The sequence below is a fragment of the Thamnophis sirtalis genome, unplaced genomic scaffold, assembly GCF_051295495.1.
Source record: "Thamnophis sirtalis isolate CommonGarterSnake01/CBP01778 unplaced genomic scaffold, rThaSir2_p1.2 scaffold_3, whole genome shotgun sequence".
In the NCBI taxonomy this organism is placed as follows: domain Eukaryota; kingdom Metazoa; phylum Chordata; class Lepidosauria; order Squamata; family Natricidae; genus Thamnophis; species Thamnophis sirtalis.
In genome coordinates this window covers 82,398,548-82,641,218 of record NW_028261383.1, presented here as the reverse complement: position 1 = coordinate 82,641,218, position 242,671 = coordinate 82,398,548, and the positions used below count along the sequence as shown (strand labels likewise).

Sequence of the window (242,671 nt, the reverse complement as noted above, 5' to 3'; positions counted from 1 at the left end):
TGGGGATGCTAAAAAGGTTGAAACTGAAAAATGGTCATAAGTCACTTTTTTCATTGCCATTGTCACTTTGATCACTAAATGAACTGTTGTAAATTAAGGACTACTGTACTGTGTATTAAAATAATCCACACATCTGACCAAATCAGGTAAACAATGGGAGAGGAATCAAAAAAAGTATTTAGTAATCAAGCACTGTCTTACTTGGACTTGATCAGCTTCATAATTGTCTGTCTACAGCAGGAGTGTCAAACCATCATCATGGTGGCATTACATGACGTGTCGGGGCTTCCCCCCCCTTCGCTAAACCGGGTGTGAGTGTGGTCAGCATGTGATGCATCTGGCCCATGGGCTAGAAATTTGACAGCCCTGCTCTAGAGAGTTGAATATAGCTTTGTTGGCCAATCATCTGTCAGAATTGTGCAACAGTGTTGGGTTGCAATGGATGTTTTAACACTATGGTCCTTGTCAATTTATTACAATGCTGAAATAGTGAAACAGGCTATTTCATCCCTTCTCATCACCTCTGGATCAGCACACACAGGAATCCAGAAGTTGGCATCTGTGGTCTTTAAAAAGCAAAGGAAAGATATAGAAATTAAAAATAACGGGACTGCTTACGATTGAACTGTGTGATTCCAATTTATTGTTTTTAAAAACAAAAAATAATATTCAGCTTGGATTAGAATTGGATGTCACAGCTATGGCATAGATAAATGACAAGGTGCTGCAGCCAAAGGTGCCCCAATTCTGCTACAGTGCCCTGACAGATGGATGTTTTTCCCACCAAGCAGACATGTGCAAGAGGTAAGGGAAGCAGAGCTGGCAGAATAAATTTTATCAGGAGTACACATGAAAAATCAAGACAGACATTCCATGAGTCAGTGTTGTTGACTCTCGAGTTGAGGCATGATGGGGATTACCAATGCAAGCAAGATATTTCATGTTAGTATATTCTGCTGCTTGCTGAAGGATAGTTGGCTATTATTTTACTTCAACAGAGAGGAAAGGCTCAGAATGAAAATTATGCCAGTTTATAACAGCACTGTACATTCTCACAGATAAGCCAAAACTTTAGGTGCCAAAATACTGAAAAATTGGGTTGGGCTTTCTACGAGTATATTTAGTAATAATTTTTTTAAACACCCATATTTCCCATATATGCTCAATTATAAGCCCCTCCATGGATAAGCAGGAATTTTCTAACCAAAAAATATATATCAAATTTTAACCAAAATTGCAGATCCACAGGTGGTGCATTTTTCATGGTACTTTGGTTAAAAATTCAAAGGTCAGCTTAATCACTGAAAGTTATGTATGGCATGTGCAAACAGTATACTAAATCATGCTTGACAAACTTTTAAGCTATTAAACCATGCCTTATAAACCATACTAACTGGGTTCATATATGACATTATCCTAGAATATCGTATTTACTAATTAATCATAAATGCCTTGGTTTCTGCATTGCATTGAACTACAAACAAGTCTTCTTGGACTGAATATGGTCCCAATGAATACACTATTTAATGAGTCTGTTCTCTGTAATTTATCATGAACCTCATTGGTGAAACATACCTATGATTCTACAGAGAATTATCTTGTATACCTGATATAGTGAAATTTTGTTCATGAAAGCTTATGCCTCACTATATTTCTTAGTTATGAAAACTGTTGTCCAAACTAGTGAACAAAGCTGCAATTCAGCAAGTTGGACCTTAACCTTAACTTAGAGTCCATAATCAGGGAAATGTGGAACACAGATTAATTATCTCTAGTTAAAAACTCCTATAGTATTTATTACCTTTGTAATTGTTTATATGCTTAGTCTAACAGAAATTCTATGAAATTGAAGAAAGTAGGCACCAGATTGCAGCTTTGGAGATTCTGTATGTTTAATGATTACTTTTTTTTAAAAAAAAGTCACACTACACTAAATTTAGCAGAGTTTCAATTTGAGTGGTACTTTTTTTGTTTCCAGTCATGTACTCGGCCATATTGCCAATATCCTCCTTCATTCATTTGTTCCTGAAGGTGAAATATGGGATTGAGCCAAAAGCTTCTTTCTCAGGGAAAGTAAAACTGTCAACAAAGCCACAAAACATTTACAAGGTCAAGGAATGCTGATAAGCTTGGAAAAGATACTGAGAAGCCAGCAGAGCTCTGGGAAGCAAAAGCAAAGTGACTCCCTAGAAAGAAACTATGCCGTGAAATATTGTCTCTTTGTTCTTTCAAAACTTCAGTCTTTGTAGTCCTGCCTCATTATACTTATAGTTTCACTGACCTCACTAGGTACATTATATGCTGTATGCAATCAAATACTTATTGTGCTATCAAAATTCTGTAATTTGAATAAATACATAAAGAGGGATCATACAGTAATCCCTCCCTCCTTTATGACTTTTTTGCCTCCAGCACTGACTATAAACAATGTAGCAGTGAAGTCTCTGGTTTATACATAAACCTAGGAAAACTCTTCTATACCCTTCCGACTCTTGTTTGCACGTTCCCGTGGTTCGCCCATGAGGCCAATGTTGAGAAAAGACAGGAGACAACCTTTCTCGGGATGGAGCGACCCAGATTGGGGGTCTGAGAGCCCCTTTTATTGAGATAGGACAAAGGCAGGAGGAGCAATAGCATGTGAGTAAAAACAGCTTGTAAAAGTACAATTTCTAATCTACTGCTCAGTCTATATATGGTTAAATCCTGGACATCAATGGTAGGGCACATATCAGAATGTTATGTTATGCACTATCAAGATGTTATGGCGTTCTAGGAGTTTGTTTTCTCCTGTGTGATTCAGCATGACTCTGCAAGCCCCAGTATGAACTAGGCCATGGAGGACACACACCTACACAAGGAACTATATTACAACACATGTCTGTGATAAAATGTTACCGTATGATTTGAAAAGGTACTGGATAAGAGACCTCTCTCTCTCTTTCTCTCCACAGCTTCTATTAAAAGGGGCAGAGTGCCATCCCAAATCCCCTAATATTCTACAATTCCAACCTATCTTGCTTAGAAATCACACTGCTCCCTTGAAGGCAGAGCATGAGAAGGAACACTCATGAACTGAGTCATGCCTCCAAAATTCCCTTTCCCAGTTCTCTTCTTCCATAACAGGATAAAGCAGCCTAGGTGAGGACGCTTAAGTGACACAGTAAACATTTAGTTCATTCAGCCAGATGTTCTAGGTTTACATAAGGCACTGAACCAAATCATATTGGCTGAATTCAACCAATGCACTGTGTACAGTAGCTACCAGTCAGACACATATTGAAGATCCATTCTCAGCAAAGGAAGAACAAAAGGGGTGGTTTTTGTAAGATATTGGACCTCTCTCTGGTTTTACCTTCAGACTCAGACTTCCAATGCTGAATTCTTCTTCATCACTGCTATTCAGTGAAGTCTGTTTGAAATAAACTAATCATTGAACACTCAATTTATGGTGTTTCTAAAATGGAAATAAACACCCCTGCAAATATTGTATGTAAAAGAACATCAGAATGTTACACTTATTTATTAAGGATAAGAGGAAGGGGAGGGATACATGACAAGTAATTTATCTTTCTTTCATTTGGAAATGAAAATATGCTACCCAGGTGTGAATTTACCACAGCTTATAATCAAAACTTCAATGGCATGATTCATCTTCCTTCCCTTACAGTAGATGGCTGGTATCTGATTAATACCGTATATCATGTCTTTTTGGTGGAGAAACCAGAACAGTTCAGACTTGGCTTGGTATTTTTTCTTATATGTTTTTATTGATGTTGCTTAATAGGCACTGCACTCAAATTTTAATTTTCAAATACCATTTCCTCCTAATCTGAATAGTGAAATTGTTTCTGGGTACACCAAGAGAGGCTACACACTTGACTGCTTCAGCTTAAATCATGCTCTAATGGCCAGTAAAGTAAAAGCTCTCTCCTGGAAACTGAAGCACAAGGTTTGGTTTTAGTAACGCTGGATGTGGATCTACTCCCAGTGATTTCCTAGTACCTTTTAAAAGGATTATAACGACGATCACCTGAAATTATATTGTCAGCTGACAGCGGATGATTCATGTAGGCGGGGAAACCGTCCCCTTCCAAGGCTGTTGGATTCCAATTCCCATCACTCCTAGACAGAATGAGTAGCGCTAGCCATCCAAAAGAAAGCATAGTTCAGTTTCTAAGGAAAATGTAATTGAACCGACTACCGCCTGAGCACAGAAATACACGCAGGCACGTCTCACGCTCCATTCATTCGCGTAAAACCACGTGTCACTAGAGATTTTCAGGATGAGAGACGGCTCATAAATAAAACCGGAAGCTACGGGGGACATTCGTTAATGTGACCTATGGGTGTGATCATAGACTTGCAATCTCGGAATCGTTTAATCTAAACCAGCCTTGGTTCCACTTCTAACCTGTAGTGTGAAATAATGGGTTCCGAGACCTCATTGGCAATTCCACCCGCTGAAGCTCTCCAGCTGGTTATATGCCGAAACCTGTGCGCGTTAGCAGGATAACGTGTGTTGTGTGTATGCGCGCGCATTCAACCAAGTTAAGACGAATTAAAAACCATTAAAGGATTACTTCTGCCGATTTCACAGGAAATCTACCACTAAGGATGACTAAATTAAAAGGGGGGATTATTTCTTCTTCTTCTTCTTCCTTCTTTTTCTTTCGTTTCGCAAATCAAGCAACAAGCTCCATTTTTACAGAGAATTGTACCTACGCTGAATCGTGGCATTGCGCAACACCGCTCCCTCCGCGCTGGGGGGGGGGTGTTACGCTCCAACCTCCATGGTGACACGCGCGGCTAGAGCGTAAACGGAAGCTTCAAATTGTCACGTCATATCCGTAGAGTGACGCAACTGCGGGTCAGAGGCGGCGGCAAAATGGCGGCACCGGACGAGCGGGAGTTGTCGGCGGAGCAAACTGAGAAGCTCCTTCAGTTCCAGGTGCTGGCCTGGGACACGGCGGTTGGGCGGGCCTGGGTGAATGGGTGGAGGGCCACGACCCCTGCTACAGCCCTATCGAATTAGACCCTCGGGGGGTTTCTAGCGTGCAGGGAAAGGCGGGAGCAACTTGGCCATTGGCTGCTGCTGGCCCTGGGATGGCAGCGGGGCCATGTGCGGCGGGGAAGACTGTATGCGATGGCAGTGCTTGGGAAAAGGGCAGTTTTCGCCCAGAGACTTAGGGGGAGCTCAGTAAAGGTTTCTGCCTGTGTGTGCGCGTGCAGTTTCTGCCGGAGGCTCTGCGTAAAACGAATGACTCCCCCCCCCCCCCAAGGGGAATTACGGGGGTGAGTGGGGGAAGAATCTGTAATGTAAAGTCTGAGCTTGCTTGAAATCTATATATTTATATGTTGCCTTCGAAATTAATTAGTAGGCTGATTAAAGACAACAGGAAATGAGTCAGTTTCCAATCCATTCCAGGTCGGTTGACCGGACAACCCTAAATGATAAGTTACCACGGAGCCCAATGTTATATTTAGTTTAGACTAAGCTGTAATGGATTCCTCCTAACCAAATGTACAAAAGTGTAGCATTATTCCTATATTCTGTCTTGTTCTAAGACACTGAGCTATACTGTGCGCAGAAATCATTGCAGTTCTTGAAAGGGTAAGTAAAAAGCATAAGATATTCATGTCAACTTGTAGAAACGTTGGCAACTCTTAGAATAAAGCTTAACAATAAACCTCTGATCTTAAAGTAAAAAAAACAACCTTCAATGTTGAACAGAACAGAACTTAAATTTTGCTTAATTCTGTATATCAGCCTTTCCCAATTTGGTGTCAGTTGAGGCTACAGTTCTGAGAACACCTAGCCAGTATCACTTTCATCCATGCTTTTGGAAGTAGCAGATACAGTACATTTAGATAGTGAATGATTGAGAAAAGCTAAACACTTATGTCCAGATTTTGATTCAGTTATATCAAATAGAGGCTGCCCAATCACTACTATAAATCATACTTATTACCGGTAATGTTCTAAAGTGATCGAATTGTTTCTTTCCTATGCATTTTAGGTAGCCATAATTTTACTGTCCTAATTGCTTAAAGTGATGCAGCCAGAGTTGATAAAATCATGCATTCTAGGTTCTTATGGTTATTTTGAAAAGAAATATGATGACAAGTTGATTTTTGTTTGTTGTAGCTGTTGAAGAGAACATTGTGCTTTTTGAAAGAACTTCTGGTACCCAGTTAAAAATTAGAAAAAGCCTGGTAGCATCTTTTCAGACTTATATATTTTAATAATAGACATAACCTTTCATGAACCATAGCTGTAGTTGTAGCTGAGCTGTAATTCACAAAAACATGCCTCTTATTAATGTGTTGAAAAGGAACTACCAAATGTATTCTGATTTTTGGTTACTACAGATTAACATATCGTTCCTTCCCTGATATTTTAGTAAACTCAGGTGGCTTTTTAGTTAATCTTCTCTAAGATAGATTGTACTCATATTCTTTTACATCACATTCATCTGTAGCTTAAATTGGGCTGCCAAAATCAATTATACTTTATTTTCTGAGCTTCCTATTTAGTATTTTCTGTAGAAAATAATTTACAATGTTCAAACTATCTGTTTTTCAAACTAAAATGTTCTAAAAATAAAGGGAGAATATTGTCAGGCACAAAGAACAACACAATTAATTACTTAGGGTATTGCCCATAGGCAAGAGTTTCAGTATACTAAAGCACACACTGCATAACTATCCTATTGAATAAATCTTGTGAAGGATTAATATCTATGGAGGCTCTCAATCATCCAGGTTATGGTTGTCCCAAAGGTGCTTTTTAAAGGGAACTGAGCTTTCTTAGTTTTTTTTCTTGAGGGTGCTTTTCCTTTTCCTGCTTTTCCTGACACCACCTATCTCCTGTCTGCAACAGTCTTCTCAGCAGTCCCACACAACCCATTTGCACTCTGATTCAGGTGACCTTCATAGTACAGATAAACCCCCAAGTGGCCTCAAGCAGACTCCTCAGATAACTAACCACCAACCTTCAGAGTGCTAATAATCAGATGACTGCAAAGAATATAAACCCTTCCATTCCCCATCATTCAGTCAGAGCTGAAGTTTCTTGGATGTGAAGTGAAATAAACTAAGCAAGTCCAGTTGTCTTTTTTAAAAGCACCTGTGGGAATTGGGAAGATTTAGGGAGGATCCCTTCTGAGCCTCTTTCTGCATACCAAGGACACAAGACTGATTTCCCTCTTAGCTCCTTGTGAGAGACCTTCCCTCCCTCTGGAATTCAGTACCAGATTCCACCACAAATAGAAATCAAATAAATAAGCTTCAGCGCAGTGACTTATTTAATTCTGTATCTTCACACAAGACATGACATTTACTGTAGTTATATAAAATACAGGTATAAGAATCTAAAGGGTGTGAAGGCTAATGGCAGAATTTTTTTCATATATGTGAAAATACAGTAGTAATAGTATTTAGGAAATAAAAATATATAAGATTATTTAATGCCCAAAATACTTCCTATAGTATTACTTTAAAACGGCCACATTTGAGAGCAATTGCAATTTGGCCCTTTTACCAGTATAGCTTTGGTGGGGATGAAAGGGAGCTAATAGGTAAAATAGGTACAGCAACTTCACAGTTGCGTAATCTGATTTGTTCCTTATTACTATAACAAAAAGTGCTATCAGAAATTGGAGATATGATCTAAAGGTGGTCTAGAAGGGCTACAAAATGGGGGTTGGGAGCTTGAATCTCTTCAAATTATAAAAATATTAACTTTGGTTTGATAGGATGCTTGGATTTTAATAAAATTGGCTTTAATAGACATATAGAAAGTTCATCCTTTTACTGTAGAAAATGATAACTTTATGGCACAGTAGTAACGCACAACTATATTACTATTGCTTTCCTCATCTAATAAGAAAAATGGGAGAAATGAATGAAAGTTGAAGTGTGTACAACTAGCCTATTGCCAATGTTTTGACATTTCTAGGGTGTTCATTTAAAATAATCCACAACTGGTATTGTATTTATAACATTAATGAGTTACGCTAAGATTTGTTTCTCTGCTGTCTTGAATAAAAACATATTTTTAATGTTAGGTTTTTAATGTTACATTTAGCAAGAAATTTTAAAATGTATCTTTATGGAATATGTTTCACAAGAATACTTGTCATTGGAGAAGTAATTGCTCAATAAATCTGCTCATCATCAAAAACAGATAATTACATGTAGTCCTCGACTTATAGCAGTTTGTTTAGTGACTATTCAAAGTTACAGTGGCCCTGAACAAAATAATTTGTGACTATTTTTCACACTTATAGCTGTTGTTAGCATTCTCATGGTCATGTGATTTACATTCAGATGCTTGACAACTGACTAACATTTAAAATGGTTGCAGTATCCTGAGGTCATGTGATCCCCTTCTGCAACTTTCTGTCATGCAAGTCAGTGAAGAAACCAGATTTACGTAGCAACCATGTTACTTATTTAACAACTGCTGTGATTCACTTAATTAATGTGGCAAGGAAAGTCGTAAAATGAGGCAAAACTCATTTAACAAATTTCTCACTTAACAACATAAATTTTGGGCTCAATTGTGGTCATAAGTTGAGGACTAGCTATATTCTAAAGTTGAAGTACAGAGTGTTGGATAATTCGGTAAAACCTATCAGTTATCACAGCCTAAAAAGCAGTTGTTCCAGAATGAGTGATAATGATGAAAACTCTTTAATTTAACAACATATAAACACATTTAACTATTGTTTCAACTGGGAAACTGTGTCTGTCTTAAACCAAGACTAGTCCAAAAAACGGTAGAGAATTCCTGGAAGCTGGGCATTCTTTCAAATCATCCATCAATAGATATAATGATGTAAGCAACATCTACATACTATATGAAAGAAATAACCTACAAGCTAAAAATGGAGAAAAAGACCAAAATGCCTACCTGCCAGCAATCAACACCCAGATGAATATAGATGACACCAAGATTAATATCAGACTAACAATCAAAAAGTGAACAATGCCCCAATCAAAGAACAGCCAAACAAGCCATCAGTAACAGCCCAATGATAAAAACCCATCTCCCACCAAGGCCGCTCCCACCAACATTGACAAGGGAAGCCATTAGAATATAAATTTAGTGCAAACTCCCACTCCCTACTACCACTGATGATGTTACCTAGTTTGGGTAATGAAATGTTTACGACTAAGCTCAAAGAGCACCATAGACACCTCAATTTATTATTTATTTATCTATTCATTGATTCCAATAATTTCAGATAGGAAGGTAGCTTTCATTTTAGTTATCTTATTTAAATGGTAGAAGATAAGAGAAATCGGCTGGTAATATTACTGGGTATTTTCGATATTTTTTGACAGTTTGTGAAGAAAAACTTTATTCAATTGTTTGTGACTCTTTCATTTTGGTACAAAGTCAAAGGAAAGGATATTGGAAATTTAGTTTTAGCTAAAAAGTGCATGCTGCTAAAATGTTTGATGTTGAAACTTACATAAAAATGCTGATGTGTGATGATGTTAGTTGTCTCACATAAGGCTGCTATCCTCTCTTATCTAGTTTAGTAAAGAAAGTTCTAACAGGCAGGCTGCAAGGAAAAGGGCAACAGAGCCTAGAAATGTACAGAAATATTAGATGCATTTGTCCAATCAAGTATATGATTTAGCATGTTTATCTGTATATATTTTGTTTTAGCTTAATTAAAATCTTATTTCAGGGAGAGGGTTGTATTGAGAGAGAGAATTGAGGTTCTGTTGAAAATTTCATATGCTGATGTTATTGTAAAATGCTGATCAGGTAATTGGTTTGCAGAGCTTCTACATATTCAACAAAAATTAAGTTTGAAAAGAGATAAAACAATACCAGGAATACCAGCTTAACAGGGTAACTGGAATGCCTGAGGCCTCCTCTTGAATTTTTTCAATATGATTGCATGCATTCTCTCAGTGCAGTATGTCACTGAGGATAGAACAGTGTATTCCTGGAGAAAATACCTAGTGATTTTCTTCTCTTAGGTAAAATATTATTTTTTTCATTATGGTGGTGGTAGTCATCGGGCATTCCAAAAGTTGCAATATATAAATTTATGGAGTGGTAGTAAACTATACAATTTAAATAGTAATATGAGATGTGGAGATGGTTAAATAGATCAGCAGGCAACAGCATGAAAACAGAAATCATGATATCAAATAATAATAATAACAACAAAGACCACCACCCTACTCGGAACTGCCTATATACTCAGACACTATCTTAATAGCTCTTGGGTCCTTGGTTAGAATTTGAACAGTTAAGTTTTTACCAGTCCCAGACTGTGAATTGAATTGAAGATTAAATCTCTAACAACAACAACAACATCAGAGGACAAATGATAAGGACTTTAAAATATATAATTAATGGGTACAATGCTTTGCTATTTATGTTTAATCATGAAATGCAAACTCATCTCTGAATACAGTATATTTATTTATATTGCTGTTTGGAATCAAAGTAATTTTTATCCAGCAAACAATACTGAACATGTTCTAAACAGTATAAATTCTCAGTTATGGATTAACTGCAGTGAGTTAGTTCATAAAATAAATTATAGCCAATTCCGTCCGGTCCTAGAATAGCCCAATTTTTAATATATTTTTTTAAAAAAATAGGTTTTTTAATTTAGAAAAGGAATAAAACATTTTGAAGACTAAAACATTTTGAAGTAAATATTAAAATCTTATCATTACACATTGTATTTTGGTTATTTGAATGGATAATAAACATTATTACAGATATTGCAGTGACAAATAGGACAAAGTAGTAGATATGGTGAAGAACTGTCCTGACAAAGTGATTGTTTAATTGACCTTGAGAATTTGGTGGACATTTGCTGTACTTGGCTACAGAAAAGTCTTCTATAAGATTCTAGTAAAGAAGATTTAAACATTTTAATAGATGATCACAGAGCTGGTTCAAAACTAGTATGCAATTAGTATTTGTCAATATGTATTAATGACAATGTGGAGAAAAATGATAAGTGATAAATTTCATGTGGAATATTTCTAAAAGTGCAAGGTGTTTCTAAATATTTCATATTTAGCAATACCTTGTACTTGATACAAAAATAGAGGTGATAGCAAACACTTTAAAGGATAGTATCAAAATTCAAGAGAATATTGACAAATTGGAACAATGGGCATTGTTAAGATTAATATTTATCAAATTTATATAGCAACCTATCTCACAATGGGTTATGAGAAGAGAACAGGAGAATAAAACTAATATATAAAACAATCATTGCTAAAAATGTATAGCAATCATTCTTTAAAAAATACAAACTATCAGGTACAGGTGAGACTGAACTAAAACAGAACCGTCTTAGAATATTTCCAGTTACTTGGGACCTGCAAGCTGATGGATAAACCTGAATTTGTCCGTAACAGGGACAAACATTCTACATTTAGACACATACACAAAAGTCTAAGACAGGAGTAGAGTTTTAGAGGTGTGCAAATCATACAAGGGGGCAGTTCATGCAAAAAAGGATATAGGTGTCTTGAAGGATTAGAAGCTGAACATTAGGGTTAGGGACATGTGACGATCAAGAGACATCATTTCTCTCTATCCTGCATTGGTCAGACAATGCTCAGAATATTGCATCCAGTTTTGGATACCATGGCTTACAAAAAACAGCAACAAACTGTAGCATGTTGTGAGAAGAACCAAGGTTCCTGAAAATAAAAACTTTTGACGAGTGATTGGAAACATTAGCCTGGAGGACAGAAGACAAAAACAATACTTAATAACTGTGTTCAACTATTTAAAGGGTTATCATCTATAACAGGGGTCTCCAACCCCCTGTTTTGAACTGGTCCACAGAAAGCATCAGGTGTGTGCAAGTGCAGCTTCCCTCGTGCGAGCGGAGTGTACGTGAAGCTCTCTCATGTGAGCATAGGTGGTGCACCTGCTGCTAACACAAATAGAGCTGTGTGTGCATATGTGCACATCCGTCACTCATTACACAATCATCCCCTTTCATACATGCACACCCCGCACTGAGCCACCAAACCGGAAAGGTTGGGACTGCTGATCTAGAAGACAGGACAGGATTGTTCAAAATTATTCTAGAAAAGTGGGGAGACGGACAATGGTTTTTAATTGTTCAGAAGTAGCTTTGGTTGGACATCCAGGAAGAAATCATAACAATAAGAGGTGTTCAACAATGGAACAGACTACCTTGGTTGGAGGTAGATTCTTCTTTCACAAGAGAGGCTGGATTACCATTTGTCAGGAATGCATAGCTGTGGATTCCTGTATTGGGCAGAGAGTCGAATCAGATGATCCCCAAGTTTCTTTTCAATCCTTATTTTCTGATTCTATGGAAAAATAACTTTTTCTTGAATGTTGCCTTATTGAGGCAAAAGAGTAGTGTAAAATGTTAATGACCGAGGTTTATTTAATTTTTGCTTGTTGTGCTATAAGAACTCAACTTTTATAGTTATGGTTTAAGAAGTTTCATTTTTGCCTACCATTTATGACCACCAAATATGTACTCACAGAAGTAATAAAGCCTTTTTTGTGTTTAATTCAACTCCTGGTAATTCATGTACAGGTTTGTGTAGTTTTCTCAGCAACAATATGATAGTTATTTGACATTGCCTTCTTCTTAATTGTTTTTCAAATTCCCAGTCTACCCTCTAGCTATTGGAAAAAATATGTTAGTCCATCCATGTGTTAATGAGATACGAAGAGCAATCAATATCAGTTAGACCAGGGGTCTGCCTAACTGTTAGGAACCAGGTTGCAGAGCTAGAGGTGAGCGGTGGATGAGTGAGTGAAGCTTCATCTATATTTGCAGCCACTCCCTAGCACTGGCCTTACCGCCTTAACTCCATCTCAGATAATCGGACATTAGATTCCCATAGGAACGCAAAACCTAGTGTAAATTGCACATGCAAGGAATCTGCGCACTCCCCCTCCCCCTGATCCATGGAAAAATTGTCTTTCACAAAACTGGTCCCTGATACCTTTACCATCAATTTTTAAATGTACATTTGAGAATGGATAAATACAGCTAAATATAAAGGAGAGAAGAGTTTTGATGCAAATTGATATGCCAAAAGGGGAATAACTCATGATCCATTGAAATTATCACTGGTGCAAGAGGAATTACCATGAAGCATTTCAACAATTAGGCACACTATTTTCATTTTGGGAGAGCTGGCCTTTTTCCAACTAATAGAAATCTAAAAAACAATATTCAGGTTTCCTCCAAGTATTTTTTAAGAAAGAAAGGATTTTTTAAAATAAAGCTGAGCATGAAAGGTAAAGTTTGTTTATGCTCTGTTTAGAACCTAGCATTGCTTAATTATTCGTTGTGTTGGAATAAAGTTTGCCAATGCTTATCTGATGTCTGAATTATTAAGAGAAGTGACTAAAAACAAATGTTAATTAATTCAAGAAATGTGTTTTTTGTGACATCGGTTTCCCCACTTCCTTTGGCTTTAGGATTTGACTGGCATAGAGTCCATGGACCAATGTCGTCATACACTGGAGCAACACAACTGGAATATAGAGGTACTGTGCCATTTGGCTCTGTTTTCTTATTGCACTGATTATAGTCTTACATCTGTGACATTGATATTAGTTCCTTCTTTACTGTATCTTATAATCAGATACGCTTAGTATTAAAACAAAGGTATTTCACATAAGTATATTAATAAGCATAACTACTCATACTTTATTTTGCATAATTCTCCTTTGTTTCACTGTGCAGAATTCTTATAATTTGAGGGAGAAGCATTGAATTCCGCAAAATATTGCAATTCTGGTCTACAAATGTAATTTATTCACATGGTATCTGTACAACTTTCAAATAAATCTCATTTATAAGAACTTAAAAAAATATTCTTTAATTGAAAACAGATATATAAGAAGCTGGATTTCTGAAATTTTCAAGTTCTAGAGCCAATAAGTGGTTAATGGATATGGAATGACACCCAAATTCAAATCTCACTCATCCTTGGAGCAGATGGCTTTGAACCACTTACTGTCTTTCAGTTTAATTCATTCAAAGATTATTTTCATGGGGATGAAACTGGGAAGGTTTGAATGTATATCAACTTGATCGTTTCCTTAGCATTTCAAACTGCAAGAACATTCAGTAAAGATGATACTGTTTATTTAAACTTGTTAATAATGTAGACTGCAAGCTGTCAATAGGTCTATGTCCATGAGGTCATTCCTCCTGTATTCAGAATAGTTTAATATTTTCTGCAATAGGAACATAATACATTCTGGATCTTCTTCTGTAGGCAGCTGTTCAGGACCGATTAAATGAACAAGAGGGAGTCCCAAGTGTCTTCAACCCACCACCTTCTCGGCCGTTGCAAGTCAACACAGCGGATCACAGAATCTACAGCTATGTTGTTTCAAGGCCACAGCCAAGGGCAGGTTATTTTATCTGAATGTGCTTGAAAAGGAAAGAGTGGGGTTCTCTGTTGCTAATGTGAAAAGGACCAACAGAAGGAAAGTTCTTTCCTTTTGTGTTTTCTGTTTTATGGATTGTCCATGTGCTACATGTACTCTATTTGAATCACTAGGAATCTCTTTGTATAGAAGACTTGGCTTGTGAGCGTCCACAATTGGCACGTTTCATTTTGTTACATTACTGTAAATAGTAAACACAGCAGTTATATTTCCAGTAGGACACTTATTTTTGCTGAGTTAGTCCATAAAATAGGTACGTTAGAAGCTTCTGGGAGGCTTAACTTATTTATTTTGTGTAGCAACACATCTACCAATCAGAATAGTGAAGCTGTTCTAGCAGAAAAGGTACCCACCTTTGTTATATGCTAATATATTTTGTATATTCATGAAGTGTTTCATTTTCTGTGTAGAATGAAAATGTCACATGAAGTAGCCATGATCATTTTAAATAGCTGTTTTTAATGTTCACTAATCTCCTAAAAGCTAATAAATCCCCTTGTTTCCATTTTTAAAAAATCTGGCAATGAGATTCTAAAATTTGTGTCATTGTTATACTGTAATACCTTCCACACTGGAGGAAAGAAAGTATAAAGGAGCATTAGTTATAATAGTTTGATGTCTTCTAAGTGATCTTACTTAATGACAGCAGTTTTCCTGATTCTGTTAATTTTTCACTAATATAACTACTTGAAAATACATTAACCTAAGTGTATAAAAGGAATATACTAATAATTATTTTCTATTTGTTTCAGGGTTTATTAGGTTGGGGTTATTATTTGATAATGCTTCCATTCCGATTTACATATTACACATTACTTGATATATTTAGGTAAGTCCAGCTGAGTTCATATTTGTTTATATTAACCTTATAGTTTATCCTCAACTTCATTCTTGTTAATTAGTTTAATCTGTCACATACACGGGCATGCGCGCGCGCACACACACACACACATACACACACACACGATTGGGTTACTGATGGATAAGTGCTAGATTTCTGGTAAGCCACCCAATAACTATGGTGCATTAGAAATTATATAAAAGTGTGAAGGCTAATGAATTATGTTTTGATCCAACAAGGCATTTCTTACCATTTTCAGCATAAAAATGTAATAGAAATATAATCAGTAATCAGCATTGATAGATTCCTAATGCATATTTGTGTTTTGTAAACTTAAATCAAATTTTGTAGCTGATTGTGTAGGAATTAGTTTAGAGCATCTAAGACCATAGTTCATTCACATCTTCAGATTCTTAGATAACTAGTAATCAGAAATTTTTATCCTGTTTTCTCTCAGGTTTGCTTTGCGTTTTATCCGTCCTGATCCTCGTAGTCGGGTCACTGACCCTGTAGGAGACATTGTTTCATTTATTCATATGTTTGAAGAAAAATATGGAAGAATACATCCTGTCTTCTATCAGGGAACATACAGCCAGGTTGGTTGAAATGTTGACTCAGATAAATAGAATAATTCTAATCCTGTTTCGTTATATCTCTTAGAAAGCCACTCTTAAGCTTTCCTTTGAAGCACAACTGCAATTTCTTCTCTTTACAAAAATAATACTGGTAAAATTTAAACATGTAATTTGAAATTCTGATAGTATTACTTGTGATTAGACAGTAATTGCATTTTCGTTAAGTTTTCCTTTTTTCAAAAAAATAATTATAAAAAAAATAACGAAAACTAATGAAGAAGATAGGTAGAAAATGGTAAAGGTTGAAAAAGAAAGTTTATAAGGTATTTGTAGTCAGCAATAAATGTAAATCTAATTTAAAAAGTCACTTTAGCCATCTCTGCGTGTTCTGTTATCATCACCAACCATTCCTCCATTGTGGGTAGCACTGCATCTTCTCATTTTTGAATACATAATCCTCTTGCTGCTTTTCTCAAATATAAAAATAAAGTTAATCCAAAAAGAAATCTCTCTGGTTTTAATTGTATATTATAGGTAGTTCTCAACTTAACAACCATTCATATAATAACTGTTCAAAATTAGGAAAATGCTGAAAAAAGTTGTAACCAGTCCTCACATTTAACATTATAGCATCCCATGGTCATATGATCAATATTCAGGTGCTTGGCAACCAACCAGAGCTGGTATTCTGCCGGTTCGTCCCGGTTCGGGCAAACTGGCAGTGACGGCGATGGGAGGCTACGCCCACCTGCCCAGACGTCATCACGGACACTCTGGACATGCGCAGAAGTGACGAGTGAATGCACACGGGCATTCCCAGTCCGAACCAATAACAAAGATTAGAGCATTTCATGCCTGCAACCAACATGTATTTAGGGTGATTATAGCATCCCAGAGATAACTGATAACAATTTGCAACTTTCCCAAGTATTTTCCAAAAAGGAAAGTCAATGTGGGAAGCTAGATTCACTTAATGGCCATATGAATTGCTTAATGACCATGGCAACCATACTGCAACCATCATAAATATGAGTCCATTCCCTGCATCCCCATGGTCATGTGATCAAAATTTGGATGCGTGGGCAACTGCAACCATATTTATGATGGTTTCTGTGTCCTGGGATCATGTGATCACCTTTTGCAACCTCCTGTCAAGCAAAGTCAATGGGGAAGCCAGGTTCACTTAACAACTGTGTTGCTAACTTACCACTGCAGTGATTCACTTAACAACTGTAGCAAGAAAGTTCATAAAATGGGACAATTGTCTTGCTTAGCAACACATGAGCTGCAGTGGCATAATGGTTAGAATGCAGTACTACAGCAGTGGTGGGATTCAAATCATTTAACAACCGGTTCTCTGCCCTCATGATTTCTTCCAACAATCAGTTTGCCAAACTACTCCAAAAGTTAACAACCGGTTCTCCTGAAGTGGTGCGAACTGACTGAATCCCACCACTGTACTGCAGGCTACTTCTGACTGCCGGCTGCTTGCAATTTGGCAGTTTAAATCTCACCAGGCTCAAGGTTGACTCAGCCTTCCATCCTTCCGAGGAAGGTAAAATGAGGACCCAGATTGTTGGGGACAATATGCTGACTCTCTAAAACTGCTTAGAGAGGGCTATAAAGCACTGTAAACTGGTATATAAGTCTAAGTGCTATTGCTATATACTTTGGGCTCAATTGTCATAAATCGAGGATTACCTGTATTCAGGTTTAGGCCTATTTGTTCTAAAGCAACTATAATTTCTCCACTCCACTATTTCCATCCTTCCCTCTCCCCTACCTTCCCCACCTCCCCTCAGTTGCTTATGTCCCGGGATTTTCCCCTATTGCCCAACCATTTATCCTCGGACAACACAGCCTTTTTCATTCCATGCTCAAATAAAAGCATCCAAAATGTGGCCATTTGTTTTTAGGCATAGATCACCAGAAGCCTGTCTGTTTTGTAAACTAAACCTTTTTGTATATCTTCTATAATCCCATTTCTTTAATCCTGTTTTTCAAGGCGCTGAATGATGCCAAGAGGGAGTTGCGCTTCCTCCTTGTTTACCTGCATGGTGATGATCATCAAGATACTGATGAATTCTGTCGGTAGGTATTACTAAGTCAGCAGATTATCTGTGTGTAAGTCACTTTCAATCACGGGAACTATCATCTTAACCTACCTTATAAACTGCTTGTTATGTGGGAAAAAGAAAGGAGGAAGCACTACGGACAGGGCTGCGAACTCCTGAACAAAAGGCTGGATATAAATGTATCAAGTAAATGAATAATATGTTTTGTATGTGGCTTCAAGTACATTATATACAATACAATAGCAGAGTTGGAAGGGGCCTTGGAGGTCTTCTAGTCTAACCCCCTGCCTAGGCAGGAAACCCTATACCATTCCAGACAAATGGCTATCCAACATCTTCTTAAAGACTTCCAGTGTTGGGGCATTCACAACTTCTGGAGGCAAGCTGTTCCACTGATTAATTGTTCTAACCGTCAGGAAATTTCTCCTCAGTTCTAAGTTGCTTCTCTCCTTGATTAGTTTCCACCCATTGCTTCTTTTTCTACCCTCAGGTGCCTTGGAGAATATTTTGACTCCCTCTTCTTTGTGGCAACCCCTGAGATATTGGAACATTCCTATCATGTCTCCCCTAGTCCTTCTTTTCATTAAACTAGACATACACAGTTCCTTTCTTCATATGTTTTAGTCTCCAGTCCCCTAATCATCTTTGTTGCTCTTCTCTGCACTCTTTCTAGAGTCTCCCCATCTTTTCTACATCGTGGTGACCAAAACTGAATGCAGTATACCAAGGCATTATAAAGTGGTACCCACACTTCACATGATCTTGATTCTATCCCTCTGTTTGTGTAGCCTAGAACTGTGTTGGCTTTTTTGACAGCTGCTGCACACTGCTGACTCATATTTAAGTGGTTGTCCACTAGGACTCCAAGATCCTTCTCACAGTTACTACTACTGAGCAAGATACCACCTATACTGTACCTGTGCATTTCGTTTTTCTTGCCTAAATGTAGAACCTTACTCTTTTCACCATTGAATTTCATTTTATTAGATAGTGTCCAATGTTCAAGTTTGTCAAGATCCTTCTGTATCTTAAGCCTATCTTCTGGAGTGTTGGCTATTCCTGCCATCTTGGTGTCATCTGCAAATTTGATGAGTTCCCCGTTTATTCCCTCATCCAAATCATTGATGAAGATGTTGAAGAGTACTGGGCCTAAAACAGAGCCTTGGGGTACTCCACTGCATACTTCCCTCCATGAAGATGCAGTTCCATTGAGGACTACACGTTGAGTGCGGTTGGTGAGCCAGTTACATATTCATCTGGTGGTGATGCTATCCAACCCACATTCTTCTACTTTATCTAGTAGTAGGTTATGGTCTACCTTATCAAATGCCTTACTGAAGTCCAATTAAACTATGTTGACGGCATTCCTCTGGTGCACTAATTTTGTCACATTGTCAAAGAATGCAATAAGATTAGTAATTCTCCTTTATTCTCCTTCATTGTTTATTCTCCTCTTCTTACAGCAGTACACTCTGTGCACCAGAAGTTGTTTCCCTCATAAACACCAGGATGCTCTTCTGGGCATGTTCTACCAATAAACCAGAAGGATACAGAGGTATGTCTTCTTGTAATATATCGGCCTTATTATTCAGAAGGAACGTTGAGTGTGTTCATTGGTACTTTGGGCCAGAGTAAAAGTATAGTGGAATAGTCTTAGCTGCTATATTATACATATTTCCTGGGAAACTAATCCCATTAAATGGTGATGTGTTCTAAATTTTTAAATAATTATTTAAAGTTATTTAGAAACTTAAAATCTTCAATAGGAGACAAGGTAATTTGGAAAAAGGTATTCTTGGACTGTGAAGAATTTACAACTGATGTGAATAAAAATAATTGAATGGAGTTCCATGGGCATTTCTGATAATAAAAGTATATAAATAATGGGTAGTTATAAAACTTTATATTATTACCAGAGATTTTTAATTAATCCACACACAATTTAGAACTAGGAATAATTATCTTAAAAAAGAAAGGGCTAGTAAGCATCTGCAAAATCATGCTTCCAGACTGCAGGGAATGGCAGTAAAGTTGCATGTGTGATTTTGTGTAAGCAGTAAAAACAAGATTTTAAGTTAATTTTATATATATATATGGTGGTCAGGTCAACTATGCAGTAATTACCAAAGGAAATGTTTGGTGAAAGGGAGTGTCAAATCTGAAAAGAAGGTTCCATATTGAGGATAATTTGGAAAGAAGCTGAATAAAATTTCCAATAATACAGGGACTTCATGAATCTATGGAACAATTCCATTTGTAATTCACATTGAGTATATCATTAAATCTAATAAATAGTATTGATAATAAATTTGTCCTCTTAAAAAATAAAGTTGCATATCAATAATGATCCTGGATTATCAGATGAAGCTTTGCCAAAATGTATTTAATAAATCAGGCTTTCTAAACAAGAGCAAGATGTTATCCAAAAGATAACTTTATTTAAGTCCGTCTTTGATGAATTTTGGAATCCATAATATGGCAGGAATGTGTTGCTTCTGATTGTTGTTTTTTGAAAATAAGTTTTAAGAGTCAAATAATTAAATATCTATCTGCCATTTTTGTATTTTGCTATCTGGCCTTAGATCTTTTGAGGAAGTTCTACTCTGGGTTTCACAGCTCATTGAAGTACAAATTGTTTGCCATGAGAACTCAGATCTTGCCATCGAAATTACGGGATTCTTACTTTTTGACACCACATTTCCAATATTCCATTGTTTAGTATAAATTGTATTATTCTATTGTGCGTTTAGATTAGAATAGGGGTCGGCAACCTTAAACGCTCAAAAGAGCCACAAAGGTCCTAACTGGAAGCCCCCTATTCAATTCTAGAGCTGACCGGAAGTCCAGTTCGTTCATCATAGAGTCTCATCCTAGCACACCATCCTTTTTCCTCTACCTGTCCTAACTGAAAGCCCTATCAATTGTGGAGCCGACTGGCGACAGGGAGCCGCAGCAGGAGGATGAAAGAGCCACATGTGGCTCCAGAGCCATGGGTTGCTGAGCCCTGGATTAGAACAAAAAAACAGTTCCATCATAGAGTGGAAATAAATGTGGGAGTTTGAACAAGTTTTTTTTACAGTCCATTATGGAATAAAATCATAGCTCTGTGGTAAGGAATATTTGAATAAAGATCACATTTGAACTTCTGTCATCTTGAATTAGAAGATACTTATAGCAACAGAAATAGGAAATGCTTTCCTCTGAAAACTGCCAGAGTGGCTAGTAACAAGAATTAAGAGACAAAATAATGTAGTTCAATTTAAATGTTAAATATTGCCTTGCATTTTAAAGCTGCAAATAATGACACTGCTTTATTTTCCTCAGTGTCTCAGGCTTTGCGTGAGAACACCTACCCTTTCTTGGCAGTGATCATGCTGAAAGATCGTAGAATGACTGTGGTTGGAAGGTTAGAGGGACTTATCCAACCTGATGATCTCAATAACCAATTGACATTCATTATGGATTCCAATCAGACCTACCTGATGTCTGAGCGTCTGGAAAGGTATTAAGCAGAAAAATAACACCACTTTGTTTTATTCCAGAATATTTTAACATTGAATAAAAAATGGAGTATGATAGTTTGTTTCTAACAAATAATGTACTGGTATCTCATCAAAAACTCAAGGCAGTTCACATGGATATTTCTTTTCGTATTGCATCCTTTTCTGATTTAGTTTGTTCTCAAGTCACTGAAAATTGAAATTAATTAGATTCATAGATCATATTATGGCTCATGGTTATTTTAATTATGGATTGCTTAATTAGACACAGTTTAATTGATACATACAACACAGGAAGTAATAAACCATAATCTGGTGAATTTGATTCGCTCAGCACAGTGTAAGAAAACTGACAAATTATGTGAAGTGTCGTATGAACTCAGGCATTCCGAACTCTGAGGACCTTGCTCAATGGGAACTAGGAAGATATTTAATGCCTCATGATATCAGAAATGTACACTATTCAACTTTTATTTATCTACTTAATGGCCAAATTAAAAACTATGCACATAACTGGTAGATTATATGCTATGATCAGGAATACTACAGGAGGTAAAAGATTAAAAGAAATTTTAGCAGCTTAGCAGAGAGAACCAGTAGCATGATTTACTGCTATGGTATAGTTACACCAAATTGAAAATATGTGAGCTACAGTCCATGATTTAATTTTGACATTTATCATCTGGCCAGAACTGGATGGATGGAAGCTGCCAACATGGCAGTGGAAGATTGGACCATGTGTTGGCACATTTGGGAAACCCCGAATCTGAAGGCTTCCCAGTTTTCCACCCAGTTGAAAGTTCATGATCTTGTCCCTACACCCACAATTCCGTCACATGGTCCAATCTTCCATTGCCATGCTGGCAGCTTCCACCCATCCAGTTCTGGTCAGATGCAGAGACAAAGGATGACCTTGGCTTTCTAGAAAGAATTTTGTTATAACTGTTATAACCAGTGGAAATCATAGTCTTGCCACTGTGGCCTTTGCCAACCAATATAAGATAGGGAGAATAGAATAGGGAAGTGTCATAGCCCCATCGGAGTGTGAGGACGGGACAGAGCTAGGACCAACGGAGGGTCAACCCGAGGAGCAAGATGAACCAGTGCTGGATCCCTTGGGCCTGGGAATGAGGGGGAGGGGGTGCAGGAGGAGCAGGCAGGAGAGAAAAGGCAGGCAGTGGAGCAGAGGAGTGATGGAGCTCTGGCAGTGAGCAATTACCTCTCCCCCCTCCTGATTCCTGAGCACAAAGAATGGAGAGGAGGCGGGATCAGCAGGGCGCCCCACCTCTCTTCACAAGGCTCACCTGGGGAATGAGATTTAAAGACACTGATGGGAGGGGCGTTTGTTGGGAACAAGCGTTGAATCCCTGGAGCCTCACTTGCAGTTGCCAACATCTGGGTTTTGCCGGGCTTTGTCTTGTACGCCTTGCCCAGTTTGCCTGCCTCACTAGACTTCTTGCCTTGGTTGCTGTCTTGCTAACTTTGCTTGCTGGACTATTCGCAGCCAGAGGCTGTCAGGAGTATGTGTGGGAGCTTTGCTCCAGGACTTGCAGTAAACGTGGGAACATTTGGGGGAAAGTTGGAGCAATAAAGGGGAGTTAGAACTGTTCTCTGGCTGTTTTGCTTCTGTGCCTCGCGCAGGGTCATCATAGGTGTGACAATGTTGCCTTCTGCTGTTGAAAAGTTATATATCCCTTCTCATACTTTTAATCTCTTCCTTGGCCTCAAAGGTAGGCTCCAGGTATCAGATCCAGGGGGGCCTTAGATTTATTGGAACTACAATTAGTTTTAGACTAAACTAATTGTAGACTCAGCAATTTGCATTTCCATATGGACAAAATATATCTTTGGTTGAAAAGAAGGAAAAAAACTCCTCTTGATAAGTTCTTTATCTTTCATATCTTAGATTACAGGTTTGAAGTGTTCACCTCTTTTTGGACTCTTCATTTTTAATGGGAAAGAAAGAAGCTGCCACTCAGTGGGAAGTTCAATTTGAAAATGCTGCTATCTAAATGTGTATGGAGATTCTTAATCATCCAGGTCTTGATCATTCCAAATGTGCTTTTTCCAAAAGGCAACTGGACTTCCTTGGTTATTTCTATGAAAATGTTTTGTTTCTCATCCAAGAACCTCCTTCAGTTCTAACTATGAACTGAAGAAGCTTCTTGGACGTGAAGCAAAACGTTTTCAAAGAACCCAGAAAGTCCTGTTGCCTTTTGGAAAAAGCATCTTTGGTACTGCTGTCTAGGGAAGCCCTATATGTACTCAAGTTGTGATAGAAAAGTAGTCAACAGTCCTAATTCTTAAATGCATCTTATTTTAAAAAGTCAGAAATTGCTATTCTAGAATTTCTGATAAAAAAAACCTTGGTTAATTAGAACAAATTTCCCTTTCTATATTAGAGAAGAACGAAACCAAACTCAGGTCCTGAGGCAGCAACAGGATGAGGCATACCTGGCTTCCTTACGGGCAGATCAGGAGAAAGAACGTAAGAAAAAGGAAGAGCGAGAGAAGAAGAGGAGGAAGGAGGAAGAGGTGCAACAGCAGAAGCTGGCAGAGGAGAGAAGGCGGCAGGTAAGAAGGGACATTGATTGGCTTACAGTAAATTGTGGATTAGAGGACATAGCTTTTCTAGTTTATTAGCCTATATATTAGATGTGGTCTGAGCACCCCTGCGCGTTTCCCAACTCCCTCTTACAGGACACGAAATCAGTGGGTTTTTTGCCACTTATTGAAGATGTTTGCAAAAAAATTCACTTGTCTCATTATTTTATTTGTTAAAAGTTTTTTCAAAGAAAATGTTTATGTTAGTATCTCTTGGGTTTTAACATTGTTATTTTTACCTGATTCAATAAATATCTACAAATACATCAATTTTAATTTTTAATCTGGTGAATGTCAATAAATAAATATAACCCATATGAACAAAAGCTGTTTTGGAGTCCCCACCATAAATTTTAAATGGGGCAAGGGGGGAGGAGTCCTTAGCAAAAGGTTTAAGGAATACTGTACTAGGCTGAATACCAAGTGTCCTCACTCATCAAGATTCAGCATGCAAGATGGAAATGAGTTAGGAGCCAGATGTTTAAATTTGTACTTCATTCATTTTTGATTTTTTTTTGTTTATGAGAAAGTGTATTAAAACTTCTAATGTATAATAGATTAATTTATAAAGATTAAAAACATTACCTGTAGTCTGGTGTGCTAAGGTGCCACGTTCTGAAATATTTATATATGGAATGGCACAAATTGTTCAAATATTTTTCCTCAAGGAGAGAGAGGAGCAGAAACTGGTGTGCATATTACGCTTTCTTCTAGAAGTTTGCTAAACTCCTCTGTGCAGTAGAACTTTTTAACAGTTTTGCTGAATATATTGGAAAAATTTAACTGCAGATTTTAATACAATACAATACAATAACAGAGTTGGAAGGGACCTTGGAGGTCTTCTAGTCCAACCCCCTGCCTAGGCAGGAAACCCTATACCATTCCAGACAAATAGCTATCCAACATCTTCTTAAAGACTTCCAGTGTTGAGGTATTCACAACTTCTGGAGGCAAGCTGTTCCACTGATTAATTGTTCTAACTGTCAGGAAATTTCTCCTCAATTCTAAGTTGCTTTTCTCCTTGATTAGTTTCCACTCATTGCTTCTTGTTCTACCCTCAGGTGCCTTGGAGAATAGTTTGACTCCCTCTTCTTTGTGGCAACCCCTGAGATATTGGAACATTGCTATCATGTCTCCCCTACTCCTTCTTTTCATTAAACTAGACATTCCTAGTTCCTGCAACCGTTCTTCTTGCCTAAATGTAGACCCTTACTCTTTTCACCATTGAATTTCATTTTATTAGATAGTGCCCAATGTTCAAGTTTGTCAAGATCCTTCTGTATCTTAAGCCTATCTTCTGGAGTGTTGGCTATTCCTGCCATCTTGGTGTCATCTGCAAATTTGATGATTTCCCCATTTATTCCCTCATCCAAAACATTAATGAAGATGTTGAAGAGTACTGGGCCTAAAACAGAGCCTTGGGGTACTCCACTGCATACTTCCCTCCATGTAGAAGCAGTTCCACTGAGGACTGAGTGCGGTTGGTCAACCAGTTACGAATCCATCTGGTGGTGATGCTGTCTAATCCACATTCTTCTACTTTATCTAGTAGTAGGTTATGGTTTACCTTATCAAATATCTTACTGAAGTCCAAGTAAACTATATCGACGGCATTCCTCTGGTCCACTAATTTTGTCACATTATCAAAGAATGCAATAAGATTAGTCTGGCATGATCTGTTTTTGACAAACCCATGTTGGCTTTTGGCTATTACTTTGTTTGCTTCTAGGTGTTCGCTAATTCGTTGCTTGATTATCTTTTCCAGAGTCTTTCCTGGTATTGAGGTCAGGCTGATAGGTCTGTAGTTTCCTGGATCTGTTTTTCCCCCCCTTTTTTGAACCACATCCACTCTTTTCCAGTCCTCTGGTAGCTTGTCAAATTTGATTATTAAGGAGTTTGACTCTGGATATTATTGTTAAAATCTCTTGCTTAAAATGTTGCATTTCCACATTTGATCCTCATCTGATATCTAGAGCTGCAGTTTCCAAGCTATTCCAGACACGGTATTTTACTAATTAATAAATAGAACCGTTAGTGAGCTTGTTTTGGTGCCTTACCATCTGGATGCAGAGTTTAGGAACCTCTAGAGGTGCCATAGTAACATTGCTTTGATGCCAAGGGCATCATGAACCAAGAAAGCTTGGGAGCCCCTCATCTAGAGAATGTCAGGGTTCCAAGTAACACCCCCAATGAAAGAAGACTCCAAGGCTTGAAGTTCCATTTTATAAGAGATGTCATCTTGGCACATCTGAGAAAACCCGAATCTGAAAGTTCCGGGTTTTCCCCACCCAAAAGAAAGTCAAAAGATCCATCCCCTGCACCCACAAGTCCATCACATGGTCCAATCAGTTCACCATCCCAACTGGAGACAACCCCTAGTCATTCACATCCCAGTGCAGGCCGAATGCTTTTGACTCCCAGAGAAAGGAATGTTATGGCTAAGCCTCCATCACTCCTTGTAATCCCCCCTCCCGTTTTCCCAGGCACTAAATGTGGTAGCCCTGAAGCTCCAATGGAGAAGATGGCTTCCAGAGCTGACACAGGGATTGAGATTTGAGAATCTGTTTAAACCCGATGACTGCTGCTACATTGCCCTGATACCTGTGTTTAGGTTTAGATTTTGCTATGGTCTTTGAATTGCTGCTTGTTATTCGTCTTTCTCTAATTAACCCTCCAGACTTTGCAAGAGGAGAAGGAACGGAAATCTGAATGCCTTCCCCCTGAGCCACACCCTGATGATCCTGAAAGTGTGAAGATCATCTTCAAGATGCCAAATGACTCCAGGGTGGAAAGGAGGTTTCACTTTACACAATCTTTAACTGTAAGAAAAGGAGGGGGGGAATCATCATCTTATGAGTGACGAATGTTTTTATATGACTGACCTTCAAAAATCCCCCCCCCTCTTTAAGCTGCCACACCAAGCAAGCTAAAATAGCAGCGTGGAAATTCGGGGCTCAGTCAAAGTGTGAAGCAAAGCACAACACTGTGCTTTTTTTTTCTTTTTGCAGGGCTTCTGATTGTTCAGTTCTCATCTGACCTAGAATTGTGCCAAATAAGCTATGAAGAGGCACTTATTAAGGAATTGTACCTCAGTTTCCCACGTGGACATCCAGTGTTTATTTTATTGTACCATTCAGGCTCCCAAGGAAGAGAATGGGTTGGACATGGAGTATTTTTTCATGCCACCTCTGTGCTATACCACCACCTCCAAATATTTGGAGGAATTTTCAGGGGATGGTAGAAAGGAGGAGGAATTGGGGGTGGGAGGATCACTTCCCTTTTTTTCCAGCAGGAGCTATTTGTTAGTGGAGTTTTGTTCACTGAAGTCTGGATCTAAGCCAGTATCTTTTTCGTTAAAACCAAGGAATGATTTACAGATCATAGGAATGTTTTATTTAACAAAGGGTGTGACTTCTTGGAGGTCTCTACCTTGACATTTAAGGTTTTCTACTCGTTGCACAATACCAGTCTTCAGTGGTATTGTTGTAATGTGAACATTATGATAGTTCATCAAAACAAATCCTTTGACCGACATTTTGTATAATTTCCCCAGGTGATCCATGATTTCCTATTCTCTTTGAAAGAGAGCCCGGAAAAGTTCCAGATTGAGGCCAATTTCCCCCGCCGTGTCCTGCCCTGCCTTCCTACAGAGGAATGGCCTAATCCACCCACGCTGCAAGAAGCCGGACTCAGCCACACGGAAGTTCTCTTTGTGCAAGACCTTACGGACGATTGACATTTATCCAAAATACAGAGATGGAAAGAGAAATTCCTATTATAATACAATATTTTTTTTAAAAGACTGCTGCATACAAATGAGGGATCAGAGACTCTGTGGCCTGGCCAGCCGTGTCATGTGACTGCACTGGCAGGAGAAACTGCACACTCGCACACACTCAGCCCCTTTTACATTGAGAGGGGAGACGGGAGGAGCCACAACTGGCGTCCAGAGAGAGGGTCAGAAATGCAGCTTTTGGTAAACGCTGCTTTTATGGGAAATAATTTACACCATCATTTTGACATTAGAAAATTTGACGTTCTGCTGCTTTTGACAGCTAAAAGAAACGTACCTGTGAGCTGGGTTGAGATCTGCCCCCCACTGGGGACAGACAGACAGAAGGTTATTTTCTTCCAGCTTCTCACTCTGTAAAAAACACCTTAAGTATATCTTTTGCTTTGTAATGACCAAAGGAGAATGGGTTAACAATGATTTTTTTTTCTAAATATGGAGCTGTTGATAAATTCTTAACAACAGAGGTTTTTTCTTCTCCAGGGTTGTTAGCTGCATAGTGTAATAAACTCTGCCTCTAGTGTGCCTGTGCTAACACCTGTCAGTGTCTTACTGCCTCTTCAATACCTAGCCCAAATGTACCAATCTGACATAATGCCTTGCCCGAACCATGTGCAGACTTACAACAGTAGTAGGGCATCATTCTGGAATTGACACACTTTTTTGACTTTTAACACTGCCTCATTCCATTTTGGATTAGCCTTTTTCTGTGCTAGTGTAAAATGTTTGCAATTTAATCTGATGAATCTGCAGTGGTGACTGAAAAAAGTAAGAGAAATCAGCATGGAAGCATGGACCCATAATCTTTGCTGAGCCAGGTGAGTAGTAAGATCATTTGTCAATGTTGATAGGTGTTACAGCCACCTGAAAGGCTGGAGGGATGATGAACTGAACTTTGTGATTGGTACCTCTGAATTTTATAGTACTTCATACTTCATGCAGACAGATCTTTTTAATAAGGTTATAGCCTCAAAGTTGGATCAGGACTTCCTTGCTCATGAAAAGGACTAAGGTCTAGCAGAGGTTTCCCAATAGAGGAAGGGAGCTGGATGGCAATTTTTTCCAAGTTCTCTTGCTGTTGCCAACTTCTACACAACATATGTAGCAACAAGAGTAGGTTTCAGAGGGAAAGGGCAATCAAAGAAGCCAACTTTTGACTCTTCTATCAGATGATCTCTTCTGAATCCAAGTGTGGAGGTGGGGGATTAAGTCAATTATGAATCCTAAAAGGTGGGAGATTAAGTCAATTCCATTTTACAATTTGGGTTCCTTTGATCAGAAAACCATTTTCTCTTGATTTTTCATCTAACAATGTAATTGATATGAGAATCCTTTTGGACTATAGTGTTTTTCTTTAAAGGTACAAACCTTGCACATAAAATCCACTAGGTTCTCATATCCCTTCTTGCGATTAAGAAACCTTCAGCTCTCTTGCTTCTGTGTTAACTTGCAAATAATATTGTTTCTTGCAACGGGTAGCATGGAATCAGGCATGAACTCACGCAGTATTACTTTTCATTTGCTATACTTGGCTTTCCCTCTATGTTCTGTTTGACTTGGACAGAAGAAGTCTACTTCTCCTATGTCTTGCCAACAATTAAAAGGGAAAAGCTGTTAAAATAACTTGGAATTAAAAGGAAAACTATGAAGTAGGAACTTACTCTCTGAATTGCGTATGCATATGTGTAGTGAGTTTGGGTGACCTTAATGATGCTATGTGTGCACATGTACTAAAACATATATACATTTTCCTCCATATGAATTAAAAGCCCTGATGATAGTCACAGACTAAATGGTGATTAAGCTACTGCTAAAGATTGAAAGCATCACATTCTTAGCTGGGGATTTTATGCTTCATTTACCCATTCCTCACCCCTTTTTTATTTTTTTATGATGATGTAAAGGAGAAATGGGAATGCTGAGAATTAGGATAGGACACTAGTGCAGCACATCATTGGTGAGCCCTTTTATTTTTTATTGTTTTAAAAAGTTATCTTTTTGCCCCTGTGGATGATATGCATCTTCCTCAATCTTGTATCCTCTACCTCTGCACAGTATCTTAGCTGTTCCTAGCACTGCACTAGTCTATACAGAGAAAGCTCTGATGATGTTCCTGGAATCTGTTGGAGCTTCTCTCGCAGCTTAGGAGTCATACCCTCAAGTGCTCCTGCCATCACCGGAACCACTTCGGCCTTTACTTTTCACTTCCTCCTCCGGGTCCTGATACCTCTCCAAATTCTCATTTGCCTTCAGAATGTTGCTGTCACGTAATAAAAAGTTAACTTTTTTATTAAATAAATTTTAACATTTTTTTAAAAAAAAACAATACAAATGTTGGATAGAAGAGGGAAAAAATAAGGAAAAGAAAGAAAGTGGAAAAGAAATAAAGCCCCCAAATGAAAAGGAAAAAAAATGGCTTCCTATCTTCTTAACAGTATTATAGGTATCTTTATATTCCTCTCTGAGCCCTTTCCTGTAGAGTCTAGTCTAGAGAGCAAACCCAGGACACACGTGTCAAAGGCAACACACCACAACATTTTGGATGACATGCCAGCATTCACCAATACCCAACAACTATCCTTGAAAGTACGTCCTATTTTTGTGGAGGTTGTGTGAGAACGGAGTGTGCTCTCGTGTGTCCTCTACCATTGGAAAGTTGTGCCGGAAGGGGCCATGGTTTTGTGCGGTTTACAGAGGCCGCAGAAGCCATAGAAGAACATTCTCTTAAAGCCTCTTCAAGAACAAAGGCCTGGTGCAACCCACTGGGGCCTGTCAGCAGAAAGAGGACACCACCAGAATGTAAGTGGCATGCAGCAGATTCCGAGGATCACATGCACAATTGTTTTGTTTCCTTTTGCTAATAAATGAATACGTAAAGAATTGTTTCAGTTTTGTTCAGAGGAGGTGTGTTGACATGCCAGCAGAGTCAAGGTAGGCCTTTTTTCTAATTTTTGACTGGTCTAGTCTGTGAGTCTCTGGGCATTTATCAGAAAAACCGGTTTGTGCACTAGTGCATTTTTTCCCATGGAAAATAACGTTTTGAGAGTTCATATTTCACGATGAAAAAGATGCATCTAAATAGCATTATTTAATAAGATAACCCCTTGACTAGAAGTAGCCAAGTTTGTTTATTTCTTTTTGTCATTGTTTTCACAAATATATACTACTGACATTTTTGTACAGGTAGTCCTAGAATTTGTTTAGCAACCATTTCACGTTACAACAGCCCTGAAAAAAATTGGCTTAACAACCAATATTTTCACAACCAATTGCAGCATCCCCAAGGTTATGTGATCAAAATTTGAATACTTGGTTGTAGTTTTCCAGGTTCATTGATCTCTGTGACCTTTCTAGCCAGGTTCCATGAAGCAGTCAGTGGGGGAAGCCAGGTTCAATTAACCATGTAACTTGCTTAATTGGCAAAAAGGTAACTCGGGTACAATTCACTTACTAGTCACCTTGCTTAGCAACAGAAATTCTGGTTCCCATTGTGGTTAAGGGCTACCTGTATATCCCAGTGGACAGAGAGATGGATGAAACTTTGTCCTGTGTCCTGTAGGCATTTATCTTCCAGCTTTGTAAGACAGTTGGATTTGGAGATGAGACCAAAAAAATATCACTTTTCTCATCTAAACTAACTTAACTAAACTAAAACAAGGTTCTAGTCAGTACTTTGTATTTCACACATTGAAACAGGGCTGTTTCATGACATCCTAGACTATCTAAGGAAAAAAATGCAGACATTATTTAGGAACCAACGCCTAAACAATGAGTTCCTATTTGCATTTAAGGGTAATGCTAATTTTAGGATATCAAAAACTCTACTGCAGGAACCTGGATGACCAATAGATGGCAGCAGAGCACTTCACTTATTGGTCATCTGGATTTTGCAGATCAGATCCAATAGTATTAGGTGATATGAAAGGATGTGGTTAACTGAGACATTTAATTGCTTTTCAAGTTCATATTTATTTTCGTAGAGGCTTTTGTGGGAGGCTTATGAAATAACTACACCTAACATTTCGTTCGGACTAAATGACTAATCTTTCTTTGAAAGCTATCCTTGAAGGTCAATTTGTTGCCAAAGGGTACTGTAAAGGAATACAGCATCAACATTAGGACTGTGAAGAGTTAAAAATGATTTGGAAGAAGTGCTTTGGATCTCCTCCCTTTCCTGGTTTCTGTGTGATCCTGACAAAAGAAATGGCTGCTCTAAGAGTTAGATTAACTTTTATGAACTGATTGGTTAAAGTATTTTTTTTCCACATGGAAATCTACAAAAAACGGGTGCTTTAATGGACTAGGTAGATAGATGTGGAAAAAGAAGGATCCCTACTTTGGAGTCCTAGTGTGTTTTAACCATTAGAATAATATCCACACAAAGACTCATCATTGTGCTAAAATAAATTCCTGGCCAATTTATCCACAGTATTGTCCTGGTTAGATCAACCACAAACTTTCTGAGATAATTCATATTAATCATTTGCCAGTACACTGATACGTTTTCTATTAACGTGCCTAATTCAAATGTTTTTCTCTATTGATTGAATCCTGTTTTAATAGTGTTAATGACTGAAAAATCTGTTAATGAGATTTGGGAAATGGATGTGCCCTCTGTCCGCAGCTAAAATAGCAGGTTTTAAAAACAACCTTTAAGAAGGCTGGACTAAGGATATTCACAATATCATGAAGAGAATGTTTAATTCAAACTGAGAAACCAGGTTTATAAAATTATTTGGAGTTCTTTTAGTCCAACTGTTACCCAGTGCAGAAATCTTCATACAATTCTAGATGCAAGCTGTTCCACTATTGAACAGATAGCTGTCTTTGGGAGGCAAAAAGGTTACCTTGAAGCATAACAAATTTCATCAATCCTGAGGTTCTGAATGTCAAAGCAATTGGGGCCAAGCTACTGGTTGCCATCTTCCTTGATGTTACATCTATGGGCTTTTTGGAGTTTCGTAAACACATATACTAAAAATAGTGCTTAGAACCCTTTATATTTCATATATCCTGAATTTAATATGCTATAGAATTAAGGGGGATATGTTTTTTCAGGTATCCAACATAGATGGTGAGGGATTACAGGGAATTAAGCTGCTTTTAAGTGGTGGAAATGGTGGTTAAACAAGGATAGAAAACATAAAATTGCATAAAGCTTAATGCAAATGCAGTGAAAGATATTCAAATGTGACAAAATGATCTTTATGTACATTGGAAGTTACCAAATTCCCAGAGAGGCATATGGACTAGATGAAAAATAATAATAAAGGAAGCTAAGTTTCCAGAGATCTTGAATTATTTTCTAATGTCTCCACCTTCACTATAGAAATCTTAAGGAAATTGTAAGGAATTAGTTTTGTATTTGCAGGAAGAGCTTAAGCAAATAAAGATTACATAATTGATGTTTTATAGCTCACAATTTGAAAACCAATAAATATGCATTCTAAGTGTGGGTGAATAAGCATGTTTTGTGGAGTAGAAGAAACATCTTTTTGATTTTCAAGGTGGTCTTTCTAGATTCAATATGTTAGATTGCATGGAATATTGTGACTATGCCAACTGTAAAATAGCTGTGGCTGTATTGTGGCATACTGGCCAGATTGTGTCCAAATTGGTCAGTATCATCTTATTGCTAGCAGTGGATGCAGCATGTGGCACATGAATGACTAAGACCAGTAACTAAGTTTTTATCTCCTCTACCTTGTTAAAAAAAAATTATGTGAGCATCGAAGTTAACAAAAGTCATGAGGGATAGAACGTCAATAGCTATTCTGATATCCACAATATGATGACAACCCTGAGATAAATCATAAACACTATGAATTAATTAAAGAAAAATATATTGTGTTTTGTGAAACTCAAAGGAGATAAGTGTAATAAATCTGAATAAAGCGGTCTGGTATTGATGTATATACCCAGGTAAGTGAAAGTGTCCAGGTTTAGCAATGGATGAAGCAGATAAAATGTCAAAATGTATCTTCAGGTTGGTGATAGTTGCATGTTAAACTCCAGTGAATAGTGATATAGGAAAAACCAGAAATTAGATCTGAGAAAAAATGATGCAACGTTATAAATGAATGATGTGGGTCACCAGGGCAATCTAGTTTAATATCAAGTTTTCCCAACTAGGTGGAAGAAAGACCTAGGAAAGAAACACCCTCAACTCCATTTGGTCAAAGTGATAGGTTCTTTTACTAAGGATTAGTGGTTGCAAACAAAGCCAGGCTAGAATTAAACTTTCTTGTGCGAAGTGTTACAATTTTTCCCCTGCTCCCTGCCCCCCCCCCCACCAGTCCATCTTTGTCCAATGAGCTTTGGGATAGTTGTTTTGGGAACAACTCAGATGTTTGCTGCAATTCGCCTTCCTTTCCCAGGCTCCATGGCCTTGAAAACTGTAACAGTCTGGCTTCCATCATGCCCGTCACTGGCCCCTTTGCCCCTCTCTACTTACTACGTGCCAATTGCCCATTTCCTCTTCCCCATCCCTTGCGATTCATGACAGGATGCCAGCACTGAAAATGGCCGATCTGACAGCTAGTATCTTGGATGGATGGATAGGTGAAAGCAAGATGAGGGAGTACGGAAAAATGATTGAGCCATTCTGGATCCAAAAAAGGATGTAGCTGGTGAATATGTTTAGGAAAAGTCTTTTTTTCAGTAAGTGGCTTGAGAATATTCATGTATGCATGTGGCAAAAGAATACATTTGTTTCCAAATTGATTGATTTGATTGTATATGAAGGGTGGCTGAGAGAATTGGTGAAAGTTGCAAGAATGATGAGAAGTTCTGAATGTGAAACCATGTTTAAGTTATATAAAGAATGGATCTTGGCAAGAAAATGAAGGAAGGAAAAGAAAACACGAAAGAAATGACAGTAACAGAAACTGCAAAAAAGAGAAACCATGAGTCCTGTATGGAAAAGTATTAAAATTACAGATTCTCTGTCCAACAAAACGAATGAAAAATTGACAGGGATGAAAAATATTGCTTAATGTGTACACAGAGAAAAAGATAACTATAAGCAATTTCAAGTTAAGATTAAAAGAAGCAAAGAATATGCAAAATCAATTATTGGAAATTAAAATTTGTTTTGGAAATGGGTAGAGCTGAAATGAAGACAGCTTAAACAAGGGTATTGTAAAGATCTGCATTAGAATGATGGTGATACATTGTGAGATCATTGTGAAATGGTAAGACAGATCATATAATCAAAGTTAAACTATGAATATAAAATGCTTATGAGGCTTGAAGCTGTATCTATATGATTGTATGTCAACCATGTTTTCTGTTTTTAATAATACTGTTCCCCCACACACGGAAATGTAACTGAACACAAAAAATATGGAAAAATCAGAGCAGTATTATTTTTAAGTGTGCCTGGGAATGTGTCAGGTACAATTATGATCAAAAAGACGTGAGAAATAACACATCTAAAAACTCCGAAAAGCTGATTATAATATTGATATTACTAATTATTTCCAGACTTACGCTAAAGTTCAGGGTAGTTTTACATAGGTATCCTCTCATTTCACTCCTATAACGATCTTGAGAAGCAGGTGCACTGAAATTGATTGGCCCAGGAAGGAAAGCGAACATTGCAGTCAAATGAATACTTAAATCTTAAAGCTTCCTGCATTTCTTCAGATGCTCCTTCAGGCAATTTTTTGTATTCTTAGCATGTATGCCACTTTCCAGGGTTAAATATTAACCCTGATATTTAACATTCCAAAGAGATCCCATAAACTAATAGCCACTATTGTTTGAGCCGTTTTATTTTGCTCATTTTTAGAGAACGAACTGCTTCAAACACCACTGAAAATAATGTCGTTAATTGCATAAAGTATACTAAAATCGACAAATCTTCAATTGCACTTTATTTCCTCTGCCAAATGGCTGCTGGAACTTCATTACTCTCGCACTGTATGCTAGTTTTTAAAAAAAACTATAAGGAGATGTTGTTCATGCTCTAGTTTTACTGATCCATCACTTAAAGACTGGATCTCAAATTAATTTTAAGAGGAGAATCATTTCACAGCATCTCTCCCATCCCACTCCTGATCTTCACAGAGAAAATTTGTTATGAAGTCATTAACATTTAATTATCAATTTTAAGAACTTAGTCATTTGTGTGATTATTTTGTAATCCTCTTAAGTTAGTTACCATATTTTTCGCACTATAAGATGTACTCCCCCTACCCCGCAAAGTGAGTGGAAATGTCTGTGTCTCTTATGGAGCGAATATTGCGGCAGGGGGAAGGGGGCTGTTTCCCCGCCGCCAAGGAACACTGGAGCCTTTGTTGTCCAGCAGCAGCCTTTGTTGTCCAGCAGCTGATTGGCGGTTGATCACCTCCCGATTAGCTGTTCCGGGCAGCGGGAATTGCCGCCACCTATCACTGTCTCTGTCAATCACCACCTCCAAATGGTGATCAGCAGCAGCCGTGAATGGCAGAGGCAGGGGTAATCGCCACCGTCTAGAACAGCTGATCGGTGATATTCCAGGAGGCTGATCCAACCACCAATCAGCTGCTTGGCAGCGAAGGCTACAGTGTTCCCTGGTGCTGGCGGCAGCAGCACAAGAACACTGGCCAGATGAATACAGGATGGATGCTAGGAAGCAGAGGCAGATTTTTTCCCCTTTGTTTTCCTCCTCTAAAGCTAATGTGTGTCTTCTAGTCCGGAGCATTTTATTGTGCGAAAAATATGGTATATGGATCCTAATTACTGCATCCACAATCACTTTCTCAACTATATCAGCTTCATGTTCAGATTATTGTACAGTTATTCATCCTTAGCTCTTTGGATAAGCCAAAGATATTCCAACCAACTCAAGGTGTGTGTGTGTGTGTGTGTGCGTTTGTACCGTATGTGGGGCAAATATGCCTTTTTGCGAGCATCGTCTTTGCCAAAAGAAGAGACCATTCTGCCCTCTTTGGTATACATCATACATTTATTAGTGAATATCCCTCTCAAAATCAGCCACAACATTAAAAAAAAATAATGATTGCACTACTTGGTCAAGCAGAACTAGCAACTTTCATTTTAAAAAAAGTACAAATCTGTTAAAAATTTCAATCAGTATAATACACATATATAATACAACATACTAGTTATGTTAAATGCTACAAACCAATATGATTCCAATGGAATGGAATAAAACAAAACAAACACTTTAGAGATTTAAGATATTTTTTTCTTCTCTATATATTAGCCTTTTTTTTCCAAATACATACATGGGAAAAATGAGGTAACTGTAAATGTGCAAGTAACAGAGCAAAAAAAATTATATATATATATTTATAATATAATATAATATATATATATATAAACTTTCTAACACAGAACAAATGCCCTGGTGCCCTACAGGGGCGCCCCTCTCCTTGTAGGGTGAAGCTGAGCTATCCTTCTGGAGGGCACGGGACTGGTATAAAAGAACAGTAAACAGCCCACTATCCCACCACAGGAAATCATTGGTAAACAGTGGCATCTACAGCGCAATCAGCAATCACAAACATCCTAAATAAATGTTTTAGTAATATTTTTTTTTTTTCATGATAACTTTTAGCTGCTCCTTGGAATAAATTCTGCAGCACACGAGCTGTGAGCTTTCGAGTCACCGTCAGAAGAACCGTAAGGCTTTCCTTCCCTCCCCAGCCCCAAATAACCTTTCTGAAAAGATGGCGGGGGGAAGGAGAAGAGACACTGAAACAGATGGGCATCGGCACTATTCTGATTGGCTATAAATATAGAAACACCTCCCATGTTTGTTTGTTTTTCTTTAATTTTTTTAAGATATATATATACAGTAAAGACCTTTGGTTATTTGTATCACATGGAATAAGGGGTTGGTTCCCTCTCTCTCCCTTCAAAAGCTGTGAAACAAGGGGAAAGGCTGGGGGGGAAGAGGTGGGTCTGACACAAGGCACTGGCTTGACATGGCAGGAGAGAGGGAGCGTGACGCGTCGCACGGGAGGACTGGGAAGGAGAAGCTGCTGGTGTCTGTGTAGTTGGAGAAGATGGCAAGCGGCCCGTTCCTTGGTGTTTGCCTGTGCCCGGGCCAAGACCTGGCTTAGATGTCCCACTGCAGCTAATCTCCCCCTCTGAAGAGGAGGAGGGGAAAGAGGAAATTCTTTATTGGGGGTATCCAAGAGCGGGATGCATCTGTAACTTGCATCCCACACAAACATAAATGCAGCGAGAGCAGAGCAGCAGGAGAGAGAGAGAGAGAGACTTCTAAAAAGTAGCACTGATCTTCATCTTAACAAATGGAAACAACTGATTGTTATTCAAGAGAAAAAAAAAACCTGGGACCTGCCCAGAGCTTCTAATCCACGGATCGATCTGCAAGCCAGCTGCTACTTTCAAACCAAGGGCTGCCAGTCCATCCCGCCCTGCTTTGTTGTGTCTTTGCAGGAACTAAAGGTCTGAGGATCTTTACAGCAGCCCTTGATGTACGGCCATAATTAGGACTAGCTTCCGTTGCTAAGCAATGAGGTCACTGAGTCATACCCGCTTTTACGACCTTTTTTGCCATGGTCATTAAGTGAATCTGGCTTTCTCCATTGATTTTGCTTGTCGGAAGCCCGCTGGGAAGGTTGCCGGTGACCCCAGCAACACTGCAACCGTCGTAAATACATGCTGATTGCTGAGCGTACGAATCGTGCTTAGTGACTGCTGGGGTACCACAACAGTCACTGTGCATCAGGATTTGTTATAAAGCCCCATTTTTTTTCAGCTTCGTCGTAATTTCAAGCGGTCATTAAACGAATGGTTGCAAGTCAAGGATGAGCTCTTATTATTAAGCACTACTACTGCCCCTTATGACAAAAGAAGCCACAAAACTTAAGTTTGCGCGTCTCCTCCTCATTTTCCCTCCTCCTTGCACCCTGAGGATCCCCCCTCCTCAGCTGGGTGAGGAATCTCAACAACTGCTGGGGAAGAAACTGGTCGCCTCACCAGACATGGCTATCGGGACGAGTGGCGAAAGGCCAACTGGCCACAGCCACATCCCAAAGTTTTTCTCCTACTTTTAGAGGTAAATATATTGCTGAGAGCTGGCATGTTCAGAAAACAATGACACCTACATGGCACCAGAGCCACGCCCCCCCTCCAGCCACTATCCGTCTTCTCAGGAAAAAGCAGACACAGAAGCTGCTCTTCTCATTACTAACCTTTCTCTCTTGGCAGATTGATCCCTCACAGACTTGTGGGATATCACGCTGCCTGGTCTATTTGTCCTTGTTCCCTGCTTAGTTGTTCCCTAAATTCATCAGGCCCTCTTACCAAGAACAATTGGATGTCAGCACACAAAGATGATGGCAGAAAGGCTCGGGGGCCTTGCTTCCTGGCCTTGGCCTTAGGCTCCCTTGCAGTCCCTGTTCCTATCTGTTGCCCCCACTTTGAAGGGAAAGAGTCGAGATCTAACCATCCATCTGGGTCTACCACTTGGAGGGAGAAGATGCCACCAAACTGAAAGATAGCACTGTGGATAGGCAGAGACCGATTACGACACTGCCAAACTTACCCTGGAGCATTTACTAGTTGAACGCAGGACAAGATAAACCAGGCAAGGAAGGGAGGGAGGGAGGGAGGAAGAGGAGTGGTCAGCAGGTCCCTTTGCTCCTACTTCTGCAGCACCATGAAGGAGAAAGTGACCCTGCCAGAGTCCTCCTTCCAAGGCAGCTATTGACGCAGAAGAGATCTGCCCCTAAGCCTTGCAACTCTACTTCAAATTAAGTCCACTGAAACTGTTTTGTGTACGTATGTGCGTGCATCTTTAAGTTGGTGTGGACTCCTGGCAAAGGTCTGGACAAGGCCCTGTAATTTTCTTAGTAAGATTTCAGAAGCTGTTTGCTATTGCCACCTCTCCTTTGGGCTGAGGAGTATGACTGGCCCAAGATCACCAACCTGGCTTTGAATACAAAGCAGGAGCAGAACTCAACGATCTCCCAGTTTCTAGCCAGATGCCTTAACCACTACACCAAACTGGCTCTCTACTAAAACTATGCTGCCTCCTAACCTAACCTGGTTTCAAACCAATCTCTAATTTGGAGGGGAGGGAGGGGAGAGAAATGCCCTGAAAAGCGTTAACGGTCCTTGTGAGGCGTTGCGGACATGTGCAGTACAGTGCATGGCAGTAATCAGCTGAGCACAAAGAACCCCCTCATTCCCACCCACCCCATCACCCCACAGCTGGCTAGAGAGATAGCCAATACCAAGTTCCAAGCTGGTCATAACATGCATGCATAATTTGTGAACATTTACATTAGATTTTTATCATCTTCTCTGATTCTTCCAGGCTTCAGACACAAACCAACTAAACGGCGAGGGCTTCTCTCTTATTCCATGGTATAATCATGCAAAACAATTTTTAAATTTTATTACTTTTACGATAACAGGTTTCTGTAACAGGGTGGCAGGTTGGTTGCTTTCTTGCTTCAAATCAGCAGGTATTTTAGGTAGGAGAGTGTGTGTGTGTGTGTGTGTGTGCAGACACAAGAAGGCACACAGCTTGAGTGTCATGGCCAAATCAGCCATAGTTCCTGACCGAGCGCACAAGCATCGGGCCGTACAGAAAAGCTCATTAGGATGAGCATCAGTAGGCCAAAGGTGAAGAAGGGGAGGAGGGGTGTTGCTGAATGGAAGAGATTGAAAAAGGTAGGATGAAAAAGCCTTCCTGGCCCTATGAAAGCCCATGCGCATCACTGCATACAGCCACGGGAGGATGGAAAGGCTTTCTCCATAACAGCTAGTGCAAGGGTAAATAATAAGAAATAATAATTCCTGCCTGCTCTCTCTGCCCAGGATCCCATCATTGAGTCCTCTGGAGCTGCCCAACAACTCTCAGGGCTTACAGCCAGGAGTCGGGACAGAGAACTGAGGAGCTGAAGGCTTTTGCCTCAGTCTGCTGAGCATCTCTCCCTCCCCTACACCAGGGGAGAAAGAGCAGGTGCAGGCAGACTGCTAGGGGACACTCAGAAACTGGATGGAGGTGCTTTCTGGAGATGGGTGCCGAGAAGGAATAGCAACCCGAATGTGTTACTAGGGCAGTTATCTGGGGGTCTGAGTGTGCAAAGGGAAAATAAAAGGAAGACACATCAATTATTACATGATTCTGTATCTCAAAACACAAGCCACAAGCCTTCATTTCATTAAGTATGTAATAAACAGAGCCGGCTGTTTTATTGTAGGGATTTTCACTTGCATACTCCTCCTCTTTCGAGCTTTCTGGGGGGAAATGGGTCTTTTCCCCCAAAACTGCCTTGCAGCAGAATATTGCTGGACTTAAGTTTAGGCCCATTTTTTTTTTCTTTACCTCACTGTGCAACTTGTGAGAACAACCCTGAACTCCACCCAACATTGCAGGCATGCAAGGGGAGGGAGAGTCTGAGATGCTGGTGGGACTATTCTGTGCATGTGTAGGGAAAAACACAGGGTGGTCCTGGGCCAGTGGGCCATGATTCGCGTGGAGACAGCCACAGATGTTTTTTTTGGCAAGGCCTCAAGTGGCTTACATCAGTGTTGCAACCAACATACTCCCCCGCTACTATCTTGCAACACTGTACTCTAGGCAAGCAGGTGGTGGGGTTGAAGCAGGCACTTCTTCCCCTCTCTCCCTTGGAGCTGTTCTGCTTTCAAGGCCCCCAAATCTGGCTCTGCCAGAAAGGAATGAATTCGGATAAAAATCTAGGTCAGACAGCCACGAAACCAAATAGGGAAGGAAAACCCCAAACCAAGAAGGAATGCAAACACCTGGAAAACAATGGTGCAAGGATGGCGAGTCTTTGGAGTGCAGAGCACGTGGGGATGCCTCCCCCTACAAAGCATGACACCGCAGAGCTGGCTCAACCACCAGGCCCGGTCCATGCCATGGGGTGAGGGGGAGGGGGTGTCATACATTGCTTATATTCTCACCGCATCCCAGGAGAGGCCCCAGAGGCTAAGCATACAGGCTGGCCCGTGCCTCTGGTCCAAGGTCCGTATCCTGGAGTAAATTTGTGCAGCAGTGCATTGACGAACCTCATTCGGCCTCCCGATGTACTTCTGAAGCATCTGCTCGGCAGATGGGGCATGTGCGGTTTGCCTGCAACGATCAATGAAAGCATGACTTTGGATATGGCCTTTTGGGCAACCTCACACACTGGAAAATTTCCGGCAATTCCACTAAACGGAGTTCCTCTGCTTTGAGGGTTGCCTGCTTCAGAATGACTCCACTGAAAGGTGGTCTCATCCCTTTCTGAAGGGAAAGTCACAAAGCCCAAGCAATTCAATAAAAGCAACCCGAGAGCGTTTATCAAAATAGTTTATCAACTGCAACGAGTGAATTGGATGAATTCAATTCGGTTCATTCATCAAACTGGTACTGATACTCAAAAGAATTATGCATTGTATGTATAGACAGTCATAGACCTTATTGCTGTTGCTAAGCAAAGTGGTTGTGAAACATCACGTGACTGCGCCACTTAGTAATGGCAGTTCCGATATTTCTAGTTGCAGTCATGAGTTGAGGACTGTACTGTTATTAGGTGAGGACTTGATGCTTCTCCTACTCTATACAGACTTCCAGTGCTGACCTGCTGTGTCTTCTCTGGCTGTGCTTAGCAAATTCCCTTTGGCAGATGATGCTCTGTTGCCACACCATACTTGCCTCCCCTTCAACTCTCCCACCCGCCTATATCCCTCCCATCTCTGCCCTTCTGGTCATCCTGCAGAAGCGCAAGGCCTCACCAGGTGTCAGAAGGATGCAGTACTATTAGTTAGGTGCACCTCAGCAGCAGCAGCAGGAGGGAGGTGAAAGCAAAGTTCAGTTGCAGAGGTAGGTCTCAATGGTAGCGTGCAAAGCAGCCAAGGGCAGATATGGAATGGAGGATAGGCAGGCGGAGTGAATGTTGTGGTCATAAATATGAGAAGGCTGCGACAAACCCAAATTTTGATCGTATGATCATGGGGTCCCACTGCAACAGCGGTAACCAGTTAGGAACTTAAATTATTGCATTTGGAGAAATCTGTATAATTTTTTTAGTCATTCTATATGAAAGGGAATCACGGGAGGAGAAAAATGAGAATGAGAGCAAGAAAGGTGAAAGGACTTGGAGTTTTTATTAGTGAAGGAAAAATGACAATGAAGGGTGAACTCTACAGATATTTAGCATATTCACATAGGCTGTGAAAACAGCTGAAGAATATTTCTCCTTTTCACATAATCCTAGAAGTCATATGGTTCATGTAATGAAGCTAGCAGCACAATTAGGTTCCATCAGAAGAAAATAGTCATTGTTGAATAATGTGCAATGGCGCTGTGCAAAGCCTTGAAAAGAGGTGTGCTTTGCAACACATTGGAATGAGAATGAATCACCTGCCCTGGAAGAGTTAAAGGCTCCCCTAACTGTTTTAAAAGCCATCCCCAGCTGCCTCCTCTGTGCTCAGATACCAAATTAGCATTTTTGTACAGTTCTTCTGTTGATTGCATTGATATGCCTGTGTACTTTTATTGGCAACGGTATCAATGAGATTACCGGTTTCATTCTGGACAGTTTTTCATATTGCCCACCTTAATAGTAGTCTGCCCAATCAAGCTTTGCTCCCACCCACCCATCTTTGGAGACCAGTAAAGATTAGCTGAGGCTGCTAATCTACAATGTCTTATACATTTTATATAATCAGTTGCTTAGATAATATTCGCATGCTAGAAAGTGGAAGTAGCTGGATTAATAGAACCACTACCCCAGAGGTCGGTAACCTTAAACACTCGAAGAACCACAAAGGTCCTAACAGAAAGCCCGCTGTTCAATTCTGGAGCCAACCGGAAGTCCGGTTTCCCCACAATAGTCTCTCTTCCCAGTGTGGCGTTGTGGAGCTGACGGAAAACGCGGTCCCTTGCCATAGGATCTTCTCCTGACGCACCCTGCTTCCCCCCAATCAAAAAAAAAAAACCCACCTGGAAGCTCCTCTCAAAATTGTGGTGCCAGTTGGTGCCAGGGAGCCGCATCAGGAGGATGAAAGAGCCACATGCAGCTCCAGAGCCATAGATTGCTATCCCCCGAAAAATGACAGGGATATATCTATGTTGTGAAACCAGGGAAGCCTTTGTCTTTACAGTCACTTTAGAAATTAACCAGACCCACTAAAGGAGACAGATAGTACCCGAATAACTTTTCTTAGAGACTGATTAGAGAACTCAGTCAAACCAGTGAATTTTACCTTTAACCATTTGTCGATGCACTTAGCATGGAACTCGTGGTTGCAGGGCAGAACTCGCAGCAGCTGCCTGATTTCAAAGTCACTGAAGCACACCACACACCTGGGAAGGGTGAAAAATCAAACCAGTAAGGGAGCAGGAGAGAATGGCATATAGAGATACTTCACAGTAAAGCAGTTTCTTGGGAGAACTTACAAGGTTTGCTCGGACTGATGGCTCTCAGGGTTAAAGCGGTAGGATGGAAGGTGCTCAATATCTGCTTTGGTGAGTCCCCGTGGCTTGGCCTCCCCTAATCTTTCAGCTAAATTCAGTAATGCCTGATAGAAAACAAAACGAAAGAAAGGAATACAAAGCAAGTGATTCCATTGCTGAGAATACCCCCCTTAATCCTTTATAAACTTCAAGAAAAGGCAGAGAGACGAATCTTTTGCCGTCAAAACTTTGAAGAAATAAAAGACGTGAATTGTCTTTTACTGAAATTTAACACTTAGAAAGCATTAATATTCCCTGACAACTCGTTTTTATTCTGATTATCCATCCACTTTAATTAGCTTTATACTTTACATCTTTGTCTGGCCTTCCTTGCCCACTTTTTAAAAGTGTCACCCTTGGTCCTCAATGCCATATAAACGTTAAATGAGCCTCCCATCAGATTTGTATTCCTCTGCCATAAGAAATGGCTCCACAAAGAACACAATCTGCTGCACAATTGCATTCTCCAACTACTGCAACTCCTTAAGTATAATTTCAGCTGTCTTCTCTCAATTGCGGACTCCAGACCTGGCAGACGTGAAATTTCTTGGATCTACTAGTACAACTCAAGATCTACCAGCCAGAACTTGTTCCACACATACTCTCTGTCAGAATCCTAGGTAACTTCCAGAATTGGGATAATGTCAGCATTCTAAGTATCATGCAGAATTAAATCAGAGTCCAAGGCAAAATGATCCTTAAAGTTCCAAGTTAATAAGTCAGGCATCTTAGCACATCTGTGGAATCACAATTCTGGGAAATTACTTAGGATTCCCACCCAGTTGAAAGTTCATGATCTTGTCCCCACACCCACAAATCCATCACATGGTCCAATCTTCTTCTTCCATGCTGGCATCTCTACCCTGCTGGTTCCGGTCAGGTGTCGAGGTTCAGACACAAAGAATAACCTTGAACTTCTAAAAAGGAATTTTTTGTTTTGAAAACAACACATTCCACACCTGGCTATTCCCCCCTTAATGAAAAGGCATACTAAAGATGAAGCTAGAAGATAAGAGTGTGGCAGGCCAAAGATTCTTAAAGGAACCCCTGCAGGCCTGACACTCTCGCCACCAGCAGCAAGTACTAAAAGTCACAATGAAAGAAATCTAAATACCAGAACAGATAGGAGCTCCTAATTCTTTCCCTCCTGGTGGAAAAGCATTCCGTCCTTCCAAGTCTTTCAGGAGTTAATATCCTTGCCAGTCTCTTGTAACCCACCCTCTCCACAACCAATTTTTTCTGCCCAAGAGCCCTTCTTCATTCTAACAATCAACACAAAGAAGTAAACCCACCTCATAGTTTTCCATCTCTACATCATCCACGTCCAAGTCCAAACTTATTGTGGGTCCCACAGCTGTTGGTGACACAGGAAGCATTGAACTGCAGTTTTAAAGAAATAGATAGCAGTGAACAGATGGGGAAGTGGCACGTGCACCCATGGCACACCAAAAGGGATGTTTTGATGGAGGATACTGCTGGGGAAAGATGGTGGCCCATACTCCCGGGGGGGGGGGGAGGGGGAGGCATTAGGGAAAGCAGAGCTTTTAATTCTGCATGCTTTATTCCAATGAAGTGAGAATATTCGACTCACAGTTCTCCTCACTGTTATTGCAAATACTCACAGAAAGTATGGCAGGAAGCTTGGGTAATATGGCGGTGGAGGCGGAGGCGGCGGAGGCAGTGGTTGCTGTAGTCTGTATCGCTGGGAATTCAGCCGCCGGGGCATCATATGTGGATATGGCTGTGGGAATATCAGAAGCTTTGTCAATGCTGTCTAATCTGTAAGCTCTGCATACATTCCATGCCACGTGAAAAAAAAAGAAAAGAAATAACATATTCTAGCCAAGCAAAAGTTTGCACAAAGAAAAGCTGGGTCCTTTAGCATGATCTGTGTTATGCAAATCAAAAAAGAACATATTCTGCTTTTTTCTTTACTATGTTGCATCATTTATTCCTGTTGTCCTAGTAACAGAGAACAGAACGAAGTTATGCAAAGCACTAGAAACCACATTCTCTGTCACTGGAATCTTAGTTGGCTACCTCTCTCACATGTGAAACAATGCAGTATTACAAATCTAGGCAATCTTAGGAAATGGCAAGCTACGAGGAGAGGGGCAAAAGATGACATGTGACCAGTCCTCAAAGTTCTGGTCGCCACAGCACAGCACAGGCTCACTATTTGTGACCTTTCCTGAGGGCCTGTTCTCACAAGTGTCAAAATCACAAGTAACTCGGGTAAATCCCAGCCACCTTCCTAAATTTGCACCCTGCATCCCCTGCCTTCCTGCACTTGCACCCAGATGCCCCATCCATCCTCCAGTCTTCCTGTGTGACCACACATGGGTCTCCAGCCGCCTCACTTCTCCCTCTGTAACATACTCACAATCCTTATTGGCAACTCCCAGGTTTCCACCTAATGACCCACAAGTCTTGGGGTTATGATGGCAACCACAACTGCCATTATAGCTGGGACTGATATTGCCACGTGGTGCAATCATGTAACATTGCACTGCATGACTGCAGGGATGGCAGTTCTGAATGTAGCCCATGGGCCACCTGTGAAAAAGGACACTGGCCCATCCATTGGGATGCCCCTCCTACACCCTCTTGAAGGGAACGAGTGTCTTCTCTTTTATTATCCTTTTGTTTTTCCATTTTTGTCTTGTAGTGTAACAGGGTAGGAACACAAGACAGACTGAAGACAACACAGACACTTGGTTAACATAGGAACAAATGGGCTTTTATTGAATAGATAGTCCTCGACTTACGACCACAACTGAGACCAAAATTTCCGTCATTGAGACAATTGAGTTTTGTGACCCATTTTTGTGAGTTTCTTGCCACAGTTGTTAAGTGAAACTCTGCAGTTGGCAAGTTAGTAACCCCTGAATCTGACTTTCCCATTGACTTTGCTTGTCTGAATGTGGCAAAAGGAGATCACATGACCTTGGGACATAGCAACGATCATAAATATGAACCAGCTGCCAAGCATCTGAATTTGGATCACATGATCATGGGGATGTTGCAAAGGACACAACTTTGAAAAGCGGCCGTAAGTCACATTAAGCTGTGGTAACTTTGAACAGTCACTAAACGGTCACTAAGTCGAGGACTACCTGTGCCTAAGGTTTTCAATGGCTTCACCTATTTCTATAAACTATCAACTCCATTGTTATCAACTGCCTTTTCTAGCCCTAACACTATTCCTAACCATGTCTCTATGATAAGGGGAAGTACCATATTTTTCGGAGTATAAGACGCACCAGACTATAAGAGGCACCAAGGTTTTGAAGAGGCAATTTTTTTAAAAAAAAGTTTTTTAAAAAACTCCCCAAAACAGCCCATTTTTCATGAAAACGGGCTCATATTTTTTTTTAAAGGGCATAAATAGCATTTAGGAGGCTTGTAGAGTGCTCCTGGGGGCTGGGCAAAATTGAGCAAAAAAACAACCCATTTTTCGCTCAATTCTGCCTTCCCCAACCCCCAGGACCACTCTGAAAGCCTCCTAAAGCCTATGCACGGCCATTTTGGTGAAGGGGGCAGGGTTTCAGGAGGCAAAAAAATGCTGTATTCAGTGTGTAAGACACACCCAGATTTTCAGCCTCTTTTTTGAGAGAAAAAGATGCATCTTATCCGAAAAATATGGTACTCTTAGGTCTAAACCTGAGCCTCCCTTAAACCTGCCTATCCATCTGCATCTTCTAAACCCCTCTCTAACTTTCCTTACCCTTCTGGAATATAACCTGGCAGGACGCACCTAGTTGCTATCCTCCCAACAGATCCATCACCGAATCATCACACTGCTACCACCCCACACCACCCCTCCAGGGTATGATGGCACTTGGTGGCCGAACAAAAGGGTGTTTTTTTTTTAAAAAAGACACCCTGTTCTACCTGGTTCAGAGGCCACAGAGAACAGCTTTTTTTTTTTAACATGGCACTTACCACTCCAAACGGCAGTTCTTGGTGAAGTGGGTCGTGTGTGTGTGGAAGATACAATGGTACAGAGGGAGACAAGGTAGGAGTATGATGGGAAGGAGAATACGAGAAGCCCCCCATTGAGTGCTGTTCACCCCGAAGCTCTACCTCGTTTTCTATCCTCTGAAGTGGCTGTGGGAAAAGGATATACACATTCTGCATTGGCAATTGCTCCCCAATATGTCTGAAGAGTGAGAACTGGAACCCAAAGATGGCTAACTCTTGCGTGCCATCAATAAGATAATTTACCATGTACTGTACACCTCCACAAGATTAATTTGTTGAACTAATATAAAGAATGAGGGGAGGAGCCATTTAAGCCACCGAGTCCAACTCTTTACTCAGGAAGCTTTTCCTAACATTCAACTGGAACGGATTTTTCTTGTAATGCAAGTCTATTATTCCATGTGGTGTATACTCTGAAATGAGAGGGAACAGGTCTTGACCCCTCCTCCCCCCGGTTCCTCTTCCTCCCCCTTGCTCAACTAAGTTTTATCCAGTGGTCAAAAGGAAAGAGCCAAAAACAGCTGATTTTTTTTTGGGTGCCCTCCTCCATTATCTGTAGAAAAAAAGCGATCAGCAAAGTAAGTCATATTTCCTGGGAGGACCAACCCACATCTTCTCTGTTCTTTAAGGATTAGCCACTGTATTTCATAGGACTTGCTTTCTTCTCTGAAGGCTCACAGCTTCTTTCTGCACTAAGATCTGAAAGCCGCTTCCGAGTTGCAGGATGAAAAACATATTCTAAATCTGCTTTTTACTCTTGGCTGACTCGTTTGATTATCATCTTCCTTAGGGAAGAAGGCTTATTCTGTGAGCTGCTAGTGTCTTTTTCATCTTTCTCATTAACCAAACTATGGCTATTCACTGCTCTGACATTTTCTTCAAACCTTGCTCCAAGTTTGTTTTTCTTTCTTTCTTTCTTTCTTTCTTTCTTTCTTTCTTTCTTTCTTTCTTTCTTTCTTTCTTTCTTTCTCTCTCTTCTCTCTCTCCCTCCCTCCTTCTTTCCCCTCCCTCTAGATTTATATGGCCACCCGATTCACCAGACGGATTCTGGGCAATTTACAATTCAAATGAATTAATTATTAGAGAGAATGTAATATGAAAAAAAAATACACTGGCACATAAAATAACAGGAGACAGTATCATTAATAACAGTAACAACAGAAGAAAGAAGCTAAGCAGCTAAGGAGCACGTATCTTATTCAATGGTCTGACATTATGCATAGGCTGAGTGCAACATTTTGGAGAAGAACCAGGCTTTTAGGTAAGAATACATAAAGGCTGAGACCATCTAAGCCTCAGGGGAAATGATGTTCCAGAAGTGTAAAAAATGAAGACACATCCCTGGACCCCCAGTAGCGACACTATTTTGTGGAAGGGAACCAAAACATTTCCGCTTTGCTGGATCTCACAGGATAAGCAGAGACAATCAGAGCAAGGCAGTTCCCCAAATAACCCTGCTTTGTGCCACAAAGAGCTTTACAGATAACAACACTTTGAATTGCATCAAGAAGCTTTAGGGAGTCAGTGTAACTTTGCAAAGCATGGTGTGGTGTGGGGACACTGAGGTGTTTCCCTAATTATTTGTGCTTCTGAACCAACTTCGACGTTTGGTTTTCAAGAAGAGCTCCAGGTCAAGGACTTTGCAGTCCTTTAGACAGGAAATGACTATGGCATGAGTGACCAAGTGCAAGCTTCTTCTGAGCTACAAGGTACTCTCTTTTAATTCCAAGATTTTAGGAAATCGGTAGATGGTGTGCTACAAGTTTTTGCACAATAGTAGATGCAGGTGTGGGGGGAAATAAGAGCACCGACACTTCTTCCTTCTGAGCCAATTTAGGCATTCTCAAGAAACTTACCATGCGAGGATGCTGTGGCTGGAGTGGGACAAACTGGCCGAGGGCTGTCATATGGGGAGGCTGGTGTGGTGGCACAGGTGGCGGAGGGTGCAGGATATAATGATCACTGGAAATGAGTGGTGGGAATGTTTGATAAGAGACGTGGAGTTGCTGCATGGCACAGGCCTGGATGAGCTGTAAGGCGGAAACAGAAAGACAGCGTCCTCAAAAGAAAGCTACCTTCAGTGCATTTAAGATCAACGTGTCTACTTGAAAAATAATTGACCGCAGCCTAAAAAGGGAATAAAAAGGGAAGAATCCATTTGGCAGCAAAATGCCATCTCCAAAGACTAGCAAGGACCTAAAGTCCTTTTAAATGGAAACCAAGTTATTTATTCTCTCCAATAGAAGACAATATGCCTAACTTAAGAGTTGAACTGTGGAGTTCTTGATACTCTCTGAGTTTGGTTGCTTGCTTGCAGATGTTTCATTACACAACTAAGTAACTTCATCAATACGAGCATGGTATTTCCTCCTTGTTCATATATAGTAAGTAGCTTGCCTTGCCAGCTTGATGAGGGTGCCGCTTTCTTTTTGGTAGTTTCTTGCTTATTTCTCTGACATTAGTCCTTGCTTACCTGGGTGCTAGAAATGTATGTCCTGGTCTTTTGGGTTCCTTCTTAGCTTTTTTACAGGTAGTCCCTGACTTACAACCAACCTTTTAACAACAGCGTGGAATCATTTAGAGCCAAGGTGGCGCGGTGGTTAAATGCAGCACTGCAGGCTACTTCAGCTGACTGCTAGATCAGCAGTTCAGCGGTTCAAATCTCACCGGCTCAGGGTTGACTCAGCCTTCCATCCTTCCGAGGTGGGTAAAATGAGGACCCGGATTGTTGTTGGGGGCGATATGCTGACTCTGTAAACTGCTTAGAGAGGGCTGAAAGCCCTATGAAGCGGTATATAAGTCTACTGCTATTGCCATTGCTATCATAATACCCTTGATGGTTCATGACAGTTGCAAAATGTTGCACCAACCTAACCTCCCAACCCCGACATACAGTCACATGATCACAATCCGGCTGCTTGGCAATCTGTTTACACTTACAATTGCCAAGCATCCCACAATCATACGAACATCATTTACAATCATCTCTGCTGGCTTCCCCAGAAAGTAAATGGGGAAGCCAGCGGGGAAGATTGAAAGCTGCTGCTGCTTCTTGCCACAATGACTCCCTCTTCTCTCAGGAGGCTGGCTGAAAGAGCTGCCTGCCAAAGGACTTACACAGTATGCCACAAATGCCTCTTGTTTCTTTTCTTTTCTTTTGGGTTTACTTAATATTTTGGTTACTTAAGATGTCTCAGGGGGTTTTATTTGGTTTCTTCAGTTAGTTTAACTGGATCTCACAGGATAAATGTAAAATTGAGAACAGACATCCTCAAAATCCAGCTCTATCCATTAAGGTCATGACCAACACCTCAATTTGCAACCAGAAGCCAGTGCAGCTCACAAACTAATGATGAATTAACGGTGTTATCATGGTGGTACCAAGGCATGCCTGTAACTACCTGCAGTGCCAAGTTCTGGACTCACTGCAACTTCTATGTGTGCTCTTCAAGAGTCCCATGTAAAGTATTTTGCAATTATCCAATGGGAAGTGACTAAGACCCAACTGACTGAGCAGAACCTCACATTCCAGGAACAGGTACAATTGGTGTACAAAATGAATTTGAGCCAAACCTCTCGTGGCAATGGCTATCACACCAGCCACTTTTTCACAATGTTCCTCCCAAAAGGTCAAAATTGGAAACGCGACATGAATTATTCAGTATTACTGGGGTCGACTAATAGTTCTTGAGTACCTGTGGTGGGAGAATCACTGCTTCCTTAAATACAAACAAGACCACCCCTTCATTCAAAGATGAATTAATCACCACCTCTTGGATAATCATAACCAAACAAAAGGACATGGATATAACATCAAGGTGACTGAGTACAAGAAATGTGTATAATTCTTAAGGATCACCAGGCTCAAAGCTTTCCCAGGTAGCACATGAACATACCTCAGTCAAATCCACAGGACCCACATAACCAAAGTTTAGCTTGGCAACTTAATTTGTCAGATGCCTTCATTACTCTTCCTAGTGGCCCTGCCTCCTAACATGGTCTGGATCATGATGAACAGAGCCGGGAACTAGTTATCTCTAGATCTACTAACAGCATTAAAAATAATTATAAATTTCACTGCTCCTATTGTCACAAGGTAATCTCTTATTCATGTTCTGTCAGATACATCCTGTTCTTATTTTTTCAGTAGTGCTCTGGGTACCTGTTCTGTCATTCCATCTCCTACAACTCTCTTGAAAAACCAAAGGGCAGCACAGGATTTACAAGCAGTGAGGGGATGTATAGATGCAATCCAATCTATGGTCATCGTTGCATTCTTATTCCAAGCAATGATCAAGACTGTCTGTGTATCCTAGAGCCTCAGGAACAACTCCAAACTCCCTCCGCAGCAGGAAACAGCCATAAAACTTCCGAAGCAACAAGATAGTGATCACACTATGGCAGGGATCTGATTTGACTAGTATCCCAAAATGAATCAAGCATGTGACTTCTTCTGTAAGTCAGGCCCTTAATTATTTGGGTCAAGTCCATAGCTATCATGAACCCCCACCACATGTACAAACAAGTATTGGTAATTCATGCCAGGTCATTCTCTCATCCATAATTAATTCCTGCTCCAAAGGACTCACAGGGGGTGGGAGGCAGCAGAGTGGATAGTGCTGTCCACTGAACATCACTGAGCATGCTGGGAGCTGCTGCGCACTGCAGCCAGGTATGTGCTGGCCAGTATGAATGGGGAAGCCTTGTGTTGTTACTGTGGTCACCGTGTAGGAGAGAGGGACAGCTCCCTGATGCACCTGGAAGGGAAGGGGAGATAAAACATAATCAAATCACATCCAAAGTGTTTTATATTTTCCCACTAATCTTTTTAATACATGATAGTGGAGATTTGACACTAAGCAATAATAAAAAAGGAAGTGTTAGTCGGACGCAAACCATAAGTGATTTCAAACCAGCACAAACACCAAAGAATAAAGATGAAGCATTAGGGATAACAAATCAAAGGCATATATACCTGATGATACAAGTATGAGATAACCACAACATAGAATCATAAACAATTCAAGCTGAGTGTTCATGACCCAAAAATTGAAATAGTACCGGGAAAATTTCTCCTGAAAAATACTCTCTTCCCAGATTCTCATGCTTATATTTCTGAGTCTAAACCACCACCCCAGCTTTGTTTAGTAATCAAGTAGCCCAGTTTTTTCTCTATTTGTAAATTGTATAGCCTGCATTTTCACTATTCCTTAACAAGCTAAAGTGTCCTAATAACAATCCATCTGCAGGATGCTTTACAATCCATCTGCAGGATGCTGAAAGCAGTACTTTTTAATCTTTATTTCATATACATTGCTTAGATAGTTGCTTATTCAGTTTCCTTTGAGGTATCGATAATGCCCATGAAAGCTTTATATTCCACTATATTGCATTAGTTTATATATCACACTAAGCTCAAAAGCAAACACCAGCACAAACTGGAATCATTCTTTTTTTTTTTTTTTTGCTGAAAACAATTTCCCCATCTTATTCTATCAGTCTAACACAGTGGTTCCCAACGTGTTATAAAAAAAAATTGATTTTTAATGGGAGCAATTTGAGCCTTGTTTAAACCAAATTAATGGCCTTTTAGGCTTCCTCCGCATGAATAGAGTTCACTTTTTGAGTAAAGTAAGAATTATATGTCACCGGAGGGGGGGGGGGGAGGATTTTAGAGATGCTTAGGTGGGGCATGGCCAAAAAAGGTTTGAGAACCACTGTCTTTATGAAGGAGCAGTAACTGCATAGTCTAAAAAATGTTAAATCTTTTCCTGTGTATTGTTGGAAGATGAATTCTTGTCAAGCGTACTACCGGCTTAGAGATTCAGGCTGCTAAATAATTTGACGTTGTTGGGAGTTTAATGTTGCTAAACCAACACATACAACATACAAATTACATTCATAATCCAATGTACAACAACTGTATGCTGCCAACTTGCTGAAAGATGATGCCAGCCAGCAAAGAGACTAATCTGTATGTCAACACATTTCTCGTAGCAAGGCCAGAAATATATTTGTGCGAGAGAAATTTAGTATTTAGTATTGGAGCAGAGATTGGAGAAGCACAAGGTTCTTCAGATGCGTTTGCTGGATTACAGCTGCCATAATTATTGGCTACCATGGAAGTGTCTGATCACAGTCCGGCAATATCTGCAAACCAATGGATTCTTAAGAGACCTATCCTCTGCAAGGACTCTCTGATGCTGCCTCACCAAGTGGAGGACAAGTAAGATTAACAGGGCAGAAGCCTAACTGGAAAGTCAAAAGTCAAATGCTTGGACCTGCTGGAAGTTTCAGAATTTCAGGAGCAGCAGTGTACATGTTGCCATAGGAACAACATTCCCACAATTATAGCAGTAACATAACTGCAGATTCACTGTTGAACGAATGCACATTTTAAAGAGCCTGGATCAGAAGTTGGTTCCTACCTGTTCGGAACGGCTTGGCAGAGTAGGTAGTAACTCGGCCTGCCATGCCCAGGAACCAGTTTTATCGCCGGTGCCATAGGCGCCGCCATCTTGTTTTTTGCTTCTGCCCATGCACAGCTTTTTTTTTTAGTACTCTGCATGTGCAAGCGCAGAGAGTCCTGAAGCAAACCGGCCGTAGCAGCAGCCGGGACCCACCCCTGGCCTGGATGGCGCTTCCCATAATGTCTAAGGTATTGATTGCATATTACACTGGTTATGATTTCACTACCCCCACTCTGGTCCCTTCAGCTTTTATCAGCTATATGCTGAATTCTGATGCATACTTTTAAAAAGTATACACAATGCCTTCATGCTGAAATCAATTCCAGGCATCACATTTTAAATCCCTACAATATTACATGAAACAATATAATAAAAATGAGAGGAACAAAGCTATTTAATCACCCTTACGTATATTGTTTTAAGATACCATCATATGATACCTGGCAAACATCCAAAGAATTATAAAATGTTTGTATGTTCCTCTTTGTGCGAAGGAAAATTCAATCTCAAAAGCAGGATAAGTTTGACTTCACAATGGTCCTAATGGCCGATACAGAAACTTTCATTGCTTTTTGCATTCCATCACTAGCAGCAAAAAGGGGAAATTCTGTGAATGAAATGAGGAAAATGTACCTCAGGGTTTCAAGCAGAAGTGCTTCCCAACCAAAAGATGTGAATCTTTCAGTTGAATATATTAAAGAATCAGCTTAGATTGTTACCCGTACAAAAGCATGCTCTTTCCTATGAAGTTATAATTTCTCTCATCATCACCAGCAAGTAAAACAGCCAGGCAACTAAACAGCATGTGCTGCACTTATGAGCAGTTTTATATTCCCCACATGAACTTGCATTGCCATTCTTTCAGTCAACAACTGGATCTAATAACTGCTATATCTTAAACAGTTTTAAAGGATGGTTGACACTATCAGTTATATAGTGTTTCACAGGCAAAAGCTTTCAAAGAATGCTCAGTCTTGGCTACGGTACATCCAACAACACATTTTACCCTTTTCAGTATATAAGAAGCGGTAACTTCTTATGGTTTTACTATCTTTGGCCAATAGACTCTTCCAAATGTAAGCGGGACAATATCCCAGCCGTAGGTTTCCAAGGGTACTTATGACACAACATCCACCTTACCTGGTCATGGAGATCCACCATGAATGGATGCTGGTGGGATGTGTGTGCCGCTGGGTGAAGCATTCGTGGTGGCGTGGTGGCCAGAACATACGCTGGGTGCTCATCTACAGAGACTTGTGGCTGTGGCTGCTGCTGCTGGAAAAAAGCCGGGTGCAAGTAGTTCTCATCCTGGGCTAGGAGAGTTTGCAGAGGTCGCTCACGTCGGCCCCAGTGGTGCCGGAAAGGAGGGCTGCGTTGCCAGTTGCGGGGAGAGAAATATAGAGGGGTGACCCTAGGGGCTGGCCAGTTATATGTGCTGACCTCTTAGCTATGAATACACCAATTTTTAATGTCAGGGATAGGTCAACATAGTAATATTATATGGGGTGGAGGCAGGCTTAACTGCTCATGCACCAAATTAGGCCATAAATGCAATTAGTGCATTCAAATACACTGAATTCTGTAGCATAACTGCCAGGATTCTGCTATGTGTCATTTTTTCACTCTGCAGAGAAAAAAAATGCCAGGAGAAGAAATGCACAAAGCTCTGCAACCTCACTCGGTTTCACGGATAATGTTCTGGGCATGACGAGAGTCCAAGCAACTGGGCAAAACCATCTCATTATCTAGAAGTAGATATAGTCATAAAACACAAGCTTATGATGAATGGTTCATCCATGGAGTAAAAGTTTATTTCCAACCATTTCTGATATCTGTCCCACATCATTAGTAATGTGATTGTAACAACCTGTCCATAAGTTTATAAAAGATTTCTTGTTGAAGCTCTATAAAGCTTTTCACCAAGAAACTGAACAAGTTTTCTTGGCTATATTGGCTTTGTTATAGAAGGCAGTCACAGCAAGTGAGAGTTCCTAGTTGAACCGAGATTATTTCAAAACAACTAGAGAGAGGAAGATGTGGACCTGTCCAATACGACATGCAGGATTGAAAAGAAATATAAGAGCCACTGACTAGACTGGATAATCCAAACATATCTCAGAAGAGGAAGTGAAAAATCACTTCCATGACGTTTCTGAGAAGCTAATATGGACACTTAAGTGGTCAAGAATTGAGGCAAAATTTACATTTATTTTAATATGGAATTGAGTGCTGCTATTTTAAACCACATATGAATTCTTTAGAAATTAGAGGTGTCATCTGTAGTCATGCAGCACAATCAAGCCTCTGAATCCCCTCAAGCCCAAAGGAAGAATGCTGGTTTGCACTGATCATCAACATTAGTTAAAAGAGGAAGCACTGTACCTTCTCCTGAGGTGTGCTGGGCTGCCACAGCTCTCCCCTGGGAATTGTTGCTGGTCAAATGGGACAGGAGGCCACCTATTCACTGCCAGTTCCCATGGTCGCATTGGGGATGTTCACAAGGCAAAAGGTGATGCTGGATCTCACACGCCAAACACAGTTCCTCACTGGTTCTTTGGGATCTGCAAAAAGTGGTGAAACAGCTATTGAACACAAGCTCTGTAATAAAAAGGGTTTTAAGTGTTAAATCAGAACAACCTCTAGAAGTTATGCTAGAGAAGGGTTGTCAAACTCAAGGCCAGGGGAGCGGATCCGGCCAGTGCGTCTAAGGGCTGTTGGTGGCCCTCCTCAGCTCCATTTTTGATGGCAGAGGGTTGCAGGAGGCTGTCTCAGCCAACAACGGAGCTCAGGAGTACATTTTTGCTAGCATAAGGCTCAGGCCACCACATGTGCTCCCAATATGAATGATGTCAAGCTGGCCATGCCCATCTTAGCCCCCCGAGGACAAACACAACCCTGATGTGACCCTCAATGAAATTGAGTTTGACACCCGTGCTAGAGGGACATCACTGGTAGGCCATAGCACAACAGCAAGAGGAGAAAAAATCCCCACATATTCAGTGATAGACTAAGACTTTCTTCATATTATGTGGTCTCCACTTAAAAGTTCTCCCTGAATATCTAACTCATAGTAATTTTGACTTGCTTGTTCATTTCTATACCTTTTCTGCTTCCTGTCTTTCATTCTCTTCTACCACTTTTAATTAAATCTAGTTGTGAATCCAATTTTATCTCTTCCTTTCTTTTAAGAAGCTCAGCTTAATCCATAGGACAAGCAAGACACATAACTTAAAAATATAAGACAGCAAATAGGCCAAGAAAACCTGTGGCTGATAGAGATTTAAACTTTGAATATCCAGATCTGACAAACCATAGATCACATGTGACCATACAATGAAATTAGCAAAGAAAGTCCTAAATGTCCTGCAATGATAAACATAAACATCCCCATTATTACCGTATTTTTTGGACTATAAGACGCACCGGAGTATAAGATGCACCATGATTTTGAAGAGGTAAATTTTAAAAAAAAAGTTTTTGCACTCTGCAGGCCTCTCAAAATCTCTGCACATCTATTTCTGCAAAGGGGATGGGGTTTAGATAGGCCAAAAATGCTGTATTCAGTGTATAAGATACACCCAGATTTTCACATCTTTTTTGGGGGGTGGGGTGGGGAGTACATCTTATACTCCGAAAAATATCGTAATCCCAACACCATCTGGATGAAGTATATATTAATAAGCTATATCCAGAGTCAAATTTTAAAAATGTAAGAACATACTAACATTCTAATGTCACTACACAGCAGCAGTCAGCTTTTAGGAAAGGTTGCCTATGATATATGAGATAATAAACAGTAATATTATTTTTCTTTAAAAACCATTCAAATTAGAATTCAAACCATTACGACTGCTAGCAGTGACAGTTTAATTGTGTAAAAAGAAACCAATTTAATTCTGTGACTCCTGAATTATCCTGCATTTATTCACTGGATGACCTCAAATTCTACAACTATGATCAAAAGACTGAGACAGAGTTGCTACAGATTTTCCTGTAGAGGAGACAATCTTCATCTTAATAAATTATTTGCCTTTTTTGCATCTTTTCATAATATGGGATGATCAGACCCATACACAATATTCCACCTGTAGTCTCGTTTAAGATTTGTGCTAGAACATTACTATATTGGCAGTTTTATTTTCAAATTAATGATTCCAACCATAAAATTTGACCTTTTTTTAAAAAGCACCTGCATAGAGGACTGATAGGACCTTTAACTACATCTAGAAAGTATCTGGTAGCCAGTGCAACTTATGCAGCAGTCATATAATATGGGTAAATCACAAAGCATTGCATGTACTGCTGCACTGTGGACCTATTGTAAGATGGCCTGCAAGGGCAGCCCCACATAGAACAAATAGCAATAATTCAAGCAGAAAGTGACCACAGCATAAGTGACTTAAAACAAAGCCTCCTAATAAAGCTGGGAGAGGAGGGCTGGAATGGACACCATCCCCATATCAAACTGTTCACGGAACACCCACAAACACAACAAATGCTTTTTAAGCACTCTAATCTCGTTTCATTTTGGTAACCCTACATGAAAAGAGATCAGATAGTGTCCTTATGTGCAGATAATGTCCAGGACTCTTTAAGGTTGGGTGCATATCACCCTTTCAACAATGGGGGACACCATCCAACACTTTCGAAATGAAAGTTGCCCAACAACATATCCAAGAATTGGAGGAGTCATACAACAGCCCTTTTCAAGGCAGGCAGTCTACCCCACCCATGAGGCATTAATCATTGTCTAGAGGCAAAAAGTACACTTTGTGGATTTTAACCAACTAGGAAGGACACACAAGTCCAAATGACAGAATTCAAAGCCTGAGGGCTCTGCCCACTTCCTTGGGACTAACTGGATCAAATTTCTGTCAGATAACTAAGTTCCACAGTGTTTCCTGGTCACCTTCACTGGACCAGGCCAGCTGGGGTCCAATTCTAAGTGAACTCAGCTTATTTTATTCAAGAACATTCCTCACATCAGACCTCCAAGAGCTCCCCTAGTCTCTCCTTTTCACAAAAGGGATCTCCTCATTCTAAGCAGGACCACTGGCTGGCCAATAGGAGTGTACAGGTAGTTTTTAACTCATGGCCGTAATTGAATTCAGGATTACACTTATAAATTGTAGCAGTCATTAACGTGGTCACTCTCTGCCTAGATCATCACCTAAGCGCATTTACAGGTTGTCCTTGAATTGTGACCATTCATTCAGTGACCATTCAAAATTACAATAGCACTGAACACCAGTTCACAAATAACACATCCCCACTTGATTGCAATCTGAGGGCCCTCCTTGCAATTATGACATCATAGCAAGCCACAGTCAAGTGATCATCATTTGCAACCTTCTCTACCAGCTTCCCACAAGCAGAGTCAATGGGAAATCTGGAAAGGTTCCTGCCACTTTTCCCCCATGAAGAACCCTACTATAGAGCAAGACCTCACCATCTGCCCAGTCTCCATAGCATACATCAGGGATGGCTAACTTTTTTGTCCTTGCATGCCAAAAGCATGTGAATGTGCGACAATGTTCACGTGTGTGCCCACATTCACAATGCAATGTATGTGTGACACCCTCCTGTGCCCCCCCTCCCCCTGTGCATGTGCTTGCAACCCCCTCTGCACCCTGTTTTGGGCCTAGCAGGCCTCCCTGAAGCCTCCTGGGACCAAAAACGGAGTGTGGGAGAGATGCCACACTCTTCCTGACCTCTGCACATGTGCACCTGACCCCGAATACATGCATGTTTCCCGCATGTGCCCTGCCCCCCATGCATGCGGGGCAGAAACCTAAAAATCAGCTGGCCGGCAGGAGGCACGTGTGCATGCACGGTGGAGCTGAGTTGGAGGGATGGCTCACCTGCCCGCAGAGAGGGCTCTGGGTGCCACCTGTGGCACACGTGCCATAGGTTCGCCATCACGGGCATACATCACAGCACTAACCATGCCACACAAATAAACACACAGTGAGCCTAGACTGGAACTTTAATCTCTTTCCACTTAACAATCCACACAGTACTGAGGTTACAACGGCCACCAAGACCTCTAACTGATGCAGTTCCACGTCACACTTTACAAGGAAATTCCAGACCCAATTGCCATCATAACCTGAGGACTACCAGTATCATTATTAGTTGCAAATTTATTTCTAATATTGGACAAATAATATTTCTGAAATGTTTTCATTGTGGCTATGCATAGCCACTTTTTTAATTTGCCTATAATTTCATTTTAAAAGCAGGCATTCGGTTCTTTACATGTTGAAGCATCATGATTTTCTATTACCGTATTTTCACGACCAAAAGCCGCACCGGATTAAAAGCCGCAGTATCAATTAACGTTAATTTTTTAAACTTTTTCCACATACCGTATATACTCGAGTATAGGCCGATCCGAATATAAGCCGAGGCACCTAATTTTACCACAAAAAACTGGAAAAGTTATTGACTCGAGTATAAGCCTAGGGTGGGAAATGCAGCAGCTACCGATAAATTTCAAAAATAAAAATAGATACCAATAATGCCATTGCCCATTGAATAACATATACAGCCTGCCTGTGCCCATTAAATATACAGTAGCCATTGTTAAAATTTGCTCTGCATAACAAATTATTATCACACAATACCGGTGTATTCAATGAAATACTTCACTCACCTCATGATGCTGATGTCCCGCTGTGATGATGATGTCCCGCCTCCTATGACACACGGCACAGTGATTCCTATCATTGGATCACTGTACCAGAGGAGGTGGGACATCGCTATGTGGCTGCTTGCCATAACAAGGAGGAGGTGGGACATCGTTGCAGAGCGGCAGGAGGGGGAGGAAGGGGAATCGTAAGATAGCCCTGCATTACATTAGAACGTGAGGAGGGGGGATGGTGCGGTGCACGCTGCGCGGCAAACTGACACAGAGGGAGGGGGCGCTGGGCCATTCAGGAGCGTCACCCAGTGGCATGGCCCCGCCCCTTTTTCTCCTCCATTTCAGGCAAATTTTTCACTGACTCGAGTATAAGCCGAGGCGGCTTTTTTCAGCTCAAAAAGTGGGCTGAAAAACTAGGCTTATACTTGAGTATATACAGTATAAAGCGCACCGGGTTATAAGCCGCGCTCAGAGACCCGGCTCCCCTTGGTTCCTCATCGAATCATGTGCGCAGGTTGCAACTGGAACTCCGTCTGCCCGAGTTGGGGCATTTTCTGGCTTGGGACGCTCCGGCGGCTTCTTCGGGAGGCAGCCCGCCGGCTTCGGCGAAGGCTGGGACGGAGAGCGCGGCGACCTGTGCAAAGTACTTTCGCCCCCACGCCGGCCCCCCTCACCGCGCGCCGACCTTTGGGGATGAAGGGGCAGGACTTCCCGGGCGGAAGGCATGCCTGGCTCTGCGGCTCCAGCCCCGGCACCTTTCGGCCGAGCCTCTCCCACCAGGTGGCCGCCTTCCTCCGCTGAGCGGCCCCGCGCAGCCTCGCCACCCCGGGAGATCGCCAGCGCGGGGGCCTGGGGCGCCGCGGCCAGGGAAGCCGAACCGGGCGGCGGCGGCGCTCCGGTCGCTCTGTCCTCTCCGCCTCCCGCGCGCCCTTGACCGGCAGCGCAGAGCCGGCTGGGGCGCGCAGTGGAGTTAGGCAGGGCGACTGCCGGGGCGGATGGGGTGCTCGGCGCCGGCAAATCCTGAAGGGCTGCGCCGGTCTGCCGTCCCTTCTTGCGGCGGCGGGGGTGACGGAACAGCCCAGTCTATAGGGGCTGGGAGCTGGGTGGCTCTCTGCTCGCCCCCCGGTCTCCGACTGAGAAAGTAGCGAGGTTGAAGGGAGAGACCCGAGGGACGTGTGCATGCTTGTGAGCTTCAAGTTTGAGCGTCGGGAGGGAGAGATTTTCGATCTTTTTTCACATATAAAGCGCACTGGGTTATAAGCCGCACTGACGGTTTTTGATCAAATTTTAGGATTTTCAGTGCGGCTTATAGTCGTGAAAATACGGTAATTCATTACTCTTATACATGAAATTGTATAAGTTCCACGTTTTCTAAATAAATTCCCCTCCTAGGAACACTGTAACTTTTTAAAGACAACTTACATTGTAGTTTATAATTAAACACATATATTAACACAAAAATGGTAACCGACAACCCCCCCTCCCTTCTCTACAGAAAAATATCCAATCTTGTTGGCAATGTGAGAGTTTATACTTCAAGGGACAACTGATTCCCATTACTCTCTATGAATTAAACTTTTTTTTCCATGTCTGGTATTAGAAACTCCTTTATGTTTATTGCTGGAAAAAAAATGGACAACCAATAACAAGTTTGGAATGACCTTGTTGTTTAATTGTATAAAAAGCAGAACAATACCCAAACATTGCAACAGTGCCATATTAATGTTAAAAACAGACAACACAAAGCAAATTAATAAACTATCCTTCCTTTCCAAAAGTAATTTAGAACATGCTACATTATTCCAATGGGTGATTGTGATGTCCTAAATGAACACCCCATAATCAAATAGTAAATTCAAGAAAGGTCAAGGCAATTGATTTAGAAAAAAACAGAATCATCTTTCTCCAGTCATTTTTTTTCTAATTTAACTTCTGACTCAGCAAGACCAGTCCATCGAGGCATTTGGTATACAAAGATAATGGCCTGTGTTACTGATCAGAATTGCCCTCCTGTTCTTTTGCAATAATCATTTCTCCACAGTCATGTGTTTGTCTGTCTTGTTGAAGAAAAAATATTTTAGAGAGGACAAGTACAGCAGCTACCTTCAGGGTAACAAGAACAGTCAGTAACTATATTTGTAAAATGGCTAGAATTACTTATAAATACTCTTGCACAAACACAAAGCAATTCGCTGCTGTACTTCCCCACCTCTGCCAGCTGAAGCCAATGCTCAGTGAGCTGGAATTTCCAATTGCAATATACAAGGGCAGTGGTCCCCAACCCCCGGTCCGCGGACCGGTGCCAGGCCGTGGAGTACCTGGCACCGGGCCGCGCAGCGGCCGGGGGCCATGCAACAGCCGACTCTTCACTCATGCAGCGCCGTCGCCGGAGGGGGGAGCTGCGCGGAAGCACAGGAGCAAGTGAGGCGAGGAGGAAAAATCCCCCGCTACTACACCACCTCCGCCCCCTCCCCGAGTCAGCCGTCCCCTCAGTGAACGCCTCCGCCTCTTTCTCCTTTCTCGCCTCAGTCAGCTCGCCTGGAAGCGAGGCGAGGGCGGACCATGCACTGGAAGCGGAGCCCTTGGAGGCCCTGGCGGCTTCCCCGCCCGGCGTTGGCTTGTGAGAAGGAACGGCGGGAGAGGTAGAGAGAGAGAGAGAGAGAGAACGTCGGGCAGCCGAGGGTGGGGGGGGGTCTTTTGAGGGGAGATGGGGGGCAGCGCACGGTGGAAAAGTGGCGGTCTTGCCCACCCCTTCCCTGCCTCCCGCCCGCTCCAGTTGCCGCAGCCAGGGGTGGGGGCTCGGTGCCTGAAGTCTCTTGCCTCTCTTCCAAAATTTCGCCAACGGGCATCGGTGAAGCGCGCTCTTTCTCTTCCTCACAAAACACATTTCCTTTCCCCCCACACGTAGTTATTGGCGATATGGAGGCTGCGCTCCCGGGTCCTTTTTCCTTTTTCCTTTTTGCAGCCCACGAGAATGCCTGGTTCTGAGCCTCAAAAAACAAGAGTTCTCTTAAGGCTGCAAAAAAGGAATATACTTTGGTCCTTGAAGCGCTTTTCCTGTTATTTGGACATTATATATATACGTACGTACATACGTACGGTATGTATATATGCATGTATGCATGTGTGTATGTATGTATGTATGTATATGTCTGTAGTCCATAATATAGTGATGATTTTAAAAAAATTAGTTGAGCACATGGAATCTTTTTTCTTTTAGTATATTTTGGAGGTGGGGGCCCACTTTGTATGTATGTATACAAAGTGGGTGGGGGCCCACTTTGTTATTTAAGATAGTATCTCCTTTTATATATGGTAGTGAAGATACCTAATACTCCCACCCCCTATTTCCCCCACGACAATCAATATGTCGTCGCGAACAACGCCCCCCCCACCCCTGCGCGTGCTCAGCGGGCCACGGTAAAATTATCAAAGGCTGACTGGTCCGCGGCGATAAAAAGGTTGGGGACCACTGTACAAGGGTACAAGGAGTTGTATGCCTCAAAAAGACAAACTCCTTGTCACCTCCAAACAAATTCTACTGTATTTTGTACTGGTATAATCAGAGGTATCAAACCCGATTACATCACAGGTTGTATCATAATGTATTGTGATGTTTTTTGCCCTTGCGGAGCCGGAGTGGGTGTGGCCTCCATGGGCTGTATGTGGCCGCGGGCTGCCAGTTTAACATGCCTGGGTATAATGGTATTTGCCTCCACATTACTGCCAGAACAACTATATAGTTGGCCATGGATTTATCAGGACATAGGCTAACTTGAAGATTTTACTTTTCATTTTGAAGGCATTAGTATTATGTGGTATTTCTACAAAAAACTAACCAGTCTCAATTTCCAGCTCTGAGCTGAGGAAGGTATCTCTCCCTTTCTCACTACTTTAAAGTATTTCAATTGTTGTTTGGATTTTAACACCACTTTCCCACTTCATCAAGACTCATTTTAAGACAGATTAAACATTAAAAATAAATTCAAACACCTAAAATATTTGCCTTTGTCCATTATCCAGCTTAAGTTGCCACTTCTTGTTCTGTCTTAAATTATAGGGTGAGATATTCCACAAGCAGTTTTACAAGAAACCAGATGAATCTTTTCACAATTTTTAGAGACTGTTGCTGGTTCCTTAAAAGTAACAAGTAAAACTCAAATGCTACTCATCTACTAGTAGCTTATGGAGACATTCGTGCACATTTTTGGCAACTGTTCAGAAGTGGTTTGCCACTGTCTACTCCCCCAATTTTTTTTGTTTGTTTCTTAATCAGTCTACAGCCATGAGATTTCATGCAGGTCTCCTATCCCACAGCTAATTAAGTCTAACTCTAATAAGCTTTTCTGACAAGATTGACTAGGTTCTGTGGTGACTGTGGCATCCCAAGTCTATCAAATGTATCAACACTTTAACTGTCACAAAGTAAAGTCTTTGCAACTTCCCCAAATTAAAGGACTGTTTTAAACATATAAATGCAAAAGAAAAGATCTGAACAGGCCCAAGGTACTTTCCCACTTAGAGTGGAATGGTAATCACACTGCCCCTGACTCAAATAATGTTATTATTGGACACTCAGCAGGAGACCTAAACATTAGGAGAAGGTGCTCTTTTCATCTTAACTATCAACTCTGCTGCATATCTACTAGTGGCAAATAAAAACTGTCTGACAACTCACAATGTGTCAATTCATCTAATCATTCCTTGGCTAGCCATTGCTATAAAAGCTTTCCATTTCAAGTGGCGTTAACTGACACAATAAAGCAATTATTTTCACTGATCAGCACTGTTATGTCAACTGGGAAAAATCTTCAGAATAACATAATAGGGCATTATAATGGAACAGCTTTCTTCAATGTGGGACCCTCCAGATACTCTGGGATCCTGATTCTCAAAGGAAAGCTATCTGGGAATTGTGGGAACTGAAATCCAAATACAGATTGGGGAAATCTTCCTGCACCTAAACCAAGTATCTTCTCAGACATCATCCAAGCCTTTTAGCTGTTCCATTATGTTAAATCTCATGAGTTCTGTGACCTCTAACTGTACAGAGTGGCAATCAGCTAACATATATAATGCATATTTGCCTTCAGGCCTCACCAGACATGACACAGAAAATAATATTGTGCTTCCTGTGAAATGCTAATTTTAAAAGGAAAAATGTACCAAATCATCATGGCAGTATAGATACTGGGGAAATCTCAGAATGTGCCAGCCCACATTTCCTGTGAAGCATGTCACTACCACATGCTTCAAATTTCGCATAAATATTCCAAGTTGAATAGAGAAACAAAGACAGAGAAGAATGAAGAAAAAGGGGCCCCAGGATATATCAATATACTTCAAGACAGATGAATTCATCTGTGATGGGTTCCCAGACACCGGTTCACAACATGCCAGAAACCGGGTGGAGAAAACAAGCAAAGCCCCATCGAAGAGATAGCAATAGCAGTTAGGCTTATATACCGCTTCATAGGGCTCCCTGATGCCCAAAAGGTTGGGGAGTACTGATCTGGCATGTTTTCTGACTGGTAGATCAGTTAGAAATTATTGGTAGACCAGTTACTATGTCACAAAATAAAATAGCAATTTTGATTTCTATTCATATTCTCTTTTAATTATTTTAGAGTAACAACAGCCCCAGCGTCAACAACTCTTCAAAGCAATATTAAGATTTTTCTCCTTTTGTAGAAATTTCCCATTTTATTTGCTTTCATTTCTAAAACCAAACTTAATAACCAATAATTTTGCTTACACTTCCTGTGTCTCTCCTCCGTTTCAATTCAAATCATTCAATTCTGTACCCATTTGGAGAAACCAAGGAAGGAAAATGTTTCGCTCTCATGGAAAAAGCTGCAGTAATGTTTCCAGTATTTCCGGGTAATAAGAGAGGTTCACAAACTTTGGGAGAATCAAAAAGGAGACTGGCTCTGTTCAAGAGGTGGCTGTCATAGAACTGGCATCTTCAAATAAAACACCCATAAGGATGCATCTGCCACATGCAGGCTCCATCATGCGCCTCCCACAATTCCCCCCTCCCCATGTCATACTATCAGGACTTCATGAAGTTCAAGTCATAGACTTCTAGATAGAAGCAGCAAAGGAAAAGTGCTAGCAGCTTTAGGGAAACTTGTGACAGGAAACCACCATGGCCATAAACGCTCAAAAAGCTGCTCTGTATGAGAGAGGAAAAAGGAGGCAAACTATTTTCAACCATGACCACCCCCATCCCCACCACAAGAGCTACCACTCTAGTTCCTGTTGCCTCCACATGTCCTTTGCATTCACAAGTCACCTTCAGAAATTTGTTTCACAACACAAACCAGCGACTCAGAGCCCCCCAGTCTCGAAATCTGTCATTGCCCGTCAATCACAAACGGAATAAATTGACACACAGCTGCTCCGTTTGCTGCAAAACGCCGGACCTGATTTCAATCAGGCAGTGGCGGTTCATCTTCACCCGGGGGTCGCCCGCAATTTCCTTTCCCATCCCACTCTGCTCTAAGAGAAGAAGGCTGTTTTCTGGGGATTTCTCTCGTGATTTTTTTTCCTCTTCCTTCCTTCCTTTTGCTCCCGAAGGCCAGGAGAAAGGACCTCAGGAGTCAAAATGGATCGCTGAAGCCAGGGTTGGAGATCTGTAACTTTAAGAACCGCGAGATCACGGGGCCACGTGCTCCGCGCGAAACAAAAGCAATAACAAAGAGAGCGGAGACCGCCTCGTCCTCCGGCCTGCCCAGCCAAAACGGAAACGTGAGCCAGAGAAAAGCAGAAGAGGGCGGCTCTCGCCCAACCCTCATTAACCGAGCCTGATGGGCCCTCGAGCCTCGCAGGAAGGGATGAGCCTCCTTCGCGCTCCAAGACAAAGGCGTCAACAGCCGAGAGAAGCAGCACGTGTCAGTCAAGCAGGAAGCTGCCCCCCTTCCGTGACCGCGCGCTGAACAAACCCACCAGCCGGATCCTCCTGTATACCCCACCTCGGCCGTTTTGTTTTCTCCCTTTTCATTCCCTTTCTGGGGCTTGCAGCCGCCTCACCCTCAGCTGAAAGGAGACGTGGTTGTCGACCAGGGAAGAAAAACCTCAAAAGCGGCCCTTCGCATTTTGCAAAAGACATGATCAACTGCCTCCGTTAAGGTATCGATGAGCTGCAGGTGCAAACGACAATCGAGGAGGAGGAGGAGGAAATGCCCCGGACTGGATTTTTGTTGTTGGGAAGCCGCAGTTTACAGCGCCGGGCCATTTGATCCTCCCCCAGCAGCATCACCCATAGAACCATCTTTAGCAGAAACGGAACACCACCCAGATTGCATTTTTTTAAACACGGATTTAATTATGGCTTAAAAGGCCTTAGTCCTTTTAAGTCCAAGCGGCGCCCCCCCCCCCGTGCATCTCCACCTCGCAGCTGTGGATGCATACAAGAAAAGCCCTCTTCACCCCGATTTGCCTACCTGCCTGCTGGCTCCCCTTCTCTGGGTGCAGCTGCACCCCACATAAGCCGTCCTTTCTGCCGTGGTTCCTGGGCGCCGGCTCCGAGCCCCGTGCCCGCGCCCCCCACGGCTGTTTCCGGTCGCTTCTTTGTTTTCCTTCGCGCTTGCAGAGAGCTGCAGCCTCCTCAGAGTTGCCCCCAGAGCCGGGGAGGTCCAAGAAGGCGCCGGCGACCCCGGGTCTCTGGTCCTTTAAGAGCTGCCTGCGCCGCCGGGGTGTAACAAACGGCGCATTTTATTCACAACATTCGGACCTCAGCGCGCGCGCCCGAGCCTGGCTGGGGCCAAATGGGGGGGGAGGAGGAGGAGGGGTAGAGGCGCGGCCCCGCGCGCTGCAGCACGTGACCGCGTCCGCTGCTACAATTAGCCAAAGCCCACGGCCGTCTCGCGCAGTCGTGCTTGGGCGCGTCCGAGTGAGCTGCACGCGGCAGCAGCGGAGCCAAAGCCTACCGAGGGGGTGTTAACAGGGAGACGTCATGGCAACCATAACCGAGGTGCGGTCAGCGGGACGGTCCTCGGAGGCTCTGTGTGACACGGGGATTATAAGGCACCCGCGCAAGTAAATATACGGATACCTGCAGGGGGAGGCGGGAAAGATTCGCCCATCTCGGGCATTAACTCTTGTTTTCCTCCCCGGGCGAAAGAATTGTTGCTCCCCCTCCGCTATTTTAGTATGTTGCAATGTGGAATTGTGCTGAAGGATGACTAACTGTAGTTAAGCGCAGTTGGTTGGTGCGGTGCAGCTCACTGAGGTAAATTACATTCGTTAATTCATTTCTCTCTTTCTAGCCTTGGACATAATCAAAATTTAAGATTTTAATTCCATCTTTCCTTTAGAGAGCATACATATTATAAATGCATAATCCGAATCACACATTGTAAATGTATAGTAAAGAAGTAGAGGGAGACTTTTAAATAAAAACATGGCGATTTATTTAATATAAAGTCCAATTTTGTTAAGAAGATGCCTCCATTTATAGCTCTTCTTTCAAAGATAGCACCTTTCTGAAACTTCACTAACTAGAGTATGTACTTTAACTCATATTTCAAACTATAACGAACATCCACCAGGACAAACCGGATATGCCAATACAGCCACATCTGGTGGTTATTTTTCAAATAACCTGGGGGGAGGGTCTGATCAAGGATGATCATATTTGGGGTTCATAAGGCAGCAATGCATAAGCCTGCATTGCTGCCTCAAAAGCTTAAAGCTTTTTTTTATCCATTTCTAACGGGGGGGGGGGGAATCCTCTTAAAGAACTAAAAATGCCTGCTCTTTAAAAGCTTTGACAATTTGCTCTAGTGATTAAAGTCCAGACCCTGAGTTCAAGTCTCACCTTGGAATATGAAACCTAACTGGATGACTTTGGGCAAATCAATCTCTCTCAGCCCAACCAATTTCACAGGATGGTTGTTGTCGGGATCATAGGAGGGGGAAGATGAGTTGGATATGTCTGCAGCCTTGGGGTTTTTGTAAAAATAATAAAGGCAGAATATAAATAAAGGGGGGGGGGGGCAACTGTGATTTCGCTTTGCTTCTCCAAAGTCATCTTGTCCAAATCACTGAGGCAAAGTCATCTGCCACTTACACAGCAAGCAAATAAGCTACAGACTGAAATAGCACTTAAGACTTAGAAACCACTCCATGGTGCTTTACAGCATACTGAGTGGTTTAGAAATGCTGCTATCTAACCAAACTGAAGAGCATTTGAACATTCCTAAAGCTGATTTTAAAAAAAATCAGGCATTCATACTATATTTCTTTTCATTTTGAAGAAAATGTCATCTCAAGAATTATAATGTGCAATATAATTCTCTTTATTTCTTTATAATTAAATAAGCTTTAAGAGGACCCTGGGTTCTCCAAAACCTTTAAATTAACATAAGCCTTATAAACAAACCTATTCATTTATATTTCTATCTAGGTGTTCTCCCGTTCATTATAATTTATTCCCTTCCCAAGTTTGTAGAAACGGGGAAAGAAAAGATTGACCAGAGCTATCCTTACTCCTTATGTGGGGTAAACCAGCCTATAGTTTTGAGAACTACTTCCTCCTTACCAAACAGATGGGGGGAGCAACAAGCTACCTATTAATTATATTTTTATCAGCAAAAGAAATACCACTTTGGTTTTCTGTCTTGCATATCAAAAGGATTTGGATTGCCTCCAGTTATGTCAGTTATCAACAGTCATGTTATAGTGCTTCCATTCTAGCAACTGCACACATACACTACTGAGAAGAGAAAAATAACAATTTAGACTTGTCTACACTGATCCTATCTTTGGCCTAAGAGGCAGGATCTACATCAACGTTTCTTGCAAATTCAGAAAAAGTCTCAGCTTGCTCTATCGGCACCAAAGCATACCAACAACCTTGGATTGCTCCTCTGGAAGAAGAGGCGAAGCCAATAAGTCTGTCACAGGAATCAAGTGTCTCTCATTAAAGTATCTCATTAAAATATTTGGTTTTTGTAAGTGAAACTACAGACAAAAATGAATTTTATCAAATGAAAATTATTCTTCACAGCAAGGGAAGCAAAAAAACCAAACCATGGTCAAAAATTCAGTTGACCATACTATTCCATATTACAGGTCTGCCTGATAGAAAACTATTCTGCATATCAAAGATTTTGCAAGAATTGAACACTCCAACAACACAAAATCATGCAAAGCACTAATGAGCTTTGCTAAAGACTTTCTCCATTAATAGGAGAGATTGGAGTAGGGAGGGGGACAAAGCATACTTGACAATTTCCTCTATATTAACAAATTATTTTCTATGACTGAATAAGAATGTTTTTGTGATATTCAGTTTTTAGTAGACCATTTCATCTGTATACTGATCAGATATGTTTGTCATCTCCCTAAATGCTACTGTCTACATAGTAGACAACATTTAAGTGCAGCTTCTAGGAATACCATTATTACTTAAAATACTACCGTATAACTTCTATTAAGGACTCTTGATAATTTAGTATCCAAAACCATTTTTATAATGAGCAAGAACTTCTCCTTATCACGTATCTCATGTCAAAAGTTAACCAGGAATATTGTAGTAAGCCTTGCATTATTATCATGCTGTACATGCTGGTCTAAATAGCAATATACACACATTAGAACAATTGAGTCTTCAGATTCACTACACTAGATACAATAGAAAAATCTATTTCAAAAGATTATTGCAAATGTAAAAGATTTTTTTAAATGCTGATTTTTACCTGGTTACAGTTGGGAACATTTTTTTACCTGATTTGGAAAAGAGGAACTGAGAAAAAAGCCCAGAAATGTATGTGATGTTAATTAATCTGAGAGCTTTGAAAAGAGGACACTTGTTACTTCTAATAATTTACTTGGACTATGGGAAGTGTCTTAACAAGGCACTTTATCATAGAGAGATGAAGTGATTTTTTTTTCCTCTTTGAGGTGAAGAGGTTGTTTCAGTGACTCATTCACTACTGGTAGCTTTGATAAGCAAATTCAAAACCTGAAAAATTGTTCATTTGGAATTGCTAGAAGTAATAGTTCTTGTAGTTCTGTGCTGTTACGGATAGGACTCCAAAACAATGTGCAACGTCAGACTGAGATACGTTAAAAAGTTAAAATATAATTTTTGGATTATAATAACCAATGTCTCTGAAGCAATGTTAACAGATGACTATTCATTTTTTTAAAAAGTGTTTTAATTCATTTGTAAAGCAATGTGGGATGGTATATATGTCTTAGTGCTATTGTTATTGCAGTTGTTATTTCTACTGCAAGATTCTGGTGTTTTGAAACCCAGAATTATGACTGCTTCTAAGGAGAGTCTTCTTGTCTCATTTCAATTTCTGAATACCCATCCAATGAAAACAAGGAGAAGAAATAAGCAAACAGATGTTCCACAATGTCAATTATAAGCAAGGCTCTGATTTTATAAAGTAGTACGGCAGCACTTTGGATTAACAAATGCAGGCAATGCTCTTTTTCCTGGAACCACCACATGTTGGAGAACTGGATTATGTTTTATAGACTTGATTTTATTTCTTGAGGATGTTTATATTTAAATGTTTGGTTGCAATGCTCAAAGAACATTCATTCTAAGTATTGCCATTAATATTAAAGAATTCGCTTATTCATTTTGGTTATGAATAGTCTAATTTTGGTTAATTTTAGTGGATACTGCATATGTACTAAAAGTGGTTTACTTATTTTAATGCTTCCGTATTTTGTGGATTATCTATTCCATCTGAATATTACTTTGTTATGTCGCTAGAATAATTCCCCATTCAAGATGTGTTTTTATTGCAATTTTAACCTGATTTGTGAACTGCTCAAAGAATCTGCAATAAACTTATAGGCCTGGGATGGCGAACCAAGACATGTGTGCCAGAGATGGCACACAGAGCCCTCTCTGTGGGCACACGTACCATTGCCAACTGCTCTTCTGGTTTCCGGTGCGTGCATGTGTGCTGGCCAGCTAGTCTTCATGTGTGCTGGAAACCTGAAGACCAGCTGGCCGGTGTACACAGGTGCACCGGCCACCTGGTCTTTGGGTTTCCGGCTCTCCAGTGTGCGCATGCATTCCAGTTTGGGCACTCAGTGCCGAAAAGGTTCGCCATCACTATTATAGGCTTTTTTTAAATGTAGATTTTAACACATAGTCAGATTTTAACACTTGCAGACATTGGTTGAAGATGGCCCTCCTGTTTGGATAATCACACACAACTACCATTTCACCCTCCTTTCTTTCCTTTGACCTGTGACCTCAAAAGTTGTAGCATTTGCTCAATAGAGTAAAATAACAGTCTGCCCTCCAGAGAGATATTTGCCTTCTGAATATTATAAAATTTAGAGTAATACTCAAAGGAAAGAAAGGAGGGGTGGAATGGTAGCTTTGTGGTTGAAGGGCCACCTTCAACCAACGTCTGCAAGTGTTAAAATCTGACTCTGTTAAAATCTACAATTTTAGGAGGACCTAGTAACTTCATTCAGAATGATGCTGGCAAGACTATGAGCTTCTAGACAAGCCATCCTTCCCTGTAAACTTTTAAGGTTTATTGGGGGAAAATGCTGAACTTTCATAGTTATAATTGAAAATTGATGTGACCAAATTGAAGCCACAAGGACATGTACTCGCTGTTCATATTGAAAGGGCATACCCATATTTTATGAGGACCAGTACAACTGGGGAGTAAAATATAAGAAGCACTTATCTACATTGCACAGGCCTTCCGCAATCTATTATGATTCTGAACCAAGGAAAACCTAAAATTGTCAAAATAAAATAAACCATTCTAAATTGGATGTTTAGGAATAAGAGAACTTGGATAGTATGAGCAGGTTGAGTTAGTTGAGAAATTATTTATGGCATAAAACCACATCAAGGACTGCAATAGCAGTAATATTAGGAACAGAATATTGTTAAGGATCTGTCCCACTTTATAATGGAATAACTGAAATAATTTGTCATATTAATTTTATATGAATTACATAGAAAACATTGAAGTTTCTCAATTCAAAACCCAGAAAGGGTAAGTAATGGGTTATCAGAAGGAAAGGTGAAAGTTGAAAGATAAAACCTGGAATTACCAGAAAATTTGGATTGGGTAATTACAATGGTTGATTAGTTTTGCAGGAAAAAAATGTTTATTTTTAGCACTTTTTCACAAATTCCACAGGCAAACATAATTTGACAGATGAGATCAAATTCAGATTAGCTACACAATAAGAATTAGAAAAAGAAAAAATGAAGTTCAGCCAAAAACAATGACAGTGGCTTTCAGGATAAGCCATCCTGATGGAAAGGAAAACCAGTAGAGTAAAAACTCCTGTGCAAGGAATTATGATAGCCAAACTATCAAGCAAGAAAGGACAAACAATCCTTTAAGAATGTTACAACAGTGAAAAACAAGGAAAGATGCTTTTAGGAAAATTTAGTTATAATAGGAATATGAAAGTACAGATATTGAAGAGATCTACAAAAGGCAAATGAGGATAAAGGTGATTCACAGGTACTACTGATGCCGTTACAAATGTTGTTCTAGAAGAACAGAAACATTTGTAACAAGAATATGTTCAGGAAACTGACGCCACTAGAAAGTGAGGTACAGTATGAGAGGCACTGGATCGGGTGTTGAATAGAAAAGTTGAGTGCAGATGAAATAGCCAATGAACAACTTAGACTGAAAGATGTGCTAATCTGTGCAATATACAAACACATATGGAAGAAGTCTGTTCATGTAGACTGGAAAAGATTGGTGAGTACACTTAGTGGAAGTATATAGAGAACATTTTAATGTCCTTAGAACAGAATTTTCAGTTTTTGCTGCGTTCTCAATGTTTTTAGTAGAGTTTTTCACTGTTTTAAGATTCTATTTGGCATAATGCAATAGATATGAATGTTAGTCTGTAAATTCATTCAATGACAATTTCAATAATAATACATTCTGATGCATATTGAGCTTCCTCCCATAAATAGCTTCAGACATTGTCTCACTTTCTAAAATGAGGTACGCCTCAACGTAAATGAATCTATCTGCAAACAGCACACTGACCAACTGGATGAACCTGTTAGAAATATAATTAAAGTAACAACTGCACTGACACTGTACACTGAGAATAGTTATACAATATTATGGTTCAGTTTAGTATATCACCCTAACCCAGATTTCACCAGATTAAGTATATTGAGGATAACAGTGGCTTGTTGTAGATTCAGTTGTTTTAATTCTCAGTCTGGTGTAGCATCCATTTCCAAACTTGTTAATTCCTCTTATCACTTCTCAGGTGAAAACAGAAAATATTTTAGCATCTCCTACTTTGTTGTATATATTTGGGTACCATTTGTTGATTTGGTTATTTTTTTTAAAAAAGGAAATGGTAGCCAGGCAGACTCAAAAAGATACTGAGCATATTATCCAAATATAAGGGAATTTTAAATATTCACTGGGTAAATATGTTGTGTGAATGCTGTCAACATCTCTGGCATAATCTGAAGTTCTAGAACAGGAAGCTCTAGTTTGAAGCTTTGGCCCAGCATTAAAAATTCACTGCGATTTGCCATGCTGAGTAGGCATTATTAGAGTTCCATTAATAAAATTGTAATGCCATTGCAGCAAAAATAAATGTTTGTGTCACTTTAAAAATAAATAGCATACTAAACCATAATTATTCTCATATTTCTTAAGCAAGTTAGAATGGTCTGCTTAACAAATCATGCTAAGCCAGAAACTGATTCATAAACCAGAATGACAGAAATCACAGAGCACAATAATTCAAAACTGAATAAAATATATTATCAGTTAATGTGATGTGTGGTAATGTAATGTGATGGATTAAAATATCGCAATCATCTTTATTGTGTTTAGAACCTGCAACAAAGACTTGAGTTTGAAATAGTTAGGGACTATTCAATAGCCTTGTTCTGCTTTGTGAATAATGCACTTTGGGCTACATAAGAGTCACACTTGATAGATAAGATAACCTCTAATATGTAAGACTATTGTTATTTGTACTATGAACTTCAGTTGCTCTGAAATGCCTTGTGCATTTGAACCATATCCCCACGGTCTAAATGAAATCATAATTGTGTGTGTAAGAGTTAAGGCATATGGCTAAAGACTGGATATAAAGCAGTAGTCTGATCACACCAAACTACTTTGCTGTCATTGAGTACTGATACTCTTCAGTATGGTTTAGAACTCAAAAAATACAGAACAGTTGACATATATTTTAAAAACAAACCAGATTCCACCGAATGAAAAACAAGTATAGTTGTATGGTTTCCTTGAGGGAGGAAAATGCCTCCAAATAATACATAGGCTTCATGGTAGCAGAGAGCTTTGTTTTCCCAGAATCATTCTAAGTGGATGAATGATATAATGCAATCAGCCAAAACCGCCCATCATAGAGATAATGATCTGTATTTTTAATTAGAGTTCTCAAAATCTGCTAAGATGTTTTCCATTTCAAAAGCTCCAGTATAAATTTGCAAAACAGGCATAGCTATTCCGCATCCAATTATTAATATCCCAAGGAGTGCTTTATTAGGTGAAATTAAGATCTAATTACATCAACATTCCTAACACCCATCCCTGTACCTCTAGGTAAGCACTATTAGGCATAAAGGACACCAATCCTCACTGCTCTCAACAGCAACAACTTTCAGGAATCACCATAACAATCTTAGCAAACAATTTCTACCCAGATTAATACTTTTCAAAGTGACTTTAGAATCATTATTAGATGTTTTCAAATCCCTCCTTGGTGGTTCAAAATAGAGGTTACTTCAGTTCCAATCTTCCCTGAATGCAGACTCCTGGGGAGAGCATCTGCCGCTGCAGACATACATGACTTCCCATAACCTAGATTTCCCAGTCCAGCAAAAGAATTTAGAAAGGGTGAATTCCATTATCACTTGTTTAAAAAAAAACCCTCTGGCTTAATTTAGATTGCAGGGAAGATTTTCAACTCCATTTGGCCCCACATATGCAAATGCTCATGTATGCATACTTATTTACCATGGATGTTTTAATGTTTATATTAACCGTAAATGTTTTATTGTTTTATACTGCTGTTTATATACCTAGATGATTCAGAATTAAATTGGGAAATACAAATACATTAAATAAATATTTACAGGTGTCCAATCTAAATTAAAAAAGACTCTCTGAGTCCAATAAAAAGAAATTCCAGTCTTGTAGGTTTGGAAAATGTTCGGGTTGAGCCTTGTGCAAAATGATATTCCCTCAGTGTTTTCCTGCTTAAAGTCTTTGGAACTTTTTGTGCAATATAAAAATAATTAAAAGAAAGCAATTACTCCGGTTTTAATCAACACTTCTGATTTAGCCAATTTACCTGGTCTCAAAGAAAACAGAGTTTTCAGATTAATGCACAGGGAAAACTTTACATGGGGCTCAAAAAAGACAGCAGATATACTATAGAGCTGTGATGGCGAACCTATGGCATGCATGCCAGAGGTGGCACTCAGAGCCCTCTCTGTGGGCATGCGCATCATTGCCAGCTGCTCTTCTGGGCAAGCTGATCTTTGCATGTGCTAGAGACCCAGAAACCCAAAGACCAGGTGGCCGGTGTGTGCATACCAGCTGGTCTTCAGATTTCCAGGACTCCTGCAGCGTGCGTGAAGACCAGATGGCCGGTGCGCATGCACGGACCGGAAACCATAAGACCAGGTAGCTGGCAAAGAAGACTAGGTGGTCTTCAAATTTCTGGGGCTCTGGTGCACACAGTGTTCTGGTTTGGGCACTCGGTGCCGAAAAGGTTCGCCATCACTGCTATAGAGTCTTGAGAAATTCATCTTTAACCCACACAAACACAAAGCCATGTGTTGTAATTAAGCTTAAGTTATAATTATTAATGGCTACAATGATATACATTCTATTGTTGTGGGGAAGAGGAAAGAGTATTAGGTAAGTTAACCAACTTCAGTTATTACTAATAATAATAAAGGCGGGATAAAAATAAATAAAATACCTCTTATACCACTTCCACAATGAAAAGAAGCAGTTTTGAAACTCGTCATTTTTCTGCCTAAGTAATACTTGGGTAAACTGCAGAATTTAGACTATCTTATCTAGAAGATAGGATTCACTGCTAATGAACTTACAAACTTTTAAAATCGCAAATAACATTTAGATAAGGAAGTGTGAACATGGATCAGAATCACTGATAGTTCAGAAAAAGGAATTTTATAGTAACTTATTTAATCAGGGATCTTGTGAAAGCCTACTGGTGCTTTTCACAGCAAAACTGTGATATGGCAGAATAATAAGGGAAATCAACGAATTGTTTTCATCAGTCAATGGCCTCAACAGAGCAGTCTCTGCTGATATTATTAGCTGTATACGGTCTCCTAGCTCAGTGGTCTCCAACCAGTTCTGTGGAGAGGTTTTTCCACAGACTAGATGGGGGCTGCTTTCGTGTGCTGCCTGCATCCCATGGATGGGGCTTCACTTTGCATCTTTTGAGCAGCTGGGTTCTGGCATGTTACGGACCAGTGTCAGGCTATGGACCCTGGGGGGGGGGAGACCCCTGTCCTAGCTCCTTTAACACTCCTATAGAAATACTTTTAATGGTGTTTTTCTAATATTCATAAATCAAGCGAATTAAACCTTTTTAAAACCCCTTTCACTTTGACCAAGAAATCCATAGATCTTACTCCAGCAACCTTTCTCTCTTTGTTGACCAATCAATTCCCTCATTGACCCAGGAGCAGAGAATATAAACCATTACTCCATTTACAAGCTGCAAATATTTTACAACTATTTTATCCTTTGCTCTTATTGCCCTTGTCTGTAAATAACAATCACAAAAAAGTTATTCAGCAGTAGCAGCTGCTGAAGGAAACATTAGTTCTACCACCATTTTATAAGCCACATTCAGTTTACAGAGAGACCACGCTATTTAGGCTTTATTAGACTCTTGCATTGAAAGAGAAAATAGGGAGCACCTTCCTAACCATAACTCCCCTTGGCTGCAACAGGCAATAGCGTATGCAGCATTTCAAATTTGAAACCAAAACGGCACTTCAGGGCAAGTCATCCATACAAATGTCCAAAGGCATAAGACTTGATGATTTTTTCACACACCCCAGCCCTGCTGAAATCAGAAAATGACTCACAAATATACCAAATGCTTGAACAGCATAGGTGAGATGAGATGAAAGAGGGTGGGGAGGGTTTCTGAGTGTGGGGAGTGTGATGCAGCTTTGAACAAATGTCATAGGAATAAGAAAGTCGGGGTTGAAATAAAGCCTTCTGTTTCAGCCTACCTCAAATTTTAAAAACCCCTGCCCAGCACAAAGCTTTTGAGCTGATTCCAGTAACACAGGCATGGTTTTGCTAAAGTGTTTCTCCGCCTACTATTTGAAAGAGAGAGAAAATGGGCATTTTTCCTCCATGGCAAACAGGAGTCCTGATTGTCTTATTTAGGAGCAAATGGTTAATGCAATGATCCAAGCCTAACGCCCATCCACTATTTTTAAATTCTGCATAAGAGTGTGAGCACAAATAATTTGTGCCACATTTTGAAGTTTTGATTGGTAACACAAATCAACTATTCCCTTTAGAACATTTTAGAACACACAAATACAGTTGCACATTTAAAACCCATTAAAAAAACAACTGAGTATCTTTGTTGCTGTTATCAATGGGTGTTACTAAATTCATTTATCATTATAAGATGAAAATATTCTGAACATTTTTGAAATAATCCCAATATAAACAATATATCAATGTATCTCTGTCTGACTACCCACTCCCTTGGATTTCTGGACACTGTATATAGGAAATAACATAATGTTAATCTGCATATTGATGTCATCACAGATTTACAACATTTGTGTCATTCATAATTTGCATGGCATCATATATTGCAAATAATTATGAGCCGTGGTGGTGCAGTGGTTACATGCAGTACTGCTAGCTACTTCTGACTGCCAGCTCACCAGCTCAAGGTTGACTCAGCCTTCCATCTTCCGAGGCCGGTAAAATGAGGACCCAGATTGTTGGAGGCAATAAGCTGACTCCATGAGCAGCTTAGAGAGGGCTATAAAGCACTGTGAAGTGATATATAAGTCTAAGTGCTATTGCTATAATTTGCATCATCTGCATCATTGCAATGATTTACCTGACCCAATGGATTTTCTGAAATAGATGCCCTCTCCATCCAATTAATTTATCAGAACTAGAAGGAATATATTATGCCTTCTTCTTGATACCGTTGCCAAATAACTTTAAACTTCTGATAGCAATCTAGCCCTGATTATCTACAATTCTCCAAATTCCAAACAGCATAATCAGCGAACATGCAATAAGATTAGTTTGCTCAGAGATTTGTGAGTAGTATTAGAATGAAATGTTTGCAAGTAGTTTCATAAACAAAACCCCCTTTCCTGTTCTTTATCACAGTGTTTCAGTATGTTTTTATCCGGCAATCTAATCAGTGGTATAGAGAGGCTGTACTATTTTAACTGATGTTAAACAACTGGTAGCTTCCTGAGCTAATGTCTATAAATCTACTTTCAGGATCTAATCTACCTTGCTTGGTCCTAGTTCACACTGTGTGCTTTATATACAATGGGGTAGTAGCTATAGTTCGTTGCATGTCTGTTTCATATTAGTGTATATAATCCAATCTGTGGTTTTTGAAAAGCAGTAATATTCAAATGCACATAGACAAAATTGAGTCACATAGCACTTAGATAATTTTATTACAGGATAAACACTTAATAAATTATGAATTAAACCAATGCTCAAATCTACATGAAGGGAAAAGACCATATTCATACTTTACATTGTTACAATTTACTGAATAAATCATATTAGTTAACACATAAATTAACCCATAAACCAAGAAAATCCTATTGTGACAATGTGGTATGTGCACTAATCCATATAAAATAGCTTGTTTCTGAAACGAAAAGCCCAAACACCTAACTTCATTATCAAAGATCCAAAAACTTAGAATTTCAGAAATCATCTTGAAATCAATAGCCAAAAATGTTACAGAAAAGCTCAAAATAGCTTTTGAAATTATTCATATTTTAGCTGCTGTTAGAAAATAAAATTTATCATTTTGTAATTACAGGCATGATACTAGGAAAAATCAGAAATTTAAATATCCACCCTCTGAGTAAAAGCTGGAAAAGAACAGAGTTGCAGCTGCTTTTATTGTTTACTTGATCACCAGTAGAGAAGGATAACAAAAATCATTAAATACTATTTTTAAAAAAAAGTACTATAAAACACATGCAAACAAAAACCTCAACCGTTCCATTATCTCTCCATTGCTATCCTTATAGCAAGTATTTATTTGATTGCTACAAGTCAATTTTTGCTGAAGCAAGTCAGCAATCTATATGAATGTAAAAATACAAACAGACATTTGTTCTGCAAAATATCAAAATAAATTACCCAAATTGATGCTTTCCAGTTATGGTGAAATTGCAGTTCCTGGAAGTCCCAGCCAATGCAACCACTGGACATGCTGGCTGGCAATTTGGGAGTAGCTAGAGGGCACCAGGTTGATGACTTCATCATAAGGAGAATAGCATCACTTTGCTCACAGTCTATTTTATTGGTAACTGGGAAAATATGTTTCTAATTTAGTTTTATAATAGCTACCAAGTGCCTGTGGGGCAAGATAATTCTATTAAGTCCCTCAGTGAAGTCATAGGATTTGGCCTCAGAGTGGTAACATCTCTTTTTATGTCTTATTTAAGATAGCATCAGAGAAGAGCCTTTGCATAGTGAAAATAAGACACCCGTTCAGCATGTGGGGGAGTACGCATGTGTGGAAAGGCCACCTGGTTGTAGGTAGTCTTTAGATTGCATGCACCTCTCCTCCCCATCTTATTTATTTGGTTCATAGTTACAACTCTTCGACATCAACTGCATTATAAAAGTTTACTATATGGTGTTGTGTATGTGTGCACCTTCAAATCAGTCTTGAAACTCAGTAACTGCCTAGAACAGTCCCTGCAGCTCTCTTGGCAAGATTTCCAGAAATGGTATGCCATTTTCAGTTTCCGAGGGCTGAGAGAAAGTGACCGGCCCAAAGTCACTCAGCTGTCTTTGTGCTTAAGACAGATTTAAAATTCATGCTCTTGTTTCCAGTTTTCTACTTTAACTACTACACCAATTGCTGTAGTCACCCAACTGTGTTATAGTAAAATCATGTACGGCAGTATTCTTAATCACAAATCATTTCATGGACACAAGCCTTTCCATTGCCAACCCTTTTTATTTTGGATTGACAGACCCAAGGAGAAAAAGTTACAACTTAAAGAGGATTTGAGTGTTACTAAAACAATAAAGTCATGGATCACATCCAAATTTAAATCCAGAATAAAAGACTTTTCTGCCGTGGCTCCTGCCCTCTCCTCTGAACATTTCTCATAGATGAAGAGATATAAATTATAGAACATTCACTGACTTGGAATTCAATTTCAGTGAGCCCAATAAAGATTTTTCATATTATTTCTGTAAAATATGACAAAATTATAATATCTACATGCACGTACACATTTGTGCTGCAATAGATTTTCCAGAAATTTCATAGATGTAGCCATATTAACAGGACACAGTCTAAATCAGTGTTTCTCAACCTTAGCAATTTTTAGATGAACTTCAACTCACCAAATTCCTACCCAGCAGGTCTGACTGAGGAATTCTGGGACAAAATTCTCCTATCTTAAAGAAGTCAAATTTGAGAAATGCTGGCTTATATGCTGCCCTGCCAAAATTGGGAAATTTTAAATAGTCAAAAGATTTTCAAACCTTCATTTATCAAGTCACAGAATATATTACCTCATCTACAGTCACTCATCTTGTATTATCTCAAAACTCATGCCATACTCCCTTAACCTTTGTATATGCCTTGTTTTCCAAAATGAGACAAGCCATGTTAAAAAAGACTGCACACAAGGGGTGGAGTTAAGCAAAATACAGAATAAAAGTGGGTGGGTGAATGAGCATAGACAAAAAAAATCCTCTGAAAAAATTAGCAATGCTATTTAAACCTGTTGTGAAAATAGCTAAGTCCATGGTGACTGATTTTAAAAGAAATACTTGGATTTGTTTCACAGAGAACACATTTAAAAAAAGACACAGGACATGGTAGAGATTACAGCTGCTCTTCTTCAGTGTTGACTGTTTACAATTTAAAAAAAAATGTGTAATGACATGAGCCTCAGTACAAGACTAAGACTATCAGCATCTGCATTTACAGCCAAGTAACCTGAAATTAAGAAGAAACTTCCTAACAATAAGGACAATTAACCAGTGGAACAGCTTGCCTTCAGAAGTTGTAGGTGCTTCATCACTGGAGGTTTTTAAGAAAAGACTGGACAACTACTGAAATAGTACAGGGCTGTGATGGCAAACCTATGGCATGCATGCCAGAGGTGACACGCAGAGCCCTCTCTGCTGGCACATGCACCATTGCTCCAGGTCAGATCTCTATGGCGTTTCTTTTGTGAGCTTTTCTTTCCCTGCAAATGACAAAACAGAAGATCTTGCTGGTGTTGGGATGCCCCGCCTCTCGCTGGCCAGCTGGTCTTCGGGTCTCTGCTGTGCATGTGTGCATGCTCACACATAGGCATGTGCATATGTGTATGCATACACGCACATACATCTGCATGCACGTGTATCCGTGCATGCAGGTGTCCACACATGGGCACGCTGCATGCACCTTTCAGTTTGGACATGCAGAATTTGGGCACTAGCTGTCTAAAATCGTCTCCTGGGGGGTTGGACTAGAAGATCTCTAAGGCCAACTCATTCACTCATTGAAAAACCTTAAACCTTTAAAAAAAGAATTCACATGAACCCACCCAAAATGTGTTTTTCTAATAAAGGGCCAGGTACAGCACCAAGAATCAGTTGGATAAAACCAGGCATTCACACTGGAGGCCCAAGCCACACCCCACAAAAGCAGATCCCCATCTCGTAATTGTTAAGGAGGTGCATAGAACACAACAGTCAACCAATTGCTTTTTACTTTCTGCTGCCTAAGTGCCTGCACCCAAACAGCAAAGGCAGCTGCTTCTCCTAAAGCCAGGAAGTGCCTTCCGCCCAGATAGTCATGGCATGAATGTTCTTTGATGGCCTAAACTACGCCTCTTTTTAAAAAATTCTATAGTGTTTTAAGTAATCAACCAACGTTAAAGCAATTGGGTTGTACAGAGTGGGGAGTATAAGAAAAGAGCCTAGATTGAAAATAACCATCTCCTTTTCAACCCCAACCCCTCCCTGCAAGACGAAAGAGCCTGCCATGGGTTCATCTTTGCTACATTACAGCTGCACAACCCAGGTGTGCTAGAGGTAGGAAGGGGAACACCCTCTTTTCTCACTGGCTTCATGTGCACTTATGGCAGGGAGAGAGAGGGAGGGTTGGGCAAAAGACCTTATTGCTCTGCAGGTTTGGGTCCTTTAGGCTGTATAGAGAATTTCACATGGTAGCGCCCATAATGGGCCAAAAGCACACACCTCTCAAACTCGTACCTGGCATAGATTTTCCACTGCATCCAGACTGGACATCATGTGCTTGAGAGAATTCAAGCAGGCAGACAAGCCAGCAATGCTTATAAAAAGACACTTCACGTGGTACTTAAACCGAGGAGAGCGAAGGCAACAGGCTTCTGAAATCGCTCTCAATTAAATACACTTATGTCAGGTTGACATCTCCACTCCAATCAAAATTCTAGTGGTGTCCTCCATCTGGTTTTTAAGAGCGGTGTTCCTAGCAGTAATTTTTCAGATGTTTCATGAAAGAATGACCTACAGGTGGAAAAATGGGTGTGAGGTGGGGGAGATTGGTAATATAGAAGCAAGAAGTCTAAGGGTTTCAAGATAATTATGAAAATCAGCCTCTCCCTCACTCAAGTACATGCAGAAGACTACAAGGGCCTGCCTATTTCTTCTGCTGAATAAAAATACAAACCTGTTCTTGATTTGGGGGGAAACTATCGGCATAATGTGTGTGCCGTCTCCATTGTCACTCTTTTGGCTTGCCACCAAATGGTGGTGTCCTGAGTTTATATGTGAAGGACAGTGTCAAGCAAAGCTGTTGGTTTTACTGTCGTCCCTCATTAGGAATGTCACCAGCCCGTCGGAAACCATCTGCCACCAATTACAACAGTGATGTAGGTACAGGAAGGAGGCTTGGGGAGGTGATCAGTTCTGACAGGTGGGTCATCTGGCCCACTTTATGGAGCACATTAAACAGGAGCATGTGTCAGTTGAAACAAGGAGCTGAGTGATAAGGCAGGCGAGTCCACTGTCTCAAAACCTTGGCAGCCCCCCTTCCCTCCCGCCTGCCAAACAGCTGTTGGCTCTCTCTGATCTGGCAACTTGCCTGATTTAATGTGAAGCTCCTCAAACTGTTTGGTGAACATTTTCTGAGAGGTCCAGCTATGCAGCTGATTGCGGAGGGAGGCTGTCAGTGATAGGGAAGCGGAATATTATCCTGTTACCAAGCAATGCAAGGTTGCTTCCCTTTTCCATCCTTCCAACAGGTCTACTTAACTCCCACATTTCTTCCTGCCTGGACTAGTCTGTAGTCTTTTCTATTTAGCAGATTGAAACCAAATCCAGACAAGTTGTAAAAAAAGAGGCTTATTATTACATTAAAGCAAAAATTTGATGTAATTGAACAACCTGAACATGGTAATAGCAATACTAAAATACGATGAGATGATGGAATGCCTGAATCTATGATAGATTTTTTAAATTTTATTTTGCTTTCTATAACTATACTGTAACTTTGTAAACCATAAATTTAAATGAAATATATATTCCTTCTATCTTTCTCTTTAATATTTTATTTGTGTGTGTATAAAAGTTTATTGTTAATTTTTTTCATTGCCTATTTATGTCAAGCTGGAACCAGTTACCATATTTTCCATAGAAATATCACTGGGCTATAGATTTGAATAATGCTACTATTTCATGGGATTCATTATCTGTATTAATCAAGACCTACCCTGTATTCATATGTCATGCCTTTATGCCTACAAAGACCAAAACTCTGAAAGGAAAGGTATTTACTTATGATACTACCTGGAAGCTAAAGTTGGATTTTGAAGAAGCAGGATTGGAAAAGTATTGACCCTCAAACTTTAGTGTTAGAGAAGACACCTGAGAATACCATGGACATTTAAAAAATATGGATTATTGAGCAAATCAATCCAGAATTTTCACTAAAAGCAGAAATGACCTGGTTCAATTTATACTACCTTCAGACCCATTAAATGAAGATTTAGCTCACAGGAAAATGCTCTAATGCTGGGAAAGGTGGAAAGAAAAAGAAGAGGAGGACAATCAAACCAAGATAGGTAAATGCAGTTATGGTGCTGATGAGTGCACTATGAGAAGACCTGAAAGACCAGGTTAAGAATAGATTATCATGGAGAAAATCTATGTGATTAGGAGTCAAAAATGCCTTGGTGACACCTAATAAATACTTAATCTGTTCTGTAATTCAATCCTTGCTCCTTCTCTTTATATGACTAAATAACTTCAATCTATTTTTTTTTTATACTGGTCTCTCAACTTTTGCATTCCACTCTTATTAATGGCATCCATTCATTCTTGACCCTATTTTTTCCATATTCACATCTTCCCATTCCCACTGAATTTAACACTGTTATATTTCTCCAACTTTTATTTCAAAGGGGCCGAAGGATACTTTTACAATATATAGGTAGTTTGACTTTTTTTCTATAAATATTCTATCAATCCATGTACTATCCATTATCTTTCCACCAGCATTTGCATATTAAATTTTCCCCCATTTCCAAATCTTCAGTAAACAGTTCCCCAAGTTACGCAAATTATCATATAAATCAATGAACTACAGTAATTGGAACCAGAATTTCCGTTGCAAGCAATGCAGTTTTGAAGCATGGCATCATATAAGCATGATGCTCAACACTGTTCCAGCAGACTCTGGTTACCATCATGAAGCGACTCACTGCCGATTATTAAGCAGGGACCTCAAGTAAGTGCAAGTTCTGAATTTCTGTTGGCTTTCCCAATGGACTTTGTTTGTGGGGTACCAAGAGAAAAAGTGGCAAAGGGCAATCCTGTGACCTTGGGACACTGCAATGGGCAGAAATCTAGGCCAGTTAAAAATGCCTAGATCATAATCATGTCACTGAAGTATCACATTTAGTCATGAGTCATAAGTACCACATTTAGCACTGTCATAAGTTTGAACAATCACGGAATAAGAGTTAAATGAGGACCAGGTACTTATTTTTTCATCATTTATAATTTACAATCATTCACTCCATCTTCCTTATTAAACATCGTTTTCTCGATCTTTCAAATATTAAGTTTTGAATCTATACTTCTTGCTGCATAACACAAATTTTCAACACTTTCTGCAAATCATTTGAGTTCTCAGTCATTGTAAAATGTCATATTTATATGCCCATGCATATTTCCAACAACCATATATTTAACATCACTATGTTTTCTTTATGCATTCATTGAAAATATATATTAAATAACCATAGGAAGATGGCATATTCTTTTTAAATGTCTTCTATGTGTTGGATCATTTGCAAAATATTTCATTTTTTCTCGTGCACGTTTGACTTTCACCATAGGCTGTTCAACAAATTTAAAATCAGCCTTCAACTTTATATTCACCCAAATGTTCCTTAATTCAATCCTATTCACTTACTCATAATCTTTAAATCAAGAAACATACAAAACCTTCTCTAACATTTCATGACAGTTGAAGAGCAAAAATTTGGACTGCACACCACCTGCCTGATATGCACTGCATTGCACTTCCTTTTCACTACTTGTACCCTTTCTGTCACATTCTGAGGCAATTAACAAAATCTCCCATATAGTTTTTGTATTTACTGTTATCTTTTTTTCTCCTAGTTAAGGGAATACTAGTGACATTTTCCCAATTATCAGGCACAAATGCAGTCTTTGCACATACACTATGTGAGATATGATGCACCTTCTCTAACAAAATACAACCATATTTTAACATTTTTCCAGTTGCAGTATATAAGCAGCCAACATTTATACAGTATTTAACTATGTTTTCATCATTTTTATTCAGATACTAATATTTATTGTATTTGTTTCTTTTCCATTCCTTGGCAGATCCCTTTCATTCACGGACAAGTGTTTAAAACTCGCCTTCCAGGCTTCCTAGCTTCAGTCACACCCCAGATCACATCATCACTTTTATCTTTCATTCCATTCTCCCTGCTGAGGGCTCCTTCTTTAGTCCAATTCACCCACTTTCAAAACAGTTTTTCACTTCATCACCTGATTTTTCACTCTCTCCAAGGGAATGGGCACCTCAGAAGGACAAACACTTAATCAACCTCAGAGAAATAATGGGGGGGAAAACATGGCCTTTGGCAGCCAGGCTGCTCTATAGAGGTATACCTTGTTAATTATGTACCCTCGTGGTTGCCTTTGGATCTCTCAGCTCCTCTGGAATTCTGGAGCTCTTTCACTCTTGTGAATGCTTTGATCTCCTTTCTCATCCTTAAGAATACTTAAAAGGTGTCTTAAAAGATATCCTCACCTTTCAAAGTTGAAAAAAATCTGCCTTTCCAGTGGAAAGAACACTGATTTAACACCCTTGGTAACTTGTCAGAGCAAACACAGGTGTTTCTTTTTTCTTTGCAGATTTTTAAAGAGCAGTCTTCCCAACTGTGCTACAGCCTAGCTGTGCATGAAGTATGTCAAAATAAATAAATGGTCAATCTTCCAAGCCTGAGTGATAACAGGGCAATTTCCTATTTCCAGCCAGCGAGCTATACCCCATCAAAGGTGAAGATGAAATGTTCATCAGGAGGAAGAACAGTGAATAACTTTCCCACCTCACATTCTTTCCCACAGTGACAGAATAAGACACAAAAACATCACAAAACTGTTTAGAGGGAAATAATAAAGATGCCATTCGTTCAGGTTGGCAATTGTGTCACATAAACTTAGCCATTATGACAAATGTCTTCTGGATGTTAGCTTCTGCCAACATTTTGTGGTCAGGGAAAAGAAGGGTTTAGGCCTACAATAGGTGGACGATGGGAAGCTTTTCTTTCCCACTTGGATTAAGAAATGGAAGAAAATGGTATTTAAAACGAAACCAAAATTTTTTAAAAAACTTGGCTTATTAATTACACTCAAGTGTCAAGCTGCCTTTGCTCACTCCTCATCTTAAAGTAACTAGCAGGGCATTCAGTCCAGTAGCCATGTCACTCAAAATCAGGCTTGTTTAATGGACCTTCCACCTACATAAGCCGACAAAGGATTGCAGCCTAAGACCCATTTTTACTTTTGCCATTATAAATTTAGCAGTTTGATTTGATGTCATGATGATTTACTTCCACTTTCCAAAACTTTTCAACTTCCACGGAAAAGCCATCTTATATCCTGTTGTCTGTATTGTTCTTCATTCTTGGGACTTTGTAAAAGGAAACCCCGACTTCTAAGGAATCTTATTTGGGTTGATATGTGGCTAATAACACGCTAAAAATATTAGTGATTAGAAGGTAGGAAGATACATTCACCAATCCTCTCATTTGCTCAGGCCTCCCTCAATTTATGCCTGAATGGAAACTGCACAATCTGCATTTGTTCCTGAAAGTAGGTCACTGGGGAAGCTATGCTACCCCCCCTCCCACCGCACAACAGGACAAGACCCCGCCTGACAAATCCTCATGCTTGTCAGTTACTTCAGAGTATAGTCAAAAGCATAATAAGCCAACAAATTGAAGAAATCTGCTTTGCTGCTTTGCTGGTGTTTCTGGCCTAGGCAGGGCTCAGAGTTCAAGGCCGACGGGTGAGAAGCACCATGAGGCAGAAACACAGCAATCTGGCCTAAGGTAGCCATTTTTCCACAGAAAATTCCACAGCTAGGGATGTCACACTGTGCTGTGACAAGAGAAACTGTTTGGGTACTAGCTGTAGATGCAATTTACAAGGAAAACAAGAGTTATTGAAAGTCTTTTGCAACACAACTGTAGGAAAGGACAATGGAGATGGGGGGGGGGGAGAATATCAAAATGGTTTATAGGCCATCTTTAATTTCTGCAGACATATTACAGAATTTAAATGAGGGCTTAAGAGCACAGTGGAGGAAGGGGAGACAGCAAGTGATTAAAGGCAGAATGCGCTGCACTGGCAGAGAAGGCTACTATTTGGATGGGTTAGTGGAGGGAGACCATTAATAGCAGTCAGAGAAAGGGGGCAGCTGCCAAAGGGTAGGAGAAAAGCTACAGAGCCACAGTGGTACAGTGGTTAGAGTGCAGTACTGCAGGCTACTTCGGCTGATTGCAATTTGGCAGATCTAATCTCACCAGGCTCAAGGTTGACTCAGCCTTCCATCCTTCCGAAGTGGGTAAAATGAGGACTCAGATTGTTGGCAGCCTTTTGTCAGCCGTAATCTCCTGAAAGCTGCATCCCATGGCAATGGTGAAGGTAGCAGGTGCTAAAGGGGAGGTCAGAACCAAGACGCTACATATTCTTTATATTTTGGAGCATCTGGTCTTCTTTCTGATACCCTCTTCTCTTTCTCTCCACACCCTCACACCAGGGAATGGGCAGGCTGCAGTTCCTGGGGATCTATACGGATTCCTTGCCATGGCCCTTGGAATTAGACTAACTGTGATCTTACCTTCCAAAGTGTTTCTGGAGGCTTCTCACTTAGGCTGATGAAAAGTGCATGCACCTTCTCCTCCATTCCTTGTCAGTGGGACATCCTTTTGGATGATTCTCCCCCTGCATTCACTGATCTTGGTAGATGTGCCATTCCTTACCTCCCTTTTAAGACAAGGTGACAAAGCATCTAGGAAACAAGGTCTCCTAATTCTCTAAGTTTAAAGTAAATGTTGATTTCAACAACTTTATTAAACATATCATTATAACAATTTGGAATAAAGATAAAGTAAATTTCTCTGAAAAGATGCTTCTGTGGATGTCCTGCCAGGAAGCTATTTTAAGAAAATAAATGGTGGTAAGGCCAGACTAGTGGACTTATAGTCAAATAATATTTTTCAGTTATGGTGACACTATCATCAAATCCAAAGAGCAGTTGGAAGGATTTCTTTGTACATTTACAATTCAAAGAAATGGTTTAAATTAGATTTTTTTAAAGTTATGGATTTGATTTTGCAGAAAATGAAACAATTCTGTAGTAATGATGAACATAGCTAAAGTTTATAAGTTATTAAAATTGAACTTAGAGAATGAGTATGTGAAGCATTGTATATTTCAGTGTGCAAAGAATTTTGTATATAATGGGTCAATGAAAATGTCATAAACACATACTAGTTGCCAAGTGCATGAATTTTTATCACATGATCATGGTGACGCTACAACTGTCATAAATGTGAAAAACAATCATAAGTCACTTTTTTTTAGTTCTAACTTCAAATGGTTACTAAAGAAATAGTTATAACTACATGTATATCCTTCTGATGGCACTTTCAGACCTCCATCACCTGCAACAGAACTGAGCAATGCCGCAGGAGCCTACATGAAGGTAAGACTTGATAGCTGTTGTTACCCCTCAGAGCTGTCTGTGCCTGGAGAAAGCGGGAGAAGAAGGACACTAGGCAGCCCTACGGTACTACAACATGGGCCATGGCTCCTCACCCCTCTAAGGAAAGCGCTCTCCATAAAGAGCAAGTGCTAAACTTGCAAAATCCTTTGGGGTCAATGGGATGATATGTACTGTAATGTGGAGTCTCTGGATTCTTGCTTGCAAAAGAGCTGAGGTGCTTAAGGAGCACTTGTAACATAAAGCAGTGTTTTTCAACTACTGTGCCGCGGCACACTAGTGTGCCGTGACATAGTGTAAGGTGTGCCGTGGGAAAAACACTTTATATATAGTCAATATAGGCACAGAGTTAATTTTTTTTAACATTTTCTAATGGTGGTGTGCCTCGTGATTTTTTTCATGAAAAAAGTGTGCCTTTGCACAAAAAAGGTTGAAAAACACTGACATAAAGGTATTGGCAGCAAATATACTAGCCATACAATCAATGGGGTTGATTTATCAGGAAGATTAGAAACATATATTCCAATCAATAAATATTAGCATACAGTATTTTTTTTATTCCTAATGCTGATTTAATCAAAAATATTTTTTTTCAAAGTAAGCTCTCTGCATCATTTTAAAACTATATTTATCCTTAGTCATAGAGATCCAAATCAGCCTTCTTTAATTCTGTGTCTCTCTTCCAACAGAATAGCTAGTATTTCTATGGCTTAGATTATATTACCCAGGACAGGTGTAGAAGGTGCCAGGTTGTGTATCTCTTCTCCCCTCACACATCCCACCTTATAGCATTTGATCTTTATGTATTTTAAAAATTATGTACTTGAAGGGAATTCACTTTGGGAAAATTCAGTATTTTCTATAAATAATAATGTTATGAAACACAAAATATGATGGCTACCAGCTTAAGTGATTGTTTTAAAATACCAAAGCTGTTGGGAAAAAAACAAGACGTGACAATTATATCATCTCCCATTTATTCTTAGGGAAATTGATCCCATCTGAAAATAGTACTAGACCATGAAAAGACCCTTAGCCTGTTCCAATGGCATTTTTACAGCATTTGTTTTCTATTCCTATTTATATATTTCTATTATTGTTTTGATGCTTGGACTTGTTCTGATTCATTTTATTATTGTTTGATTTATGGTCCCTAGGTAAATTAATCCTTCAGTCTTCATATTATCTTCCTAGGAGCCAAACAATCCTTCAGTTTGTCTAAATGTAGAGAAAGTAAAACACTATCGGGAGCTCTCTTCCAGGAAAGGCACAGGTCCGGGATGAAGTGTGGTTTCACAGCAGAATTGTGGATTTCTTGGATTCCCAGGCCCTGTCATTCTAGTAATTGATAAAGATCCAAGTCATATTTTTGTGAATTTAGATTTCACCATGTAGACTCTTTCCAGGAAAAATATGCAGCATTATATCTTAATTTTTAGAAAAATTGAATTTTCTATTCTATTTTATTAAATATTTTGTAGTGTGCATGAGTAACTCTTTAGTTTCCATTTACTTATTGATTTCTCACTTTTGTATATTGTGAGAAAACTATTTTCACATGACAGCTATTATAATTGACATTAAATTAACACTAACTTATTGTACCCAATCTCAAACCATTATTTTTCCTAATCCATATTTGAAATTTGCTTGCAGTTATTAATTAAAATCTTAATTAAAAAGAATGAGAATGACCATTGGCTTGCCTGAAGGGTCGTTTTCTAGGCACTGCAAAGGAGAGTCCAAGTGTGGTTCAATACAGCCAATCTGCCCAGGACTGAATTGAAACTTTTAGCTGCGCCTCTGGTGCTGACCAGTCTCCAGTTTTTTTCAGTAAAGGTGTGGAACTATTGCACGTTGAGAAGTCAAAGAACGAAGTCCTTATGATAAATCCAAAGCAAGTCTGCAACTATGTCCATATGTCCAGTCTGAAAAGTCTGCAACAAATAGTGGAAATAGACCCCAGGGTAGGCTCTACGCAGCGCCCAGAGAACAACCCTTCAGGTAAGCCAATGGTTATTTTCCTGGGCGCTGCTTGGAGAGTCCAAGCATGGGACATACCCAAGCTAAATGTCACTAGGGCAGGAAACTGTCGAGTCCAGGGTCTATCCGCTGGTATAAATGCCCTGAAGGACTCATCTCCCAAATGCCCCCTCTGCAGAAGCAAATTTGTCCAATTTGTAGTTCCGAACAAACAGAGACAAGGAAGTCCAAGTTGCAGCCATGCAAATCTCCTCTATCGATACCTGGGTTACCCAGGCCGCCGTGGTGGCGGCGCTTCTCGTAGAATGTGCGGTGATATGGCATGGCACTGGTTTGGACTGGAGAACGTGGGCAAAGGTAATGCATGCCCGCAACCAACGCCTGATGGTAGGAGAGGAAACTTTGCAGCCTTGGGATTCCAGTTGAAAAGATACGAAGAGCGATTCAGAACGCCAGAATGCAGCCATGCACTTGATGTACTTACAGAGTGTCCTACAAACATTGAGCATGTGACATATTTTCCCTTTAGGATGTTTAGGATGTGGACAAAAATCCGGGAGGCCGATCCTCCACAGGCCAGGCCCTGATGGGGGGGGGGCTGAACAATTGGCTGTTGGGGTTCTAAGGGGCCCACAGGCACTAACTCCTCCGGCTCCGAAGGGCATGCAAGAGGTTGGCCTGGTCAGCCATCAAGGGTCCTGGAGAATTTGCCATGGCGAGGGAAGCAGTAGGGGAAAACTCCTGTCTGTCCTCCTCACTATCAGATGCAGGGTGCCCATGACTAGGCTGGGCCTCGGATGAAGGCTCCCTAGGGGAGACCTGCCTGGAGGCCTGGGCCTGCTGCTGGGCCTTGCTGAACTGCTTTTTTAAGACCTTCTAGCAACAGATGACATCCCTGTCTAGGCCTGAACCCTGCTTCTGCCCCTGCCTGGAATAGGGCTTGCTCCCCTTAATGGCCTCCCGGGCTGCCTTGCCAGCTCGTCTAGAATAGGTCCTGCCAGTGGAGGGGCCTGGCTGTGCTGGATCCTCAGGCGGGCCTTGCTGTGCTGGATTCTCAGGCGCCCGGTCTACCATGACTGATGTTGTTCAGGAGTAATTAATCAAGGCAGGGAAAGCCTCCACTCACCACCTTCACAGCTGTGAAGGACTGGGTTGTAGCGCTCTGAATGAGAGGCACTGAGGGCAGCAGGAGCAAGATATGGTGGAATCAGGTCAAAGAACTTCGGTGCGAGCCTCAGCAGCTCCCAGCACCCACGTAGGTCGATTGTATGAGTATGATTCAGGATGGCCAACGAAACCTCTGCCGCTATTGCTGAATCACAAGTCACAAAGAGAGGCAGACCCGCCGGAGGGCCAGAGAGGAGAGCTCCGAGCGGTGACCTGCAGAGAGCCAGGCGACCAGCAACGAGCAACCAAAATGGTAGCCGTCACTTCTGACCTCCTCAAAATGGCTGCCGGAATTCAATTTGCGATTTCCTGAGGCTCCACGCCAGTCACCCGCTCCTCTAGGCGAGCGTGGTCAGAAGCAACAAAGACCACAGCGGGAAGACCGATTGCAGCGGGGATTGCTGTGATCACGTGGGTGTCAGAACTCCGATCCACGTGCCTCCACCAACAGCTGCCTGTAGCCTTACAGCGTCTGGGCAAGCCCAGGACACAGACTAGGAAGAGTGAGGAAGGGAAAAAAAACAAAAGAAAACCCAAAGAAGCAAAAGAAAGAAATCTCACCAAACCTGCTCTCTAAAATAAGAAAAAAATAGTTAAAAGAAACAATGGAGAGTCCAAGCAATGTACTAGGATTGAAGAGAAACTTGAAGCGCGTCCACTGGGCTGACTGAATTGAAAAAAACTGGAGACTGGTCAGCACCAGAGGTGTGGCTAAAAGTTTCAATTCAGTCTTGGGCAGATTGGCTGTATTTAACCATGCTTGGGCTCCAAGCAGCACCCAGGAAAAATGGCATGTTGTTCAGGGTTTATAGAAAGATGAGGTGTAAAATAGTGTGTAGGATTGTTATTCTCGGTTGAGGAACTGTCTCACAGATTCTAAGAGGTGTACTTCTCCTTTGAATCTTTTACATCATAAGTAAAATTTTGCACTTCCTCCCTCGTTAGTTAGCCGCATAAGGAACTATCTTCGAGCACAGATCAGAGTTAGCATTTCCACCTAGCTGACCAGATCAGTCTTTTATATGTGACTATACATAAATGTCCATAATAGTTTTATAGCAGGCCAGAATCCATGCCAAGCTGGGATATTGAGCTTTTCCTCCTCCTGCCTAGGAACTCCTAGGCTTGACAAGGGATGTAGATTCATCAAAAGTTTGAGAAGATCTATCGGCACCAGCACCAAGTGTATGTGGCCATACCAGATCCTCTATTTTGCTCCAGTTCTGCAAAATTGTATTTTTCAGTATGCAGGACAACAAAGCATTATTAGTTAACTTCTTTGGAATTGTGGGCTGACATGCCTGTCAAGGGTGGCCAGAGACAAAAAAGCCTGAATTCCTGCCCCTTTTGTCTCTTATGTAGCAATGGCATTTCAACAAATAGGCTTGCCTAGCAAATTGTTCTGTGTTCTCCTCTCTTGTACCCAGCTATTAAAGATGCAGAAGCTCAATCAGTTTTTGTGCTAGGTTACCTTTCCCAAAGACTGGACCAAGGAAGCATGAACTAATTCTGGGTACAATGACTCTGTGCTTGCATTTCATTCACAGTTTTGTTGGATGGCCTTGCAATCTTTTTGAAGCTCCAGGATGATACCCAAATCCTCAAGGCTTTACTTAAAATGGGAGGACCCAGGAGCTGAATGACCCAGGCTCCTTTACATCAGAGTAGGATAGAATAACAGAGTTGGAAGGGATCTTGGAGATCTTCTAGTCCAACCCCCTGCCTAGGCAGGAAACCCTACACAACTTCAGACAAATGCTTATCTAATCTCTTCTTTAAAACTTCCAGTGTTAGAGAATTCACAAGTTCTGGAGGCAAGTTGTTCTACTGATTAATTGTTCTATCAGGAAATTCCTCCTCAGTTCTAAGTTGCTTCTCTCCATGATTAGTTTCCACCCACTGCTTTTTGTCCTACCCTCAGGTGCTTTTGAGAATAGCTTGACTCCCTCTTCTTTGTGGCAGCCCCTGAGATATTGGTACACTACTATCATGTGACCCAGAGGTGTGTTTCTACTGGTTCAGACCGGTTCTCCAGAACCGGTAGTTCTGCCTTCAAACAGAGAGCGAACCACTTCTCTTTTTTTAAAGGTGGGCCCGCCCACTCATCCCTGGGTTATACATACCTTTATTTCAGCTTCCGAAGCCCAGCTGATCCAGGGCAGCAGATTGAAATGCTGCTCCTCAGCTGTTTTCTTTTTTTTCTTAGTAATTTTTGTTCAATTGCGTGCACATATGCAGTGAACCAGTAGTAAACCGGTTAGGAACCCACCACTGATGTCACCCCTAGTTCTTCGTTTTATAAAACTAGACATATCCAGTTCCAGCAACCGTTCTTTATATGTTTTATCCTCGAGTCCCCTAATCATCTTTTTTGCTCTTCTCTTCACTCTCTCTAGTCTCCACATCTTTTCTACATCGTTGCAACCAAAACTGAATGCAGTATTCCAAGTGTGGCCTTACCAAGGCATTATAGAATGGTATTAACACTTCACGTGACCTTGATTCTATCCCTCTGTTTATGTAGCCTAGAACTGTTGGCTTTTTTGACAGCTGCTGCACACTGCTGGCTCATATTTAAATGATTGTCCACTAGGACTCCAAGATCCCTCTCACAGTCACCACTATTGAGCAATGTACCACATATACTGTACCTGTGAATTTTGTTTTTCTTGCCTAAATGTAGAACCTTACTTTTTTCACCATTGAATTTCATTTTGTAATATAGCGCCCAATGTTCAAGCCTGTCAAGATCCTTCTGTATCTTGACCCTATCTTCTGGAATGTTGACTATTACTGTCAGCTTGGTTTTGTCTGCAAATTTGATGGGTTCCCCATCTATCCCCTTGTTCAAGTCATTGATGAAGATGTTGGAGTACTAGGCCTAAAACAGAGCCTTAGCATACTTCCCTCCATGTAGATGCAGTTCCATTGAGGACCACACGTGAGTGCGGCCAGTTACGAATCCATCTGGTGGTGATGCTGTCTAACCCACATTCTTCTACTTTATCTATAGTAGGTTATGGTCTACTTATGCTAAATGCCTTATAGACAGTATTCTTCTGATCTACTAATTTTGTCACTTTGTCAAAGAATGCAATAAGATTACTCTGGCATGATCTTTTTTTGACAAACCCATGTTGGTTTTTGGTTATTACTTTGTTTGCTTCTAGGTGTTCGCTGATTTGTTTATTTTTTCCAGAATCTTCCCTTGTATTGAAGACAGGCTGATAGGTCTGTATTTTTCTGGATCTATTTCCTGTTGCGATATACGTGCAGGTATGCATCTGCCATACTGTAACACGTATAGAACAGAAGCAATAATTAACCATATGATTAAATCAGTAAACTAAAAGCAATAATTGGCCATATGATTAGATCAGTAAGGCAAACTGTCCAACTCCAAGCGTTGATTAAATCAGTACCCTTAACACTAAGCAGATCAGCAACCACAGACTTGTAACTAAGCGCTGATTAAATCAGGGGTTACAACTGTTTAACTCTCAAACATTAATTAAGCATTGGATGTTTGCATGATGATAAAAGGTTTATTGACTATGAGTGTTCTTCGAGTCTACATGAGTAAATGAGTTACCATATGCTGTAAGCTTGCACAATCATGATTGGTCCCCATTGGCTATGTGAATCCACCCCTCCCTTGTGTATGCTCAATAAAAAAGGACCCCCAGACTTCGTTCTGGGTCGGTTTCGTCCCGAAGGAAATTCGTGTCCGAGTCTTCTTTCCTCATTGGCTTCATGAACCACCCGCGGAGAAATCGCATCTGGTGACCCCGACGTGATGATCCATGCTGCCCGTCTCATCTCACCCTCGGCCGGGAAAAGCCTCGCACCCAGGGCCGGCCGTCTGCGAACGGAGCACCCTCTCAATTCGTGAGTATGGGATCGGGTTTCTCGAAAGAACAGGAAGCGCACCTTCATGAGCTTCGGGATATCTAAGTTTTCTAGTGTAATTATTCAAGCGATGGGCAAGTCGCTTCCCGTTTTCCCCTCAAAAGCATTTAATTGACTTATTGACTGATGTCTAAAATCATTGTCCAATCTACCCGGAAAAAGGGGTCTTTAAAGCTCTCCTTATGGATAAAATTGGGCACCTACTTCCATGAGGAACCCCGAGCCCCTCCGGGCGTTTTAACAACATGGCGTTTACTTATCAAAAAGGCCTAGCAAGCCCCTTTCTCTTCCCTTCTCTCTTCTTCTCCATCAACATTGAAACATGTGATCACCTTTTCTGGTCAGGGCTCAAGCCATGTGGCCCTGTCCAACAGTAAACCATCTTTCCAAGCAGCCTCCATGTCTCCAGTGTCTTCTTCCCCACTTGGAGCTGAACCCAGAAGGACATTTCTCTCAACAATTGGCGACCCACAGATGGGACTCCAAGCTAGCCTAACAAATGGATATGGCCCAGGTAAGCCTCCCATGCCGGCACAGACCCCATTGAGTCTGTGGGTGGACTTTATCTTGGCCTTAACCATTGGATCTAGGTTTTAAAGGGGTTTTGAGTTTGAGCTCAAAGGCTGCCTGGAAAGAAGGTGAGTACCTTTAAATTTTAATTCTCTAAAGTTTAAATTTTTGTTGTTGTTTCTGTTGTTCTGTGATAATACAGGAAAACTAATTTGGCTACATAAAGGTACTTAAAAGAAAAGGGAAAAATGTTGAGGTTTCTTTTTTTCCTCCTGTCTCTTTGTCTCTTTGTCTTCTATGTGGTTTGTTTAAGATTTGTGCCTTCCCTAATTTAACAGATTTGTGCTGGGGATGTAGGATGTGAAAACCTGAGAGTTCTGTTTTTTCCCTTCTTATTTTCTCCTTGTTCTTGTGTAAATGTGTGCCTAAGTCTTTGTGCACCCTCAAGGTCTAAACTGGCAGAAATTGCCTTCGCTCAGTTTGTCCCCCCCCCAAAAGAGTACAGAGAAGTGTTTTTTTTCCTTCCTTCCTTCCCTTTGCCTTAAAGTAACAACCCAGGAAATGTTCTAAGTTCATTTACAGGAAAAGTTTCATCCTTGCTTCTATCGTGTGTTTAAATGATTTTACCTGTTTATTTCCTTCCTGAAGCATGTGAATCCAGACCCCATTTTGCATCTGTGATATCCCCATAAATGTTACCAGTTTATCTGTTTAGTAACTGATGATTTTACCTTTTTTTTAACTCTGCCTGCAAGCTTTCTACCCTCCCCAAGCCCCTCCCTTACCCTTAATCCCCCAACAATGCCTTTTCTGTGGGGGAGGGGACCTTGTTTTCATGTTTTTCAGGCCTGGAAGATTTACTCTTCAGGTGAGTAAAGATTTTTTCTTTTGGGGGAGGAGGAGAGTGTTGCCTTGTGTGTGCATGTATAAAATGAAGGAAATTCCTACTAAAGGTTTGCCTTCACCCTGAGTAAAAACCCTCTGCACATTTATCTGGCCAAGCTACTCGAAACCTGGCCCCTAGAAGACAGTTTTCATTTAGATTTTGTAACAAATTTGCTGATTTTCTGGCCACCATCAGATGAACTGAAGAGAAATTCTAACTGAGTTTCTTCCCCAAAGCGATTAAAGCCTGACTGAATGGGAAGACCTAGGTAATTGGACTTGATTACTTTGATGTAATGTCTGTTAAAAAAAAATTCTTAGGTGTGCATCTAATAACATGTAGAATTGAATTGAATTGATGTTTGATCAGCTAGCTAAATAAAGACATTTGAAGATTTAAAGTGACAGAACCTCCCCCAGGCCTGAAAGTGTTGTTTCATGGTATGTGTGCATGTGTGTGTGTAATCATTTTCAGACCTGGAGGGAAGTTGAGATTTCTTAATAATAGAAAGTGGAGCTCATTGGCTTATGTACAGCTCCCTGAAATACTTGTAATAACTGCTTTGTATGAAAGAAGAATGAAATGGGATATTTTTGTGTGTGAAATTAATTTACACAAGCAGTCTGATTGCAGTGCAAATGTACAGTAAGCTGCAAGATTGTTTAATGGTATGTGTGTGTATGCTTGTGTGTTATGATTGGTTGGCATGAGCAAGCATGATTGCAGTATGAATGTATATGTCCCCGAAAGTGATAACTGAAGAGATCCAAAGACCTGTGATTGCCTGTGTGAAACCCCCCACCCTTTTTTCCCCCTCTGGGTCATTCTTTGGAGGGAAGCAGGAGAAATGGGGAGAGTGTGTGTCTGCTCATTTACAGTGAACGTGTGTATGAGATACCTGTGAATGCCTCTGTGCATTCCCCGCCCCCTTCTTTCCCTCATTCCTTTTTGAGTCATTGAAGGGGGGCTGAAGTTTTCTGCTCATTTTAACTATTTTTTTTCCTCTCTCTTCTGAGAAATTTGGAGTAAATGGGTGACTTGCTCCTTCACCTTTACCTTTTACTGTTATCTTTTCATCTATAAAAGTTATGCAATTGCATTTCCTTTTCTGCTCTGAATACAATTTTGATTTTTTCTCTTTTCCTTCTGGAACTTTTTGAGGTTTAAAATGCTTAATTAAACCTATAAACAGAAATGATTTTGAGATATTTTGCTTACATTTGTAAATGTTCTAACATACTTGTTGAGAATTTGCTTCCATCTGAATGAAATCTAATATTTTGGAGCGTTCAAGTACCTCTTTTTTAATTGCATTTTTTTTTTAAAGCTATTTTTCTTCCCTTTCTCTTTTACACCTGAGTGCAATTTTAAAAGCTTGTGAGTCAAGGTACTCTACCTTATGATATTTTGTTTGTTTGTTTGCAACACAAGTTGTTGTCTCTTTTGAAAATTTACTCATCTTACTGCAAAAGTGTTTCAATCATAGAAGCAGTGGGAATGTCCTGTTCCATGAAATTTACATCATTTACATTGTCTGCCTTCTGGAATAATGTTTGGATTTCCACATTTGGACAGAATGGGTGAGATTCCACAACATGGGACTGTGTCTGTATAGAACTGTATATTTGGCCTCTCTTTTTCTTCACCTAAGACACAAAGGACTGCTAACTCTTGAATTGGCTGCTGGTGATTGCATTCTGATAAAACCTGACATGAGGAGAAAAAACTTACCCAAGCCTGGGACAGACTCTACCTGACTGACCACTCTTATCAGCAAGCTAAGCTTAATGCCATCCAGCAGATATGAAAGAATGGACTCTGAGATGGAGAAGTAAAGACCAAAAGACTTTCTTTTATCCCCAGAAGACTATAGGGGAGGGTGAAAATTGATCCTAAAGTTCTCTTTCTTTGCTTTCTTCACAGAAATTCATTGTTAGGTTTCTTTCTTTTCTCATTTATATTGTAATCAGTTTAATGTATTCATGTAAGAATTGTATTTTGAGAATGATAGCACAGCAATTCTGAACACCTTGGATTTATGTCTAGTGGGAGGGAAAGTTTGTCAAAAATGTCTGTATTTTCTGTATTGTAGAAGCAGCTACGCACGCACACACACACACACACACACACACACACAGAGAGAGAGAGAGAGAGAGAAGAGCCTATTCAGAATTAGATTGAAACTATCTCTTCCACACACAGTTTTTGCACATTAGCTAAACTCAATTTGGCCTCACTAAAATAAAAGCCAGGGCAGGTTGAAGAACCATCCCTTTTAAAATGGGCAGCCTATACCTTAAAGGGAAAGCAAGGCTGTGAATTTCTGCTTGTTTAAAACCTGTCTGGAAGCTCATATAAAGTGATATCTGAAACTAATTGGCATGGAAAATTGGATACTGTAAATTTCTTTCCAGAAATTTGTACCCTCGTTGCTAGACCTTCATGGTTGAAAGCTAAACACATGTGCATTCCACTCACATGTTTTGAAGAGAAAACAAAAGAAAGGGGAGTATGTAGGAAATTTAATCTTACAAATTGCTGTCTTCAAATTGATTCAACTGGCAAGGTTGTGGCCAATCTCAGTTATGACACAGGACAAAAACATTAACACAGCAATCTTTGATTCACAACACAAAGCCCTGCTAACAGCATTCTCTGATGAAGACCCAGAGAAAAACGATACTCCCTTCTGACTCCTCAAAATTTAAAACAAAAGGAGGAGATGTTGCGATATACGTGCAGGTATGCATCTGCCATACTGTAACACGTATAGAACAGAAGCAATAATTAACCATATGATTAAATCAGTAAACTAAAAGCAATAATTGGCCATATGATTAGATCAGTAAGGCAAACTGTCCAACTCCAAGCGTTGATTAAATCAGTACCCTTAACACTAAGCAGATCAGCAACCACAGACTTGTAACTAAGCGCTGATTAAATCAGGGGTTACAACTGTTTAACTCTCAAACATTAATTAAGCATTGGATGTTTGCATGATGATAAAAGGTTTATTGACTATGAGTGTTCTTCGAGTCTACATGAGTAAATGAGTTACCATATGCTGTAAGCTTGCACAATCATGATTGGTCCCCATTGGCTATGTGAATCCACCCCTCCCTTGTGTATGCTCAATAAAAAAGGACCCCCAGACTTCGTTCTGGGTCGGTTTCGTCCCGAAGGAAATTCGTGTCCGAGTCTTCTTTCCTCATTGGCTTCATGAACCACCCGCGGAGAAATCGCAATTTCCCCCCCTTTTTTGAACATGGGAACTACATCAGCTCTTTTCCAGTCCTCTAACAGTTCCCCAGTGCTCCAGGATCTCTGAAAGATATAGTTCAGTGGTTCTGTGATCTCATCTGCCAGTTCTTTCAGAACCTTGGGGTGTAATTCATCCAGTACTGGTGATTTGAACTCATCTAGGATAGGCATGTGTTCACTTCACTTTTCTTTCCTATTTTAACTTGTGTTCCTAATCTGTTTTTTGTGGTGCTGTTTTTGATAGGTTGGACTGTTTCTCCCCTTTGTGTAAAGACAGATGCAAAAAGCGAATTAAGTAGTTCTGCTTTCTCCCTGTTGCTTGTCATCTTCTTGCCCCTTTCTCTCAGCAATGGATCGATTGTTTCCTTGACTTTTTCCTTGTTTTTAACACATTGAAATAAGCTTTTTTTTGTTCTCTTTTACTTTTGTCGCAAGCCTTTGTTCATTGTGAGCTTTAGCTTTCATCTTTACAGGCTTGGGCTATTTGCTGATATTCTGCTTAGTTCTGAACCTCTTTCCACTTTTTATACTTGTCTTTTTTGACTTTTAATTTGTCAGAGAGTTCTGTATGCAGCTATGTTGATTTCTTTTGAGAACTGTTATTTTTCTTCTTCATTGGTAATGTGCTAGACTGGGCTTTTATAATCTCTCTTTTCAAAATTTCTCAAGCTTTGAGTTGTTTTCCCCTTGAGGATTCACATCCATGGAATCCTTCCCAAGCTCTCTCTAAGTTTATTAAAATTAGCTCTCTTAAAGTCCAAGACTCTACTTTGACTTTGTTCTACTACTTGTGCTTGCATAATGTTGAAATCCAATATTGCATGATCACTTGCCCCCAAGGTTCCTGTAGCTTCAACACCTTCTATAATTTCATCTCTGTTAGTGAGAATTAAGTCCAATATGGCTGATCCCCTTGTTCCCTTCTCTACGTTTTGGAAAACAAAGTTGTCTGCTAGGTTTGTTAGGAACCTGTTGGATCTTCCACTTAGTGCAGAGTTTGTCTCCCAGGTGATGTCAGAGTAGTTAAAATCCCCCATTATTATTGTGGTGTGCTTCCTACATAGCCAGCTGACTAGCAAAATGTTCATCTATTTCCTCTGTTTGGTTGGGTGGCCTATAGTATAGACTTATGGCAAAGTCATTTTCTCCCCCTTTAATATTGATCCAAAGGCATTCGAGATAATTTTCATCATTGTTGTGCTCTATTTCTATATAGGGATATAGTTATTTCTTATATATAATGCAACTTCACCTCCTCTTTTATTTGGTCTATTTCTTTTAAATAATTTAAATCCCTCTAGCTGTATTTCATCCTACCAAGTTTCCATAATGGCAACAATATCATATCTGCCCTCATTTACTTGAATTTCTTATTCACCCTGTTTATTCCTCATATTCTGTGCACTGATGTATAGACATTTGACTCCAATTTCATTGACCCTATGTTTACTGTCTACATAATCTGTGTTGTGCCTGACTGCCCCTACTTTCTTGCCACCTGTTTGATTAGTGCACATGATATGGCACTCACTATTAAATGCTTGGATTTGCTTGACAGCAAGGTTGATAACTTTACCTGCACAAACATCTATGTTACATGCACTGATAACCTTATTAATTTTAGATTGCTGGCGACAAAAATGTTCTATATCAATTAATTCTCTGTCCCCGCTGTTCAGTTTAAATGTTTATCCAAAAAAATATGTGAATTTAATGCCAAGTAACTTGGTCCCTTTCTTTGATGGATGCAAACCATCACTTTTGTACAATTTTTCATGGACCAGCTGCAGACAGCATGACTAATAAAACCAAAGCCTTCCCTTTTACACCACTCCTTTAGATAGGATAGCATTTTTTTATTGCTAATGCAATTTAGCATTTATCTAGCCACTACACCCAGAGAACATATATATTTTATATAATACTTCAAAGGCATAATAAAGCCATAAAACATGGCATATGAGTAAATCTACATAGTACACAATTGTTGCCTTTTCATTGTGATAAATGTTTTAAAGGAACATGGTTCCTACTTTCCAAGGACAATATTCTCAGCAACAAATGTGATCTTACAAACAACCAGGCCCTGCACAGGGTGAGCAGTTTTATCTTCAAGATAGTTAATCCTTCCTTTCTGTTGTATCTTGCCTCAGCAGGATGCTGTGGCTTTCATGGTAGTTTCCCCTCTATTTTTGACATTAGATAAGATTTTCTGTAGAAAAATTCCTCCAACACCTCTATGCCTGTTCATGTCTGCTGAGACATTACTGAGGCTTGGCATTATATGAAAAAACATCCTCAAGTGAGAATTACAACCAGCACTACAATTGTTCATGGAGAAATGTAGAATTTACAATGAGGTAAACATACAATAAATCAGGAAAGCATCTTGGTATTCAACTTATTTTGAAGAAAGTGAAGGGAGGTTGATGGAACTGTACATTTTCCACGGTCTTACTTGCTAAGACTAGACCATTATTGTTCTGGACCTCCCATTAAGGGTAGCATTGTCCACTAGACTTAGTTCATAGAGTGTTGGGAAATATGAAGAACTATGGCAGGAGATATGAAGAAATTCAGATGAAAGAAGATAGAAGATTGATGGTATGTGTGGGTGGGGATTGTCTTTTGCTCATGGAGAAATAATCATAATTTCAGCTGACTGTCTTTCGTGCAGCATCCGTGAACACAACCCAATAGTTCACATAAACAGCAACTTTATGTTGCCATTCCTTTAGCTATCCCTTCAGAGCAAGGAAGGGACTTTGGGTATATCTGTCATGGCTGCAGACAATGGGTGGAATCAACTTCATAAAACTATGTTCAATGTGTTATGACTGGTATTTCCTACTCCAAGATGTGGCCGTATGCAAGTCATTTTTTTGATATGCTCAGACCCGTTAAAACGAAACATTATTTATGTTTTATGATTGAAGTGCCGCTTGGAATGGAAAGTCAGGCATTTATAAGAAACTAATCATGATTCAGATCAGGTTGAACTTCTTGGGTGTACAATATATCAAAACGCTTGGAAACTAAACTAGATCCAAGGTGCTATTGAAATCATGTTCGTGATACATATGGTTACATCTGAAAACAACATTTTTCTACATAGTGGTGGAGGCAGCATCCAGGCTGGGTTAACCTTCATCCACTCATCGTGAGGACTGAGTCTGGTAAACTTGTTAAGCCTCGCCCCTGTTGCTAGGCAATCCAGCTTTTCGACTCAGTTCCTCGACTAGGACGGCTGCTTCATCGTCTTTCTCCGGTCTTAAAATCATTGGATTGTTATTTTAACGGGTTTGTGAGTAAGTTGTCAAGAATTGGGCGAGACAGTCACCCCATTATCAGAAGTCCCTCACAGGGACAGTGATTTGGGAAGGGGTCTGAGCCTCTAAGCTCTGTCAGGGCGTGTAGGCTGGAGCTAGGGCTGGAGCGACTGTAACTGCTCCAAACGGCTTTCCTCACCTCAAAATCGACGCAGCTTGCTTTACCTTCGGCTTCAAGTTTCTAACTGCCCTTTTATCCCATTGGAAGTGTTAATTGTTCCCTAGGCTCCCTGCTGAGAACACGCTCCGACGCTCCAGCCCTAGCTTGAGGTGAGGAAAGCCGTTTGGAGCAATTACAGTCGCTCCAGCCTACGCGCCCAGACAGGGCTTAGATGCCACCCTGTCATCTGCCAGATTTGCATCTAGGGCCATGGCTTCCTTGGTGGCGTCCTGCAGGCTCCTGTGGCTTCAGCAGTGGCAGGCTGATGTGCGCCACAAGTGGCGATTGGCTTCTGCTCCATTCAAAGGCAATTCTCTCTTTGGGGATGCCTTGGATCCCTATCTGGTGGAGAATAAGGAGAAGAGGAAGGTCTTCCCTACTGCACCTAAGAAGGGCTTCAATTGTCAGGCTCCTTATCCCAGGCGTTCTTCCTTTTGAGGGCAAGACTTTGGTTCGTCCTTTCGGAACCAGGACTATGGTTCTTCCTTTTGTGGGGCGGACTATGGGAACCAGGGATATAGGCAGCAGGGAGGTTACTCTTCCAGGCAGAGAGCCCTGACCGCTATCAGCGAGGAAAGTCCTCCAGGCATCCCTTTCAGGCAGGAGGGGGATGTTATTACCGCCAAACCTAGCCCCTGGGGGGCCAGTTATTCCCATCGGGGGTAGGTTAGCCCTCTTTGCTGATGTGTGGGACACAACCACCTCCGATGTTTGGGTTAGTTCAACTATTAGAGAAGGGCTTGCCCTTGAGTTCATCTCCAACCCACCTAGGCTCTTCAGGACCTACCCGGTCTCATCCAACCCAGCTCGCAGACGTCTCATTCAGGAGGTGGTCCAACATCTCCTCGACATACGGGCAATACAACCTGTACCGGCGGATGAATGCGGGCTGGGGTTTTATTCAATCCTCTTTGTCATTCCTAAGACTTCGGGGGGCTGAAGAGCCATCCTTGATCTTAAAAAATTAAACAAGTTCATTTGTTATAAACGTTTCAAGATGCATTCTTTGCATACCATTTTGGGTTCCATCAGATATTGATAGACAGAGCCGAATGCAGGGTTTTCTTGTCCCGCAATCGACAGGACTCTCTCAGGGCCTTGGCAGTTCAGGCGTCCAGGGCACGCAGGTGTTCCTTGGCTTCCCTCTCTAAATTGCTGGGGACCATGGTGTCGGCCATTGGGATTGTTCCGTGGGCACATTTGCATTCAAGAGACCTCCAATGGTTCCTCTTGCCTTTTCAGAGGAGGAGACTCTTAAGCTGTTCCTTGGCCAAGGTGCGCATCCCAGCGGAGGTCTCCCATTCCCTCAGGTGGTGGACATCTCAGGCCATCACCAAGGGCCAATTTTTCAAGGACCAGGACTCTTTGACTGTCACGACAGATGCCAGCCTTTTCGGCTGGGGGGGGGGGGGCGGCACCTTCAGGCCCAGGTAGCACAAGGCCAATGGGACCAGGTGGACCGCACCCACAATATCAACTGGCTGGAGTTGAGGGTGGTTCACCTGACTCTCCGCCACTTCCTTCCATCGGTGCCAGGCAAACATGTGCTTGTGTTAATGGACAATGTGTCTGCCAAGACGCATATAAACCGCCAGGGGGGTACCAAATCACACTCCCTCATGAACAAAGCCATGAAGTTGGGACTTTGGTCCAAGAGGAACTTGCTCTCTCTCACCGTGGAGCATATTTTGGGGGTGGCGAATATGCAGGCAGGTTGGCTCAGCCGCGAGGTTCTGGACAATGTTGAATGACACCTACACCCCTCGATTTTCCAGGACATTTTGGACAGATTCGGCATGCCGGTGATCAATCTATTGCCCCCCCCCAACAACACCCAGCTCCCAGGGTTATTCCCTCGGTTCCCAGCACAATGGTTGGCGGGGTTGGACACCTTGGGATGCAGCTGGCTACCTGGCCTTCTATACGCCTTTCCCCCAATGCTTCTTCTTTCCAGAGTAATCCAGAAGATCATTGCGGAGAAGGCCGAGGTCGTGTTGGTCACCCCCACTGGCCACGCAGGACTTGGTTTGCCGACTTGCAAACACTCGGTGGACACTCTAGAGGATCCCTTGGAACAGGATCTCCCTCAGCCAGGGGTCACTGGAACACCTGGACCCTCAATGGTTTCAGTTGACCACTTTGCGCTTGAGCGGAGCATCCTAAGGGGGGACAATTTCTCCTCCAGGGTCATAAAGATGATTCAGGCCACTAGGCGACCATCCACCGACAGAATATACCATGCCCCTTAGAGATCTTTCTGCTCCTGGTGTTCCGGTAAGACATTAGAACCTACTAAGGCCACAATTCCTCACGTCCTTGAGTTTCTGCAGGATGGCTTGGATAAAGGGTTAGCCCTCAACACCGTCCGGAGACAGGTGGCGGCTGTCTCATGTGTTTTGACATGTAGGGGTTCTCCTTCCTTGTCTCAACTGCCTACGGTGCACCGTTTCCTTAAGGGAGCGTCCAATCTCAAGCCTCCTGCAGTGCACAGATATCCTTCCTTGGATTTACCTAAGGTCCTTGAAGCTTTGACTAGAGCTCCATTTGAACTTCTGAGGGATGTTCCTCTCAGGTTCCTGACCTTAAAAGTCTCTTTCCTGGTGGCCATTACCTCTGCTCGGAGGATTTCAGAATTGTAGGCACTTTCAGCCAGGGAGGACTTATGCATTTTCCATCAAGACCCTGTGGTCTTACGACTGGACCCTTCCTTTGTTCCCAAGGTGTGTTCCTGTTTCCATCGAGCTCAGGAGCTCATTTTGCCAAATTTCTGTCCCCATCTGGTTCACCCGTTGGAACACAAGTGGCACAGTTTGGACATAAGGAGGGCTCTCAAGATTTATTTGAAACGCATGTCTGAATTTCGAAAATCTGAGACTCTCTTTGTGTCCTTCCAGCAAGCTTCCTTAGGCAATAAAGTTACCTCTCCTACCATAGGCAGGTGGTTGAGGGCCTGCATTTCATTGGCATACCAGTCCCAACCTTCACAGGTGCCGGGTAGGATTACCGCGCATTCTACACTGAGTGCGGCCACCTCAGCGGCCTGGGTTGCTCAGGCCTCCTTGCAGGAAATTTGCAGGGCTGCAACTTGGGCCACTCCGTCGGCCTTTATCAAGAACTACAAACTGGACTCCTTTGCATCTGCAGATGCGGCCTTTGGCCGCAGGGTGCTACAGTCAGTGGTTAGGGCTGAGACTTCACCGAACCAGTCTTAGACCCTCCCTGGGACAGGTACAGCTTTGGTATGTCCCAGCCTGGATGCTGCCTTCACCACTATGGAGAAAGGGCGTTGGTTCTTACCCGAGACGCCTCTTCTCATAGGGTGGAGGCAGCATCCAGCCCCCCCCTGCACGGAACTGGTTCAAAAAGGGGCCGTTTTTGTCCTTAATTGATTATGCTGTTCATGTGATTGACTTATGTGACTGACCTCTACATTAGAAACCTCAGCAGGAATATTCACGTTGCTGGCCAGATTATATGTACATAATGACTGAGACAGATGATGCACTGGGTCTGGAGTTTTTCTTCGTGGCCTAGCAACAGGGGTGGGGCTTAACAACTTTACCAGACTCAGTCCTCGCGATGAGTGGATGAAGGTTAATCCAGCCTGGATGCTGCCTCCACCCTATGAGAAGAGGCATCTCAGGTAAGAACCAACGCCCTTTCTCATTCTTTCATATTTGGAAAAAGTAGCTTCTTCAGACATTTATTGCACAAACAACTTGTTACTCAGCTGCTTCTAATTAAAATGCCTTAATAATTTATGTGGAAAAAGGAATATTGTCAAATTCAATAACTGTTTTAAGGTGCAGTTAAATAACCATGTTGTCTTTCTTTTGTTTTTTCTAAAGATGCTTTTTAAAAATTCTCCATTAAAATGTCTGGATTGGTATTTCATACTCTTTCCAATTAAGTAATTGATTTTATCATAGATAACATTGCAGTGCCACATACTAATACATAATGGTGTAAACAGAAGAATTGAGAAGTCACATCCACTTTATGTAAAGAAGAGCAGTCCCCAGTGACTACCTAGATATATGCCTAAAGAGGTTTTTAAAAAATATTTTGGCAAAAAACCTTAAAAGTGATTTACCACTCCTCTCTTCTGGACCTTGGACCTTTTCAAAAATATCTTATTCTATTCTATAGTATATCTTTTTTGATGGTCTTCCATCCAAGTATTAATCAGGTCCAATTCCATCAAGATTGCTGGACCCTGCCAAAGGTCCAGCCTTTGCAGGAATGCTAGTAAAAACTTTTCTTTTAAAACTATAGTTGTTAATCACCCTGGTACACATTTAAATACTGTAAGGAAAAAATGATCCCTGTCATCAAAGGAAAGAAATGTTGGATGGCCATGAAAGTCACATTCATAAACTCCTTCCCCATTCAAGTGGAAGATATAAATGGAAGAAAAATGTAAAGAAGAGATTCTTGTGAATACAAGTTTTAATACTGGAACCCTCAGAACAATAGCACATGGAAGCTACATTGTTTTTTAAAAAATAAAATAGATTTGGAGAAAAAGAATATTGAAGGAAAACAATACCCTTTGGAGAATGGACAAAGTACATGATAATGCCAAGGGCATTAATTTTGTTCTGTTACAATTGTTTTACAGAACTTCACAGTCCAAGTACAAATCAACTGTATTTAAAATTAAGAATTCCGAGACCAAGAAGGTCTCAAAATGAGGATGAACCCTTTGTCCCTCTACTTTTTTGAAGGGACCATGGTCAAACCCAGCTCCTCTCTTTGCCTAATCTTTTCAAGTCCAAACTGATCTTCCCTGCCCCCAGACAAAGCTCTGTGCAGTTTCAACTAAGGCAGAAATGGGGAGCTACAGTATGGTGCTTTTATGAGTTGTGGACTTCAACTCCCAAAATTCCTGGCTGGCTCAGGAATTCTGGAAATTGAAGTTCACAACTCATAAAAAAGCCATAGTTCCCCACCCCGATTGAAACCATGGGTGTGCAACGTGTTGGTTTGCCTAGGCCACATTGAATGAAGAGGAATTTTCTTGGGCTATGTATAAAATACATAATATAATGTATATAAATAACAAACTTACTTTTTTATTTTTTTTATACAATCTCATGGGGCTCTTTTACTAGCTCCAGTTCTGGACCTTGGACATACCTGATCTAAATCAAAGATCAGACACCTCCTTTCTCCACTCACAGTATAGCCTATGAGCAGTCCTACGAAGGAAATTGCAATATGGAGATACTGAAAATTCCATTCTAGTCAAGGACCTCATTACCTCAACATTCTATCTCCTTAACAATGGACTCCCCTAGCTCTGCTCCTGAAATGCTTGTTTTGCCTTACAATTAACAATAACCCACACATACAACACATCAGGCACATACATACAATTACTTACAGTCTAAATGGCTTTTAGGGCACCTGAGTATTTACAATTATTGTATCACCAATTAGCAAATGCAGAAAAAAGGAGAAGTCAGAAATCAAAACCATGGGGTTTTTTTTTGTTATCTCTCTTCTCTTTAGATATTTTGATGTTTTTAAATTCCTTTCATTTATCTATTTCCTTTTATATATCTCTTTCTTCTTTTCTGTACCCACTCACTCACACGCACACTAAGTAATAGAGCAGTAGAGATTTTAATCCAGTGGAGACTAATAATAGCCGGGTGTTTTAGATAGCAAGTTTTAGATAGCAACAACATAGAATAATAAACAATTCAAGTTGATTTTAATTGTAATGGGAAAATCTCTCTTGAAAAATACTCTTCCCAGATTGTCATGCATAAACCACTACACCAGGTTTTTTTAGTAATCAAGTCATCCAGTTTTTTCTCTATTTATAAATTGTCTATCCTGCATTTTCACTAAACTAACAACAATCCATCTCCAGGATGTTTTGTTGCCTGTCCTGAAAGCAGTACTTTTTATCTTTATTTCTTATAGACTGGTTAGATAGTCACTTATTCAGTTTCCTTTTATGTACAGACAATGCCTATGAAAGCTTTATATTTCAGACACACTAGGCTCAAAAGCAAACAGCAGCACAACCTAGAATTATTCTTCTCTTTTTCTTGAAAACATTTTATTCCATTAGTCTAAAATGTTTTTATGATGGAACTTTAACTGCATAGTCTAAAAAGTGTTAAATCTTTTCCTGTGTGTTGTTGGAAGATAAACTCTTGTCGAGCATACTGCTGGCCTAGAGACTGCTACAGAAACAATCTCCATTTTTTTAAAAAAATTGTTGGGAGTTTAATGTTGCTAAACCAGTGGTAGGATTCAAAAAATGTTACTACCTGTTCAGTAGGCGTGGCTTAGTGGGTGTGGCGTGCGTGGCTTGGTGGGCGTGGCAGGGGAAGGAAACTGTAAAATCTTCATTCTCTCCCCACTTCAGGGGAAGGTTACTGTAAAATCCCCATTTCTTCCCAATCAGCTGGGACTCGGGAGGCAGAGTATAGATGGAGGCGGGGCCAGTCAGAGGTGGTATTTACTGGTTCTCTGAACTACTCAAAATTTCCACTATTGGTTCTCCAGAACTGGTCAGAACCTGCTGAATACCATCTCTGAGCTAAACCAACACACATTCATAATCCAGTGTACAACAACTGTATGCTGCCAACTTGCTGAAAGATGATGCCAGCCAGCAAAGAGACTAATCAGTATCAGTCAACACATTTCTAGTAGCAAGGCCAGAAACATATTTGTGTGAAAGAAATGTAGTCTATAGAGTATTAGAGCAGAGATGAGAAGCACAAGGTTCGGGGCTCCTCAGTTTGCACAGCACACTGGGGACAGGGCGCTGTGACTCCTGGGCCAGCCCTTCAAAGCAGCAGGCAAAGGAAGTGGTACAGGGGGAGAGCACATTATCTGGCCCACCAGGCAGCTGCCTACCCACCTACTCCATCCCACTGTCTGTCTTGTTTGCCTGCGGCCATTACAGCTCAAATGGAGCCAGTGGCCACGTAGCTGCCCGGCACATCCGGCAGATCGGATCACAGGCCTCCTCTATTGTGTCTCTGCCTTCATCTATTCTTTGGAGGGTCGGCCTGGCAATCTCGAAGCTCAGATTCACTTGTGCTGTGTGGGTTGCAGAATCCCGACTACCTTTTGGGGACAGGGATTCCCATCCTTCCCGTTCACTGGGGCCATCATTGGTAGGGCAGTGGGTGGAAGGCTCATCCCATATGTGTGGTGGAGCTGGAAGATGAGATTGGTCAATGAGGACCGAGCATGCAGGGGCTGTGGCATAGCAGTGTCCAGCTGCATTGCCCTGCCGTGATCCCACCTCTGTCTTTGCTCCTACAGTGGATCAGGCCTGGCACCAGCCCTGATTCCGCCCTCCTCCACCGAAGGCACCTAGATTTTCCCCAGGCCTGCCCGGCCCTCCACAGGCAGCCACTGACGTTGAGTTGGCCACAGTACCCAGTTAATTGTTACCACCCAGCCACGCCCATCCCTGCCACTTCGAGAGTAACCACAATGATGATGCAGCGCTCAATGAAATTGAGTTTAATACCTCTAATCTAGAAGTAGATATGGTCATCAAACAGAAACTTACTATGAATGTTAAACCATGGAGTAAAAATTTATTTCCAACCATTTCTGATATCTGTCCCACATCAATAGTAATGTGACTGTAATAAACCTGTCCATAAGTTTATAAAAGATTTCTTGTTGAAGATCTATAAAGTTTTTCACCAAGAAACTGAACAAGTTTTCTTGACTATATTGGCTTTGTTATAGAAGGCAGTCACAGCAAGTGAGAGTTCCTAGTTGAACCGAGATTATTTCGAAACAACTAGAGAGAGGAAGATGTGGACCTGTCCAATACGACATGTGGGATTGAGAAGAAATATAAGAGCCACTGACTAGACTGGATAATCCAAACATATCTCAGAAGAGGAAGTGAAAAATCACTTCCAATCAAGCTAATATGGACACGAAGTGGTCAAGAATTGAGGCAAAATTTACATTTATTTTAATATGGAATTGAGTGCTGCTATTTTAAGCCACATATGAATTCTTTAAAAACTAGAGGTGTCATCTGTAGTCATGCAGCACAATCAAGCCTCTGAATCCCCTCAAGCCCAAAGGAAGAATGCTGGTTTGCACTGATTATCAACATTAGTTAAAAGAGGAAGCACTGTACCTTCTCCTGAGGTGTGCTGGGCTGCCACAGCTCTCCCCTGGGAATTGTTGCTGGTCAAATGGGACAGGAGGCCACCTATTCACTGCCAGTTCCCATGGTCGCATTGGGGATGTTCACAAGGCAAAAGGTGATGCTGGATCTCACACGCCAAACACAGTTCCTCACTGGTTCTTTGGGATCTGCAAAAAGTGGTGAAACAGCTATTGAACACAAGCTCTGTAATAAAAAGGGTTTTTAAGTGTTAAACCAGAACAACCTCTACAAGAGTTATGCTACAGGGACATCACTGGTAGGCTGAAACACAAGAGCAAGAGGTGAAAAAATTCCTACATATTCAGTGATAGACTAAGATTTTCTTCATATTACCTGGTCTCCATTTAAAAGTTCTCCCTGAATACCTAACTTGTAGTAATATTGACTTGCTTATTCATTTCTATGCCTTTTCTGCTTCCTGTTTTTCATTCTCTTCTACTATTTTTAATTAAATCTAGTTGTGAATCAAATTTTATCTCTTCCTTTCTTTTAAGAAGTTGAGAGCACTCCAACTTAACCCATAGGACAACCAAGACACAAATTAAAAATATAAGACAGCAAATAGGCCAAGAAAGCCTGTGGCTGAGAGATTTAAACTTTGAATATCCAGATCCAACAAAGAATTCATAGATCACATTTGACCATACAATGAAATTAGCAAAGAAAGTCCCACAAATTCTGCAAAATATACCCATTATTAACTCCATCATCTGGATGAAGTATATATTAATAAGCTGCATCCATTTTAAAAACCTAAGAATATACTAACATTTCCTTAAAAACCATTCAAATTAGAATTCAAACATTACAACTGCTAGTAATGAATTCCATAATTTAACCATGCACTGGGTAAAAAGAAACCAATTTAATTCTGTGATTCCTGAATTATCCTGCATTCATTCATTGGATGACCTCAAATTCTGCAACTATGATCAAAAGACTGAGACAGGGTTGCTACAGATTTTCCTGTAGAGGAGACAGTCTTCTTAATAAATTATTTGCCTTTTTTGCATCTTTTCATAATATGTGATGATCAGACCCATACACAATATTCCACCTGTAGTCTCATTTAAGATTTGTGCAAGAACATTACTATATTGGCAGTTTTATTTTCAAATTAATGATTCCACCCATAAAATTTGACCTTTTTTTAAAAAAGTACCTGCATAGAGGACTGATAGTTACCCCAAACTGTTCCTTATAGGTGAAACTTGTATCTTTTATGTCAGCAAGCACCACTTTGCATTTGTTGATCCTGAAGCACATTTGATATTTTGAAGCCCATTCACACAATTAGAAGCAGCCTTTAGGAACTCTTCTCAATCCCTCCCTTTTTTTGGTATCATAGGCAAAGATGATGAGTTCATAATTTAATCCTCCTCTTGAGATATTTTAGACACAAGTTTAAAAAAACAGGTCCAAACATGAAATCCACTTTGCACATCTTGCCAGTATGAGAATTATCTGTAATCTTATTTCCTTTTTTGTAACTAGTTGCCGCTCTATGCGAACACCTATCCTCAGGGGTTTGGGTGATAATTTTTGTTCAACATTGGATTTCTGAACATCCAAGTATGCAGTATCTACTGTATTATAAAACTGGTATGATACTCACCAAAAAAATGATAGAATATTCTTAAGAAAACATCTTGGTAGAAGCCAAGACAATTTTCTGCAAGGCTATGTATTCACCTATTTTTCTATAGTATTTTCAACCATATCCAACAAACGAGATAATAATCTGGAGAGCCAATCTGGCGTAGCGGTTAAGGCAACAGCCTAGACATTGGGAAACTGTGAGTTCTAGTGCCATCTTATTTACAAAGTCAGCTGGGTGACCATGAGCACTCATAGCCTTTCAACCCTAGGAAGGAGGAAGAACAAACTACTTTGAAAAATCTTACCAAAAAATCCACAGGTCTTCTCCAGACAATCACTTGGAGTCAACACTGATTTGAAGGCATACATATAGAGATTATAATCTAACTAGCTCATAATTTCCTTTATTGCTCCTAATTATTTTTTAAAACAAGGACACTTTTCTAGGCCTGAAGAAGAGATGATGAAGCTAAAAGCAATTTGTTCCAAGAACAGATGGTTATGTTAAAGAAAATTTGGCATTTTTTGAATGAAAAATCCAGCAGTTTCAATTTAAATTCCTTAAATGTATATATGTGATGAAGCTTCTGTGATGAAGCTCCCACAACCTCTGAAGGCAAACTGTTCCATTGGTTGACTGTTCTCACTGTCAGACAATTCTCCTTATTTCTACGTTGAATCTCTGCTTGATCACTTTCCACCCATTATTCCTTGTCTGACCTTCACATGCTTTGGAAAATAGGTTGACTCTCTCTTCTCTGTGACAGCCCCTCAAGTATTGGAACAATGCTATGTCTCCCTTGGTCCTTCTCTTCACTAGACTGGCCATGCCCAGTTCCTGTAACTGTTCTTCATGTTTTAGCCTCCAGTCCCCTAATCATCTTTGTTGCTCTTCTCTGCACTTTCTCTATCTCAACATTCTTTTTATAGTGTGGTGACCAAAACTGGATGCAGTATTAGTACCTTACGTGATCTTGATTGAATCTTGTTAATGCAATTTAGGATTGCATTGGCTTTTTTGGTTGCTGCTACGCACTGTTGGCTCATATTTAATTGGTTGTCCACTAAAACTCCAAAATCCTTCTCACAGTTACTGCTATTAAGCATGGTTTCTCCCAATCTATCTATCTATATATATATATTTGGTTTTCCCTGCCTAAAGTGTAAGACTTTACTTTTTTCTACATTAAAGTTCACATATAAATGCAAAAGAAAAGATCTGAACAGGCCCAAGGTACTTTCCCACTTAGAGTGGAATGGCAATCACACTGCCCCTGACTCAAATAATGTTATTATTGGACACTCAGCAGGAGACCTAAACGTTAGGAGAAGGTACTCTTTTCATCTTAACTATCAACTCTGCTGCATATCTACTAGTGGCAAATAAAAACTGTCTGACAACTCACAATGTGTCAATTCATCTAATCATTCCTTGGTTAGCCATTGCTATAAAAGCTTTCCATTTCAAGTGGAGTTAACTGACACAATAAAGCAATTATTTTCACTGATCAGCACTGCTATGTCAACTGGGAAAAATCTTCAGAACAACATAATAGGGTATTATAGTGGAACAGCTTTCTTCAACATGGGACCCTCCAGATACTCTGAGATCCTGATTCTCAAAGGAAAGCTATCTGGGAATTGTGGGAACTGAAATCCAAATACAGATTGGGGAAATCTTCCTGCACCTAAGCCAAGTATCTTCTCAGACATCATCCAAGCCTTTTAGCTGTTCCATTATGTTAAATCTCATGAGTTCTGTGACCTCTAACTGTATAGTGTGGCAATCAGCTAACATATAACATGTTTCCAGGAAAATATGACCTGTCCCGAAACTCCTTGCCACATTTTTCGCGTGGGCAAAAATTTAAGCCCACCCCCCAAAATAAACCCCCTGGGCAACCCCCCTTCCAGCCTGGCAGAGCACCGCTCACCGACTTAGCGGTATCCCGAAGGCGCCAAGCCGCAAGAGCCGAGAGGGGGAAAGGCGCTCACGTTGCTTGCTGCCTTTGGGATAGGTTGGGGAGAGGAATTCTGCCTCGCCAGAGGGGGGAGTTGCCAGGTGGCTGCTCCGTTGCGAGCGGGCTCCCAAAGAGCTGGGAACAGCCTCAGGGGCGAAGCAGCCATGAGGTGACGACGCTCATGAGCAGCCGCCCGGCAAATCCCTTCTCCAGCCGGGCAAAGCACCATTCACTGAGCTAGGGAGTATCACTAAGGTGCCAAGCCACATGGCACTCTGCCCACCCCCCAGTTTCCACGACTTGGCTCATTTTAGGATACCCCCTAGGTCAGTGCATGGAACTCTGCCTGGCTGGAGAGGGGGGTTACGCGAGCGCCTGTTCCACCCCAGCAAGCATGCCTCCCAGCCTCACCAAGCCCTTGCGCAGCTCTCCCAGGGCACCGCCGCCACACTTTGAGCATAACTTCCAAATTCCAAAACTCGGCTGCCGAGTATTCCAGCATTGGCCGCTCTAGGAGTGCTCTCTATGGTGGGCTGGCTGCTAGAAGACTCTCTGTCCGGAAGGCTCTCTGTCCGGCAGCCAGGCCACCATAGGGAGCACTCCTAGAGCGGCCAATGATGGAAGACTCGGCAGCCGAGTTTTGGAGTTTGGAAGCTATGCTTGGAGCGTGGCGGCCGCAGGTGGCGGCAGGCAGTGGTGGTGCCCTGGGAGAGCTGTGCAAGGGCTTGGTGAGGCTGGGAGGCATGCTTGCTGGGGCGGAACAGGCGCTCACGCAACCCCCCTTCTCCAGCTGGGCAGAGCTCCATGCACTGACCTAGGGGGTATCCCGAATGTGCCAAGCCGCAGGAGCTGGGGGGTGGACAGAACCCCACGTGGTTTGGCACCTTAGGGACACCCCCTAGGTCAGTGAATGGTGCTCTGCCTGGCTGAAGAAGGGATTTGCCAGGCGACTGTTCGTGAGCGTGGTGACCTCATGACTGTTTCGCCCCTGAGGCTGTGCCCGGCTCTTTGGGAGCCCGCTTGTTAGGGAGCAGCCACCCAGCAACCCCAAAACAATAAGCCCTCCCTGATAATAAGCCCAAGGCCATATTTCGTCGGACAAAAGAAAATAAGACCCTGTCGTATTTTCAGGGAAACATGGTATAATGAATATTCAGACCTCACCAGACATGACACAGAAAATAATATTGTGCTTCCTATAAAACACTAGTTTTAAAAGGAAAAATGTACCAAATCATCATGGTAGTACAGATACTGGGGAAATCTCAAGAGTGTGCCAGCCCCATCTCTCCACATTAAGTTTACTTTGTCATTGCACCTCATACAACGAAATTAAATGCCATCTTTAGTGTACATCATATATAAGAAAACAATAAAAAATAAAACAAAACACATCCTTCACATTGTACACAATTGAGTTGAAAACCCGATACTGCATTAATATTGCAGTATTTCACATTTTTAATTGCAGTATTATCACATTAATATTGCACATTTCTTGTGAAGTATGTCACTACCACATGCTTCAAATTTCAACATTTAACTTTCCAAGTTAAACAGAGAAACAAGACAGGAAGGAAGAAAAAGGGGTCCCAAGATATAACAAGATATGCAAAATCCAAGACAGACGAATTCATTTAGGAGCTATATTTTCTGACTGGTAGATCAATCAGAAATTATTGGTAGACCAATTACTATGTCAGAAAATGAAATAGCAATTTTGATTTCTACTCATATTCTCCTTTAATTATTTTAGAATAATAGCCCCAGCGCCAACAACTCTTCAAAGCAATATTAAGATTTTTCTCCTTTTGTAGAAATTTCCCATTTTATTTGCTCCCATTTCTAAAACCAAACTTAATAACCAATAATTTTGCTTACACTTCCTGTGTTCTCTCCTCCATTTCAATTCAAACCATTCAGTTCTGTATCCATTTGGAGAAACCAAGGAAGGAAAATGTTTCGCTCTCATGGAAAAAGCTGCAAAATATTTCCAGTATTTCCGGGTAATAAGAGAGGTTCGCAAACTTTGGGAGAATCAAAAAGGAGACTGGCTCTGTTCAAGAGTTGGCTCTCATAGAACTGGCATCTTGAAATAAAACACCCATAAGGTTGCATCTGCCACATGCAGGCTCCATCATTTGGAATACGCCTCCCACAATTCCCCCCTCCCCATGTCATACTATCAGGACTTCATGAAGTTCAAGTCATAGGCATCTAGAGAGAAGCAGCAGCAAAGGAAAAGCGCTAGCAGTTTAGAGAAACTTGTGACAGGAAACCACCATGGCCATAAACGCTCAAAAAGCTGCTCTGTACAAGAGGAAAAAGGAGGCAAGCTATTTTCAACCATGACCACCCCCACCTCAAGAGCTTCCACTCTGTTCCTGTTGCCTCCACATGTCCTTTGCATTCACAAGTCACCTTCAGAAAATTGTTTCACAACACAAACCAGCGACTCAGAACCCCCCAGTCTCGAAATGTCATTGCCCGTCAATCACAAACGGAATAAATCCCGCACTTTGATTGACACAGCTGCTCTGCGTTTGCTGCAAAACGCCGGACCTGATTTCGGTCTGGCAGTGGCGGTTCATCTTCACCCGGGGGTCGCCCGCAATTTCCTTTCCCATCCCACTCTGCTCTAAGAGAAGAAGGCGGTATTCTGGCGATTTCTCTCGGCTTTTTGCTCTCAAAGGTCAGGCGAGGGGATCCAAGGGGATGCAGGTGCAAACGACAATCGAGGAGGAGGAGGAGGAGGAAGTGCCCCGAACTGCATTTTTGTTGTTGGGAAGCCGCAGTTTGCAGTGCCCGCCCATTTGACCCAGCAGCATCACTCATATAACTATCTTTAGCAGAAACCGAACACCACCCAGATTACATTTTTTTAAACGCGGTTTTAATTATGGCTTAAAAGAGCTTTAATCATCCGGAGGACCGTTTAAGCTCCCCAGTCCAAGCGGCGCGCCCCTCCCTCCCCGTGCATCTCCACCTCGCAGCTGTGGATGCATACAAGAAAAGCCCTCTTCACCCCGATCTGCCTACCTGCCTGCTGGCTCCCCTTCTCTGGGTGCAGCTGCACCCCACATAAGCCGTCCTTTCTGCCGTGGTTCCTGGGCGCCGGCTCCGAGCCCCGTGCCCGCGCCCCCCACGGCTGTTTCCGGTCGCTTCTTTGTTTTCCTTCGCGCTTGCAGAGAGCTGCAGCCTCCTCAGAGTTGCCCCCAGAGCCGGGGAGGTCCAAGAAGGCGCCGGCGACCCCGGGTCTCTGGTCCTTTAAGAGCTGCCTGCGCCGCCGGGGTGTAACAAACGGCGCATTTTATTCACAACATTCGGACCTCAGCGCGCGCGCCCGAGCCTGGCTGGGGCCAAATGGGGGGGGGGAGGAGGAGGAGGGGTAGAGGCGCGGCCCCGAGCGCTGCAGCACGTGACCGCGTCCGCTGCTACAATTAGCCAAAGCCCACGGCCGTCTCGCGCAGTCGTGCTTGGGCGCGTCCGAGCGAGCTGCACGCGGCAGCAGCGGAGCCAAAGCCTACCGAGGGGGTGTTAGCAGGGAGACGTCATGGCAACCATAACCGAGGTGCGGTCAGCGGGACGGTCCTCGGAGGCTCTGTGTGACACGGGGATTATAAGGCACACGCGCAAGTAAATATACGGATACCTGCAGGGAGAGGCGGGAAAGATTCGCCCATCTCGGGCATGAACTCTTGTTTTCCTCTCCGGGCGAAAGATTTGTTGCTCCCCCTCCGCTATTTTAGTATGTTGCAATGTGGAATTGTGCTGAAGGATGACTAACTGTAGTTAAGCGCAGTTGGTTTGTTTTTCTTAATTCTATAAAATTTATCCAAACAGGAGAACTATCTTCAACCAACCTCTGCAATGGAACCTGACTATGTGTTAAAATCTAAAATTTTGGAAGGACCTAGTATCTTCATTGAGAATGATGCTGGCAAGACTATGAGCTCCTAGTCAAGTCATCCTTCCCTGTAAACTTGGAATATTTTAAGGTTTATTGGGGGAGGGGGGAATGTTGAACTTTCATAGTTATACCTGGAAGTTGATGTGACCAAACTGAAGCCACAAGGACATGTACTCAGTGTTCATGTTGAAAGGGCATACCCATATTTTATGAGGACCAGTACAACTGGGGAATGAAATATGAGAAGCATTTATCTACACTACACAGCGGTCCCTGTGCAATGAACCAAGGAAAACCTAAAATTGTCAAAATAAAATAAACCATTCTAAATTGGATGTTTAGGAATAAGAGAACTTGGATAGTATGAGCAGGTTGAGTTAGTTGAGAAATGATTTATGGCATAAAATCACATCAAAAACTGCAATAGCAGTAATATTAAGAACAGGATATTGTTAAGCATCTGTCCCATTTTATAATGGAATAACTTAAATTGTCCTATTAATTATATATGTATTACATGTTACATGTACATGAATTACATTGAAGTTTCTCAATCCAAAGCCCAGAAAGGGTAAGTAATGAATTATGGGGAAGAAAGGTGAAAGTTTGAAAGATAAAACCTGGAATTACCAGAAGATTTGGATTGGGTAATTGCAATGGTTGATTAGTTTTGCAGGAAAAATTGTTTATTTTTAGCACTTTTTCACAAAATTGCACAGACAAACATCATTTGACAGATGAGATCAAATTCAGATTAACTACATGATAAGAATTAGAAAAAGAAAAAATGAAGTTCAGCAAAAATAAAATATAAAAAAAAATGACAGTGACTTTCAGGTAGGGTAAAAACTCATGTGCAAGGAAATATGACAGCCGAACTATCAAGGAAGAAAGGTCAAAAAATCCTTTAAGAATGTTTCAACACAGTGAAAAATAAGGAAAGATGCTTTTAAAACATCAGGTAAGTCACAGGAAAATTTAGAGTTATAATAGGAATATGGAAGTGCAGATATTGAAGAGATCTACAAAAGGCAAATGAGGATAAAGGCGATTGACAGGTACTACTGATTCCTTTACAAATGTTGTTCTAGAAGAACAGAAACATTTGTAGCAAGAATATGTTCAGGAGCCTGTCGCCACTAGAAAGTGAGGTACAGTATGAGAGGCACTGGATCGGCTGTTCAATAGAAAAAGTTGAGTGCAGATGAAATAGCCACTGAACAACTTAGGCTGCAAGAGGTACTAATCTGTGCAATATACAAACAAATATAGAACAAGACTGTTTATTCATATAGACAGGGAAAGATTGGCAAGTATGCTTAGTGAATGTATACAGAATTATTCAGTATTAATCTCCTTAAGTCAGGAGCAGAGTTTTCAATTTTGCAGTGTTCTCAAAAGTTTTTAGTAGATAGATTTTTCTCTCTTAAGATTCTATTTGGCATAATGCAATAGATATGAATGTTAGTCTGTAAATTCATCCAGTGACAATTTCAATAATAATACATTCTGATGCATATTGACTTAGAAGTAAGACTCATGAAATGCAAGAGAGCTTCCTCCCATAAATGGCTTCAGATTGCACAGACATTGTCTCACTATCAAAAATGAGGCGTCTCTCAACGTAAATGGATCTATCTGCAAACAGCACACTGACCAACTGGATATAATTTAAGTAACAGCTGCACTGACACTACACTGGGATTAAGTTATACAATATTATGGTTTGGTTTAGTATATCACCTAAACCCAGATTTGACTTCAGATTACATATATTAACAAAGATTTGTTGTAGCTTAAGTTGTTTTAACTCCTTGTCTCCTACAGCATCCATTTCTAAATAGGATGTTAATTCCTCTTTACTCCTCAGATGGAGACAGAATATATTTTGGCATATCCTACTTTGCGTATCTTCTGTAGGGAGATAAAAGTGTAATTTCATTGTAGCAAAAATAAGATGTTTCTGTCACTTTAAAAATAAACAACATAGTAAGCCATAATTGATTCTCATATTTCTTAAGTAAGTGTAAATAAGTAAGAATGGTCTGCTTAACAAATCATGCTAAGCTAGAAACTGGTTCATAAACTACAGTGATTACAGAGCACAATAATTCAAAACTGAATAAAAATATTATTGGTTAATGTGATGTGTGGTAATGTAATGTGATGGATTAAAATATCGCAATCATCTTTATTGTGTTTAGAACCTGCAACAAAGACTTGCAGTTTGAAATAGTTAGGGACTATTCAATAGCCTTGTTCTGCTTTGTGAATAATGCACTTTGGGCTATATAAGAGTCACACCTCTAATACGTAAGACTATTGTTATTTGCACTATGAACTTCAGTTGCTCTGAAATGCCTTGTGCATTTGAACCATATCCCCACAAGTCAAAATGAAATCATAATAGTGTGTGGGATAACTAGGCATCTGAGTAAAAGACTGAATATGTAGTCTGTTCACTTTAGAACAGCTTCATCCCAAGTCAGATGTTTCCCCACTGCGATGACATTTTGCAAAATCAGAAAGACAAATGGAGATAACAAAACTTAATAGCTTTAGTAATATTTATTAGGATGGTTTGTTTTTGTAATTTTATGATTTATAAACCACTTGCAACCTGAAGATGTGTAGCATACAATTGCTTACAAATAAAGCTTAAGGGGAGAAGGGTAAACAATAAACTACTTTGTTGTCACTGAGTACTGACACTAGCCAACATGTTTTAGAACTCAAAAAAGACACAACACTTGACATATATTTTTTAAAAGCATTCTACAAAATGAAAAAGAAGTATAGTTGTATGGTTTCCTTGAGGGAGGAAAATGCCTCCAAATAATACATAGGCTTCATGGTAGCAGAGAGCTTTGTTTTCCCAGATGGAAAGTGGATGAATGATATAATGCAATCAGCCAAAACCGCCCATCATACAGATAATGATCTGTATTTTTAATTAGAGTTCTCAAAATCTGCTAAGATGTTTTCCATTTCAAAAGCTCCAGTACAAATTTGCAAAACAGGCATAGCTATTCCGCATCCAATTATTAATATCCCAAGGAGTGCTTTATTAGGCGAAATTAAGATCTAATTACATCAACATTCCTAACACCCATCCCTGTACCTCTAGGTAAGCACTATTAGGCATAAAGGACACCAATCCTTACTGCTCTCAACAGCAACAACTTTCAGGAATTCACCATAACAATCTTAGCAAACAATTTCTACCCAGATTAATACTTTTCAAAGTGACTTTAGAATCATTTATTTGATGTTTTCAAATCCCTCTCTCCTTGGTGGTTCAAAATAGAGGTTACTTCAGTTCCAATCTTCCCTGAATGCAGACTCCTGGGGAGAGCATCTGCCGCTGCAGACATACATGACTTCCCATAACCTAGATTTCCCAGTCCAGTAAAAGAATTTAGAAGGGATGAATTCCATTATCACTTGTTTAAAAAACCCTCTGGTTTAATTTAGATTGCAAGGAAGATTTTCAACTCCATTTGGCCCCACAAATACAAATGCTCATGTATGAGTATTGTAGATCGTTTACATAAAATATAATCAGCTTATTTACCATGTATGGTTTAATGTTTATATAAATGTGTCACTGTTCTATACTGTGGTTTCTACGATAGGCCTACGTGACTCTTAATTAAATTGGGAAATAGAAATCTGAGAATGAAGGTTCATTCTCTAAGCTTGTGAGTTGGTTTCCAAGTGTTTTGTTACCAGGCTACGTAATTTCTTCAGAAGAGTTTAAACTTTCGAAAACCAGCCCACAAACTCAGAGAACAAACCTTCACCCACATCCTATACCCAAACTACAGATATTTTCCACTATTGCAAATACAAATCTGTTAAATATTTTTGAAATCTTGGTGTCCAATCTAAATTTAAAAAGATTCTCTGGGTCCAGTAAGAAGATTCCAATCTTGTGGGTTTGGATAATCTTCAGGTTGAGTCTGGTCCAAAATGATATTCCCTCAATGTTTTCCTGCTTCAAGTCTTGTGAACTTTTCCTGTGATAATGAAAATAAGTAAAAGAAAGCAACTCCTCCAGTTTTAATCAACATTGCTGATTTAACCAATTTCATTGCTTTCAAAGAAACAGAGTTTTCAAAAGAATCAGAAGGAAAACTACATAGGGCACAAAAAAGACAACAGATATGCTATAGATAGAGTCTTGTGAATTTCACCTTTAATCCACACAGCAATATGTTGTAATTAAGCTCTAGTTCTAATTATTAATAGCTACCATGATATTACATGAGGTCATGAAAGGCCAAAGGCTTGCCATGCACAGAATCACAGTTTGCTGTTGTGGGGGAAAAGAAAGAGTATGTTCTGACCTAGGCTTCCCAAGAGCATGAAGCAAACTCTTGAACCCGACAAAAAAACCCTTTTATTAATTTACTGTGAATTCTACTCATTCACATACAGCAAAGTTTTAAGGGGGATTTATAGTCACAGACCTTACCTGGCTGCCAGGCCGAGGTGCCATTCATCATCCACTTGTGGCCTTACTCCCAAGTTGATCCCTGTTCTTTAGCTATTTTCATCTGGCAACGCTGCACATGCACACAGTAGGAACAGGCTCCAGCTGTTCATCTGCCTCACTGATGTCTGACTCTGAAGGCATCTGATAACGCATATAGCTCTGGTCTCCTCTCTGCCTCCGACACACAGCCCTTATTAGAGCCTTCCGCACATTCCAGGACTGGCCCATGTTTCTCTCCAACCTCCTCACTGTCTGAATCTGCTGCCAGCTCTACTGGCCACTGGCAGGCAACAACAGAATATTAGGTACGTTTTCCATCTTAAGTTACAAAAATAATAATAAAAGCAGGATAAAAATAAAATACCTTTTACACCATTTCCACAATTAGAAGAAGCAGTTTTGAAACTCATCTTGTCATTTTTCTGCCTTAGTAATACTTGGGTAAACTGCAGAATTTAGAATATCTTATCTAGAAGATAGGCTTTACTGCTAAAGAACTTTAAAACTTTTAAAATCGCAAATAACATTTAGACAAGGAAGTGTGAACACGGATCAGAATCACTGATAGTTCAGAAAAAGGAATTTTATAGTAACTTATTTAATCAGGGATCTTGTGAAAGCCTACTGGTGCTTTTCACAGCAAAACTGTGATATGGCAGAATAATAAGGGAAATCAACGAATTGTTTTCATCAGTCAGTGGCCTCAACAGAGCAGTCTCTGCTGATATTATTAGCTGTATACGGTCTCCTAGCTCAGTGGTCTCCAACCGGTTCTGTGGAGAGGTTTTTCCACAGACTAGATGGGGGCTGGTTTCGTGTGCTGCCTGCATCCCATGGATGGGGTTTCACTTTGCATCTTTTGAGCAGCTGGGTTCTGGCATGTTACAGACTAGTGTCAGGCTATGGACCCTGGGGGGTGGGGTTGGAGACCCCTGTCCTAGCTCCTTTAACCCTCCTATAGACACTTTTAATGGTGTTTTTCTAATATTCATAAATCAAGCTAATTAAACCTCTTTTTAAACCCCCTTTCACTTTGACCAAGAAATCCATAGATCTTATTCCAGCAACCTTTCTCTCTTTGTTGACCAATCAATTCCCTCATTGACCCAGGAGCAGAGAATATAAACCTTTACTCCATTTACAAGCTGCAAATATTTTACAACTATTTTATCCTTTGCTCTTATTGCCCTTGTCTGTAAATAAGAACTGCAGAAAAGTTATTCAGCAGTAGCAGCTGCTGAAGGAAACATTACTTCTACCACCATTTTATAAGCCATAATTGCCCAGAGGCCACCTCAAAGCCAGCATTTAGATATACCTAGGAAAATCCAATGTGCATTTATACACATTGCTTTTAAAACACCACATGTATTGTGCTTGATCTGAGTGGTGCTTTTTGTTTTATCACTGCCAATAGATATTAAATTCATCCTCACTGTGTGTGTTGAGAAAAAGGATATTTCCTTTGCACAGGCTTATTATAGCCTGAAAGATAAATGAGTTACTAAAGATGTTTCAAAAATATCTCTTACCAAATGAAACCATGAACAGTAAATACAACTATAAATTTCATTTGCCATTTCTCCTAAGAGGTCTCAGAATATATAGTACCTTACTACCTTTCCTAGTGGAAATGGAAAAGAGAAGTAGGCCAGGACTCTTCCTCTGCAACACCTGGACCAGTGGTGGGATTCAGCCAGTTCGCACCACTTCGGGAAAACCAGTTGTTAATTTTCTGAGCAGTTTGCTGAACTGGTTGTTGGAAGAAATCATTAGGGCAAAGAACCGGTTGTTAAGTTATTTGAATACCACCACTAACCTGGACCAAAGTCATACATAGTAGCTAGGCTTCATTTTACAAAAGAGCTAGAAACTGTTGTAGATTATCTACTTCCTTAAACTAGACCAGGGGTAGTCAACCTTTTTATATCTACTGCCCACTTTCGTATCTCTATTAGTAGTAAAAATTTCTAACTGCCCACCGGTTCCACAGTAATGGTGATTTATAAAGTAGGGAAGTCAATTAAATTTTAAAAAAGGAAAGTGCTTTAGTATCGGACAAAACGCCTACCGCCCACCATGAATGCTGGAACGCCCAGTGGGCAGTAGGTTGACTACCACTGAACTAGACTGAAACTAATAGGTGCACAATAGATCACAGCATTAGTTTGAATTCAGTTCTGAAAAGGTACTTTAAAGTGTGAAAGGTGTGAACTTTCTATGTACTCTGAAGCACCTTTTTGGAATTCAAACTAAATCACTAACAAGCCTTATTTCACAACCAATGTGACAAAGTCGGTCTTAGCATTATGAATTAGAATTGGAATATCACTGTCTATTCCACATCCTTTAATGATAAGATTTAGATATATAGATGGATATTTAGTCACTGTATGCTTTCCTTAATGCACTATTTTCTGTAATTTTTGAAAAACAGTAATATTCAAATGTACATACACAGACAAAATTAAGCCACATAGCATTTAAAGGACAGTTTTATTGCAGGATAAACACATAATAAACTATGAATTAAACCATTGCTCAAAGCTGCATGAAGAAAAAAGCCATATTTACTATTTACTGATTAAATCATATTAGTTGAGGTAACACATAAATTAAGCCATAAACCAAGCAAATCCTATTGTGACAATGTGTTATATGCACTAATCCAGATTGTTTCTGAAGTGAAAAGCCCAAATAACTAACTTCAGTATCGAAGATCCAAAAATTTTGCATTTCAGAAATCATCTTGAGATCAATAGCCAAAAATGTTACAGAAAAGCTCAAAAAAGCTTTTGAAATATTCATATTTTAGCTGCTGTTAGAAAATAAAATTTATTATTTTTTAATTATGACATAATGCTAGAAAAACATCAGAAATTTGAATATCCACCTTCTGAGTAAAAGGTGGAAAAGAACAGAATTGCAGATGCTTTTATTGTTTACTTGATCATCAGTAGAGAAGAGTAACAAAAATAATTAAATACCATAACTGTTTTAAAAAGTACTATATGACACATGCAAACAAAAACCTCAACAATTCCATCATTTATCCATTACTATCCGTATAGGAAGTATTCATTTGATTCCTTTGCTCACCTCCATTTTAGTGGGCCAAAAGCACACACCTCTCAAACTTGTACCTGGCATAGATTTTCCACTGCATCCAGACTGGACATAATGCGCTTGAGAGAGAGAATTCAAGCAGGCAGACAAGCCAGCAATGCTTATAAAAAGACACTTCACATGGTACTTAAACCGAGGAGAGCGAAGGCAACAGGCTTCTGAAATCGCTCTCAATTAAATATGCTTATGTCAGGTCGACATTTCCACTCCAATCAAGATTCTAGTGGTGTCCTCCATCTCGTTTTTAAGAGCAGTGTTCCTAGCAGTAATTTTTCAGGTGTTTCATGAAAGGATGACCTACAGGTGGAAAAATGGATGTGAGGTGGGGGAGATTGGTAATATAGAAGCAAGAAGTCTAAGGATTTCAAGATAATTGTGAAAATCAGCCTCCCTCACTCAAGTACATGCAGAAGACTCCAAGGCCGTGCCTATTTCTGCTGCTGAGTAAAAATACAAACCTGTTCTTGATTTGGGCGGAAACTATCGGCATAATGTGTGTGCCGTCTCCATTGTCACTGTTTTGGCTTGCCACCAAATGGTGGTGTCCTGAGTTTATATGTGAAGGACGGTATCAAGCAAAGCTGTTGGTTTTGCTGTCCTCCCTCATTAGGAATGTCACCAGCCCGTTGGAAACCATCTGCCACCAATTACAATAGTGATGTAGGTACAGGAAGGAGGCTTGGGGAGGTGGTCAGTTCTGACAGGGGGGTCATCTGGCCCACTTTATGGAGCACATTAAACAGGAGCATGTGTCAGTTGAAACAAGGAGCTGAGTGATAAGGCAGGCGAGTCCACTGTCTCAAAACCTTGGCAGCCCCCCTTCCCTCCGCCTGCCAAACAGCTGTTGGCTCTCTCCGATCTGGCAACTTGCCTGATTTAATGTGAAGCTCCTTAAGCTGTTTGGTGAACATTTTCTGAGAGGTCCAGCTATGCAGCTGATTGCGGAGGGAGGCTGTCAGTGATAGGGAAGCGGAATATTATCCTGTTACCAAGCAATGCAAGGTTGCTTCCCTTTTCCATCTTTCCAACAGGTCTACTTAACTCCCACATTTCTTCCTGCCTGGACTAGTCTGTAGTCCAGAGGTGGGTTCCTACCTATTCAGTCCGGTACGAGCGAATAGGTAGTAACTCCAGCAGACATGTGACCGTATCGGTACTATCTTCGATGGCGGCGCCATCGAGGATAGTACAATGGTGGGTTGCAGACGGTACGTCCTGGTATGGGTACTGTTCCGGTCTGGTGGTCCGGAGAGCCCACCCGCCTGCCTGAGCTTCTTACCTGTATTTGAGCTCTTCGGCGCTTCCATGCACGTGCACGGAGCGCATGGCACCTGCACAACGCTCCACCGAGCAGCTGGAGTGTTGCGGAGGCTTGCGGAGGCATCGCAAGAGGTAAGGACACATGTGCATGCTGCATGCGTTCATGTGGTGGACGCCGGGCCCCCTTTGCACCATACGGGTGCAACGGGATTCAAAACCCACCACTGGCATGGAGCAGAGATTTGGAAACTTGGCAACTTTAAGACATGTGGACTTCAACTCGCAGAATTCAGCTTTGCTGGCTGGAGAATTCTGGGAGTTGAAGTCCACAAGTCTTAAAATTGCCAAGTTTCCAGACCTCTGGCATGGAGCTGAGAGCTTATTGAAAGTACAGCTAGCTATCCTTGCTCAGGCTAAGCTAATCAATAGTGGGAGGGAGGGAGGGAAGGGAGAAAAAGGGAAGGGAAAGTGAATGTGATATGGAGGGAGGGAAAGAGGAAAAAAAGGAGAGGAAGGAAGGACCACAAACCTGGCACTAGACACAGCTTCAGAGGATGCTTTGAAACCGCACAGCAATCCAGGGCTGGAAAGGATCTCAGAGGTCATCTAGTTTAACCCCCTGCTGCAGCAGCAGACCTTACATCATCTTGGTTATTTTAGTGCCTCTAACATAGAGGAGAAATTCCCAGAAATCCCAGGCATTGCCAACCTCTCCCCCCTAGTAAAAAAAAACTAGAGCAAAAACTTCAAGCACTATTAAAAAGAATAGAAAAGGGGGGCTGCTGTGTATTGCTTAATGCACTGCTAAATTGGCAAAATGGACGGCTAAATTGCCCATGCCCACCCAGCCACATGACCGACAAACCACTCCCACCTGATCACATGATTGCCAAGCCACACCCACAAAATAAGTCACACTCAAAGGACCGGTAGTAAAAAAAATTGAAACCCGCCACTGCTGTAGTCTTCTCTGAATTTAGTCTTGTTAACAGATTGAAACTGAATCCAGACAAGTCTGTAGGATTGGTGGTTGGGGAATCAGTTTGAGGGATTCTTATTTTGTTTTTGTTTTTAATCCCTGTGAGACAGGATTTTCTGTGACATCCAAGAAACGTGTACAAGAAACACAGAGATGCGTATGTATATGTAAACATATTTATAAATAAAGTTGATAATAGGAAAGCTATTGTCCTGACCAAATTGAATCCCAAGTAAGTGCTGGATAGATTCAGTTCTTGTTTAGCTGTGTTTTGTCTAACCATGAATAAACTACAATAGTAAGCCAAAACACCTTTTTAACTAGCCATAATCTTATTTGCTTAGTTAGTTTTGCACAATGTATACATCCAACCACTACAGTACAGATAAACCAGTAATTTTAATGCTCTTCTCAAAGCTGTTCACACCTTAGCTTGGAGCTCCTGTAGTTTTTATCTATGACGCTCCACTCTAAAAAAAACTCTGTTCTCTGTATTTTTCTTCAAGTAGTCCTCCGTCCCAAAAAGCAGCCTTTATTAACAAATATTTTGAATTGACATTTGGCTGCCTAAATATTTTGCATTAGCGTTTGCTTACCTCCTGAAGCCAGTTTTCATTTAAATAGTTAGAGAATCCTGAAAAAGGAGGATTTATCATAAAAGACTTTTATTGAATTTTGGCATCATTGCCATTTACATTCTTATTGGTTGAGGTTGGGATTCCCCCCCCCCCCCGGCAGTTTTTTTTTTTACTCCTTGAGTTACTGCCTGAAGTTTTCTCAGCAACATTTCAAAAGTGATTATCCCTTGGCGCCTTCCTATACCTTAGAGAAAGAGCAACTTGCTCAGGATCACCCAGTGAGCTTTGCTGACTAAAGCTGGACGGGAATTCACAATCTCCCTGTTTCTAACTTGGGGCCTTAAATGCTACACAAATTTGGCTCTCTCTTGCAATTTCTTAGAATGTATTCTAATTACGTGGATATCTGTTTTGAGATAAGCAAGTGTTAGTGGGAAGAAAGAAATAGTTAAAAGTATTTAACATTATAGACTGTATGTATATCTCCATACCTTTCTGACCAGCTTTGCTTTCAAAATATCTGTACATTGATTTATGCATTGCCTTTTCTTCTCACCAGTCTCTTTTATGCCACCATGATTTTCTCAGTCTTCTCCTATTTGATTCATTATTTTATGCATCTGTTCTTTTGCTTCAGCCATCAAGAGTAAAGGAAGAATCAGTCAAGAAATTGGCAGATCAGCACGTGTCAGACTATCCACAAAGATATTGGAAAAGATATAGGATGCTTGCGATTGGTGTTAGTTCAAGTAATGTGATATAGGTAATCCTCAATTTAGGACCAGTTGCTTAGCGAGGATAACAACAGAGTCTCTCTTCCAAAGGAATTATGACTTGGTTCTGAAGTTCTGATGGCCACCCACTCCACCCCAGTAGTCACAGGATCATATTTTCAGTGTTCAGCAACTGATCCACCTTTTTGCAGTGTTCTGTAATCATGTGGCTGTGATTTATGACATTTTTACTGGAAACCAATGTTTATTTCTAGTTTCCAGCAAAAACCACCCATTGTGAACAATGGGTTCATTTAACAATCACTGTGATTGCTTTACAACCATCACATCTTTTTAATGACCATCCCAAAAAAGGTTATAAAATTGGGTTGATCACTTGATGACCCGCTTTACAACCATCACAACATGAGAACCTGTATTTGATTTAATATGAATTGTAAATTGAAACCAAGTTTCATTTAATGCAACCCAGATTCAATGGATGCGAGGCTACTGCATGCGCAATTGAGGCTAGTGCGTCCACAGTTGATCTTGGGGTTTTAGACACTGCTAATCTTTGGCTGAACAAAATGGAGAAAAGGCAAACTTCTATCAGGCGAAAAGAATACAAGTCTTTTTTTTAAAAAAAAAGACGAGGCTTATTATTACATTAGAGCAAAAATTTGATGCAATTGAACAAGTTGAACGTGGTCATAGCAACACGAAAATAGGACGAGATGTTGGAATGCCTGAATCCATGGTAGAATTTTTTACATTTTATTTTGCTTTCTATAACCACACTGCAATTTTGTAAACCATGAATTTAAATTAAACATATGTTCCTTTTATTCTTTACTGTAATATTTTATTCATATACGTATAAAATTTATGTTTACAATTTTTCATTGCCTATTTATGTCAAGCTGGAACCAGTTACCATATTTTCCATAGAAATATCACTTGGCTATAGATTTGAATAATGCTACCCTTTCATGGGATTCATTATCTGTACTAATCAAGACCTACCCTGTATTCATATGTCATGCCTTTATGCCTACAAAGACCAGAACTGTGAAAGCAAAGCTATTTACCTATGATTCTAGCTGGAAGCTAAAGTTGGAGTTTGAAGAAGCAGGATTGGAAAAGTATTGACACTCAAACTTTAGTGTTAGAGAAGACACCTGAGAATACCATGGACATTTTAAAAATATGGATTATTGGGCAAATCAATCTAGAAGCAGAAATGACCTGGTTCATATTATCCTAGCTTCAGACAAATTAAATTAAACAAGGGCCGTGCGGTGCTTAAATCTGGCCCGAGGACCAGCCTCTTAATATCAAAGGCCAGCCAAAATGGCCTCCAGCAGCACTCTGCCGGCCAAATCTTTAGTAAAAAGTGTCCCAAGTTACACAAATTATCATATAAATCACTGAACAATGCTAATTGGGACAAGTATTTCCACTGCAAGGAATGCAGTTGTGAAGCATGGACATCACATAACCATGCTGTTCAGTGGTGGGATTCAAATAATTTAACAACTGGTTCTCTGCCCTAATGACCATCTGGGTAGGTGGGACTCAGTGGTCATGTGACTGGGTGGGCGTGGCCAACTCAAGGTCACTCAGGTCGATGGACGCTTCCGTGACCCGACAAAAGGGCAAACGACAAAACCGCGCCCGACTAAACCGCGTTGCTGATGTCATCAACGTGGCGACAACAGCCAGCACAGAGAAAGAAGGGCGCTTTAAATAGCGTGTCGAAAGAAAGCCGGTTTAACTTAAGGTAAGGGTTAGGTTTAGGGTTAGGTTTAGGGTTAGGTTTACGGTTAGGTTAAGGGTTAGGGTTAGGGTTAGGTTTAGGGTTTGGTTAAGGGTTAGGGTTAGGGTTAGGGTTAGGTTAAGGGTTAGGGTTAGGGTTAGGGTTAGGGTTAGGGTTAGGGTTAGGGTTAGGGTTAGGGTTAGGGTTAGGGTTAGGGTTAGGGTTAGGGTTAGGGTTAGGTTAATGGTTAGGTTTAGGGTTAGGTTTAGGATTAGATTTAGGGTTAAGTTTAGGATTAGGTTTAGGGTTAGGTTTAGGGTTTACAGCAGTGATGGCGAACCTATGACACGCGTGTCAGTGCTGACACGCGTAGCCATTTCGGGTGACACGCACATGCTCCCCAAACTTGTTTCAGCGGCAGCTCTCAGCCTGGGCGGCAGCGTCACGCAGGCTGTGGAAGGAGGAGGAGGAGGAGGAGGAGGAGGAGGGAACCAACCAAAGAGAGGCTTTTACCGGGTCTGCGCCCCACAGCCAGGATCGTCCTTGCGCCTCAAGCCGCGTTTCTTCCTGCAAAGCCCTTCGGGCAACCCGAGAGTTCCGCTTGACGCCAGAAGGGCTTTGCAGGAAGAAACGCGGCTTGAGGCGCCAGGACGGTCCTGGCTGTGGGGCGCAGACTCGGTAAAAGCTCTCTTTGGTTCCCTCCTCCTCCCCCTCCTTCCACAGCTTGTGTGACGCTGCCGCCCAGGCTGAGAGCTGCTGCTGCCGCTGCTGCACAACTGAGGGAGGGAGAGGGAAAGCAGAGGTAGCCTCAAATTCCACCGTTGGGACAGGAGAAAGGGCTTGTCCCTCAAGAGTGGGGGGGGATAGAGGTGGGAAGAAGGGGCCCGGCCTGTCCCCAGCGCCCCCCACAGACGGATTACGGATCGAACGCTTCTCTCTCTGCAGCCTTTTTCTGCAAGTCCCAGCTACTCAGCAGGGCGTCATCATTTCCGGGGGGTTGCAGTTTTCCAGCTCAGATATCAGGATCCGCCGGGATTAAGTGGGAGAAAACGCCGCTGGCCGAGCGGAACAAACACATCCTAAGGTTAATCTTATTTTACGAAAACACAACTTCCAAAAGTCGATTGTGGCCTCCGTCAAGAAACTCTTCCCCCACCCCCCACCCATTCTGGGGTCTTGGTGTCCCTCGGCTAAGATCCACCCCGGAAAGCAGAACGGGGGCAGCCCTCCTGTAATTCTGGCTGGGTTAAAGAGCAGGGATGGAGGAGCCATATCACACCTTCATTCAAAGGGTGGGGAGGGGGAGGCCCGATAAGTCCCTCCCTTGGGGTGTCTGAAGTCCCAGCTGAAGCAGCCGAAGGAAAAAGGATAAGCATCCGTCGCTGCCCAATGGCGCTTGGGGTAACCCCGCTGGGCAGAGCCAGTTGAGGCTCATCCTGCAAATGAGCGTTTCCTTTGGGGAGGGCCAGGTGGTTTCAAGCACCCCAAACAGCCAATCTCTCTCTCTCCATCCCCCTTCCTTTGCTCCTGGGGCTGCAGAACTTTCCATGGGCTCAACAGTAATTGAGTAAAATTCTAAGCCACTGCAGTAGCTGCTTTTTGGTTTTATTTTTTTTAATATTTATCAGTCTCTCTTTTAGTTGAAGAGTTGAAGTCCACAAGGCTTAAAGCTGTCAGGTTTGAAGACCCCTGGGGTTTTTTTCCTAAAAGGTTAGGGGTGCAAGGTTCTTGTAACTTGACAGCTTTAAGACTTGCACGCTTCAATGCCAGAGTTTCTGAGCCAACATTTTGGTTGCTAAGCAGGACCGTTGGTAAGTGATGCTGATAATAATATCAAGGGCAACATACGAAATCGACTGATGAACAAAGAAGTTACTAAGCAGCTATGTTAAATAATTTGTTTTTGGTTTATTAAATACAATTATATTGCAATTATATATTTTTGTAGTTTAAACTATAAATTGCGCAAAATTATGTTTTTGTCGAAGTGACACACAACGCAAGTTATGCTCGATTTTTTGCCGATTTTTGACACACCACGCCAAAAAGGTTGCCCATCACTGGTTTACAGCGTGCTTCTGTCTCCGCGCTGTTGCCGCCCTGTTGATGACGTCAGCGACGCAGTTTAGTCGGGCGCAGTTTTGTCGTTCGCCCTTTTATCGGTGAACCAGACGCTTCACCTTAGCTGTTACAATGTAATAAGGGTTAACTGGAGAGGCAGTTTCTGTAAGCAGGTCAATAAACATCAGGCTAGAAACAACACTAGAATGTTTCCTTCCTGCCTTCCTTACAGGATTAGCCCTGTAAAGGGGGGGGGAAGGAGATTTCTTCTAACAATCAGTTTTCTGAACTACTTAGAAAGTTACCAACCGGTTCTCCTGAATAGGTGCGAACTGGCTGAATCCCACCACTGATGCTGTTCAACACTGGCTGTTCCAGCAGACTCTGGTTAAGCAGGAACCTCAGCTAATTTCAACTTCTGATTTTCTTTTGGTTCCCCAATGGAACTTTACTTCCAGGAGAGAAGGTGCAATTGTGTGAGCTTGGGATGCTGCAAAGGGCAGAAATCCAGGACAGTTGCCAAATGCCTGGATGACAACCATGTGACTAAAGGAGCACTGCAATGGTCAGAACCTCAAAAACTGGTCACGAAGGATGTTTAAATAATTATAGTCAAATAAAAGTGGAGGCATGATGATGCTAATATAATAAATATTTGAGTTAAGATATTTGAATTCATATGAATTATACTTGATGATGGTGGAAGAGATGCACAAAAGCCTTTTGTAACCAGCTGATACACTTTCTACAGTATGTAAAGAAGGAGGAGTTGTATGTTTGTTTTGAAAATAAATTTAAAATTTTTTTTTACAAAAAAAAAAAAAAAACTGGTCATAAGTGCCATTTATGCAACACTGTCACAAGTTTAAACCAGGGGTGGGTTCCAGCTACTGCTACTGCTGGTTTGCTAAGAGATGCGTTGCGCGCACGTGTTTGATATGCGCAATGAGTGCATGCGCAGTACTAAAAAATTGCTTCTACGCATGCACAGAAGCAAAAAACAAGATGGCGACCGCGAGAACCGGTTCGGGGGCGTGGCAGGCTGAGTTACTACCTACTTGGCCAAACCGGTCTGAACTGGTAGGAACCCATCTCTGGTTTAAACAATCACTGAACGAATGGTTGTTAAATAAGGATCACCTGCACTTATTTTTTCATCATTTATAACGTGTAATCATTTCACTCCATTTTCCTGGTCAAAGAAGTGTTCTTATTCTTTGAAATATTTAGTTTCAAATCTAATCAACATTTTCTGCAAATTATTTGGGTTCTCAATGACAAAACATTATCTACATTTAAAAGCACCTGCCCATGCATACTTCCAACAACAATGTATTTAACATCACTCTATGCATTCATTGAAAAAAATATATTAAATAACCATAGGAAGATGGCATATTCTTTTTAAATATCTTCTATGTGTTGGATCATTTGCAAAATATTTCATTTATTGCCGTGCACTTTTGACTTTCACCATAGGCTGTCCATCAAATTCAGCCTTCAACTTTATATTCAGTCAAATGTTCCTTAATTCAATCCTATTCACTTACTCATAGTCTTTAAATCAAGAAACATACAAAACTCCTTTTTTCTAACATTTCTTATGACAGTTGAAGAGCAAAAATTTGGACTGCACACCACCTGCCTGATATGCACTGCATTGCACTTCCTTTTCAGTTCTTGTACACTCAACATCATATTCTGAGGAAATTAACAAAACCTCCCATGTAGTTTTTGTATTTACTGCTATCCTTTTTTCTCCTACTTAAGGGAATAATAATGACATTTTCCCAATCATCAGGCACAAATGGTAGTCTTTGCACATATGTGAGATATGGTGCACCTTCTCTAAAAAACCACAACAAAACAAAAATATTTTAGCATTTTTTCCAGTTGCAGTACACATGCAGCAAACATTTATACAGTATTTAACTATGTTTTCATTATTTCTTATTCAGATACTAATATTCATTGTATTTGTTTCTATTCCATTCCTTGGCAGATCCCTTTCATTCACGGACAAGTGTTTGAAACTCTCTTTCCAGGACTTCCCACTTTCAGTCACACCCGAGATCACATCATCACTTTTATCTTTCATTCCATTCACCCCAGGGGTGAAATCCAGCAGGTTCTGACAGGTTCTAGAGAACTGGTAGTGGAAATTTTGAGTAGTTTGGAGAACCAGCAAATACCACCTCTGACTGGCCCCAGAGTGGGGTGGGAATGGAGATTTTGCAATATCCTTCCCCCAGGAGTGGGGAGGGAATGGGGATTTTGCAGTAGCCTTCCCCTGGAGTGGGGTGGGAATGGAGATTTTGCAAAATGCCCACCAAGCCACGCCCACAGAACCAGTAGTAAAAAAAATAATGAATTTCACCACTGATTCAACCTGCTGTGGGCTCCTTGTTTAGTCCAATTCACCCACTTTCAAAACAGTTTTTCACTTCCTCACTTGATTTTTCACTCTTTCCAAGGGAATGGGCACTGCAGAAGGACAAACCCAGGAAAATCACTTAATCAACCTCAGAGAAATAATAGGGGGGGGGCATGGCCTTTGGCAGCCAGGCTGCTGTATAGAGGTGTACCTTGTTAATTATGTACCCTCGTGGTTGCCTTTGGATCTCTCGGCTCCTCTGGAATTCTGGAGCTCTTTCACTCTTGTGAATGCTTTGATCTCCTTTCTCATCCTTAAGAATACTTAAAAGGTGTCTTAAAAGATATCCTCACCTTTCAAAGTTGAAAAAAATCTGCCTTTCCAGTGGAAAGAACACTGATTTAACACCCTTGGTAACTTGTCAGAGCAAACACAGGTGTTTCTTTTTTCTTTGCAGATTTTTAAAGAGCAGTCTTCCCAACTGTGCTACAGCCTAGCTGTGCATGAAGTATGTCAAAATAAATAAATGGTCAATCTTCCAAGCCTGAGTGATAACAGGGCAATTTCCTATTTCCAGCCAGCAAGCTATACCCCATCAAAGGTGAAGATGAAAGGTTCATCAGGAGGAAAAACAGTGAATAACTTTCCCGCCTCACATTCTTTCCCACAGTGACAGAATAAGACACAAAAACATCACAAAACTGCTAAGAGGGAAATAATAAAGATGTCCTTCGTTCAGGTTGGCAATTGTGTCACATAAACTTAGCCATTATGACAAATGTCTTCTGGATGATGTTAGCTTCTGCCAACATTTTGTGGTCAGGGAAAAGAAGGGTTTAGGTCTACAATAGCTGGAAGATGGGAAGTTTTTCTTTGCCGTGACCCGACAAATGTGCGCATGACAAAAGCACGCCGACAAAACCGTGGCGCTAAAACTGCGACGTCATCAATGTGACATCATCAATGCGGTGACAACAGCCAAAAACTTGGCTTATTAATTACACTCAAGTGTCAAGCTGCCTTTGCTCACTCCTCATCTTAAAGTAACTAGCAGGGCATTCAGTCCAGTAGCCATGTCACTCAAAATCAGGCTTGTTTAATGGACCTTCCACCTACATAAGCCGACAAAGGATTGCAGCCTAAGACCCATTTTTACTTTTGCCATTATAAATTTAGCAGTTTGATTTGATGTCATGATGATTTACTTCTTCACTTTCCAAAACTTTTCAACTTCCACGGAAAGACCATCTTATATCCTGTTGTCTGTATTGTTCTTCATTCTTGGGGCTTTGTTAAAGGAAACCCCGACTTCTAAGGAATCTTAGTTGGGTTGATATGTGGCTAATAACATGCTAAAATATTAGTGATTAGAATGTAGGAAGATACATTCACCAATCCTCTCATTTGCTCAGGCCTCCTTCAATTTATGCCTGAATGGAAACTGCACAATCTGCATTTGTTCCTGAAAGTAGGTCACTGGGGAAGCTACGCTACCCCCCCTCCCACCGCACAACAGGACAAGACCCCGCCTGACAAATCCTCATGCTTGTCAGTTACTTCAGAGTGTAGTCAAAAGCATAATAAGCCAGCAAATTGAAGAAATCTGCCTTGCTGCTTTGCTGGTGTTTCTGGCCTAGGCAGGGCTCAGAGTTCAAGGCCGACGGGTGAGAAGCACCATGAGGCAGAAACACAGCAATCTGGCCTAAGGTAGCCATTTTTCCACAGAAAATTCCACAGCTAGGGATGTCACACTGTGCTGTGACAAGAGAAACTGTTTGGGTACTAGCTGTAGATGCAATTACAAGGAAAACAGGAGTTATTGAAAGTCTTTTGCAACACAACTGTAGGAAAGGACAATGGAGATGGGGGGAGGGGAATATCAAAATGGTTTATAGGCCATCTTTAATTTCTGCAGACATATTACAGAATTTAAATGAGGGCTTAAGACCACAGTGGAGGAAGGGGAGACAGCAAGTGATTAAAGGCAGAATGCGCTGCACTGGCAGAGAAGGCTACTATTTGGATGGGTTATTTGAGGGAGACCATTAATAGCAGTCAGAGAAAGTGGCAGCTGCCAAAGGGTAGGAGAAAAGCTACAGAGCCACAGTGGTACAGTGGTTAGAGTGCAGTACTGCAGGCTACTTCGGCTGATTGCAATTTGGCAGATCTAATCTCACCAGGCTCAAGGTTGACTCAGTCTTCCATCCTTCCAAAGTGGGTAAAATGAGGACTCAGATTGTTGGCAGCCTTTTGTCAGCCGTAATCTCCTGAAAGCTGCATCCCATGGCAATGGTGAAGGTAGCAGGCGCTAAAGGGGAGGTCAGAACCAAGACGCTACATATTCTTTATATTTTGGAGCATCTGGTCTTCTTTCTGATACCCTCTTCTCTTTCTCTCCACACCCTCACACCAGGGAATGGGCAGGCTGCAGTCCCTGGGGATCTATACTGATTCCTTGCCATGGCCCTTGGAATTAGACTAACTGTGATCTTGCCTTCCAAAGTGTTTCTGGAGGCTTCTCACTTAGGCTGGTGAAAAGTGCATGCACCTCCTCCTCCTCCTCCTCCATTCCTTGTCAGTGGGACATCCTTTTGGATGATTCTCCCCCTGCATTCACTGATCTTGGCAGATCTGCCATTCCCTCCTTCCCATTGAAAACAGGATGACACAAAGCATCCAGCAAACAAGATCCTCTAATGGCTGATCTGTCACTCAACAGAGGCAGGGCCCATAAAATGTAAATGTGCCTGATATAGAAGTTGGCTGTGGTTCAGAAAAGCTTCTGGGTGATAGGAAAGGAAAGGGCCTAATGAGAGTCATGTAAAACGAGTTGATGGGGGCATGAAACAACATCTTTATTTTTCTGCTCCCACAGCTTAAGGAAAGGTGGATCATACATAGGTAGTCCACTACTTATGACCACAGTTGAGCCAAACATTTCCATTGCTAAGGAAGACGGTTGTTAAGTGATTTATGACCCATTTTACAACCTTTTTTGCCATAGTTGTTAAGCAAATCACTGTAGCTGTTAAATGAATCATGTGGTCGTTAAGTAAATCTAGCTTTCCCCATATACTTGTCAGAAGGCGGCTGGGAAGGCTATAAATGACGATCACATGAACCCAGGACAGTTCAACTGTCATAAACACACACCAGTTGCCAAGTGCATGAATTTTTATCACATGATCATGGTGACGCTACAACTGTCATAAAATATGAAAAACAATCATGTCACTTTTTTCAGTTCTAATTTCAAATGATTACTAAATAAATAGTTGTAACTACATGTATGCCCTTCTGATGGCACTTCTATATATCCTTTACTACAACCACTGAGGGCCAGAACCTGGACAGCTATTAAGATGAAAATGAGCATTCAGTGTCTCCTGGTGGTCAGACTAACCGGAAAGGAGAACGTAGGACATACACTGTGTAAAAATAGAGAAAACGCCACCACAAGACTAGGGGTGGAAGTCACGTAAAGCCTCAGGAGTTTCAAGCTTCCCTTCCCAATCATAAAAGACAATTTAATGCATAAATAAGACTTCAGCACTGACGACGATCTGAAAAGGAAGATTTTTCAAGGAAGGAGAACTCTTCTATCTACTCTTTTCAGTTAATGATTGATGAGCTAATTTATAACAGGAGCCAAAGTCTGCCTTAGGCATTCAGACCTCCATCACCTGCAACAGAACTGGGCAATGCCCCAGGAGCCTGCATGATTCAAGGTAAGACTTGAGAGCTGTTGGTTATCCCTCAGAGCTGTGCCTGGAGAAAGCGGGAGGAGAATGACACTAGGCAGCCCTACGGTACTACAACATGGGCCATGGCTCCTCACCCCTCTAAGGAAAGCGCTCTTCATAAAGTGCTAAACTTGCAAAATCCTTCGGGGTCAATGGGATGGTATGTACTGTATGTGGAGTCTCTGGTAGTAGGCCTGCCTGAGTTACTGTAGGTCTTGTATGGATTCTTGCTTGCAAAAGAGCTGAGGTGCTTAAGGAGCACTTGTAACATAAAGGTATTGGCAGCAAATATACTAGCCATACAATCAATGGGGTTGCTTTATCAGGAAGATTAGAAACATATATTCCAATCAATAAATATTAGCATACAGTATTTTTTTAAATTCCTGATGCTGATTTAATCAAAAGAATTTTTTTTCAAAGTAAGCTCTCTGCATCATTTTAAAACCGTACTTATCCTTAGTCATAGAGATCCAAATCAGCCTTCTTTAATTCTGTGTCTCTCTTCCAACAGAATAGCTAATATTTCTATGGCTTAGATTATATTACCCAGGACAGGTGTAGAAGGTGCCAGGTTGTGTATCTCTTCTCCCCTCACACATCCCACCTTATAGCATTTGATCTTTATGTGTTTTAATAATTATGTACTTGAAGGGAATTCACTTTGGGAAAATTCAGTATTTTCTATAAACAATAATTTGTTATGAAACACAAAATATGATGGCTACCAGCTTAAGTGATTGTTTTAAAATACCGAAGCTTCTTTGTAGAAGATAAGCCTATGGACAAATGAAGCTGCCTAAATCTCAGGTAGTATATATCTGTGATCAATAAATGTTGAAGGAAAACAGCAAGAAGTGACAATTATATCATCTCTCATTTATTCTTAGGGAAATTGATCCCATCTGAAAATAGTACTAGACCAGAAAAAACCCTTTGCCTGTTCCAATGGCATTTTTACAGCATCTGTTTTCTATTCCTATTTATATATTTCTATCATTGTTTTGATACTTGGACTTGTTCTGATTCATTTGATTATTGTTTGATTTATGGTCCCTAGGTAAATTAACCCTTCAGTCTTCATATTATCTTCCTAGGAGCCAAACAATCCTTCAATTTGTCTAAGTGTAGAGAAGGCGAAGTAGGGAGCTCTCTTCCAGGAAAGACACAGGTCAGGGATGAAGTGTAGTTTCCCAACAGAATTGTGGATTTCTTGGATCTGAAACTCTCCAATTTCCCCAGGCTCTCTCCCACACTGTTGAGAATAAGGAAGATGGCCTTGGCAGAAATATGCAGGATCCTTTGTGTAGACAAAAGGGGCTAAAGTGTTTTTAAAATTCAGAATAAGGTAATGTTTGGAAGCAACACAGACTGATGCCTCCCTGATTCAGTGAACTATAAGGAGGAGGAAGTCCAGCCACAATCAGACTCAGAACATTCTGTTATTGCAGATACTTTCGTTAACACAGAATTTTAGTTTCCTGGTGGAGTTGATTTCCTATCTGGTCTACCTAAGTGGGGCTGACACAAACTAGTAATCTGTTAATCTGTCATTCTAGTAGTTGTTACAGGTTCAAGCCCTATTTTTGTGAATTTAGATTTCACCATTTCTTTCCAGGAAACAAATATGTAGGAATAATTATAATATAGCATGTTAATTATTTTTTAAAAATTGAATTTCCTGTTCTGTTTTATTAAATATTTTGTAGTGTATATGACTAACTCTTTTGTTTCCATTTACTTACTGATTTCTCACTTTAGTATATTGTGAGAAAACTATTTTCCCATGGCACCTATAATTGACATTATATTAACACTAACTTATTTTAGCCAATCTCAAACCATTATTTTTCCCAATCCATATTTAAAGTTTGCTTGCTTCTTTTTAATAACAAAATTAATTAATTAAGAAAAATAAGAAATAGCATGTCGTTCAGGGTTTATAGAAAGATGAGGTGTAAAATAGTGTGTGTAGGATTGTTATTCTCGGTTGAGGAACTGTCTCACAGATTCTAAGAGGTGTACTTCTCCTTTGAATCTTTTACACCGTAAGTAAAATTTTGCACCTCCTCATTTTTCGTTAGTTAGCTGCATAAGGAACTAGCTTCCAGCATAGATCAGAGTTAGCATCTCTACCTATCAGGCCACATCAATCTTTTCTATGTGACTACAAATAAATGTCCATAATAGTTTTATAGCAGGCCAGAGTCCATGCCAAGCTGGGATATTGAGCTTTTCCTCCTCCTGCCTAGGAGCTCCTAGGCTTTATAAGGGATATAGATTCATCAACCGTTTGAAAAGATCCTATCGGTGCCAGCACCAAGTGTATGTGACCATACCAGTGGTGGGTTCCTAACAGTGGTGGGTTTCAAAAATTTTTTGAACCTACTCTGTGGTTGTGGCCTCCTTTGTGGGAGTGGCTTGCTGGCCATGTGACCTGGTAGGAGTAGCTTGCCGGCCATGTGTTTTCTCTCTCTCTCTCTCTCTCTCTCTCTCTCTCTCTCTCTCTCTCTCTCTCTCTCACTCACTCTTTCTCTCTCTCTCTTTCCTTCCTTTTGTCTCTCTGTCCCTTTTTTCTTTTTTTCTTTCATCTCTCTCTCACTTTTTCTTTCTTTTTTTCTTTTTTTCTTTCTTCCTTTCTTTCTCTTTCTCTGTGTGAGTCTGTGTGTGTGTGTGTGTGTGTGGTGGATTTCAAAAATTTTTGGAACCTCTTCTGTAGGTGTGGCCTGCTTTCCTGGTCCACTGTTGGAACCTCTTCTAACCGGTTCGGTAGATTTGACGAACCGGTTCTACCAAACTGGTGCGAACTGGTAGGAACCCACCTCTGGTTCCTAACTAGTTTACTACCCGTTCGCTTGTGCTCGGGCACACACAACACATCTACACATGCGCAGAAACATCTGGACAGGTGGGTGGAGTCTGCCGCTGCCACCACTACCAGTTCAGCTGAACCTGGAGCAACCCACCTCTAGACCATAATAGATCCTCTGTTTGTTTTGCTCCAGTTCTGCAAAATTGTATTTTTCAGTATGCAGGAAAACAAAGCATCACTAGTTAACTTTTTTGGAATTGTGGGCTGACATGCGTGTCAAGGATGGACAGATGCAAAAAAGCCTGAATTCCTGCCCCTTTTGTCCCTTATGTAGCAATGGCATTTCAACAAATAGGCTTGCCTAGCAAACCGTTCTGTGTTCTCCTCTCTTGTACCCAGCTATTAAAGATGCAGAAGCTCAATCAGTTTTTGTGCTAGGTTACCTTTCCCAAAGACTGGATCAAGGAAGCATGAACTAATTCTGGGTACAATGACTCTGTGCTTGCATTTCATTCACAGTTTTGTTGGATGGCCTTGCAATTTTTTTGAAGCTCCAGGGTGATACCCAAATCCTCAAGGCTTTATTTGAAATGGGAGGACCCAGGAGCTGAATGGCAGTTCAGGAACCTTCCAAGCTCCTTTACATTAACAAGAGTAACTGTCATCTCTAGCCTTCCTGGAAACCTAAGAAACCGGTAACCAATATTCCAATCCAGCACTGAGTAAAAATTTGACTCCAAATTTCCACTGCTTCAGATGCATTTCATTAATGCTTTATTTTTCTAGAAGTTATTTCTTGAATACATTTCAACAAGCAAAATTTCCTCTCTTTGTGTGCTGTTTTTATATTGAGTTTTCCCCTTTACCATCCCATTTCTTCTGGGTCTATGTGGATAAATTTGTAAATTAGTCTTCTCTCTTCGGCTTGCACAATACGCTCCTTATGTCATTCATTTTTCCTGGTAATGTTGGGCAGTTTGATAAGAGAGCATATTGAAATTCCGTGATAAACATAGACTCCCAGCTTGTAATGCCATAAAATATTGTTTGAGATAGGAAGTTTTTGTTGCTAATGCAATTTAGCATTTATTTAGCCACTACACCCAGAGAACATATATTTTTATATAATACTTGAGAGGCATGCTAAAGCCATAAAACATGAATATGAGTAAATATACATAGCACACAATTCTCTGTTGCCTTTTCATTGTGATAAATTTTTTAAAGGAACATGATTTCTGCTTTCCAAAGACAACATTCTCAGCAACAAATGTGATCTTACAAACAACCAGGGTGAGCAGTTTTATCTTCAAGATAGTTAATCCTTCCTTTCTGTTGTATTTGCAGATCTCCTTGCCTCAGCAGGATGCTGTTGTTTTCATGCATAGTTTTCCCTCTATTTCTGACATTAGGTAAGATTTTCTGTAGAAAAATTCCTCCCACACCTCTATGCCTGTTCATGTCGCCTGAGACATTACTGAGCCTTGGCATTGTATGGAAGAACATCCTCAAGTGAGAATTACAACCAGCACTACAATTGCTCATGGAGAAATGTAGGATTTACACTGAAGTAAAGATACAGTAAATCAGGAAAGCATCTTGGTATTCAACCTCTTTTGAAGAAAGTGAAGAGAGGTTGATGGAACTGTACATTTCCACAGTCTTACTTGCTAAGACAAGACCATGATTGTTCTGGACCTCCCATTAAGGGTAGCATTAAGTCCACTAGTCTTAGTCTACAGAGTGTTGGGAAATATAAAGAGCTATGGCAGGAGATATTATGAGGAAATCCAGATGAAGGAAGAATTAGAAGATTGGGTGGTATGAGTGGATGGGGATTGTCTTTTGGTCATAAAATCATAATTTCAGCTGACTCTCTTTCTTGCAGCGTCCGCGAACCATGCCCCAGAGTTCAACATGAACAGCACCCTTATGTTGCCAGAGGACACACCTGTAGGTTAGTGACAGAGAAAGCTTTGTTTGCAATGCAAAAAATGAAAGCCATAATTTTTATATTTGTCAATAGCATTTTTCATAGCCTTCCTCGGCTAAGACCTATAAATGAGACAGACAGTGACTCCCATCATTTCAGCCAGTGTTGTGATGATGGAGGAGCTATAACCCTATGCATACTGAGGACATGTTAAGAGGATTATAGTAAGAGGACATGGTAAGAGGCTTCCAAAGTCTATCCAGACCTGGGTACCCCAGGGGACGGATGAAGTAATGAGAAGACTCTGTGATTATTAATATCCCTACATCGATTATTCATTATTTTGGTTCTGTTTTTATAGTTTTTAATATTTTTTAAAAAAATTTAACGATAAAGGTTTTAACTATTGTTTTTAGTTTTGCTATATGCCACCTAGAGTCACTATTTTATGAAATGCGTGGCTATATTGCTTAAATAAGTAAAATAAAATAGGAACCCAGAAACCATTCTGGTTTGTTTCAAAAGATGTGGCTTTAGTGAGATGACTGGAGGGTGTGTGTATGTGAAGTCTGTGGCCATAAGGATTCTTTTAAAACTGGGTATCTCTCCGGTTCTTTCCTCCCACCTTCTCTGCTTCTGGCCCTCGTTTTTCATTGCAGGGACCTTGGTTCTTCAGTTGGTGGCAAAGGATCCTGAAAACGATCCATTATACTATAGCATTGCGGGTGAATATGCTTACTACTTCTCACTTGATAGTAGAACAGGCAACGTGATGCTGAAGCAACCTGTGGATTATGAGGTAAAGATATGAAGGGACATAACCAGGGATGGGCAAAGTGTGATGGCAACTCTGGCAGCTCCCTTCTGAACAAGAGGTAGACCTCATTCAGTGACCACAATTGGGAGTGCCAACTCAGTCATTAAGTGAAATTATTGATAAATGAATTTGCGATTGTATTTAATATCTTACTTCAGCTTTCCTTTCTTTAATGGACCTGCAAGGATCATAAGTGAAAGGATTGGTCATAAAGTTATTTTTTTATCACTGTGCTAACTGCAAACAAGTCACAAAGTAAGGACTACTTGAATTGCAAATGTGGCTTTCTCAATCTTTCCTTTGTATCTGCGTAAATCAGAAACATGAGCATTGTGTTAAAGATCTTGCACTATTTCTAGCATTATTATGCTTTTTGTTAGTGCTGTTGCTCCTTAACTGTCCCTGTAATGTAATGCAAGGGTAGGAAAGACGTCACTGTTCTCATTAAATATATAGATACGTAAGCACATAGGCATGCAAACTGAATCTACCATGGATGACATTTTAATAAACATAAATATTCAGTGTGTAAAGCCCATTTTGATAACTGAATAAAGTAAGGGATGGTGAATGGGTGGACATTAGCATGTGAAAAGCTTCATGCCTTTAAAAAAAAAACACCACGTACTCTATTCCTCATATACAGTAGCAATTCCTCAGCAGATGCCATTGACAGGATCTCTTTAGCTGTCCCCTCAGAGCAAAGAAGGGACTTGAGGTGATTCTGCCATGACTGCAGAGAATGAATCAATCAATTTGTAAAAAGGAGATTAAAGGGGAACTAATAAGGGCAGAGGGACACTGAGATTGTGACAAGAGTGGATGGAGAAAAAAGGCTAATGTTCAGCGTCTTAAGACTGGTATTTCCTATACTAAGATGTGGCTATATGCAAGTCATTTATTTTTAATATTTAAGTTTTGAAAATAATGGAATGTTCATAATATATTACATAAGTTTTATTGCATTGACATCTGCATTGAAAGAATATATTGTACCAAGATTTATAACATTGCAATAAAAGAATTAAAAGAAAAAAAAATCTGAAGTATACGGACAAGACCTTTTTAGCTCTCCCAAAAGTTGGCCACAAATCAAGTTGAAGGCAAATATAGGTGTCCCAGGATAATGCTGCAGGTTCCAATCTGGTCAGTTTATAGAAGTTGAAAGCTACAGGATGGGAAACAAATAGGGTTTCCCACCCTGTAGCTCTCAACTCCTATAAACATCTTTCCTTTCTTATTTTTAGGGACCTCTCTTTCTTTCTTCTCCTTGGTGTTGTGCTTCGTATTTCTGAACTTTCCACAACTCTACTTCAGGGGCTGCCACAAAGAAGAGGGAGTCAAGCTATTCTCCAAAGCACCTGAGGGCAGGATGAGAAGCAATGGGTAGAAACTAATCAAGGAGAGAAGCAACCTAGAACTAAGGAGAAATTTCCTGACAATTAGAACAATTAATCAGTGGAACAGCTTGCCTCCAAAAGTTGTGAATGCTCCAACACTGGAAGTTTTTAAGAAGATCTTGGATAACCATTTGTCTGAAATGGTGTAGGATTTCCTGCCTAAGCAGAGGGTTGGACTAGAAGACTTCCAAGGTCCCTTCTAACTCTCTTATTCTATTGGTACATGTGAATTTGCTTTTAACTGCCCCTGAATTAGATATTAACTCATGTTAGCCTGAAAGACTTCAATAGATCTGTCCTTTGTGAATTTATCCAACCCCTTTAAAGCTATCAGAATTAGAGACTTAATACCAGATAATGTAGGAATGAATTCCACAAATTAACTACAATGTAATTTCTTTTGTTCTAAAATACATTCCATCCAGATGACCCCTGATCCTAATGTTCTGAGAGGAGAGGAGAGAAAAATGTCCATTGTTTTTTCCCAGTCCATGCATGAAGTCACATACTTTAATCATATCCAAGTCACCCTTTCTAAGCTAAAACGCTTCAAATGTTCTTTTTTTTTTCTTGCAAGAAAAATATTCAGGCTCCCTGATCATTTGAGCTCCCCTTTTTGTAGCTCTGTTACTGTATATCCTTTTTCAAATGTGCCAGAATTATGTACATGTATGCCATATATTTATGTAAGGACATTATTCTCCTTGCAGTTTTTATTTACAACCCCTTTCTAATTATACCCAACATGGAATTTGTCCTTTCACAACTGCCTTTGTTGAATTCTTGGTTGTCACCCTAAGAACATTTCCCTTGTTATTTTCAGACAGCTCAGGTACCCCCAGTGCATTTGTGTAATTAAGAATTTGCTCCACTGTGTGCTTCTTTTGTCTCATTTAAATTAAAATGCATTGGATACTTGATTAATATTCATCTTTTTTTCTTGGATTACCATTGCCTGTAATTTGCTCAAAAGAGACATTAAGATGATTCGGCTTAAATTACTTATCTCCCACATGTGTCCTTCTTTCTTTTTCTTTTTTTAAAAAAAGATGTCTTCACAAGATCTTTGAACAGGAAGTAATCAGATTGACCCAGAATCAATCAAGATCCAAAGTACTGGAATTTAGATTGTTGTTGGTTGCTTTTTTGAATCCTTCTTCAATGATTAGTGGAGGCTTGTTTTAGAAAAGAAGGAAAGATTGCCAAAAAGAGAGAAATGAATAGTAAATTATAAATGCCTTCAACTTGTTCAGAAATTAATACTTTACTAATAAAAAATGGCATTTCTATTTTCTCATTTTTTTCTCATTTCTATGAGCTGAGGTGGCGCAGTGGTTAGGGTGCAGTACTGCAGGCCACTTCAGCTGACTGTTATCTGCAGTTCAGCGGTTCTAATCTCACCGGCTCAAGGTTGACTCAGCCTTCCATCCTTCCGAAATGGGTGAAATGAGGACCCGGATTGTTGTTGGGGGCAATATGCTGACTCTGTAAACCGCTTAGAGAGGGCTGAAAGCCCTATGAAGCGGTATATAAGTCTAACTGCTATTGCTATTGCTATTTTATTTACACTGTACTTTAAATTTTACTATGTCTTTATATTTTTCTAGTCAGTCTTCAATATATTTCTTTATTATTGATTTATTTATTTTATCTTAAGCCCTATATCTCCCTATGGCCACTCTCTGTAGAGATATATTCAGAATTCAAAGTATCTTTTAATCTGTTGTTATCTTAGGTTCTGCTTTCCATTTCTTCTCTGTCAGAGTCTTGGCTGTTTCTTCCTTGCTTCATTGCTTATGTATTCCCAGCTGTGCTTCTTGACTCTTTTTCTCTTACAAAACTTGACTCCAGCTGAGGAAACAGTAGAAAAAACCGTTTCCTTAGAGCCAGCTCTGAGGGAAGGAAAAACCAGTTTGCACCCTCCAGTTCTAGTTTGTCTCTTTACTTCGACTCCTGGGCTTGGAGTTTGCCTATTCAGTCTATTCTTCTTCATGAGGTCTATGGCTGCAGAGAGCTCCAGATAGACACCTTGTTCCCCTGTCCTCCTCCTCCTTCTCCCCCACCTGTCCAATGCGGCTCTTTGACTGGCAGCTGGATCATCCTGATGCTGTGGTATGTGCGTTTGTGTGCGTCTGCTTTATATTCAGCTCTGTCCATCTGTTCTTCCACAATGCCACATTGGTTACCTGTCACACCTTTGGCACTTTAAAGGACAAGTTACATCTTTGACACTTACGGTCTCAATTAGATACCAGGGAGAAAACTGGTGGTGTTCTATTTTTTTCCAGTAAACTAGATTTTATACCTTCTTTGACAACCAAAGCATTACTCCCTCCAGTGCCATATTGCCTCTTATCCTGCATCTTACTCAGACTTTTTAATTCATCCTTTTTAGATTGGATTGTTTTATGCATAGTACAGTTATTACTAATTCACAGCATGGTTATTTGGATTCTAAATCTTATAGTAATCAGTTAAGTCTTGAGCAACCTGATTAAAAGAGATACCACTGTGCCCTGTTGGCACCAGGTATCTCAAGTCCTTTGTATATCAATGTGATCAGGAGCTCTGTGTGCCCACTAAGCCAAAAACTCTTTTAGCTCTAGATATCAAATGCTTTATTGCAATTTATCCATTGTTTTATCGTCTCATCTCACCTTTGCTGCAAACAACAGCTTCTCAGCATGCATTCCCAAAATATTTGTAAGCCAGAAGGCTTCAGATTAAAATTCTTTTCTTTTTTCTATAGCTTATATACAGCAGTGATAACATTCATGCTTCCCTCTCTTCTACCAGGTTACTCTCATTCTCACAATATTTAATTTCTCATCTGTAACCAAAGGAATATCATCAACAGCATCTCCTTTAACTGCTGAACATCATCATTAACAACTCCCATATCCCACCTCCTTGTCCCATCCCAATCTGGGTCAGAGACTTTTAGCACAGACATCTAAGAAACATTATAGTAGCTCACCTTTAAAGGTACTTGTCCTCTATACACTGTAGACCAGTGTTTCTAGTCTGGGCCACTGTAACATGTGTGGACACACTGGCTGGGGAATTCTAGGAGTTAAAATCCACCGATATTAAAGTTGCTAGTAGATTACAATATCTTGTACAGTATATAGTGTAAACAGGGAGCCTAGTGTCCTGCAGATGTTTTGGTCTTGTCTTTCACTGTTGTCCATGCCATTTTGAGATTTTGGAAGTTGTATCCCTGAATATTAATGAGGGTCCAGTTTATTTATCCCTACTGTACAAGTTTTCTTATTTACAGGAAGACCTGCAAATAAAGTAGAAATAACGCATTGGTAACTAGCTATTGGAGTTTGTAAGCTTTTATTTGTCTACAAATCTGGACTGAAAGAAAACTACTGGCTTAAATAAATCAGGGCATAATTGATTTATTGGACCTTCTATATCTGGAATCATTTGCAGAAAAGATGGAAAGGGAGTAATAGACTGTGGGTAGGGACATAAATGATTCATAAATGAGGCATCTCGGCTAATCTGTCCTTGGGGAAGAAGTATTAATAAGAGATATGGTCTGGTTCATTTATCATTTCAAGTTATAATGTACCGTAATTTGTCTGTTCTGACTTAGTACTGCAGGTGAATCCAACCCTATGTTGCATAGGGAAGCAGATAGAACTTTGTTAGGATCGCATCTGTGAGACCTCCTTTGGTCCATTGCTCCCTATATTGTCCATGGTTCATGGAAGAGTAGAGAGTGTTGAAAAGAATCAAAGGAAGTCTAGAGCCCTGCTGGGGGGTAGGACTGGTCTATAAATCTGGTCAAACATGTATGATTTAGAACCACGATTAAGGCATAGCTTGTGGCAATAAGAACAGCAAAGTATCAACGCTTCTTCATTCTTATTGTTCCATAGAACAATTAATCAGTGGAATAGCTTGCCTCCAGAAGTTGCGAATTCCCCAACACTGAAAGTCTTTAAGAAAATTTTGGATAGCCATTTGTTTGAAATGGTATAGGCTTTCCTGCCTAGGCAGGGTGTTGGACTAGAAGACCTCCAAGGTCCCTTCCAACTCTGCTATTGTATTATTGCGTCTGCAGGAGCCCCCTTGGTGACCTGCTTAAGATTACCCAGGCCCTTCTAGGAAAGGGGAGGGGGCAGAAGCCTATCTTCAGGGCCACACAGAGTAATTTTCTATGTATCTGGCAGATAAAGTTATTCAGGTCTATTCCCAGTTGGATGCCAAACATGGGGCAAGCCCTGTGGAGATGCCCAGGGAGTGAACCTGTTCGATTGCCTAAAAACAGTTTGATCCTATTGGAGCTGAAAAAGTGAACATGGACCTTCCGATTGTAAATGCCACAAGATACGAACTAGATCTATGCCCTCCTTGACTGGTCAAGACTGCTTGGGAGATGACATTTGGGGGGAATGTCTATGAAGATTCTCAATCATCCAGATCATAGTTGCCGTGACCCGTCAAAACCGTGTTCCACAAAAGCGCGGTCGACGAAATCGCGTATGTGACGTCATCACAATGCGACGAAAAAGATCGAAAAATTGAAATAAAAATTAAATTACAGCAAGCCGATTCACATAAAGGTAAGGGTTAGGTTAAGGGTTAGGGTTAGGGTTAGGTTAAGGGTTAGGGTTAGGTTTAGAGCGTTAGCGTTACATTTAGCGTTAGGTTAAGGGTTAGCGTTAGGTTTTTCGTTAGGTTAAGGGTTAGGTTTAGGGTTAGGTTTAGGGTTAGGTTAAGGGTTAGGTTTAGGGTTAGGTTTAGGTTTAGGTTTGGGGGGGTTAGGGTAAGGTTTTTGCTTTATTTTTACATTTTTTGATCTTTTTCGTCGCGCTGTGATGACGTCACATACGCGCTTTCGTCGACCGCGATTTTGTCGTCCGCGGTTTTGTGGTGGAACCCATAGTTGCTCCATAGGTGCTTTTTACCAAGTAGCAACTGGACTTCCTTATTTTTTTTTTCTTTGAAAACATTTTGCTTCTCATCCAAGAAGATTCTTCAGTTGTTATGCTAATCAAGTTGTAAGACATGAGTGCTGGTTCTCCCCTTGCCCTAAATTTGTTGAAGGCAATCTTCTATTCACCCTAACAGAACTGAAGGAGGTTCTTGGATGAGAAGCAAAACTTTTTCAAAGAAAAACACCCAAGAAAGTCCAGTTGCCATTTGGAATAAAGCACCTTTGGGACATGACGTGTGGGTGAATATGAGCAATAGTGAATTCATCCTTGAGGGAGGGGGCATTTCAGCTTTGTTTAAAGAGAAGCTGGTGCACTTGTCCACAAGAAACCATTGCTGAACCTTGCCATTCTGGACAACTTTCAACTAGTTCCCCACCTTTTCTTTTTAGGGAAGGTAGTTGAAAAGTTGGTGTCACTACCACTCTATAACTTCAGAGGGTACTGAATGAAATGGATTATCTGGACTTCTTTCAATCACGTTTCAGGCCTGGATGTGGGACACAAACACCATTTTTAAAGATTATCTTTGGTGGGAGCAGGATGGGGATACTGCATCCATCTTTCTTCTTCTTGACCTCTCACTAGCTTCTGTTACCATTCACCCTTTCGATACAATATCCATTAGGGGTGAGGTCACAGCTTTGTGCTAGTCCATCTCCTTCCCCTGAGGCTGGTCCCTATCAGTGTTGATAGGAAGTTAGAGGTCTCTTTTTTGTCACAGGATTCAGGGCTTTTTCAACATCTACATGGATTCACTAAGTGGGGTCATCTGCCATTATGGAATGATGTATCACCAGTATGCTACCCAGTTATACATCTCCATCCTGGGTGAACTATGCGATACTATTGTGTGCATTCTTGAGGCCTGAGAAAACTTGAGGTTGCGTGGGTCTGGATGGGGAACAACAGGCTTCAGCTGAACCTTGGTAAAATGGAGTGGTTGTGGGTAGGGAGCTCCTCTGTATGGGCATTTAGCATCTTTAGCCTTGGATGGGGTTACACTGTCACAGACAGACCCTCTGCATTATCTGAGGATCCTCCTGGACTCACAACTCCTGCTTGAGGAGCAGGTGGGAAGCCTGGCTAGAAGGATCTTTGCTCAATTTTGTGTTGTGCACCAGTTACATCCTTTCCTGCATAGGGAGGCTCTCCGCTCAATTATTAATTCCCTGTTTGTCTCTCATCTGGATCATTGCAATGCACTCTAAGTGGGGTACCGCGGAAGAATATCCAGAAACTTCAGCTGATGAAGAATGTGGCTATGCCAACAATTTTGGATGAATATGTAACAGGTTTTCATTAATACAGGTAGTGCTTGACCACAATTGAGCCCAACATTTCTATTGCTAAATGAGACATTTGTTAAGTGAATTTTGCCCCATTTTACAATCTTTTTAAGTGAATAACTGCAGTTCTTAAGTTAGTAACATGGTTATTAAATAAATCTTCCCCATTTACTTTGCTTGCCAGAAGCTTGCAAAAGGTGATTATGTGTCACTCAGACACTGCAGTTGTGTTAGATATGAGTCAGTTGCCAAACGTCTGAATTTTGATCAAGTGGTCATGGGGATGCTGCAATGGTTGTGTGTGCAAAATGGTCATGTCATTTTTTTTTCCAGTGCTGTTGTAACTTTGAACAGTCACTAAATGAACTATTGTAAGTTGAGGACTACCCGTATGTTGCATCTTTGATATGATTTCTATGTTTTTCTATGTTTGTTTATTTATTAAATTTTTATGCTTCCCATCTCACTCTAAAAAGCAATGATATGGACAGTAAATAAATACGACTTATTTATCCCCCAGATTGAAACCAAAGTATGATCATCACGTTGGCACATCATTATTAAAGTACTTCTGCTTTGCACTTTATTTTCAGCAAACAAGTGTTATCCTGCTCAACGTGCAAGTGACAGACAAGATAAATCTACCAGTAAGTAAAGGGAGAAAGTGTTGGGAGAAAGACAAATCTGGAGGGATACATGGGGCATAGAATCCCCATGGATGGGGAATAGGGCGATGAGGTGTATCTGCTACACCAGTGCTCAGTAAGGAGCTATAGCAGAGGTCTCCAAGCTTTGCTGGTTGGGAAATTCTGGGAGTTGAAGTCCGCCAGGCTTAAAGTTGCCAAGGATGGAGGCCCCTGAGCTAGAGCACAGTTTGAGTGAGTTACATTTTGACTGAAGCCACTGAGATAAATTAAAATTAGTTATAGCATTGAGAAAAGCCTCCAACAACTCCCCTAGAGAACCAGACACAAAACCAAATGTAACAGCTGTGCTGAAAACACTTCTGTGGCTGCAGTTTTTCTTATCCATTAACTTGCTGAGCTGCAACTGCTTGATTACGATGACAGTGATGATTGCATTTTTATATGCTGACTACTGGAGTTTTGCCTTTTATTCTCTTGACTAGTAGAGTTTCAAGTGTTATACTTTCGGGTCCAGGGCCTGATCTGTCTTGTATAAGGGTTATCATATCTCTACAGCCCTTTTCTACTCATGAATGCTGAAGCCCTTCCGTTTAGTCTCTTATATCATTTGTGTTTAACCTTCTTCTTTTTTTATCAACAGAACTCTAAAATAATCACTATCATTATAATTGACCGGAATGACAATAAACCAATATTCCAGAATGAACCTTATTTGATAGATGTCCCTGAGGTATCTAATGTCCATGTTATTTTCTTCTCAAGTTTATTCTAGAAAGGTTATTTATGTGTGACTGTGTGTCCCGTACAAATAATCCTCAAGTCACAATGGTAATTGGGACCAGAATATCCAATGCTAAGTGATGCACTCATAAAATATGACATTACATGATCACATTGCTTAGTGGAGGCTATTCTGACAATCCCTGTTGCCATTGTTAACTGAAGCCCACTGGTCATTAGGGGAGGATCCAGATTGACCCACTCTGATCCAAGCTGTTCCTAGCTTGGGCCCTCCCATCCTGATCCTTGGAAAAGTAAGGCCCTCCCTCCTCTACCTCCTCTTCAAGTCCCTCCACCCATCTATCTCTCCACCTCCCATCTCTCCCCTGCTGGCTTTGCACTTCATGTGACCTGTTGCTTTATCCAAATCACATGGGGCTTTCCTGTGAGGTTTTGAAGCCTTCCAAAGCCATGCAAGAATTAGAAATGAAGATAGGGCAGATGGACGAGTGGGATTAAGCATTCCTGGGGTTGCAAATGCAAGTGGGCTGCCAAATGTCAGCATTTTGACTACATTACCAAGGGTGTGCTGTTGTAACTTTGGGGACCAGACATAACTACCATTCATTCAGCATCACCTTCATAACTTCTAAATAGCAAAGCAATAGCAATAGCAGTTCGACTTATATACCGCTTCATAGGGCTTTCAGCCCTCTCTAAGCGGTTTACAGAGTCAGCATATTGCCCCCAACAACAATCCGGGTTCTCATTTTACCCACCTCGGAAGGATGGAAGGCTGAGTCAACCTTGAGCCGGTGAGATTTGAACCGCCGAACTGCAGATAGCAGTCAGCTGAAGTGGCCTGCAGTACTGCACTCTAACCACTGCGCCACCTCGGCTCTTATATTAAATCTGATATTAAATCATCTCTGAACAAATTATTGTTAACTAAGAATTATAAACACAGTAAAAAAAATTTTTTAAAGTAAACCTGTACAACAATTGACTAAAGTTAATCATGGAAACAATGGAGATCAGAGGTGTTTATGTTTTGAAAATGAGTTCAGAGAAATGCTACAGAGCTCACCCCAAGCGTGAATACATGACTTTCCTGCCCCTCATAGAAGCAGCATCTATTGTATTCAATTTCTGTGGGAACTAAAAAAAAGGGATTAACCAGGGGTGAAATGCTACCGGTTCGGACCAGTTCACCCGAACCAGTAGTTAAAAAATGCTACCGGTTTGGGCGAATTGGTATTTCTGACGATCAGCTGTGACTCGCGATTTATATTAGCTAGAAAGCAGGATTTCCTGCTTTCTAGCTAATGTAAATCGCATGGCACAGCTGATTCCCCCCCTCCTCGCTGTTCGCTTACCTTCGCATGCATACTCGGTAGCAGGTTCCGCCCACCCGCCCAGATGTCATCACGTCCGTCTTTGATGCTCTGCGCATGCATGGAAGTTCCTGCACATGCGCAGATGGAGCACATGCAAGCGAAGTATGCACTCACATTTGCGAACAAGTAACGAAGGTTAATAGATTTCACCCCTGGGATTAACCTATCACAACTGCAAGGACATTATACCATTTGGATATCTATATTTGAGAAACAACTTCTGTATCCAACTCTGTCCATTTCAGCCACATGATTTCATTCTTACTGGACTCCTTTCTAACATAGTACTGTATATGCTAGCTATGGCTCCTGTTACAAGCAAAGAGTGAATGAAGCTACTTTGGAATGGGAGTAAGAAAAATTAGGAAAAACTGCTGTTTTAAATAGAGATTTTAAGAACTTGTTGGATGAAACAAGTAATAATTTAAAATCAGCAGGAGATTTAAATGGGGATTTACACTAGATTACTTAGATAATGATAGAGCCTAAACTGGCAATATGTTAAATCTGTGTCATGCAACATGATCTGTATATTTAAAACGGCTTAGACAGAAAGCTTCATTGCCATGTCAGTGGCAACTCTCCTCCCCTAGCCTAATTGCTATCAACATAATGGATCTTTGATATGATTGCAGCCAATTAAGGAAGGCTTAATTCTCTTTTCCCTATGTATTGCAATCCCAATTGGTGCAAAATAATTTAATTGTTATTTAATTAAATAGTAATTAATTAAGTTATACATTATTTTGTGCACTGTAATTTAAACATAATGAATAATTAGACCATTTTCCTCTGACATTTTGATCTTGCCCCATTCCTTAGATGTTACTTCAAGTTTACTTCAACATGTAGAATGGTAGCCTTTGCATGTTAGACTAACTAAACCTGGACGCTCTTCAGTAATGAAATCAAAGGATAGAGAAAGCCATTTGTTTACTCCAGCATCAGGGCTGGACTGAGACACAGAATGAGATGTTAGCCCTCATGTAGCTTCTTATATCCCAGAGAAATAGCCCCACATTACCCAAGCTTCTGCCCTTCAGAGATAGTGGGCTGTAACTCTTCAGTTGCCCTCCTGGCTGACTTTTCGATAGCTTGCATTTGTTCACATTGTCGGGACATCATGACTCACATACATGGAAAAGGCTAAGGAAGAATGCCATAACTTCTAGTTTTGCCATTCTTTTTTTCCAAACAACCAAGGGATTTACCTTAAAAAGGTAAATAATAATTTTTAATACAACTATGCTCGTTTCCAAGATAGTCCACAGCTAGTACTTTGGACCTTACAACACCTCCTGCCTATTGATTAAAGCAGCCTGATTGCTTTAAAGCACTCAGTAATGGTGCCACTGTTTTAAGGAATGCACTAGTCAATGCAGTTCTTCAAGTAGTGGTGGTACCTTTTTAAAGGTTCACTTTGTTTAATCAAAGCAGAAAAGTGTTGCCCTTCTGTGAGGTCCAAGGCAATTATTCAGAATCATTTTTCAAAGCATGTGTGGTTCTGTTAAATGATTTGTATATTAGCTTTGGATGTTATATGTAGCTTCTGTTGCTCTTCTTTCGACTCCAACCTTCAAGTCTGCAAACCAATTAACTTTGTTCCAGAACACAATAATTGGTACCCAAATCTATGATGTGAGAGCTGTGGATATTGACAGTGAAAATGCTGGACGGGTATCCTATGAAATCATAGAGGTGAGTGGGACCCCACAATCACAGTGAGGGAAGGATGCTGTACCCCGTATATATAATGAATCCTGGCAGATGCCTTGTGAGATACGAATCCTATTCAAGGTTCTCCATTGCTGGCATGGTAATTCAAAACCTGACACTTTTGGGTAGGGTCATTTATACATCTACCTATGTCTGGGCATTCAGCAACCCATTTCCATTGAGAAAAACTGTCAAATTGTAGATCACATTGTAGTCAGTTTATAAGCTGAGTGCATATACTACTCCAATATCTGATTATTTTTTTCACATAAACAAAGCTGTACTTCAATGGTTACATTACCTAGAGATTGGTATCTGAATATAGATTTTTTAAATATTCGTATTTTACTGTTTTTTTTAAATCCAGATGAAATGTTAACATAGATTGCAAGTCCATATGTCATATGCCAAATAGGTAGGTAGGTAGGTAGGTAGGTAGGTAGGTAGGTAGGTAGATATAAGTGAATGTCCTAATGCTGGCATTTTGAATATAATCTGTAATGTCTGTCCAATGGCACTTATGCAGAAATAGATCCTTAGGATTGTGAATTTCCCCATTTAATGCATTAATTTAATACATAAAGCCACTTGTAAGCTACCTTTCTGAAAGTAAAAAGTGCACATTTCTCTTTGAGAAATACTTCTCAGAAGAATGTATGTTTCTGAGAGTTCCAAGCAAAAAGTGTACTGTAGCCACAATTGCAGAAGATGCTTATATCAAGGCCATTTAAAGAAAGCCAGGTTAATTTACATAATTTACATAATCATATTGGAGAATTTGGGTTAAAATCTATCTCTGAATTTTTGTTAATAAAAATGGAATTCAAAAGAAGTTACATACAGTATAAGAAGAATTCAAAAGTATAAGAATTTCAAAAGTTAGTTGGAAATAAAAACACATGAAGATATTTAAAGACTGTTACCTTTTAAAATTGTAAATAGAATCTTGATGAGACATATCGCTAGTTCTCATCTTTCAACCACAATTGGGATCAGAATTTTGGTTGCCAAGCAAGGCAGTTGTTAAGTGAGTCTCATATAATTTTGCACCATTTTTGCCATGGTTGTTAAGCAAATCACTGCAAGTGCTAAGTGAATCACACAGTCAATACGTGAATCCAACTTCCCCCGTTGACTTTGCTTGTCAGAAGCCACTTGGGTAGGTGGAAATGGTAATCACATGACCCTGGGGCGCTGCAACCATTGTTACTACATATTGTACACATTGCTACATAAGCTGAGAATTCACCTGGCCATTGGTGAAGGTTATTTTGCCGGTTGAGTTTGTCTGTTATAAATAGATATACTTCCCACACGCCATCAACTAATTTATAATATCTTCAGGACTTCCCACAAAGTCATCCTTGAGGAATGTGTTTTTTATTCAAGGCAAAGTTTTGTATTTTGTTACTGTTCATGTTTCTACCATGTGACTCCTTTACAGGTCATTCCAAACAGTGCAGAGAATCGTCAGCTTTTTAACATTCTGCAAAATGGCACTGTAGTGTTGAATGGCTCACTCAGCTACAACAATAAGAGCACTTTCTATCAAATCAAGATCTTTGCTACGGTGAGGTTCAGGAATATTCAGAGGCAGGGGAGGGGTAATAATCTCATTTATGTGGAGAAAAAAAACCTAGGTGCTTAATTGTCATGAACAAGGCACTGTGCCTAGTAGCTTTCAACTGGGTTCTTTGACAAGGATTTGTATTGGTGTTCCAACAGTTAGCCCGTGAGTGTGCTAAGACTGCAAATCCTAGAATTCACACATAGCATGGAGTTGTAGTCCCAACATTGTTGGTGAAAACTGGATAGGGGACTCCAGCATGAGTATTTCTCTCTCCCTGGTATGTCTTGCGCAGGTTTATGGGGCTATGATTAACAGCAGGGCAAGAAGTAGATGGGATTATGTAGTATGTTTTGTTAAGCATTCTGTTGAAAATTCAGGTCATAGATTAACCAAATCAGTGGAAAGGCGCTGTCCTCCTTTGGATCTGTACCATGGCCCACTCACCAATAACCAAGCAAGTGCCCAGAGTGCAGAATCCTGAGGAGCTTTTCACCAACTTGGAGCACATTGGGAAGGGCTCCTTCCTGCTTCAAAACATCAATACCTGAAAGCAGCAGTTCAGGGTTGTTATTAAAATCATCAATCTTGAAGAAGCCAAGGATGATATTGATTACATCAGCAGGAAATAATGGTTCTCAGCCATTGTGATAGGCCTTACGTTACAAAATATTGTGGTTTGAAAAGCACAAAGTTGTGAATAATAATGGAATATTTAGGTAGGGGTTTGGCTCTGGATTTGGCCTATGCTGGCCATTTGATGAATTCCAGATTTATAGGATGCTTTATTGCCATTTTTGAGTTTTTTAAAATCTGTTAAAACTATGCAAACCATTTCTTCTTTTGACACCCCCCCCCCCCCCGGGCAAATGCACCTTTCAGAGAGATATTTATTGTTGTCTTATATTGACTGGGTTCATTAAAAATCTAGACCAATATATTTTTAGATATTAGATTGTGGAAGTTAGTTTGCTAGATTGTTTAGATATTGAAAAACCTCTAGAACAATTATATTTGGAAAACTTTGATTATCTGGCAGATGCTGCATTTTAATACAACTACATTTTAAGTAGAGTAATATCCTACACAGGATAAAGGTTTTAGAGTAATCATGTTATTTTATAACATTATAGCCGTGTGTGTGTCTGTGTGTCTGTGTCTGTGTGTCTGTGCGCACGCTGGTCTTGTTATATTCAGGTCTTTTCCCATATAAGATTGAGCCAAAAAAAATCAGAATAGATGTTTTTCAGGGGCAATCTCTCAGATACTCTAGGCGTGTTTTCAGTTACCTCAAAATACAAGGATTCTTCACAGTGCTACCATAAATAGGTAAAATGTCAATTCAAATGACTTATGGTTGCTTCTGTGTATTCTAGGACAATGGAGGATTGTTGCATGGTTCTTTTATCTATCAGAACAATACGGCTTATATATCTGTGACAGTTATTGATGTTCCAGATCTGGACCCACAGTTTTTGGGAGAGCCATATGTGGCCTCAGTGTCAGAGAACTGCCCTCTGGTAAGAACCTTCTCACCTGTGTATGACAAAACCTGGCTTTCAAATCTTAATTCTTCAAAATTTCCTACTAAATCCATTTTGGGGCTAAGCATAGTAAAATCACAGGATGGCATTGAAATTAAACATATAAACAGAGACATAATATCAAAAGCCTACATCATTCAAAGATATTTCCTTCTAAAATTTCTCAGCAGGTAGCTCAGCAATTGCCATTGAGAAGATTCTGTCTTATCTTCTAGAGGTGAGGATCTTTTTTTCCCCTTCCAAAGTCAGAAATCATTGGCAGGTGGATTCAGAAAGTGGTCCTTCCATTTAGGGCTAGGGAGTAATTTGTTTCTCCCCATTCGAGGAGACATCTTCAGTGCGCTTTGAATAGTGCATAGTTGCAAGCACTTTATGTCATGCATAGTAGTGGGTTCCAGCAGTCATTACTGCCGGTTTGCTCATGGGTGCAGAACATTAAAAATTGCTCTGTGCATATGTAGAAGCAAAAAATAAGATGGCGGGACCTATGGTGACGCTGGGAGAACTGGTTCGGGGGCATGGCCAAACCACTACCGGCTGAACCGGTCCGAACAGATAGGAACCCACCACTGGTCACGCATAGTTGCAAGCACCTTGAGAAATTGCATACAAGAACCACATGAATGCCGCTGTGTGCTGTCAAACACCTTTTTATCTTGTATCTAAAGTGCTGTATACTACTACCTCATTTATCATAGTCCTACACCATCCTAGTTTTCATTGGTGCATGGAAACTATTGGAGTGCCAGTGGCATTAATCCAAATCTTATATAATGTACAGCTCATTTTGTGGTTGCTGAAGTTTTTAACCACCTTTATAGATAATTCATCAGAGCATGAATTACTATAGCCAGAATTTTATTCTCCAAGATTAATTGCAGATCTCATATCACACGAAGATATACAAATACCCCAATCTTCTGTATATTGTGATCATCATCAGAGGATCCAATGTACATTGCTTTTCAATGACCACCATGTATCACTTTGTACTAAGCTGCAAAGTTCAGTATTAGAGTATGCCATCCTGACAAGAACAGCCTATGAGGAAGAGGAGGATTTTTAAATAAAAGAAAACTGGATATTGTGACATCACATCACTCTAAGATCTCACTTAAAAAAAGACAGACGGAAATTAATAATAACAGGTGATGAAATCCAGTTCTGCGTTTGTGAATCCTCATTTTGCCTCTTGTGTCCTTTTCCTTGAGGAAAAAATGTTTTATGTGACAAATTCCTTGTGTCTAATCATGCTTGGCCAAACAAAGTATTCATCTTCTATCAGTCATTTGGTTCTAGTATTTTTTTTTATAATTCAAAGTGAACACGCTGAATATATGCTTGATCTAATTCCCCTTCCTGCAAGCCAACCTGTTGATATCTTTAAGTTTTGAATGTCATCAATATCTGCTTCCAATATGAATCTAAATAAAAGCACATAGTGCTTTTATTCATATGAATGAATTCAGGCTGACAAAATGTTTTTTAAAAAAAAACAAAAAACCCAGCCAGAGTAGATTTTTGAATGCTTTTCCATTGCTTCTTGTCATAGACATAGACATGGAACAATTTTATTGTCACTTTGAATGTACACTAATCGGCATGCAGTAAAATGAAATTTCGTTGCATACAGCTCTCAAGGGGTCACCACCTCCAATATACACTACATAAACATGACAAAATAAATAAAATGCAAAATTATGCATATGCCCACATATGTTGTATGACACAGAGAAAAAACACAGTCTAGTTCGGATACATGTACATGGTGAGAAAAATGAATCTTGTGCATTTACTAGACGGATGGCATAGGGAACAAAGCTGTTATAAAATCTGGAAGTCCTGCTAGAAATACTTCAAAACCTCCTCCCAGAGGGTAGCAACAGAAACAGATCGTGAAGTGGGTGTGTGGGGTCTCTAACAATGCTTTGAGCTCTAAGCAAATAGTGCTTATAAGCAGTATCCTGAATAAATTGTCCCCTGGAGATCAAGAGAGAATTGTATTTTTAGACAGCTGAAATTATCTTCCTGAACAGCAATTATTTATCTAGAAGGTGGATCAGTTTAATTTCTTGTTGGAAGATTATTTCTTTTTTATAAAGCTAGAATTGTGCATAGCTGCAAGGGTTGATGAACACATTAGCAAATCAGGTTCTTTCTTTATATACTGTGGGGATACAAAATATGTCGTATCTTATTCAGGCTTTCTTCTTTCTAGGGTACTCCTATAATGACAGTATTGGCCATTGACAAGGACAAATCTGTGGATGATATAATCCTTTACAATATCACCGGTGAGTAAAGAGTCTAGGGAAGAGGGATATCAGGTGTACAGACAGGATCAAGTTTATGATCCATTGTCTACAACCATGAAATTAATTATGCATATGGCTCTAATTTTTAATTACTATATCGATACTTTATGTCTACAAAATGCATAGCAGCACCCTTATGCTTAGGAAATCATAGCTGATGTTCAGTCCTTTCCTGACACATTATTTTATTCATTAAAGCAGAAAGCCTGGCTCCTATCACATTCTTCCCAAATTGTCTTCTTGGCTTCCTTTGCATTATAACTTTTCCTATAGTTAGATGCTGTATGTAATGTCTCCTATATATAGCAATAGCAATAGCAGTTAGACTTATATACCGCTTCATAAGGCTTTCAGCCCTCTCTAAGCGGTTTACAGAGTCAGCATATTGCCCCCAACAACAATCCGGGTCCTCATTTTACCCACCTCGGAAGGATGGAAGGCTGAGTCAACCCTGAGCCGGTGAGATTTGAACAGCCGAACTGCAGAACTGCAGTCAGCTGAAGTAGCCTGCAGTGCTGCATTTAACCACTGCGCCACCTCGGCTCTGTTGAACTTAAATTCTCACAAGGCCACTCCACTGCTTATCCATGCAATGGGCAATTCCAGAAATAGTCTCATCGCTTAATCTTGACTATGTTGGATGGCTGCAGTCTTAAACTTTTTCTTGCCTCTCCATCCCAAGATGTGGAGGAAGAGGGTGTCAGAGGACCTTCTTGAGGTCCTATAACACACCATGTGGTTAGAAAATTGTTCTTATACAAAGGATGCTTTTTTTCAGGAGGCAACTGGATAGTGAAGAATGGAAGGATTTATATTCCTCGCAAACAGCTAGTCATTTGTATCCTTTTAGAGCAGTGTTTTTCAACCTTTTTGTGCAAAGGCACACTTTTTTCATGAAAAAAATCACGAGGCACACCACCATTAGAAATTGTTAAAAAAATTTAACTCTGTGCCTATATTGACTATATATAAAGTAATTTTCCCACGGCACACCTTACACTATGTCACGGCACACTAGTGTGCTGCGGCACAGTGGTTGAAAAACACTGTTTTAGAGGGTCGTTGAAGCATTTGGAGGTTTATCTGTGTCCTCAGGGTCACCTTGGTTCCTGTAGTCTGCAATATTTTTTTTTGCAAATACCAGCTGTCTGCAAGGAATATAAAGGCTTCCATTCCCTGCTATCAGGTCAGAAGAAGCTTCTTGGGTGAGAAGTGAAATTTCTTCAAAGAAAAAAACAAGAAAGTCCAGTTGCCTCCTGAAAAGAGCACCTTTGGGACAACCATGATGTGGATGACTTAGAATCTCTACAGACTCTTATACAAAAGCACACTCCTTTCCGGAGGTCCAAATTAAAAGTCAAACACAATGGCCATCCTTAGTGAAGGATTAACTTTTCCAACACTGCTGGTAAGCCACTTTTCTGATTATCTCTCTCTCTAGATGCCAGCAGCCTGTTTGCAGTGAACCAGTCCACAGGAGTCATCACTGTGAATAGTGACCTGGACCGAGAAGGTGTGCCAGGTGAAGAGGTGCAATTTCACATTGTTGTGAGTAGCAGAGCAGCCCTGGGAAAAGGTTGCTCTATGTCCACCTTTACCCCTACTTTTTGTCAAAGGCCTGTTAGTATATGAAAATCTTTTAGTATACAAAAGCATCAAATTACTAAACTATAAGTAGACCTCCAAACTCTCTCTCTTGCTTCAATGGACAGGCTCAAGAAAAACACCTGAACATTTACCACCAAGTGGCACAAGTGACCTCCCAGGTGACCATCCATATCACCGATATCAACGATAACAAACCTCAGTTTTATTTATGCACGGCTCCTCCCTGCAACTTCACAGGCCCTATAGACGTCGATGTTTTAGGTCAGATCGAGGAACATGCTTCTGCCAGAACACCTGTGGCCAACCTCAGCATTGTAGCCTATGATCCTGACAAGGTGAGCATTTGGGGATTTGGGTGGCCTTTTATCTTTTATTTTTATCTTGCCTTTGCTTCAAATGCTCTAGGTGGAATTACATGGTGGACTCCTATAGTGTAGTTTATCTCCACAGCACCAGCCCTGCAAAGTAGATTGGGCCGACAGCAATCAAGTGTCCCCTAGTCAGTGATTTTCCATGGCATAGTGTGCAAACACCTTGGGTCTTTCCAATCTTAGCCTAACATCTTAACTGCTACATAACAGTGGCTGGATTAGGCATCTTCATGTGGATCCTGCAAAGCTAGATTAAAAAAAAAATCAGTTTAGAACAAGGTTGGATGTGATTGACCATCTGGCAAAATTAGCCTGCTGTTTCATTCACTGAAAACTAGGAGTGTGAATTTGGACTAAAGGCAGATTTAAATTCTTTTGACCAACTAGCACAGGGGTGTCGATTTCATTGAAGGCCGCATCAGGGTTGTGTTTTACCTCAGGGAGCCGTGGTGGTGGTGGTGGGTGGGCCTGACCAGGATGGGTGTGGCCAATTCATTGTCACTCGTGTCGGGGGTGCCTGTGGTGGAAAACAGAGCTATTGAGGGCTGCACGTGGCCCTCCTGAGCTCCGTATTCACTGGCGAGGCACCATGGGGTGGTCTTTTGCTGTTAACAGGATGGCCCTGTGGGCCAGATCTAAGCACCCTGCAGGCCTTGAGTTTCACATCCCTGAACTAGCACATAACAGAATTAGGCTAAGCAGCATTGGATCTCCTTATTATTTGGATTGTAGACCACCATGAAATAAGTGTGTTGTAGACTAAATTAGAAAGTTAAAAATTATTAAACCCTCTGAAGAAAGCAATGGGAGAATATTTCCATGCTTTGCCAGAAAAGCCTTCCTGAAGACGTGTCTATGAAGTCACTACGTAGGAGTTGAATTTGGCTTAAAGAAAACTTTGTATCTGAAAAATTCCTATAAGTGGAAAATGTGCCTGTTGTTTGAGGCAGTGGAACCCACATATCTCTTTAATTTCTCTGAATTATGAACATATTTCATATCATCCCATTGGATTTGCTAATACAGTAGTATAATCCCACAAATGAGCTGGGAAGTGTTCATTGTTGTGTTAGGTCTGTGTTAGCTGAAATCAAGTCACTCCAGTTAAATAGTAAGGCAATCAATCATTGTTTTTGCCAGCAGTAATGTCTCTCTTTTGCCTGTCTTAAATATAATTACTGAATGCTCATCTGCGTTCAGAACACAAGCTAAATGTTCAGTTAATTACTTTGTCTCATTTGATCAAATATTTTAATGTGCTTTATTGTAACATTGAGAGGTAGGTCAATGTCAGACCAAGATCATTCACTTTTTGCTTTTCTAGGAGATTGTCACAAAAATCTTCTTTCACAACTGAAATTTTGCAACTCCAGGAAAATTCAGGAGTGAATTCAGGCAAACAGACAGAAGAAAAGAAAACCCATACACTGCTATCTGCTTATTTTCCATTGTCAAAAATCCAAATCAGCTGTCACTCTCCTGGCTGGTACTAATCAATTCTCCTGGTTGATACAGTTCTTTCGGAATGTCCTGTCTTTTCTCTTGAAAAGGGTGAAAATGGAACTTTCCAGCTGTTCCTGAGAGGTCCTGATGCACCAGCATTCTCAGTGTCACCCAGGCAGATTGTAAACGAAGGCACCGTTCAAGTGATAGTGATAAATTCAAACCTTGTGGATTATGAAACTGCAACTACTATGAGTGTGGAGGTGAGAAAAGGAGAAAGGTGGGAAAGATCCTTTGATCAAAATGTAATCAAAACCAATGTTTTAACATTCTTTCCTCTGAGCACTGAATTACTCCCTAGACAGCTTTACTGTAGGTGAGGTAAGTGAGGAATACTTAGTACATTTGCATCTGTACTCTGCAGATCTCAGACTATGTGGAACTACATGTTCTACTATGAATTGTGCAACCAAATAATCCCTATTCAGCTGCTGCCAAGAATAAGGTTACCCCTTCTTCAGAAATGTCAAGAATTTGTTTGTTTGTTTGTTTGTTTGTTTGCTGCCCATCTCGCTGTGGGACTATTCTAGATAGCTTACAATAATAAATGTAGATCTGAATTTGGGGAATGGGAAGGAACGCTGAGCCACTAAGCGGAGACTTAAGTCCTGAGAAAGAAGAAAGCATAAGAAAAGAACTCAAAACAATTCTGCTTTGATTCTGTTTGGTTTAAGATTGAGCGGAGGGGGAGCGATTGGCTTCTTCAGATTCTTCTATTCTTTTTGGTTACAATTCTATCCAGTTACACAGCATCTCTGTTGTTTCTTGATCTTGCTTAACTCAAAGGGACTAACAGGGGCTAAACAATGTGCATGAGTTCTGATGGCCCTGCCTGTTTCTATCTGATATGGTAAGATTCATCCTGAAGGAAATTTTCTTCTGATTAGGAGTATCTATTATTTATTTATTTACTTATTTCATATTCATTCATTCATTCAATTTCTATGTCACCCCTCTGACTGATACAGTGACTCTTATAAATGAGGTGAGCGCAGTAATTTGATGCTTTTGTATGCTAACAGATTGTAGCAAATGATACCAGGAGGAAAGATGATTGCTGCTCTTCTGTCACGGTGACCATCCATCTTCTTGACATCAATGATCACAGGCCTGAATTCAGACAGACTGACTACAAGCTCTTTGTATTGGAAGAGAGCCCACCTGGTTCCATTGTAGCTTATAATATCACAGTAAGAAATCTCTACGCCTTTTGGAACTCCTGGTGTTAAAGACGATGGAGATAGAAAGGTCTATTATCTCTATGACTTTATGGCTGTTTTGCATCTCTAGGATATTATGCTCCTTGTTTCTCCACAACCTACATATTTCTTTAACCTTCTATTCAGTCATGTCCAATTCTCTGGAAAAATCTCTGCAGTTTTCTTGGCAAGGTTTTTCAGAAGTGGTTTGCTGTTGCCTCCTTATTAGGATGGAGAGAAAGTAACTAGCCCAAGGTCACTAAGCTGGTTTGTGACCTAAAACAAGACTAGAACTCACAGTCTCCTGATTTCTAGACCGATGCCAACCCCTACACCAAAATGACACTCTATCCTGCACATACTGTAGATATATTTCAATTTTTCTTCTATAAATCTAGCAACAACTGATTTGGCCTTAAGACCTGCTATTAATCCATTCCGACCAATTACAGTATTTATTAATAGAAAGGAAATCTATTTATATCCCAATTCCCTCCTTCCTGAGATTCAGACTTCAAATCCTGATGAACCTATGATAAACAAATGGCTTCTTCTTCTTTTTTTGCAGGCCATTGATCCAGACAGTGGAAAGTTTGGAGAGATCACCTACCAATTACTGCCTAAGAGCATGTAAGTATATACAGTGCAATAATTATAGCAGAGAGGAACAGAAAGAGCATGTGGCAACATTTTCTTGCTAAGTGAGTGTGATCACACAATTAAAGATATGCTTGTTTATCTGTTTTGCAGCCAATCAGATTTCACTGTGAATTCAATGAACGGTACAATATTTGTGGCCAATGGCAGCAAAATAAATTGGGGGATGCGCCCTGTCTATTATGCCACTTTGCAAGCAATGGATGGTGGTGGGTTGATTGGTTCTACCCAATTGGAGATCACAGTGATTGACATCAACAACAATCCTCCGGTTGTGATAGGTTCCTACAACTTCATGGTAATTGAGGGCAACAGCATCGAGCCTATCCAGATCCAGGTAAAGTTAAAATGCCAGCTTCCTTTGTCTACTGAAACATTCTCCAAACTAATAGCATTTTCAAGCAAAACAAAATGCAATAGTTTGCTTCTTAGAAGAAGTAATAATTCAATTATAGATTAGAAACATGGAAGTTTACCTTTGAAGCTGAGATTTTTTTCACCAAATTGTGACTGCCCTCTTTCTTTCCAGTCCTACTACAAAATTATGGAACATTGGAATGTGATATTATGAGCATTTGTGTTTTTTAAGGATGTCATTTTCAATCATTCTAGAATATAGGCAGTAACTTCAGAATGCCACAATTATAGGTGATTTAACTTTGGGTTTAAAAGAAATAGTTCTTTCCATGCAAATAAAAACCTATCGCACTCAAACCAGGGGTGGGATTGAAAATGTTTAGCAACTGGTTCTCTGCCCAGGTGCTGGGTGGGCGTAGCCATGGTGGGGGTGGCCTAATTGGCCTCCTGCACCACATGGGGGGGCGTTTGTACCCTCCCCAGGCTCCGGAGGTATTCCGCAAGCTTGAAAATGGCCACCCCGGGTTCTGAAGGCCCTCCGGAGACCAGAAATGGGCTCGTTTCTGGATTTTCTGAACTTCTGGAAGGCCCATTTTTCGCCCTCCCAGAGCCTCCGTATAGGCTCTGCACTTACCTGGTATCTAAAATGGGCCACATGGAGACTCCTGGGAGGGGCGGATGGGTAGGGCCAGCCAGTCCTTGGAACTACTGGTTTGGCGAACCAGATATAAAATTAACATCCAGTTCGCCCGAACCAGTCCAAACTGGCTGAATCCCACCTCTGACTTAAACCATTTATATGCATAGGTTTAAAACAGGTGTGGGATATCTATTTATTTAAGGTATAGATTGACTTGTAGAATCCTTGGTGGATTTTACTCCTGGTTTATATACAGTATCTTGCCTTGCCAGTTTGGTGGATTAGATATTCCAGTTCTTTGGTTAAGTATTGTTTTCTGCTTGTTTCTTTGTCTTGTGTTGGTCCTTCTGTGTTGGTTGGAAATAATGTGTTTTGTTCTTTTTGTTTTCCCCTTTGCTTTTTTATTGTCTGTTTTGAATGGTATGTAAAAATGGTTTATCTTTATGTATCTAATGATGGGCGATTTTTCTGAATGCAAGTCTCCAGAAACTCTTTAGAGGCTTTGGATATGGATTGGCCTAAGATGTTTGCAGTTTCCAAGTTAAAACTATGGTTGAATCTGACTTGTGTTGTGAAATTAAGGAGTTGTCATTGTGTCTTCTGACTGCTAGTTAGTGTTTGTGGATGCCCTCTGCTAGTCTTCTCCCTGTCCATCCTTTATAGAGGCTGTTCCAGCCTTTGCATTGTACCTTGTAGATAATTCTTGGTTTTTGTTCAAAGCATCTTCTGGATGCTTTGATTTAGTTAAGACATTTTGGAGACCTTTAGTTCTTTGTGGTTTTTGGAGACATCTTGTGGTTTGTGTGCTACAAGATGCCATGTAGTTGTAATAGTCTATTGGTTGTAGCTGGGATGTCTGATGTAGGATAGTATTGTCCTTTTCATAATCTGTGCTGGTTGTGCCATAGTAGATTGAATGAACAGCCAGTTTTGGATAAAATTGCATGGGTATCGATGCATTACATTGACTTGGAACATACTGTACTTTATTTTTTTTGTTGTTGTTATTGCTAGTCCATGTATTATATGCCATACTCAAAATAAATAAATAATAATGTGGCTGTTAAAGAATATCCTGGATTGGAGGAATCACACATCATGTTAAATCATGGCTTATTTAACCACGATTTACTTTAGAAACCATAATTGGCTTGGTTCTCACAATATACCATGTCCAAAAGAAACTCACAACATGGTTTAGTATGCTATGTGTGTTAGGTTTTGGCCTCCTCCAGGCCTGGATCTACAGTCTAGAACTCTATGAGGTCTGTGAAGTAGTAAATCATGAGTTCTGGTAAAAGGAGTTAAATTACCATCTATTTCCATCTTGGTTCCTGAAATTGCCATAGCAAGTATAAGTGATCTTGGTTGATCTAATAAAATATTAAGCAGAATCATATTGATTAGTAGTTAGATGGTCCCCTTTAGAGAGACCACACGGTTACAGTTTAGACTGAGAAGTCTAAGACCAATAATATCCTCAAATCGATATAGACCTGCCATAGAAAAATGTGTGGACCTGTCATACAAGGTAAATATGGGATATTCATCTTCATTTTAGTATAACTCAACTTTACCTAATCTGGTAATTTCTTGGCATGTTGAGTGCCTATTTTTGCTTCTTTGTTGGCTGTTCTAAATACCAAATGCCTATAAAGGCGATCCAGACTGAAGAAGCTGCTTAGATAAGCAGCAAAACATCACACTCAAAGAAAAGAGATCCAGTTGCCATGACTCAACTTCCAAGCAACTCTACTTGGATGACTGAGAATCTTCATCAACATATTATCCAGTTGAAGAAGTTTAAACTTATTCATAATATTGACTGGAACAAGGAAGAGTAAAAAGTAAGACTAATTCCCCCCCCCCCCTTAATTCTTTTCTCAGGCCACTGATCAGGATAACCCAGAAACCAATAATAGCCATTTGCATTTTGAAATTATGCCTGGCAATTTCAGCAACAACTTCACTATTAACCCAGAAACTGGAGAGCTCATCAGCAAAGGGCCTTTGGACCGAGAAGCTATTCCTGTGGAGCTCAACGGGAAGATAGTTGTGACGATACTTGTAGAAGACTTGGGAATCCCTCAGTTGAACACCACTGTCAATGTCACCATCACTGTGGAGGTAATCCTACTGCTCTTTGCCAGGAGTTTGAGCTAAGGCAGTTGGAGAAAGAGGTGGTGACAATGTAAAATTCTTGGTGGAGAAGGGGACATGGGTAGAATACATTTCCAGAAATGAAATTTGATTTTATTTTGCAGACAGGTAATTATGGTAGTGGGGTTTCAATTGTATGCGGCATAACAACGTAAGTAATTCTCGCCTTAGGACAAAAATGACAATGCACCCAGCTTCAGCAGTTCGAATTATGAGTTCTCTGTTTCTGAAGACTTGCGAGGTATGATTCATTGAATTTCTTTGTTCTGGACTGGAAATGAAACTAGAAAATATCTTGTAGGGTAACCTGAAGCAAAAACCATAGCTACTGACTTCTTAAAAAATCCCAAGTGAGGAGCTAAATAAACTACCTACAAAACTCTAGTGTATCAGATGACAGCAGTCTAGTTAAGTGTTCTTTTCCCAAAACCGCCACTATAACATGACCAGAAGCTAGACATGATGCCACAGGACTGTATTGCTCTGGTTCCTAGATACCTATTATAGGAGCAAGCAATATATAGCTCTAAGGATCAGCATTCATTGATTGCATTATCTTGATTGTTTGGGGAGAGGAAAATCTCCCAGGCCTTTCTAAACCAATCTTAGCCTTGAAGAGGAAGTTCTAAATAGAATCAGATGATAGTCTTCCAAAGTTTCCCCAAAGTTTTAATGTATAATATTCTGCACAGATCTTAAGGGATAAGAGGATTAACAATGGTTCCTAATAATGCAAAACACAGGAGTTGGGCAACCTTTAACATAGGGCTGCAAAGTAGGCAGATGACATCCCATCACATATATGACTGGGGCTGAGGAGTAATCTTTAGCTTTTTCTTTACTTTTCAGCTTTGATTTGCTACATTGCAATTTTCATGCGTTGACGGACAAATGGCAGACAAGATTATTGTCACTTTTCTCAGTTATGGCCAAAGAGGTTACGTGTGCTTTGTAAACCAAGTCAAGGGTTAAGCAAAACACAGGAGTTTGGCAACCTCTACAAACCAAGTGATTTATGTGTTATGAGATTGTAACTGGCATCTTCAAGGCCAATCCAATAAGAGGCAGTTTAAATCACAAAAATAGTGCATGAAAGGATTCTTGCGAACCGACAGTAGGAGTAATGCATGAAACTGGAGGTGGAGGATATCATTTGCTTGATTGGGGCATTGCCATTTACAAGGGAACTATAGACCTCTACTACTTTATTCTGCGGTGTAGAAGGATGGTATATGTTTAACTCTGCAATTATTCTAATTTTCATATTCCAATTCTATCTCAGGTACCTTAGTGGGAGTTGTGGAAGCCAGAGATGCTGACCAAACACAAATTCACAACCGTATTTCATTCTACATTAATAGCAGCACAGGCTCAAACAACTTTCTGATTCACTCCAGCGCCAAGGGATCTGGCTGGTATCAGGGCATGTTGTATCTAGACCCAGAAATTGTTCTTGACTATGACCAAATGCAGGAGAAGTTCTTCAATCTCATTCTACGGGCTGAAAATTCAGACTTAGGGGAAACAATAGAAGCTGCCTTTGCCATGGTGAGGGTGTATGTGCTAGATGTCAACGATGAGTCCCCAACCATTGTACCATTTCCACCAGAAAACATTCACGTTAGAGAGAATGAAAAACTACATAAGTTAGCAGCTGAGCTGGAGGCTACTGATAAGGACACCAACCACTCATTAGTATTCCAGGAGTTGGGTGTTGCATGTTTCAACAGTACAGGCAGTGCAGGCAATATATGTCAGCACTGGTTCCAGCTAGAAGCCAATGGATCACTTTTTGTGAATAGTTCAGATATAGACTATGAACGGTGCACCCAAGTGGAAATCACACTGCGCGTTAAGGACGAGTTCACTGCAGTAGGAAATCCCTACAGTAGAAATGGTAAGGCACCTACCTGTATGAACACTTGCTTTCACAATTTTTTATCCTGTGAGATGTACATCCTTCCTCTATCTGTCCTACTTGTCCTTTCTACTAGATTTTTTTTAAAATTAATTCCGCAGGAGCAATGTAATTGTTTAGAATAACCATATTTACTTGAGCTGTCTTCATCAATACCTTCCGTAACCCTCGCCTGCTGGCCTCCAGATGTACTAACCATGTTATGTAGGGATAATGTTGGAGAAGGCTGTCGTGGGTGGCCTTGGTATTAATGAATGGAGGCCATTGCTTCAGTGCCTGCCAGAGTAGAAAGGGAGTGAGTGACAAAATGTATCACAGACTTGTTTCTCTATCTCAGGGTATTGTCACTGTCGTATTTGTGTCTTAGAGGCTTAGAAAGGTAGCTGCAAAAAAGTATAACCACAGATTATCTGCTCCTAACAACCTCACAGTTGGAGGAGTATCAGCATTGACACTGTTATATAAATGAGGGTGCAACACCTGCTATTGGTGGGAAATGGGTCTAGTTCTACTTGAACAGGGTTATGGCTCCAATGTGCAGGTTCTGGGAAGACGTGCAGAGCTGTTTTCATATCAATGGCTTGAACTTGCCTATTTGTGGCTTTCTTTTTTCCAGAGACTCTGGTCATCTTAATTGGTGATGAAAACGACAACGCACCCCAGTTTTATCCTGTTGATGACACCTTTGGTAAGAGCAGAGATGTAGGACAGTTGCAACCATGGTATGTCTCACTTCCCCCCTAATAGGTAGATGGTAGCGTGCTTTAAGGATTCCCTTAACAGGGACATTTCTGCTAGGCTTAGTCGCAGGGGCATCCATCTCTATCCTACCTTATTACAGTTCTCATAAAACAGGGGTGTCAAACTCACGGCTTTACAACATCATCATGTGACATAGCGCAACTTTTTCCCCCTTCACTGAAACAGGCATGGTCAGTGCATCCGGCCTGCGGGCTGCGAGTTTGACAGCCCTGTCATAAAGCTTCTTTCATCACATCACTTCCTTCCATGTATACATCAGGGGTGTCCAAACTTGGGAACTTTAAGACTTGTGGACTTCAACTCCCAGAATTCTTGAAGTCCACAAGTCTTAAAGTTTCCAAGTTTGGACACCCCTGATGTGTACATTCCTCTTTATGTTAGCCAATCATGATGGGAACATTCAGTTTTCTAGCTAGGGCAGAGGAATGCCATACTGACAGCCAGTGAATGGTTATTGATAGAGCTTGGGAGTAGACAGCACAGCTCCATTATAATGTGATTTGGTAGTAAGCCTGATAGCAGAGCAAGATGCCCATTGCCTTTTGCTGATCTGTATCTGGTGTTTCATTGCAGTAATAATCCCAGAAATCTCTTCGCTAGACCTGTCTGTGGCTGTGGTCAAGGTAAGATTATGAATACCTATTTAGCTGCACAGATTTCCTGGTGGTTGTTTTTTTAGAAACTAAACTGGATGCTCACACAAACTCTGTGACAGGATCTGATCATATTTCAAAGTCCATCAATATCGTTTCCCCTCTTTCCAGGCCAAGGATGCCGATTCAGGTGAAAATGGTGTGATCACATTTTCGATCTCCGAGGTAGTTTTCATCCACGAAGATGAATCTCGACAGCAGTTATCCAATGTTTTCAAAGTGGCAAAGACATTGGAGAAGGATGTCTCTGTGGGAAACATTCAGTAAGTGATGGGAGTTTTCTTCGCTTGAACACTTTAATAATCCTGCCTTTTCGTTGTGATCACATTAAGCAACTGCAGGGCATGTGTACTAACAACCCCACTCTTGACTTCCTTGTATTGATCAATAGGATATTGAGGATATTTGGATAGATATGTTTAATAGACCTCTAACCAGTGGTGGGTTTCAAAAAAATTTCAAACTTACTCTGTGGGTGTGGCCTCCTTTGTGGGAGTGGCTTGCTGGCCATGTGACCTGGTGGGAGTGGCTTGCCGGCCATGTGTTTTCTTTCTTTCTTTCTTTCTTTCTTTCTTTCTTTCTTTCTTTCTTTCTTTCTTTCTTTCTTTCTTTCTCTCTCTCTCTCTCTCTCTCTCTCTCTCTCTCTTTCCTTCCTTTTGTCTCTCTGTCCCTTTTCCCTTTTTTTCTTTCATCTCTCTCTCACTTTTTCTTTCTTTTTTCTTTTTTCTTTCTTTCTTTCTTTATTCCTTTCTTTCTCTTTCTCTCTGTGTGTGAGTCTGTCTGTCTCTCTGTCTCTCTGTCTTTCTGTCTCTCTGTGTGTCAGTGGTGGGTTTCAAAAAAATTTGGAACCTCTTCTGTAGTTGTGGCCTGCTTTCCGGGTCCACTGGTGGAACCTCTTCTAACCGGTTCGGTAGATTTGACGAACGGGTTCTACCAAACTGGTGCAGACTGGTAGGGACCCACCTCTGCCTCTAACCCAAGGGAATTTGCACAACAAGAAAGCATGGGGAAAAGCTGGCTTTTGCACTGATAGATTCCTGCAATGCTCTATTTCCACACACATTCTTTGAACATGTACATGAGGCTTATTGAGGATCTCTACTGGCTAGGGAGAAAGATATTTGCTTTCTGGTACCTTTAGAAGCAGCAAAATATGAGCAGAACTTTGGATAATCATTTAGCTATTTAAGGTTCAATTTTTTCAGTGGGTTTGCTGATCCTGGGTTTCATAGAACAACTTCAATCTGGTGCTCTCCAGATGTAGTTGGATGACAGCTCCTGAGGGGAGATGATTAGGAGAGGCTGTCGTGCATGCTGAGTGACCATCTGGATATAGTTAACGGAACACACTAAACCCAGATTAGAAAATTGCAATCACCGTGTTCACATGGAATGCTTTTGCTCAAATAATGAGCCAGATTATGGTTTAGTAGTATAATGTAGTTCATACAACATAGATCACTATCAGCTGGGTTCTCACAACACACTGGAAAGCATTTTACACAATTTCATTTTACTCTTTATCATGTTCTCAAAAACAAACTTCTAAGTTATTGAAATTTTATCAGCAGGATCTGTTGTGATCTGTATCTTTGGCAACATCACAGCTTTTTTCTGATGCTACGATAAAGATTCCAAATTTAGCAAATGCTTCATTTGGTTTTCTGCTGAACCATCCTGAAATTTGGAATAGAAACATGAAAGCTACCAATGCGGAAATATTTCAAGATGGAGGCGGGACTGGGCAGGTCTACTTCAGGGTGGTGCAGAGTTTGATCAAGAACAAACCTCTCTGATGCTGCAATGCCTTCTATTCCTACAGAATAGCAGGAAACCTTAATAGCGCGTTGAAAGGCCGATATTGGGTGAAAGTGGAAGCCAAAGACAATGGAACTCAAGCCCTAAGCAATTTCACATCACTGGATGTAAGTTTGTTGTCTCTCCTGACCACCTTCCATCGATTGAATTTTCATAATGTCTGATCTCTGAGAACGATCATTTCTCTCTCCAGATCTTCAGTGTGGCTAAGAGTTTCCGTATAAAACTGAAATTTGGCATCGGTTTAAAGGAACTGCAGGATAAGTCAGATGAAATCAAAAGGTATGGCAGCCTCTCACCTCTCACTGTCTAAATATGGTGCTTCTGTCCATCTTGTTATGCAGAACAAGGCAAAAAACAATGTCAGTTTACAAAATAAAGGAGAAAGAAAGCAGTGTGGTATGTGGGTGTGTACGTGCACTCTTGTGGGCATTGACTCCATAATTGAAGGAGGTGCCATTTAGCTTTGGCAAAGCCGTTCTTAAAACAAATGCTAAATTCACATATCACGCTACCCCAGATTTGCTTAACTCTGGTTTACTGAAGGCATCACAATTTACTAAAGTTCATCTAATGTACTAAGCTAGAGAAATCACAATGGGGTGGGGGCCTCACACAACATGTTGAGCCAAAGTCAGACAAGGCACATTATGCTTTAGTGCACTGTGTGAAGAAGAGCACCCAAACATATGCAATAAAAGGAAATAGTTGGGATTGTATCGATTTCAGGGATGTAAGTTGTTAAAATGTTTGACTATCAGGCACTTTGTTCATTCAGGATTCTAGAGGTTTCCTGGTCAGAGTTAATGTCTTATGAATATCTTGAGATGTTTTCTGAACAGAGCTGCTAAAGATGGTTGGCCCCTTTCCCCAAAACTTACGTTCACAAGTCCCACGTCTCCATATTTAAAATGTGGTTTTGAATTATGGCTCTCTAATGATATGAGTGTCTCATACTTAATGATGCAGGGTCAGGGGTGGGCTGCTATGGCTTTGCCCAGATTCAGGAGAACCCATAGCTAACATTATGGCCGGTTCTGAGAACCTCCAAATCCCACCCCTGGCTGCCTGCATCTCCCCCTCCCCTCCCCTCCCCCCTGCCCTCCCCGTAGTCTCCACGCGGCTTATTTTGAATGCGAGGTAAGTGCAGGGCCCTTGTTGAGGCTCGGGGAGGAGGGAAAATGGGCCTCCTGGAAGTTCCGGAAGGCTGGAAATGGGCCCATTTCCAGCTTCCGGAGGGCCTTCAGAGCAGGGGGAAGCATTTTTCACACTCTCAGAGGCTCGAGGAAAGCCACAGGAGCCTGGGGAAGGCGAAAACGCGCCCCCACCCCCGCTGTGGTTCAGAAGGCTGACTAGGCCATACCCACCGTGGCCACGCCCACCCAGCAACCGGGCAGAGAACCCATTGCTGAAATTTTTGAGGCCTACCCCTGTGCAGGGTAGACTATACACCAGAGAGAATTGGAATATGCAATGAAATGACACTAAGTAATGATTATTTTACAATTTGTCAACATTAACTGGGTTTCCTGTAAGTGCAATGTTAGGGGCTGTTTAGCATGGAACGCTGATGAGACCTGTGCCTTTTTTTATGTCACTTTCAGAATTCTGAGCAGTGCAACTGGAACAACTGTCTACATAACATCAATCTATATAGACGATTCATCAACCCCCAAATCTGAAAGGTGATTTGAACAGAGGGAAGCTATGGTAATGAGGAACTAAATGAAGTTTAAAAGCATATAAAGTGGTTGGTGAAGAAAGAGGAGACGCATGTTGAAATATCGGGGGCAGTGGTGGGTTTCAAAAATTGTTCGAACCTACTCTGTGGGTGTGGCCTCCTTTGTGGGAGTGGCTTGCCACTCATGTGACCGGATATGAAATTATGAATTAGTACTTAGGTCGGTCCAAGTAGCTATTCAGAAACTCTGGCATTGAAGCATGCAAGTTTTAAAGCTGTCAAGTTACAAGATCCTTGCACCCCTAACCCTAAAGAAAAAACCCCCCAGGGATGTTCAAACTTGACAGCTTTAAGACTTGTGGACTTCAATTCCCAGAATTCCTCCTCCAGTCATGTTGGCTCAGAAACTCTGGCATTGAAGCATGCAAGTCAGTGGTGGGTTTCAAAATTTTTTGGAACCTCTTCTGTAGGTGTGGCCTGCTTTCCGGGTCCACTGGTGGAACCTCTTCTAACCGGTTCGGTAGATTTGACGAACCGGTTCTACCGAATAGGTGCGAACTGGTAGGAACCCACCTCTGATCGGGGGGTATATTTTGCTACAGCGACTAGCATAGGCCCACTCAGTAGAATGTTATGGGGTTGGTAGAGAATACGAAAGTGGAAGGAGATTTTTGAGATTCCAGCATGAAGTTAGCATCTGGGTGAGCAGTGTAGCTAGACACTTTTTTACAAATGATCAGGCTGCCTTTATAACACTGATTTCTTAGGATGCTTTTTTTTAAGGGGATTGGAAAAGTAGCCATTTCTTTGAGGTAGCTCTTGGATTGGTTATGGTTCTAAGAAAGTCGTGCTGGTATTGTCCCTTCAGTCCTTCTATCTTACATGTCTTTTTATCTTCTGTAGGGCTCTGGAGAATACTGCAATGGATGCCTATTTTGTTTACAAGAATGGCACGGCTCTGAATGATAATCAAGTGCTTGGGTAAGGGTCACATTGCTCTCAATCTAATAGGGAAGGAACAGAGATCACATAAAATTCCCATTTGGGTTGGCCCATTGAGCTGTTAGTGTGACAACACTGGAAAAGGAAGTGGTCAAATTAAAAAGAAAGGTGGAGACTTTTAAATGATGCAAACCTTGTCGTCACCCCACCCCCAATAATTTAAGCTAAGAATCACCCCACACCTTTTAAACCATATTTTAGCCCTAGTGGTTCTCTCCCCATGAAATTTCAGCCTGAGCAAAACATCTAAACATATCAGTGTATATGGAGCTAATATGAAAGTCTGATGGAAAACAGAGGAAAATAATGCAGAGGAAGGCTGAGATTAAGGAAGGAATTGCTGGTGGATAGTTCAGCATAATGACACACACACACAAAACCCACAGGATCTGCAGAGGCACTAAGTGAGAAGTTGGAAACAGACTTTTTGTTCATTTTTAAAAAACACAACTCATGCTTAATTATATTGTAGTTGCAAATACCAAACAGCTCTTGGGAAACACTTCCTAATCATCCTCAAAATATGTTTTCTTCAGGATCATTCGAAGCAACCCGGAACAGTTGGAAAAACTTATCGACATTGGCTTGTCGCTCATTGTGAGAGTTCTTATCTTTCTAATGCTTCCACATTCAGATGAGTTGAATTTGAAAGCAAAACGGGAAAGTAGGAATGAAAGTAGCAAGATGTTTGACTAAGGAGGGCGATAATTTTGTGCCAGAAGTGAACAAAACAACTAAGAGAGAAGCCGGATAGGGGAAGCCAAAGTTTCATCTGGAGAAATAGACATCCAGCACAATGGGACATTTGCAACTTCAGGCATTCCCTTCTTATTAGCCACACTGGGTGACAATGATGGAATTGTAATCCAAAAGGTTTGGAGGGCAGCTTGAAGTCCTGTCTACAAAATGTCCTCCTCAAATCAAACTTGGCTCCATGGGTGCAATTTTCTTGATAACACTGTGGAAGAAACCCTTTTCTGTGATTCCACCCCCCCCTCCCCACTTCCCAGTGTAGCCTTTAGCGTTAGCCTATGTAATACAGATCCATCTTCCCCAAATTAGCATTTTCCTGATGTTTAGACTATAGCTTCTATGTTGCCCAACCCAGTGGTGGGTTCCAGACTCCGTTGCAACCGGTACGCTGTGCACAGTGCTGGGCATCCAAGTTGGGCACGTGCGTTGCGCACACATGCACATGCATGCGCATGCCACCGCCCTGCAACATCCAGCTGCTCGGTGGAGGTCACGCAGGCCCTGCACGCTGTGCACATGTCAACAATTGGCCCGGTTACTTCAAAAACAGCTATGGAACACAGGCGAGTGGGCCAAACAAGCCCAGTACGGTGGGCACTGCTCCCAGCTACTACCGGTACAGCCGTACCGGGCTGTACCGCCCAGAACCCACCACTGGCCCAACCGATATGATTCTGCTGACTGTAGACTATCTGAGGTGCAATTGGATATGGGGAGCATTAGGATGGGGAAAGCTAGAATGGACTCTGTACCGAGTGAGCTATTAAAACACGTTTGTATGTTCCCAGGGTCCTGGGGATGTGAAGGAACCTGGAAAAGAGATGGAGTTCTTTGGTATTATTATAGGGATGGCAGCAGCTGTCTTCATCCTCCTCCTCCTCTTGATTGGGACAGTAATTGGCATGAGGAAAAGGTACAACTTCCCCATCAGTTCAATTTCCCAATGTTTTCCCCCCTCGATTCCTGATCAGAATCTGGGTGAATTCAATGCACCCAGAATTTTCCCTATGGCTGCAAGCTCTAAACCCTTTTGCCATACCATATTGGCTGCACATCTGTAAAAGCCAGTGCAGCAACCTCCCTCGGATGGTCTATTCTTCTACTATTAAGGATTCCCTTCAACCCACTTGCCAACTTGCTACAAACAAACTTTCTTTTTGCAGTTATACAAGGAAGTTGAAGGCACTCAAAGCCTTGAAGGTGGCTTCACATTTCTCAGGCAATGGAGCGCAGCAAGGACCTGCCATCCCTGGGACCAATAAATATAATACAGAAGGGTATGTAGGCACAGGGAATGGTTAGAGAGAAGCAGGTACAGCTTGTGACAGAAGCCCTGAGTTGTGGAGGGATGCGTTTCATGGTTGGGTTAGTTTGGGCTGTGGTTTCTTGGGTTTGTTATTAGGTTTATTCTATTTTATTTTAATTTGCTACACAGAGTAAGTCATTGATATAGGCGGCCATATAAATGAGAGAGAGAGAGAGAGAGAGAGAGAGAGAGAGAGAGAGAGAGAGAGAGAGAGAGAGAGAGAGAGAGAGAGAGAGAGAGAGAAAGAAAAGAAGAAAAAGAAGAGGAGGAGGAGGAAGAGGAGGAGGAGGAGGAGGAGGAGGAAGGGAGGGAGGGAGGGAGGGAGGGGAGGGAGAGATGATAAATTGATGTAGATGGAAGAAATGCAAATAAGAAGTTTTATGTCCCCACCTCCCAAAAACCATCTAATCCTTTACATTGCCAATTTTCAATGATAAAACTCTCTCTGTTGGACAGATCTTATGCTGAATTTGAATATGCTGAAAATATCCGGCATCTTCAAATGAACAAAAAGCTGAATGTGATTAAAATTGGAAACCTGGGAAATTATGGCAGGGTTGTACTGTTGAAGCACTATAGAAGCGCCCAAGAAAAATGTAAAATCATCTATCAGTCTTTGGGAAATATGAAATCTCTCAGGCTTCAAACCAGTGGTGGGTTCCTACCAATTCGGACAGGTTTGGCCGAACCGGTAGTGGTTTGGCAGCCTGGGTCGCTTCAACCGGAGTGACCCCGGCCTGCCACGTCCCTGAACCGGTTCTCCATGTGGCACCATAGGCGCCGCCATCTTGTTTTTGGCTTCTGCGCATGCACAGAACATTTTTATTATACTGTGCATGTGTGCCAAGGTGGCGCAGTGGTTAAATGCAGCACTGTAGGCTACTGCTAGATCAGCAGGTCAGCGGTTCAAATCTCACCGGCTCAGGGTTGACTCAGCCTTCCATCCTTCCGAGGTGGGTAAAATGAGGACCCAGATTGTTGGGGGCAATATGCTGACTCTCTGTAAACCGCTTAGAGAGGCCTGAAAGGCCTATGAAGCGGTATATAAGTCTACTGCTATTGCTATTGCACATCGCACATCAAGGGTGCGCGCACAGGTGAACCCACAAGCGAACCGGCAGTAGTACCTGCCGGAACCCATCCCTGCTTCAAACCTGTTTTAGGAGGGCAAAATTAGGATAGCAGTTGCTTGTTGCTTGGTTGGAAGGTAATCCAGATTGTGGGAAATTAAAGTTTTAGTACCTTTGCATGCCACCTTGGTAGTTTCAACTGATTGTGTATAGCTAGTGGCATACCCAAGAATAGCTGGAGAGCATGTTTGCTGCCAAATGCTGTGTTATGGCATTCTCTGCTGGGCATAGGACTGGATACATAAGACATTCACACGTAAAACATTCTTCTGCAGGGCTAATCCTGTGCTTGGTTTCTCCTTGGATCCTTCTGTGAACCTTGGCTTTGATGAAAATGCCAGTTCTGAAGTGGCCAGGTAGTACAATGAATTTAATCTTTAATTAATCATCATCTATGCAAATACAGAGTGTGATTATGCTGATGTGACTGCTTTACTGGAAGCTTTATCTCGTACAGTTCTGGAAATCTCTTTGAACCTCCCTCCCCACCCCATATTATTTTCTGTCATTGAGGTGTCAAATTTCCCACATGTGCTAAAAGTTAGAAACCACAGGGGTCTTCAGAACTAATGGAGGCAATAATGGGGTTATGGAGACTTGCAGCTAGAGATGGTAAAGAGTTCCTCAGACAGTCAAGCTGCTTTTTGTATTACAGCCTGAACTCTCTGGATGAAAACATGTTTGACGTTCCACACGACTTATTTCCTGCTAACCTGAAAGTAAGACACCCATCCCATTTTTTGCACAATGAATATTTTGGGGGTAGAGTATCCTTTGTTCCAAGTAAATATATTACTTGCTTTACTAAGAATAAGTTAACCTCTTCTATCTATAAGGGATTTTTTTTTAAGTAATAGAAATTTTCATATATGGAAAGTATTAAAACCGAGTTGCATTATCTTTAGATTCCTAGGTGATAGGTCAAATCCTGCTTTCCCCTTCTGCTTAATTTGTGATTAACACATACAATGACAAATGGAAATTATCCACTGACCTGTCCTTTACTTTTGAAGGCTTTTTCTGTTTTGGACAGAATCTCTGCCCTCTTAACTAAAACCTTAAGGACTGATAAGCTGGATTCACACGTTGTGGTTAAGTTATAGATCACTGAGCAAACTTTAGTGGCTTGGTTCATAACATATCCAGAGGTGGGCTTCAAAAATTGCAGCAACAGGTTGACTGCCCTGTTGCTGGGTGGGCATGGCCATGGGGTGGGCATGGCCATGGGGGCATGGCCTACTTGGCCTTCTGCACCATGGCAGGGAGGGGGAGAGTGTTTTTCTCCCTCCCCAGACTCCGGAGGCTTTCCTTGAGCCCCTGGGAGTGTGAAAACTGCTTCCCCTGGGCTCCGGAGGCTGGAAGCAGGCTTATTTCTGGACTTATGGAACCTCTGGTAGGCTTGTTTTCCCACCTTTCCGAGCCTTCCGCAGGCACTGCCCTTACCTGGCATGATGAATGGGCTGTGTGAAGACTCCTGGGAGGAGCCAGCCAGCGGTGGCATTTGGCGGTTCGCCGAACTGGGCAGACTCCTAGCTAGAGGATAGCCAGAACCTGTGCAAACCCCCAGCAGCCCACCCCTGATTACATATCATAAACAATAGTTTACAAATTACAACTTCTGGATTTCTGTAACTTACAAAGCCAGCCCTACTGGATCAAAGTTTGTGGGTTATCCCAATTTCTTAATGAAGATGAAATTATCGGAAAGGATGCATCTATATCCGTACACCCATCTCTCTAGTTCACCCCTCACTGATAACCTGATCTTCATGAAGAATTTGGGCTTGTGCTGCTCAGTTTTATATCACTGCTATTGTTAGGCCTTTCCAGTCTCTACAAGGAATGGCATGAGAAGCCTGCCATATACTCATACAATCACAGTCATAGTCTACACTGTGCTTGGCTGTTTACAAGGATGCCAGATGGCCAAGTATGTATTTGAAAACAGAGTGGGAAGACCCACGTTCATCTGTGCTGTGCTCTAGAAGCATAGTGTTCTGGATCAACTCCTGATCAAAGAAAATGCTTTTCACATACTTAACAACCTCCCCCAACTCGGAACCCTACAGATGGGCTGGGAATGCAAATCCCAGAATTTGTCACTAGTGTAGCCAATGCTAGGGATTCTGGGAGATGCACTCTCAGTCCTGTTGGAGACAGCAGTTTTGTGACACAACAGAAACAGCAGCTTGAACAATTGTATGTCCCCCTTTTCAGCTATAGATCTGCTGTTAGAAGTATCTTCCAGCTCCTATATGTAAGGATGTGAGATAGAGGGTAGAAGAAAAGGGTGTGTGTAGGGTGTGGCTATTTAAATAATAATAATATCCAGACTAATAAAGCCTAGGATATGGTGTCTATATTGTGCGGCAATCCAAAACTATCGTTATCCACCACTGGTAACCCGCAGAAACAATAATTCCTAAATATGATTTTACTATTTTCAGGTGGACAAAGCAGATGCTCACCAGGAAGCAGACAATTGGGGAGAGCCCTTGAAAGCTGCTTTAGAGAGTTCCGTTGCTGTATCTGCAGACTCTGGAAACTCTTCCATGAATACTACAGAAATATGACTGTGCCCATTTACTTCTGGCAACTCAATGTCCCGAATGTATAGCAGCTGTTCCCTGAAGATGCTGAAATGCTAATGAAATAAATTATAAAACATTGGGATATCGGCTTCTCCGTGGCCTGAATTAACTCAAGGTCTGCAACTTAAACTTTACCACATCTGCTCTAAACCAGAAGCAAAGATGAGACTGAACAAGATCATGGAACTGGAGAACTGGAAGAAGCTTCTTGGGCCATTAAGTCCAGCATCCTGTGGGCTTAGGAATCCAGCTGAAAGATACTTACAGTACATGTGGCTACTCAGAAAATTGTTAGGATATTCGGTAAAACAAAATGCTTCAATGGAGACAAGACAGAGAATAAAAGTTTAGTATGAAGATAGTAGTAATGATATGACTGAAAATATTGAACTTAGTTACTGGTCACTAAGAGTTCTGATCCTGCTTTAATGGGGTGTGACAGAATGACTTTGGCCCAGTGAAGCATGAGTTGGTCCATGTAGTCAGTTGAAGTCACAACCAACTTATGGACACTATTGACCTCTGGGTAGACACCTTCATTATCCAAGATCTCTCACCATTGCTGGAGAAGACCTAGGTTTCTTACAAACATTGCAAAGGTGGCCAGATGGTGGTTTCCATGGAAAACTCTTTAAAAATAATTAAGCACAATTGTTTTCTCTCCCCTCCCTTCTTAAAGGTTCTGCACGAAATAGTGATAATATCAAAACTTTTATTCTTGGGCAGAAATCTCTAAACCTTTATTGTTAAAATGGAAATGAGCTAGAACTACACCAGCAAACACACCTTATTTTCTAACATGTACCATTGTTTATATGTGCTTTCACTATTTGGCTTTCTAACAATGTGTGGGTCGGCAAGCATGATGCCACTAGAAGATAGAATAAGGCCATTCGTCTTTGGCTATCATAAGAGAACAAATATCTCTTAGGCTAGTATTTTAATTTTACTATGAGGAGAAAGGAAAATGCTTCTGGGATTATTATTATTATTTACCCTGGTATCAGTGTAGCTTGCAGGTGCAAGAAAAATGGAAATGTTCCATTTTTGGTGTCTGTATAAATTTGAAATGCCAGCCAACGTGGATTATCACATGTGACATTTGCAATTTATGACTTGAACAGAGGGTAAGCTTGTAATTTGAGGAACTTCTTTTTGAAAGTTGCAAAAATGATTGCTCTCCAGCTCTTTCTAGAACCTGCCAAGGGTTCACGTTTGAGAGCCTTTCAACACAATGTTCATTATTCCCAGCAAGGAGACTATTCAGAATTTCCGCCCAATAAAGGGAAACCATCCCTTTCCCCCCAACCCCTTGACAAACACAAAGAAAGCTTTTTGAGCAGAAACTGTTGATTGTTATGTTGGGTTTGCTTGGGTATTTTGGAGAAAAATTTTATTATCCAACAGTTAGATTTACAAGTAGTACCCTAAAGATATAAAGAAAGGGCAGGAAAAAGAAATCAAAAGGCAAAATTACTCTTAACAATTCAGCATTGCTTGGTACTATAAATCCATATGGCACGTAAACACCATACTGAGAACAGCACACAAAGCGGGACGTGAGGAGGTTCTCCAGGGGTTCTGTAGGTTTCCCTTCAATTCTGAGAAGGGAGCAGGGGGAAAAGTCCATTGGCCAGAGCCTCAGCAGCACTTCCCATTCTAGGCATAGTGAGGCAGGTTTTGTAGATTTCACCACAAATGCTTGTATTTCCAGGCTGGATGCCTCTTCCCGAGTTCTTCTCTTGCATGTCTGACTCTCAGATGAATGTGCTGGTAGGCCCTGGGTCCTCCATGCTATGCCCTCTGACCTGCAAGGCAAGTGAAGTCTCAAGACAACCTGGCTCTGCAACTGGAAGGCTACTTGTGAACACTGAGCACTCTGGGAACCTAGGAATGCAGCTGGCTGAAGGGTTAAATCCATCCTCCAGCAGATCTCCTGAAAGGCCTGCTCAATGGGTGGAGGAGAGCTTGCCAGCCCCATATACTTTAGGTGTAGCTTTATGCAGGCAGTGTTGTTGCTAAGTCAGTGCAGTAATTCCACATTTCCCTGTGTATCGAACCTAGTGCTAACATTTGTACTTCAGCAAACTTTAGGAGCTTAGACTTTTCCATCAGCCAGACGCCCTCCAAGAGCAACACTGGCTGAAGATGAAAAGGCCGTGCAGTCCAACATCTCTGGAGAACACTGGGTTGGAGAAACCTGACATAGATTCTTTCTCTCTTGTGCAAGATAGCAGGCAGCCAAACCATTCATATGCTTGCATTGTTTACAAAGGTTTAAAAGCTACTTAGAGATGAATAATCCCACCCAACTCTGCAAATGAGTTAATCTTCATTGTCTGGAGAAAAGCCAACATTCAAAAAGCTTTTCCCAATCATCAGAAGGAAACACACCCTTGCACCATGGGAACAGCCTGGTTTTTGAGGGTTCGGTGAAGAGATTTTTACACTCCAGCCAGGAGTTCAAGTAGGGCTTATTAACCATGCAACACTGCAAAACAAATTGATATTTTTAGGTAGGTAGGTAGGGAAAGAAGGTGGGAGGGAGGGAAGGAAGGGAGGGAGGGAGGAAGGAAGGGAGGGGGACCCAATCCATTCATAGTCTTGAATAAATGAATGGGTGCTGCATGTTGTCAATCAACTATTTGTAAAGATATACAAAAAGTCTTTCCTTTGGGGACATACCCTCCATTATCTAGACTCAAAGAGTTCACCTCCATTCAGAGTATAAGGGTCAATGTTCCTCTTTTTTTCATGGCAGGACTTCCTGAAGAAGAAAATTCAGCAGAAGAATTTTGCTTACTTTTCATAAGCAAACTTGATCTGTTCACTTTTTTCTTTTAACAACAGTTTAGTAGCACAATCCAGACAGGGCGGGGGGGGGGATCACAATAGTAAATGAAAATGAAAATCTTATTTTCTGACAAAAGTTAGGATAGTATTCTTCTACTCAATTAAAAATAGATTTTGGCACTATATTTCCCACTGGAAGCTCCTTTGAAACAATAGTTGATGTAGCTATCTAGAAAACTACCATCAAAAAGAAAAAATAAACTGGGTCTTCCCCACATTACCATCTTCATTTCAGTTTATCAGTTATTTCTGTCAGACACAGCTCTGCGCAAATGATACTATTTATGGGAAAAGTACAAAATCCCAAATCCCCAGTACGAATATTAGTCACAGAAGAAAAATGAAGGAGATAAAAAAGAGGAACAGCAACATCAAGAAAAAACAAGAATTTGGTCCAGAGTAAACAACAATTTTTAAGCTCCCATTTCTGACACATATGAATAAAATATTTCAGCCTACACAAACCCTTTGAGAAAAAAAATCCAGAATATAACAGTTGCCGATTTTCAGGTGGCAATGGACCTCTTTGTTCTATAGAGAAAAGAGTGTAGATTACAAAGAGGCAAAGATACATATGTACATGCATTCTTCAAGTGCACGCAAGATGCACATCAAGCCGCCCATTTGCACACAAGACATGAATTCTTCCCAAGGATTCGTTTCTCAGGCAAATGGATTGGTTGGTGGTCTCAGGACCCTGACGTGGGGTCTGAAACAGCATCCATGGGCCTCAGCGATGCTTGCCAGCCAGTCATGCTGCAAGGGGTCCAAGCCCATATAGAGAATCCACCATTCAATTCAATATCTAGGCTATAAAATTTTGACTTGCAAGAGGCACAGACCTTGGGCCTGAGAAGGCAATTGATACTATGCAGACCAAGGGCGATTAAATATTTTGTCTACATTTTTCTTTTGCCTTAGGAACAGCTCAGTTTCTTTTGAACTATCACTCTAAATGAGGCGTGTCCAACTTTTTAACTTGCCTGGACTGCATTGAATGAAGAAAATTGTCTTGGGCCGCATATAAAATATATAACATAGTTAATATATATAAATGACAAACTTCCTTTAGTTTTAGGGGCGGCATTACTAGCTGTCCAGGGCTGCATGCAACCTGAAGGGCACAAGTTGGACACGCCTGCTCTGAACTGCCCACTTTCTGTGCAAAACAAACAAATTGTAAACCCATACTCATAGTAAGGTAATGTGTCTGTACACAAAAAGCTGTGTGTAAAGTTTTGCTGCTGTCAAAATTTTAAAAAGTGGCTTCAGAGTAGATAATGGGCATGAACACCATGCTTCTTTAAAGTCCCTCCTCAAAGCAGTTGCATCTTTAGTCTGGGCATGTATTGTATGGTAACCAAGAGAAATATGTTTTAAGGAGTCATCAATAATATGCAGAAAGGTGCTTTAGAGTTGGCCTAAATGCCTCGATTCAGCCATATTTTTCTAGTATTGTATGGCCATTATGCAAACCCAGAAAAGATGCAAGGTGACACCAACAGGTGTGAGATGTGTGCCCTGTCAACTACGCATCACCATTTTCATTTCGGATCCAAAGTGATGCACATCCCTAGATGTGAATCATACTTCATGAATTGGGTGATTTGCTTAAAATTGCTCCATTGGATTACTTCCTGGATATATGAGATGATGTGAAGGAATGTTATTGGCAAGAAAAACACCAGGACAGGAGGGAAATTTGTCTGTGTGGAATAGACAAGTAAATGAGTGCAGTAGCCATCGCTGCTTCTACAATGTTACAGGGTTTTGCTTTACTAAACCATTTTTGAAAAGGCCTTCTAGATGTATTGGTTCACAAGTCCCATCACCCGCTATCAGTGTGGCTAAGCTGATGGGAATGGTCATCTAATAAGCTAGATAACCTGTGATCAAGGAAGGCTGAAGGTGGGAGACCTTTGACAAACCACAAGCTGAAGAGCAGAGTGAGTAAGTATTGAGCGTACAAATGTTTTTACTCCCAATTATTAGATTATTAGATACAATTTTTGGCTTGGCCTCAATTCCTAAAGGATGGGGATTGTGAAGAAAATAGATCTTCAGAGGTCTTAAGAGTTGACATTTGAATTTAATAACATTCTGCATTGTATTGTGAAAACGTCCCAATCAGCTGTTCAGCTCAAAAGCTACTGTAACTTCATCAAAGTTATCTCCAAAGACTTCAAGAGCTCGATCTTTCCAAGCTGTATCAAAGAAGTAATACTTCATAAGCGCAGCCATGCAAGATTGTTGTAGCAAAACAAAGGTCCTGTTTTGGATCTACAGGGTGAAACAACACCACTGTCAGTAATTTAGGAAGTAAGGCTGCTTTGGCTTCACACCATCAATCATTTTTTTTTTAAAAATGGCACGTGAGATAATACTCAGTTTGCATGGTGCTTACAACACTAAATAAACTTGTTCTGCTTAGCCTAAAAGCAGACTTAGGGACTTGTCTCCTAAGCAGCCCTCTCCTTATCATGCTATCCTCATCAGAGGGTACAGAAACAAAAAGATTTCCAAAGGATTCGAAGAGCTTTACAGATAGGAATTGCATTTGAGAAATATGTGCACAGTTACGAAAGAAAATCACTGATGGCAAAGAAACTGGGACCAAGCCTTGACAGAGAACTGATTCACTAAAAGCTAAGTCTTGATCCTCTATGAAACCAAACACATTTTTATTGTTATTTTTAAATGGCAAAGGTGCTACTCAAAGCCTTTCTCTGGCTTCCATGTCTAACTATCAAGAACGGCCTCTCCGGCTTTGAACCTGCCCAGTTATTTACATTAGCAGAAGCGCCTCTCTCAGGCAGATGTGGGTGGGTGGGCTTCTACTATAGGACTCCCAGAGAAAACCATAAACGGCAAAAGAACATTGTTTCTGTCAGTTTTTCAACAGTTAATTGGTTTAAGGAAAATTGATTTTGTGTTTAATTGTGTGGGTTTTATTACGTTTAATATCCTGCAGTTTTAAACTGCAAGTCACCTCAAGTGCTTGAATATTATAAACAGAAAGATGGGGAACGAATTCTATTCTAAGTGGATAAATATATTTAAAATTAGAAAGGAGTTTACTTTGTTATTAAGGAAAGGGGTAGCCCCAGTGATTTAAGAATTAGGCAAAGTATGTTTGCACTGAAGATATGATGTTGGACCATTCAATGTGTACTCTAAGAAATATACGGGTATTTCCAAGCAGTAATGCTTAGAAGTTGAGATTTGCATTTATGTGGCTCCAGATTTGGTTTCTTTTGATCAAATAAATTGCAAAATATTGGTAAGCATTCCATTCATGCTCCATTCTCTTTAGAAAAGCAGTTTCCCATCTAAATTACTCCTTGGGAATGCCAGAAAGCTCAACCATCAACAGCTGTGAAAAGTATGTTTCTGATATGCTAAAAGATGCACCGTGTGTGTTAAGTGGATTTATATATAACAGACAATGTTTAGTTGTGGCTCCTACTTTGCTGCATTCACTGACTATTATGGAATCAAATAACGGCATCCTCCAAGTTACAGGAGGAAGAATCCAGACAACTACACCTACTATTTTATTAATTACTACTGCCTTTTTCTTACCACTACCAAGAACCACCACCATCTACTAAGGAAGGAAATAAGAATTTCTGACAATAGCATTAGGAGACCTCCAACTGGAGCAACCTACATGCACATGGATCTACTTATCTGGGTGAACCAGTTGTTACTGTCATTGGTCTTTCAGTGGTTTAGCAACAGGACCAAAAAACGATCCCGGAGTGGTTAAAACCACAGTGGTTGTTTTGAAACATGCTTCATTTAAATGGATAGTTTCTTCTGTTTGTGGATCCCAAACAGTTAAAGATGGCCAACTCCGTTCCCTTACATCTCAGATGACTTTGTTTCAGAGATCTCAGTGTGATCTATTGTGTGACAAATGTGGGCTATCAGAGGGCAGCAAAATCCCAAGGATGATCTCCATCCTATAGTAAATAGGCTGTTGAGAGCTTTGTATTTTGTCATTGTGGAGATTACACATCCAGCATGAAGATTGCACTCGGGGGTGTAAGCAGCGCGTATAAGCACTGCTCTCAGGAATGTGTAAGTCCTTCAGGTGTGTATGAAAACACCTATCGCTGGGCGGTGCTCAAAGCTCTCCAGCCAAACTTATCAAGCTTATAATTCAGTACTTTGCCAATGTTTTTTAAAATATGCCACTTGAAGAGCAGTAGATAGAGGTGCCATAACATTACAGTTACAAAATATTAAAAAGGGATCACTCCCTCCCCCCCCTTGCCTGAGAAACTACATAATATTTGCATTTTCCAGCTACAATAAAAACCCAAGGAAATGACAAGAACACATTTCACTCCACTGCTGGGCCTCCACGAGAGCAGCAGCGTGGCCGTCGTACATTCTGTAGGAGTGCCCTGAACACACTGGGCTGCCTCTTGATCTCACCCTTGTGTGGGGCAACCCTGACAGAACTGGAGCGGGTACTTTGGGGAGTCATCACCATCTGCCGACCGTGTTCTTCAATCTGCTTCTCCAGATGCTTCTGTATGGCCATTCCCAGCACTTCAACCTCCATGGAGGCTCCATATACTTCCCACGTCATCCCCTTTTCATCCCAGCTGACCTCCCGTATTGGCTCTGATGTCTCTTCCTCTGCACTCTTAATGTGCACTTCAGGATAGGATGATTGAGGGGATTTGGTTACCGGAGTCATAGGTCCCGTGGCCACTGATCTGGTCTCCACTGGGATGAACACTTGCATCTCCACATCCCTTTTCGTGGGTTTCTGCTCTGGGCCAGGACTTTTCAGAGAAGTCCCTAAACCTCTCATATGAAATGGGAAAGCTGAAGAGCCATCAGGTGGATTAATGGGGCTGACGGCTACAGACACCAAAGATACCCGATTATCAACCTGGGTTCCCGCATCATGCTGAGGAGGTGTGACTTCCAATATGCAGGTTTGGGCAAGAAGTCCTACAGATGTCATCTCCTCATTGGTCGCATGGTCCTCACTTGTAGCTACGCTAATCATTTCCACTTTTTCCCCAGAGGTTTGGTCCTGACTTTTGCAGCTGGAGGTGGGTGGTTCCCTATGCCCTGTTTTCTCTTCCATGAATTCAGCTGGGCTTGATTCTAATTCACCTGATGTGCCTTGATGTTTGACTTCGTAAGAAATGCTGGTGACAAGGACATCTGGCACTTTATAGGAGCTTCCAGGTGGGTGAGTTTCTGCCACAGGGACCCTTGTTTCCTCAGTATCACTCAGCGGATTCTTTGCTGCAACAGGCTTGGCTGATTTCTCTGATGTGGTTTCAGCTTTAGAAGGTTCCAGAATAGACTCCTTCACAGTGTCTGACCCAGAGACCCTTCTGGAATCTTCTTTCCCATATTCCATAGCTTCACTAATGACACTGCTGACGTGTGATTTATCTCCTTTAGAGGCAAGAGGCTGCCCTCGACTTGTGTTTTGCAGGCATGCAGGAAGTGTTGAACCCATCTTGGAATGAACTGTTTTTATTTGGACACATTCCTCCTCAGCTTTACCTGTGGTGGGTTCAAAAAACGCAACATGTTTCAGGGAGGCTGGTGTACTGGATGAGTCTTTATTGGGTCCTTTGAGGCAGGGCTCTGCTGGGAAATGCCTACACGCTTCTCCGGCAACAGGGCTAACATTTTTTTCCAGAGGGCTGCAGATGGTCACTGTGCTATTTGAGATCTCCTCCATGCTCTCCTCCTGCTTACTGTTCTGTTTCCACTCGTGGCAAGCTGCTGCTTCTCCTTTGGCTTCTGGGGGAGTTCCTCCAACACCTGTGTTTTTTAGAAGGGGGGGCTCAGCAGCAGCAGCAGCAACTAGATCTACAGAGTACTTTGGATCTACAGCTTGAGCCTTCTCTTTCTGGTTTGGGTTATCCACCATGGTGACTTTTTGGCTGGTGTCTTTGGTGCCGAGTTCGTTTACACAGCAGTTCCTCATGGTGAAATCTCCGCTTGCACAGCTGACGTTTTGGAGGCAGCTGTTTTTTCTACAACCACAAGGTGAGCTGGCGGTGGGCTTGTGAGCATCTTCAGGAACAGCTTCTTGGTTCAGCAACTGCAGAGCCTCTGTCTCCTTAGCACTGCCCATCTCTAGGCAGGACCTCTGCCATGCTATTCTTTGTACCGCTCTTAGAAGGTTCTGAAAGGAGAGAGAGGGTGGAGAAGAAAAAAGACAATTATCTGAGGTAATCTCAAAGAAAAACGCAATGATCTCAAAGCTATCTGTCTTCTAGGTCAACAGTTCCTCTGAATTTCTTGGGAGGGTTTACGATGCTTGCTGCCTTAATAATCAATGCAGAATCTGAGAGTTAAAATAAGACTTGGTATTTTGCAGTCTCGGATTTCCTGCCACTGAATTCTAGTGTAGTATAGGTAGTCCTCAACTTATGGCTGCAATGGAGCATTCTGCCATAAGTCATGAGGCACCTATGTGACCAACCTGATTTTATTATCTTTTTTTTTGCAGAAGTTGTCAAATGAATGTAGTAGTCGTACAGCAAGTCAATGCATTTCTACAATCATTGTTTGCTTGAAACCGGCTGCTTGCTGGAATTCCTGAACTGGGTTGTAAGTAGCTTTTGGGTGGGAGGTCAGAACTTCAAATGGTCACTAAGTGAGGACTACCTGTAATTCCCCTTTTCCTTCCCATTCTATACTTTCATAACGGTCTGTTTGGGCATTTAGTTCTGTTCAAACAACATTGAATTTCTTATGCAAATTCTGAAATCCGTAAAAATTGACTAAATTGTAGCCTTTTAATTTATAATCCAGTCCATGACTAATAACAATAATGTTGTACTCCTTCAAGTACACCATCTTCTTCATCTCACTAAACTTTAGGAAAAAAATACAATAGATCAGTATTATTCCTACTTTAGGGATGGAAGACTGAGGCTGACAACCTTAAAGCTACATAAGGAATTAAGAGTAGAGGCAGAATCTTAAATTTTCAATTCAAACCCCATGAATACAGACTTTAAGCTATGGTTTACTGAAATTATAGAAATATTCCTGCATTTTGATAAACATCTGATAGTGGGTTGCTCTTTTCATCCAAAACTGCTTTCTTTCTGGATCTCTACAAGCTCTGGGATATCCTGGTAATTTCCCATTCCAAGAACTAATCAAGCCCAACTCTTCTTTGTTTTTATTTTTTCAGGTCATCCAAGTTTTCCTGAATGCTCTCAACTGCTTAGGTTATGGTACTATTAGAGGCCAGACAACTCCTGGATACGTAGGAAGAGACAGATAATAGCTCAATGCTGATGTAAACGCTCTTAATCGGAAGACCTGAGTCCAATCTTTGGCATTTTTGCTTACAAAGGGTCATATAGCAGACAATACAATGGTACATTGCTACTCACTGTTAATTGGTTCCAGGAGATGCAATAAGTACCAAAAATGATGAGTACCAAACAAAATTTTCCCCATAAGGAATAATGGAGTGAGTCACAAGCCAGCCGACACAGAAAGTTTTATCTTGTGCATTGAGCACCAAACAAACGATGAGTACCAGGACAAAATTTTCACATCAAAATCCACTGAGTAACCAAACTCAATGACTTTCAGGGCAGTTGAGTTTCAAGCTACCACTGCGTAAAGTAAAATCTGAAGCCAGGAAGTTGGGATTGACCTGATGGTGCACTGAGTGACTTCAGACATTCCCACAACGGCACCTATATACTTTTTTGCTCCTTTGTTTTTTTAAATACCTTTTGAGACATGCTTTTTCTTTTTAATGTTGGGAGGTTGGAGCTTCTAAATCACCTCCTCCTATCCTATCCATTTTCTGTGGTGCTTATTTTGAGTCCTATAAGGCCAAGGCCCCTGAAGCTCTGCTCTGCAGAAGTTCAGCTTGAAACCCTTAACAAAGTGGGGAGGGAGGCGTTACTCCATATGGTAGGGATATTTTCCTTGTGAAAATAATTATCTCTGTGTCTTTCAATATAACTGATAAAGTTACAGATTAATTTTATGCACATATGTTATTTTTTTAATGAGTACTTACAACTTTCTATTTTTCTTTTAAAAAGAAAAACGAATTAAATAGTCGAACCCATCATTTTATGCACCCCTTTTTATATCTGAAATAATTCTCTTTTTTTTTTCCTCTACAGAACATATTGACATCTTTTAGGCATTTTTAATATGAAAGCAAAAAAGAGAAAGATGCCTCATTGGAGAACAACCTGGACACAATTGTAATGAAATGGTAGATTACATATTTTGGTAGAAGTAAGCAAATGTTACCTGTGCCCTAAAAATGGGGAAACAATGAGCCAATCAATGACACTTTTTTTTTAAAAAAAAAGTGTCAAGTGGCTCTTTTGATTAGGGTAAATAAACTATTATTCTACAAATAAACATGGAATTCTATGCCTCTAAACAAATCATTTTACAACCCAAATTATCCCACATTAGAATACCTCCCCTTGGAGGTTGGAGGCTGAATTATCCACACAAACTTTATTATTTTGGTATCTAACATTATAGGACTCAAATGGTTCCTTGTGAAAGTTGTCACTTTGTATAAAATGCTATTCTCATCAGGGCTGTGAATAATTCTAAAATGGTCTGGAAGAACAACTTTGGTCCTCGTGTAACTGCAGAATTTATTTGCCACTAATTAAACCCAGACTCATTATGCTGAACTGTGCAGCTCATGCTAAATTCCCCCCCCCCCCGCACCAAAGACATGACTCCTTTAATTAATAGCAGGCAGGTTTTACACTCAGGTATAGCCCAAAGCACCTCAAAGATTTCTGAAATGTGCACAACCCTCATTCTCATGCTGCAACTCATCACAATTCTCACAACGAGAAAACACACACACACACACCAGTGGTGGGTTCCGGATCCTGTTCCAACCGGTACGGTTGGAACGGGCCTGGCATCACCCACATGGGCGTGCGCAGTGTGTGCATGTGTTGTAACTGCCAGTGACGTTTCTGCAAGCTGCTTGGCGGAGCGTCACGCAGGTGCTGTATGCGCCATGTGTGTACGCAGAAGTGCCGAAAGCTTTAAAACACCGGTAAGGAGCTCAGGCGGGCGGGCGGGCGGGCCCTCCAGTACCGTATCTGGTGCTCCGGGCAGGTTCTACTATGCATGTACCAGGGCATACTGCCTGCAACCCACCACTCACACACACACACACACAAACACACAAAATGGAACTGCCTTAGCAGTGCAGCCATGATTACGTATACTGGCTTTCAGAATACCAAATCTTGATGAGCAGCATCATAGACCTTGGTATATGTTATATGTGCTGATGCAAGTCAAGTGAGCCCCAATCTCCTTTCTTTGAGTATAAAAACATCTTTTGCAAGAGATTCTTGAAAGGAAAAGCAGGGAGGGAAATAGCACTTTGTTTCCTCTGAACTCGGTTTCCTTTTCCTCCTTGCCACTTCTCCATTTCAAAACATTTCCTGAGTAGCTTCCTTAACTCTGTTGGGCATTTTAAAAAATATGTTAGATCTGGAGATTGCAACAAACTTGTGAGAGAATGAGAAATAATATGGGAGGGGTGGATTTTTTAAAAAAAAAAAAACACTGGTCAGAAGACCTTAAACAATCTTTATTTTGCCCTTTTCTCCGGGAGAACTAAGAAAGTCCCTCCAAAAATAACCCGCAATCTACCATGAATATTTTGAATCCAGAAGGGGTAGCTAAATGCAATTATCTACAGGTTCTTCTAGGCATGGCCTAAATGCGGTGACACAACAGAACTTCACCTCACACACAGATTCATCTGAAGGAAAGATCTGCTTAGGATTCTCTAAGAGTTTCCTTTCTAGCCTTTTCAGCCGATCTAGCAGTTAGCTCAAAAATTTACGGTATCCCCAACTCAGTGAATAACCTATCTTCCCTTTTCCTTTGTGAACACAAACATTTCCAAGAGGAGGGATCTAGTATATTTGAAGCACATGCCAGTCTTTTTTGTTTTTTCACGACCCCCCCCCCTTATTTGTCTGGGATGCTGTGTCAAGTTTATAGAGCTAAAATTGATGGCCGTTCAGCAGGACGACATACATTATCTGAGATATTACATCTCCACCCCCCTCACATAAGACAATATATGTACTATGATTAGAACGAATTCTTCCGTGCCAGAAATGCATTGTGTCAAGAATCTATGTTATCCCTTCAGTGATAAAGGCCCAATTAAAAATATTGTAGGTACACTGCCACATCTGTTTATTTTTTATTTATTTATTTTTCACATTTTTGAACTGCCCATCTCCCTTGAAGAGCAACTCTGGGAAGTGTATAATAAAATATTAAAACATATTTTCTCATTTTAAAAAGATAGTACATAGAGTCAAAATTCTCCTGTGAGGACAAAAGCGCTTTCTGCCAAGATTTTAGGATGTGCACATAAAATAATTTTGTTAACCAATTCTTAAACCAGACTTTCCCAATCTGAGGTCTTCAATATATGTTTCATTTATTGGAGATTATGGTAATTTCTCTTCCATCCATTTTTATCAATGAATAAACAAGTAAACATTTTTTTTTTAAAGTATATGAAAACATTCCAACTTGGTTTGGACTATCCCAAGATATGGAAAAATGAACTGAGAACAAACCAAAGGCAGAAGCAGGACCAATGGGTGCAAAATACAGAGATACAGATTTCGATTGGACACCAGAGGAAATTCTTAATAGTAAGAACTGTTCAACAATGGAAGAGATTTCCTGGAAAGGGGAGGGACTGTCCTCTGTTGGAGGTGTCACAATCTATTTGTCATGGATGCTGCAGTAATGGTTAGACTGAATTAGGCGATCTTTAAGTACCCTTTCATCTCTTAACATTTTATGATTCTTATTGCTGGAATTGCTTCATTTTAATAGCATGAATGGTGATATAATCCAGATATATCTCATATTTATTTATTCACTTCATTTTTCATTCAGTCTCTATAACCACCCATCTCAAATGACTCTGAGTGACTTAGAATTCCAAAACTATAAAAAGATCCAAAATAAATATGCAGAGCAGTCAAGATAATTGACTCTTTTACATAATTTGAATTCTTATGCAAAGGAACTGCATAAATTCATTTAGTTTGCAACGCATTGTCCTAATAATCAGAAGATATGAACAAGGAGTTATACATGACGTTGCAACTCCACTTCTTAACAACTGGAAATTTCAGTAAGCTCCCAGTTTCTGCAATATCACCAGAAACAACCCATTTCTTTCAAAACTATCCTTCCAGTGAAACTGAATCCTCAACGTATTGAACCTTCCACCCAGGGGTGGGTTTCTCGCCCCGTTCCAACCGGTTCGGTTGGAACGGGGCCAGCGGCATCCTCGTGCACGCGTGCGGCGCACGCATGCGTACTAGCGTCTGTGCGATGCTCCAGCTGCTCCTGGAGGATCGCACAGGCGCTGTATGCGTCCTACGCATGCGTGGAAGTGCAGAACTCGTCAAAACCGGGTAAGGAGCGCGGGCGGACGGGTGGGCCCTTCGCCGTTCCCGGAAGTTACTTACTTCCGGGTTCGCCGACCAACCGGTTCGTAGGGACCGCCGCGAACCGGTTGAAACCCACCGCTGCTTCCACCCAATATAAAATGTAATTTATGGACTAACTTAAGCAAGGAAGTACAATGTCAGATAGAAATCAAAGTAGGATGTGCAGATATTTTTCTCTGAAAGGTGCAGACACAGTAGATGTACAGCATAGTCTCTTCATTTCATGCTGCCAAAAACATCTTTTTTCACTATTTTGTTACTTTCACTTCCTCTAGAAGCAACATGGCCTTTGGCGCAAGTTAGAATCCTCAAAAGAAAGTAAATTTAAGACCCAAAGAAGCCAGCTATCCTAGTCTGAACAAGAGTTTCTGTGTGAACGCAATTCTGCATTTCTCTGGCAGCTTGGACAGTTCAATATCGCCCTCTGACCTCTCTCACCTTAAAAAATGTTTCAACTTTCTAAACCTGCATAAGTGCAGCGCAACAAATGACCCTACATTTGAATTGCCGCCTAGGCTGGGCTCATTCTTCTAAAGAAAAACAGCAACAACAAATAACATACTGCAGGTCCTGGTTGGAGGTGAAATCTATATACTTTTAAGATTTCTTACAGAGATGAATCTCTTTAGTGTGCCAAGATCTCAGCAAGCAAGCAAACAAGCAAGCAAGTGGCATTAGCTTTACCTAGGAGCTCCACAGGGCATCTCAGTGCAGTGAGTCCAAATAAGAAAGAAAGGAACCGTGGAAGCTTGAGGGAATTGTCCAAGATTTTAAATGCAATACATAAGGTTGAGTGGAAAGGAAACAGATATGCAAGGGAAAAAATGGGCAAAAATTTAAGGAAACAGGAATGCATTGCCTGTCGTCCCCTCTGCCTTAGTGAAAAAAGATTGCTGTCCCCGAATAGAACCAGAGAGGCAGACTGACTGGTGTAACAATGCCAAATCAGAGTAACTCCACATTTCCTCAATCAATCAATCAAACAAACAATCAATCAATCCTCTTCCTCACCATTTTCTTTTTTGGGCTTGGAACGATGCTTCCATCCTCCATCCCCTTCTCCAAATGTGTATGTGGAGGCTGAAGCTTGTGCAGTCAAAGACTTTACTCTGGGGGGCTGTAGTAGAAAGGCTCAGCTGGAGCTTTTCATTGCATTTCATTACATCTCCCAAGTCAGCAATCTCACAAGAACTAAATGCATCCAGCCAAGACCCGGGTAAAATGTCGATGCGTTGAACCAGCAATCTATGACCAGGCCAATAAGGGGAAAGTCATTGGCAAGGCGAGCCCTGTCAGGGATTTGGTAATGTATGTGACAGGGGTGGGTTCTGCCTGGCTTTACTGCTGGTTTGCACACTGTAAGCGCACTACACGCGCATGCACAGTTCCATTAAAATTGTTCTGTGCATGTGCAGAACTAAAAAAAAAAGATGGCGGAGGCAGCGGAACCGGGGCGTGGCAGGCCTAGGTCGCTGCCGGTTCTTATTTGCTAGGCAGACAAGACTCAATAAAACTGGCAAAGGGAATTGGGGCTAAATTCCCCAAAAAGTAATGCTTGGATAGTGACTGCCCCATTCCAGGATCATTCTCAATTATGACAACAATGAAGAAGCAACTTTATGGTGAGTCCTAGCATTTATGTTCTTCTTAGGTGTGCAAATAAAGCAAAGGCAATTGAAGTAAGATTTGTAACCACAGTTGCAGTTTCGCTTAGCAATATTGTTTAACAACCAAATTGCTGGTCCCGGTTGTGGTGACTAAACGGGGACTAACCTGTAGTCTAGTCTGTTGCAAAAAGTCATCCAGTTCTAACACGAACCCAATGAGGTTGTTTAATTTCTGACTTAAACTCACAGATTATTTCAGAACAGAATTAAAACACCTTTTCCCTACTTTTATGCAAAGGTGCTCTAGAGCAGGCGTGTCAAACTCAAGGCCCGTGGGCCAGATCCGGCCCATGGGGTGCTTAGATCTGGCCCACAGGGTCGCCCTGGAAACAGTGAAGGACTGGCCCGCAGTGCCTCCATTTCTGCTGGCAGAGTGTTGCAGGAGGCTGTCACAGCCAAAAATGGAGCTCAGGAGCCCATTTTCACTAGCAGAGCTCTTGAGCCACCATAGGCATCCCTGACATGAGTGACATACAGCTGGCCAGCCCCACCCCGGCCATGGCCACGCCACCCCTCCTGAGGTCAAACACAACCCTGATGCGGCCTTCAATGAAATCGAGTTTGACACCCCTGCTCTAGAGTAATTTACAATAAAAAAAACAAGGTTCCTCCTGGCTTCTCCTTCTTCAGAACCCGATGAAGTGAGGCAACCACTGGAAAATAGTTAACAGACACTGATCTCTCAGCAACGCTATGAAGAAATGAAACAAAATGTTAAGAAGTTATGATATTTATGTAATTACATCTAAATTACATTAAAGTAACCAAAAATCTTTACAATCCCCAAGGCAGGTTACACCTTTTGAGCACCCCTAATGTTTGGAATTTGAAAGTTGAAAATTTTGACATGCCCTACGAGGATATGGCCCTACTTTTCATCTCTCCCTCGGATGTTGGGCTGCTTCATGAAGATGACTATTGCTGAATGTTTTCACAATTACCTATTGGGAAGATCCCTTCCGGGGCAGGGGTGGGAAAACCTGCTCCAAGCTAAATCTGTCCTGTTAGGCCTCTGAAACTGGCTCATGCGGGGGAAGGCCGGGTTCAGGCAAAGTATAGTGCTATAGCGGAACTGCTATTCTGAATGCCCTGAGGTGAAGCTGCTCTATGTAAGCGAGAAAGACGTATATACGAGAGAAATATGTGCCTGTTGTAACCATCACTTCAGTGCAACGTCAGAACTGATGCTTCCTACTTTTGCTAGTAACATGTCACTGTAAGCATGAATTTCTTGTTTCTTGCCAAGAGCTGATTTTTGCTCTTGGGCTGAAAAATGTCTAACCGGGTAACATTCAAAAATTAGCAATATCAGAACAATTCTGAGACAGCCAGCTCCTACTTAGTTAGACTTAGAAATAGCCAAAAGTCCTACTGGCATAATCCAGCCCATGCTTATTCAAAAGTAAGTGCCATTGAGTTCAATACACTCTGTTGAGCTTATTGTTATCTTTTTTTATATATACTAGCAAGGAAAACATGCAAAACAGGGTTTCTGGAATTCTTTCTAACCTCCTGTACTGCAGCGGCGGTATGTTTTGGTCTATGTGCTCTGGGAAGGATAGGGAGGGCTACACCAGAGGTGGGTTGCTGCCGGTAGTGGAATTCAGGCCTGGTTTGCAGAACTGGCAGCAACCCAGGCCTGCCACGCCCCCGAACTGTTCCTCGCTGCTGTTTGGCTGACGCCATTTTGGATTTGGGTGACTGCACGTGCGCAATTCACTGTAAATTGTTCTGCATGCGCAGCACAGCACGCACACAAATTGCGAGCCAGCAGTAACGCCGGCAGCAACCCACACCTGGACTGCACTCTTTGCTCTCTGGATTATGGGAGCAAGAGGGAGAGGGGAAGGGATTCAGAATGGAGCAATCAGCAACTTTCTGAGCCACCACTCAAATGCAAAGGGTTTTTCTTTTTATAGCCCCATTTTTAACACGATATTCCTTTTGAAAGCTGAGTGGATTTGATCCCATTCTGTCAGTATGCAAATCAAAAGAATCCTGAACCCCTTGCGTAATTCTGATGGCTGGTAAGAATATCCCATGTTTTAACTCTTCTTAGGCAAACATTGATCCAACAGCATCTTCACCTGGATGCATGTCAGATATAGCCTGCCTGGCTAGAGAATTATGGGAGTTAGCATTCCCATACCCAAGTCCAGCATTCTGAAGGATACACAGGTTGGGTAATGTTGACCTAAGCAAATAAGGAGATGCCATTTACAATCTGAGCAAAGTGTAAATTCATTTCTGCCCATCTGCAATTAAACCTGCTTCCATAAACTGAAGCCACAAGATCGCAACAAGAAAGAATTCATAAACAGTGGGTTTTCAGGCAGAATGCAACTTGTCCCCCACTAGCCGAGTGGCAGTTCAATTAGCTTTGCCAGCATCGTTTGGGATCCACCTATCCGGGAATCAACAGCCACGTACCTCTTCTATTTAGGTAGTAATTGGGGCAGAGCTGGATGCTGCTTCCTTTGAAGGGAAACCCAACAAGGTTGCAGAGATAGGGCATTGGTACTTACCTGATACGCCTCTTCTCATAGTGGGGGAGGAGTATCCAGGATGGGTTGACCTTGTCCTCTCTTGATTGGACTGAGTCAGATAAGCTCTTTTAGCCATGCCTTGGTCACCAGGCTCCACCCAGTTATCGGCAAAGAACTCTATCTGACTCGCTGTGTCATCCACTCTAAACTTTTAGTTTCAAATCTTTATTTATTACTTCAACAGAACAGTTCAACAAACAACATAACAATTTTGCAACATACCCATATCCGGGAGGGGCTGGATACTCCTCCCCACTATAAGAGGCGGATGAGGTAAGTACCAAAGCCCTTTTTTCATAGTGAGGGGAGGAGTATCCATGATGGGACGTACCAAAGCCTACACGTCCCTAGGGAGGGTTATACATTTGAGTATATGCCCAAACTTATGCCTGGTGAGGCCTCTTCCCTGTCTTGTGAACAGCCTGCAACGCCCTACATCCGAATGAAGGCTTCCACAGAAGCAAAGGCGTCCAACTTGCAATGCCTCATGAATGGTGAGGGGGAAGACCCTGTGGCTGCCCTACAGATCTCAGATAGTGAGGCCTGCGTGGCCCAGGTCTCCAAAGTGGCCGCGCTTGTGTGTAGAACGCGCTGTGATAGAACTCAATGTTTGCAGACCCTGTGCCTGATAGGCAGAAGCCATATAGGTTCTTAACCACCTGCCTATCGTGCTGGAGGTCACCTTGTTCCCCAGGGACCCCAGCTGGAAGGAAACAAATGGGGCTTCCGACTTCCTGTTCGGCCTGGTTCTTCTTAGGTAAATCCTCAGAGCCCTCCTCGCGTCCAAAGTGTGCCACTTCTCTCTAATGGGTGAGAAGGGTCCAGGCAGAAATGGGCAATATCAGCTCCTGCGAGCGATAGAAACAAGAGCACACTTTGGGTATGAAGGAGGGGTTCAACCTTAGCATTAACCTGTTCTGGTGGAACATGCAGAGATCTTCCCTAGTAGACAGTGCCTGCAGTTCGGATAACCTCCTGGAGGTGATGGCCACCAAAATGGCCATCTTAAGTGTCAGGAACTTCAGAGAGACAGTACGTAATGGATCGAACAGAGGGCCTGTGAGAGCGTCCAACACCTTGTGTAAGTCCCTGGAAGGGTACCTGTGCACCATGTGCAGTTTAAGATTGGAGGCCCCCTTGAGGAACCACCTGACCATCGGATGGTACCGATAAAATGGCCGAGACCTGTCTTCTAATCGTGTTGGGAGCCAACCCTCTGTCCAGCCCCACCTGAAGGAAGTCCAGAACCTGTGTAACAGTGGCCCGAACCGGATCAAGGCCCCTAGAGATGCACCATGTTGAAAAGGCCCGCCATGTAGCACCATAAATGCGCTCCGTGGAGGGTCTGTGAGCTGCCTGGGTAGTCTGTATAACCCTGGGGGAGGAGAAATCTTCCTCAGGGTGCTTCGCTCAAGCGCCAAGCGGTCAACTGGAGCCACTGAGGGTCCGGGTGTTTCAGTGATCCCTTACTGAGGGAGATCCTCTCCTGGGGGGTTCTCCAGGGCCTGTCCACCAAGAGGAATTGGAGATTGGCAAACCAAGGCCTTCGGGGCCAGTGTGGGGCAATCAATACCACCTCTGCCCCCTCCTGCAAGATTTTTTGTATGACCCTGGGGATCAGGGGTAAGGGTGGATAGGCATAGAGGAGCCCCTGGGGCCTAGGGCATCAGAGAGCATCTACCCCCTCCACCTCCCCATGTCCGGTACCTGGAATAAAACCTCGGGAGCTGGGCATTGAGAGGGGTGGCGAAAAGGTCGACCTCCGTGCTTCCGAAGCACTCTGCCAGCTCCATGAAGATTGCTGGCTGCAGCTTCCACTCTGAATTGTCCACCTCAGTCTGGCTGAGCCAGTCGGCTCTGATGTTCTCCACCCCTGCTATATATTCTGCCCTCAGCGAATGCTGTCTAAGGTCATAGGCTATCTGAGGTGCTTCTGTGATTTCTCCTAATCGGACATCCAATTCTAAGTTTGTAGTGGGTTCTGGCATGGGGACTGGCCTGTCTGACCCTTTTGCCATGGCTAGAAGGGTACTATGATTCTATGACTAGGATTAGCTCAAAAACTTTCTTGAATGTATTATGAATTCTTTGAGTTCAATTCACTTATCGGCCTCTAGGGTGCGTTGCCAGACTTTGTAGATGCAGGTGCAGTTCATGTGTCAGCCACTAGAGTGCATTGCAAAACTTTGTAGACACAGACACAGTTCACTGGTCAGCCACTAGAGTGCGTGTAAAGATGAAGAGGAGAAAGCTAAGGCTCACAATGAAGAAAGGCTTGTCACAAAAGTAAAAAAATAACAAAAAAGGCTTCTTCCAACATGTTAAAAACAAGAAAAATGTTAAGGAAACAATTGGTCCATTGCTGGGAGAAAGTGCCAAGAAGGTGACAAGCAACAGGGAAAAAGCAGAACTATTTAACTCATATTTTGCATCTGTCTTTACACAAAGGGATAAAACAGTCCAACCTATCAAAAACAGCACCACAAAAATCAGATTAGGAACACAAGTTGAAATAGGGAAGAAAATGGTAAGTGGGCACCTGTCTACCCTAGACAAGTTCCAATCACCAGGAGTGGATGGATTACACTCCAGGGTTCTGAAGGAACTGGCAGACGAGATCTCAGAACAACTGAACTATATCTTTCAGAGATCCTGGAGCAACGGGGAACTACCAGAGGATTGGAAAAGAGCTGATATGGTTCCCATCTTCAAAAAAGGGAGAAAAACAGATCCAGGAAACTACAGATCAGCCTGATCTCAATACCAAGAAAAATTCTGGAAAAGATAATCAAGCAACGAATTAGCGAACACCTAGAAGCAAACAAAGTAATAGCCAAAAGCCAACATGGGTTTGTCAAAAACAGATCATGCCAGACTAATCTTATTGCATTCTTTGATAATGTGAAAAAATTAGTGGACCAGAGGAATGCCCGTCGATATAGTTTACTTGGACTTCAGAAGGCCTTTGATAAGGTAGAACATAACCTACTACTAGATAAAGTAGAAGAATGTGGGTTAGACAGCATCACCACCAGATGGATTTGTAACTGGTTGACCAACTGCACTCAACGTGTAGTACTCAATGGAACTGCATCTTCATGGAGGGAAGTATGCAGTGGAATACCCCAAGGCTCTGTTTTGGGCCCAGTACTCTTCAACATCTTCATCAATGATTTGGATAAGGGAATAAATGGGGAATTCATCAAATTTGCAGATGACACCAAGCTGGCAGGAATAGCCAACACTCCAGAAGATAGGCTTAAGATACAGAAGGATCTTGACAAACGAACATTGGGCACTATCTAATAAAATGAAATTAAACCGTGAAAAGAGTAAGGTTCTACACTTAGGCAACAAAAATGAAATGCACAGGTACAATATAGGTGGTATCTTGCTCAATAGTAGTAACTGTGAAAGGGATCTTGGAGTCCTAGTGGACAACCATTTAAATATGAGCCAGCAGTGTGCAGCAGCTGCCAAAAAAGCCAACACAGTTCTAGGCTGCATAAATAGAGGGATAGAATCAAGATCACGTGAAGTGTTAATACCACTTTATAATGCCTTGGTAAGGCCACACTTGGAATACCGCATTCGGTTTTGGTCGCCATGATGTAGAAAAGATGTGGAGACTCTAGAAAAAGTGCAGAGAAAAGCAACAAAGATGCTAGGGGACTGGAGGCTAAAATATATGAAGAACGGTTGCAGGAACTGGGTATGTCTAGTTTAATAGAAAGAAGGACTAGGGGAGACATGATAGCAGTGTTCCAATATCTCAGGGGTTGCTACAAAGAAGAGGGAGACAAACAATTCTCCAAGGCACCTGAGGGTAGAACAAGAAGCAATGGGTGGAAACTAATCAAGGAGAGAAGCAACTTAGAACTAAGGAGAAATTTCCTGACAGTTAGAACAATCAATCAGTGGAACAGCTTGCCTGTGAATGCCCCAACACTGGAAGTCTTTAAGAAGATGTTGGATAGTCATTTGTCTGAAACGGTCTAGGGTTTCCTGCCTAGGCAGGAGGTTGGACTAGAAGACCTCCAAGGTCCCTTCTGCTATTGTATTGTATTGTATTGTGTTGTGTTGCGTTGCGTTGCATTGCATTGCATTATATTTTGCTCTTTGCCTAGTCGCCTCTCCCTTGGATGGACCTTCAGGAGTAATCTCAAACCTGATTGGAGCTCTTCTGCCCCTCCAGTGGGGCTGCCGGCTTTAGAAGCGAGGACCTGCCTGTGTCCTCCGAGCTGCAGGAGGCCGCCATCTTGGGCCACGTGGGGCCTCTCCTCCCCGTTCTTTTCAAATGGTCCTGCGGGGCAAATACAATAGCCTTGCTATTGTACGGGCCATTTTTCACAAAACCAGAGACACTTTTGTTTCCCCCCAGCCCCCAGCAGCATTCTGCAGGCTTCAACAGGGCTGGAGGAAGGCAAAAATGCCCCCGTTTCTGTGAAAATGGCCCATTTTTCATAAAAATTGGGATGTTTTTGCCTTACCCCTAGCCCTGCTGAAGCCTGCAGAGTGCTCCTGGGAGCCGGGAGAACAATTTTTTTTTCCTTACTTACCTTTTTGAAATCTTGGTGCATCTTATACACCGGTGTGTCATAGTCTGAAAAATACGGCACTTTCTTTTTCTTGTCACTATGGAAATGAAGGAGAATGGCAAGGAATGATGGAGAAAGGGGTCTCTTACTACCTGCCCACTTGCCTGCTTGGAATTCCTTATCTCCTATGGAGAACAAGTGAATTGTTAAATGTAAAGATGCTTACACAGAAATCAATCCAACTTACTTTGGCTAGGCTTACTCACAGGTAGAGGTGACTACAGTTCTAAGCTCAGCTACCTAGGCTTGTCAAATAAGAAGTAATTCTACCAAAGATAATCACTAAGGTTTTTAAAACAAAAGTTATAAGAGATCAGAAAGAGTTGATCCTTATCCTATTAAAATAAATCAAATAATCAATACTGGCGGACAATATCATTAATCTAAAAACTATAACAAACCATTTTATTTTTATTCAATTTCCTCCCTCCCTCCTGTGATAGCCTACTGAATTTCCAACAGCCTCACCAAGAGCCTGGGAGGTTGGCAAGCTATAAACTTGCTGAATATCACTAGATGGGAGGTAAATGAGAATCACACCTTAAATCTTCCCAATGCTAAGCCAACACTATCTAAACCAGGAATGTCAAACTCATGTTGTCACGTGATATATTTCCCCCCCTTCGCTAATTCGAGGTGTGGGCATAGCAAGTGCGTGATACATCTGGCCCATGAGCCGCAAATTTGACAGCCCTGATCTAAACAGCCCTAATCCACCTACAGGCAACCTATAGTTATAACATGTAGGCAAGAACAAAAGTTTTGTGGTGTTCCCCCAGTGATATGGGCAAGCTGTCCTTGCTGGTAAACTGGCACCACAATGACCATTTTAAAATGTAAACAGCTATTAATGTGTGGCATTCTTGGAATAATGGATCATAGTCAAAGAGCAGGTGTTTCTTTGATAGTATCTGATGGGTGAGTTGAACAATGTGTTAAACAGCCCTAGTTTCTAATTATGCCAGTTCATTTTAAAATGACCCAGCATTCATCTATTGCTTACTCTAAAGCCCAAGTAGCAAAGGCAACATTCATACAACTAGCAACTTTGTGAATGGTAGTTTCTTGTAAAGAACTGGAGAAAGAATTCTGATGTGGATCTGACACCCTGGCAGAGCAAGGTTTTATTTTTTAAAAAACTTCCATTTTATGTCTTACTTAAATTTTCTCTTGAGACTTGCTACTAGAAGTTAACAGAAAATCTCTCCACCTTGAGCATCTAATACTCTACATTATTTTTCCCTTTCTGTCTTATGTCAGCATTCTTTAAGATACCTCAATATGCAAATAAATGAATACATTTTAAAACAGGACAAGTTGCTATCAGGGTAGCATGAATCTTGGTGAAAGAGAAATGACTCACATCCATTTGTCTTAGCACAGATAAATAATCAGGATATACAGCAAAGAAAGGCAGGATCAGCTGGACTGTATAATGGTGGGTTATACCAACATTACAGAGCATTAAAATTCATACTTGCCTCATTATTGAATGCAGAAAAAAGTAAAAGTAAATATTTAACGGTATCATTTTCAAATATGATTAAAATGCTTTCAGCCAACTGTATTTCTGGACAATGCCAATACAGATAGCCCTAGAGTTATAATATAACAGAGCTGGCCCATCACATTTGTAATTCATGACAGTCATAAATAGGGTCATCCACGTGACTGACCTGATTTTATGATCTTTTTTTTCCAGCAGTCATTAAGTGAATGCCGTGGTCCTTAAGCAAACCAATGGTTCCCTATGGGCCGGTTGTTCCAAAAAACAGACGCAAATGCCAGTTTTAGGCAAATCTGTTGTAAAACTCAGCCACATGAACGTTGGAGGCTACAAATGGTTGTAAATGTTGCCAAGCCCTGAAGCACAATCACATGATCCCAGGGAATGGGGACGAGTGTTGGGACTTCGAATCTGGGTTATAAATACTCAAGGGATGTCTGTCGTAACTTCCAACAATCACTAAGAGACCAGTTGTAAGTCAAGGATTAGCTGTAATATAGAAAATGTTCAAATGGTTCAAGTAGTATAAATGTGGTTTGAATATCATTTAGGATCTACTTCCCTGTGTATTATTCTGCCTCTGGTATGTCAGGCTAATGTCTTGGACAAACTGAGAGGCAAGAACGGCTGATGTAAAAAAGATGTGGAGACTCTAGAAAGAGTGCAGAGAAGAGCAACAAATATGATTAGGTGACTGGAGGCTAAAACATATGAAGAACGGTTGCAGGAACTGGGTAGGTCTAGTTTAATGAAAAGAAGGACTAGGGGAGACATGATAGCAGTGTTCCAATATGCCAGGGGTTGACGCAAAGAAGAGAGAGTCAAGCGATTCTCCAAAGCACCTGAGGGCAGGACAAGAAGCAATGGGTGGAAACTAATCAAGGAGAGAAGCAACTTAGAACTAAGGAGAAATTTCCTGACAGTTAGAACAATTAATCAGTGGAACAACTTGCCTCCAGAAGTTGTGAATGCTCCAACACGGAAGTTTTTAAGAAGATCTTGGATAACCATTTGTCTGAAGTGGTGTAGGGTTTCCTGCCTAAGCAGGGAGTTGAACTAGAAGACCTCCAAGGTCCCTTCCAACTCTGTTATTCTATTCTATTCTATTCTATTCTATTCTATTCTATTCTATTCTATTCTATTCTATTCTATTCTATTCTATTCTAGCTTTACCACTCTTACAGATGAGAATATTATACCAAAAACATCTGGAGGAATTGAAATGAAGAAGACTGTTCTAGGGTTACACACACATTCTTGTGTTCCTCCTTTATGGAATGGAAAGTGTGTGACACACTGATTCTGTGTAATTGTACTGTGTAAATGTGTTGTTATTTCCATTGAAAAGACATGACAGCGAGGGGAACTGTAAGAAATGCCACATGAGAAGAAAGTAGAATGAGATAATGTAATCAAAGGTAGTTCTGATTGCCTCTAATATATCCGTCTGCAAGTTTTTCTAATAGTTTACCATCCATTTGGTATGTCATGGTATATGACCTTTATTTTCCTGCAAATGTTAAATGTTTGGATTAATAGCATTATCCCTCCAGTCTTGATTTAATCTGAGCGCCACTGAGCCCTATTGCTGGTTCATTTGGGCATGCACGTACAGTATCTGTACTGTTTCTCAGATGAGCTATATTAAGTGAGTAATTTGTGCATGGGGATTACTGGGCATTATTACAGGTAGTCCTTGACTTATAACAGTTCATTTAGTGACTGTTCAAAGTTACAACAGCATTGAAAAAAGTGACTTATGACCATTTTTCACTGTTACAAGCTTTGCAGCATCCCCATGATCATGTGATCAAAATTCAGATGCTTGGCGACGGGTTCATACTTATGACCATTGCAATGTCCCAGGGTCATGTGATCACCTTTTGCAACCTTTCGACGAGCAATGTCAATGGGAAAGCCAGATTCACTTAACAACCAGGAGGCTACTAACTTATCAACTGCAGGGATTCACGTAACCACTGTGGCAAGAAATGTCATAAAAAGGGGCAAACTCACTTAAGAAATTTTCACTTAACAACAGAAATTTTGGGCTCGGTTCTGGTCGGAAGTCAAGGACTACCTGTACTACACACCTAGCAATGTGTGTGCCCCAGAAGTTTTAAAGCACCCTAATGCAAGTAGATGAATAGGTACCACTTCGATGGGAAAGCAAAGCATTCCAGGCACCTTTGGCATCTACTCATGCTGGCACACGACCCATATCTTCGGACGATACTGGTTCAGATGGTCAAGAAACAGAGATGAGCACCGTGCCCGAGTCAGACACAAGACTGGAGAGGGAAATCTTTACCTTTTACCATTACACAGCCTGCCTAGTAAAGCTTCTGTTATCTGTTAGTATTTTAAGGCAGATAGAAAGGACTTCAAAGCCAAAACTATTGAGAAAGTTGCTTTTTTCATAGCTCCCAAATATTGTATTCTTGTGCAAGAATACACAATACACAAATATTGTTCATATGACACATTTTCTCAGTGACTAGTAACCATTCATCAATTAGATGAACTTTCTAGGTTTGTAAACTCACTGGACCATTACTGAAGTCAGGCTGGATTTAGATAAAATACTCAACTACAATAAAGCTCCCAAATTTGTGGTTTGGTATGTGCTGTGCAAACACCACTGTCTTTTCTGGACATCTCCCAGATGTAACAATCCCGGCCTAGCTAAATAAAACAAAGCCCTGCTCTGATTGAAACCTAGCAAAGAGGCTGGCAATGCTTCTCATTATCCCTGCAAGGAGAATCAGATGCAGGAGACAAAAATGCCAGGAACAGTTTGTAAAGAGAAAGCCTTAATCTGGCCGATAAGTATCAGTTTCTTCTCTCTTTCAAAATATTCGAACAATTAAAAAAAATTAGAAACATTATTTTCTTGTACGTATGTAATGATCTAAATCCAATCTCCAGTGGTTAGTAATGCTGTTTTATGCATGCTATCTTGAGAGGAAATCTTATTGAATTCAGTTCAGAAAACTGCATTGAAGATCATGTATGAAGCACCACCACCAGATGGCCAGAAAGGAAAGTTTTACAAAAGTCTCTTCTACTTTTCAACGCAGGCTACAGCTAAGCAGAGATTGTAGGAGAGGAGTACCAATCGCCCATGAACTTTGTGAGCTTGTTCTGCTACGTATCTTGTTCCGATTCAAATAGTACAATTTGCAACTTTTGAAAAAAATAATGTATAACATTTGCACCTCTTCACAACACAATCCCATATTCCTCCTTAGCTTGTTGGGTGAATAAACAGGGGGAACCAAGCAAATCCAGCAAGTCAGAGGCGGAGAGAAGAAGAAGAAAAGCTAGAAGGGGAACAGACTGCTGGCAGATGGCTAACTGCTGCTAACGACACCCTGTGGAACTTTTTGCCCGTTGTATGTGACTGGAGCATTGCTTGGTGAGGCAGCTTACAAGGAACTTCTAAGGAAAACAGTCCTCCAGAGAGCAAACTCAATGAATAAGCAAGCAGGGAAAGCAAGCAAGAATTTGGTAAGCAAATTCATGAGAGGAGTTAAGAGGAAGACACAATTTGTTTGTGGTACATAGAGGAACAAAGCAATAGGGAAACGGCTTTAATGAGTTCCTGAATGTTCCATTCATGCTGTCAACTCTGAAGAGAATAATTTGTCTACCAGCTACAAGTTAAGCTGATGGTAGAGAGAGGGAGGGAGAGAGAGGGAGAGAGAGAGGGAGGGAGGGGAGAGGGGGGGAGAGAGGGAGAGAGAGAGAGGGAGAAAGAGAGAGAGAGAGAGAGAGAGAGAGAGAGAGAGAGAGAGAGAGAGAGAGAGAGAGAGAGAGAGAGAGAAATTGATACGGTATGCCTCTGCCCTGAGGAAATGAAGCAACACCGATGGGATCACCACATTCAGGATTGCTGTGATGCAACATCTAGAAGGAATAATTCTTACACCTCCAACTAAAAATATGAATCTTCCCTATAGATATAGCTTTTGTCAAAATAATGATGATGAGAGAGACACACATGAGATAGGAAACAAAAATTTATAAGGGAAGAAGGAAACAAAACCACACTACCTTTCCTGGATATCCACATTAGTAGAAGAAATGATGGCAAATCTGAGACCTAGTTCATAAAAAAAACCTCAAACTAACTAAACACCTCACTATCAATAACAAGACTGTATGACAAAGTGGGCACAAGATTTTGAAGAACCAATAATGTTGGACACATGGGAAAAGATATGGGTAAGAAATGTAAAATTCACGCAAGCCCAAAATCTGAGCTGGAACTTTTACAAGATGTTTTATAGATGGCACTTGGATCCTAAAAAATTGGCTTGCATGTATCCGAATTTACAACCTAAATGCTGGAGATGTGATTGCGTTGATGCTACATATTACCATATATGGTGGACTTGCAAAAAGGTTAAAGCATTTTGGATAAAAATATGGTGGATTATGCAAAATATTTTTAAAAAGAGGATAAAGTTTACCCCTCAGTTATTCTTGCTAGGTATAACTACTGATTGTACTGTTATAGAGACTAATTTGATTTTGAACCTAACAACGGCAGCGAGACTGTTGGTGGTGCAATATTGGAAGAAGGAAGACTTGCCTACTATTCAAGAATGGACATTAAAAGTAACAAACTTAGCAGAGATGGCTAAAATATCAGCATATCTTAAGGACCATTCAGATGAGAAATACAAACTGGAGTGGAGAAGATGGATTGATTATATTCAAAATAAATAGGGGACTAAGAAATTCCAGACAGCTTATGACTGAAAAAGCAAGGAATGATATAATTTGCTTAGAGTTAGCTTAACAAAAGAGGAGTTAAAGCACAAATGAAAGATGATGCTAAGTTTCTTTTAGTTTATTTTAGAATATGGTTGTTAAAGATTTATACCCTGTATTTGCTCTGGGAAGTCAGTGGGGGGAGGTTGGGGGGGGGGAGATGGGTTCGGGTGGAGAGGGTGGGGGAAGGAGATAAATATTTGTAAAAGTTTTTTAAAATTTTCAATAAAAAAAATAATAACAAGAGAAGTTTTCTGAAAATTATTTAAACACAAAAGTTTCCAATAAGCTGGAATGTTAAAAAGAGAAAACAAACCATCTTTCTACATAACAGATGACCCCAAAATTAATACACTATATGAAAAGGATAATACTCCTCTACAGTATATCAAAAACATCTCCAAGACAACCAAAAGACTACTACCACCACTTGCTATCGCAGTAGAACACAAACCTACAAAATCCCTCCAAATTACTTTAAGCAAATATTGAGCAAAGGTTCAGTAACCAAAGGAAACAAAAGCGGGAGTCATCTACAACAGGAGTTCCCAATCCCTGGTTTGTGGACTCACACTGGCATGCCAAAAATCGTGATGCACAAACAAGCAAAGTCCCATCCATGGGATGCAGCAGTGGTGAAATTCATTTTTTTTTACTACCGGTTCTGTGGCCGTGGCTTGGTGGCCGTGGCAGAGGAAGGATATTGCAAAATCTCCATTCCCACCCACTCCTGGGGTAAAGATACTGCAAAATCTCCATTCCCACCCCAGTCTGGGGCCCACCAAAGGTGGTATTTGCCAGTTCTCCAAACTACTCAAAATTTCCGCTACCGGTTCTCCAGAACCTGTCAGAACCTGCTGTATTTCACTCCTGGGATGCAGGCAGCATGAGAAACCACAGAAAAACCTCTCTCTCCACAGAGCAAGTCCCTGGTGCCCAAAACATTGGGGGCCACTGAACTACAACATACAGTACATACTGTATAATATAAAGACTGTAGCAGACACTGCAGGCAAATAAAACACTGACAGGTCACTTATCCACAAATACCTACTGGCAGTCAAAAGGCCTGATGAGAACTCCTTAATATCAAAATGCTTGGACGTATTCAAATTAAATCCTAAAATGCTACAGATTTCATGGATAGGTTAAAGGTTTCCTCTGTACAGTTGAGTCCAAGTAATGAGAGCTCACACCGACGTGTGGCGCTCCGGTCTTGAACTCAGGCTGACAAATTCAGTGTCTTTAACTGCTGAGCCCTCACACCCCTCTTCCTGGATACTTAACCTTCTCTGAAGAAATCTCTTCCTGGGAAAATGTTCTGGTTGACAGAAAAAAAATGATAAGTGGAGGCTGGTTACTAGAAGCAGCCAGAAAAAAAATTAACAATTGAGAATTCCCACTAATATAGAATGGAGAAAGTATTTTAGTTCTGGAAGAATGTAAGGTTATTTGGCAATAATTTACTCAGAACTTATTCTTTTACCTGTCTTAAATGGGCTTAAAGAAAGAGCTAAAGGTGCTTTTTTCAGGAGGCAACCGACTTTCTTGTTCCCCACTATCCAGTTAGAGCTGAAAAAGTTTCTTGGATGAGAAGCAAAACATCTTCAAAAGAAAAACAAGGAAGTTCAGTTGCCTCCTTTGGGACAACCATAACTTGGATGACTGAGAATCTTCATAGACGCTTAAAGAAAGAGATAGCAGAGAATATAACTGAAAATCAGGCTATTTTGAACATTGACTTAAAATCAACAGGATATAAGAATGATATTGACAAAGATGTTACATAGTACCTACAAATGAAACTGCCTGAGTTTTTATTAATTAAAATGGATATACAAATAATAAATTAAGAGTGACTTGGATTTTAAGTCAGAAAAGGGACTTGGACAATTTTATCACTTTGGATTTAGAAAAAAAATCACAGGTATGTTTTACCTATGAGGGAAATGCTGAGAAAAGGAAAACAGAAGAAATCAGTTTTCGGGACATTATCTAAAAGGAATAATCAAGACTATTAAAACTAAAACAAATATTTTAAAAAGTTTGCTTATTCAACCAAGGTTAAACTGTATATGATCCTCTTTTTTTCTAACAGCTTTTAATGGTTTTTTCTTGAGTAGAGCTGAATGATAATGCTTTAAAGATATGTTTATAGCTAAGATGTGGGAAGAAGGGAATTTTGTCGTATTTTTGTATTAAAACTGACAGGAAAGGAAGAGAAGATGGTAAGAGATTGATTTGTGGGACATCATTTGAAGAGATTAAAAAAAATTAAAAATCATTTGCTATTTCTAGTAGAAATTAATGGATTTTTTCTTGATTAAGTTTGAATGATAAGGTTTTAAAGAATGTTTATAAATTGGAGGATTTTTTAAATTTTATGTTTATTTGTTTGTATAAATGCAAAAACTGACAGTGATGTGAACAATTCTCTTCCAGGTTATTAAATATATGATTTGTGAGTATTTTAAAAAGAAATGCATTGCTTAAGAGGAACAGCATGACTTTATCAAAAGTAAGTCGTGTCAAATCAACCTGATCTCTTTTATAGAGTGACCAATTTAATTGTCCAAGGGAATATTGTTGATAATGTATACACACCCATCTTTTTTCTGACCAGGCCGCAGTTGTAATTGAGGTCTGCCGGCAGCAGTCAGAAGGAAAGCACTGTGCCTGATAGCAAACTAGGAATTAGTTAAACTGACAACTGATTCCCTTTATCCATGAAATAAAACCTTTAGGGCACCCAGTGTCTTCCTTTCCAGCTATTATTTTAAAGAGGACGGTGGTAGATCTGGCTGTTAAATCACCTCTGGTCTATCCCTTGAGAGTAGTAGATGAAACCAGGCCAATCAGACTAAAGTGTTTCCTCCTGAATGATTTTATCTGTAGCTAAAAGGTATTCATAGTATGATTTAAATAATTTACAAGTTTTTCAAACAGATACAAATATAAACAGACAGATCTCCCTAGAACAACAAAAAAAAAATGAAGACAGCTAAGGGAAGTGTTTGTGTGTGTGTGTGTGTGTGTGTATGCACACACACACACACACGCACACACAAACTAAATATATCTCAGTGCCAAGCTGAGAACAGTGCAAATCAACTGCTGCTCCCTGTGGCATATGCATGACTGAGAATGCAATTCCTTTCTCATTACTTATATTTGTCTATGATTCTTTGGGCAGTCACCAGTGTACGCTTTCAATGCTCAGCTGCTCACACACAGAGAACTATGAACAATGATTCAATGCTTATAGCAAACAGGTTGCTGCCTTCATGACCAGAAGCTACCATCTAGGTAATCTGCTCAGAAGCTTTCATTTATCACTGCATGTTTATCCTTGCAAGTATCTGTTGAATGACAGAGAACAGCAAGCTGCAGCTTCTAGGAGTAGCAAATGGTTGAGCTGGCACTAAAACTACATCAACACCAGCCATTAGCAGTTGGCTTCAGTAGAAAACCTGAACCATGACTATTAGAATCAACTTCAAAGCCACAGGAGATGTAAATCACTTGAGGATGTAGTCAGCTCAGCCACAGATTGGAAATCCTTGAGTTTGTTCACAACTTTTAGAAAGTACTACATTGCCTAGCCTTAAATTAAGGTATAAAAGGAAATTTCAAGGGCTCTAACAAATTATGCATTATTATTTGTTGTCAGCCACTCCTCCTCTCCCACATTTGTTTGCTTCAACTAGCCTAACGCTTCCTATCTATTTGATACCACAATAATAGAATTTTTATTAAGGCTATGTCATGATGAGGATCAAAGTGAAAAAGATTATTTGCAGCATATGGATGTCTCATCTGTTGGCACGTTCATAAATAAAATGTGCTTTTTCTTGGGCTTGCATAGCAACAATCACACATGTCTATGACTTTTTTTTTTTAAAGTAATTGCTGGCAAGCATGACTTGAGTACCCCATGCGCTCTGAATTACATTTTTTTCTCTTCTGAATTGTTACATAGCTCAAATTTTGGTTATTTATTAGAATTAAAGCCAATGAACTCTTTTGACTGCTTTCTGACATTAAAGCTGCTGGTACCTTTTCTACCCTCCAGAATTTAAACTCTGTGTCTTTTCTTCCCACCCTTTCTACTGCTTAATAGAAGCCCCTCTTTATTCTATGTGTGGTCAATGGAAGGTTCTCAGAATTCCTGCCCTGGGAAATTCCAGCTCCCCCAGCAGCTCTCACCCCTGTGGTCCTGAGTTGTTGCTGAACAAAAGACCCTAGAAACATGTAGACTGCTCGGAAAGTTGGTTTAATGATGGACAGGACCACATGGGGTTTGGGGGGGGGAGGAGCGAGAGGGAGATTGAGTGATTGATTTATACTCTCTCTTGGGCCCTGCCTTAGAGCTTCCTGTTCCTGTGTAAGAGCAGATATCCTGATTGGTTGTCAGATACCCATGGGGCCATGCAGGGGTAATTTTGTAGGTTGTCTTAACTCCCAGGCTTGGTTGAATCTTGCTGGGTAATGATGTAATGAAGAGGGTTTGGGGCAATTCCTGTTATGGCTGAGGACTAATCCTACCTTTGTTGGAACATGGGTGAGGGTATTTGCTTATGAATAGACCTAGCCATCTCTTTATCTCTTAAGTACTGACATCTGCTGTGGGCTATTGAGGAGGGTGGGCTATTAAGAGTGAGTCTGCTTTCTGCCTAAAAAAATATGTTTCTCCATTTCTCATCCAGGGAAATATAATATTCTGCCTTTTAATATTTCCTAGAATATTTCATTCTTCTAGGAGAGGGGTGGGTGCTAACTTCCTACAATCCCTTATCATTGGTTATACTGGCCAAGACGGCTCAGAGTTGTAGATCAGTCACACTGTTAGGGTCACAACCCACTCCTTATTATTTGTTCTGAGAGTTCAAGCTCTCATCACATCAAGACTGATGAAGAATGGAGTCATAACAAAAAAAAGTTCTTTAGGAAAATAATAAGAAAAACTTAAACTCAAACAAATTTTAAAAAAAACCTAACTGGGGAAACCCCAGATGAGACCTAAATGTTAACCATAGGAGCAGAATGCAGGATACTGGTGGAAGGAATTGAATTGAATTGAATTTATTGCACTTATATTGCACTTCCCCCCCCCCCCCCCCGAAGGGGACTCAGGGCGGCTCACAATCCAAGTCAGGGAAGGGGATACAGATAAGGGATAAAAAAGACGAACAAAAACTATACACAATTTAAAAGCACACAACAACCATACCATTCGAGGAGGGGAGCAAAAGCTCTTTAGCCCCAGGCCTGTCGGAACAGCCAGGTTTTAAGGGCTTTAAGGGTGGTGAGGGTTCGAATCTCCACGGGGAGCTTCCAGAGGGTCGGAGCAGCAGATGGAATTCGGAGGAGGCCTAATCTGTGGGATCTAATCGATCTATTGGAGGTAATTGGCAGCAGGCGGTCTCTCAAGTACAGAATGGAGAATGGAAACTCTTCAGAACTGTGGTGGTAGGAAATTAAGTGGAATATTCCAGCGTAAAATGAAAATACAGATTATAACCCTGAAGAGGAAACATATTGCAAGTTACAGGGATCTAATCTAATAATCAAGAACAAAGTTTCTCTGCAAAGTTTGCACATTTCCTTAAGAAACAGGCCCAGCCGCACATCTGATATTAAAATCTGACTTCAAGGAAGGTTTGAACTTCAGCCAAGCAGTTATACATGTGCTTCCTTCTGAAAGGATGCCAACTGGGAGGGTTCCCTTAGCAAGCCAGCTGCACAGACCACAAAAAAGTCATTTGCTACCATTAACCCACAGTCTCTCCTCCATTCTCATCCAGTCCCAGTTAAGCTGCTTTGCTTAACGGCACATCTGCAGCAATTAAAAGATGCCTTGTGTTATTTAGCTATAACCATTCCACAGGAGGAGAAATACAATGGCTAAAAGCAAAAGCACTTACTGCACAAGTTTAATTTCAAATTTTACTTGTTGCACAAAAACCTCAAGGGGAGTAGAAGAAGGTTTATATGAGGTTGCTTCATCCCAAAGGAAGGTACAGTAATGGTTTAGTGCCGTATTGTCTTGGTGGGCCAAGCTGGCTTGGAATTCTTAAACTTATTTATCACATTTTTACATTGCCCATCACACCTAAGTGACTCTGGGCAGTTTACAATAACATACGTTCCCAATGCATATACAGGGCATCCTTTTAGGGTGGAATGGTCTATGCTTATTGGCATCAACTTTTCAGAACCCCAAAGAGCAGTTTTCCTTATCTTGAGGTTCTGGGGACTGAACCTGATATTTCTTTGCAGACAAAAGATATGCTTTTCCTTTTAGTTACCTTGGCTTCAATTCTCCATCTACAACAGAGCATTTCTCAAGATTTTACTGAACAATTTCCAGCATCCCTCATACTACCACCATTGGCCACCCTATCAGGTTAATTCAGAATTATTGGTTCTTTTCTCCTTGATCTATGGTAATAATCATAATCAGCTAATCATGTTTATTTCCTAAGGAATTCTAAGATAAAAAACCCACAAATAAAATATATACTGTGCCCTCTTTCTGAACTGACAGCACCCACTATGGAATCCTTAATTCTGTAGCCTTTTATGATTTCAAACCTGTAGATTCACATTCAGATTCCGTATCCACGTTTCATAAGCAACCTCTCTTCTTCCATGTGCCTTGTTTACCCACATGCACACACAGGCAAACCAAAGATCCCCAAAGCCCCAAATGGTCAGTCAGAAAAGCAAAATCTGCCCAGCGAAAGGAATTCAGTGAAGAGAACAGTCACGTCAAATCCCTGCCTGGCGGATGTCAGTCTTGGCGCTAAGAAGCCAGACAGACAACCGCTTACTCGTGCGCGGACCTGGGAAGGCAAGCGAGGCTTGGGAGCAAAGCCGTCGCTGTGTGGGGCTTTTCACGATGGCTTGTGCGGCATGAAGGCAAACATGATTCACTGGGCAGTGTAAAGAGGGCGAAGAGCACGGCGGGGCGGTGGTGGAATGATCGGCAGGGATCATCAGTCGCCTCGGAAACCGAACGGGCGACCCGGAGGGAAATCGATGAATGGAACCCACACCACCGAAGAAGCGACAAAAATACACTCCTTTGATCCAGGCAGCCTATCGGCAGGGCGTGCACAAACATATTCTCCAACTACCTATGTGTGTGTACACCCCACGAGGGCAGTCTCCCACACAGATGGGGAAGAAAACCTAACGTAATGTATCCAGCCCACGCGAATTATTTTAACCGCGTTGGGGCGCGGGCAAAACACACCACGCGCGGACACAGCGAATTAAAAACACCAGTCTAAATACGCGTCTACCTACCCCGAGGTAACTCGAGTTTCAACCCGCGTCCTTAGCGCGTACAATGGGCAACGGAACCAATGCAAATCCCACTCCCCCCCCCTCACACACACACAGACACACACACACACGACCGTAAGTAGACGATCGGGCTGCCGCGCATATCCAACTGTTTTAACGGGAGGGGGGTCTTCGACCAACCCGATTACGCTCCTGTCAGCCGCGCACAGGGAGCTTCTAACACCCAACAGCGGAGAGAATCCAGTCGTTCCCTGATCGCACCGATGATGTCCACGCCATATTCCGGGCCACTTTCTCGGGATAACCTGTAGGAGTGTGGATCGGGAGCAAGGATCCTCGATTTCCCCCTTCTCCCTCTCCCTGCCCCGAAGGGTGGCTGGACTGGTCTCCGAACAAAGCCAGCTCAGGTACAAATCGCACGTGTGTTCCTTCCACTACAGCCGCCTCTGCCCCCCCCCCCAACCCTCCCCGGCGGGTAGAGCACATTAGGCGCTTCCAAGTCCATCGCGCACCTGCCTGGGACCCGGAGGAAGCTTCTCCTCTCCCGGGTGTCAATCAGGCGTGGCGTCGACTCGCCGTCCCCTCGGAGCGGAGAGATTAGGATTTGGGGTTTTTGTTTTACTTGCCGGAATCTCGAGCTGACCCAGGTGCGGCAGGATGGCTCTTCTTGCCCCGCACTACCGTTCCAGGCGCTGCTGGCGACGAGACTGTGAGGCTGGGAGCATGCGTGGAAGAGCCAGGCATTTGATTTCTGGGAGGGAGGGGAAGGAAAGCGAGAGGGTGGGAGGGAGCGGGAGAGACAGCTCAGGCACTTGAAGATGGAGATGCATTACTCCCGCATGAGGAGGAGCAGGAGGACAGTCTGATTCCTTCCCCATATATCCTCAGGAGGCTAAGAATTTTCCCCAAGCCCCTCTCTACTTAAGCTATCAGCACCATTAGCCCAGTAAAGCAGGCCTGGAAAATGGATTTTTCTTCTCCCCTCAGTCTCTGAGGAAAAAACATGGATTTGCAGATGGAAGAAGGGGAGATCTTCCAGTCATCTTCTTTTGTGACAAAATAAAATGCACAAGGCTTTCTTTAAAAAAAAAAAAGTGAGTCTTCGGTCTTACTCCTGCTTTGGGAGTAAAGGCCAGTCAAAGGAGCAGGAGGGCCCTAAAGGAGCAGAAGAGCAAAGCGAGGTCAATGTGTTTGGAAACGAGCAAAGTGATGCACGCTGCAAGAAACTGCAAGAGCATTCTTGTCACCATGGACTCTGAGAAAGCAGGAATCTCAGCTGGATCCCAAGGCTGAACAACTTGTTTTGCCAAAGAAGTGCTTAGAATATTACTCAAAAATTTAAAAAGTTTCTGTGGCTTGGTTTCAATATAAGTGAGGGTTTTTCCCTCTCTCTTCCCATTTTGTTTTTCTTGTAAATGGAGTTCTATGAGCACTGTTAGTTTTTGAGGAAGACATAATAAAAATGATTGACAATGATATTTTGGATAATTTAGAGAAGAAGAAAATAACTACCCTTCCTGGACATCCTGATCAGCAGAGGCTACAATGGCAAACTAGAAATGCAAGTCTATAGAAAAACTACCCATACTAACCAGGTGCTCCACTATCAAAGCAACAATCCAACCTCCCACAAGAGAAGCCCAAATGTACTGCAGCAACCCAGAACAGCAGAAAAAGGAAATTGAGCATCTATGCAACATATTCCAACAAAATGGATATCCACACAACTTTTATCAAAAAGTCTTTTGGTCTACTTAGGATGTTTTGAAGCGCTTTAGTTGATTTATGTGATTCTGTTGGTGGTTTCTGAGATATTCTTGATGTATGGCAGTATAATTCTTTTTAGGTTTGCGTAGTTGTGGTGTAATCCCAGAAGAAAAAACAGGAGTCATCTACCACATATAATGTAAGGATTGCAACAATCACTATGTAGGACAAACAAGCAGAAGGACACTGGCAGAATGGATCCATAAACAGCAACTAGCAGTCAGAAGATATGACAAAAATTGTTTAATTTCACAACATATAGACAGATTTAATCATAGTTTCAATTGGGAAAATGTGACCATGCTAATCGAAGCCAAGTCCCAAAACACCAGGGAATTTCTAGAAGGCTGGCACTCTGACAAAACAGCCATCAATAGACACATAGACATTAACAACATCTATAGACTATGCAAAAGAGACTATCACCCAGCCCAAAAAGAAACAAAAAGACCCCAGCACCTCTCCACTAGCAATCACACCAAGAGCAGCACAAATTAACTCCAAGGTTAGCATTAGATCAACAGTCAAGTAAACAATATCCCAATAAAGAAACTGCCAAAGAAGCCAACAGCAAACAGCCCTATCAAATAATATTAAGATCATCCCCACTAACACAAAGAGGCAAGCCACTAAAATATAAACTCACAGCAAACAGCACTCCTTACTAGCACTGATGATACTACCTAGTTTGGGTAATGAAATGTCTGCATGAAAAGAAGTTCAAAGAGCACCAAGCACCCCTGATGAAAATCTATTCAATCTACTTAAAAATAAATAAATAAATAATTTAGTTCCTAAGCTTCATTTCCTGAAGGAAGATAAGAGGACCTTATTTTTTATTCTGGTCAAGGGGTTGAGCTAAATGATCCGATCTACGTTTAACATACGATTCTGTGATACTTTCCAGCCTTGCCATTCTATGGTCCGCATGGCTGTTGTAATAGAAATATTGAGGGGGGCAGCTATGTGGTCAATTCTAAGAATTGAAAGAAAGGTTAGGGATTGGGCAATAAATATCCTCATCATAAAATTTTTGATAACTAGCTTTTTAGTTTTTTTATAACTAGCTAATAAATTAATTAATGATTTATCTTAATCTCAATCCTATGATGTCCTTCCTGACTAATTTAGTGGAGCTCGGATCCCTCAATATGTTTGTGATGGCAACATCCAGCACTCAGTAATGGAACACTTCAGATTCACAGGAGATTTTACCTTTGAGATCAAGGTGAGAATCCTTGAGGAAAGGAATCTGTCTTTGTGACTGATTTTATTGGGAAATTCTCAGCAAGAAGCTACTAGAAGATTAAATTGTTTTAAATTTAAGCTGCTTTGAATTATTAATTTAACTTGTATGCTTCCTGACTTTCAACAGCTCTGGGCAGCTACAACAATCAAAGAAATTACAATCAAACCAAAAATAAAAGATAAGACAGATGCAATAAAGTGAGGGGGGGATCAGTGATTGTTTTTAGTATTTCTTTTTTTTCTTTTAAAGATGGTGTGCATTTATTTTAGAAAATGACAAAGATGTCTCTGTCTCTGTCGATCGTCTGTCTACCTACCTACCTACCTACCTACCTACCTACCTACCTACCTACCTACCTATCATTCTATCTATCTATCTATCTATCTATCTATCTATCTATCTATCTATCTATCTATCTATCATTATTTTGTGTACTGCATTGTACATTAGTTTGTGGTAATTTACACTGGGTAACATTTGAAGATAACTTTTTCATTTGGAACTGTCATTTTATAGTCATTCCCTACTAATCACAATGAAGTTCTTATCACACAGATTCTAGAGATGGATCATTCTCCACTCAAAATAAATTACTCATGCCTTGTAAAAATAGTAATTGATACATGTGAGTCTGGAAAACTATTTCTATTTTTTACAGTTGTACTTTTTATTAGTCTATAATATAAAATACAAAAACACAAAAACAAATAATAGGATAAATAGGAGGGAGAAAAGGGGAAAAGAAAAGGCATTGACTTCCAACTCCCTTTGGTGTTTTGTTCAATAGAATAAGATAGTAATATCGAACCTCAACCTTTTACTTTTACATAGTAGGATAAATTAGCCATTTCTATAACAACAAATCTATCTAATTGATGAAACCTAAAGTCAGAGTTTCATTTTTTTCCACCTCAAGCACAAAGTCCAGAAGTGGTTTCCAAGTAGAAACAAAAATATATATTTTTTCCTAAAGCTCTGAGACTGTTATTCCACAACCAATGGCATTGGTCTTTATCCACAGAACCAGCTGGGATTCCCAACCCTCAACCCGTGGACTAGCACTGGTCCACAGCATGCCAGAAACCAAGCCATGCAAACAAGTGAAGCTCCATCCGTGTGATGCAGGCAGCATGCGAAACCAAGTGCCCACAGAAAAACCTCTCTCCATGAGACCAGTCCCTGGAGCCCAAAAGGTTGGGGGCCACTGCAGTAGAGGATGCTTATTTGATGACAGAATGGATAAATTCAGTGTTTCTGAATGGCTAAATCAGCCTAACCTACATCACATAAATACTTATCCTAGAAAATCCTCAGATGATATTAAGTTAAAGGTGTTTGCTCTGGAGTAACGTGAGAGATTTATCATCAACATCAAAAAATGATTACCGAAACTAAGGGTGGGTGATTACTTTTACCACTGGCATTTTATATATTGGATTATTTTTGCTTATGTAATAAACAAGCATCAAAAAGTGGTGCATTTGTTCATTCAAGTTTCATTTTATAAATCAAACAGACCCAAATGAAACTTTTACTTATTTATTTATAGAAATAATCTTTATAATAATGTATAAATATATCGTAATTTATATATTAATAAACCAATAATATAAATTAAAATTATATCCCCTTGAAATCATACAAAGACTCTTTTCAGCCCCCATGAAACAACCAACAGTAATAGATGTGAAAATACAAAAACCTAGTGCACACTTAAAAATGCACAACAAAACTGGAGAAGGCAGAGGGAAGGGCCTTGAAAGACAGGAGGAAGAGCTATTCCAAAAGGAACAAACAGGTAAAAGAGACCTGAACCCAGGCCAAGAATGTAAAGGTGAGTAAATGTCTCAGATAATACCCTCCCTAGTTCACATGAAGATAAAAGGGAGCACAATTCTGTAATTCTGTGTGGGAATGGCCTTGAAGGATGCTTGGAAGAGATGCTGTCTAATGATATCAGATGAGGAGGAATCTGCAGATGCTTAATGGTCTGAGGAAGAAACTTGGGAAGGAGCTGTCTTAATTTCTCTGGCCATTAAAAGTGATGGTGGGAGATATGTACTTTCATACTTCCAAGATTCTATTACTATAGCTTCACAATAAAATTGTGCTAGAATTAGTTCAACTGGTCATGTCTCCTGACTGGTTTACCTGGATACAGACTTGCAAGAGTGTATTAATGTAACTTCTTAATAAAAAATAATACTGATTTGCATGGCATTGGAAGACCTTATCTGGTCTTCCACAAAGGGCTGACACATAGTGTTATATTCCAGATGGCATTTGATATCAGCCTCCAAATGCCTTCCAGAAAAGCTTCACTTTTGGAAACTCCGGGAAAGTGACCTGAGTTAGGAAACACCCCCCCCCCCCCCCACACACACACAATTTCCCAGAACTGGCTGCTTCTCTTATGATAACTTTCAGTGGCAAAAAAATTCAGTAATTCAGAGAACACAAAAGGAGGCACAAACCAGGTTTTCTTTATACTAGTTTCCCAGGGAGTTGTGGATACATCTAAAAAAGCAGTAAACCTATTCTTAATGTGTGTAATAATTAAAATTGAAATAAATGTATTGCTATTGATTTTTTTAAAAAATCAGATGTGCAGAATCCCCTTTGCTGCCAAGTAATCAGAATATAGAACACAAGCTCTGCCTAGTGCTCTCATTACCAGCTGATTTAGGACTAATTCAAAATTCTGATTTTGACCTTTAAAACCCTGCATACATGTTTAGCAACCAGATTATCTGAAGGACCATCTTGGTCTGTATGAAGCCTCTATATTTCTGAGATGTCTTCCTGAGGAAGATTTTTTTTCTGATCCAGATTTAAGAACTTTGCCTTTATTACGTAAAACTCTTCAAGAAAGAAATGTTGGGCCGTGGAGATTAAACAAGTGTTTGTTTTTATAACAATGTCAATAATATTGATTTTTTAGATTAAATATACTTTAGCCTTCAAACTCCATTTTTTCCCAGTAGGAAAAAAATTCCAACGAAAAGCCAAGAACCACTGTTCAGTAGCAAAACTGGGATAATCCACACATTCTACATACACTTTGAATAGTGATCTTTTATGATTTCCCCCCTTCAATTTCTCCTCCCAACATTCATTAGTATTTGCCATCCTCTGCCCTGCTTAGATTAGTAATATTATCTTGGAAAAATAAAATCCACAAAGTGCAAATCCACCCACGCTCTGAATCTACAATTGATGCCACCCACTCTGCCAATTCCATTAGAGAACCAACATGTTCTGTAGCCATAAAGATAGAGAGAAAGAGAGAAAGAGACTGGGTTCTTTGAAAGGAGAGGAGGCAGATGTAGCAGCCATTGTGTTTCGTTCTGTACGTGTACACCTCCCATTTCTTTCATGACCCTCTTTTTCTGCGAAACAAAAAGGAGCCTCTTCTAGAAGAACTGTCAATGAGGAGAACAAGCAGGATTCATTTTAATGGCAGCTGAGTGCACCGGGGAAGAAAAGCCCTCCCCCATGGACCAGTGGAAGCGCTGCCGTGGCTTCCTAGCTCAGGCATCATCTAGCAGCATCTATAAAGTCACAGTGATAAAGCAACTACTTAACATGTCTGCGGCACAATCTCTCCGGTCCCTCATTCTTCAGACTCTCTCTGCCTTAGCTCAACAGGCAGTCTGTAGTAGCAAGTCAGCCCTGTTCTTGCCTGCATTTCTGCAGAAGTACTTTGGCTTTAAGGCAAGAGAATGGATTCAAGATAAGAGCAAACTGTTGTATCTTATGGTTTGGGAATAGCTGCTAAAAGGGTAAACATGAGTTTGATCTTTAGTCAGCAATGATTATTGTCAGATATAAACTGTTGTCCTATCAAAAGGTCCACCATCTCTCAATTTAATTAGCTTACATTTGAGGCTTCCCTTGACAGATATTTCAAATGTGATATTGTGCTGAAATTAAAAGTGTGATAGAAGAAAGAAGCAAAAGAAACCAGGCAAGTAAAACATCAACAAGCTTCAACAAGCTCCTTGAAGTGTGAAAAATAAACGGATGCTTCCTTCTAGTCACAGACCCGGGTTCATTACAGCAAAGTAACTTTTTTCACCTCTTAGCTGTACTTTTGGAGAAATGATTCTCCTACTTTCTTTGAAGCCAGTTTCAGTTGGTGTTAATTGTGGAATGGTGGTGGTATGTATTAATCTTGTCGAGCTGCCCCCTCCCTCCCTCCCTGCAATCACACGATGGTGATTTGCAATTTTTTTTACCAGTTTCTGGAGGATTTTTGGCAGTTTCCAGCAAAAAACTGCCCATTTGGGAGAATAGATTTGCACTTATCATAGCAAGAATAACTCCATGATCTAGCTGTTAAAAATATATATATTTTATTTTGGGGAGAATGTTTATGATTTCTTTTTGTTGTTTAACTTTTTAAATTGAAAGTCACCCAGCATCACTGGGAGTCAGGTGGCCTATTAACTACACTATATAAACAAACAAATATAAAATAATCTAAGAATGGGACAAGATAGAATGGTGTGGGAAGCCCCCTTCTCACCGAATGAAATATTTTGTGAAATATTTTAAAAGTCAGGATAAAATATTTTCCCTAAAAGAGAAATACAAAATCTTAAGGGGGACAGAAACTCAGAGCTTCTGTCCCCAGCAGATATTTGGTGCTCATTGAGAATGACTGGGCCAGTCTTTCTACAAAACAAAAGACCGTGAACTCCAGGATGATGGGATTAAGACATGACCCTCCAGGCCATAATAGAATTATCTAGCAGCAGAGCGAACCACATTGCAAAATCACCTGCGGACATTGCATCACCCTCCAGGCTTCAACCAAACTTCTCAGACAACCTACAGGATTGTTATGACCCCTACAACAGCAATAGAATACATGTTCTTGCACAGGAACAGGAAGCTCAAGAGCAAGGTCCAAAGAAGGTATAAATAACCTTCATTCTCAATTCGATGTGATCAGCTGCACCAGAACCATGTGCTTGGTGGTCCTGTTCACCATTATACTCTCTTTCCAATCAGTCTCCATGTTTCCAGTGTCTTTTTCCCAGCTTGGAACTGAATCAGATGGATATTTCTTCCAACAATGGGGCAAAGTAGAATGATTCACTTAGGACAGCCATCTTCTTAGGATGTGGGACTATAATTCCCAAAATTCTGTCTGTTCACTTTGGCCTCTGGTGACAGAAGTTACTGCAAAGTCTTGTGGTTGAATCACATTTTCTACTTTTTACCAGCCCCCCTTTCCTTTTGAATTGAATATAAAGTTACCACTGAGATGACATAAATGTCTGGTCAGATCCAACCATTATTCATTCCATTTTCCTGGAAACTCCATCTCATTCTGTTATAATCACTACCTGGTTTTCTAGAGTTTAATATTCTGTGCTTAACTGTATTGTTAGTCCTTCTGTGCTAATTTGGGGGTACAATTTTTTCCCAAGTATTATTATGGATACTTGAGAGTCAGGAAGCATGGAGCTTTAATTATTATGGCTCATCAGCCAGATGTTTAGAATGGATTTGGCATTTTTATCCACCTAACAAGTCCTTCATAAAGAATGGGGATAATCAAATGTTGTTTGATAGTGTTAAAGGTATTGTGACAGGATGTGAACTGTAAATTGCCACCTTTTGCAATTGATTTATGGTGATTTTGTCAACACCAATTCAAATGGTGCTCCAGTTTCTTTGAGATTGCACCCAAGGTGCCTATTATCATAGGTACTATATTTGCTTTTTTATGCCACAGTCATTGTACTTCTATTTGCAGGTCTTTGTATTTTGTAATTTTCTCCAGTTCTTTCTCTTCTCTTCTGCTATTTGCCAGTACTGCCATGTCCATTATCCAAACTTTTTTGTCTTTCTTATCAACAATTGTTAAGTCTATGGTGTGATGTGGCAGATCATGTCTGTTTGAATTCTATAGTCCCAGAGCACTCTAGCTTCTTCATATTCTATTACTTTGTTTATTTGTGATCTCACCAGTACTGCTTGCAGGCAAATGGTATTTCTTGCAGATATTCCAGTAGACCATTGTTGCTACCTTGGGACGCTGTTGTTTGAGGTAAATCTGTGCAATCCTCTTGCAGCCGCTAATTAGGTGGAAATTAGCTGTTTCTTCAGCTTCTTTGCAGAAGCTGCCATTTGCTTTCTGTGCTGTCTTTTCAATTCTGACTTTGTATGCATTTGTTCTTAAGGCTTGGTTTTGTGCAGCCAGAATTAGCTCCTCTGTCTCTTTCTTCAATTTTCTTCCTCTTAGCTCTTGCCAGGTCTGCTTTGCCTGCTATTTTGTTTAATGTACTGCTCATGTAATATTTTGTATTGCCATGCCTCCATTCTGTTCTTCATTTGGTCTTTCTTGTAGGCCAGCTTGGTCTCTCCAATTCTCAGTAAGCCTTCCTGGTACACTGGCTTCAGACATCATCTTCATCATGAAATCCTGTTTTTTCTTCTTCAACTGTCAGGTGTACTTGCAACATTCCACACCCACATGTTTCCTTGGGTAAGTAGAGTCTGGTCAACATTGTTGCTTGGATGAAAGGCATGATTCATTGTCATCATTTTTCTTCTCTCCCTATCCAGGACTTTTAGTTCTGTTTGAGTCAAGTCCTCTATTCCAGCAGTGTATCGAACTAGACTAGAATTGCCTGGGTGTTAAATGCCTTGATGACATTTCCTCCATTGAGTTTAGACTTCAAGATCTTTACTCTTATGATGTATTCACTGCTAACTTTCTTCTTGACTTCAGTGTGCTTGGTGTTGTCAGTTTGAAGGATGCCCAGATGTTGTATTGATAGTCTTTATCCAGACTCTTGATGCTTTTTACAGAGGGCATCCTTAGGGTATATGGCATCTTGATTCCTGTATTTTTCACAGTTTGATGATGAATATGTCATATTTGTCCAGTCCAAACTCCTTTGCAATATCTTGACTGAAGATATGGACAAAGTTGAGAAGCGATTCTTTTGCAGATGGTGGTTTTCCATCAACTTCAGATTGTAAAGGAGGTATGATAGCTTGGCAGACATTTTTAGTATTTGATCGCCGTGGCCTGAGTTGCTCAGTATTGTTGACAGTGGAATCAGTGCAGTGACAAACAGTAATGATGATAGTTAGTCTCCTTCAAAAATTCCTTTCTTAATATTAACCTGATATTGACCAGCAGCTGCATCTTCCATTGTACCATTGATCTTTGCACAAACTTATTATGTTTTTCTTACTCCATTATTTCCGGGCACAGGATAGTTGAATACCTTCTTATAATCAATCCAAGCTAGTTCAAGTTGGTCTTTCTTCTCTTGCAATTTTCCAGAATCATTTTGTCAGTAAGGAGCGGATTCTTTGTTCCTGTGCTGTTTGGACAGTTTCCCAAATACTTAGGTGGAAAAAGCTTGTTTTTAACTAGATGTTGTTGAACTGCATCAGCTACCACACCAGTTAGCAATGGGAAAATTGTTGGTAAACAGATAATTGGCCTGTAGCTGCCTAGTGCAGCCCCTTTTGTTGGATTTTTCATTAACCTTCCATGCCATTTTCTCCATCATTTAGGCTGTTACTACAAGTTCTCGCAGTTTCTCTTTTCTAGCTCCTTTATCCAAGCTGCGTTCTTGTTGAATTACTTTGAATTGCCCCAAAGCTGCACCAAGTATTTTTCTTTTCTTATTTTACTATGATTATGAAACTCCAGAACTAGTTGATTCTAAATATTTCTCTAAGAAAAGTTCTCTTGGCCCTATTTTAGTTTTCCAGAAGACATCCTGCTTACCACACTAATGCAAACACAACTTAGTCACTCTTTTTACACTCACATTTGCCACCTCTGTATGTATAAATAGTTTCCTCTACATACTTCAGAGTATTTCCCATTTATAGTCCTTAATCACACACATGGAAGTGACAAGTAGCAATGGTCAATCTCAAAAGCGGTAATGGGAGAAAGGACAGACAAAGAAAAATCCTATAGTATTATCAATTGAGTTTCCCTCTTACCTCAGATTGCTGAGGCAGGTGGAATAACACATAGAGTACACAAACATTGTTTTAATCCAATCTCACTAGGTATAAATTAAAGGAGGGGCTTTTTTGTTACTTTTTTTTTACCATTGGTAAAACTAGCCAGGCCTTTTGGGATGAAAGATGAAGAAAGCTTACTTCTTGTAAATAACCTAAAATGAAATCCTTCCCATCAAATTATCTACTTCATACCCTGAGCAGATTGGAAGAGCTTGGAAGATATAGAGGGAAGTATTTCCATTTCTTTTTACAATTTCCAAAACAAAATGATACTTAAGGGTTCACCGACAAAAAGGTGAACGACAAAACCGCGCCCGACTAAACCGCGGTGACAAAACCGTGAGTTCTAAAGCGCTCTGATGAATGAGCGCTGAATCGCGCCGACAACAGCGCGGCGACAGAAGCGCACTGTAAAACTAAACCTAACCCTAAACCTAACCCTAACCCTAACCCTAAACGTAACGCTAACACTAACCCTAAACGTAATGCTAACCCTAATCCTAACCCTAACCCTAACTTGAGAGACCGCCTACTGCCAATTACCTCCACTAGACCGATACGATCGCATAGATTAGGCCTCCTCCGAATTCCATCATCCAGCCAGTGTAGACTGGCAACTACCCGGAGGAGAGCCTTCTCGGTGGCTGCTCCGACCCTCTGGAACGAACTCCCCGTGGAGATTCGGACCTTCACCACCCTCCAGTCCTTCCGCGCCGCCCTAAAGATCTGGCTGTCCCGGCTGGCCTGGGGTTAAGATTCTGACCCCACTCGAATTGTGTGACTGTTGTGTTTCTTTTAATATGTTGTATTGTCCTTATGTTGGAAATTGTTTGTCCTCCCCCCCCCCTTTTTGAACTGTGAGCCGCCCTGAGTCCCCCCAGGGAAAAGGGCGGCATACAAATAAAGGGAAAATGAAAAAAAATGAAAAAAATGAAAACCCTAACCCTAAACCTAACCCTTACCTTAACTTAAATTGGCTTTCTGTCGCTGTTCTGTTGTAAAGCGCCCTTCTGTCGCTGCGCTGTTGTCACCGTGCTGTTGTCGCCACGTTGATGACATTATGGTTTTAGCGACGCGGTTTTGTCGGCACACTTTTGTTGTGCGCACTTTTGTCGGGTCACGATACTTAAGTAATTAAAGAAAGAAAATATACAGAAATAATGCACATTGCCAAAGGGAGATTAGAAAAGAAATAAAAGTACCATACATTCTAAATAGAACCATAGTTCTTTTAGCCTCATCAAACTGGTTCTCAGTTACTATTAATTCCTATGAATTGAAATGGGCAGATCACATTGATTGAAAATGATGATCCTGCTATGAAGCATGGAAATGAAGGCCTTCATTCTTGAAGGCTGATTGGTATTGTTAAGAATCACAGATAGGGGTCAGAGCCAGATTGAACCCATAGGACACAATTTGCTGTGAATCCAACTTGCACTGAAAGGAATGTAAGGCTATTAAAAGACTCCCATTTTATTCTCAGGAGGCTGGCTGAAGTGAAATTGTCAGCACATTATACCCTGCTTTATTTAGAGGAAGGGAAAATGGCATTTGGTTTCTGTAACGGATCTCAAACATTTTGAGCTAGCCCTAGTCTCTCAAGATCACACATCTAATTTTCTCATAATTTGAAGATGCATTCAAATAGATCATAGGATAACTGAGCAAGGTAATTGTGTATCATCTCTGTTGTACATAGCTCCAGTAATTAGTGTGCCAATAGAGTTACACTAAAATTAAGACACATATTTGTGTCAAGATCAGATGCTGCAACATAAAGAAACCATATCACAGAACGTTATGTGATGTAATGGTGATATTATACTTCAAAAAGAAAAAGGAAATTAGCTTAGGCAATGTGCTTTAAATAGAAGACCATTACTTTGACTCTCTTAGTGAAATGAATAAATTATGCTATAGAAATAAATTAGTAGTAATGTTCAGGTTCTGAATTGTACTGATATAAAATGGCATCCATGCTAGAAGAAAGCCATTATTTCTAGCTTACAACACCTTCCACTAAAATGCTATCACATTTAATTATATTTTTTGGCTGAATTCAATGCCATCTTTGCCATAGAATACAACAGTATGATAACATGGCTATAGGAAACCCCACTGTCTATTCACTCAGAAAATCACAGAATCAGAAAGCATTGGGTCATGTTCACAACTGGCTATGCTAGTAATGAATTGAGATCCAACATATCTAAGGGACATCAAGAAAGATGGTACTTTGCATAGTTAGTTTCCACTCTCCTTTGTTCATCTTTTAATCCTGCTGGTCAATATGGCTATTTAAAAATTACTGCAAAAGAAATCTGAGGCAATTGGCTCCTCCATATCCAGCATGCAAAGATTATGTCTCCATTTCAAGTTCTCTATATTAAAGATTAGCATAATACCTCGGCTTCATATCTATATGTACTAAAAAAAAATCTGCAATCGTATCTATGAATATACCAACGTCAATAATGATGCTGTGCTATATACATTTTTATCTCTCCATAGAGGTATTTTCTGATTACATATAAGTACCACCTTCCCTCAGTTACATCCACCCATCGCATCAGGTCCAGCAGAAGAGACTAGGTGAATACAGAAAATAGCTGAGTTCATTTTTAAAAAGGGCAAGGAATAAGAGGCATTATTGCTAGTGTATGTTGGATAATTTAAAAATCCGAAGACGAAACTCAGTATGCACTCTTTTGTCTATAAAAGTCAATTGTTAGTGTGAAACTGTGGAATGTCTTTAGGAAAGTGGGAATTCAAGAATGTTTCACTATCCTCATTTGAAATCTCTACTTAGGACAGGAATTACAGCACAGAGAACTTGTTCCAGGTTGGCAAGGGATTGAGACAAGGGTTTTTGGCAGGCAGAGTCCCGCAGGAGGCCATGGAAGCCAAAAAAGGGCCACGGAAGGGCTGCGCAAAGCCCCCCATGCCCTGTTTTGGCTGGCAGAGGCACCACAGGCCAGTCCTTTGATATTTCAAGGCTGGCCCAGCAGGCAGGAGGCAGAGTGCTGCAGGAAGCAGAGGCACTCTGCGGCCCCTTTTGGCTGGCAGAGTGCTACAGGAAGCACCCCTGTGACCTGTTTTTGGCCTCCACGGCCTCCTGCAGCATTCTGCCAGGCAAAAACCAGGTTTTGATCAGTTTCACAATTAATCCCTGGATACATCTTTGCTGTTATAACTGCTTGCATGTTCTGTTATTTCAGATTGAATTTGACTGTAAAACGTGTCAACTTCTTTTTATTATGCATGAAGATTTTTGCCCCAAATTTTTGTTGTTCTCACTAAAATAATAATCTGTCTCCAACGCTTTCCTATATTACTGCTTTCCAGCTTTAACTAGGCAGCCGGAATGACCTTCACACTTTGGGTGATGCCTATTTGGCCCACTTCTTCCTCATTCCTGCCCCAATGAAGCAGCATAGTGGGATGAGGAGTGTTGTTTAGTATAACAGCAAACAAAAATTACAAGAAGAGGGCCAATGAGATATTACTTTGAGTACTTAAAGAAAGTGAATATGTTGGTGCATTCTGGCACTTGGAAGAGACTAATGCTGGGTGGGTGCCCTATAATTTGCTTGATGCCACCTGTGTGTTGTGCTGTGACTCATATGTGAATCACATCCCAGTTGCTAATTCATACCATCAAAATAATTGTTTCTTTCTGGGTAGGAGGAAAAGAGACCAGTAAGCATAGCAAGATGGAGAAACCAGGGTGGCCCGCCTCCCTTGAATAATATGCTCAGGACAAAAATGACCTCATATCACTTTACACATCCATCTTCACCTCACCCTCCAGATTCTCCCTAAACCTTCAGAGTCATTTCTGCAGTAGCATAAGATTGTAGTGACAGTGGTTGTTGAGGGAATGGGAGAACAGACCTGCATTTTCTTCTACTCAACCAATGACAGAATGCAGAAATTGGTGACTGGCCAGCACACCTGCCTCTAGTGCCTCTGTCCTTGCCTTAAAGTTAAGGGAGAAAAGCAGCCAATTTGGCTGGCAAAAATCCATAGATCATTTGGAGGTCACTATAGATAGTACGCTATTTACAGTTGAGGGGAAAGCCATCAAGGCCTGAGAATATGGCCTGTTCTCCAGCTCCATGGAGCTCAAATTATTTCAATAACAAAATGGAAAGGATTGCAATGTCAGGTTTTGGGAAGGCTGAGCTGAAAGAAAATTGGGTTGAATGCCTATTAAGGAGCAGTCAAGTACTAATATGGGAACTTTAAATTAGAATTATGGAAGCAGCATCAATGCCCAATGTGAAAATAATAGTATGATGTAGTTCTAATGAGGAAAGAAAATGATGCAGACATTTCATCACTGACATTCACAGAGCACTACTACTGTATTATTATGTATTATGTTGAGAAATGGCAAAATGAAGTCTAAGGTTTAAAACACCTACTGTTTCCTTTGCTTTTGCAATACAGATGCAAGGCCTACAATGTCCAGAATGCATTGCAAATGACTCTCTGCTTTCTATTCTGCATTCAAAAAATTCAAGATAATGTTCCACAACTCTTCTCAGACACAGGTTCTCTTGTTCAAATATGTGTCCTAAGTATTCCCCCCCCCCCCCCGATTTGCTTATTAAGTATTCTTCAATCCGGGCAACTGATTGCGACTACAAGCTTTATTCATATTGATTTTTCTTTTGTGTGAATACATGTAAACAGTATTGCCTTGCTTAAGTTCTGCAGTAGCTTAATCATACAGGCAAGGATCTCCTTTCTCTTATGTAGTTCATCAGTGTTTTGACCAGCTGATTAATCGGAAGTTGTAAAAAAAAAAAGTTGCCCATTGTTCTCTGCCCTCCTTACAATCATTTATTTTTATAAAGAGTACAAAATACTCCCTTTCCATCAATGGCCACTGTGTGAAAAAAGAGTCAAAGCTGCTATACTTAGTATGACTGTGGAGGACAGGGGAATGGAGCCTCGTCACTTGGAAGAAAGGGACTCAGGAACGTTACCTACCACAAAGTAGACTGGTAGGTAACCTAACCTGGAGAGCAAAACAGGAAGAGGTTTGCTGTGGGAAGCCCCCACCCTCACAGAAGCCCCCTCCCCACCTCACAGAAGCCCCACATTTATTTTTTATTGACAAGATTACTTGACTGCTCAGTTTAAAAGGGAAAGTGGTACTATAAGATACAAATAATAGTATGATATTTATACATACATTAATAGTTAATGATTGTTGTAGAGACAAAAGGATACTGTATATAAAAGGGATTGTGTTCCTAGGAATATAGTCACAGGAAAGATACAGTAAATTCTTCTTTGCACAAGGCCCCAGAAGCTACTGGTTGTACTTTTCTAGATTTCCTTTTAGGATGCAAGGTATGTTCCTATTTCATTACTCCAACATTTTTCCCATTCTCATATATCGTTATAAAGTTATTTCTCCTTTGACTGTAATCATGGTACCTTATTGATTTTAAATTCTTTACAACTGCTCTTGCAATTTGATAGTAGTTCTAGAGTAATAAGGTTGGATGAACCGTGTAGCCGAGTATATAATTAGCTTAAAGCAATATATTGCTACCTATTTTATATAGATTACCATCTTTATTCTCCTTAACCCCTAGTTCAGCAGATTGGAAGATGCCTGATGAAAAGCTGGTGAGGTAAACATCACCAGCTTTTCATGAGTATGGCCTCTTTTTTGAAGCCATTATTTAATTGATTGATTGATTGATTTAATTTGTATGCCGCCCACTCTCAAAGAGGCTCAGGGCGGCTTACAATTAAAAAAGGGGGAGGGAGGGACATACAAAA

At 40.9% G+C, this 242,671-nt stretch overlaps 4 protein-coding genes and 1 long non-coding RNA gene across 12 annotated transcripts; 3 read left to right on the top strand and 2 right to left on the bottom strand.

The window, feature by feature from the left end:
• The first annotated feature begins 4,832 nt into the window (after positions 1 to 4,832).
• On the top strand, positions 4,833 to 28,372 carry FAF2 (Fas associated factor family member 2). The gene is made up of 11 exons (XM_014065450.2): positions 4,833 to 4,948; positions 13,472 to 13,540; positions 14,278 to 14,412; positions 15,205 to 15,281; positions 15,751 to 15,889; positions 17,874 to 17,959; positions 19,407 to 19,498; positions 21,268 to 21,445; positions 23,846 to 24,017; positions 26,725 to 26,868; positions 27,601 to 28,372. The coding sequence occupies exons 1-11, from the start codon at positions 4,886 to 4,888 to the stop codon at positions 27,781 to 27,783; spliced, it is 1,338 nt and encodes a 445-aa protein (XP_013920925.2). The 5' UTR covers positions 4,833 to 4,885; the 3' UTR covers positions 27,784 to 28,372.
• Positions 28,373 to 40,954: 12,582 nt separating this feature from the next.
• On the bottom strand, positions 40,955 to 122,207 carry RNF44 (ring finger protein 44). 8 transcript variants are annotated; one of them, XM_087709361.1, is made up of 12 exons: positions 121,887 to 122,207; positions 115,255 to 115,433; positions 57,124 to 57,302; positions 55,882 to 56,110; positions 52,861 to 53,028; positions 50,128 to 50,301; positions 48,233 to 48,397; positions 45,910 to 46,028; positions 45,580 to 45,667; positions 44,231 to 44,352; positions 44,038 to 44,137; positions 40,955 to 41,920 (listed from the first exon to the last, which is right to left on the bottom strand). In XM_087709361.1, the coding sequence occupies exons 3-12, from the start codon at positions 57,225 to 57,227 to the stop codon at positions 41,858 to 41,860; spliced, it is 1,332 nt and encodes a 443-aa protein (XP_087565487.1). In that variant the 5' UTR covers positions 57,228 to 57,302; positions 115,255 to 115,433; positions 121,887 to 122,207; the 3' UTR covers positions 40,955 to 41,857. The 8 variants fall into 8 exon arrangements, with proteins under 8 accessions (XP_087565487.1, XP_087565483.1, XP_087565486.1 ...); XM_087709357.1 differs by lacking the exon at positions 40,955 to 41,920 and having other exon boundaries at positions 42,913 to 44,137; XM_087709360.1 differs by lacking the exons at positions 40,955 to 41,920; positions 115,255 to 115,433; positions 121,887 to 122,207 and adding exons at positions 58,467 to 58,513; positions 67,140 to 67,629 and having other exon boundaries at positions 42,913 to 44,137.
• Positions 122,208 to 122,279: 72 nt separating this feature from the next.
• On the top strand, positions 122,280 to 124,757 carry LOC148048032 (uncharacterized). Its single transcript, XR_015695940.1, has 2 exons — positions 122,280 to 122,483; positions 122,691 to 124,757. It is a non-coding gene; the product is annotated as an uncharacterized LOC148048032 (long non-coding RNA).
• A 24,338-nt stretch (positions 124,758 to 149,095) lies between these two features.
• Positions 149,096 to 190,669, top strand: CDHR2 (cadherin related family member 2). The gene is made up of 29 exons (XM_087709356.1): positions 149,096 to 149,392; positions 157,645 to 157,698; positions 158,339 to 158,428; positions 161,424 to 161,513; positions 162,976 to 163,101; positions 164,475 to 164,618; positions 166,861 to 166,936; positions 168,399 to 168,505; positions 168,670 to 168,900; positions 170,487 to 170,642; positions 171,462 to 171,629; positions 172,207 to 172,268; positions 172,389 to 172,632; positions 175,180 to 175,419; positions 175,624 to 175,693; positions 176,735 to 177,349; positions 177,987 to 178,058; positions 178,706 to 178,755; positions 178,897 to 179,048; positions 180,608 to 180,710; positions 180,797 to 180,885; positions 182,208 to 182,288; positions 183,188 to 183,265; positions 183,823 to 183,883; positions 184,828 to 184,952; positions 185,203 to 185,316; positions 186,751 to 186,831; positions 187,131 to 187,194; positions 188,923 to 190,669. The coding sequence occupies exons 1-29, from the start codon at positions 149,135 to 149,137 to the stop codon at positions 189,046 to 189,048; spliced, it is 3,927 nt and encodes a 1,308-aa protein (XP_087565482.1). The 5' UTR covers positions 149,096 to 149,134; the 3' UTR covers positions 189,049 to 190,669.
• A 1,645-nt stretch (positions 190,670 to 192,314) lies between these two features.
• Positions 192,315 to 198,090, bottom strand: GPRIN1 (G protein regulated inducer of neurite outgrowth 1). Its single transcript, XM_087709355.1, has one exon. The coding sequence runs from the start codon at positions 198,038 to 198,040 to the stop codon at positions 196,268 to 196,270; it is 1,773 nt and encodes a 590-aa protein (XP_087565481.1). The 5' UTR covers positions 198,041 to 198,090; the 3' UTR covers positions 192,315 to 196,267.
• Positions 198,091 to 242,671: the final 44,581 nt, after the last annotated feature.

Excerpts from the sequence above, each read along its gene's own strand:
- CDHR2 (XM_087709356.1), top strand. The coding sequence starts at position 149,135 with ATGACTGGAGGGTGTGTGTATGTGAAGTCTGTGGCCATAAGGATTCTT. Across the intron at positions 170,643-171,461 it reads CAACTACTATGAGTGTGGAG|ATTGTAGCAAATGATACCAG; the intron begins GTGAGAAAAGGA and ends GTATGCTAACAG. Across the intron at positions 186,832-187,130 it reads GCCAGTTCTGAAGTGGCCAG|CCTGAACTCTCTGGATGAAA; the intron begins GTAGTACAATGA and ends TTTGTATTACAG.
- FAF2 (XM_014065450.2), top strand. The coding sequence starts at position 4,886 with ATGGCGGCACCGGACGAGCGGGAGTTGTCGGCGGAGCAAACTGAGAAG. Across the intron at positions 24,018-26,724 it reads CAGAGGAGAGAAGGCGGCAG|ACTTTGCAAGAGGAGAAGGA; the intron begins GTAAGAAGGGAC and ends TTAACCCTCCAG. Across the intron at positions 26,869-27,600 it reads ACTTTACACAATCTTTAACT|GTGATCCATGATTTCCTATT; the intron begins GTAAGAAAAGGA and ends TAATTTCCCCAG.
- GPRIN1 (XM_087709355.1), bottom strand. The coding sequence starts at position 198,040 with ATGGGCAGTGCTAAGGAGACAGAGGCTCTGCAGTTGCTGAACCAAGAA.
- RNF44 (XM_087709357.1), bottom strand. The coding sequence starts at position 57,227 with ATGCGACCATGGGAACTGGCAGTGAATAGGTGGCCTCCTGTCCCATTT. Across the intron at positions 53,029-55,881 it reads TGGTGGATCTCCATGACCAG|GTGCATCAGGGAGCTGTCCC; the intron begins GTAAGGTGGATG and ends CTTCCCTTCCAG. Across the intron at positions 46,029-48,232 it reads AAGAACTGCCGTTTGGAGTG|CCATATCCACATATGATGCC; the intron begins GTAAGTGCCATG and ends ATATTCCCACAG.